The 233,505-nt window shown below is 41.8% G+C and overlaps 2 protein-coding genes and 1 pseudogene across 5 annotated transcripts; 2 read left to right on the plus strand and 1 right to left on the minus strand.

Moving 5' to 3' along the window:
- Window positions 1-2,074: 2,074 nt before the first annotated feature.
- Window positions 2,075-47,695, plus strand: RCL1 (RNA terminal phosphate cyclase like 1). The gene is made up of 9 exons (XM_084629297.1): window positions 2,075-2,308; window positions 8,454-8,525; window positions 9,349-9,524; window positions 17,440-17,514; window positions 18,629-18,753; window positions 22,057-22,182; window positions 28,387-28,543; window positions 39,226-39,329; window positions 46,334-47,695. Exons 1-9 carry the CDS (start codon window positions 2,173-2,175, stop codon window positions 46,482-46,484), a joined length of 1,122 nt encoding a protein of 373 aa, XP_084485423.1. The 5' UTR covers window positions 2,075-2,172; the 3' UTR covers window positions 46,485-47,695.
- A 31,210-nt stretch (window positions 47,696-78,905) lies between these two features.
- JAK2 (Janus kinase 2) lies at window positions 78,906-227,634 on the plus strand. 3 transcript variants are annotated; one of them, XM_084628541.1, is made up of 24 exons: window positions 78,906-78,921; window positions 137,059-137,304; window positions 156,525-156,648; window positions 158,181-158,298; window positions 158,837-158,982; window positions 163,942-164,254; window positions 166,837-166,956; window positions 177,104-177,261; window positions 180,193-180,304; window positions 181,878-182,064; window positions 182,785-182,912; window positions 184,496-184,630; window positions 185,624-185,711; window positions 193,531-193,658; window positions 197,083-197,221; window positions 198,933-199,084; window positions 199,833-199,983; window positions 200,767-200,903; window positions 201,928-202,117; window positions 205,260-205,384; window positions 210,420-210,592; window positions 211,976-212,093; window positions 213,704-213,817; window positions 223,836-227,634. In XM_084628541.1, exons 2-24 carry the CDS (start codon window positions 137,085-137,087, stop codon window positions 223,941-223,943), a joined length of 3,384 nt encoding a protein of 1,127 aa, XP_084484667.1. In that variant the 5' UTR covers window positions 78,906-78,921; window positions 137,059-137,084; the 3' UTR covers window positions 223,944-227,634. The 3 variants fall into 3 exon arrangements, with proteins under 3 accessions (XP_084484667.1, XP_084484666.1, XP_084484665.1); XM_084628540.1 differs by lacking the exon at window positions 78,906-78,921 and adding an exon at window positions 79,861-79,996; XM_084628539.1 differs by lacking the exon at window positions 78,906-78,921 and adding an exon at window positions 98,341-98,356.
- Window positions 179,492-179,958, minus strand: LOC311520775 (large ribosomal subunit protein uL14 pseudogene; annotated as a pseudogene). Its single transcript has one exon. The product of its transcript is annotated as a large ribosomal subunit protein uL14 pseudogene (transcript).
- Window positions 227,635-233,505: the final 5,871 nt, after the last annotated feature.

Genomic DNA, 233,505 nt, shown 5'->3' on the forward strand with positions numbered 1-233,505 from the left:
TTATAGACACCAATAAGTGTAATGTCTTTCACTTTTATAGCCTACCATTCAGTTACATCATTTAGACCTAATGATTAAACTGGAGTTGCTGGAATATGTTCCATGATGTAGGATGCCATCCTATGTTGCCTATGATGGAGAAAAGACACAACAGCAAACCAAGAATTGATAGTTGAATGTCAGTAGTAGAGTTTATTTCCTGAGGTAAGATGATGTGTGCTTCATGTTCTCTGACCAACTGGAGGAGGATATACCTCTTGGTCACTGAGATTCCCTCAATATTGAGGTGCAGCACCTTGAAAGCTGACCCAGTGCTAGGGTTTGTGATGTTGGCCCTGAAAATAATCCCCTTGGAGGACTCCTTCTGGTGTATTTGTCTTTCACTGTTTATGATGAGAACTTGAGATCCTGTTTGTTTTGTATTTTGTCTACTTTAGCTTAGCTTTTTGCTACTGATAGGGGGTTCCATGTGATGACAGTGTACTTGCTCCCCTATATTAGAAGACTCATGTCACTATTAAGGGGCTTGATACTGCAACTTTTACTCATGTGACCATACTTTCCTGGACACGTAGTTCCACTAAAGACCATCTTTGTCATGATTACTATTAAAGATACAGTCATGAGTGCAGTTCAAGCAAGCAACACTAGCCATTCCCTCCCAGTATCTCACCCTTAGTGCCTTACAAACTTAGTACCCAAGTTCAGATCTATGCAGCCATTAGATAATTTTTAATAGGGTTAGACTGTGCCACAAGGACAGCTGCAAATAAGGGGTGGTGAACGCTACACCACTCCCGGAACTGTAGTTCAGGAGCCACAGTCCCCTTTCTGCCCAGCCTCTTGTCCAAGGAGATAGTAGTTTGCTGCAATTTTATTAAAGTGAATGTTAAAATTATGTAAAACACAGGTTGAGAAGAGAGTGTCTGTACATCTGGGTATAGTACTTAGATTATCCACAAATACAAAGTTTGTTTTTAGAAGTCATATGATACATATACTACACCACAGTCCCACCCTGTTTTAGCTTTGTTGGCTGGCACACTAGGAGCAGAGCCAAGGCTCACCCTATCCCTGCCTGCCTGCCCACCTATGTTGGGAATAAAGGGGAGTAGTGAGCATACAGCGCCTCCCTCCCTGTGTATCTGGACCCAAGATTTGGGTAGCCATCACGGGAGTATAAAAGAAGATCTAACCCATAATGTGTAATAGCAATAATAATGTAGAATGTGGATAAATGACTCTTAATAATGTAGCATTGATTATTAGTTACATTAGTTTGTTACTGTGAAGATGTAACATAATGGTACATTCTGTTTTATTATTACCAATTCAGACAAAGGATTTAAATACATTAAAACAAAGTTTAAGCTTTTTCTCATATCCTGCCTTTGCAGTTGCGTCTGACTGATTTGATGGTTCACTATGGCTACAGATTGGTGCTTTTACTACTATTACTATTGTTATGCTGTTTTTGGTCTTGATTCAGGAAAACATCCCTATTTAGGAAGGGTGCTTAGGTATGCCCAAAGTTAAGCTGTAGCTCACGAAAGCTCATGCTCAAATAAATTGGTTAGTCTCTAAGGTGCCACAAGTCCTCCTGTTCTTTTTGCGAAAACCGCGGCTACTCTGAAACCTGTGCTTAAGAACTTTCCTGAATCAGGGCCTTTATTCCTAATACTGTGGCAATGATGCCTGTTTCTCTGTTATTACTAGTATTGATCCATTGCCGCTAATGATTATTGCTACTGCTGAAATTAACTGTTGGTATGGCTTCTGCGGCTGCATCCTGACTACTGCTGTTGCTATTTTTGCTCCGATTACTGCTTTTCCTGCTGCTGTTGCTTCTGGTATTATTACTGGTATGGGGCTGTTGCCAGTCTGGCTCTTGCTGTTCTGGCTACTAACACCCGTCCTGCTATCCCCGTCATTGCCACCGCACTGCTGCTGTTATCTTGCCCACTACCAGCGCTGAGCCTCATCCCCACCAGGGACTTTCCAACTCAGCCCCTCTGCCTCTGAGAGGGTGAGGCTCCGCCCCCTTCCCCTTTGACCCAGATGTCTCAGCGTTCCGTCTTCCTGTTCCAAACCACGTGGGCGCGCTGGGCACTGCCGCGGGGTATCAGCGGCGCCGCGATCGCAGCAGCGCCGAGGGGGTGGCCGGGCGGCAGCATGGCGAGCCAGCCGCACTCTCTCAGCTACGTGGGGTGCAACTTTTTGCGGCAGCGGCTGGTGCTGTCCACGCTGAGCGGGAGGCCGGTGAAAATCCGCAAGATCCGGGCGAAGGAGGAGAACCCCGGCCTCAGAGGTAGCGGGCGGCTTGCCTGGGCTAGGGAGGGCGTGCATGGGGGTGGCATGCAGAGGGGTTGGGCGGGAGAGGAGGGGTTTTTTCGGGAGTGGGGGGCTTGGGGCGGGGCAGTGATTTGGGGGAGGGTGGGACGGGTTTGTGTGATGGAAACAATCTGAATCTGGGGTCGGTGTTGGGGGAAGGAGCTGTTGTTTTTAAAGGAGGCACTAAATCCGAAGTGCGGTTTGTTTTCGTTCATAACTCGCTTGGGGTGGGGGGAGCAGATGTGGGTTCTTCCTCCAGGCAGGGAGCATGGGTCGCTGTCACCTCACCACTCTGTCAGAGATTTGCCTGGTGTCCTTGGAGCTGGAGCTGAATCCCATGTTGTTGGTTCCCCTAAAGGACTTGCCCCCAGTTACACTCTGAAGCCGTTTCCCACCGAGAGCATGCTTGATGTACGGTATCTACCTTTGACAGAGTCCTAAGAGTACGTAGAGAAAAAGAAAAGAAAACGCCTTGGCAGCAATTCCATTTCTTGCTGTGCCAGTGAAGTTCTTTGAATTGAACTGCTCTCCTAGTGCTGTACCTGTGAATAACAGGAGTATGTTCCCAGGGTTTATTGCAGATCCCAAAGTGAAAATTGTATTAAAGTTTGAAATAAGATTGTCAAGGAAACTACTAACAGCTTGATTGGAGCAAGGTTTGGCAAGCCAAGCAGGCCCATTTCTGAACTGGTGGGTCTGGATGGACCAGCTATATGTCCAGTCCCTTTATCGGTACGGTGTAACGGTGGGCATTGATGGATGTACTTTCTCTGGCCCCGTGCACTGCAGTTCGTCTCTTGTGAAATGTTTTAACGAATTAGTGAATTGAGATGCAGCTGCTCTGAAACACAGTGTAAGTCACAGGAAACAGATGCAGGCATCATGGCTACTTGTAAGGGACAAAGGCATTTTACTAATGATGTGAAATATTAAAGACTCTTAATCATGTGTTCAGTATTTTTGTTTATAAAGCTTATTCCCCGATATGATTCTATTTGGTACAAATATAAGGAATTTGACCCTTAAATCTTATGCATCTTCTCTTGGACTTCTCTCCAGGAATAGAGGGTGCACGCTTGTCGCTGGTCTTGTATTTTTGGCAGCAGCTTATCTTGCGGTGTTTCCTGATCTGTTAATCTGAAAGAGCTCAATGTAAATTATTTGGCTGGCAGTTCTCCTCATCAATCTAAACCTCTTGACTTCTGCCAATGTCATTTCTAGAGCTGAACTGCAGTTATTTGCACACCAAGGGAGAGTGCTTTGTTATGACCAGGGACCTGTTAGTGATGGTGCATTATACATTGCTGAGTTTTGAATTAACTCTTAACACAAGGGGTTAAGAGAGCTGGGTGTCACTGTGCACAGTTCAAGGAAAACAACTAGCAGTGCTCAAACACCCCGCTCTCCCCGCCCCCCACCAGCATTAAGTTGCATTTAAAATGAGGTAGGAAGTAATCCAGAAAATAGTATACTGCTATTGAATAAGGCTGGGATTTTTTGTAGGAGTCTAAAATACCAAGGTGTCCAACTTCAACTGAAATTCACTGCAATTAGAGCATCTAGGTCCCTTAGGTTTCTTTGAAAGTCCTGTCCTAAATCAGTGGATGGCTGCCACTTTGAATACTGCGTTCAGTTCTGGTCCCCTTAACTCAAAAAAGATACAGAAGAGATGAAAGGGACCAAAGTCAGGTTTGGTCTACACTACAGAGTTAGGTTGACTTAAGGTAGTTTACCTCATCTAACTATGTTAGATTAGATCCATCTAGATTGTCTAACTGTGGCTGTAGGTCCATCTAAATTAAGTCAGCTTAATTTTGTAGTGAAGCAAGCCCTAAGAGATGTTTTAGAGGTGCTGTGCATTGTGTGGTGACAAAGCAGGAGAAAATGGGGAGAGGGGAAGAATCAGAGGGCTTCCGTGGGATGCAGTGGACCCCCATTTCCTTGTCTCTCTTCTTATCATGAGAATTGTCATAGATGGCCTTGAAGTGGGGAATTCCGTGTGATTGTGCAATGAATTTAAAAGCCTTTACGTTCTTCAGTGGGGTAGAATTTGACCCTCATGATATATGGGCCCCCCTCTTCTAATGAATTAGTCCTTTTGGTCACTCAGACTTCATCAGATTGCCGTCAGAATCCTCTGTCATCTTCCCAGCATCTTCAGTCATAGACCAAACTGGAGCCAGGTTACCCCTCCCAGTGACCCTGTTCGCTCTATCTCACTGCCCTCTCCTCTGGGCCATTGGTTAGCTCTGCTCATCTAGGCAATGGAAGATCATTCTGTCTGTTCTGTGGCTTTTGCAGCTGCAGAGAGATCAATTGATACTGTAGAGGAAAGGAGAAGATGCCAAGAATGAAGTGGCATGGGTGATTCTAACCCCCTGATTAAACAGTACACAGACCTTGCTCGCTAGAATTGCCAGATCTGGGGATGGGTTGCCTCTAAGTAGGACTGAGCGCTCCAGGAACCATTCAGATTCTGGATCAAATGGTCCCACTCATTGACTGCTGGTGCCAGCACCTCGTCCTGCATGCCTATTGCTTGTTCAGGCTGTGTGTCTGCTTCCCATTCTCAACCATTTTAATTGGTCCTCTTTCACTGTTTGCTGTCATCTTCCCTCAGGCCAAATAGCTGCAGCTAGCTGTGAAGATAATGGAAATAAATCCATCTACTAAAGATTTCAAAGAGCTTCCCACAATGTGTATAGCTTTAAGAGCGAATCCTGAGCTGGTTAGGGCAGGAACCCCTCTCCATTTTTGTACAGCACTATGTACATCTATGGCACTGTAGAAATGAATTTTTAAAAAAAAAAAATCTAATTCCATTTGAGTGTCTTAGGATTTCTTTGCATGGGCAGTCCCTGAGAAATGAGTTTGTTGGAGAGTTTTTCAGTCTAGTTCTGGGTGTAAATTACAATAGACACCATCATAGTTGTTGTTATCATAGTTATCACCATCATAGTTGTTACAATAGACACCATCGTAGCTATTTAACACCCTTGTTCAATGAATGAATGAATGTTCATCAAGAGTAGGCTACCCCCTCTCCCACAAACTCAGTTTCTCGAGTGTCAGGGTTCAAGTACATGGCAGAGCTGTGTGGGGAGGCCTGCACAGCCACGGCTGTGCCTGACAGGTAGAAAACTTCAGTCTACAGGGTGGTTAAGTCTGTACCTGTCGTGACCAACAGGTCTTAAACCTGGGTCAATTCAGTTCCCAGTCAACTGTTGGCTCCCTACTTCCACTCAGCAGCTCACTACTGATTGGCTGCATGGAGAGATCATGAAACCTGAAGCTCCTCTGGGAGGCCTTTCCTGGGTCCTGAGTGGAGGAACTCCGGGACCTCTGATTGGTCAGGACTAATTATTTAAACCCAAAGAGAGGCCCAGGAAGTTGTTGGCACAACTGAGCTGTACCTGGTTGCTACATTGGTCTGGTCTGACTTCCTGCCTTGTTCCTGATCCTTGCCCCTTGTCACTGGCTCTGACCCTTGGCTTGATTCCTGCTCCAACCACTGTACGCAGCCACTTATGTCTTGGCTCCAACAGTATCTCTCAAAACCACCAAATTCTCAAAGATTATTACTCAGGTTGAATGCTGTGATACTATTTAACTATGTTATTGCCCCAGTCACATGGTTGGTAGGAGGTAGAGCAGGGGTTCTCAACCATTTTCGATGCTATAGAAACTCCCTGGCCCACTTGTACCACAGCTGTTTTTCTGCATATAAAAGCCAGGACCAGCATTAAGGGGTAGCAAGCAAGACAACTGCCCGGGGCCTCATGCCACAGAGGGCCCTATGAAGCTAAGTTGCTTAGAGAAAAGGAGGACTTGTGGCTCCTTAGAGACTAACAAATTTATTTGAGCATAAGCTTTCGTAAGCTACAGCTCACTTCATCGGATTCATGCAGTGGAAAATACAGTGGGGAGATTTTATATACACAGAGAACATGAAACAATGGGTGTTACCATACACACTGTAACGAGAGTGATCAGGTAAGGTGAGCTATTACCAGCAGGAGACAGAGTGTATGGTAACACCCATTATTTCATGTTCTCTGTGTATATAAAATCTCCCCACTGTATTTTCCACTGCATGCATCCGATGAAGTGAGCTGTAGCTTACGAAAGCTTATGCTCAAATAAATTTGTTAGTCTCTAAGGTGCTACAAGTACTCCTTTTCTTTTTGCAGATACAGGCTAACATGGCTGCTACTCTGAAACCTGTCATTAAGTTGCTTAGGCTTCAGCTTCAGTCCTTGGCCTCTGGGCCCCAGGCTTCAGCCCCATGAGGTGGGGCTTCGGCTTTCTGCCCTGGGCCTCAGCTAGTCTAATTCTAGCCCTGCTTGGCAGACACCCTGAAACCTGCTCATGGCCCCCCCAGGGGTCCCCGGACCTCTGATTGAGAACCACTGATGTAGAGGATGTAGCTTTTACCACTCCTTTTTAACAAGATACAGCATTTATTTATTTATTTTTGGCCAAGGTGGATTAATACTTGAATTGTGATTAATGCAAGAAAAGTTTTCAAATGAAAAACAATGAATTTGCATTGGTATTTGCAACCCCTTTTATTTGATTTTCATGACTGAATATTTGTGCAAGTGAAATCTTGTCTGCAAGGCTGTTCTCAGAAAAGATTGTAAATATTCCCGTAAGCACACATTCGCCCTGGAAATCACCACAGTGCCATCTTGAAAGCTTTGTGAGTGTAAGAGTCATCAAAGCTGAGAGTGGAACCAACACCATGTGATAGCAACCATCTACAGCATGTACATATTGATTAATGAATAGTGAATAATTGGAACAGTAGTTGTGGCAAATAGTTAATGGTTTATGCAACCACTTCGATCAGTAGATTAAGTAATTCAGTAAAAAGCAAAACATGGTCACAGTTTAAAAAGGAGCTATATTAATTTAATGACTTATTAGCTAGAGTTGCACAGCCTGCTCACAAGAGGATGGTTTTACTTTTTAAAACTGACTGGATTTTAAGTTTTCTACATAGTTTCAGGTTCTATACTTGCTCCTGAGTCTCCCTTCATATGGGGTGGATTGGCTATATTCACTTTAAAAACACTTCTTTCTTGTTGCTGTTTAAGAGAGTCCACAACTGGAAAATTGAGCAACTAAGTCTGTGCAAAGTGCTGTAATGCACAGAGTAAACAAATGGAAAGTAGGTGGGAAAAATAAATATTTTTCTCTAATCTTTATTATTGTCACTTCAGGTGTTGTTTGTAGAAACCGCAGATAAAAACTTTCCAGCCGGGATTTTTGACGGTGTCTATTTAACAGCTCTTTAGCAGCAGCACTTTGCATTTGGAAGTCGTCTTCTGTAACAAAAGGCTTAAAAATCCTTTAAAAAGAGAACTTATAATTACAGGAAAAAACTGTTGGTGGTTATTAACTTGTAACATGTACGTGTCCTGGTCAGGGCCCCATTGTGTTAGATGTTGCACCTGTACAAGTAATGCAGACATGGCCATTGTCCCAAATAGCTTGCAATCGAAGTATTGGGAGACAGCAAACTGGTGAAGAGTGGAGGAGGCCAAGGTAACAGTGAAATGATTACTGTAAAAAAGCAGCAAGCTCAGCTCAGCTCAGCTGCCTAGACTCCGCCTTTCCCACTCTCTCACGTGGACACGTGTACTCTTTTGTTTTGCTCTGCTCTAAGCATTTTCCAGTGTCTTCAGTCATGGTTTTTTCATGGAGTCTTCGTGAAAGAGGGTTCATTGGTGGTTTTGTGTAAATTCAGAATTATGCCATTTCTGGAGAACAACCCATTTGATAAACCTATTAGGAATATTTCTCTTACCAGTATCCATATGCAGAAAGAGAGAGGAGGTCCCTAACTCCAAGTAGCAATGAACTCTTGAGTTGTAGTCCCAACCCTGATGTTGACTTCCTCCATGTCCTTGGGCAAGTCGCTCAACCTTTCTGTGCCTCTATTTCCCCATATCTAAAATTGGGAGTAATAGTAGCCAGCCGTCTATCTTCATCCTCCCAGGGGTATTGAGAGGAGAGAGAGCTTTATTGACATGTGTCTCATGAATGCTGAATACTTTTCCAGGAATAACTTCCTAAAGAAAATAATTTAAAATCAACCCTTTTTCCACCCCCAACAGATTTTGAAGCAAGTTTTATACGACTGATTGACAAAGTGACCAATGGCTCTAGGATTGAGATAAACCAAACAGGTAACTATCTCTTCTTCTCTGTTCCTTTCTTCCATGGTATGTCACTTGGAGCTGGGAGAAGGGACCTCTTTGCTGGAGGTAGACAGGTTAGATGGTGGTCTGTTTCCAGAGGACCAAGTGTTAAATACACAAATGCTCTGAGATGAATCAGAACGAGCCAAAGCCAGGAAGTTCTAAAACAGTGATTCATATTCTATTAAGTTTGCTTTCTGCTATAATGCTGTGGCTCAGAGAAATATGAATCAGTCGTAACTTGGAATTTTCTGGGAGGAGAATTCTTGGTTTGTGTCACAACTTGAATTAGTAGCAGTGATTCACTAGGTGGTGGTGGCCCTTCTGATGGGTTGCCTGCATTAGGAATTGCTGCACTGGGTGCTATTTCCAGTTATTTTAGTTGAGATGAGATAGCTCTGTTGAACTCAAGACTGTAGCCTCCCGAGGTGAGCCCTCTATGGTGTAATATAACATCACTAAAATTAACTTTAAATAAAAATAAAGGCTCCAGTGCAGTTTCCTCTTGCTCCCCCAGTATAGAAAAACTGAGGTAAGTTGTACAGCGTAAGCCCCATTTAACATCAGTATAGGGCATCTGCACTGATGCATGTGCCCAGGTACAGAAATCTCTAATGGAGAGAAGCCCTGCAGAGTGAGTTGCTGAGGTAAGTGGGGTTGGGAGTAGTGCATTGGAAGTGCTGCCTGCCTCTGTTGTAAATTCCTCTCTGTCCAGGAATTGACCCACTGTGGACATCATTGTGTATCAGAGTGTTACACTTCCTTAGTTTCTAGTGTGGTAATGACAGTTGTTTTTCTTCACTCTCTAAAGGTACCACCCTATATTATCAGCCTGGTCTTCTGTCCGGGGGGGTGTTGGAACACGACTGCAGCCCCCACCGTAGTATTGGCTATTATTTGGAAAGTCTGCTCTGCTTGGCACCTTTCATGAAACATCCATTAAGAATCATCCTCAGGGGAGTAACAAACGATCAAGTAGACCCTTCAGTAAGTAACGAAACTTCATTAAGTGCCCTGACAACTCTTTTCTTCTTCCCTCCCCATCGACAAAAAACCCCACTGTATTTTTAAGTAAGATTCACCATGCTCTGTGCTACTTTATGTCTCGGGAGCCATCAGGTTAATCAGGAAGTAAACACCACATTTCAGTCAGTGTACTCTCCTTCAGCATTTAGACAAAATAAAATCGGGATCAGAGAAGCTAGACGCATAAGAGACTTTTTAGATCTGCACCAGGGTCTTACTGATCCAGCGTCACACCCTGCCACTGCCCTAGGTTTCCCTTATGGGGGCTTCTCAAAAACTACACCCAGCCAATTGCAAGTGAACTATCCCCAGTTTTTGGGGGTCTAGTGTATTTAAGAAACATCATAGTTCAGATATTAGCGTAAATCAAAATAAATCTTTCCCCCACTCCACAGTTCTTTCAGCCCCTTGCTGGGCTCAACAGCTCTTTCCAAGACCAAAAGAACACAATAGCTGCCATACTGGGTGAGACCATGGTCTTGGCCGGTATCTTGTTTCCCACAGTGGCCAGAATCAGAACTTCAGGGGGAGAGTACAGAACAGGGCAGCTGGAGTGATCCACCCTTGTTTTCACCTCCTGGTTTCTGGCAGTGAGACTTTTAGGCCTGCCCTGAATATGGGGTTGTGTGTGCCACCTGTGACAAGATCATAGGGCCAGATTTTAAATATGCAGATAGGTCCCAAGTGAGATTTTCATAAGTGCCTCAGTGCTTAACTTCTGTGGATTTAGAAAGAAATGCAAGGAGAAACCAAGAGGGAAAGAATAATGTCACAAAGGGAAGTAGAGCAGACACGAGCAGGGGAACATGACAAGATGAGGAAGAAGGGAGAATACAATGCTGAGAAATAAGGGTTGGTGGGTGATGAGATAACACTGCAGACAAGTGTAAAATGAAGGAAAAGCCCACTGAAAGACAGAGAGACCAAAATACAGCAAAAGGCAAAAAAAAAAAAAGTGAAAGATGGAAGAATCAAAGCAAGGTAGACAGGACAGCTGTTTATAGAACATCTGATGCCAAAATATCTATGAATGTTTCTGCCCGTATGGCTCCCTTCAGATTATTTCAGTTATGACACTTTCCATTTCAGCCCCTCTCTGCATCTCCCCCTACCCCTGCATCCTGGTCCCATTGCTAGCTTCTAACCCAGTTTCTGACTTCAGTTCTCTGCTGCTTCTCATCCTTTCCTGGGCAATCCTTCTAGGCTTCACATTGCACACATTTGTCCCTCACACCAAGTTTGCTTTTCCTAATCTTAAGGATGGGAGAGGTTGATTCTCCAGAGTACTATGAAAAGAGGAAGTTGTCTCTGAAGTTCTGAGGGGCTTTTTCTGTGAAGTAGGAATGCTTCTTATTGTTTCCATTGGGCATGATTATACTGATGCTAAAATAAAGCCCACAGTTCATTTGAAACAAAGATCATGCAACACTAATTCAGTTACAGTAGCAAAAGCGCTGTACATAATTTACTCAGCTGCTGTACAGTTACAAGCCAGCTTGCAGAAAGGAAGCAGCCTGATTGTTCAGAAAGAAGCTAATAAGAACACAAGTTCAAATGGCTCTTTGAACTTAGCCACAGTTGCCATGAATTGTGTTAGTGACAGTTCAGTGCTCAATCTAAAAACGGTAGTCTTATTACGGAAGGGGGTGAGGAAAACATATGGGTGAAAATGCTGAGGTAATGTCCATTTAAAAGCTATTGGCTGTTACAGAACTGGTGTTTTCTTTCAGATGTACGTTGGAGACTGCCATCCTTCCTGTGATTAGATTAAAGGGATGCTTTCAGATGGAAATCTAACCAGTTTAAAAATGCACTGTGTACAGTTGCAGCTATTAGACTGGCCCTTCAGTCCCTCAGCCAGTATTTGTGGTTTACAACTACATTTTCTTGTTGTTTTAAAAAAATGTTTTCTCTTCCGATTTCCTTTGTAAGCATCCACACAAATGGGAGGGGAAATGGAAACTGGGTATTAGAGTTGTGTGGAGAAAGGTAATTCCATTTCACGGAGGATTTAAAATTTTTTTTTTTTTTAAATCCCATTTGGAATGGGAAAAAAGAAATTGAACTTCTCTGTGAAGGAGAATGGAATACCTGGTCTGAGACAGTCCACTTGGCGTGCTGCCACAGACCCTGGCAGACCCAGTCTACCGAGGAGCTGTGGTCTTTGGGAGCCAGTTGTTCCCGGCTCCCTGTCAGGACACCAGATTTGCTGCTGAAGAGCCAAGAACATGGAAGGCTGCCAGGCGGGTGAGCTGCCAGGAAACCTGGAACATTGTAACTCTGGCAGAATCACACAGTCTCCACAAAACGTTTTAATTTTGACAATTTGGCATTCTTGGACGGAAAAAACGTTCTATCATAGAATTTCCAGAGAGCGTTACTAGTTATACACAAAGGGCTGTCAAATGGCATGGAATTAAATTGAAAAAAGAAATGTTTTTCTCTCATCATTCATTTACTGCTATTTTAGATATTCATTGAACCAATAATGTTTAAAAAAAAAAATCAAAGGCAATTTTATTTTAAATTGCCTCTCTTTAATGGTGATGGAGAAAATCTTCCCTGTAAAATTCAGTGGGCAAAAGCACCCCAACTTGAATGCTGTTTTCAAGTAAGCTTTGACATATATCTAAACATTTAGGCTTGATTCAGGAAAACACATCCTTGTTGAGACGGGACTTAGGCCTTGTCTGTATGTAGATGTTGCACCAGTTCAACTGAAGTTGGTCTAAAAATCCAAGTGCTAGTTAAACCCATGCAAACCCCCTGCATGGACACTCTTGCATTGGTCAACTTACTGGCATAAGCCAGGTTTAAAAGTGTCTATGCAAGGTTAGCTTAGATTCTGCAGATGAGGATGAGATTGGTTATACTCACTTGGGGAAGCTTCCCACTCAGCTCAGGCCAGCCAACCCTAGCATAAAGATGTTACATCACAAAAAACGATAACGTCCTATTGACGACTACAAAGGAAAAAGCTTCCTCAATACACAGAGGCTGCTCTCTTTCTTGTCCACATTAAACTGTGATGGAGAGATTCTCTTCTCATGCTAATTACAGTGGGGAAAAGCATTTTTTTTTTAAAGCCAATTTTAAACTATCCATAATATGTTAAAGTTAATTTGCTCTTTTTAATAAACTGCCTGGATCTTGGAGCCAGATATACAGATGGATAAACTAGAACACAATTTTTTGGACAAATTGCTGTAGCTTTTCCACGCACAGCTCCAGGGCACCATCTGCTTATAAAATAATCAAAAACCAAGTCCATTTAAGACTAAAACTATATTTACCCACAAGAACCTCTATTCAGGACAGCATTGAAGCACGTGTTTAAGTCCTAGTCTACACACACAATTGCATTGGTGTGATAAGAAGTGTATTTTTAAATCATTTTAGTTAAACAAGTGAAAAACCTTGCATAGACACTCTTAAACATGGCTTATGCCAGTAAGTTGACCAATGCAAGAGTGTCCATGCAGGGGGTTTGCATGGGTTTAACTAGCACTTGGATTTTTAGACCAACTTTAGTTGAACTGGTGTAACATCTACATACAGACAAGGCCTAAGTCCCCAACGTACATCTGAAAGAAAACAGCAGTTCTCTAACAGCCAGTAGCTTGTAAATGGACATTACCTCAGCATTTTCATCCATATTTTCACTCGTTTAACTAAAATGATTGCTTCAAAAAAAATGCTTTTCCCCACTGTAATTAGCATGAGAAGAGAATCTCTCCATCACAGTTTAATATGTGGACAAGAAAGAGAGCAGCCTCTGTGTGCTGAGGAAGCTTTTTCCTTTGTAGTCATCAATAGGACGTTATCGTTTTTTGTGATGTAACATCTTTATGCTAGGGTTGGCTGGCCTGAGCTGAGTGGGAAGCTTCCCCAAGTGAGTATAACCAATCTCATCCTCACCTGCAGAATCTAAGCTTTCGTTGTGAAAAGCAAACCCCCAAACTCCTTGATCCCAGCCTTTACAGCTGTGAAGAAAACCTTAAGACGTTAACCAAAGGTCACTGTTGTGGCAAGGACAGTTGCTGCTGTTACACTGTCGGGCCCACTCATTCTGCCTCAGGTGAGCTGCAGAGCAAGTGGGTCGGAGGAGTAGCTGCAACAGTCCCTGCTAATTCCTCCTGCTCTCTACACTGGGCTGGTGAACAAGGAGAATGAAGATTGTTTGCTCGTCTGGTTCACCTCTCCTGGGCCAGGCTTGTTCCCTCCCTGCCCCTTGCTATCTTCACATTGGTTGGCCCAGGAGCATTCCTGCTCTTGATACCTTTCAGTTGCCTTCCATGGCTGACTCCAGCTGCAGCCTCTTGCTGAGCTCTAGCTGTTTTTTCCCTTGGCCTAGAAACGGGAGCAGCAGATGCCTGACTTCTTATCCCCCTCCAAGGAAGCGCCAAAGAGCTCACCCTATCCAATAAGTTTCCCTAAGCAAGGGGAGAAGGGGTACAGTAGAAACCCCTCCTCCTGCCAGGGAAGGTGCTACCGGTGGAGCAGAGGGGAGGAGAGGTGAAACTTCCATAAGTGGAGGACTTGTGGAAAGACTCCCCTGGGCTGTGGGTCTGGCCCATAGTGCCTTGGATGCAAAAGCATCTTTCTGACTGTGCGTGCACACATACCCATTGGGGTGAAACAAACTGTTGTTTAGCAGCAGGCAGCAACACCGTGTAACCGTTGGCAGGAAGTGGAAGATACTGAAGCCAATTGAACTGCAGGGAAAATGTTCCAGACTGGATGGATGCTGAACCGAGATATTGACGCCCCCACTGTTGCAAGTGACATGACTTCAGTGACTGAGAGTTTTACTTCAGTTGCCAGAAAGACAGCATCCCTAGCTGCAGCATGCACCTAACACCATGCTGGAGTATTCACAGAGAAGAGACTAGGATGGCAGAATTTCCCTGCCCACCTCCTCTCCTGGGTCACCCAGGCCATGCTCTACAATACTCTAGATTTTTCATGATGGTCTGACCAGGCCTGCCCCTTATCTTGTGAGATTTACCAAACTCACATCCAGAGTTGGTGTAGCTACAGACCACTCAAAATACCCCTATGCCTATGGGCAACTTTTCTCTTTATGAAGTGGAGGGGATTTCATCTCACCAATATAACATGCAAACAAGGGGAAAACAGATTGGGATTATCATGACATACTGCAAATGTATCGTGGCTGCAGTAATCTGATTTTAAAATATATACCCGTAACAGTTCCTTAACCTCATCTTGGCTCTTGAGTGCTAACATGATAAGATTTGGGTTCCAGGACTTTATAATTGAAATGTTGTTCACACTGGCATGAAGTTGATTATACAGGGTTCTAGCTGGGGAGCAATTAAAAAGCAAACTCTCCAATAATCTGTTTAAATTCAACAGCTGTTTGTAATCCCGTCTTAAAAACATGAAAACAAAATTTTTCCCTGCTGACTTTTTGTCCTTTTCTGTTTTCTAAATCCTGTTTTCCTGTGTTTCTATTACTGCAGGAGCCAATCTGAGACTCTGCCAACATGCCAGCATTATCTGTGTTAACAGGGATAGGCGCTGTGTTGAGGAGAGTTTTAACTAATGGCTATCTAGGAGAAGGAGGATCACCTATTGTTAGGGTTCATTTTGGTTGTCATCTCATTAAAATGGTTTTTTAAATGTTTCTTGGCAAGTGAATAGCTTTTTTAAATGATTTTGTTTTCTTAATACAATAAAAAGAAAAACAAGGATACATTTGGTCACAAACGCTAACCTTTATAAGTGTAACCACTGGACAGAGAGATTAATTCTGGCAGCATTTTTGTAATGCAGTCCTGAGTTTTGTTATGGCTGCCAAACCTTGGTAGAGTTTGACAGTATATTGTGGTTTACAACTGAGGCTCTGGAGGAGGGATGGTTGTGTGATTAAGGCACTAGACAGGGATTTAGAAGATCTGAGTTCAACTCTCGGCTTTGCTCAGACTTGTGTGACCTTGGGCAAAACCCTTAATCTGTCTGTATCATGGGAATAATAGTCCTTCTTTGGACCCCATCACTTGTCTTTTCTATTTAGATTGTAAACGCTTTGGGAGAAGGACAGTCTATATTATATGTCTGTACCGTGCCCAGTACAATCCTGATCTTGTTTGGGAACTACAGTGTTACAATGTCTTGCAGTTGTTGAAGACAAACTTGGACTTTAAGCTGGTCTGGTCCCATGGTATGGTCATAACATGCTTTCCCCATAGATACCTCCTCCAGGAGTATTTTGAACCCAGTGGATTGCAAAAGGGGATTTCCTAACTTGCACAGTAGGACTGTTTTTTACCAGAACTAGAACACTTTCTTAAAAGAGAGAGAGAGAGAGAAGCATTGTGTAACTCTGATAACTTGTCAGGATTTCAAGAGGACTTTCAAAACTTTAGGCACCCGTGTGTGTATAAATAAACAAAATTATGCTAAAAGAATCATATTTGATTATCTGTATCATGATGTTCATGCACAAGGGGGCTGAATTAAGGGTGCACAGGCAACCTTAATTATGTAATTTCCTAACTTTAGTCCTCGACTCTGCAAGTCTAATATTCTTTTATTATAGTTTTTCATGTGTAACGTCCCAGGTTTTTAAAAAACAAAACTCAAAAACAAATTCCATCTTGTGGCATCATATCAACACCCACATTGCTCAGAAATAGGATTTGAACCTTTAGATCCACGTTGAAAATGTCTGCCATTTGAGCTAGCAGAATAACTGATAGCAAAAGTAGGTTGCAGTCATCTATGTGGACCAGCTACTAGCTGGAGATGGGGTGGGTGCTTTTTTGCTAGTGGATTTCACAGATATTTGCTCTCAGCCAAGGAATGGTAAGACTCTGGAATCTTGGGTTCCATTGCAGATTCTGGAGGGGAGTGGGTTCTAGTGGTCACAGACCACCTGGCCTATATCTAGTCTTGTCTCTTCCAATCCCAATGTCACTCTCTTTACCCAGACAGTCCCACTTTCCCTGTGGGGGCTTCCTGTCTGAATTCCAGTCTTCCCTCATCCATCTCTGGTCATTCTCTCTGCCGCTCTCCCAGGTTTGGCTCTTGTCCTCTCTCATTCCATTCAGGTAGCTTCCTCAGTGCTGCCTGGGCACCAGCAGGAGGAGCTTTGAGAGTGAAGAACAGATGGTCTCCCTGCTCTCAATTCTGGTGCCCAGCGCCACAGCTACCCATAGCAGCCAAGAGCAGCAGTTGCAGGGAAGGTCCTGCTCAGCCCTCGACTTGGAGCATGCCCAGTGCAGACGGACTGTTCAGAGGACTATCAGACTCTCAAGTCTCTACTGAACATATCCAAACTGAAACTATTCCCAGGCTCGCAACTTGGCCAAATTTGGGGGGTGTTTTCCCACAGAACCAGCAAAAGGAGCATCCCTGGCACCAGGGTGAGCTCCCTGTCATCCTCCCCCTGCCTTATTTCAAGTCCCTGCTCCAAAGTCTGGAGGTGCTAGGGTGTCTCAAAGAAATGGTTGTAAGAATTTAACGTGGACAAAACGTGTTTTTCTTTAACCTCATTCTGAAAAGCAGCTGCATTGTTTTTGCTGCAACTTTCAAACAATTGAAAGTGCACACATCCAGTGTGGGAAATTTCAGTCCAAACAGTTAAAGTTTGGGCAAAGTTATAAGCAACTGAAAACACGGTCTTATAATGAGAAGTTTCAGGCAACCTTAATAGTAGGTAGCACTATCAGCTGTGTCTATAATATGTATGTATTGTTTAGTCTGGAGGGCCCAGACTGAACCGTTAGACTGCTCATAATTGACTATCCTTTAAAACCCTTTACATGATTCTTTAACTTTCTTTGAACATAAATATTGCCTGTTTTATCTCATGGTAGTAAAGAGGCTGACTTTTTGTCCTTTACTGTAGGTGGATGTACTTAAGGCAACAGCTCTGCCCTTGCTGAAAAAATTTGGAATCGATGGTGAAGGTTTTGAACTAAAGGTAATAATTTTTAATTATTTCCATTTAGCGTTGTCTGAAATGACATTTTGCCCTGGTTCACACAGAGCTACGTGTTTCCTGCCCTCTTCTGTCTCTAGGAGATGTACTCTCATCACTAGGTTTTATTAAATGTGCTACTAAAAATTCTTTGCCCTTCTTGTTGGCCTTTTAGGGTAGGGGAGAAATGCCAAGATTATTGAGTGGGAGAGGTTGGAAGATGGCAAGAATAGTCATTCTCCTTCCTCCCCAGGTTCTCCTGCCTCTCCCAAAAAAGGTCGGCATCATTTCCTTCTCTTCAGTCCTTTCAGTTTCCATCTTCCTTTGCTTACACTTCCCACCCCTAGGTACTGTTAGTGGGATCGTCTCTCTCTTCCCCCATCCCTTACCACTGGTTCAGCCAGACAGCCACTGAATCTACAATCTTATGCAAATTCAGGGCTTCCTCCAATTTGGGGAGGCTTCTCTCCCACAATCCACTAATAATTGTGCCTTTGGCATATCCCAAAATGTGGGTCTGAGCTGGGTCAGGGGTTGGATGTGGAGAAGAAATTGTGGTCTCTCCAAACTTAACCTTATTTAAAAAAAAACAAAACAAAACCCTTCCTCAGTTTCCTACCAGACAGGAGTTCCTAACTGTTGCCTGCCTTTTTTTTTTTTTTTTAATACCTACTTAGTGTGCACACAGGTTAATTATTTAAAATATTTGCTGTTTCTGACAGGCTGAAAGATCTGTATCCTTGTTGCTTTCCTTTTGGTTTATGAGGATGAGTTGGAGATTTGATTTAGTCCTTTGCGTGCTAAGCATTTGAGAAACTTCATGAAATTCCTTCAGAAGCAAGTCATTTTTCCAGTTTTTATTATCCCTTTGACTTAATCTTCAATGGAGATTTTTCAGTGGTAGGCATTGCCCATCCTAGTTTAAATTAGATAGAGAATGATCTTTACCTCTTGGTGTAAATTAGCTCTAGCATTGCCTTTCCTGTATTCATGTGACACTGGCCTCTATTGTTACTGTTCTAGTATAAGTGGAATAAAAGTCATCCATTTGAATTTGTAGATGTAGTCTTTCATTTGTTTGCTAACCTGTTTTCTCCTTTTTTACTGTGGTGTCCAGATAACGAGAAGAGGAATGCCCCCCAAAGGAGGTGGGGAGGTGATATTTGCCTGTCCAGTTAGGAAAGTCTTGCGACCCATTCAGTTCACAGACCCTGGCAAAATCAAACGGATCAGAGGAACAGCGTATCTTTCCCCCCCCCCCCCCCATGTGTTTCTTTTCATTAACCGTCTGCGGATAGCAATTTATCATGTGGTTCAGTGTACACCAGAGTAATATAGATACGTATTGTGGTGCTTATCACACAGGTTATTGGATTGCAGCATAACAGTATGAAGTCCTTATCCAAAACACAACAGGAAACAAGTAAATAAAAAAAATGAAAAACAGATGAAGGGTTTTTGTTTTTTTTTTTTGCTTGTTTTGTTTTTTTACCAGAAATGCTTAAGTAGCAAGGAAAATAGAAATGCTTTCCTATCACTTACTCCTGCTTCAGTGTGGAGGCCTGGACTAGATGACTTCTCAAGGTCCCTTCCAGCTCTACATCTGTATGATTCTGTGTCATGTAGCAACACCAAAAAGAGAATCTCACTATTAGGTTGGTTTATTTTCTTTAAAACCTTGAGTTGATTTATTATAGGTTGACCTGTTAGGCTCCTTTCATTTAATAGTGATTATACTAAATGTATGTCCGGTGAGAGCCTAAATTTAAGCTCAGTTTGTACTGCACAGCCCACACATGCATTTATGCCTCTTCTGTGTTACTAGTATAATCTGTTAGCTCTTAGATCTCCAATAGTACAGTCAGGGACGGAAGTGGATGATGTGTAATGCAAGGAAAATGGAACACTATGGCAAAATACAAGCTCATACTGCACAAGCATATGGAACAGACCTTGATGTTTAGTGTGTTCTTTCCTCTTGTTTTTCACAGTGTATCTTCCTCAAACCTTCTGTTCCCATCGTATTAAGACAATAAGAAAGTTACTCAATCAGAAGTGCAGTTATTCTCTTCCCTGTGGGGGAAACAGTGTTGGAGTTCAGCACCCATGAGCTCCTGCTCCCATTGAGCATTGTAAAAAGAAAAGGAGTACTTGTGGCACCTTAGAGACTAACCAATTTATTTGAGCATAAGCTTTCGTGAGCTACAGCTCACTTCATCGGATGCATACTGTGGAAAGTGTAGAAGATCTTTTTATATACACACACAGCATGAAAAAATACCTCCTCCCACCCCACTCTCCTGCTGGTAATAGCTTATCTAAAGTGACCACTCTCCTTACAATGTGTATGATAATCAAGGTGGGCCATTTCCAGCACAAATCCAGGTTTTCTCACCCTCCCCCCCCACCCCACACACACACACACACAAACCCACTCTCCAGTTGGAGAACACTTCAATCTCTCTGGTCACGCGATTACAGACATGAACGTTGCTATATTACAAAAAAAAACCCTTCAAATCCAGACTCCAGCGAGAAACTGTTGAATTGGAATTCATTTGCAAATTGGATACAATTAACTTAGGCTTGAATAGAGACTGGGAGTGGCTAAGTCATTATGCAAGGTAACCTATTTCCCCTTGTTTTTTCCTACCCCACCCTCCCTCAGATGTTCTTGTTAAACTCTGGATTTGTGCTGGAAATGGCCCACCTTGATTATCATACACATTGTAAGGAGAGTGGTCACTTTAGATAAGCTATTACCAGCAGGAGAGTGGGTTTGTGTGTGGGTGGGGGGGGGGTGTGAGAAAACCTGGATTTGTGTTGGAAATGGCCCAACGTGATTATCATACACATTGTAAGGAGAGTGATCACTTTAGATAAGCTATTACCAGCAGGAGAGTGGGGTGGGAGGAGGTATTTTTTCATGCTTTGTGTGTATATAATAAGATCTTCTGAACTTTCCACAGTATGCATCCGATGAAGTGAGCTGTAGCTCACGAAAGCTTATGCTCAAATAAATTGGTTAGTCTCTAAGGTGCCACAAGTACTCCTTTTCTTTTTGCGAATACAGACTAACACGGCTGTTGCTCTGAAACCTGTCATTGAGCACTGTGTAACTTGTAGTTCAGTTTGTAACTATAAACTTAAAAAAAAAAAAAAAAAGTCCCAAGCAGTCCAGTTTCCATCAGCCTGAAGGGAAAGCTGGAGCAGAGCCTGGATTCTTGCCAGAGGCATTGACTTACAGTGCATTCACCTTTTACTTGTGGCACTTTCTCATTATCTCCCTTGTGATATGCATGAGAATGGATCACTCTGTCCAGAATCTCAGATTGTAGTGTTGGGATTAGTACATTGTCACCAGACTAAAAGAGTCTGTTGATTCAGTCATATACTGTAAGATCAACAAGGATGCAGCTAGGTGTTTGATTGCATTCCACTCTTTGTCACAGTCTTTCCAGAACTGTGACTTGAATGAAGAGAACAGCTTCTGCATGCCTCTCTCGCTTCCACCCTGTATATTTATATGTTGTTTTGTCAATTCACACACAGATACGTGGTCATAATCTTAACATCCCCTTTTCCTTTCTTGCCCATGTTTCAGTGCACCATCACAGGTCAACTATGCTGGAATTGGCCATCCCCTTTTTAAATATGGCCTTTCTTTTTTTGTTTCCCTGAGCTTGCTCACTCTTATCAGACTCAGTGGCATTGTGTTGCCTCTGGCAAGCCAGATGAAAAGCAATATCGTGTAGTGAGTAGCTGTTTCTCAGGCATTTTGCTTTCTATCCGTCAGGAAGAGCATGAATATTCTGGGCTTTTGAACATGGGTTTCTCCCCAACACACAGAGGGGCAATATTGCTGCCTTGAAACTATGGATAGAGCAACAATTGTTACTGCTTCTAATTGAAAAATCTGAAGTATTTTAAAAAGTGTGGAAGGAGGCCATTGGAGATAAACCCCACTTCCACAGCTAGGGATCATTTTGGAGAGAGGATGTCTTTGTTTAAAGATTTGGTACCCCGCTTCTTCTGCAAAGGTGAGAGAGATCTGAAACCCTCTCCTCTACAGGAGGTCCTCCAGCAAAGCTCAGGAAGACCAGAGTTCATATTGTTGATATTTCTAAGACACAGAAACAAGAAGAACCCCACTCGCTCCACCAGTCCTTTAAAAGGGTAGGACAAAACCACAACCATTCAGGCCTGCACACACACAAAAAGCAAAAGGTAATGCAGCCCTTTTAAAAAAATATTCTTTGAAGGTCATCTTTTAAGACAGGAGTTTGCTTAGTTATATAGTGTGGTCTTTTGTACAGGCTTCACTGTCCAAATCAGAATGATAAAAAGATGTGTAGAAAATAATAAGAATGCATGCAGCTATAGAAAAGTATAAATTCAGGTTGAAAGATGGGCTGGCATCCATGAATGGACAGATTGCAAAATGAAATATCCCAAAGAATGTATTGAAACCTCTTTGTGCACTACCCATCTTTCTGGTTTAAAGTACCTCCCTATCATAATAAATTCCTTGACTTCATAACATAGGTATTCTGTCAGAGTGTCACCACAGATAGCAAACAGAATCGTGGATTCAGCAAGAAGCATCCTAAATAAGTTTATACCAGATATTTATATCTACACAGATCACATGAAGGGGACCAGTTCTGGAAAGTAAGTATCAAGGATTCCAAGGAATCTAACATAAAATCATACTAATGGTTTTTTTTAAGTTTGATATTTTGGACTAAAGTATGCGATCAAGTTTGATAGTGCATTTAATCTTCAGGACCTGGTCATCTGTTCTGCTGTTTAATGAATGAGTCTTTACAAGAAAAATGAAATACTTGATTGTGCATGTCCTCAAAATATTGTGTCTAGATTTATGTAGTGTGCTTCTTAACTATGCAACTTAACATTACAGTACATCCGCTGAAGGTAACATTTCCTTGAGTGCTTTCTTCAGTGTTTAATTGTTTTAGTCTAGCACTGCGTATAAGGTGCGGCAAAAGTTCAGTGAGTGGAGTAGGTATGGTGTGAAGGCTCCGATTCGAACCTGATTATAGCCTTCTTATTGGAAATGGTGCTACCTGCAGGGTGAGACCAAACAATTTAAATATAGCAAAACTCATTACTGACCTATATGTGGTAACTTTTTTTCCCCCCACACACTTCAATCGTGAAGTCTGATGCCTAGGTCAGTGTTAGGCTTCCAACTGAATGAGTGAGAGCATTAGTAAAAGTCATTATACTAATACATGTTATTGATCTGGTTCATTAGCAAAATGTGAAAGTGAAGCAAGGTGGAGATATTGTAGTTCTGACATAGTATGATAAACTGAGGGACTGTTTTGTTAAGACCTACCAAATTCCAGTAACTTGTCATTTGTGGGTGAAGGTGAAGGAAACCTTGAATAACTGTCTTTAGCTTTTCCAGTTTCTAATATGCACAACACCCTGAACAAACACTGTTCCAGTCATTTTGTCTTTCACTTGCTTAAACAATGCACTCTTTTTTGTATGTTTGTTTGTTTTTTTGTTTTTTGTTGGTGGGGAAAGGGAAGTGCTGTAATTGGAAGACAAAGGAATAAAAGGGTATTGTGCATGGTTATGTGGTGGTATGAATGATCACCTGCAAAACTGTTTCTCCAAAAGATTCAAAAGGCCAATGTGTTGTAAATATTGTGAAGGACACTTGAAATTTTGTTTTAGTGCTGACGCCTATTGTACATCATGAAGACTGTGCCATGTTCTTGTATGCATGCCCAGGAGCCGTGCTGAAGTCTAAGGGAGCCCTGTGCATGTATCCAAGGGCACAACATGGCCCTCATACCTGTTCTTCAGTATGGATTTGTAGCTGGTAAAATAGCATCATCACAATAATATACTTAATACCGTAGTCAGTGTGCCCTGCATGCATCTCTTCCTTAACCACCAGGTCTGTCTTGTAGTGGCTCCCTTTGTCTCTTTTGCCTACTTTCTTGCCAGAGCTTGCATTCTTAGAACTGCTTCCCATTTAATGTTTGCTAAGTACCTTCCCACTCCACCTCAGAAAACTCTGTCCAGCTCCATGAGCCCACAATTTGCTCTCTTCTGTGATTTCTCTCTGAGTCTTCTATTGCAAGTGCTTTTGGGCCCAGAGTCTGACAAGTTGTGGGTAGGAAGGGTGGCTTAGTGGATGGGGCATTGGGTTGGGACTTAAGAGAAGTGGGCTCTGCTTCAGCTCAGCCACAAGACACCCTGTGTGATCTTGGGCAAGTCATTTAATCCATTCTGTGCCTCAGTTCCCCACCTGTAGAATGAGGGTAATACTTCCCTAGTTCATAAGTGTGTTGAGGATAAAATCCATAAATCGTTTTGAAGCACTTAGATATTGTGGTGATGAGGGCCATATAAGTGCCTAGCATTCTGGGTGCATTTTACCTTCCGTTTGACACCTTGTACTTGTAAACTACATGTAAATCAAATACTTTGTGTTGGATTTTCAGAAATGTTGAATATCCACAACTTCAGTCATAGCCGTTGGGAACTGCCAAGGGCTCAGCAGCTGAAAAGTGAAGTCCTTTGTACTTACGGTGCCTTTGAGTCAGAACAGCTCAAAGCGCTTTGTTAGATTATGGATAAAAATTCAGAAGCATCTAACAAGGTGCTTCTAATGAGTTAGGCTGCTAAGTCACCTCTGAAAATGGAATATAAGTGATTTGGAAAGTGTTACCCTGTAGCTGGTTATGTTTGCAAGTCTAAAAATCTGCACAGAATTGTTGTTGACTGTAAGCTACTTTATATGAAATGAGTGCTTGTTTCAGACTGTTTCTTAGAAACTATCTTCTTTTCTGTCATTTCACCACACTTCACCTAACACTCCTGGAGACTAAGTATTGTGGCTCAAGGTTATTAACAGTAAGCCAAGGTTATGAACCCTTTCACTTCTGGGGCATGATTTTACCTGACAGCCAAGTGGTAAAAAGAAGTGAACTGAGACAAACTCCTTTTAGACATGTCTGCATTGTAAAATACTATGGCATTTGGCACCTGGCTTGGCAGCCTTTGCAGAGATGGACTAAGGACTTAATGGACCTGGAGACTGAACTCCCCTCATTCTTACAATTGGTTCCTCGGTCTTGGTTGGCACAAATTAGCAAGGTAGCATGTGGAAGCCTGCCCTGTCATTTCCAGCATTGTCCTTGTCTTGTGGATAAATAGGATTAGCAATGACTAATCAAGCACATGTGCACCATCCTGGATTTTGACTTCCAAGTAAAAAAGGATTGCAGAGTCCCTTCCTCTATGCCAGCATCTTCAGGAAATCTATCATTTTAGCATCTTTCACAACCCCTAAAGCACCTCTGAAAAGGGGAGCGAGAAATTCTGAGTTGTATTTCTCTCTTTATATGTCTGGGGACTTGCACCAGAAAGTTCATCAGTGCAAATGGTAGCAGATGCCCTTTGCAACTGCAGGTGGAATTAGATCTTCATTTGTGTGAGCCAAATCCATTGTCACCATGTGTAGGTTTTGCTGATTTGTGAAAGCGAGAGAGCATGTTTACTAACAGAGCATTGTCGTGGTTGCTAGCCACCAAGAAATGACGTCCTTTGGCATTGTTCCCATCTTACTTTCCAGATGCTCTTTCTGTCTCTGTTCCAAGTAGGAGGGCAAGAAGAAAGGACATGTCTTAATATACTTCCCACATTGCTCTGCAAACACAGGCGGTTAGATATGGGTGGGATCCCTGCTGTTCCTTGTGCATTCCACACACTCTTGAAAACTCTGTTTTTGGGAGGATCTAGGTGAAGCTGTTCTGCAGCAAGTAAGCTGCCATAGAAAGAAATGGACCTTCTCCATTTGACTGGGTGGAGAGAATTAGGAGCAGAGTGTCATGCTGCATAAGCCCCCTAACTAGCAACAACCAGAGAATGTATTTGTGCAGCTTCAGTGTGTAGCACTTCCTTTGTAGTTGTAATGAGCTTTATTCAACTGGCCAAGAGGTGCATCGGTTTAACTCTACCTGGCCTGCTGCTGGGGCATGTGATGTGTGGGGTTGTGGGTGGGGAGAAAGCAATATAAGTGCTTTCTCCTGGGGTGAGAGGGGCTGGTGTGGAGAAGCTGCAGTAGTGGTTCAGCAGCAGTGCATGGTTGAATGGGGCTGACTTTACTGCTTTGCATGGGTCAGCATGAGCTGGCAGCACCTCATTGTGCTCTTTAGGGACCTGTCCTCTTGTGCTATGGCCGCCTGAATCCTCCACGAGTTCTTGAGGAAACCGCACCTTGTCCTTCTCAATTGAAGGGATTACTAGAGTGATGCAGGGTCTCTGACAGGACCCTTCATTTACTCCTTCCTGTCAAAGAACAGTCCCCTCACACCCAGCGGGGAAAAAGGGGAGTGAGTGAAGTGAAATGGGGGCAAAGGAGGTGTGTCAAAAATCCAGAGTGTAAAATGTAGAGGTCATGGGGAGCAAATGAGAGGTGGAAGCATGGATTACTTAACTGTAGGAGGAATTTGAGTTTCCTAATTGACTCCTGTAGTTGAAGGAAATTCGAACATAATCTCTCTCCCTTCCCTCACACCCCAGACAGACAATTAAAACTGAACTCCCATTCATACAGGAGAACCCTTTCCTCATTGACACTTTGCCAGCCAGTCTCCATAAGGGGGCCTTTCTTGAGCAGAGATTGCCACTGAGAAATCGTGCCAGGTTGTGGCATAATTGTCTGCAGCCATTAGGATTGAATGGCATGTAATTTACTCAAACTGAATTCAGAAAAGATTAAACTGTTAGTCATTTGATTTGTCTTGTTGTATCCCTCCTTTGAGCGATCATTTACCTTTTTCAGTACCTCCCACCCTCAAGATCTTCTTTTGAGATAACAGTTAAAGCAAATGGCATTCATGGCAAAAGAGGCAGGCTTTAATTTTTGTGTCTCATATGTGAGATGCTGTAGCACAAGGTCTTTTTTGTGTCTGTGTTCATGAGCTTTCTCTCAGTCTTGTGACTAGTGAATTAGCAACTGGAGACTTGTAGCTTGTGAGTTCATCTTGCTTGTCATATGTGAGCCATTAGAAACTGAGAACAAGGCAAAAGTTCTAGTTTTCAAACCCTTAAAGTGATACAGAAAACTCTCTCCAAACTCTGAGCAGAACAAAAGCTATGATGTGCTGGTCAGCGTCAGAGAATGCTGCTTCATTTGTCACTCTGTGAACGCATATACTTCGGGATTCTTAGGAAGTTGCTATTGGTGATGTCAGGTAGCTGTGCATTCATGTACATCAGCATTTCTCAGCCTTTTCAGATTGGTGATCCCTTATTCAAAGACAAACATTTTCACAACCCTCTTAGTTTATAGTAAATATATCAGTGACAGCAACGTATATAATTAGTTGTATGTGTGTTTCAAGTCATAGACAGAGAACACTTGACCTTCAAGGGGAAGGGTGTGCAAGGAGTGAGGGATCGAGATTGTCTTTGCTTGAGGTTGCAATACAAATTTCAATGCCTCCTGACCCCCCAGATAGCCCTTCATGACACCTCTCCACCCCTGAAGTTGCAACCCACCAGGTGAGAAACACTGTTCTAGACAATGCACTTTTGGGTGAGTTTGCTGCTAGAATTCTCCATCGTGATGTATGGGGCATTTGTTGTAGATCATGCATATTCTTCTGAAACAATAACTTCTTCATTCTGAGCCCTGGAAGTTCTGGGTGCAAAATCCTCCTTAGTGCCATTTTTGTGAATGAACTACATGTTTTGACTGTCCTACAGCAGTCAAGGGTGCTTTCTTATCCCAGCAGAACTAGATCTTGTAAGGCATTCAGGAGCCATAATAAACCTCAGGGGCATTAGAAGCATTGAGGAGGTGCACAAGGTATGGTTCGGCTGCATAGCTCTCATGCTCTGTGTTCGGTATGGAGGTGTCCCTTGCTGTTAGGTCAGTAATAAAGAATTTAGATTTAGACCATTCTGATGAAAAGGCCTGAGTAGGGGAGAGGGAGTCCAGTGGCACTTGCCCTAGTTCATGTGTTGTATGAAAACTTACACATTTGAGGAGAGTTAAGTTAACTTTAGTTTAATAGCCAATTGCCAGTTTTTTTCTGAAGCTTAAAATGAGACAACTGTATGAATAAAAGACAAAGGATATTGTCTGGACTTCTCAGTAAACTGCTCAGCTATCTCTGGATTTCTGAGACACAGTGGGTGGGGTAATATCTTTTATTGGACCAACTTCTGCTGGTGATGGGGACAGGCTTTTGAGCCACACAGAGCTCTTCTTCAGGCTTTCTGGTAAGACAAACCTCATCTTCACACCTGCAGTAAAATAAGGTAGCATTGTATATTGGCATTATTCTGGCCTTTGTGGTAAGGCGATTCTTCCACAGAATAGGTGTTACGGAATTCTTCTAGAGAAGTGACTCTTTGACCTGTTGGCTTAAAGTGGAAACAATCAAGGAGAGCTGGTGAATAATACAGGAGTAAAGCATTAATTACGTGCATCTGGTGCCACATTTGTATTCTGATCTTGCCAAATGTAGAAGTATCCTTCCAAAGAGAGTTTGGCTCCTTAGGGAATGTTTGTTTTGTTTTTTATTTTAAATGAGGTGGAAGCAACAGTAATCAGAGAGATGAAATGAACATATAAAGACTGTTCATGTTAGGCTTGGGAATGGCAGAAATATAACCCCCATAATAGCAGGCAGCGTTTGGCTTGGTTTAATCCTGAAATGCTGTTAGAGTAACCAATTATTCAGTGCAAGTCAAGTAGCCTCCTAGCAGAGAGCACTGTTGGAGACCTGTATGAGAAGGTTAGAATGAACTAGTTTCTTCCTTTTAGCTCTTCACATACTGTAATCAAGTACACCTTTCAGTTCTGTCATTGTCTTTCAGGTCTCCAGGTTTTGGCCTGTCCCTTGTCGCAGAAACCACAAATGGCACTTTTCTGAGTGCTGAACTGGCATCTAATCCCCAGGGCCAGGGAACTGCTGTACTCCCAGAAGAACTCGGCCTGAACTGTGCAAAGATGCTGCTTGAGGAGATTTACAGAGTAAGTATCCAAAGTATTCTCTCTTTCGCTGTCCTGTGGATGTAGCTGGAGGAAAGGTAGCGTGCAAGGAGAATTGCTTTCATTTGAAGCATGTTTCTGTCACGTCTAGCCTTTTGTTGGGCTTCAAGTACCAGTTTACTGCTCTTTTAAAACCCAATTGAGGGTTTTATTTTTCTAGAATAATAAGCTTAGTTAATATAGGAAGTATATTAAACTGCATTTAGACAGCCATTTTCTCCAAGATCCACAAGGTCCACCAGCAACGTTCTTCACACATTGATTAAGACAGTGACAATCACAGGTCACTTTGGCTGGATTCAAAGCAGGCAGCTCTATATCTGATTACCAACTACCTGAATCAGCCACTGTCCCATGTTTATGTACACCAACATATACAAAGATGGTGTACATAAACATGGGGCAGTGGCTGATTCAGGTAGTTGGTAATCAGATATAGAGCTGCCTGCTTTGAATCCAGCCAAAGAAGTGACCTGTGACTGTCTTAATCAATTGTGAAGAACGTTGTTGGTGGATCTTGTCCTCCTCATCCTGTGGTGGACACCATTAAAAGTAAATGACTTGCCACAATATTGACTATACTGTGAGATGTCCCATATTTAGAATGTGTACCACCCTGAGTCATTTGGAGGACACAACTTTCTGACTGCAGGGCCCCAAGTACTCTCCACCTCTGTCTATAAATAACTGGTCCATTTTCATTGGACTGGCTGTAAAAAGCTCTTTGTCTCTGTTATGTTGTCATGAGCAAATGTAATAATTCTTTTTATTAAGAGAATGAGATTGCTGCAGGGTCAATGCCCAGAAACAGAAAAGGAAAGTCTTTCAAGTGTGAAATGTTACCAGAGATACAAGAGAGTTGTAATGTGCATCCCAGCAGAACTACTACATGCTGTATTTGAAAATCCATCTGTATTTTGCTTTAAAAAAAATAAAATTGGTTGCTTAGCAGTTGTCGACTTGCCCAAAATAACCATAGTGATTAGGCCAAAGGATGACATCTGAGATGCTGCCTTACTGCACAAAATTGAAGTCATATCAGGCGCAGCAGAAAGCCTCCCTGGACTGCTTTGTGCGGGGATTCATGTTTTCCCTTCCTGTGCTCAGGGAACCTGTTTGAAAAAAGCCTAGGAAGCACTTCGTGTGATGCTTTTGAGACATAGCTATGCCAGACTGAAAGAGGACTTCAGGGCCATTGGGTTGGTGGCCTAGTGCATGTCTTCCAGCTGAGGGAGCAGCAGTGTCAGGGCTTCCTCTCTTCAGCTGGACTGGAGGCATTGGTTATCTAGCTCCCTCAGCCTCTTGGGCCCAAGATAATAGGAAGAAGATACAGCATGTATAATGTGTTTATAGTAGACTGTCTGAATGATGGGTCTGATTTGTGGTTAATATCAGCAAAATAAGTGAAGAGGAGGAGTGGAAGGGTGTACATGAAAGCCTCATTTGGAATATCTAGATCAGCAGTTCTCAACTGGGGGCCTATGGTTCTCAACTGGGGGGCCACAAGCCGCTTTCAGGGGGGCCACAAAGCAGGGCATTAGACTGACTGTGGCCCAGGGCAGAAAGCTTAGAGCCCCAGACCCCCTGCTCCTACCCCACGGCTGAAGCCCTGAGCACCCTCCAGCTGAAACCCTGAGGGCCCACCCCCTCTGCTGGGCCCTGGCATTTTTATAGCATGGGGAGCCTTCAGAAAGAAAAACGTTGAGAATCTCTGCTCTAGATTTCAGTTCTAGTCACTAGCTCAGTGAGGCTTCACCAGTGTAATAAATGGCACTGCACACCTGTCATCAGAATTGGCTTGTGCACTGTACGGCAGCATTTTAGTCATGCAGAGCATTATGTGTATGAATAGTTTTGAGTGTCTGGATCATAAGGGGCAGATACTGTATCTTGCTGTCTGTGACGTTCCCTTCTGGTGTTATCTGGACCGGTGATCTGCTAGGCCTCCCCGGTCCTTGACTCTCGGAGCCAGCCTTACCCTGCTGTGCTGTGAGAACCCCCACTCCTGGGCCGTTCACGCACAGCCTCAGGCGTGTAAGCTGCTCCCAGCTACTTGCAATCTAATGACACTCGCCAGTATCTCTGGTTCCAGACACAACCCTAGGAACCTCCATCTTGCAGTGTCCAGTTATGCCCACTGGATGCTGCAAGCATATATAAGTTCATCAATTTAACAAAGAAATTGATATGTACCAGGCTTGTTCTCCCAAAGGGAGTCTCTGACACACTGCAAACCAAACACACTGCTTCAGGTAGAATAAACAAACAGATTTATTAACTAGATTATAAGTCAAAGCATAATAAATCAGATTTGGTCAAATGAAATAAAAGTAAAATGCATTCTAAGCTGATCTTAACACTTTCAATGTCCTTACAAACTTAGATGCTTCTCACCACAGGCTGGCTAGTTGCTCTTCAGCCAGGCTCTCCCCTTTGACCAGTGGTTCAGTCGCTGGGTGGTGGTGTCTGTAGATGTAGGCGGAAGAGAGAGAGCATGGCAAAATGTCTCTGCTGTTTATTATGTGCTTTCTTTCCTCTTGGCTTTGGCCTCCCGCCCCCCCTCCGCCCCCTTTCAGAGTCCTGTGAGCATTACCTCATTGCAGTCCCAAACTGCCCAAAGGAAGGGGGTGACTTCCTCCAGGGTCTAACAGATTCTTTTGTTGCTGCCTAGGCCAGTGTCCATTGTTCCTGTGAGGCTGGGCTGGGTTTGTCACATCCATGCCCTGAATAGGTGTGAACTGCCTCCCTGTTCTTGGAGAGTTTTTGCCTGAGCTTGTTTTAAGCTAGGAGGGTACATTTTCAGCCCCATAACTATATACATGAAATTATAACCTACAACCTTACTATATCATTACTGTAACAATTACTATAACAACATTATAACAGCCATGCTCAGTGCATCATGAGCCTTCTGAAGATACCCAGCATGACACACTTTGCATTGGATACCACACAATCATTTTATAAAGATGAACATGGGGGTGTAGGGTGTCCCACTGAGGTGCAGAGCGTCACACTGTCTTGTCTCTCTCTGTTTGTTTGGGGTTTTTTGCATGGTACTAGGAAGGAAATCGCTGTTTTAGAGAGGATAGCCCTCTAAGTGTGCTCTTTATCTATTCGAGTTGAAAGGATCCTCTTTACAAAATACAGGAGGAACTTTGTTATATCTGCCTAAAGTAAGATAATATCTTATCACTATCTGCTTTAGTCAATATGGTTTTTGGGGGAGGAAATGAGTTTACAAAACCTCTCATTTGGTACGTGTACGGGATGGAATTATGTATTAGAAAGTAGCCAAGGCAGCATTTGAGTAAGTAAATTGCATGTATTTCAATCTACCACAAGCATACTTTTTGTATTCACTCTAGAAAAACCTTGTGTGTGTTAAACTGATTTTAAATGACTACTGTTCAACTGTGCTGAATTCTCACGTGGATAATAGGCTTTCAGTCTTACAAATGATTCAGCAATTGCCCTCTTATTTATAGTTTCTGATTAACAAAGAGTGCTTATCCATTTTAAGTACTTCAAATGCACTCTGAAATGAGAGAAGAAACTACTGGTGTTGACCAAAGGTAGCCAGCTCTTATGAGGCATGCATGTACAGAGTGTATTTAGTGCTGAAAATTTAATTTAATTGGAAATAGAGAAAACTAATGTCACTGTGAGAGCTGCCAGATTAGATTGAAGTATAGTTGCTGTGGTGATAACTCAGTAAACTGTTTCTTGAATATATTGCAACTCACCTTAGGCTATGCATTTCAATGTTTAACTTGCTTATAACTTTCTCAAGTATCTCCTTTTGGGCTGAAATCTTCCATACTTGGTCTCAGCTAAAAGGTTTTTTTGTTTTTTGGAGGGTTGTTTAAGTTTGTGAAGAATCTGTTAATCCATATGAGTTAGGCAAATGGGCAAAACTTATTTTCAGTTTTAACATAATACCTTAACTGTTCTCTTCATGTGACCGAACTGTAAAATGTGCAGCCTTAACCTCTGGCTAGTGCACAATGAGGAAATCACTCAGTATTGTATGCTGTTGATCGCACCACTGTTACCCTTATCACCTAGATCTGTATTCAGAAGGTCATCCGTGACTCCTCCCTTCAAATCCAGACAGCAATTTAATCCCATTGCTGCTTTTCCACAGTGTTTTAAAAAATCTGGTCCTTTGTGTCCATGCCTACGGTAAATCTCTCATCAGCACCCCTATCATATTTTGTCTTTTCTCCTACAGACTCTTCTGCTTCGGTCTTCTGATTCTTCACCTTATCCCCTTCCAGTGCATCAAAAATGATATTTCTTGTCCCTGTTTCTGTGAGGTACCTAGCACATACTTGAGAGCTCAAAATATTAACAGATAGCTGAGGAGGAAAGGACTAATTGGTTTTTCACATTTACCTAGCATGGGCAGTTACCAGTAACACTAAACACAGTGTTGGCTAGACGCTGGGAACCCATGCCAGAAATGCAGAAGATTGGACTTCACTTGTATGGGGGTGTGTCTGAGTCTGCTTGCCTGTCCACTCCACTGAATCAGGCTCAGAACTCTCGAGTAGTTTCTGTACTTTATTCCTAATGGCTTAGATGCAAGGGGCAGTATGCAGTCTCTATCTCCAGACAGTGATGGTCTTTTGAGGGATGTTATGAGCCAGGCAGTCATTGGGGTACCAGGCACTGTTACAGTATTGGCATGTTTCTACTGAGTGCGCAAACTGGGTGCTAGCCTACAACATACTGATCTGAGTGTACATATTTTTGAGAGTGCAGCTAAGGCCATTCATATTTGAAAGCTTGGGGCTTTGTAAGTGTGTTGCAGGGTGGGAGGGGGACACAGGGCATGTTGGGGACGGGGGGAGGCCAAAGCCTACAGCAACAGCATTACCTACAGCAACAGCTACTTCTAGTACTTTATTTACAAAAGCTGAATTGCAAATCTTATTCCTCTGTTTAAATTCTTAAAACCCCCACTTTGAGTCTGCTGCACCATGGAAACACCCTAGAACCCTTCAGATGATAGGAAGAATCAGAAATCCAATTTCCTATCAAACCCTTATTTCCACATGGCTTCCCAGCAGCAGTGGCTATTTTTTTTACTTAAAAAGCAAATAAAACCACCTAGCGCTTTGTAAATTAAAACTACATGTTATCCAGCCACTAGGGAGACTGCTCTGTTAATCATTATACCCCCCCCCCCTTTTTTTTTGTTAAGCACCCAATAATGTACCATGTTCCTTGCAAAATAAGTGGAGACGGGCTGGCCCGAAAATTGTATGTTCTAATAACTTAGCTGATTGCCAGCTATGCCTTAAGAAAGAGGCAATGCCATAAGGCAGAGCAGGAAGGTAGCAAGGCTCTCAGAGCAGAGCAGCAGATCAGATGTCTGTGTGTGGTGGCACTGGTCTGAGGTCCAAAGCAGTGTTTGAGAGAGGAATAGGGATTGTTGGTGGGTCAGGTGACCCCTTTGTCCTTTTACCCATTAAAGGGCTGATGTGAGCTGTGGGTGAAGTGGCTAATTCTGGCATGGTCTAAGCTATGGGGCTGTTAGCTAAAGCAGCTTTAAAATTCTGTTTTCTAACCTAGTTATGCCACCAGTGTGAATGGGGCACAGTTCTAGGGAATCTTTTAAGACCAGGTCCTGACCCAGGGCAAGACTCATCCCTGAGTTACTCTGGCCTGGGCCTTCGTAACCCAGGGATATGGCAGAAAGCCATAAGAGGGGCTCCAGTGGCACAGCCCTTCTCTGGGGGCCCTCGGCTCACTCAGTCCAAGGAGTGGTTGGTACCTGGTAGGCAGCACACTGAATGCATACCTTATCACCCACCTGGGGGTGGCAGGATTCTTATGCAGCCCCAGCTACACTCTAAAGCTGCCCACACTCAGGAAAGGCAGCAGTGCAAACACTCTGCCCTTTTCTGAGTGAGAAATTTTTTTCCTCTCTGCCCCCGATGCATGCATCCTGCTTGATTAGGGTTGAACCGAGCCTCTAGACTCGAGCAATTTTCAGAAGCTGTTTTAAAAACATAAAACCCTGTCTTCTGTGACTTTAGCACCATTGGACAGAGTACTTCATAGGAGTAATAATTGAAAAGTTTCATCAATAGATAGTACTCCTGACAGCTGCTTTTCCCCTGCTTGTTTGGGTTTCTTAAAGTGGTGGAAGTTTCATCAGTAGACAGGGCCCTGGACTGGGACTCTGGAGGAAGAAGTTCTAGGCCAGCTTTGCTGCTTTTGTGGTGCAGGCAGATCAGTTCACCTCCCTGTGCTTCTGTTTCCCCTTCCATCCTTTGTCCATCTTGTCTATATAGTTTGTAAGCTCTTCGGCACAGGAACACTCTCTCACTGTGTCTATCTGGCATGTAGTACAGCGGGCCCCTAATTTAAGTTGAGGCTTTAAATGGTACCATAATACAAATAATGAGCAACAGTGATCTTGGTGGCCTTTAGTAGGGATCTTATCACTTTCCCCATTATTTTTGGGAGAGTTTGGATTTAATCTGAAATTTTCAACAGAAAAGATCTCGAATGTAGATCCATATTCAAGTGGTTAAAGAGGGGAACTAGAGTAGTCATGGCCATTGAAGTGTAGGAACGTGGCATAAAATTTCATCAGCCAGTCAAAGTAGAAAAATCAATGATTGGAAGACATATTCCCATGTTGAGCATAGCTGTAGCAACAAGTATGTAGAGAGCAAACAGCATTCTCTATGGAGAGGAAGAGGAATGTGCTGAGGAAAGAGAGCCTTAAATATACACCCCCATGTGCCCTCCAAAATATACATCCCAACAATTATGTAAGGCTCATGCTGTATTGAAGCCCTCTTCTGCTGCACAGATTGTTTCTAAAGCAAATGTTAATGGGGAGATAATACGCCATCTTGTTCTGTCTGAGCAGCTCTTGTACACAGCTAAGAGTTGAACCAGTTGAGGGGGAAAGTCGTAGTTTTTTTCTGTGTGTGGAGATCAGGTATCTATTTAGTAAAGTTGGCTAACCCTGCTTGTACATTTAACAAGAGAAAAACTACATGACTTTTGGCTAATTGTTTTGCTAGCTATACCACTTACATCATTCAGATCAGTGACTAACAATCAAATTGTTGCTGAATAGACTAGTATTTTTTTAAAAAGCTTAAATAACGATAGTCAATCAAATATAGACGGAACATCTGGCAATTATTTGAAAATAAATGGTGTGAGACAAATGCCATGTACTCTTTACCCTTTTAGTCATCCAGCCTGCACTTCGTTATTTCTGTACCATTCTGTAACTGCAATAATTGAACTGCAGGCGCTTGGCCTTTTTGCTGTTTCATGTTACCTTTGTACTCTCCGGGCTGAATAAATCCACTTCAAAAAGTTACCAATAAACAAAACCGAGTGCATTGGTCAGCAGAGGTTGGACAGAAGTCAGTGAAGGTAAGGTCAGAAACGTTCACTGTTTTGAGAAATCATTCACAGGCAAAAGCTAATGTAGATAGAGGAGTTGGGCTGTAAACCCTGAAGTGAAAGGAGCATCATTTCATTGTTTCTCCATTTCACATTCAAATTAGTTGTAAACGCTGATGTAATCGCAAACTGCCAGGGTCAGTGCAGGGCAATTTCAGAGCTCCTTACAAAGCCATTTTGGAAGGGTCAGTGTGCAGCCTTCTTGACACACATGCTCAAGAGCCCAAAAGTCCAATGCCCAGCTAGCTGTGGGGGGTTCAGCACCCCAAGTGTAGGGCAGAGGAATAAGTAATGTCAGCAGAACTTGGGGGGAGGGGTTGGAAGGAGTGTTAATGGAAGGAGTCTAGTATACAAATGAAGTTACACCCTCAAAATCTCCAAATCAAACAGCTGTCCATGATCACGTTGTCCCAGTGTCCTGCTTTCTTTGCATTTCCTTTCAGTACAGAATCCAAATCTGTGCTGATGTTTGCAGCCCTCTATGGTACTGCATCTCGCCTCTTCCTCCACACCCACATCCTCCCTCTGTGGGGTAGAGATGGTACAGTGTTGTCGAACAATAAACTTTTAGTAACTGTTTTCCCAAAAGGTTTGTAAGGGTCCTTCCTTCCACCCTGTCATTTTGACGAAGCCAATTCAGCACTGAAGTCATCCCATTCGTTACTGTTTTCTACTTTGGGAATTTTTAATTGGATGGTGGTGGTAAAATACTCTCTTAGAAAAATAAAATAAAAGGAGCAGATGTTGCTTGCCATGTGGCTGAACGGTAATAGCTCTAGTATGTAATTGCATGTACAAAGTTTTTGAAATGGTTAATTTGGTTTCCTCAAAAAAACATTTTGGAGAGCCTATTAAGGATCTGATCCAAAACCCGCTGAAGTCAGTAGGAGTCCATCCACTGATGGATGTGAGTTTTCGATCAGACTATCTATGAGAGAGTCCAAATTTAATTTTATGCCAGATTTTTCTCTTGCATTTGTTTGACTAGCTGTATTTGGTAATAAAAAAGCTAGTCTCGTTTCCAACTAAGCGAGAAGATAAAATGTATCCCCTTGCTCAAATGCAGAACGCTGCAAGCAGTTGCAGGAATGGCTTGTTGCTATGTATTCATTATAGTTCAACCCTGTTTGTTAGAAACATTTCAGGGCCATCAAAAAGTAAGGGATGAACAGTCAGTTTGCAATTTCTGGATAAACTGCTCATGCTAGGAGGAAATGTGAGATTAGGATAAATGGGGTTTTACTGTGTAATCTGGTTTGGCGTGTATCCAGAACCATGCTCCCTGCTTCTAATTATCAAAAGAAAGAGTTTTTCCGAAGTAAAGTTTAAAGGCTGCAATTATTTCCAAGCCATCTAGACTCCCTTGATTAAAGGGATACTATTAACTAGTTTGGGAACAAAATTTAGGTTATTTAATTATTATTATTATTATTTATTATTTATTAATAATAAAGAAAACAGAATTTTGTAAACCCAAGTCTTTAAAGACTCTCCCAAAATGTCCAATCAATTTTTTGTTTGGATGTTAAAGGGGCAGTGTCAATGTCAAAATGACACTGCTGTCTGAAACATTTTTACTTTTTTTTTTATAGTAACTGAAAGATACGGGAGACAAATATAAAGTTAAATTATATTAATATAGCCTCTTAGCCTTAGAACATAGCACACAGTACAATACATCTAAGATAAATACGAGTTTTAAAATCAACACAACTCAATAAAATTAATACAAGTTCTTTAAAAATACAAAAACAAAAAACACAAGTTCAGCCTTGCCTCAGAATCAGTTACAACTTTAAAGTCACAGTCCCTGCAACATTATACAAAAATAAACTAACAAGGGTTAGAAATGCAGTATTTCATTTAGGTCATAAGGAGTCTCTCTTTCATATACTTGGTTGACTGCTAAAACAGGCAAATAGGGCAACCCGCTTATAATAGAAACATTGTCACAAGTATTCTTGCTTTTGAGCCAGTGCAGGCATCTGAGCCAGAAATGGGGCTAGACCTTTGTTTCTCAGGTAACTGAACAAGTTACCAGAAAGTAAGTAGTGTGGTAGATCTTCAACTTAGCTAGACCTGCATGGGCAAAACTCCTTTCTCCCAAACACGTTAGCTTCATAGTTTGAAAACAGTCTCATAAATGCCCTCCTTGACATACTTTTGTTCAAAATATCCAAATATTTCTCCAAACTATGTCTGCTCTTTGAATAAGAAAGCCAAGGGAGCAACTGCCATGCCCAGTTGTTTGCAGATATCTTCTGCTCTAAATTTAATGGAGATTCCACACTCTTGCCTACATCCCTAGCCAGGTCAAGTTGCAACAAGCCCAAGGAATGGCGAGAACAATGGACTTTCAAAAGCCAGAGGAACTCTAGGGGTTGTGTACTGCTCAGCTGTTCTCCCAGACATAACCTTGGATGATGCTGTAGATTCATATGCTGAATGCTCAGCCAATAATTCAATATAAAGGCATTATGCTTCACTCAAAACAGCGCACTCCCCTATTTCTGCCCTAAGTAAAGCTGCCAGGGTGTAATTTGAGAGGTTGAGCCTGGGAGCAAAATATTATTTTCCCACAGGGCTTTTGTTTTGCACATTTGATAGCGCTTTGTGTCATTCTACGTAGTCTGTGTTACTTGTAGTTGTGTGGATTTTTCACATAGCAACACCAGGAGGGAGAAATGTTCTTTGAAAACAGGAAAATGTGTCTGCACAACCACAATAATTGGCAGCCGGGGGTTGGGCAGATGTAATACCTGAAACTACTTTTAACTAACTTTTTTGAAGTTGAATAGCTTTCAAGGTTGTGTCCCATTTTAAACATTTACCTAAAGAGCTATAACCCAAGCATTTCAGTAATCTATTAGTGCACATGCACCTGACAGAGACTAGTCTATTTTCACTTGACCAAAATGAGTGAAATGCAAAACCAATATATTTTTCCTCTATTTACATTGTTTGTTAAATTTTAGAGATTCTTTGGGTTTTCATAATCAATAGTATTAGAAAAATAATTTCCTTACTATGCTTTTTAACTCAAGTCCCTTTCCAAATATGCCCTGTGAAGTTAGTTACTATTACAAAATCTGGATTTTATCTTTTGACCCTTGAAATGTGAGAGCTGTGATAGTTCTGTGTTTTAAGTAAACATTCCTCCATCTTTTTTCCTATTTTCTGGTTTGTATAAAGATTAATAATTAAAATGTTTGTGTTTACAGGGAGGCTGTGTGGATTCAACAAACCAGAGCCTAGTTCTGCTCCTCATGACCCTTGGACAGCCTGATGTTTCCAAAGTCCTACTAGGACCTCTGTCTCCGTACACGTAAGTTGTTCTCTTTAATTTAAATACCAAATCTTGTTTAATTTGCAATTAATAGAATAATAGGTATTTTTGTACAGAACACTTCATTTGTGGCTATGAACAGACATATGTGTGCTGATCATTTTATGATCAGCACATCATAAGTTACTTAATGTTTATTTTTACACACTGGAAGAAGACTTCCTTACTTTCCTATTTTCCCTCAGATTCCAAGAGAATTAAACTTTCAGAGACCAGTTTGTTGTTGGTTCTTGGTCTTGGATTGTATACACGTCAATTACATTTTTGTTACCTAGCATAAGCTGTCTTGTTTTGCCTAATGACCTGTGTTGTAGCTGTGCACATAATGGAATGTATTCTGAATGGCTGACTAACACCAAGATCGTATCCAGTTCATGGCATGAGTGTCAAAGAGAAACAGCTCAAGGATGTATCTCATTGAGACACTTGGGACCCTGGGATCTCAGAACTGTTATGGATTGCATTTTATTTTTGCTTTGGCCTTTTTTCTAACAGTTTTTCAAGGTCTGTGGCAGTTACCAGTCTGAAGAGAGAGAAGTGCTGTGTTTTCCCCCAATGTTGGTTGGGACACAGAAGGGCAAAAGGCATGCTGCTTTCCTATTACCATAGTTGGCTGATGAACAATTGACTAGACCAAAGCAGTTACCAGAGATTGAATTGATCAAACTGTGCCTCTTTAAGGGGAAGGGGAGAGATGTGTATGTGCGGGGATGATATCAAACAATTAGAACATGAACTGTCCTTTTTCGGTTATCATGGTACCGGTGCTGTATATGTGAAAGGTACAGTACTGTGATAACTGAAGAATGATGGTGCCATCACATGAGAACTACAAACTGCATAACTGCTAGCAAACCCTGATACCTCAGAAACCAACAGATCCACCAGAGTTGTGTGGAAGGGCGTTTGTATGGATTTTGAGGGGAGCAATGAAGGATTATCTTTATGGAAGGGGTGAAGTAGACCATCACAAGGTGAGTATCTACTTAGTGTTCCGTAATATCATCCAACATCGGTGATTAGAGTGTAATAATCTGATGTTTTACAGTTTTTTAAACCACAAAGTTTGTAAAGCAGTAATTTTTAAGTGGACTGATTTCAGCTACTTTAGCTCTTGTAACGGTAGTGCAGAGTTTTGGCAGCGGAGGAGGATTTCTATTGAGATCAGCACGTTTCATGTGAGATCATGTGAGGTTTCTTTTTTCTGTCTGCAACTTCTGTGCTGCTACCATCTAAGGGTTGAGAAATCAGTCTCCACAGCTACTGAGCATAGATGCATGAGACATTTTAAAAAATAACGCTGAGAAGCAAAACGCTATTGAGTTCCGCTCCATTTCCCCACCCCGCATGTCCCCCTCCAACTGATTGCTGCTATGTTAGTCGCGTCTTGAATTTAGCACCTTCACACTGAAAAATCCCAAGCTATGTATTTGATAAATGATATTTACAGTATAGTTCCCTTGTCTAGTGCAGTGCAGCTGGTGGATTATGGTGTTGGGAATGAGAACAATGCCTTGGAATAGGTCCCTTCCCCTGACCCCATATGAAGGAGGACTCTACCAGGTTAATTGGGGGGAGGGGTGCTCACATGCCAGGCATGCCACCTCTGGCTCAGTTACTGACATGGTTCTCCTAAGTAAAATGGGCTGAAGAAAAGATACATTGGCATAGAGCCATATAGATCCTTCCTCCACATTCATAGTCCAGATTCCACAGAGTCTAGGAGCCTTTCCCTTTGCCAAGACAACTTTAAAATCAGAAGTGGGGCACTGCTGCTGCCATACCACGGATTTAGGTGTGTGCAATAGTGGGATATTAGATGGGGTGGGATCTGAGTTACTACAGCAAATTCTTTCCTGGGTGTCTGGCTGGTGAGTCTTGCCCACATGCTCAGGGTTTAGCTGATCGCCATATTTGGGGTCGGGAAGGCATTTTCCTCCAGGGCACATTGGAAGAGGCCCTGGAGGTTTTTCGCCTTGCTCTGTAGCATGGGGCATGGGTCACTTGCTGGAGGATTCTCTGCTCCTTGAAGTCTTTAAACCACAATTTGAGGACTTCAATAGCTCAGACATAGGTGAGGGGTTTTTCACAGGAGTGGGTGGGTGAGATTCTGTGGCCTGCGTTGTGCAGGAGGTCGGACTAGGTGATCATAATGGTCACTTCTGACCTTAGTATCTATGAATCTGTGAATCCCAGATCATACAAGGTTAGGATGTTTTCACAATTTAGCATACGCTATTCAGCATACAGTTGTGTCATGGGGAGGAGGTGGCAACCACAGCACACAGTGAAACAGCTCAGGAGACCAAGAGGAGAGAGGGAAAGGGAAGTCTTACTCCTGCCGGAAATGGCCATTGGGAAAAGGAAAGGGGAATTTATCATTCACTCTGGGGAGGATTCATAGACTTTAAAACCAGAAGGGACCACCATGATCGTCTAGTCTGACCTCCTGTACATTGCAGGCCATAGGACCTCACCTACCCACTCTTGTGATAGACCCCTAAACTCTGGCTCAGTTATTTAAAAGTTGTCACCGATGGAAAATCCATCACAACCTTGCTTAATTGTTCCAGTGGTTAATTACACTCACTGTTAAAAATGTACGCCTTGTTTCCAGTCTTGAGTTTATCTAGGTTCAGCTTCCAGCCACTGGATTGTGTTATACTTTTTCTCTGTTACAACAAAAAGCCCATTATCAAATAGGTGTTCCCCATGTAGGTACCTATAGACTGTAATCAAGTCACCCCTTAACCTTCTCTTTGTTAAGCTAAATCAGGGGTTGGCAACCGGCGGCACGCATGCCAAAGGCAGCACGCAAGCTGATTTTACTGGCATGCTGCTGCCAGCTGGAGTCCTGGCCACTGCCCCTGCTCAGCCTGCTGCCGGCCTGCAGTTCTGTCCACTGGTGCAGTGTATTAAATTTCTCCTCGTAGGAATGTACTACTTGAGGAGCACCAGGACTGAGCCGTAAGTAGTACACTGTAAGTAGCACATTCCTGCGGGGAGCAATTTAATACACTACACCTGGCCCCGCTCAGCCCGCTGATGGTCTGGAGTTGTTAAAATAAGTTCTCTCACCCCTTATCAAAAATTACACTACAATTAGCTTAAAAACTTGAAAACGTGAAAACTTTGTATATTACAGTAATTGTTAAAAAATGTATAATGTTAAGAAATACATAGGGTTGATGAAACAAAGTAGTTGTACTTAGGTGCCTATGCTTAATTTGTGTTTTCGATGATTTACCTTCTAAAAAAATCTCGCATGTCTCGCACCCCCAGAAAGGGCATCTCGGACCCCAGGTTAAGAACCACTACACTAAACTGATAGATCTGCATTTTAATTTAATTTTAAATGAAGCTTCTTAAACATTTTTAAAACCTTGTTTACTTTATATACAACAATAGTTTAGTTACATAATATAGATTTATAGAGAAGGACCTTCTAAAAACGTTAAAATGTATTACTGGCATGCGAAACCTTAAATTAGAGGGGAAAAAATGAAGACTTGGCACACCACTTCTGAAAGGTTGCTGACCCCTCAGCTAAATAGATTGAGCTTCTTGAGTCTGTCACTGTAAAGCATGTTTTCTAATCCTGAACTCATTCTTGTGGATCTTCTTTGAACCCTCTCCAATTTATCAGCATTCTTCTTGAGTTGCGGGTACCAGGACTAGACACAGAATTAAATCGGCAGTCTCACCAGAGCTTGGTACAGAGGTAAAATAACCTCTCTACTCCTACTTGAGATTCCCCCATTTGTGCATCCCAGGATCTCATTAGCTCTTCTGGACACAGCATCGTACTGAAAGCTCACATTCAGCTATTATCCACCATGACCCCCAACCTTTGTCAGAGTCATTCTTCCCCAGGATAGAGTTCCTCATCCTGTAAATATGGCCTACATTCTTTGTTCCCAGATGTATACCTATACACATAGCCATATTAAAACGCATATTGTTTGCTTGTGCCCAGTTTACCAAGCAATCCAGATCGCTCTGAATCAGTAACCTGTCCTCTTCATTATTTACCACTCCCCCAATATTTATGTCCTCTTCAAACTTTTAGTGCTGATTTTGTTTTCATCGTGGTCATTGATAAAAACATTAAATAGCCTGGGTCCAAAACTGATCCCCACTGGAAACGGAGTCTCTCGAGGACAATTCCCTGTTTACAGTTACATTGTGAGACCTATCAGTTAGCCAGTTTTTGATCCATTTAATGCATGCCTTATTAATTTTATATTCTATTTTTAATCAAAATGTCAGCTGAAACAATGACAAAATCAACACAAATTCACAAAATGTTTCAGTCGACCCTAATCTGCATTTTTTGGTGGGGGGAAAACCACTTCCTGAGATCGTCTCATTGTTTGGGATTTGGCATCATGTTTTAACCAGAACAGCCTCAAAAAATAGGAGGGTGTGATTGTCTAATGGCTCCGTAATATGCACAAGGGAACATAAACTGTAATTGGCTGGCTGATGTCTGGGAAATGTGTATATATAGACATTTAAATGTTGAACAGACTCTTGTCCTCATAGTTGTGGTATTGGGGAGTAACTCAGCCTGGAGTGAAAAGATCTGACAGCAAGTTCTGTAATAGAGCTGCCTTCTTATGAAGGCAATGGTTGGATAGAAGCTGTGTTTGTGCAATATACCAACACTTCTAATGGGTTAGGCCCCTTTAGCTAGCCTTGGGACAGCGTGTCATTTGGCATCTAAGGGTATGTCTACACTACAGCTGCTACAGTGGATGGAAAGGGTTTTTCTGTCTATGTAGTTAATCCATCTCCCCAAGAAGTGGTAGCTAGGTTGACGTAAGAATTCTTCCATAGGTATAGCTGTCTACACCAAGGGTTAGGTCGACCTTGCTACGGTGCTCAGGGCATGGAATTTTCACAGCTTTGAGCCACATACAAGGTCGAGCTAACCTTTTAAGTGTAAAGTCGGCCTAACTTTTACACTTCAAGCAGAAATGACTGTCAGTGAAATGACTTCTGTGGCAGCGATAATTTAGTGAACTACAGAACAAGCTGCTTTGCCCATAAAACACTTTTAAGTGCATGTGCAATTGATGTATCTCACGTCATTTCACTTTGCAGCCTCCTGGAAAGACACTGCTTCTGTAAACACTTGTTGTTTCGTTCAAGGCAGTGGCTTTTGTTTGAAGTTTGGGGAGAAGTGGAATGCTGCACACCAGGCTGCACTCTGCTCCCCCTTGCAGACTGACGAGGCTGCGCCTGGAGGTGGCTTTCATGCCTGAGGAACTGCAAGTGCATGTGGACACTGGCAGCCTCTCCTCCTCCCTCTTTTCCCTAATTTCCACCCCTCGTACTTACATGACAAGACAGCAGAGGATTAGTAAACACTGTCCCAAAGGAAGACCACAGTTCTCTGCCGTTTCCTGCCAAATTCTGTTTGCTTTCACTGCTCTCGGAAGTTTCTTGTATTGAAGAATGGCCTACTCTGCTCTGTCTCCTCCATTCCCCCACAATGTGCTCCCAGTGCTGCCACCATTTCTGGACCATCTCGCTATTGGGGGAGTGCCTTGGGACTTTCTTAGGTCTTGTGGTGCTTCGGCAGTGATTGTGTCTCTCTTGCCTCGTGCTGCCTCTGTGTCAGGAACTATTTCTTAAAATAGCATCAGGGGACACAGAACTGAAAAGGAATTTGATCTCAAAAGTGTGATCAATATAGTATTAAAGCTCTTAGGACAATGGCATTTTCTAGGCTACCTGCCAAAAGAAGGCTCAGGAGTGGTGCAGGTCTCCTCTTTCCAAAGGCTAAGCTTATCTGAGAGGAGAATCTTGGGAACCTAGCAGTTGTCCTGTGGATTAAACCAGCGATTCATCCACTTTGGTATCCTGTCTCTCTCTAACAGTGGTTGGTACCAGCTTCAGAAAAGAGGGCAAGCATTGCATAGTGAGCAATTATCAATTTTCCATTTTGTTGCCCTTCAGTTTCATTGACTATCCCCAAGGCGCATCCCATTTACCTTCTTTGTACCATTCATTATTTTTTCTGTCATATCCACTCCAGTTTGTCTCCTCTTTAGAGCTGCTTTGTTTAATCTGTTTTGTGTCTCTTCCATAGAGAAGTCTCTTCAGACCTGTACACTTGAAAAAATAGATTTTCAGGTGTAAACACTTTTTTCCAAAAGAAGTCCAGAATCTGAATTCTTTTTTTCTTTTTTCTTTTTTTTAAGCGATACTGTTAGATTCTAAAGATGTGTGTATTTTAGCAGTGGGGAGCTTGTAAAACTGATCAGCTTTGTGCTTTTGAATCTGTTTGCTATATTTCCTCCCACAAAACATTTTGAATTTCCTTAGCTACCCTCAAAAGTATTTTTCAGAAATTCCGGTAAAGTTTAGCACTGATCATTTTTTGGGGGGCAGGATGGATGGGGAACTAGATTGGGAGACATGGGAACTGGATTCTGTTCTGATTATGCCACTGAGCTGCTGTGTGACCACGGTCAGGTTATGCCACCTCTGTGTCTCAGTTTCCTCTCCCACTCTTTGTGTGGTCTATTTAGATTATTAACCCTTCATGGCAAAGACTGTCTTTTCATCTTTTTTTGCAGCTCCAGGCTCAGTTGGAGCCTTTATCTCGGCATTGCTATAATACGAATACAATTTTTTTCGAACCCAAACACCCATTTTCCTACCACTGTACCAAGTAGCCAGAATGTGAGAGAAGCTTTCAAGCCACACAGACCTCAAAAGCTTGTCTCTCTGACCAACAGAAGTTGGTCCAATAATAGGTATTACCTCACCCACCTTGTCTCTCTAAAATCCTGGGACAGACACAGCTTCAACTACATTGCATATCTCATTGAATGTTAGTCTGTGCTCTACTTACAGGACAAGACCGCTGTGTTAACCAGATGAGTAACTGATTTGTTGAAGATCACTTCTTTTCTTTTAATAAAAAAAAAAACAAAGAGAGAAAAAACTCACTTGTCCCCTCTCCTTTTCAGAATTGAGTTTCTGCGACATTTGAGAAGCTTCTTCCAGATTATGTTCAAAATAGAAACCAAGCCATCTCACGAAGAGCTCCAGGGTGGAGAGAAAGTCTTAATGACATGCGTTGGCATTGGATTTTCCAACCTTAGCAAGACAATCAAATGATGAAACATCCGCAGCTTTTACGAAAATTTGACGTCAAAATGAGTACAGCAGAGATGTAGTTTAGCATCGTGCATAGAAGATGGTTGGACCTCTTCTCCTTCTTTCCCCCCAGACTAATGTGGTGGTTGCTGTATGCAACTGTCTTTAAAAGTATTGACAGTTTTACCTTTTTATGGAGGAGTTAAGGAAGGAGACCTTAACAAAGATGACCAAAAAGAGAATTGCAGAGCAAATAATTTGTCAGAATGTGTATGGGGCGGGGGGGATTACAGAGCCCCATCAAAGAAATACCAACATTGAAATAAACTGAACTCAAACTAGAACAATAGTTGTTTTTAAGTTGTACATATACAGAATTTGTCAAAGGCCTCAATACTGAAAACACTTACGTACGTAATGTTATGCATATGAGTAGTTGCATGGCCCTTCCTGAAACTGTTTGCATTTATGAGGTCAAGTGTGTACATAAGTGTTTGCAGGATCAAGGTCTGAATCTTGAGTGGGCATTAGATAAGGACCATAAGACAGTGGAAAATCTCTTACTGATGTTATGGACTTTGTTCAAGCTCAGTGAACTCCTGGCGTGGGGATATAGAAGAAATATTTGCCATTAAACTTTTTTAAAAATTGGAATATGTAAAAAGATGTTTGCCTATACTGATGTAGTTCAACTTTCTTGCTCCCGGAGGTGTGTGTGTGTGTGTGGGGGGGGGGGCGAGAGATCTTTTGACTAGGTGTCTGATTTGTAAATTGTTTTATTTCAGATCCTTTATTTTACTGTTAGAAAAATTGTGCGGGTTTGTTTGCTTATCCAGTATTCCAAACACTCCAAAACAGGACTGTTCTGATCATTTGGGAAAGGTGGCAACACAATTGCATAGCCACAGAGTTTTGGTGGACTAAATGTATCACATCTGGGTATTGTCGTGTGTGGCGGCAATCTTTGTGGGTGAGGAGTTTGGTTGGGGTTCCTTTTTTAATGTTTGTTGGGTATCTTTCAAATTTCCAAATGATGAAATATCCCATCAGGAAAGATTTTTTTCACACACCAGAGGTAAGTGGTAGATGCTAATGCACATATGTTAGTTTAGTATTGGACTGCTCTTATACAAGGAAAAAGTAGTAAGCACATGGCCACAAATTGAAGTAGTTTTCCTCAGAATGACAACCAATGAGGATGACTAATTTAAAATAAAACTATTTCAAAACAACCACTGGCTGTTACAATGGTCATAATCCTTTATAAACTATATTGATGCAATATGCTGTGATTGATATAGTATTACACCGTTAGAAGATCATGAGAATACATCCTTATCCATTACCATTGTAAGAAATGCATCTGTAACATGATAGGTTCATGTTGGACCCACATAGGAATTCAACGGAAGGCTAGGTATATGATTAATAGTGTGCTGTAAATTATTGGAGGCAACAATACTCATTATGTACTGCACTTGAAATTGTGTTTTTTGTAGCAATCTGCCTACACATTTATTTAGAAAAATAAAATTGTATTGATTTTTCTAAATGAGGCTTTTTTCCCCCTTTTAAATTTTGTTTTCCCCAGACTAGCACCCTGAATTTTCAAAAGATAAACCGCTCCTCTAAACTGATATGAATGCGATAATTATCACTTTGGAAAACTTCTGGGAAGAGCAAAATAGGGGTGACTTTTTCTTCTGTTTTTTTAATACAATGTGTAGAAATTACTGTGAAAAATGACAGGTTTCAGAGTAACAGCCGTGTTAGTCTGTATTCGCAAAAAGAAAAGGAGTACTTGTGGCACCTTAGAGACTAACCAATTTATTTGAGCATAAGCTTTCGTGAGCTACAGCTCACTTCATTGGATGCATAAAGCTGTAATATTTTGTACCCTGTCATGCACATCAGTGAAGGGAGCTGAGATGTAGTGTACGCCATGGCACAGCCTTGTTGATATTACTATATCTGAAAAGCATTTCATGCCTTCATTGATATTCAGGACATGTCACAAAATGCTGCAGCGTGTGTCACATGACGTAAATCATGTAACTCAACGTTTTATTGCTGGGCTGTGTAATTTATTATGTGGAATTGTGTCCTTACTCTTCAGAACCTTGATGGGGCACTAGAGTTCTATGTTGTGTGTTTTAAACTACTGCCAGGTAGTAACTTTTTGGTTAATTAAGAGATGGCAAGTCTAATTCAATGAACACTAGAATCTGGAACTCCAAAAGACTAGTCCCAGCTCTGCTACAGGCTTGCTGTGTAGTTTTGGGCAAAAACAGTCTCCATCTGTAAAACCTAAATATGCACCCATCTCATGGCTTTTGATTACTTGTGTAACATCTTGAACAGCTATATAATGGTTACATATTATCATTTTTGCCTCTGGGGAAGACACGAGATATTCTCATCTCAAGGTGCTGTGGGCTTGCCACTCCTCCCCCTAATGAAAATGGCATCCACAATGAGATATATGCCGCCCAGACTGTCACTTTTGAATATATTGAAAAACTTACTAGTAGAGAGTACAGCCCTGAAATTACTTGGAATTACTGGGTGGGGGGGGGACAGTCTAAGTAGAAGAGTACATTGCTCATTTTGCTTGATACAGGTAAGTAGTGGGAAGCTCTTGGTTTCATTGTGAATAAAAAATTGATTCTGAAAAACACATAGCAGGACTATAGTTATTCAGACATCATAAGTCTGGTAAATACTGTTTTTGTCAGCATGATTAATCCTTCCTACTTATGCAAACAGTTACAAGACTCCCTGTCTTCTTTCTTTAATGTTAGTGAGTTTGTTGGTTCTAACCTGATTTGCCTCCCTGAAAGTTTCAGAGAGCACGATCAGACATTATTTATATCTCTCTTTTGTAAGTATTGTGTGCCCAATGCTCTTGTGCCCCAGTTTATTTCAATTCATTGAATCAAAGCACTGAGACTGCACCATGAAGTATTTATCTGATTGTCTGCCTTGCATGGGTAGCCACGGATTATGGACTAAAGGTCTTGTCCTGCACCACTGAAATCAACGAAGCTTCCACATTGACTTCAGCAGAGACAGGATCAGACCCTAAACTCCCAAAATCCTGTCCCAGTATGCACTGAATTTGGTGTCAAGGCTGTGTGGCTTGTTTGGAACAGCTCTTACTTTATTCCAAAGTGCTGGCTGGGAATCAGGGCCAGGGAGGGAATATTCTCTGTACATTCCACTCCTTGCTGCTGTATGTATCCTCTGTGACAGGGTTAGCACCCAGTCAGCCGGGTATTGGTAAATTATACCCAGATTTTTTTTTAAATATATGCATCATCTTTATCTCTCCCAGTCTTCATTTGTTCACCTATGTCACATGGTGGGATGGCCCTATAAGGGAGTTGAGGGTAGCAAGTGAGTGCTGCAAGCCCCCTATATCTCTTTATCTCCATACCCAGCTACTATGAGATACACACCCAAATTATGTGTGGCATGTCTTTTTTTGGAAACTTGGGTTTTAATCTCTTCTAACCTGTAAGTACTAGACTGTAAATAAGGTGTACTGATTTACCAGTATGTTTGTTTTAATTTACCTTAGTAAAAGAACAACAATGTGCAGTTTATACAAAAAAATTTATAATACAAACCAATAACATGTCTGAAGTTTTGCGGGAAAGTAAATGTCCTCCTTTGAAGTGGATTCTTTGATAAGCTACCATCCATTTATACTGAAGGTACTGTATTTGGGATGACTGCTTAAACACAGGGGACCAATGATCTAGAAGTTTAAATGTACAAGATGTGATTAATAGGAGTAAAAGTACAGATCCAACCCTAGTTAAGTTACTAATTTGGAGTGATACTCAGGCTTCTGGAATCCACCTGAATAAAGATTTTGGATGGTTACAACAACGATTTTTAGAAGATGTTGAAAATTACTCTCCGCAAACATGGTGTGCCACAAGTTGACCAGGCAGCAGATTCCTAAGCAGTGAAGTAATTATGTCATAAAGTGTCCTGCGCTCAACCAAACCGTAGCATTAGAGTGTTAGCCCATAACTCCACCCAGACAAAACAACTGGTTTGTGCAGCTTGACAGTGGAATGTTTACAATGACTCTCATTTGCTCATTGCTTTAAAGGGAAATAAAATAGGGTAGAAAAAAGGCTAGGCAGTTTCACAGATCGGCCAATCTTTGAAGAAGAAGCACCAGTTCTCCAGGGCACTCTGGTAAGAACTTTATTAAAATTGATTTTAGCGCTTATGTGAATGGTGTTGATTTGGCAACTCTACAGATCAGATTCCTGTTTATACATAGACCAGGCGTAGCATGAGCTGTGGGAAGGCAATCTGCCTCACTTCTGATGGACCACTTCCATGGAGTAATGATAATTCAAGTTGTATGCTGTGACAAAGTTCCTCCTCTGTCCTGCGCTTCTTGACGGATTTGCTCGCCTCAGAGATTCATGGTGGCCCTCACTTTGGCCACTTTTGCTAGTGGCTCAAACCTGCCATTCACTCAGCTAACCTCATCACTGGCCAGCATGGGGAAAAGGAAGGAGAACAATCCCCACACTCTCTGCTGGTCCACGTAGTGGGTTGGGGGACAGGCCAGGGACCTTCCCCTCTGATGGGCTCCACAGTCCAGGTCAACACCTCCTGTATCCAATAGGGAGATGGGGGGAACCCAGGCCCGCCCTCTATTCCGGGTTCCAGCCCAGGGCCCTGTGGATCACAGCAGTCTACACTATTTCATGTAACACCTGTGTGACAGCTACAGTTTCCTGGGCTACTTCCCCATGGCCTCCTCCCAACACCTTTTGTATCCTTATCAAGGACCTTTCTCCTGATGCCAGATAGCATTTGTACTCCTCAGTCCTCCAGAAGCACGCCTTCTCACTCTCAGCTCCTTGCGCGCACCTCACTAACTGGAGTGACGTCCTTTTTAAATCAGGTGCCCTGATTAGCCTGCCTGTCTTAATTGATTCTAGGTGCTTCTTAATTGGCTCCAGGTGTCCTAATTAGCCTGTCTGCCTTAATTGGTTCCAGCAAGTGCCTGAAGCCTCAGTCCAGTAGGTGGTAACCGCTTCAAATCTCTAGTGTCCATGGTTGGTTTTCACCCACCAACCTATATATGAATTTTAAGTTGAATAAGAATTTTAATGGCCCAATTTGCCAAATAAAGAACATGAGCCTATACCTACCATATGCCAGTAAAATAGGTCTGTGTGTATAAATAACTTCCAGTTATCTGCTTGACTGGCTACGTGTGTCACAAATATCTGATTGGCACACATACATCTGGTATTTGTGCAGATACATTAGTCATGCATATAGATATTTGTGCATGCCTGTCTCTGAAGTGCTGGCCCTTGTTGCATTAAAGAAATTGGAAGATTGCCTATTGTACCAGCTTGTGGTTGCATATGACATGATGGAGAAGGTAAGTGTCACATACATTTTTGCATGAAAGAATGAATATTTTAAGAATTTTTTGTTGCAGTTTTCCAGCTCCATAACCTGCATCACTTGGCAGGGGCCTTAGAATGTTGGTGGCCGGGGGCGTTTAGAGGTGGTGTTGTTTATTTTGCAGGTTGGTTTTACCTTCATGCTTTGGAAAAATATGACAATGAAACTTCCAAAGACAACTCTTTGTCACTGAGTTAATTCCCTCTAGCAGACAAGGCTGCTGTGACTACTGCACATGGAGCTATATTGTGCCCTCCGATGGAAAAGCAGACTGCCCTCTTGGGTAGCTAGACGGGGCCAGAGGACCATGGAGGAGATAAAGGCCAAGCACTAGCATCCACATGAAATTGTGTCCTGGCTCCTGGGAACACAGAAGGTGCAGCTGCTTGGATCCAAGCCACTGTAGACTGTGAATGTATATAACTCAAACTAGTGACATAGAGGTCTCAAGAAACCTGTCAAAGACAAGACATTCAACCCTACCCCAATTGATGCTAGAGGCAAGTGAACTTAATTTCAAGGCACTGAGACATATTTCTGTGCTTACAAATGATGAGATCTGCAAGTTTGCATCAGCTTTCATGATGCATTGCTTTAAAGTTCTTGCACTCTGTCTGATTCTGTATGGCAATCCCTGTGAAGTAGTTTTGCAAATCTAAAGAGAATTTTTAGTATATTTAGGAAAAAACACACATGCGCATGACCTGCTTATGCTGCGCTTTGCTATGGCAATGCTCCATGTGTAATGAAGTGTAGAATTACTGTCACAAATTGTTTCCATGTGCCATATTATGCAAACTGTACTTCCAGCTAGAGTAATCCTCCTACTACAGGACAGGCCTAACAAAGAAAATAACAGAACACCACTAGCCGTCACCTTCAGCCCCCAACTAAAACCCCTCCAACGCATTATTAAGGATCTACAACCTATCCTAAAGGATGACCCAACACTCTCACAAATCTTGGGAGACAGGCCAGTCCTTGCCTACAGACAGCCACGCAACCTGAAGCAAATACTCACCAACAACCACATACCACACAACAGAACCACTAACTTATCCTTGCAACAAAGCCCGTTGCCAATTGTGCCCACATATCTATTCAGGGGACACCATCACAGGGCCTAATAACATCAGCCACACTATCAGAGGCTCGTTCACCTGCACATCCACCAATGTGATATATGCCATCATGTGCCAGCAATGCCCCTCTGCCATGTACATTGGTCAAACTGGACAGTCTCTACGTAAAAGAATAAATGGACACAAATCAGATGTCAAGAATTATAACATTCATAAACCAGTCGGAGAACACTTCAATCTCTCTGGTCACGCAATCACAGACATGAAGGTCGCTATCTTAAAACAAAAAAACTTCAAATCCAGACTCCAGCGAGAAACTGCTGAATTGGAATTCATTTGCAAATTGGATACTATTAATTTAGGCTTAAATAGAGACTGGGAGTGGCTAAGTCATTATGCAAGGTAGCCTATTTCCCCTTGTTTTTTCCTACCCCCCCCCCCCGCCCCAGATGTTCTGGTTTAACTTGGATTTAAACTTGGAGAGTGGTCAGTTTGGATGAGCTATTACCAGCAGGAGAGTGAGTTTGTGTGTGTATTGGGGTGGGGGGGGGGTGAGAAAACCTGGATTTGTGCTGGAAATGGCCCAACTTGATTATCATGCACATTGTAGGGAGAGTGGTCATTTTGGATGAGCTATTACCAGCAGGATAGTGAGTTTGTGTGTGTGGTTTTTGGGAGGGGGGTGAGAGAACCTGGATTTGTGCAGGAAATGGCCCAACTTGATTATCATGCACATTGTGTAAAGAGTTGTCACTTTGGATGGGCTATCACCAGCAGGAGAGTGAATTTGTGTGGGGGGGTGGAGGGTGAGAAAACCTGGATTTGTGCTGGAAATGGCCCAACCTGATGATCACTTTAGATAAGCTATTACCAGCAGGACAGTGTGGTGGGAGGAGGTATTGTTTCATATTCTCTGTGTGTATATAAAGTCTGCTGCAGTTTCCACGGTATGCATCCGATGAAGTGAGCTGTAGCTCACGAAAGCTCATGCTCAAATAAATTGGTTAGTCTCTCAGGTGCCACAAGTACTCCTTTTCTTTTTCCTCCAAGTATAGTGAAGGGGGGAAAGTGATTGTGCTATAAGAGAGGGCTCCACTCTAATTAAATTAGACATGATATAGGGGGTGCAAACTTTACTCTCTCTCCCAGGACTGAAATGCTTCTGAATACAGCAAAGTACTGCACAGATTTGCTTTCCCTGTGTATCACAGAGCATTGACGCTGGTGGGAGGTTGGGGGCAGCAGAGAAGTGTTTTTTGTGGTGGACAGCGGGTGATTTAAGACTGTGAACTGCAGTGGAGAGCCCAGTGGCTGTTGAGGCTATTGCAGCTTTGAGGCTGCAGTAGTAGTCTGTGGGGGAGGCTTCCATCTCTTATTCTCCCAGTGCAGAACCTTCTTATACTGGCTACGTGTTGGGTTCAGGACTTGGCCTTTACTAAGTCCCAGGAAGCAAGCTGGAGCGATTGTACCATTTGCCCTCCTGCTGCTTACACGCAAGATTGCTGACTCTCAGTCCAAGTCTTAAATTCTCTGCAAGCTTGTATCTTGTAACCAGAGTTTTAGTGGCACCATGACAGTACTGTTCATGCACCAAATGTGGAAGGCATGTACGCCAATGTGCGCTCACTGTTGCAGGCTGTAAATATAGGCCCCTCCGTCCTGTAGGATCAGGGCCTTAATTTTAATAACCTTCATGATATATATGCAACGTGTTCCATTTGACACAATAATGTGGGTGAGCTCAGTTGGTCACTTGTGTTTGCCAACTGTGCAGAAGGTAACAGTATTCTAGAAATGAAATCCATGGCAAATTTCCCATGACGGGAGGAGCAGGATAGCCCTTTAGATTTATTTTTTGTATTGCTTCACACTCTACCTCTACCCTGCAGTCACTCTGCACTTAAATGCTAATAAAGCTCCTTTGGCCTCCCTCTATAAGGGAAAATCCTTTTGTTTTAGCAAGCTAATGCATTCCATCAGGTCAGACTGCAGTTCTGAAGGGTCATTCGTTACCATGTTCAGGACAGAGGGTCTCCATTAGTCTGTAAATGCGATCTGGATTAGGTGTAAAATACTTCCCAGAATGCTGCAGGCAGAGACGTGTGCAATAGTTTGGATTGATTGGTTGATTTGATTTGATTTTTGCTTCACTTAAGTTTAAAAAAAGTACAGCCAACTTGTTTCTGTTTTAGACACTCTTGAAGGCATCTGAATTCAGTAGGTCCAAACAAAGCTTTGCTTGACTTAGGGCTGCAGGATTTGCTTATATGTAAGTGTGACTACACAGTCAGAATGTTTGTCAGGGGAAAAGTTTCTACTAACACTGAACACAGGATCTGAGCGACTCAGTTACAGTTCATGCCTGAGTGGGTATTAGAAATGAGCATTTTAGCACAGTTTTCACCTTTTGATTTTTCGCACAGAATGGATATGTCATATATTTTCAAAGTAAACGAGTCCTACAGAGGCTAAGGTTAGAATTTGTGCCACATCTGTCCCATTCAAAAACACATTCAAGGGATTGTCATTAAGTTAGCTAAAATATGTGCATCCTGATCTTCACAGATTATAAAACCCAAAAGGATCGTTGAGATCATCTAGTCTGACCTCTTGTACTACAGAGCCCATAGGACTTCTCATAATTAATTTCTATTTCAGCTAGAACATCTCTCTTAGAAAAACATCCAGTCCTGATTTAAAAATTATCAGATTATGGAGAATCCATCACAACCCTGGGTAAATTGTTCCAGTAGTTAAGAACCCTTACTGTTAAAAAATGTTCATCATATTTCTAGTTTGAATGTGTCTCGCTTTCAAAATCCAGCTATCAGATCTTGTTAGACTTTTGTCTGCTAGATTGAAGAGTCCATTATCAAAATGTTGTTCCCTGTATAGGGATTTATAAACCATGATCAAGTCACCCCTTTACTGTCTCTTGGTTAAAGCTAACAGATTGAGCTCCTCCATGCCATTATTTGCAGATGTGTTTTCCAATCTTTTAATCATTCTCATTACTTTTCTCTGAAGCTCTTCCAATTTATCAACATTCCTGTTGAATTGAACTGGACACAGTATTCTGTAGCAGTTGCACCATTGCCAAATACAGAGGTAATACAACCTCCCTTCTCCTACTGAAGATTCACCTCGTTGTTCTTCCGAGGATCACTTTAGCCTTTCTGGCCACAGTGTTGCACTGGGAGTTCATGTTTAACTGACTGTCCGTGATGACGCCCAAATCTTTTTTGGACTCATTGTTTCCCGGGACAGAGTTCCCTGTCCTGTAAATATGACATACCTATTATGTTCCTAGATGTATAATGTTCCATTTGGCCATATTAAAATGCATATTGTTTGCTGTGCCCAGCTTAGCAAGAAATCCAGATCGCTCTGTCCTCTTCATTATTTATCACTCCCTCAATTATTGTGTCATCTGTAAACTTTATCTGTGGTGATTTTGTGTTTTCTTCCAGGTCATTGATAAAAATGTTTACATAACAAAGGCCCAGAACTGATTCCTGTGGGACCCCACTAAAAACATACCCATTCAGTGATGATTCCCCATTTACTCTTCAAGACCCGTCAGTTAGCCAGTTTTTAATCCATTTAATATGTGTTATGTTAATTTTATATTATTCTAATTTCTTAATCTAAATGTTGGATAGTACCAAGTCGATGCCTTACAGAAGTCTAAATATATTATATCAATGACAATTATCTTTATCAACCAAACTTGTAGTCTCGTACAAAAATAAATAAAGCAAGTTAGACTGATAGGATCTATTTTCCTAAACCGTTGTTGATTGGCATTAATTATATTACTTTCCCATCCCACCATCAACCTAGCCTGGACCAGTCCACACAAGAGATCCACTTCCTGGACACTACAGTGCTAATAAGCGATGGTCACATAAACACCACCCTATACCGGAAACCTACTGACCGCTATACTTAGCTACATGTCTCCAGCTTTCATCCAGACCACACCACACGATCCATTGTCTACAGACAAGCTCTCCGATACAACCGCATTTGCTCCAACCCCTCAGACAGAGACAAACACCTACAAGATCTCTATTAAGAGTTCTTACAACTACAATACCCACCAGCTGAAGTGAAGAAACAGACTGACAGAGCCAGAAGAGTACCCAGAAGTTACCTACTCCAGGACAGGCCCAACAAAGAAAATAACAGAACGCCTCTAGCTGTCACCTTCATTTTATTATCTGATTACCTGATCAGCCATTCCATTATTTCTCCCAGGCTTGATGTTAGGCTGACAGGCCTAAAATTACCCACGTTGGCCCGTTCACCCATTTAAATATGGTCACATTAGCTTTCTTCCAGACTTCTGAAATTTGTCCACTGTTCCAAGAGTTATTGACCATTAATGTTAATGTTCCAGAGAGCTCCTCAGCTAGCTCTTTTAAAACACTTGGGTGCAAGTTATCCATACTAGCTAATTTAAAAATGTCTAAGTTTAGTAAGTTTTGCTTCCTTTATCAGTTTTCTACAATTCCCAATTTCTGATTTATATACATTTCCCTGTCAATGGTAAAATGCCCATTGAAGTTAATTGGAACAAGATCAATCCCTTACTGTGACCTTTTCCTAGCTTTCTGTAAGTAATATTCTATGAATTAAAAACAGAGATGGGCTGAGGAAGTCATGTTTGGGTTCTGCAAAACCAAACGCAGGTCCATTTGGATCCAAGTTCCATTTTATCCAAATCCCCAAAGTTCAGGTTTTGTTTTCCTTCCATTATGAATGTATAGGAAAAAGGCTGATATTTTAATGACTTTTAGATTCTAAATTAGGGACCAAGCCAGCAATTTGCTGTGCACCTTTGGGGAGGTGGAGGCGCTCAGCCACTCCCAGAAAGTGTGCAGCATCTTGCAAGATCATGCCCTTAAGGGATAAATAACAAAAGGCAAATGCAGCCCCTACTAACTTCTTATTCCATGTGTGGATGAAGTAGATATGATGGGCCAAAGCCACAAAGTTTGGGAATGTTCAGAGCAGGGGCTTGCTTTGGTCCCATGGCATGAAGAATAGAATGAAGAATAGCTGATGAAGTGGTTGTGGTTCTTTCTATCAGCTTCTGAGTTCAGATAAAGAGTAAACCTACATCTGTTTGGCTTGCTCACTTAAACATTATACATTGATTAATTTAAGGCCTGAAGATTAAGCCTAGCATCACACATAACAAGACATACAAAACTGACTATCTCTGGACCTAAGACTGTACAACATAGCCCCCAGATTTACATTGAAATGTGGTTGAGCAATTTGGTGAGTAAAATATGACTCACTGACTCTTTTGTTTGTTCAAAAATATTAAAGGGAAATACAGGCAGAGATCAAAATTCCTACTAACTTATGTTTTTTCACTTTTTTCACTGGGTAATTTTCCAGCTGCTGGAGAAAGGCCTAATGTGAAGTATTTGTACAAACACTCTCCTTTTAAAAGATATTAAAGCTTTAATAAAGTCCTTTACCAGATTTGTTCCCAAGGCAATAACAATATTAATCAATGAGCTGCTCATTGCATTTTTTCCAACTCTTAGATACAGCATATTATCCTAAAGAGGTTGTCGTAGCAGAGGTATGTCATATGCATACATGTAATAAAATACTTAGCTTGTATTTAGTGCATTTCATCCTTATATCTCAAAGCACGTTGCTTGGATGGGGCCGTTATCCCTGCTTTACAGTGGGGAAATGGAGGCACAAAATGGTGAAGTGACTTGCTCAAGGACACAGGAAGATAGTGGTTAGAATTGGGAATAGAACCCAGGTCTTCTGACTCTCAGTCCAGTGCCAAGACTTTCCTCACTATCCTTTCATGGGACAAGATAAAAAAGACTGGGACTGTTCAACTTGGAAAAGACATTTAAGGGAGGATATTACAGAGGTCTACAAAATCATAAATGGTATGGAGAAAGTGAATAAGGAAGAGTTATTAACTCCTTCACATAATACAAGAACCAGGGATCACCCAATGAAATTAATAGGCAGCAGGTTTAAAACAAACAAAAGGAAGTGCTTTTCACACAACTCACAGTCAACCTGTGGAACTCATTGCTAGGGGATGTTGTGAAAGCCAAAACTATAACTCGGTTCAAAAAAGAATTAGGTAAGTTCATGGAGGACAGGTCCGCCAATGGCTATTAGCCAAGATGCTCAGAGATACAGCCCCATGCTCTGGGTGTCCCTAGCCTTTGACTGCCAGAAGCTGGGAGTGGATGACCGGGAATGATGATTACCTGTTCTGTCATTATCTTTGAAGCACTTGGCCCTGGCCACGGTCAGAAGACAGGATATGGGGCTAGAGGAACCATTGGTCTGACTATACTAGCTGCTGTTATGTTCTTACTACCCATAATGAAATCTGAATTAATGCAATGTCCCTTTAAGGAAGAATTCCAGTGGCTTATTTCCATCTTCTGGTTTTCTTCGCCTCTCATTTGTTGTCAGCTTCCTTTGCTATATAATTCATGCAGCCTTACATAAACTTAAAGGACTAAATCCTGAAGTCTTTCCTTGGGCAAAACTCACACTGAGATGAAAGCCATGCCCAACCCATGGCCAGGATGGTGTGCAGCCCCTCAAGCCTGCAGCATATGGGCAACAATAGCAGCTTCCACCTCAGTCACATGGGGCACAGGGCAACTGGATCATGTAAAACAAATGTGCAGCCATTCCCCGGCCCACCCTGTCCTTTCCCTTACATGGACTTCTGCACTGGCCAATGTGCACAGCTTCCCCTGCATGGCCATTCAGGCAGCAGACGCCCTGTATAACCTTTAGGCAGATCTTAAGTGGTTCAGAGGACCTTCCCCTGATCTTCTCCATCCATGTGACTTTCATCCAATGTTTGTGTCATCAGACAGGAGGATCTCCTAACAAAATGTCACCTAGATATCTCTGTCTTCCTATTTTGGGATACATATCACCTTTTCCATCTCATGTTTCCCTACATTCATCAGTTTGAATTAATAGATTAATATATATTCATTAGATCCCCTAGTCTAACCTCCTGTATATCACAAACCATTGCATTTCACCCACTTACCTCTGTAGTGAGCCAAACAACTTTTGTTTGGCTAATACACATCTTTCAGAAAGGCACCCAGTCTTGATGGGAAGACATGGCAAATCCACCACTTCCTTTGGTAGTTTGTTCCAATGTTACAAATTTGTGCCTGCTTTCCAATTTGCATGTGTCTAGCTTCAGTTTCCAGCCATTGATTTTTTTTATGACTTTCTCCACTATGTTAGAGAGTCCCTTTTCTCCACTGGGAAAATAAGGGAGAAAGTGAAAGGGAGGGATCTGTGCTTCAGATAGATACACACTCATCTAACGCAGTGAAGAAAAGGGATTGTGTCACCAATTGATTCTTTGGGATTTCAAGAGGGTGCAAGAAAAACAAATTGCTTACTAATGGGCAAATCCAGAAGTCCTTATAATGGCCATTACAATGAGCAGTTCTGTTTAAAAATTGACGGTGTGTTATGGCCACCCATTTTGATGCAGGTCCCTAAACCCCACCAATGAAGTCAAAGGGTTTTTCCTGAGTAAAGATCTCAGAATATGGCTCTATATTTACAATGTAAAAAGCTGGCAAAGTTGAATTTGGAACCCAAGTAAGGTAGTTAAGTGAGCAGACCTAGCAGTACTGTATGGTTAGGAATGTTGTTCTGTTTCTTTATATCAATTATTTTTTAAGAAGGATGATCTTCTAAACCATGTGAGAGATGCATGGTGAAAGCCCAGCCCAGTTCTCCTTATTTGAGCATGACTGTTATCGCAGTCGATGGGCGTGTGTCCTGAATAAAGACCATATCAGCTCAGAAGTAAGACCTCAGAGTAGTGCCTGATGTTTTGAGCCATGACTTCCATTGGTTTTAATGTCATGTGACTCAAAAACCCCTATAACTAGCTGATAAAGACTTACCCCTTAGGTTCTGCTCCTGTTTTAACGTCCCTATTGACTCCTGAGAGCGCGGGATCTGGCCGCTAACATAATACTAGTGCTGCCTCCCAAAGTAACCGTTCTTATCTGTACTCACTTGAGTGAACAGTGCTTTGTACCCGCATCCTAAACAGTGGTACAAGTAGAAATAATTTCTTGTTGGTACTGCACTCATGGGAGGGACACAAGGGAGGGCACGTGACCCTCCATGTGACTCCTCCCCCAGTCCGGGGGCCCCACACTCTCCCTGTCTCCTCTGACACCCCCTTACCTGTCTAAAATTTTACAACTGCATCTGTTAAACAGATGCAGTTGTAAAATGATGCTTTGGGCCCCTGGTGCCACCTGTACTTTGAGGATCCAGCAGCACCCCAAATTGAAAGTGTCTTAAATGAAAGAAGGATAGGAAGGACAATCACCCCACTTTCCCTTAACACCCTATCAATGCCTCCCTTATGTCCAGACTAAGCTTCTGCCAGCTTGCCTTTATCTAAGTATTGCTCTCTGCCAGGCACTAGGACAGCAAAGATGCTGCGCCATCGGGGTTTGATGGAAAAGAGGCACAGAACGGTGTGTGCCATGTGCAGCATGATAGAACTACAGCCCAAATTGTTTTATTATTTTCCTCAGCATGACATACAGGAGGGGCAATCAAAATCGGCCTGGCAGAACGTGCATGAGAACTGTCTCTGGACAGATAAGCAATTGATCAAAATCACATGCTCTGATCTCTCGGGGCCAAATCCTGTTCCCATTGAAATCAAAAGGAGTTTTGCTATTGAGTTCAATGGGAACAGGCTTTGACATTTGGCGAGGAAAGAACAAAACTACTCAAGCAAGGGCTATGTTGCTTATACCACAGGTATCAAAGGCTGTTGACTCATGTGAGAAAGTCAGCAGCCATCTGATCTTTGTCCATTGCAAGGGAGAAATCAGCAATCAATGAGGCTAGAATATAGTCTCTGTACCATATCCAACTCATAAATCCATCTGAAAAGGATTAAGGAAATATGAAGGCTCCAGATTACCGTAAATTCCTCAGTCCCTTGGTTAGAATGCTCCCATCAATATATGTTCATAGTCCAGAGGCTGGAGCAGGAAAGAGGCAAAATGGACGTTTCCAGGCCAGGGCATTTTAGTTTCTGCCAAGTGCCAAGTAAAGGGAAATCTGTTCTTACTGTGAAAGATGGTGTTTGGAGTCACATGGGCAAGTTACATGTCCATCACCTCCACCCATATTCTAGTTAAACCATTCACAAAAAGTCCATGAAGTGTAGACAGGTGTTTCTGAGGGTCCATTGTGAGCTAAGTGTTCCGTAATGGGCCATTCAACTTGACTTATCCCTTCATGTGCTGGCTAAATACCTTGTGGGAGTTACCACAGCAGCAAGCATGTAGTAAACATAGCTAATATTCATAACTTCAGATACCAAGCTGAATATACAATCATAGAAATAGCATAATCATAATCATTTCACCTATATGACTATTCCCAAAAGAGATTCTGAAAAATCACACCACATTCCTGAGACCCTATGTGCCAGCACCATGCCCCACTGGAGTTTTATTATCTGTTATGTAACAACAGAGATGGAGCCAGTGGCATGACTCCATTTAGCTTAAAAGGGCATGGTTAATTTTCAGCTGTTCAGGTGTGACTGCCCCTTTAGTCAGTGAGGACATATTGGCTGGCACACATTCAGGTTAATGGCCTTCAGTGTTCCTTTGCAGTTACCACGTTTATGAACATTAAAAAGTTATGTGCTGAGGTGGTTTAAAGCATAACACAGGTTTTTAGGTTTGCAAACCTGTGAACCTCTCCCTCTTTGAGATTTTATTATTATTATTTTGCTCGTTATAATGTGGGAGGGGGTCTTCTCTCCACCCTCTGCTCATGAGTTATGTATGTGTCTTGTAGCACTCTTCTGAACACCAGTTGGAAGGAATTTTTTTTTCAGTAAGTGTGGACTGATTCTTTTCTCTTAGAAGGCATGTAATTTTTTCAGGTTCACACTAATTAACACAGAAAACAATTGGGGCTGTTAAACTGTCTTCAAATTCCATAGGAAATTAAGGTCAGCTATATTTTCCAGTACAATGATGAAATGGGTGTTTGTATATACAAATATTAACATGCTTAACTACTCACTTTCCCCCAAAATATGTAATATTTCAGTCTATATAGAATAAGGGAGTTGGGCGAGGAGCCATTTCCGAATATGTATAACTTACTAAAAGACAAATTTTAAGTAGAACCGTATCCTAAACTGCGTTATGGTACTGTACCCAAATACTGCATTTCAATGGGGAATTCAACTTCCTTTATAGGAACAGAACAGACTCCTGAAACTCTTACCACAAAAGTGGTCCATACATGCAAATAATCCCATTGTCTTCAGTGGGATTGATCAAATGATGAAGGGTTTACAGGATTAGGTTCCAAGTTTGTAAATTGTTCTAGATGAAACTGATAATGCCTGAGCTGTCAGATCAGAAGGAGCATCATTCGAATAAAGGTGGGCAGATGTGTGATAAGTCTTAGCTCCGTTGCTAAGATGAGGAACATATATTCAGCAAAGTTCTTGGCAGATTCCTGAGGCAGCTGGTTTAAAATCGTTAGTGTCCAGCATTATAATCTTCACTTATAGTTCTCTCACCTACAAAGCTGGAAAATGAGGCATTTGTTTTCTTTGTTTTGCTGCTCCAGTTCCAGTTAGCAAAATGCATGTTAGACTAGTTTGGCTGCAAAGAAGAATTCTAAGTACACTGGGGACAACACCTGATACCTGATACCCAGCAGAACTGGGCTGACATCAGAATCCAAACATCCTCTTGTCAGTGCAAGCAGAGGCATTCCTCTAATTATTTGGATTTGATGTGATGTAGTATGAATGTCATGGATAATTCAGACCAATGGGGAGAAACAGAACCAAAAACAGTGTTTAAACATCTTCTGTCCCGTCCTCCACCCCTTGAGGACTCCTGACCAATTTAACAGCAGAATACATATGGTAACAAACTTAAACAAAGCCTTTGTTTCAGTTTGTTAGCATATGCATTGTGCTGTTAAAGCCATATAAAGAATGAATGCCCTCCCTAGCCGTGTTCTGCACCGTGTTCTGCACCCAAGTCTTTCCAGTACCCCGTACCCCCTAAAAATTTCTTGCCGGTACTGCGTACTGGAGAGTACCATCCTACTTGCACTGCTGATCCTAATCTGGCCTGAGATAGGCTCAGATTATACAGCGGAACAACAGAATGTCAGAGGCTGCATGTAGATGGGGGGGGAGGAGCAGGGTTGGCCACAGGGTAATGGGGACTATACAGCCTCTTGGGACATGACCTTCCAAACCTTCTTCTCACAGATTGTCCCAAACTAGCATTAATTTTCGCAATACGCAAGTTCTGCAGGTTTGCCAGAGGATGATGCTACAGATGCCTGGTTGCACCAAACTCTTCCTCCCCCCCCCCCACATTCTTTCAGACTGTTGTCCCTGCCAGTGGAAGTGTGGAGACAGACAAGGCAGCATGTAAGCCCCATGGCATGGAGCCTTGGCTGAGCAAGGCTAGACATCATAGTACTTAGAACACCGGTGGCCACAGGCCTTTGCCTGTATTAGTTTTCCCACCGTTGTTACTGGCCTGTCTCCCAAGATCTGTGAGAGTGATGGGTCGTCCTTCAGGATAGGTTGTAGATCCTTGTGATGCATTGGAGAGGTTTTAGTTGGGGGCTGAAGGTGACAGCTAGAGGCGTTCTGTTATTTTCTTTGTTGGGCCTGTCCTGGAGTAGGTAACTTCTGGGTACTCTTCTGGCTCTGTCAGTCTGTTTCTTCACTTCAGCTGGTGGGTATTGTAGTTGTAAGAACTCTTGATAGAGATCTTGTAGGTGTTTGTCTCTGTCTGAGGGGTTGGAGCAAATGCGGTTGTATCGGAGAGCTTGTCTGTAGACAATGGATCGTGTGGTGTGGTCTGGATGAAAGCTGGAGACATGTAGCTAAGTATAGCGGTCAGTAGGTTTCCGGTATAGGGTGGTGTTTATGTGACCATCGCTTATTAGCACTGTAGTGTCCAGGAAGTGGATCTCTTGTGTGGACTGGTCCAAGCTGAGGTTGATGGTGGGATGGAAATTGTTGAAATCACGGTGGAATTCCTCAAGGGCTTCTTTTCCATGGGTCCTGAAAGACAACTCATCACTCTCACAGATCTTGGGAGACAGGCCAGTCCTTGCTTACAGACAGCCCCCCAACCTGAAGCAAATACTCACCAGCAACCACACACCACACAACAAAAACACTAACCCAGGAACCTATCCTTGCAACAAAGCCCGTTGCCAACTGTGTCCACATATCTATTCAGGGGACACCATCATAGGGCCTAATCACATCAGCCACGCTATCAGAGGCTTGTTCACCTGTACATCTACCAATGTGATATATGCCATCATGTGCCAGCAATGCCCCTCTGCCATATACAGTAGCCAAACCGGACAGTCTCTATGCAAAAGAATAAAAGGACACAAATCAGACGTCAAGAATTATAACATTCAAAAACCAGTCGGAGAACACTTCAATCTCTCTGGTCACTTGATTACAGACCTAAAAGTCGCAATATTACAACAAAAAAACTTCAAAAACTGACTCCAACGAGAGACGGCTGAATTGGAATTAATTTGTAAACTGGACACTATTAAATTAGGCTTCAATAAAGACTGGGAGTGGATGTGTCATTACACAAAGTAAAACTATTTCCCCACGTTTTTTTCCCCCTGTTCCTCACACGTTCTTGTCAACTGCTGGAAATGGCCCACCTTGATTATCACTACAAAAGGTTTTTGTTTTGTTTTTTTCTCTCCTGCTGGTAATAGCTCACCTCACCTGATCACTCTCGTTACAGTGTGTATGGTAACACCCATTGCTTCATGTTCTCTGTGTATATAAAATCCACCTACTGTATTTTCCACTGGATGCATCTGATGAAGTAAGCTGTAGCTCACGAAAGCTTATCCTCAAATAAATTTGTTAGTCTCTAAGGTGCCACGAGTATTCCTTTTCTTTTTGCAGATACAGACTGACACAGCTGCTACTCTGAAACCTGTCACAATACTTTGCTGCTATCGCTCCCACCTGGGCCCTCACAACAGCCTCTAACAGCAGGCAGGCCACAGCCGGAGTGTCTATATATAGCTACAGCCTGCCAGCCACCCATCAGCCACACCCTGGCATCCACCAGACTGGGTTACCACTTGCAGGGTGACCCCCAACACATGCCCAGTTCCAGATTTCTCCCCAAAATGTGTGTTCTGCATTGGCCAGCCCTCTCCTGGACTGTCCAGATATATTACAAGGAGATAGGTTTTAAGTGAGTACAAGTATAAAGCATTAAAGTCAGAAATGGTCACAAGAGAAATAAAGATAAAATGCTTCCTAGTACTAAAACTTAAACTAAATTTGATTCAAGGTGAAGTTCCTTGCCACAATGTCCCAGTAACATTGCTGACCAAATTCATAGGCCAAGGTCTGCTCCCAAAGTCTGTTTCTTTTGTTTCTGAGGTGAAAGAGAGAGAGAGAGGGATCAATAGGGAGAGACTCCTTGGGGTGTTCTTGCCCCTCACTTTATAGTCCAGTCCCCCTTTGAAATGCATTCTTCTGAGGGTTACCCCTAGATAAAGTTTGTTCCTGCTGTGAGGCTGGAGTCTTGTGGTGAAGAGATTTCATGCTGTTGTTTGCTAAGATGCTAATCTGTTTGTTCCTGCCTCCCCTCCCCGCTTCCCTGCCAAAGAATGGCTGCTTGATAAGTGATTGCCCATCAACTTTGATGACACTCTGTTAGAGGCATCAGCTTGTCCTTTGTCTTTGAGAAACTGGTTACTCCAGACTTGCAGGGGCGGCGAGTTATATGGCCTCATGGTGGCCGGGCTCCACCAATATTCAGGGCCCGGGGGTCCGGTTCCACCAATGTTTGGGGCCAGGTCTCTCTCCCGGCCCCACCTGCTGCACCCACATGCCTCCCCCAAGTGTCCCCAGGCCCCCACTTGCTGCCCCCGCTCACCGCCCCAGAGCCTGCAGCTCACACTAACTCTGCTCTGGCGGCTTCCGGCATCATACTCTTGCCGCAGGGTCCTAGTGCCAGGGTAGGCTGCCCTTCCACCCTACCCCTGACCTTCTCCAATGCCCCAAACCCCTCATCCCCAGCCCCAGACAAAGCCATCACCCCCCCACACACCTTAACCCTCTGCCCTAGATCTGAGCCCCTCCCACACCCCAATCCCCTCATCCCCAGCCCCAGACAAAGCCCTCATCCCCCTCACCCCACCCCTCTGCCCTTGCCCTGAGCCCCCTCTCACTCCCCAAACCCCTCATCCTCAGGCCCACAGCCCTCACCCCTGCACACCCTCCTATCCCCAAACTCCGTCCCAGAGCCTGCACCCCTCACCCCTACCCTTTGCCTCAGCTCAGAGCCTGCACCCAAACTCCATCCCAGAGCCTGCACCCCTCACCCCCTCCTGCACCCCCTGCCCCTGCCCTAGCCTGTAGCCTGTCCCCAAACTCCCTCCCAGAGCCTGTACCCCTCACCCATTCCTGCACCCCCACCCCTTGCCCCAGCCCGGAGCCTGCACTCAGCACCCAAACTCCATCCCAGAGCCTGCACCCCAGACCACCTCCCCCACCCAAACTCCCTCACAGAGCCTGCACCCTAATCCCCAGCCCCAGTCCAGGGCCTGCACCCCAGATCTCCTCCCCCCACCCAAACGCCCTCCCAGAGCCTTAGGCAGGTGGGGGGTGGAGTTTGTGCGGGAGCGGGTTCTGGGCACCACCAAAATTTCTACAAGCCTGCCACCCCTGCAGACTTGTATGGTAAACACATTTCAGACCTAATTTCAGCTTATGTTTATAACTTTACACATACGGTTGCTGCAGACATTTCATCATCATATTATTGACCAGTGAGTTATTAGTTGTCAAATGATAATTTACAAGGTATATTTTGTACAAAGATTATTACAGTAGTATGTGGGATGTGAATATAGGGGTTCATTTGGTCTCATTGGCTCACCTATTCAGATATCTCTTTGAAAGCATTATCCATTCCCTTTACTCTTGAGAATGACTTTCAAACTCCATTGCTTTTTATTAGAGTCAGATACGTCTTGCAAGAGCTGCTCATTTCAACTCTCTCGCGGGGGTGAAGAACTGTAGAAGGATATTTCTAGAGCCTAAAATGCTCTCCTTGAGGGTGTGATATTATTTGCATTGAACTACATTAAGTTAGGGTTTGGGTGGAGGTGGGAAATCAGTTTGAATGATGAACTGATGCTCCTTGAATTCAATGCCTGCTGCATGTCATTCCTCGGAAATGAAAAACTAGGAAATGAAACAAACTTGAATGTTGCTTTATTATTATAATTACAAGACAAATCTATCTATAGTCTGGGTGGCTTGTTTCAAAAAGGCTGGCCTAGATTCGGCTGTCAGTTACACCAGTGTAATTTGAGAGCAACACAGTTAAATGAATTAGCATCACTCCAGATTTACACCTGTGTAAAAGCAGAATCTGGCTCAGCTATTAAGACAATACATTCTGTACAATAATCATAGAGATTAAAGGCGCCATCTACTGGTTGTCAACAGCCTTTCCCAAACAATTAGGCTGTAAGAAGAGCCACCTTAAAGGGATATGATCAATTTGTTTTCAACCCAAAATATAGGTTATAACCACAATTTTCAAATGTGGGTTGTGTGAAGTTCTGCACCTAAATCAACGTTTAGGGTACCTAAAGAGGTGGCCTGATTTTCAGAGGTGCTGAGAGCTGAACAGCTCCCATTAATTTCAATTTGAACTGTGGGTGCTTAGAACCTGTGAAAGGCAAGGTCCTTTCTAGAATCCAAAATATGGATTTTGGTACCTAAATTAGGTGCCCAAATGTCACAATTTGGCCTTTGTTTATAAAAGGGGCTTGGAAAAATAACCAATACGAATATCAATATTTGTGTATTTGTTTATTTCAAATTAAAACTCGCTTCAGGTTTTAAAAATTTAAAGTTCAACATTCACAGGCAGCCCCATGAACCCAAACAGGACAGCTGTGTGCTCTTGCTGGAAAGTGAAACTGACTAGAAACAAAAGTGAAACTGGCCAGCTTTGTTGGACAGTCTCAGCTGCATGAAATGCATTAAGTAAGCCACATCACAAATGAATGAGATGTTTTACATTCTTTGATTATAAATCTAAAAAGTTTAAACCAAATAAGTATTTAAAAAAATATTATCTTGACAGTATCTCTTTAAAAAATTTAAAAGGGCTGAGTTTATAATAGACGGCCAGGAGTTGAATTTGTAACAGTATAGTCAGCTCAAGATTCTTGCTCCTATCTTTAGACTATTTGGTGCTTAATATAGGTGCCAAGTGCCATATCTTTACTTCCCCTTTGGCAGAGAATGGGGAATTGAACCTTGGTTTCTCACATCCCAGCAAGTGCTCTCACCACTGGGCTAAAAATTATAACGCAGATATTCCTATCTCCTCCACCTCTATTTTGAGACCTGATCCAGTAGGCACCCGCTGAAAACACCTTCTAGACCAGGCAGCACAGGTGACATAGGTTCTCCTCGACCTGTCTTCCCTTAGTAGATGGATCACACTGGGGCTTAGACAGGAAATAGATGGTCCAGAGCCTAGAGTGAGGCAGACAGGCACATATTCACAGATGCAACTCCTGACATCTGTAAGGCATTTGACTTGGTGCCACACAACATTTTGATTAAAAAAACTAGAACAATATAAAATTGACATGTCACACATTAACAGGAACAAAAACTGGCTGACTGATAGATCTCAGAGTGTAACTGTAAACAGGGAATCATCTTTGAGTGGGTCTGTTTCCATTGGGGTCCCACATGGATGGTTCTTGGCCCTTTACACTATTTAACATTTTTGTCAATGACCTGGAAGAAAGTACAAAATCTGCAAACGGTATCTCTGATTTCAGAGTAGCAACCGTGTTAGTCTGTATTTGCAAAAAGAAAAGGAGTACTTGTGGCACCTTAGAGACTAACAAATTTATTTGATCATAAGCTTTCATGAGCTGATGATGACACAAGGATTGGGGGAGTGGTAAATAATGAAGAGGACAAATGACTAATCACTTGGTAAACTAGGCACAAGCAAAGAACGTGTGTGTTAATACGGCTAATTGTAAATGTATACATCTGGGAACAAAGAACATATTTACAGGATGGGTGAGTCTATCCTGGGAAGCTGCGACTCTAAAAAAGATTTGAGAGTATGACAGATAATCAGCTGAACATGAGTTCCCAGTGTGATGCTGTGGCCAAAAGAGCTAATGCGGTCCTGGAATGCATAAACAGGGGAATCTTGAGTAGGAGTAGAGAGATTATTTTACATCTGTATTTGGCACAGGTGCGGCTGCTGCTGGAATACTGGGTCCAGTTCTGTGTCCAGAATCCAAGAAGGATGTTGATAAATTGAGGGAAGAGCCACAAGAATGATTAGAGGGTTACAAAAGAAGCCTTATAGTGACAGACCCAAGGAGCTCAATCTATTTAGCTTAACAAAGAGAAGGTTAAGGGTGACTTGATGACTCTCTAACTATCTAAAAGGGGAACAAATATTTAATAGTGGTCTCTTCAATCTACCAGAGAAAGGTATAACACAATCCCATGGCTGAAAGTTGAATCTAGACAAATAAGGTGACAGGTTTCAGAGTGGTAGCCATGTTAGTCTGCATCAGCAAAAACAACGAGGAGTCCTTATGGCACCTTAGAGACTAACAAGGTGTAAATTTTTAACATTGAGAGTAATTTCCCATTGGAACCAGGTCCTCATTATTAGCTGCTCTAACTTTCCAATGAAGAAAATGATCTTCCTGAAATTTTGTATGATGTATCTTGTGCTAGGGTAGAGTTCTTCTGGGGGAGTTTAGTAAATATTAGTCAAAGAATTTTAAAGTTACAATATGTGAAACTTGCACACACAGCATTTTGTTTACTATGGTGCCCACAGAATAAAAAGGTTGCATTGTTTCTTTGTTCTGGACCTAACATGCTGTAACTTCCCTCAAGAGTACAAATTACAAGGAAGACTGATAGTTAATGTCCTGGATACTTATGCCTACAGTCCATTGAATCTGATATATTGTATAAAAAGCAACATTTATAAATACATATGTTCATACTGTGAACATTTATAAGTATGGCCTAGCCTTCCTCAGACTCCAGCTGCTACTCTGAGTCACAGGTGAGGAATTCAGAGACCAGGGGGAAATGTGGTGCAGGTGGGTAGGGTCCTGGACATTGGCAGAATATGCAGGTGAGGCTAAAAGGGATACAAGAGTACCTAGGATCTTAGCAGAGAGTTGGCGCAGAGAGGGAATGGAATAGGGTCAGAGAAGAGAGGGTATAGAAAGTGAGCAAAAGGAACCGGGGCCAGGGCAGACAGAGCCCACCTTGGGAGACTTGAACCCCAATTCAGCAAAGTACTTAAACGTGTCTTTTGCTTTAGGGGGCTCTATGAGATTCATCAAAGCAGGGCTCCCCTTCTGCAGACCTTATTAATCCACCCAGTTTTGGCCTTTATTACAAACGTTCCTCCAGAAACTAACAAACCAACAAACAATTTAATTAAAACAGGGAAGAATGTGAAAGTGTACATTATTAATCTGTATCAAAGTAGCACCTAGAGACCTCCCTCAATCAGGGAGGCCTGTTACACATGTAACTCAAAGGTAGTCCTTATACCAAAGAGTTTATAATCTAAATAAAGAGTTTACAATCTACATTTCAATGGAGGACACCTAACACATCAAAAAATCTTCACTTTATTTACAAAAATTCTATGCCTTTCAAAAAAATCCAAGTTCAAATAAGTCTGCAAATGAACAGCTAAAAGATCCAACCAGTTCCCCACTATCATATGATCCTTACTATCACCCGGTCTGATTTACTCCCAAATTTAACATTGCCTCACAATGCAATTTTCAAAAATATATACATATGTAAAAAACCCCACAAATTACTACAAGATTATAGGTTTCAGAGTAGCAGCCGTGTTAGTCTGTATCAGCAAAAAGAACAGGAGTACTTGTGGCACCTTAGACACTAACAAATTTATTTGAGCATAAGCTTTCGTGGGCTACAGCCCACTTCATCTGATGCATCTGATGAATTTGTTAGTCTCTAAGGTGCCACAAGTACTCTTGTTCTTTTTACAAGATTATAAAACCTCATTGCTTATACATGGGATGCATTTCCAAAGATTCCTTAGTTATCTGTTATTTTCAACTCTGCATTTGTTTTTGCCAATTTCATTGGTGGCAATGTTAAGTTTGGGAAAAAATCAGGTGGGATGATAGCAAGTGAAGAGGGATTATATGGCAGTGCGGAGCTAGCTGCATCCCCTAATGTAACAGACTGGCAATTCTTTTGTGAACACCCCCATTAGCAAGTTCTGGTGATCACACTGGGAGGTGTTAAATAGGTCCTGCTGGCTTACTGGTTTCCGTATGTAAAGCTCGATGAGAACAGGTAAAGGTTGTTACCACTTCGCTCATGCTATATATTCCTTCTCCACTCAGAATCACTTCCTCCAGATTACACCTCTTCACCCAGCTTAATTGTGTGTAAAGTTAAGAACACATTACTGGTATTTTAATGGGATGGTCTCACAGTCAACAAGGTTAAACATATGAATCAGTGTGTGCAGGAGTGTGACCTTAGTTGGTAAACTTTATATGTAAATATTCTAATCAGCAAGCCCTGAGTACACTTATGTAAGCGCAAAACACGCTATATTCATTGAATTCCATACCCCAAAGATTTTCCTTTTTATTAATAAAAATATCTTATTATTCAATCAATATGTACAGCACTAACAGACAATTGATGGAGCGCTGAGATATGCTTAAACACCTGGGATCAAATTAGTTTTGAATCCCTAATTCTAGTTAAATAGCACATTACTACTTCTGTATATAGCCAACATATGTAATTTCCAAGGGGACATAGTGTAGGTTGGATGCTGAGGCATAAATGAAGAAGGCATCTATGCTATGTGAAGTAGCTGCTTTGCTCAGCTGGTTATTTCTAGACTTTTGAGGGGTTTTTGGTTTTTTTAGGTAGAAGAATTATTTTATGGAAATTATAATACATTTTATTGGTGTTAAGTAGACTCCACTGAGGCACACTTTCACTCTTAGCTGTTTCCTAATCTGGGTTTTTCTTTCCTAATTCACATCATTATTTCAAATTTATATTATAGTAGTGCCCAGATGCCCCATTAGGATCAGAGCATCATTGCATTAGGCACCGCTCAAACACCTAGGGATATCCTTCCACAAAGAGCTTGTGTTCTTGTAATATATTATATTAAAACTGCATAAAATGGTGGCTGGAAAAATGAATTGAAAAATAAGACTGGAGTAATTCAAACTAGAGCTGATCAGAGTGACCCAAAAGATCAGGGAGTGAAATCCTCCCATCTCCATTGAAGTCAAAGGGAGTTTTGCCTCGTATCCAATGGAGAGTCCTGTGTGGGGACGAGATACATTTCAACCTCTCTAACCCATGGGGAATCTTCAAAAAAATAAAGGCAGTTTGAGCTGGAGGAATATCTCAGTGTTTTCTTTTCCCACAGGACGCACTTCCATGTTGTATCCTATGAGAAGGAGAGACTGTCCTATGTTCCATCTTCAAAAACTTATTATTGCTGGTGATATACAATCCAGAATGAACCCAGCTTGACTTTCTGATCCCAAGCTGAAGTAAAAAACTTTTCTTTTTACTTGTAACTAAGCAAATAAGCTCTGGAAGTCACAGAGACACAGTAAATGTGCAGTACCCCGCAAAGCCATTTATAAAGAGTCACTTTCCAGCAATCAACTGTATTTGAAAATTTATTTCCAAAAGTACGGCAGTTAACACAATTACTGGTATTTGCCCACCTACATTCCCATCTGCATAACATTTTGGCTGCACAATAGCTTTCATTTTACTGTAGGAAAAAGATGTACATTCCATTAAAGGAAATCCCCATGCTGCTACTTAAGTGTGACTCAACTGACTCATTAGTAATCAAATCTATCTACATATCAGCACCACACCAACCATTCATGGTACCAGAATATCTGAAGAGCTTTGCAACCTCAGCTACCTTGGGAAGTTTGTGAAGTTTGTGGTGGTAATGTGGTTCACATAAGGCAGCAAAATACATTTGAGAAGAATGAGCAACAAACTGATTTCAGAGTCAATTCGTCTGTCTTTGCAGCAAACATAGCAGAGTCTGCTTCAAAGAAAACAAATTAGACCTGTTTTCAGTATACAAAAGAAAACAGGCAGAGGAAAACAAAAATCGTAAGTTACACCCTGTCAGAATAATGGAATTGTTTAAAAGGATAAACTTTTAGAGCTCCAAAAGGGGATAGTGGCCCACTTGGCTGCTCTAGTTCTTGTAAATTCTTTTGTCTTTGCTCTTGTTTTCCTTTTTCCCATTTGCCTTTATTTTGAACTCATTAGATACAGATACTCCAGTGACTGATGCTCTAGAAATACCTTTGGGGGTACAGGAAGGTATTCGGAATTATACCTGTTTGTTAATTGGGGCATGTTCTTTAAGATGTAAGATGGTCATTTTACCAACTCTTTAATGTGAAAATAATGACTTAGTTGTTAAAACTCTTTAAAAATTTAATTAGTCTTCCTCCTAGCATAACTTCCTCCTAGCATAATAATTAGTCTTACTCTATAGCATAACATTTGGAGATCTTGCATCAAGAAGATTGAAAATAATTTATGTTTCTATAACTTCAAAGGAGAATTAGCACAGAAGATTTTCTGTAATCACTAGAAATGAGCTGGATCTTCCCAATGACAAGATGAAGCCTTCTCTGGGACAACATATCAAACTTTTCAAATTCTCTCCTCTCTGATTCTTTGGACCCTAATACTTACATGCCAGGTCTCTTAGACATGTGACCTGTTACTCACAGTTTCACTGGCCCCACATCACACACACCAGGGACAGCAGAGCTAGAGTACCCTCCTGAGTCTTGTCTGTGATTCTTTTTGATTTGAACACCAGCAGGCTGTAGAGTGGATTTCTCACTGCCTTCCCTTCATACTATTTGGAAAGTTGCACTTTGGTTCCACCTTCCACAATCTTCTGAGGAGGGATTACAGGCACCTATGAATGAGGTGGCCTGGAAAGTGGCATAGAGTATGCAGAGGTAAGAAACCTGGTCATAGATGGAAAGGGATTTAGATGCTCCTCTTCTGTTCTATTCTGTATAGGCTCTTATACTGCCCTCATCACCATAATAACTGAGCACCTTCCAGTAGTACATTAAGCAATGTAACTGCATCTGTCACAGACGGTTCAGCCTGTCTCCAGAGGGAGGTTTGTGTGTGCAGAGTTTTGTTTTATTAGGATTCTTTTTTAAATCTAGACACTTCTAGGTGTTTGTGTTAGAGAAGCATATCGAAGAAGTGCACCTTGTACTTTGAATGGAAGGTGGTGAGGTCTGTGATGGTTCTTAGCTCCTGTGGGAGTTGATTTGCCTGCACACAAGGACTTTTGCTTATGGTAGAGAGCTCACTGTGGCTGAAGAGTGGAACTGCTGACTACAGACTTCATCCAAGAGGTGACACACATTTGTTATTTCACACTGAGCCCCCTCAAAACCAAGGGCTAGCTCTTTGCTTGGCATCATAGGTGCTGGAACTAGGGGTGCTAGGAGTGGCTGCCGTATCCCCTGGCTAGAGGTGGTTTCCATTATATATTGGGTTTACAGTTTGTTTCATGGCTCTCAGCACCCCCACTATAAAAATGGTTTCAGCACCCCTGCTTGGAGTGCCCTTTTTTTACAGTGGGATGCATTACAGTTGTGTCCTTTCAGGATTTCTATGATCATCAACCTCTTAATTGCATGTGTGTTTGTCTTCTCAACCTGCAGCAGAGGGGAACAATGAAGCTCTCTTCAGTAAACATCTGCTAAAGCTACAGTTTGTTTCAGAGAATAATTGTGAACACCGACAGCAAGATGTGTTCAAAAATCTTTGTGCTGTATATATTTGAGGAAAAGGAATGCTTCAGAGACATAATATAAATGCCTCTCTCTGAGGCTGCAATTATAGAAAGAGAATGAGGGAAAGTTTAGCATTCCCTTGTCAACTGACTTTGACAGTAATAACTTTACAACTTGAGAAATTCCCATAAGAGCAGGAGAACAATATGTACATTTCCACAATAATCCATAACAAACAGCCTGATCCTGGAGCATTTGTTTACATGAGCAGCCACGTCTCTGGTAGGAAAAGTTAGCAAATGGTTCCCATACTATGGTTCAGTTCCACCAGTGGTAGCAATATCGGGAGCCCTAAGTATTTGGGCTGCTGCCAGCTTTTTAACCACTGTGTCAGTTAGACTTACTCTTGTTTTTAGCTGCATTTTGGTGTTTCTGCAGTTTCAGCAGAAGTCCCTTATGACATTTACATATACTAGGGCAATTAAAAAAACATATGTACCTAATCCACTGATGCAAGATGTAGCTTTTTAGCTTGTATATATTGCTACAGTAACTCCGCACTTAAAGTTGTCCCCACACTGTTAAGTTGCTGATCAATTAGGGAACATGCTCATTTAAAGTTGCACAATGCTCCCTGATAACATTGTTTGGTAGCCGCCTACTTTGTCCACTGCTTGCAGAAAGAGCAGCCCTTTGCAACTAGCTGGTGGGGGGCTTGGAACCAGAGTGGACCGGCAGCCGCCCATCAGCTCCTCGCTCCCCTAAGTTCCCTGTGCAGCAGCAGCCCAGCAGGCTATCAATTGCCAGCAGTTCAGCTGTCCCTCCCCCCACTGCCATGTGCTGATGCTGCCCTCTGCCTTGGAGTTGCTCCCAGGAGGCTCTGGCTTGCTGGGAGTGGGGGGAGGGAGCGCTAATGTGCAGGCCTGCAAGCTTCCTCCTCCTAAGCCCTGTCGTGTCCCCCCTGCTCCTGCCACCCGCTTACCCTATCTCCATAGAGTAGGGGGAAGGTGGGGGGGGGGGGGCGACAGGACAGGGCTTAGGATGGAGGAAGCTTGCACGCAGAAGCTGCTGTCTCAATGTCCTGATCTACTTAAAAAGGCAGTGTACTTTGAGTGGGGTCAGCGTACTTAAAGGGGCAATGCGCATCTCTCTCACTCACACACACACAAGGGGTGTGTCTCTGTCTCTGCCATGCTGTCTCCCCTCCCTCCATGCGTGCTGCCTTGTAGAGTGTGAGGTTACATTAACAACAGTGTGTTAACCCTTGAGGGCTCAGCTGAATGCTAGTTCATCATTGAGCAGTAAGGCATTCCCTAGGAAATATCCCACCCCCTTCCACCCTCTGACTTCACCACCTCAACCAAGCTTCACAATCATCATTGCTGTGTACAGTATTAAATTGTTTGTTTAAAACTTACACTGTGTATACATATATATATAATCAATATATAAACATATATAATTTGTCTGGTGAAAAAAATTTCCCTGGAACCTAACCCCCCATTTACATTAATTCTTATGAGGAAATTGGATTCACTTAACATCGTTTCACTTAAAGTCGCATTTTTCAGGAACATAACTACAATGTTAACCGAGGAGTTACTGTACTTCATTACCTAAATAACTTCAAGAATTTTGTTAAACCAGATAAAAATCTGAAGAAAGTGCCCATAACGTCTATTTCAGGTAAAGCTGAGTTACAATTTCAGTTCTGAAGCACCTTTATCAGTTGCTTGTAACATCCTCAAACAAATTCTGGTCACACTTTATATTAACATTTATATTAGTTTATAAAGGGATAATAAATGATTAACATATAAGTATGTTGAAGACATGAATAGTATGTGCTTAGATGGTTGTAAGTACAGCAGTAGAGTGTTATAGATGATTACAAGCAACCTACTGCACTGTTCCTCTCATTAACAATCTATAATAATTGAGTAACTATTTATTTAAACACCTAGTAATCAGCAGGAGGCCGAGGCCCTAGAGCAGTGGTTCTCAACCAGGGGTATGCACAGGTCTTCCAGGAGGTACATCAACTCATCTAGATATTTGCCTAGTTTTACAAGTGGCTACATAAAAAGCACTAGTAAAGTCAGTACAAACTAAAATTTCATACAGACAGTGACTTTATACCACTTTATGTGCTATACACTGAAATATAACCACAATATTTATATTCCAATTGATTTATTTTATAATTATATGGTAAAAATGAGAAAGTAAGCAATTCTTCAGTAATAGTGTGCTGTGACACTTTTGTATTTTTTATGTCTGATTTTATATCCAAGTAGTTTTTAAGTGTGATGAAACTTGGGGGCATGCAAGACAAACTGGTTGCCTGGGAACAGAGGTGGTGCCAGCCCATTGAGGACCCCAAGCAGAAATATTTTTGGGGCCCTCCACAACACAATAAAAAGCAAAAGGGAACCTCCCTGCTTGAGCTGCTTTGGGCATAAGAAATTACTTAGTCTGTGCCCAGCTCGGGCTCTGCCTGGAGGCTCCATCACACCACTAACCGCAGATAGGTTTGATAGAAAAAGGACCTTGGTGGCTCCGGTCAGCACTGCTGACTGGGCCATTAAACGTCTGGTCAGTGACGCGGCGGGGCTAAGGCAGGCTCCCTGCCTCCCCGCAGCTCCCGGAAGTGCCTGGCGTGTCCCTGCGACCCCTAGGCGCAGGGGCCAGGGAGGCTCCGCAGGCTGCCCCTGCCTCGAGTGCCAGCTCCGCAGCTCTCATTGGCCAGGAACTGCAGCCAATAGGAGCTGCGGGGGCGGGGCCTGGAGGCACAGGCAGTATACACTGTGCAGAGCCGTGTGGGTGCACCTCAGCCCAGGGGCTGGACATGCTGGCCTCTTGTGGGAGTAGGGAGCCTGCCTTAGTCCCACTGTGCTGCCGACCAGGAGCTGCCTGAGGTAAGTGCTGTCTGGCTGGAGTCCATACCCTGAACCCCCTCCTGCATCCCAACCCCCTTCCAGACCGCCCACCTGCACCCCAAACCTCTGCCTCAGGTCGGAACCCCCTCCTGCATCCAAACTCCCTCCCAGAGCCTGCAGCCCCTGCCTCCCCTCCCACACCCAAACTTCCTCCTGGAGCCTGCACCCCCTCCTGCACCCTAATCCCCTGCCCCAGCCCTGAGCCCCCTCCCACACTCTGAAACCCTTGGCCCCAACCCAGTTCCCCCTCCTGCATCCCAAACCCCTCATCCCAGCCCTACCCCAGAGCTCACAGTCTGTACTTTTCCCCCCTCCCAGCCCTGAGCCCACTCCTGCACCCCAATTCCCTGCCCCAGGATGGAGCGCCTCCTGCACCCTGAACCCCTCATTTCTGGCCCCACCCTGGAGCCCTCACCCCCTCCCACACCCCAATCCAGGAAAAGTGAGGGTGGGGGGAGCAGGCCACGGAAGGAGGGGGGACTGGAGTGAGCAGGGGCGGGGCAGGGGGATGTGGGTTTTGTGCAATTAGGAAGTTGGCCGCCGCAGAGCCCCTGTCTGCGGGCCCTAAACCCTTCCCCGGCAGAGACACATCCCCGCCTCCCACAGCGCCTCCGGGCCCGCTCCCCTTTGCTCCAGGAGCGCCTCTCCCACCCAGGCTTCTTCCCTGGGGTCCCCATCGCCTCTCCTGGGCGGGGTGCGCCCCACAGAGCCCTCTGGCCTCGCTGCCGCGGGCTCCGCTCCCTGCTGGGAGCTGCGCGGCGAGATCCGCGGGGCCCGCCCGCCCGGCTGTGGGTGTGTGGCGGCGGCGGGCGGGGGGAGAGCCCGGTCCTTGGCTCCTCCCTCCGCCGGAGCCTGCTTCTTCCCCAGCCTCTACGTGATGACGCGCCGGTGACTCGCCGGGGCCCCTGGGCACAGGCCTGTCGAGCCCAGCGCCGCGAGCTGGCCCCCGAGCCCGCGCCAGGGTCCCGCAGCGCAGCGCAGCGTGGCCGGCCGGCCAGCCCCGGGGGCGCCGCTTCCCGCTGCGGCTCGCGCGGAGGGAGCCAGGCGCCGCGGGGTGAGTAGCCAGCGGCGCGGCGCGCCCAGGCACCCGGCTCTCGTCTCTGTCCCCCCGGCGCAGTGCAGCCCGTCCGACGGCCCGCGGGAAGGAGCTCGGGGAGCAGCGGGGGGAAGGAGAGGCGGCGGCGGCGGGGGCGTGGGCGCAGTTGTGCATCGAGAGAGCGAACTTCTTGCAGCGAGCTAGAAGCCCCGCTCCAAACAGGCTCGTGTGTGTTGAACATCCAAAGGAGTAGTAACGATGTAGCATACATAAAATCTGTAGAGGTGCCTGAGTGTGGTTTTTACATGTTTCCGGAAAGAGATCCTAAAAGGAAAAAAAAAAGGGGGGGGGGAATTTATCCCCCTTTGTAATTGCAATTGTTTGGTTTAGGCTTTAGCTGCAGAGTGAGGGAGAGAGATGAGGAATGTTTCTACTAAGCAGGAAAGGCCTTTCCTCCTCTTTTCGGATGGTGTGTATGTAGTTCGCTTGAATCTCTGTCCTGTGCATAAATAATACGCCCAACAACTACCTGATGTACCTTTGTGTGAGAGATTTATCAGTGCCTGACAAATGTAAGGATTTGTTTTCCTCTTTCTGCCTGTTGCGCCTCAGGGAGGATAATAAAATATAAATATTGGACTTTAAATGGAAATAATTTTGTTGCGGCTTCCTTGTGTGGAGGTATTTGAATCTTCATTTGGCTGATGTGATTTTTTTTTTTTTTTTTGGTAAATAGCTTAGTTTGGAACCATATAGTTTCCTCAGACATGGGTTTATGTGGCTTAATAATTCTTATTTTCAGGAGATAAGGGTTTTGGGGAGAGGAAGGTACCTTTTATGTGCAGTCCTGTATTACTGAGGTCTCTAATTGGCAAACCAAAATGATTAAGTAGTAATCTCTTCTTCTCTCTGTCTGTTGGTAAAGGGAAATGGATTGCCCTGTCCCTGATATTAGTAAACTATTAGCTGTAACAGTGGGCTTTTCTTTGTGGTCTGCTGAGCAGAGAGAGGACCGTTCAAGAATAACTGGAGTCTGAGAAAATTGTGTTGGCGACGCTGGTTTCATAATTGGTTTTGAACAGATTAGCTGTTGAGCCATCGGTAAGTTTTCTGACGTCTTGTGCCAAGCTTTCTCCCTTCCCACTCTCAGCCATCAGATTTAATGCATGTATGGCCTTCGTGTGTTATAAAATATATTTATACTTGTATGTTAGGAAAAGTAGGGAGAGAGAGGTAGCTCTATAGAGAGAGGAAGAGGACAGATTCTGACAGATGACATTGACTGGCTTCTTTTCCTGCCCCAAGCTGCCTGGTAATTACAATATGTGTGATGCTGCTGTGGTCTGACTTAGGTCTTTTCTTCCCTGCTTTGGATAAATGGGATGGTGGTGTGAGGGCCAGGTAGGATACAAGCATTGCCATCATGGATCAGAACAAATAGTGTATCCTGTTTGTGGTGATGACTGGTACCAGTTGATTCGGAGTAAGGTTCTAAAACCCCTGTAATGGACAATTACACAGTAAAGAGCCTCACTGGTAAGAGTAGGAAGGAATAATGATGCTAGTCAATAGCTTGTGGCTCTCCCCAGAGAAGGAGAGGGAAGGGATTTTATTGCTGAACTGTTTGCAGGGCTTTTTCATTTTTTTGTAAATGCCAATGACAATATAGGGAAGTTGTGTTTGGGAGGGGAAATTTTAATCAGCAGGAAGCTTACACAAAGTTGCAATAGATGAGTTAACATTCTTGAGAGATGCATTAGATTGTTGTGTAGGGCAGTAAAAGGGAAAATGAAAGGAGGCTAATGCTGTTGCTCTTGCTTCTCCTTCTCCTTACTTGCTGTCGTTAGGAGAGTGGTGGATAGAATAATGTAGGAGTTGAAATATGCTATGTGGAATAGCTGCTTTCAAACGAGGTGGAAAAAAACTCTTATGCACAACCACAGAGTATGACGTAAAGGAAGCTAGTTGTGGTAGCAGCTGTAATGTTTCTTTACTCATTTGTCAGTATCAGTGAGGACTGTTAATCTGAATCCAGTTCTGTTTCTCTATAAGTCTCTAAGCTTTATATCTTAGCCTGGGGGCATATGAGATTTTTACAATACACATTCATGTAACTAAAAAGAAAAATTCATGTTTTTATGGTTATATCTGCACTAATTTCAGTGGACTCTGTGGGTGCAGGGTTCCACCCCATGGTTCTCAGCACAGGATCAGGGCCAGTGAGGCTACTCATCTGAGTAAGACAAGCAGGATTTGGCTGAGTTTCAGTTCAGGATCATGTTTGTATTTTTCCCATTAGATTCATTGGTTCACACACAACTTCTCTAGTTCTTTCTATAATTTAATTTTTCTTGAATATTTGGGCATGGCATTTGCAGATTATTCCATAAAGTGTATTTGTATCTTCGGAAACTTTAAAAGCAAAACTAAAGCAAATAAAAATACTGAGACTTACAAAAAGACACTACTGTGCATTCAGTATTTTCATCTGAGGATTTTTAATATGTGTATTTTATTAGATATGTATAAAATAACAACATTTTGCTGGATGGTATAACAATCCACAGAGCATCTTGTGTCCTTCATCATTAAGGCAAATGGAAGTTACCATGCAGGACCAGACCATTGGTCCGTTCGTTAAGTCTGACAGCCTGTTGCTTGCAATGGTCAGTACCTGGCTGATGCTGAAAAGAGAGGTGATTTTTCCCAACCCTCCATATTGAACTTGTCTAGTTATGCAATGCTGAGCATGAGGGGAAATATTGTATAACAGATGAACAGACTAAAGACTAAAAAGAGAAAAGGAGGACTTGTGGCACCTTAGAGACTAACAAATTTATTTGAGCATGAGCTTTCGAGAGCTACAGCTATGGCCCGAATGCTGCCCCAGCAAGTGTGCCGCCCCAAGCACCTGCTTGCTTTGCTGATGCCTAGAGCTGGCCCTGCTTGGACGGTACGCTGTCACCACCAAGTGATTTAGACAAAGAATCAGGAAAAGGACCACTTGGAATTCCTATTTTCCCCAAAATATCCCCCCAAGTCCTACACCCCCTTCCTGGGGAGGCTTGAGAATAATATACCAACCAAATAGGGAAATCAGATTCCGAAAAAAACAGAACTTTATTATAAAGGAGAAAAAAAAGTAAAAGAAGCACCTCTGTAAAATCAGGATGGAAGATAACTTTACAGAGTAATCAGATGCAAAACACAGAGGATTCCCCTCTAGGCAAAACTTCAAAGTTACAAAAGACAGGGATAAACCTCCCTCTTAGCACAGGGAAAATTCACAACTTGAAAACAAAAGGTAATCTAACGCGCCCTTCCTTATTTACTTACTCTTTTTGCAACATTGAGACTCACTTTAGGATAGTTTATAGGAGAAGGAGTTTTCTGACCTGGTGCTTCTCTGCTTCCCAAGAGAACACACAAACAAAGAGCACAAACAAAGCCCCCCCCGCCCCAGATTTGAAAGTATCTTCTTTCCCCATTGGTCCTTTTGGTCAGGTGCCAACCAGGTTATTTGAGCTTCTTAACCCCTTTCAGGTAAGGAGGAATTCTAGGCTACCCTTAGCTGTATGGTTATGACAGTCTACCATTGTGGTGCTCATTTGCCTGGCTTTATTAAAGTTCCATGTTTTTTTCTAGTCTTTAACTTAAATGATTGTCATCGGCAATTTTTGCCAGTTCACTGTTCACCCTTTTTCCCAGACTGCTGAAAAGTGTCTTAAACAACACCAACCCAGTACAGGACATTGGACCACCCCACTGTTAATCTTTTGCTGTGCTGAAAACTGGTCATTTAGGTCCCAATCCCGAAAACATTTACACACATGCATAAAGTTTGCAGTTTCTAATCTGTGCCCGTACTTTGGTTCTCACTCCCATGACTACTCGGTTACCTTAAGAGTCTCTGTTGTGAGATTTTGTTAAGACTTTTTGAAAATCCAATTAAATTATTTCAACTAGTTCTCCTTTATCCACTATTTTGTTGAACTGTTCAAGAATTGTAGTAGATTTTAGAGGCAAGATGTCCTTTCACAGGTGATGTGCTGGTTTGTCCATATCATATTGTGTCCATCTGAATGTTTTATCATTCTATTTCTAATTATTGTTTCAGCCAGTTTTCCTTGTATTGAAATAATAATATAATCTAGCTCTTATATAGTGCCTTTCTTCAATAGATTTCAAAGTGCTTTACAAGTAGGTCAGTAGCATTATCCTTATTTTACAGATGAGGGAAACTGAGGCACAGAGTGGTGAAGTGCCTTGCCCAAGCTTATCCAGCAGACCAATGCAGAACCAGGAATAGAACCCAGGTCTCCTGGGTCCCAGTCCAGTGTTCTATCCACCGATCATTGGAACTGAGTTGTGCAAATATTTATACTTTTGAACTCAATGGGACATGAATAAAATTATTCATATGCATAAGTTTTTGAATGATCATATCCGTAGACTTTACTACCCTAAAAGTCAGCATAGCAGATTATGATTTCTTTAAAGGATAAATAAAGAACATTATTTTGGGTTAGAGAGCAGTCTGAGAGATGACTATTATGTAGTACAGTTATTGTTCAGAAACAGGCTGAACAAATCTGAGTTAGAAACATTTGTAGGTTTTTAATTTATTCACAGTCTCTATTTTAAAGGGGCACTGGCAAAATAAAAATAACTTAAAACCATTTTACTTGTTCTAAATTTGATACGCTAAATATTGAAACTAAGATAATCTTTAAAAATTCTGATTTAAATAGTGTGCAGTATGTTTTTAATTTTTGTTCTGCATTAATTTGGGTCAGTGAAATAGACTGGTCACTTTCAATTTGTTTACCATAAGTTTCACTTTGTATTTCTTATGCATTACTACCCTGCCACTCTTTTGGTTTCCAGCATTGCAGGGGAATGTTTAAAGATGAAAGGGAATTGTTTTAAATGTCTAATCAAGCTAGATGTTACAAAAACTAAATCTTGTACCTGTGTCACTCAGCTGACTCTCTGAGGCCTCAGTCCTGCAACTGCATCCAGGCAGGCAGTCCACTGAATTCTGTGGGACTCTATGAAGGCCATGGGGTTGCCTGCATGGATCCAACTGTACTATCAGGGCCTAAAGTGATATCTCAGTTTAACCAAAGTAGATAAGCCAGTCAGTCAAATTTTACTGGTAATGTAGGAGAACTCTAAAATGGATAGTTGGAAAACAGCTACTGGAGTGTTCAATGAGAAGAGTTCTATGGTGAATTAAATAGAGGTTGGGGCAGTGGTGAGCTGGAGCTGGTTCGCACCAGTTCGTGCGAACCGGTTGTTAAATTCTGTAGCCGGTTTAGAACCGGTTGTTAAAGGGGTTCGGCAGACTCCAACCCATGGGCCACATGCGGCTTGCAGGACCATCCTGTCCAGCCTGCCTGAGCTCTACTCACCCTGCGGTCCTTCGGCGGCACGTCCTTCAGTCGCTCTGGGTCTTCGGCGGCACGTCCTTCAGTGCCGCTGAAGACCTGGAGCGACTGAAGGACGTGCCACCGAAGGCCCGGAGCGACTGAAGGAACCGGTTCTTCAGCTTCCGGCAGCTCATCACTGGGTTGGGGAGAGACAGAGTGACAGAGTCAAATGAAACATAAAGATAAGTGTATATTTTCTAAAGGATTCTGTCCATCATATAAAGACCAAAGGCTCTTCAGGATCCAGCTTTTTGAGTAAGCTTCACTTTTAGGATGATCTCCAGGGAGGAAAATCTAGCAAAACGAGATTAAAGTGACATGTACTATTATATACGGTGTGGCTGGTGACCAAAGATTTTTAAAATAGATACTGTAAAATTACTTTGGTAGAAAAGAGCACCAGTAAAATTGTTTTTCTGCCAGCAATTTTCAGATCTAGAGAATTCTGAACATTTGCCAAAATTCACATGAATAATTAGTGATGCTCTTGAGTGTTTAGTGCTGTGCCTGTGAAATTTATTAGTACTGTACTATGGCTGTTTATTAGATAAAACATAAAATGGTTGCAAGGGACATTGGGCCCCCAGCTCCTTCCATTCTGCATCATGGAGCAGCGGGGCACAAGAAGGGTTATAAAACCCCAAAAGCTCATAAAGAGACATGGAACATGGCCTTTTGCATGCTTGCCCTTAACAGCACTGTGTCTCTGGGACATCATTAATCTGTGTGTGTGCATGAGGTGGGAATGGATGGATTAGAGACAGGGAGCAGCCACTCTATATGGTATGATCTCCTCTTTTACCATCAGATTTCCCCCAAATGCCTACTCCAGTTCTCTAGTCCACAGAGAAAAACAAGGAAGGCAAAACTTCATATTCCTTATAAATCTAAGTGGGGGGGGGAGAATGACAAACTGAACTAAAAATAAACCAAACATTTCTCAAATTGCCTTTTTATATCATAGAGAAGCAAAAAAGGGCATAAACCCAACTTGTATCCTCTTTTGCAGACTGCTGCGTGTTCTGTTTAGAAGTGTTTCTCACCATGCAAGTTTTCAAATGTATAAACTGTCAAGTCTTTTTCAAAATAGCTTTGAAAAACGGTCATTTTTAATCTTACACCAGGCCCTGGCACTTGTGAAGTCATTTTGTGGCACTGGCAATACAAACTAGTGTGTTTTTTCTTTTGCTCTTTGAGCAATCAATGACTTTAATATACTATGTAATATTTAAACCAAGTATTTAATGGAGATGTGGTCACGTTCCTTAGCTACAGGTATTAGATGCCTACTACTAGCAATGGTAATCAACGCTACTGAAAACTGTTACTTTAAAAGGCACATTTGTTTGTTCATACTGAAAGGTTCTGCTTCCCAGACAGATTTTCAGATCTCTGCATTGAATAAAATGTGACTTTTCTTTGTGTGTGATTGATTGATATGTATGCGTTAAATGTCTTAAATTGGATACAAGGAAATTTGCTTTTAAGGTAACCTTCACTTTGGCTTGTAAAATCAGTAAACTAAGGGCTGTCATGATTGACTCACTGTTTAGTGTATATTTTCCCTTTGAGGACGAGCATGCATAACTCCCATTAAAGCTAATGAGGGTATTATGCGTATGAAGGGGAGACTGAACTGTGGATTTGTTGAACATTTGTTTAAAAACAATGGGCCGTGTTTTCAACTGGTAGAGCAGTTGCAGTTACTGGCATAAACACAGTGCAAGGAAGTGAAAATCCAGCTTAAGTGATAAATCAGGAGTATTTCCATTGAAGTTAATGAGTTAAACTGGTGTAAGTGAGAGCAGAATCAGTCTAGGCTGGGCTTTTTTGGGGTTGGGGTAGGGTCAGGGGGATGCCTGTACGTCTCCAAATCAGCTTTCTAAATTACTGGCAGAGCTCTTGGTCTGTTAGCCAGTCTGTTTTTCTTGCTGTCTGTGGATTTATCAATTGAATCCAAAAACATTTACTTTTTTTTAAACATGAGACAATAATTTTGATTTTATTTGGGTTATTTTATAATAAAAATAAAGCAAGTATACAGAGATTCTATGAGCTTCAGTATAGAGAAAAGTAGATATTGGAATAACATAGAAAAGTGTTTGAATAGCTATAATATTTAGGGACTTAAGTCAATAATGTACTATTTACTTGTCTGCATAATGACATTCATCAGCATAAGATCAGCATCCAAATCCCATTCATGCTCCTTAATATAGGATAGTTCCAGCTGCCATTAGAAGGATGTTGCAATTGGTAAAGAAGCAATTCCTTACTCGGAGCCTTTACAATAAAATAATCTAGAGCTTTGCATTATTTGATAGCTCTGCTAAAGATTGCACACTATAGTTTATTAAAAATCAGTGTATGTCCAAAAGAATTTCAACAGATTGTCTTCATATGTTTGTTGTTGTTTTTTCTTTTGGAGGATACTCCTCAGAAGGTCATGTCTAAAGCTTGTTCAGTCAGAGATGCTGCAACATTGGTAGCTAACCTCAGGTTAGTGTCCCCTCTGCACTGACCGTGGTGCTCCAGGGGAAAAGGAGAAGCATGTTCCCTTGAGACAGGATGAATGAAAATGGATAATTAAATTTGATTTTTACATTTTAAATGTTTTTCTTTTTAAAAATAAAACTGTTCAAATACTATTTGAAATTATGACAACTTGTGTTAAGGTCTAAATTTACTACAATCTATTAAAAGTAAATTAAAAAATTCCAGCAATACATGTTTTGCTACCACAGTTTTAAAGAAAGTCAACCCAGTGAACTGGTGAAAGTCACTGGCTAAGCACCTGAAACCAGAGTTTGATAATGTGCTAAACCAGCTTTTAACAGCAGTAGCCTGAGAGAGAATATTTTCTTAATTTCATTTTATTCAGCTAGTCCATCCAGTTCAATGACTAGTTCATTCAAAGTTTAAAAACTGATTGATTGGAAGTTGAAAAAGCAGGCCAAGCTTATTTTTCTCTTCCTATCTATGAATAAAAATAGATAGATGAATAAAAAGAGATGTGAGAACATGAGAACTGCTAGTTCTAAAACCTGGAAGGTCACGGTGATCAGAAACAATCAGTTCAATTCACTAACTATAGACAATACTTCCTTTGTTTAATAAATCAGTTAGTTTTAAATGCAGAACATGTTTTGATAAATTTGTTTTTTCCTGTGTATGCAGCACATTTAAGGTTGTTTTTATTTAATTAATAAAAGCTAATTTTATAATGCTGGTTTTATCCGTTTTTAATTGAATTCCAGATTTTCTTCCAGATGTAGCTTGACTCAAATCGCAGTTAGAAAAATTAATTATCAAGTAAATAAATGCATCTTTCACTATTTGCGAACATAAAGACAAAATTTAGAATCTGAATAAATATTAAGTTTAAATAAATGTGTAGAGCTATAGTATATGCTCCTGAAGTACCCCAATTTGATATAAAGGCTATATTTAGGAAATCAACCATTTTTAATAGTTACCAGCCAATACGAATCAACTTTTATTTAGGGAAATAACAAGAGAGTACAAATGCAAACAATCTATGATTTAAATCAAGGTTTCCTGCTTGCTGTTTTAAATTTACAATTAACATTGGTGATTTAAATCACTTTAAAGATTTAAATCAATCAACCTTGCCCTGAGATCAGTTGAAGTTTTTTTTTGCCCTCCTGCACTTGTTAAACCAGGGTAGTGTCTGGCTCATATTATGTATTTTGGCAGGCTTGAGCCATATTATCCAAGTGTTTTTTAAAAGCAGTTTCCAAATTGTGGTCTGCAAACCCTTTCCAATGGTGCACAGCAAACTGGACCAGCCGTATTCTTTGTTAGCTCAAACCATGTGCAGGACACCTTAAGGCATTATGCTGGAGCTGGCACTATGGTCTGTTGCTCCGTAAAATAATTTGTCTCCCCCACCAGCTCCTTTCTGCCCGCACCTCGTGGATCACTGGAGCCAGGATGGGAAGCACCAGATGGAGGAGCAGCTCAGTGCAGCAGCAAGGAGCAGGGGCTCAGAAGGACTGTGGAAGAGAAGTGACTCAGGGGTGGGCTTATCGGGAGGCAGAGAATAGGAGTGGAGACAGTTTATTTGAAGGCCCACTTCTTGTTCCCATCCTCCCAGCAGCTGTCTCATTGGCTCCTGTATCCCCACCACTTCTCCAGTGGCTGATTACCTTTCCACAGTGCTGCTGAGCTCCTGTCATGCCCCAGTGGATTTACCAGAGCCTCCCCATCAATCCTTCCCATTAAATAGGGGGGCAACCAGCTGCAGCAGTAGTCCCCAACTCCTCCACCTCCCCTAGCCACTCCCAGACCCAAGCAGCTCCCAGGACTACCTTCCTCCCCTTACCAGGGGCTAGATCTACCCCTGAAAGAGAGGATGGTAGGCTCCAGATCAGCCTCTGAGGGTTGTCAGCTCAGCATCTATTTCTTGAGAGGCAGAAATCTGCAGCCAGGAAGTGAGGGCATTGAGGGGAAAATAGAGAGAAAAAGGTAACAACAGCAGAGTAAATAAAGCACTGCCCAGGAACTTCCTGAATTTGCCAAGTGGCATTATAATTAAAAGCTATGCTAACCACACTTTAAATATATGGATGAAGGAGAACTGATTTTCAGGATGGAGGGTGCGTAGTGGGGGGTATGGCTATTGGCCGTAGAGAGGAAACTTAGTTTGGATTTGTTTGTGGATTGTGAAATAACTGATTGTAATTGTGTGGGAGGTAAGCGGAATTGAATTTCAGTGGAGGAAAATGTCTGTTGTTATGGGGGATGTTGATTATGAGGGGAGGCTAGAATTCATTTTGAGGTTTGGGGGATAAGAAGAATTGATGTTGCCAAGAAGGGAACTTGATTGAGAGAGGTGGCTGCTAGTTGATCTAGGGGGAAAATGGATTTTTTGAGTTGAAGGAGGCAGCAGATAGGGTGTAAAATGTTTTGAGAATGGAGGAATAGAAGAGGTGTGCGGGGCAGGAGCCAGGAAATAGGAGGGGGAAGAGAAAAGCAAAACCAGTGACAGTCACTGCATTTATTAACATTAACTGTACATGTACACGTTTGAATGCAAGCAGTTACACTAGTTGCCAGAGGGGTAATGTGCAACTGCAAATCTGAGCAATCCTAAGAGGTTAGGGAAGGAGGTGGTCCATGCTGTGAAAACATGTGAGAACCCCTGTTTTGTCACATCAATACAGACAGTTGGTGATCAAGAAAATTATCCACACTTCTAGATCCATGAGGCATGGACTGAGTGTGTACAGTGCCTAGCACTGTGGGTCCCCAGCCTGGCTGATGACTCTAACCCTTACCATAGTACATGTGTTAAATAATTTGTATCCGACTAGGTCTTCTTTTTGAAGTAAATGTAAACAGATCAGACCTGCAGCTACGATGTTGTTCTTTTACATGCAGTTAAATGAAAAACAAGCAGGATTTTTTGTGATCTCTCCTTTCTTGTTTGTTTTTGTAATCCAGAAGTTCCTTCCTAGATTTTTTCCCCCTTTATTTATGTTTAGAACTTTGTAATGAGTGAGGAACCTTTCTGGATTATTCATTGTATCTCATTATTGGTGCTGTTGATTGAATTGGTTATTATACAGTACTGGAGTTTTTATTATATTATTAATATAAAATTATACTTGTAATAATGAGAGACATAATGTAGTTGCATAATCTGTAAATCAACTGGTGGCTATATAGTTTCATTGCTTTTATTTTAATGAGAGTGTAAATGTATATCTAGCTGAATAAAGTGTCTCTCTATGAGGAAGGACAAACCTGGACATAAGTGTATTATAAAATAGCAATACACAAGCATCTCTTGTGTGGCCTTTAATACATGTCTGAGTTAGTGAAATATGTAGTCTTTCAAAGACTGAACAGAGTATGAGCAAAATAAGCTAGAGGCTATTTTCAGTACTTCTAGTAGTTCTGAAAATCTGCAAAGTCTTCACAAAATCTAGCGAGCAGATCACCTAAATACTATCACTACACTAGTCCCCACAAAGTCTCATAATATGCTTACAGCCATATTTCAAGTGTTAAATGGTGTGTACAACAGCTGTGGATTATACAGACTTTAACTGTGTGATATCACCTCATTAGTTTCTCTTTTCGTCTCTTGCCCTTTCATTTTGAATGTCATGGCCAAGAAAAGCAAAATTTAGTTTGGAGGTAGTGGAGCAGCATTAGTTCTTCTACAAATACACAATATAATTACCATAGTAACCCTCAGAACAAATGTACAGTAGCAAACAAATTGCTTTTGAATGATAAGAATACAAAAGGTAAGAGATTTGTCTTCTAAAAAGTTTGTTCCATAGACTGCATCTTTTTACTTCAAATAGAAAAATCAGAACATTTGGAAAACCCTGACTTGAAGGGTGGTAGGAGAAAGAAGCAGAGAGAGGAATTTGGAAAGAGAAGGGCAGGGGAAAGAGGCATACGAAGTGGGAAAAGTTTGGGCAGTACAGTACGGAACAGAGTGGGGATGTAGACAGAAGAAGAAAATGGCAAGAAACAGAGGATGGAGGAGGAAGATAAAGCCAGCAGAAAAAAACTGGGTGGGGGCCAGTTGCTATGAGCAATCGTCTGGCATCCTGGAGAGTCAGGTGTTAGGCTGTCTGGAGTGACTCAGAACTGTGAGTGCCTGCCTCAGGGAAGACTGTCAGAAAACAGGGCAGACTCCGTAACCTGGTGTTGTATTCTATGATTAGAATTCACCAAGCCAGTAACAAATGTGAACTCCTGGATCACTATACCAGTTTTACCATGGAGTGACAGACAGTCCCCTTAGACTCTCCAGGCTATCTTGCCACCCAGACAAACTGGACTTAGTGATAAAATGTCACTTACGTAAAAAATCACACCATATTTAGGTTGCTTCCAGTCACTTTACCACAGATCAGTTGGTACCCTAGATCTTATAATGAAGACAATGTTGACAGCCAGTTCTATAGTAAACTAACTAAAGGTTTATTATGTAAGAAAAGGAAATAAGAGTTATTGAGAGGTTAAAGCAGGTAAAATATATGTACAGGTGAGTCACAATCTATAATTCCAAATGGTAGCAGAGATATAGTAACCTGCCAGTTTCCGATCAGTCTGTCAGGGCTACACAGAATAACTCTGGGGGTCTCTGTCTTCTCGTTCGTTTATTCCACCCTGTTAGAATCCAAACAGTCCAGAGATGAAGGATCTTTCCTTGAATCCATTCTTGTAGCTTCTTTTCACAGAAAACTGGATGACAGGGTCACTACCCATGTGGGCTCTTACTTTGATGATAGAGAGAGAGGAATGCATTTCTAGTCCTTGACCTCTGATCATCACACGCAATGACCACTTGCTTTGAAATTAGCACTTTTCTGTTGAAGTTCTTCATTTGCATACCACAAGGCTGCTTTCTTGTTTGATGGGTTATTTAGTTACAGGGGTATACACAATGTCAATGTTTTATGCAGACAGGAGCTTCTCCCGTCAGTGTAGGTACTCCACTTCCCCAAGAAGCAGTAGCTACGTTGACAGGAGAAGCCCTCCTGTCAACATGGTGCTGTCTACACCAGAAGTTAGATCGGTATAACTGCATTACTCAGGGGTGTGGATTTTCTACACTGAAGTTTGTAGTGTAGCCAAAGACTAAGGTCTACACTTACATTTTATGAAAAATCACCCCCGAGCTCAGCAAGTCAGAGTGCTTTAAAGTGCTAGTGTTGACAGGCTTCGAGCACTGGGAGCCGCACTCCCAGCGCTCGGCGCTAATCCCCTTGTGGAGGTGGATTACCAGAAGCGCTGGGAGACCTCTCTCCCAGCACTTGTGTGCAGCCGCACTCGCACTTCAAAGCGCTGCTGTGGGAGCGTTCCCGTGACAGCGCTTTGAAGTTTCCAGTGTAGCCATGCCCTCAGGCTCAACATATGTGACACCTGTGGAGTTTCAAGAGGGAGGGTTAAACAATGATTGGCCATCTGTCCAAACAAAGAAAGCTCATGAAGGGAACTACTGGCCATTATGGAAGCCCTTCACCATCAGTAACCTTCAGAGAAAAAGCGAAGGACTATTTTAAGGATAGTAATCAGTTTCTTTGAGTCACAAGTGTGACCTGCATAATTTATTGTAAAAATCACTCTAAAAGACACTACAGGAATGGCAGGCCATTTAATTAGAGAGAAACTGTGGCTTTAGGAGGAAACGATTGAATTTCAGATCATGGCTAGGCGTAGCCAGGGAAAATTCATGATGTAATGTGGTATAGTGTAAGCGACTTTGAGTCTGTTTGAAAAAAATTTGCTGAACGTCGTGCAGTTCCTTTGCTATGCTATTCATGCAAATACCCATAACATCAGAGCACCTGGATATGGGCAATGATGTATGAAGGCTTCCAGAAGTGATCCACCATCTCCCCAGCATCAACTTCACTGCCAGCTTGACAGGAGCCTGAGTGTCATGCCTAATTTGCATATTGTTTCACCTAAATTAAATTTATCATCCCCAGTGATTTTACAGTATACAGCTCACACCTATGACTAAATAAAACAGTTTACTGTCCCTAACATGATGTCTTGGTGCTTTCTCTCCTGTTTCCCTCTCCTTGTTTCTCTATCCTTCCATCTCCTGCTTTCATTCTGTTATCACCATAATACTTTGATGTTACCGTCCTCTCATTCTGTTGTGCTGTTCCCTCTTTATTAGGTTCTCCCCTGTTTCTTCCCTCTCATCTCTGTGCCTTTCCATCTTTTTCCCACTCTGGTCCCCTTCCCCATTTCCTCCATTTTTTCTCCTCTCTCATCTCTTTCTTTCTGATCCCTACTCTTCTTCCTTTTGCATTTGCATTGGTCTTCTGACTGTAATTTCTTCTGCTCCTGCTCCCAATCACTTTCCGTCTGGCAAACACATGCCCCCGTTGAGGACTGGTATTTTTTCTTAGATGCCCCAGCTGCTGCCCAAGTTTCAGTGTAGTCCCCTGAAGAACAGGGTTTTCAGATCTGCTGCTCTGACCTTTCACACTTTCTTTGGGGAAGAGGGGTATTAGCCAGATGTGGGAAGGAGCAACAGTCTTGGTTGTCTGTGGGTTGTGCATCAGAAAGCTTGCATTTTATGTTGCTGTTTCATAAGGTTGAGCCCCTTTTCTGGTAACAAATGTGCCGAAGAATCATGCCAACTAGAGCTTTTTATGATCTATAAAGACAAAGAGCAGACCGAGGCTGCAGAAATGGATACAGCATACAAGCAAACGCATGGGGGTAATGATGGCCATGTGTTGTGTTAGTTTTATTCATTCATGTACAGTATGTATTTATTTAAGGTCCATTTGTTTATGGGAGAGGACATTATTAGGCTGGGGTGGGGACAAGGAATGGTGGTAAGGGTGAGCTTGTGGACCCAAAGCGTAGGGAGAAGTTCAGTTGGAAAGGAGGAGGAAGGAAGGGGGAAATGGAAGAGTGGAATGACAAAGAAGGTGTGTGGGTGGGAGGTGGAGGGGATGCTCTGAAGGCTGGGGTTCAAAGGAGCGTGGTAGCTGAGGAGAGAGTGTGGGCCTGAAACAGAGGGAGTTGGGAAGAGGCAGGGACAATCAACAAAAGGAGAATGTGATAAGAGTTCAACTTTGATTCCAGTGAGTCTCAGGTGTCTGGCTGGGGTGTGAAGGCCAAACAGCTGCTTCTGTTTCTCCTTAGAGGAGCTCCAAGGGGTGGACAGGTCATCTCTGGAGATCCTCCCATTGTTGCTGGCAGAGCTGGTGCTAGGCATAAGCAGACTAAGGCCCCGAGCAGCTTGGGCCCTGAGCAGCTCATGGGCTCCCCCTCTTCGCCTTTTTAGTATGTCTTTGGGGATGGGGGTGGATATTCCTGTTTGGAAATGGGCCTCCACATGGGCTGGGCAACAGGTTGTTGGGCCTCCACATGGGCTGGGCAACAGGTGACCACTAGGACCTTAAATCGACTGGAAGTTGATCAGGAAAAAGGTTAATGAGGCCATATTAATACCCCTGTTCTATTAGTAGGGTTGCTGCTGTAGGAATAAGGGAGAGGATGCATAGAACCGAGAAATGGTACCTTTAGATGGGCTGCATGATTACAGTTTCTAAGGGACCAGTAGGAATTGCAGTAGTAGTATTTTGAGGCCCAGGTGGCTTGCTTCAAAGCATTGACTCTTATGTAATTACATATGATTATATTATATGTGCATCAAATGCAGCGACTGTTAATCTTTTTGAAGGGTAAAAGCAAGAAACTGAATGTGTTGAAATATAATTTCATTTTAGAATAAAGGTGATTCTTAGAACTGTGTGGCGCTATTTAAGTAAAATGCATTAAAGTAAATTTTAATAGGTCTGTTTCCCCTAGTGAATCAGAAGTATATGGTGGTTTAATTGCCATTAGATTTGAATCAAAGAAAGAATACACCACTAAATACATGTCTTCATTCCTTGCCCTCCCCTTAAAGCTCATCTTTATTATTCCTTTGTGATAATAACACACACGCAGAGCTAGTCCTCCAGTAAATCAATCCCTCCTACAAAAAGCCTCCCAAAAAGACACAACAGATGGAGCTGGATCAAAAGAAGCTAATATTTCTTAGGAGAAGATGTCTATTGAAGAATATGATAAATTGGAGAAATATACTAGGCTGTTTGTTTGGGTTTATGTTGTTTGTTTTACGAAGCCATTTTGCATGCTAGCCTTCCTCATTTAACTGATTCCAGTGCTTCAACTTATCTTGTTTAGTTCCTGTTAAGTTTTGTGTGTCCAGATTCAAATGTCAATTTTCCCTTTGGGTTTAAATATAGATAACAAAGGAGACCCACCCGTCCAGAAGCAATCACACCTTTGAGAAATGTTATTTTGAGCAAGTTGTTTGCCTAGCTGCTGTTTGGATTATTATTAAGGCTAGGATATTCTCATGGCTATTTTTAGTAAAAGTCAGGGACAGGTCATGGGCAATAAAGAAAAATTCACAGATGCCTTTGACCCATCCCTGACTTTTACTAAAAATATCCATGATAAAATGGGAAGGGTTGGGCAGCTGCAGGGTGGCTGAGAGCTCTGGGGCCCCCCACCATCCATTGGGGCTCAGAACTCCAGGGTCCCCCTGTTCTGCCATGGCAGCTGGAGAGCTGCGGGTCCCCCTGCTGCCCATGGCTGCTTGGGGGTCTGTTGCCTCCGGGACTGATGTCACGGAGGTCTTTGGAAGTCACAGATTCTGTGAGTTCCACGACATCTGTGACAAAATCCTTGTCTTAATTATTATTCTACTTGTAGAGCATGAGATGCTTAGTGGGTTCTTGCATTTCTTCCTCCCAGAACCCTCTTGAAGTCTGAGACGGGCACTTATGGGCAGTCCAGAGTTGGGGGAATTGAGAGTTTCATCTGACCTGAACCCTCTAAAGCAGAGGTGGGCAAACTTTTTGGCCTGAGGGCCACATCTGGGTATGGAAATTGTATGGCAGGCCAAGAATGCTCACGAAATTGGGGGTTGGGATGTGGGAGAGGGTGAGGGTGAGGGCTCCGGCTGGGCATGCGGGCTCTGGGATGGAGCTGGGGATGAGGGGTTGGGGGTGTAGGAGGGTGCCCTAGGCTGGGACCAAGGGGTTTGGAGGGCAGGAGGGGGATCAAGGCTGGGGCAGGGGGTTGAGCACAGGAGAGGGGCAGGGGTGCAGACTCTGGAACTGCTTGATGTAAATGCTGCCCTGGAAGCAGCGGCATGTCCCCCCTCCGGCTCCTATGTGGAGGTGCGGCCAGGCGGCACTGCACGCTTCCCCATCCGCAGGTGCTGCTCCTGCAGCTCCTATTGGCCGTGGTTCCCAGCCAATGGGAGCTGTGCTGGGGGGAGGGACAGTGTGCGGAGCCCCCTGGCTGCCCCTACGTGTAGGAGCCAGAGCGGGGACATGCTGCTGCTTCTGGGAGCTGTGCGGAGCCACTGCAAACGCAGAGCAGGGCAAACCCCCGACCCCGCTCCCCGGCTGGAGCGCCGGAGTGGGGAAGCCCTGGACCCCGCTCTCCAGCGGGAGCTCAGGGGCTGGATTAAAACATCTGAAGGGCTGGATGTGGCCCCCGGGCCGTAGTTTGCCCACCCGTGCTCTGAAGTCTGCAGAAAGCACAAGCTCAGCAGGCAGAGGGGGTGGGAACCAGGTAATAAGAGCCAGGTCACACTCCATTTTTATATTCATTTAAATAGTGTAAAACTTTATTGTTGTGGAGGCATGGCAATCCATTAGTTTCCAAGCACTTCACAACTGGGTGAGATCTTCCTCACTGGTAGGGTTCTTCTCTTTATAAACAGAACAAACAGGACATGAAAATTGTGCCTCTGCTAGCCTGTGCATTAATCCTTGCATTAATCCTTCTATGCCCTCTGTCTGTAGCTTTGATCCCTCTTTCTTTAAGCTTTTGTAACACCCAATCTTCAGATTTAGGAGTACTTTTCTTTCTTTTGTCTTGTTTCAGAGTTTTCTTTTGAATCTACTTCTCCCTTCTGTTGAACTCCAAACATGATCCGTCCAGGAAGCACTAGCCAAAGGTAGTTGCAAATACACCTCTACCCCGATATAACGCGACCCGATATAACATGAATTCAGATATAACACGGTAAAGCAGTGCTCCGGGGCGGCGGGGCTGCGCGCTCTGGTGGATCAAAGCAAGTTTGATATAACGCGGTTTCACCTATAACACGGTAGGATTTTTTGGCTCCCGAGGACAGCGTTCTATCGGGGTAGAGATGTAATTATCAGACCAGGGGAACCTTTTAGAGAGACAGAATCATAAGAGGTACTGTATATTTTCAAAAGCGGTCTCCAGTCTCAGTATCTCTTATTCTTTTCTTATTCTGTAATTTAATGTACTGTTCATTTTATTTTTTTCTGACCTCTGATGATTTCAAAACAGCTGAAACGGTTTGTGTTTAAAAAGTTTCCAAACTGTTTACTGGCAGCGAGATCAAGCATGGAAAATATCAGCCCAAGAGGTAAATATTTTGGAAAGTTATGAGCATCTGAAAGCTAGCTGTTAGAATGCAATTGTTTTTGCAGCTGGGACCACTGTAGTAGTTTAAAATTAAATTATTATATACAGTGTAGTCATAATGAGCTCTGTGTGGCTTGAAAGCTTGTCTCTCTCACCAATAGAAGTTGGTCCAAAAAAAGATAAAACTAAATTATGTCATGTAAATGACCACAGTACATTTTGTAATGTATTACCTTTGCTTTTTTTTTTTTGTTTTTGTTAATTTGCAAAATTAACTCATTAGCAGCCAGTCTCCGAATTGTCAGTTTGAGGTTCTTCGTTGTTTTGAATCTGGTCATAAAGGCTGGGATTTTCAAAGGAGCCCAGGAGAATTAGACAACCAAATCCCATTGAATTTCTGTGGCATTTGGACACTTAAATCCCTTAGAGTCCTTTGAAATTCCCAACCAAAAATATTGACTTTTTGATAATTCCATGGGTATTTCTCCTGTAGAATATCGGGGAAGTTTGTATACTGTCATGATTAATTTACCCAACTGTGGTAAATAGAAAAGAATAGCTATTTAGTGCAAAATTCTATCAGCAGATCCACACAAGCAGATTTTTAAAAAGTGATTAAGTGATGTCTGTCCTGTATAGAGAGATTTGTCTGCAGCGCTAGAAGATTATGCAATACCAGAAAATGTGTGCAATTCCATGTGTACTTGTCTCCCAGAGTTTCTAATGTTTGATTGGCCCGAAGGAGTCTTTGTTTATCACAACGTGCCATTTATTCCTCCTCTTCTGATTATTCAGACTTATTTGAAGAGCGTAAAGTATTCTTACTTAACTTGGAATTTCTCTGGAGGCTCCTTGGATAGGTAAATGCTAAAGGGAGAATATTTTTTTACACACTTGCATAGCACTGTAAAAGACTGTAGCACTGAAAAACATTATGGGGATTTGTAATTGTCCCTGGAGGATTTTGATGCTATAAACAAATTATATTGGCAGTTTGTGATAAGTATCCTTTTCTCATACTTTTTACATAACACCCATTTTCCTGAGGGCAGTACGCTGACTTTTTAACATCAGTAGATCTTCATCTTAATAAGAAGTCTGTGTGTATGTGTAATTATTTTAAATTGTGTATGTGTGTAAGGCATATGTTATCCCTTATAGCCTTGGTTGCCTAGCTCACCACTCCCTTTTCCAGTAGTTTATGACTTCCTTCAAACTTTTTGGGAGCAGGAGTAGAGGTAGATAGTTTACTGCCTGGAAGAGGCAAATTAGCTTACTGATTGCAATTGCCTTGGTATGCTACTGTTTCCTGATGCATCAGATCTTGGTTAATTTAAGAAAAATATTATATAAATGTTCTCTCTCATACACTGTGATACTCGTTACTACAAGATGCAACTCACATATCTCAGGTTGTGGAAAAATGGCATGATATTGTAACGTATTGTATTATTTGAGAAATAGTATCTGAGCAATAAAATGCAGTCTTAATGCTTGACCCACACTGCACAAGCGAACTGCATTTAAATCACATTAGCCAGAGCTAGTTTTAAAACTAAATCAGCAAACACACATTTCTCCTCGCTGTAGATGAAGTCGCTGTTTAAGGGCAGATATTGAGGCTCCTGTTTTCTCCCACTCACCCGCTCTCTCTCATATACCTGTATAACTCAGGTGGTAGTTCATCATTTCACAAACCCTAAACAAAACCGTTACAGCAGTCAGTTTTTTTGTAGCTACTTGCTGTTTGCCTGTTTTGTTTTTTTTAAACAAGTGATAGTGACTGAAAGCACTTTATCACAAGTGCTTTTTTATTTCAATACTGTATAGCTTTTGATTAAAAAATTTTGTTTTGTGCTTATTTTAAATTCTGATGTCTGTAATTTAAGCATCTAGATGCCACAGTGAAAGGCACAATACAAATTAATAAACCCTTTGTTTAGTTTACTGAAAGCAGATAGCTTTGTGATTCAGATGACTACTCATATATAGTGAAATCACGCACAACAGATGACAAGTTACCGTATTGTAGCGTAACAGGAGAGTCAACATGTCAGAAAATAGAAGCTTTGACTGAACTTTAGATAAGGCCTAAAGATGGCTGGATTTGTGTCAACAGCTCTCTGGCTGTGGATCAGATTGTAAAGTTTGTGCAATAATCAGTGTACGTACCTCTTAAAGAAAGCACCAGCTCCAAGCACTTTGTCACACTTCACTAATTTAAATAGGGATAAAGTGTTCTCCAGATTTCATAATATGAGAGGTTTAGTCTGGCAGACAACAGTTTGTTCTGTAAGGTTGTTGTAGAGGAGTTGTGGAAACAAGGTAGGAGGGCAGGGTCACTAATCACTAGACCTATTCCTGCTCAGATGCAGGAATACACTCCCAACAGTTATGACTCCAAATCTCCCCTGCTCTAATACCGTTAGGATTCAGCTGTGAAACCATAGAAAAAACAAACTGCCTTTTCCCATCCCTTCTAAAACACATCTGGGAATGAAGTTGGTATCTCCCAGAATGCACAGGGAAGACATCTCTCCTTTCATTTTGTTTGTACAAGCTTGTAAAGATATTTTTATGGAAGTTTAGATTTTCCTTTTGCACCCATGATCCAGTGATTTCAGAGATTGAAAAGTCTGCAACCGATTGTCAGTGCAGAAGAGTTCTGACTCCTATTTAATACATGGCCTGATGAAGATGTTGCTTTATTTCTAGTTTTTAATAAACTCTAGATTTGATTATCATCTTCTTTTTTTAAAAAAAAAAAGTGTAATAATCATCTGCTCTTTCCCAGTTTTTCCTTGTGGTAGTGAGACTACCTCTGGCCCTCCTTCAAAGAAACTGATCTGGCTGGATAGGCAGGATGCAGACCTTGGATATTTCATGGTTGACTACTACTACTCTTTCCATTTTGGTTTCTCCCAAGATTTGAGATCTAGGAAGAAGCCTGTTTCATCTCGTTTCTGAGTAAGAAGTGAAAGAAGTTTGCAAACTTTAAAATATATATAGCTGCAGTCTAGAAAAACTGCATGACATGAAATTTAGTGAAGTTCCCTGCACACAGACAACTCTTGCTTTACAAGGATTTACAGGTGCTGTAATATATATTTAATTGATTTTAGTGTGAGTACTTTTCAGGCTTGTGCACCCAGTTTTATTAGAGTGACATTTGTTAAATAAAACTGATGTGATAGTTATCTGACAGAAGTTAGAAGAAAATAAGTCCAAATTTAGCAAACCCTAATATTAATAACAATGTTTTCACAGTTAAAAGAAAAAAACATGTTGTGTTTGTTTCTCTTTAAACATTTTTGCTGCAGTACTTTAAACCCAAGATTGAAATTTTATTGATTTTTATATTTTAATTGTGAAAACCTTTCTATTAATGAGTTTTATTGAACTTTTTATTTTGCCAAACCTAAATTTTGGGCTGTAAGTTGCTAAATATTTATTTTAGATGTAAGCTAAAAAGATGTTGCAGGATTTCACTACAGGAATATATTGAGATAGAAAAACAGAATATCTGATCTTAGCTATTTCCTTTTGTTATCTATAGCCAGGACTGGATTTGGCAACAATGTACAAATGTGCTCAACTTTGCACACTTTATGCACTGTAAATGGAACAACTCCTAGTGCCTAAAGTTAAGGAAATGAAAGGTTTGGCCTAAATATATAAAGATGACACAGACATGGCAACAGTAACATTGTCTATTATAACAGCTAAATGAAATTTGTGGTGCAAATCTTAAATGGTCTTCTATCATTGTATTGCTATTTTTGCCTGGTTTAAGCATATAGAGGTTCCTAGGAGGCAATATAACTCATGCAATTGATTACAGCTCTGAGAAATTTACTATTTTAGTGATTCAGTGTATGTATGTGCCTTGATGGTAGCTATCAGTATAAATTTCTAAGATGAAATAACTTTACTATCTGTTTCTGCTATGAATACTTTTGCATTACATACCCATTCATAGTGGGTAATATATACTGGAATTATATTTTCTTTAAGTGCTATGTACTCCATGTTTTTACCGTCTCTAAAACTTTCATTTGCTGTTTCAGAACGTTTTCTTTCTGTTGCTTCATATTAGGGGACTTTAAACTGGACCTTCTCTCTCCCTTGTTTGTGAAACTTTATTTTTTATCCACAAATTAGTAGCTTTCCTGATTCCCTTGACCACTATAATTATAGTAGTATAATATAGTAAAATTATAGTAAAATGTAATTATATTATAATAGAGTAAAATTATAGTAAAATTTTCTCATCAAAAGGAGTTACCTGCATATTAAGACCCAGTTACTTAAACATGGTCTTAACTTTAATCACATGAGTAGTTCTGTTGTTTTCAATGGAACTACTTACGTGACTGAATGCTTTTCTGGATTGGCCAAAGTGCATAGCACTTTTGCAGGATCAAGCTCTAAGTGATTGTTATATCAAGGTAAAAGGCATCCAACTCATATCTGCTTTGCAGGATAGGTAGGAGAAATGTAATTGAGTTGAAAAGCATACATTTCTTGGCAATGAGAATGGAGAAAACACTTCTTACATTTTAAGGAAACTTTCAGTACGGGTGTTGTCTAACATGATAATGAGCATATTCATATTTTTATACCATTCATGCAATGTTCATTATTATTGTGCTGGTTTAATGGGTTGGGTATATAACCTGACTAAAACAGAAGCAGTAAAAGCCAAAACATGGGCCCATGTCTGGTCAAAACAAAGGCATGTCCAAGGCCACTCAGGAATCTGAATTATGTGGGCAGGGGCACAGCTGGTCATTGTCTGCATGAAGGTGTTTGTTTGTGCGAGAGACACAGAAGCAGACGGAAGGCCAAGTTGACAGTAACAGAAATGCTGGTAAAAAGGCCTTGAGAGAAATCTAAGAGAGCTTTTTAGCCACACAGTGCTGGCTGGAAAGGCAAGTTTGGAACAGTGAGCAAAGAAACTCTCTCCTGCTGTTTGATTCTTACTATGTTAAGGGAAACAAGACTTTATGTATAATCTTTGTAAATAAAGAAGATTACATCCAAGAAATAGCTGATTCCATCTAATGATTTCTCCTCCTAACTGGAACAACCTGAGACACTCTCTGAATTTGGCTAACCACTGGGTCAAAAGAGGTAATATTTAATACAGGAAACACTTCTTTGCTGTGGGCAAAAGGAAATCTGCTTCCTCACTACACAATTAATACATTCTGTTTAGAATGAAAGCTGACTTAGAAACTGAAAACAACTGAAATGTTCCAGAGAATAGACTCTTGGCTCTCTAATTTTAAATCAATTTCTAGAAATGGGGTGTACTGCTTGTAGATTTATTTGGTGGAACAATAAAGTAGGCAGAGGCTGTGACAGGTCAAGTAATCTCGAAATCAAGGATTAGAACAGGTAAAAAAATAACACTTTCTATTTTGTTGTGTTTTGGAGAGGGAGAATTGCATTATTGTGTTCGGACTCTAATTATCATGATGCAATTGTTTTTTGTATAAAAATACAGATGAATATATCTTACTTACAACAACCTGTTTTTGTTAAATATAGCCAGTGCATGAGTTGTTTTTATGGAGATTTCATCCTACTGAAAATTTGGAACATTTTTAACGTGCTGGTTTTGAGCTAATGAAAAAAGAGTCTCTCTTGCCTGTCCGCTCACCCAATCAGTTTAATGACTTTCATAACCTTGTTGTGAATGTTTGCATCCCGGAGGGGCATTCTCTGTGTGGGCAGTGTTTGCTACATGTTCTGAGCTTGTGGTAAACATCTGTACTCCCCAGGAGTGTGGACCTGCAGGGGCAGTACACTCAAATAACATTTACAGTGGTAAATGCCTTTCTCGTCTAGAAGTTTGCCACAAATCTTTGTCAGTTTTTTGTTTGTTTGTTGCTGCTCCAATAGTGAATGAATATATCTGTGCAATGAGCAGTTTAGGCTTTCTATCTTGTTACATCTGATGTGACCTATCAGAAACACAAACTGAAAGTATAGTAAATAGGGTAAATAACTACAATATCTTGTGGTGTTGTTCCTTCAAGCTTTTCAATCTATTCTAGAGCATAATAAGCCTGCATTGAGGTCAACTTTGATTTCATTAAAGAAATGTAGGGCAATTTGTGGGTGGTCACAATATTTGTTGGAATATTAGGCCCAAATTTGGAGATTGCTGTTGATCAAGGGCCAAAGGCAATTGTTTTGATTCAATAGCATATAACTGTCTAAATATAAACATTTTCCTGTCGTACCTGTCATTTGATGATGATGAAATTATAGTTTTATAACCTAGTTATAACTATAGTTTATAACATAACATAGTTTTATATTCTAACTTAGTGTTGATTGCCTTGTGCGAAATGCATTCCACTGCGTACAGTTTGCTGGCAGGATGGGATGGTGTAGCACAATTGGCCGAAATATAATGGACCCATTAATTATTAACAAATATTATCTGTGGTTTATGTAACTATTAGAGATTCCAGCTGTATCAAAGTAGGTCTGAAACTTTATTATTTGTGCCACATAGTTTTGTTGTCAAGGCAAAGATCAGTAGGCAAAAAGGCAATCTTGTCTTGTGCTTTTTTTATGCAGCTCAAGCAATTGAAGTTTTTCCAGGCTGCACTGACTTGGCTTTAAGTCTGTTGTAGATGGCATGTATTTGCGATATAAATATTTAGTCTGAAGCTGATGCCAGTATAGGGGCAAAATTTAAACTTGTATCCAAAAGCTCTTTTCCATAAACATATATTAACTAGCATTTAGTATATTCCTATCCTTTAATTCTTTCTTAATTGAATCCTGTATCAGCATTTCCATTTTCCCCTGGGATTTATGTCAGTCTAACTCCACTCCCAAGGGGTTCGTAACTCTGAAGTTCTACTTTAACTATCAACTTTTAATCCAGTGACCATAAAGCTGCTATATCTGTCCATAATGAGGTCCAAAATAGAGTTTCCTTGTGTTGGGTATAGTATTTTTTGTGTTAGAAAGTTATCTATAATTTTTAGAAACTCTAATGATATTTTACTACTGGTGGCATGAAACTTCCAGCATATGTGCCCCAGATTGAAGTCCCCACAACAACACAATTGCCACACATTTTAAGCAGGTGTCTAAGGAGTTCTCATCCTGTGCTCTGGTTTGATTCAGTGGTCCCTAACAGAACCCCCTCCTGGGCTTCGTTGGTTTGCACATTCATCCCTATGCTCCTCCGGAGGGCATTCTGTGCCAAAACATTAACAATTCTGCACACAGTATTTTAAAATTCTGCAAATTTTATTTGTCAAATAAATGTGGAGGCTCCAGCATGACATTAGGGAGCACAGGCCACTGGCTGCACAGAAGTGGGAGATCACCGTGCAGAGGGGCCCCCCCCCCAACTTCCCCCCGGGACACAGACTCAGCGGTGAGGCTGCACCCAACCCTGACACAGTGCAAGGACTGACCCTGACCCTCCATGCCAGATATGGGCAGGCAGATTCAGCAAGGCAGGATCCAAGTGTGGAGGGGCTCAATGGGGGGGGGGTGGGGATGATCCAGGTTTGAGCTGAGAGGGTTCTGTATGGGGTGATCTGGATGCACAGGGGCTTCTTGGTGGGGGTTCTGGGTGCAGTGGTATTGGGACTCTACAGGGGTCCAGGTGAAGGTGGTTAGAGTTCTGGGTGTGGGGAGCTCAGTGGGGAGGTCCATATGCTGGGCTCAGTGGGTTGGGAATCCAGGTGCAGCTGGTTGGGGCTTGGTAGGGTGGGGTCCGGGTGGCTCATTGGGATGGTGCAGGGGGACTGGGGCTTTTCATGGGGGGTTCTGGGTTTGTAGGGATGTGAGGCTCGGCAGGAGGGTCTGGGCATGAGGGGATCTGGATGCATGAGGGTTGGGTGGATGGAGGAGCAGCTCCCTGTATAATGATCCCTTCCCCTGCAGCTGAGGAGCGATGGGCGCAGGAAGTGCGGCAGGTGGGGGTGCAGTTTTCAGAGCTTTCTATAGCTGGGGGAGAAATCTGGGGGTGGGTCTGACCTGGCCCCGGATGCTGTGCAGGTGAAGAGGAAGTCCAGTCTTCCCCAACCCAGCTGGGACTAGCAGCTGAGCCTAGTGCAGGGTAGGAGCCACCAGTCAGGTCTTGCCCAGTCCCGTCCCCTGCCCAGTCCTGTCCCCTGCCCCACAGTGATTTACCTCTCTGCCAGCTGCCCTGGACACCCGAAACATACTTCGGGGGGGGGGGGGGATTGTATGACTGCTCTCATGGCTTCCCTTTGCTTCCCCATTAGAAAGTCATTTTTCTGCGGGGAAGCAAAGAAATCTGCATGGGACATAAACTGTGTGTATGCACAGTGGCGTAGAATTCCCCCAGGAAATATTCAAGATCCTGTGGTTCTGTTGTTGAAAGACAATCCATCTCAGATGGCAAAAATCAGTTCAGTGCCCTTTCATTTAAATCTGAGCAACATTAAGTTCAGTGGTGCACGGTGTCTGAAGTCTTGTTTACTCTTGTCTGAGTGATAAAAGGTTTAGAAAACCTGACCTATGAGGTTTCAGAGTGGTAGTAGCCGTGTTAGTCTGTATCAGCAAAAACAATGAGGAGTCCTTCTGGCACCTTAGAGACTAACAAATTTATTTGGGCATAAGCTTTTGTGGGCTAGAACCCACTTCATCGGATGCATGGAGCGGAAAAGACAGTAGCAGGTATAATTGAAAGGCTGGGAGTTGCCTTACCAAGTGGGAGGTCAGTCTAACAAGACAATTCAATTAACAGTCGGACACCAAGGGAGGGAAAAAAACCACTTTTGTAATGAGAGTGGCCCATTTTTTCCACTCCATGCGTCTGATGAAGAGGGTTCTAGCCCACGAAAACTTATGCCCAAATAAATTTGTTAGTCTCTAAGGTGCCACAAGGACTCCTCGTTGTTTTTGCTGACTTATGAGGAAAGGTTAAAAAAACTGGGCATGTTTTAGTCTTGAGAAAAGAAGACTGAGGGGGAACCTAATAACAGTCTTAAAATACGCTAAGGGGCTGTTATAAAGAGGATAGTGATCAATTGTTCTCTATGTCCACTGAAGTTATGACAAGGCGTAATGGGTTTAATCTGTGGTAAGGAAGATTTAGGTTAGATTTTAGGAAAAACTTCATAACTCTAAAAGTAGTTAAACTCTGGAATAGGCTTTCTAAGGAGGCTGTGGAATCCCCATCATTGGAGGTTTTTAAAAAGCAGCTTGAACAAACATCTGTCAGGGAAGGTCTAGGTTGACTTGGTTCTTGTCACAGAATAGGAAGCTGAACTCGATGACTTCTTCAAGTCCAACATTTCTATGTTTCTATAAGCCCAGTTTGCCTAATGCCTGGGGAGCTTTTTCTGCATTCTCCATGTGATAACATAGGGGAAACGCATGTGTTTACAAATACAGTGAAAATTAAAATCATATCAGTAGGTGTTTTGTACCTTTTCACTTGTACCATATTTGTTTCGTGGTTAGTTTTTTCACAGAAAAATACATACAGTAGAAACCTATAATTCACAAACCTAATAAATATCTCAAAAAGCTAAACAGGATTGCCAAATTTATCATAAAGATTGAAGAGCAGAATGCTGGAGGTAAATTATCATATTACTAAAATTTGGTTACTAAAAATCTGTGTGTTTTACTAGAAAATTTATGGTAATTAGATCATATTTCATAATGTAAGTGACTCTTGTGGACAGTGCCTAATATTCATGAATGTTTGAATATGAAATATTTTGCAAATGAATGTGTGCTCAGTGTTAATGGGCTTATATTGTGCCAAGGAAATAGCCATTTTTTTGTAAAGACAGACAACCTTTGTATTGAGGGATGGATTGTATAACTGATTTTAGGAGCCTATCCCAGGGTTTCCCAAACTGGGGGTCGTGACCTCTCAGGAGGTTATGAGATTATTATGTGGGGGTTGTGAGCTGTCAGCCTCCACCCCAAACCCCGCTTTTATTTAAAAAACAGAACAAGCTGCACCCTTATTTATCCCCTAACAAAACTGTTACAGCAGACCATGGTCAAAAGGCTCATCTACTGTAATTCCCTCTTAGCAGGGCTTTCCCTATAATTTCAGCTTTCTTTGAATGTAGGTTTTAGTAGAGGGCAATCATGCCTCACCAATATAAAAGAATTCTTTGAGGGGGTCACCAAGCATGTGGACCAAGGGGATCCAGTGGATATAGAGTACTTAGATTTTCAGAAAGCCTTGACAAGGTCTCTCACCAAAGGCTATTAAGCAAAGTTAGCTGCCATAGGATAAGAGGGAAGGTGCTCTCATGGATTGGTAACTGGTGAAAAGATAGGAAACAAAGGGTAGGTATAAATGGTCCGTTTTCAGAATGGAGAGAGGTAAATCGTGGTGTCCCCCAGAGGTCTGTTCTGGGCCCAGTCCTATTCAACATACTCACAAATGATCTGGAAAAAGGGGTAAACAGTGAGGTGGCAAAATTAGCAGATGATACAAAATTACTAGAAATAGTTAAGACCTAGGCGGACTGCGAAGAGCTACAAAAGGCTCTCTCAGAACTGGGTGACTGGGCAACAAAATGGCAGATGAAATTTAATGTTGATAAATGCAAAGTAATGCATGTTGGAAAGCATAATCCCAACTATACATGTACAATGATGAGGTCTAAATTAACTGTTACCACTCAAGAAGGAGATCTTGGAGTCATTGTGGATAGTTCTCTGAAAACATCCACTCAGTGTGCAGCGGCGGTCAGAAAAGCGAACAGAATGCTGGGAATAATTAAGAAAGGGATAGATAATAGGTCAGAAAATATCATGTTGCCTCTATATAAATCCATGGTACTCCCACTTCTTGAATACTGTGTGCAGATGTGATTGCCCCATCTCAAAAAAGATATATTGGAATTGGAAAAGGTTCAGAAAAGGGCAACAAAAATGATTAGGGATATGGAACGGCTTCCGTATGAGGAGAGATTAATAAAAAACTGGAACTTTTCAGCTTGGAAAAGAGATGGCTACGGGGAGATATGGTTGAGGTTAATCATGACTGGTGTAGAGAAAGTAGGTCAGGAAGTGTTGTTTACTACTTCTCATAACACAAGAACTAGAGGGTCACCAAATGAAATTAATAGGCATCAGGTTTAAAACAAATAAAAGGAAGTATTTCTTCAAACAACACATAGTCAACCTGTGGATCTCCTTGCAAGAGGATATTGTGAAGGCCAAGACCATAGCAGGGTTCAAAAAAGAATTAGATAAATTCATGGAGGATAGGTCCACCAATGGCTATTTGCCAGGATGGGCAGGAATGGTGTCCCTAGCCTCTGTTTGGCAGAAGCTGGGAATGAGCGACAGGGGATGGATCACTTGATGATTCCTTGTTCTGTTCATTCCCTCTGGGGCAGCTGGCACTGGCCACTGTCGGAAGACAAGATACTGGGCTGGATGGACCTTTGGTTTGACCCAGCAGGGCCATTCTTATGGTATTATGTTCTTCTCCAACATTTTTATAATAGTGTTAAATATAAAAAACTTTTTTATATTTTATGAGTTGGGTCGCACTCAGATGCTTGCTATGTGCAAGGGGTCACCGATACAAAAGTTTGAGAACCACTGGACTATCCCCATGATAGATCATACCCTCTGTTGTTCATGTGACCAGGACACATCGATTTTTATGAGAAAGTAAAAGTTTTGGGTTGTGTGAGAGAAGATATTTATTTCATACGAGTCTACCATGTAACGATATTTAGTGCTAGTCTAGTGATGTTTTCCATAGAATTAATCTAGTTGCATTTTTATTTCTCTTTCTTTCTTTGGTAGTTGCCAGTAGACGATTTTTTTCCATTTAAGACCTATGTTGTTGGGTTTAGAGACTCGTACTAGGAGCAGCTAATTAGAGAATTTCATGCACAGAATTTTTTCACATGGTAATGTTTTTGCTGGCCGGGCAGCACAGTGCCTTTCAGCATGCATATGCTTTAGTTGTGCTGTGATTGGCGTGTACTGGATTAAAATAGCATATACTTGCAATTAAAAAGTCCTGAATCTTTTAAATTAAAAATAAATGAGTTCTGGTTTTAAGAACATTTTAAAGAGAAATTCTTTACCAGATCTTGAACTCTGGTGTAGAGTTAACAACATCATAGTAATAGTGAAGATTTTGTAATCCTTAGCCACTCTTACTTCAGAACTGGTTTTAAAAAAGAAACTGTGATATGCACCAGGCAAAGACCCAAGGAGGAGAGCTTGAATCTATCATATTAGCTGGGAGTAATATTGTTGAGTGCTCTTTTTATATAAAACAACAACAAATATTCAATTTGGTGTCAATTTATGAGTGGACAATGTAGAGAACATGGGGTGAAAGTATGATCATGGTTGCTGAAGCCAGTGAACAAATATGCTGCTACATTCAAAGCAAGCTGAAAGTATAGGGAAAGCCCTGCTAAGAGGGAGTTACAATAGTTGAGCTTTTTGATCATGGTCTGCTGTAACAGTTTTGTTAGGGGATAAACAGTTTTGCTAGGGGATGAAGGGTGCAGCTTGTTCTGTTTTTTAAATAAAAACTTAAACCACTTTCAAATAATGTCCAATCCATGGAGCATTATCAAACCATGTCCTTTTCCAAGGAAAAGAATTGGCCAAGAGTTATGCAGTAATTCTCAAACTGTTTCTCTGCTTCTGAATGAGTGTTTGTCCATAAACTAGGACACTGAGAAAGAGAGCCTCTTCACAACAAAGGCTTTTACTTAGCAGAAAAACTCTGCTTTTACAGAGTGGAGTACAATGTGGCTCAGAAGCATCAAACTGGCAATATTATCCAGGTGTTCTTCTGGATAAGGGACTGAACTTTCCCGTGTCAAAATTGATGGCAAATGATTGCAATATCTGAGCCTATAAAGAAAGGAGAGGGGAGAATATCTCACACAGAGAGGAGTGCCATTTATAGAGCAGCATAGGAGGAACTATTATAGCTGCTAAATACAGTATCGGGAGAGATTCCTGGTTCTGAGGAGCTGTTGTATTAGCTGCTTACTACCGCATCTACTTGAGATTATGGTGATAGGCACTTCAGAAATATTTACTGATATATTAGCCACCATGTCCCAGACTCTGAAAAATCAGGAATCTGCACTTACAGGAGGTGTGTAAAAACACCACGTTGGGCTGTGGAGATCAAGGAGTAGTAAATAGATTTTATTTGCTCTACACAGCGTTTTTTGATTTTTTTTTTTTTTATTTGGGAGGGAGGGAGAAATTGTCAAGCGGTGTGACAGCTATGTTGTTGTCACTCAGACACCTGACCTGGATTCTGAGTTGACCAAGGATGAAGAAAGGATCATTAGATAGGGTTCACAGCAGAGGTGGGAAACTACGGCCCGTGGGCCACATCCTGACCGGCCTTTGAGCTCCTAACCTGGGAGGCTAGCCCCCTCCCCCTCCTGCTCCTCTGCAGCCTCAGCTCGCCATGCCACCAGCACTCTGGGCAGCGGGGTTGCAAACTCCTGCCAGGCAGCGCGGCTGCGAGAGCTGCGAGGTGTAGTGTATTAAATTGCTCCCCCTAGGAATGTGCTACTTATAGTGTACTACTTACGGCTGCCAGTCCTGGTGCTCTGAGTGGCATGGTATGGGGGCGGGGAGCGGGGGGGTTGGATAAGGGGCAGGAGGTCCTGGGGGGGGAGTCAGGGGGCAGGGGGCGGTTGGATAGGCGTGAAAGTCCCGGGTGCCTGCCAGGGGGCAGGGGTGTAGATAGGGGTTGGGGCAGTCAGGGGACAGGGAGCAGGGGGAGGGGTTGGATAAGGGGTGGGGGCCCAGGGGTGGTGGTTAGGGATGGGGGGTCCTGGGAGGGGGCAGTCAGGGGACTAGGAGCAGAGGGTTGGATGGGTCGGGGATTCTGAGGGGGGCAGTCAGGGGGCAGGAAGTGGGAGGGAGTGGATAGGGAGCAGGGACCAGGCTTTTTGGGGAGGCACAGCCTTCCCTACCTCCCCCGCCCCCTTACCACGCTGCTCAGGGCACCAGGACTGGCAGCTGTAAGTAGTACACCATAAGTAGCACATTCCTACGGGGAGCAATTTAATAACTCAACCAGCCCTTCATATAGTTTCAGAACCCCGATGTGGCTCTCAGGCCAAAAAGTTTGCCCACCCCTGGTTCACAGGGTAATATATTCACACCTGTGTACCATCATGTACTTTGCAGATCATACTCTTTAAAAATGATAGTGTAGCCGTCAACACCAATTGACTTAGGTCTTCTTCCTACACATTAATTAAACCAGTGGAGAGCAGTTAGGTTACACCAGGAAGATGTTTGTCACGAAAGCAACACATCATAGTCCGTTATATCAAAAGCTGCCATGCGGTTGAGCATGATCAGAATGTCCAGTTTAACTTCCAACAAACACTGCTAACATACTCGGACTTGGTCTCTCTCTCTCTCTCTTTTTTTAAATAAACTGTTTCTTTATTTAGGAAGTTTTAACAAGTTTACAAATCCTGGCCATGTAACTATTGGAGAGAATACAGCAATCATTACAATAGTGAGCTTTTGCTTAGAGAAACATTGTACAGTATTATAATAATAATCAGATCTCTTTTTAACAGGGCATTAGCATGTACAGAATAAACATCTTTATACTACTCATGACGTGTCTAGTGATCTTATTAAATTGAGAGAAATCTCTAACTACATATTTAGCAAACACGGCATGTCTATCAAATGTTAATATTCACAACATTGGACAGGTATTCTGATCCTTTTTTAGGTGAATGTACTTGGTCTGAGTACTGAATCAATGGTAATCAAATGTCTAAATACCTATTTGTCCTCTGTTTGTGTTAAGTGTGTAATTGGTGTGTAAATACTTCCATAACAATCAACTCCCTTTTTTTTAATCATTCCTTGATGGTTGGATCATTTTTCTTTTTCCCCTGAGAGGCTATCAGTAGCTAAGTAGCTCCTAGCAAATGAGAGATTAATTCGTCATTTCCTTTTGTGTGACCATTTCCACTAGGAAGCCCTAGGAAGATTACCCAAAGGATCACTTGGTAATAAATTATCCAATAATTTGTGATATTTGATTATGAATTGCATCCCAGTACTCTCTAATGACTGGGTATGTCCACCATATATACACAAAATCTCCTCTTTCACCACAATTTCTCCAACATTTATTCCCATTCAAGCTATGTATCTATTTTAACTTGACTAGTGTGAGGTACCATTGAAACAATATCTTGAAGAAATATTTTATTGAGCTGCAGGATGAAGTTGCTGGTTCTCTTTTCCAGAGTGAACCCACTCCTTTGGGGTAATCTGTTTATCCAGATCCTTTTCACAGCGTTTCATATATGGGCATTTTTTTGTTAGGAGGGTTGACTGCAAAGATTGATATAAATTAGTTACAATTCTGTTGTTTCCTAACTGATGGTCTACACTTGCTGGAATGTCACTGGATGTCCAAGTGCACCTGTAATTTAATAGTCACCTTTCCCAAACACAGGAGGATTGAGTCTGGGTAGTAATTAGCAAGAACTTCCCTTTGAGAGATGGCTAGTTGAGGGGAGATCTGGGAATTACGCTGTTTCTGGGAAGAGTGTGACAAACTCGTCACAGTGATGGGCTGGAGAAACCGCTCATGAGGCGAAACAGGAAGGATTATTTATTTAATTGTTTAATTTGCACAAAGCCAGGGAACCATACCCAACCCAAGGTCTAATGTAATTTCACCAAAAAAAAAAAAAAAAAAAAAAAAAAAGCAATAGACTGATCACTCTGGTGTCAAATACCTATCAGCTGATAAAATAACCTCCAAGAGTGAGCCCTTGGAGGGAAAAGAAACGATTGTCCATCGCTACCCTCTAGGTCCTTTTGGAAAGCTAGGAAGAGAACCACTTGAGAGAGACTCCATCCCTGCTACATGTCACAGAGGTCCCTCACAAAAACTCATGATCAGTGGTATCCAAGGAGCAGCTAGATGTAAAAGACTCAGCATAGATGCTTTGGATAGAAGTTTCAGATGTGCTCAGTGCTGGGTTAATATCGTTCCATTGAAATCTATTTACCATTCCTGTCAATGGGAACAGACACACAGGACAATGCTGAGGAGATTTGAAAATTTATCTTCATCCATGGAATCGAGGAGATCATAAATATATACCCAGTGCCGTCTCCATCCCATGTCTATAATTTCTGTAACTCAGTTGTATGGATTCAAGGAAATCTGTGTACTTGGACTGTCTAAGCTGCCCCACTGCAAAAGGGTGAGATGAGATACTGATCAAAATAAGCAAGATTCTCAAAAAAACAACTATTGACATTGATAATGGTCTTGCTGATTTTTCTTAAGAATAGCTGGCAACCTGCCTTCTCATCATGAAATGCTGATTACCTCCTCAAAAATTGGACCCAAGACTTTTCTTCACAAACCAGCAACAACATTGTATCCTGGAGTTGCCACAGCACCTCCAGAATCTCCGTGAGTAACACCAGCTGAGTAATCAACTTGCATGCTACCCAAGAAGTCTCGTTAACTGCTTTTCACAGTATCTATGGCTGAGGACAAGTGACACCTCTTGCCCTCAGTCATAACACTTTTGAACACTAACATAAAGTCTGTACATAAGAGGGTTCAAGCAGCTGCCTAGCCATATCCTGTCCAGTCTGTGCCAAGACTTCTTTAATCCAAATAGAACGCTGTAGCCTACAGGCTCGAATTAAAAACAGAACATGGCAAGAAACCAAAACGGCAAGAGCCCCTCTAACAACTGGTAATAGTTGTCTGTGAGCTGAAAGACAGCCTGGCTGGAATGGAGATGTGGGAGTACTTAGATTCAGTACCAGTAAACAGACCACAGAAATCCATAGTATGTATGTATCACCATACAGGGTCACATGAGTGCCTGGCACATTCATCCCACATATCCATAGTTGAAGTCAAGCTTCTGGCCACCCCTGACAGAGTTTTGGATAAAAACATAGGGCATTTGTCACTCCTAGGAAGATACATGAGAGAGTTCATCAGATCAGGTGTCTACATGCACAGACTCTCCAAGGACTCCCACAGAAGTGCTGGACCAGCTCACAATTCAGCTATGAAATTTTCCCATGTAACCTTGGTCCATACACTAATAGAGCTATCTGTTCTGTTCTGTGTGGACTCAGGAAATAGCCAGATGCTCACAATCGTTTCTAGGGCTGGGCACCTTGTGCATTCCAACTGGTATGAAATTAACTACTTTCCCCATTTCTTGGTTCTGTGTGAGGCTGGCAGATCATCAAATACCCAGCTAGAAGGACTGGGATTAGCACTACATATATTGCTAGAGGGGATCATCACCACAGACATTAATCCTTAAAGTTCTTTTCAGCACAACTTGTTGGCCTGTAATTCAGGTGACATTGTCAGTAACCAAAATCCAAAAGTTCTGTAGCACTAGGTACTTGCACAGTTGTTCTACAGTCTTCAGGGTTGTTGAGGAATACATAATTTAAATTTGGTGCAATATGCAAAAATATCAATTTTACAGTGAGAGACTAGACTTTATTTGGAGAAGACTTTATTTGGACATCAGTTGATTCAGCAGAGCATTTAAGCATGTGCTTAAATCTCACTGAAGTGAATGGGTTTTAAGCACCTGCTTAAAGTTAAGGAAGTGCTTAAGTACTTTACTGAATCAGGGCTGCAGGTTTCTTCAAATCTCCTCTTTTCTTTCCAACAGGGGGAGCCCCCTGAAGCTTCTATTGCTCTTCCCTTCTCTGTTTTCTTCCCATAAAAATATACTTCATTTTTGCTGCCTTCTGAGCCAGGACTGGGGGCCTCAGAGGCACCACGTGCCATTTCACTTTGGATGATGCCTAGGCTAACTGTTCCTGTGCACTGTTCTCTTTTTACCCCCTACTTGTTTCATTCCCCACTTTTGGGGCCCAATGTCAGGGTGACATAATGTATTATTACAGGTTTGCCTTTCCCCCATCAATTTGTTGCCAGGTGGGTGTGGTCTGAGAGGCTATGGGAATGAAAAGTGAAAATGTGTGTTTTCTTGTAGTGTGGGGCTGCCTATAGTCAAGTGCTAGAGGAGACTTTTATATTGAAGTCTCTGGGTGCATTAAAATACTTTGTTCAGATCTAGAGAATTTTCAGTCCCAACCCTGCAAATTCTACTGCTTGTGTAGAAAATACAGTAAAACCTGCCAAGAGCAGCCACTCATGGGAGTTAGCAAAAGTGGTTGTTTGTAAGAGGTGGTCTCTCTTCAAAGGCTTGCACACTAGAGAGCGGTGGTGTTCTGTAGCCTCTGCAAGTAGTTGCTTCCCAGGGCAATGGTACTACAAAATCCTGGATCCAACTGCAAAATGTTTCCTTTTAGAGTATCAACTGCTATTGGAGGAACAATGTAGGTTATACATTTTAAGATCACTACTGATGTCTTTCATCTCATCGTCTTTCTTCTGTCTGTCTCCCATTTTCCTTTGTCTTTGTCTCTCTGAAGGGAGTGTCTCTTGTTCTTTTGTCTGTTACTTACGCCTTTACGTTCTTTCTCGTGGGCATCACCAGCCTCCCCAGAGTAATGCCACACTTAACTATAGATACGCTGCACAACATAAAACAGGATAGATCTTCTGGTGTGGTGCAGTTCCTCTGTACCATACTGTTGAAAAACTCTGGTCTTAGAGCCTGCTTTTCTAGCCATAGAGGATCATTCCAGAGAAACAAGTATTCTCCAAGGATATAGAGCCAGAGGAGAGGCTCCTATGCCATGCTGCCTCCTGCCTATCAGCATGTAGGATGTGGCTGGTGAAAGTGGGTGTGGCTGGGCACATCCTTCCACTGTGGCAGTCCCCACCAACTGTTGTTTTGGCTTCTTGGGGGCAGTAGAAGCTGATGTAAAGTTGAGCGGCCCTCAGACTGTTCTAACTCAGCAAAAGTGGCTCCTCTGCACTCAGTAGGACCTCTATTAGAAGTATGCAGAAATGAGTTTTACACCACTGTTGTACCTTTTCCCCCATCCTGACCCATGTTGTGTGACGTTCCTAACAGTATCAGGCCCAAAGTGCATCTTGCTTAGTGCTAAGATTAGTGCAGCTTAGTCAACATCACAGGTGGCACATGACTGATGGTGTAGACAGAGCAACGAGTTCATTTGCGTGGCCAATTTACCACATGTAAACAATTTGAGGGAATGTACTTTTGCCTAAGGAAAACTAGACTGGATATCTTTTAAGGCCCGTCATCACTCTTGAACTGAATGGCAGGCTGATACTGAGCAATGCAAAGCACCCTCTGTGACCAGTGTTTCTACAGTACTCCAAGGGCCCTATGGCTCAGGGAGCGATCCAGAGACTGAAAACAAGGAATTAAGCCTTCCTGGTGCCATACACACTATTGCTGGCCTGGGCATGAGACCAGTCTTGATCACTTGTCAGAATCCTACAGATAACTCTGTAATCTGGCGTGGAATAATGATTTGGTTGAGATGATTTAACTTTACTTTGGAGAGCATTGTAATAACAAATTCTGACAAGAATGACAATGTAAACTGTTTTAAAACTAACTGGGTAAAGAACTCTGAGAATGAACTGGAACATCAAATTATGTGCATTTTGGGGTACATTATTTTATATGATACATATTACAGAAAATTCTTCCTTCTATGTCTTGTCTTCTACTCCTTTTCATGTTTTTATTTTCTCTCCAGTCTCTCTTTAGTACACACATTTCTCATGCTGCGCCTTATGTTTCTTCAATGTGTTTCTTCTTCTTTCCTCCTTCAGCATCTTCTGACATGAAAAGATTAAAGGTGAAAGTGTTCTGTGTGGGGAAACATCACAAGACTAGTTTAGGATTTCAACACCACTTCTCTTGTGCTTAAGCAGCCATGTCACTTATTTTTTTTTCACTTTTTACATTCTTCAAAGGACACAACATTTGTGTTTTTGTATATTGGCTCTCCTTGGGTTATGAAATTTTAAAAATTAATTTCTTGGTATTAAGTGTTGCTCAGTAGTAAATATAAAATATGGCTGTATTATGAGTGTGTAAAAGATATGTGGGGTTTCTCTCACTTACTTACTTACTTCTAAGCCAGGTTTGTACTACCAGTACAGAGGAAAGCAGTTTGGTCTAATGATTATAGAATAAGACAGGGAGTCAGGAGGTCTGCATTCAGTTTCCAAGTCTACCACTCACTCATGTTGTGAGTTTAAATAAGTGATTTAAGCTCCATGTGCCTTAGTTTCTCTGTGTGCACACTGAAGTGGTAATATCTCTGTAAATCACTGTAAGTCCTGGGAAATGAAGTGTAAAACAGTTTTAAAAAAAGATTTATTATGCATGTGCATGGATGCGTGAAAAATCCTGTAAGCCACCTAGAGAATAGTATCCTAGTCCTTTTGTCCCATATAACACGTTTTTCATTTGTTTACCTGGCTGTGGGAGGGAATGTAACTGAGCTCTGGCCTTGCATTTCTTTAACAAAATAAACACCAATAATGCAGTCATTAGCAGACAAAATATTGGGATGTTTGGTTTGGATCTGGAGGTGGATGGATGGCTCCTTGCTTGCAACAGCGGTCAAAGTCCTTGCTATGAGCCAATTTTAAAAAAATCCCATTAAAAGATCATATACCTGCAAGTGCAGCAGACACTGGGGGGAAAAAAAATTAAAAACAAAAAGGCCAGTCCAAAACAGTCCTACCACACAGTATCAGTACCTGTTCGGGATTTTAGTTCATTTCAGTCTACTGACTAGAACAGACAGTTAATACATCTAAGCACCTTTTATTTATCTGTGGTCTGTGATAGCCTGTAGTGTATACAGGGTTAGCTCTTCAAAAACAGGAGCCCAAAGTGAGCAGACAGAGGGTAAAATCCAGGCTGTATTATTCAGTGACAAAATTTCCATTGACTTAAGTGGGACCAAGATTTCACCTGAAATACGAAAATGCATGTGTAAACATACATAACTAGCTGTTTTGCAGGCAGTGAACAGTCTGAGGCCACCAGTAAATCCATATTTTTGTGTGCAACTTTTATATAAGTTTTTGCAAATTTGGCCCATAATGTAATTGCTTTTACTTTACTCTTTTACTTTAATAAGCGCTAATCCATTTTAAAGGAGAATTCTGTTCTATTTTATTGTAGATAATGTGTTAAATTGGGTCCCAAACATATATGTGTGTGTATATATATAATATCTTATATTTTAAGATTTTTTTGCATTTTGGATGGTTGGTTGTTACTGGCATCAGTTGGTTTTCTCCTTTTTTCTGTCAATTAGTCATGTAGCAGACAATCAGTGTAGCATTTTCATTCCATTTGACTCCTTTTCTTTGCTTAGGGTCTGATTCTTGAAGTCTGGAGATTGGGGTTGGTTCCCCCGCCCCCCCCCCCCCCGCCAGCTACTTCCGGCTTTTCTGAAGAACAGGTCAGAGACTTGAGCAGTATTGCGATTGTAACAGTGCTCTCCAATGCTATCATGGAATCTATGAGCCCCCCCTATAATATAATGAATTCAACAGGATCAGGAAAAGGCACCATGACTAGGAGCTAATTTTTGCTGGATGGGACTGGGGCTCTGGCTGAGTGTATAAGATTTATTGAAACTGAGGGAACTTCTGAAGAGTCTGTGGAGTTCCTGCCTCTCCCTCCCAAGGCCATATTGTAACTCTTTGGGTATATACACACACATGGTGCAACCGTCTCTGGTGTCTCTCAGGGAGAGTCCACCAGATGGTTTGCTGCAGCCTGGCACCTGAGAGAGCACCTGACTAGGGCAGGAGAAAAGCTCTTTCAGAACAGGAAAGAAGGGGGGTAGGGGGGAACCACCTGAAGAGGAAGCTACCTCTTCAGCACACTTCTCCTCATCTCTCCCAGATGAGACTGTGCTGGCCACCCCTCATCACTAGGTGAAGATTTAAGAACTTTCTGGATCTCACCAAGAGGGTGGCAGACAAGCTGCAGATACACATCACAAGTTGGTGGAAATTCTGCACACTACCTTCTCATCTAGAACTGTCCTCCCAAAGAATGAGCTGATTCTAGATCCTACCAAAATCATCTGGCAGAGCCAGCCTCCATCGCACCAACCGGCAACAGAGAGTAAACAAAAACAACCCTACATCTCTACCCAAAGAGGCAGACTTTGTTTTCAACATCTGCAGTCCAACCCATCATAGTGGATGAGGTTAAGGCATGAAGCAAGCAACATAATGCCAAGTCAACTCCATATGATCAGGCTTCGTAAGATGGCGTATTCATCGACAACATTACTGTTTAGAGTCATAAATTACCAAACTGTCATGGCCAAAACAATTTTGTTAATCTTGGGAAACCCAGGATGTTTTGAAACATTTACTGGAAACACAAAAAGAACAGATTCAGACCATTCTTAGAGAAGGTCAGTTAATAGCCAGATCGGTCCTAGAGACACCACTGGATGTAGCTGTTACAGCTGCCCGCCCAGTCTCCATGACAGTGGTACTGAGGTGGGTTGTGGGTTTTTTTGTTTGTTTGTTTTTTTGTGTGCTACACCTCTAGATTACCCAAAGAGCTACAGACTTCCAATTTGAAGGGCCAGACTCTTTGCGGAGAGGACAGATTTTTCTCTCCACATCCTGAAGGATTCTCGGACCACACTACGCTCCTTAGGAATCTACACTGTGGAACAGAAGAGAAGATCTACCTCTCAACCACACCACAGATCACAATCTTCTCAATACTCACCATCTCTGTGCTGTTATGAGCCATAGTGTAAGAGGCCCAGGGCTCAAAAGTGAGAACAGTCTGCACCCCAGTTCATGACCTCTCAGACTGCCTCTTACAAGCACTTTGATGAGCTGGTTGGGGGCCTGAACAATGATACCTTATAGCCTCAGCTGCCATCTATACACCTGTCACACCACTCAGAAGTCACCTTACCTCACTTCACAGCAGTTAGGACCAGCTCTAGAGCAAAGAGATTGATTTCTAGCCCTGAACCTACAGGGTGTCTACTTCCATATCTCAATACATCCATTGTACAGGAGATTTTCTACTGCTTACCTTTGGGGCAGGATCATTATAGGTACAGACTGCTCCACACAGGGTATTCTCCAAGGTTCACTTCATTGTAGTGGCATACTAATCCCGGTACAATGACTGGACTTTATCAGTACCAACCTGATGCAGTACAAGCGAGAGAATTCCTCTCGCTACCCACATTCACCACCCTTGGACACATCTCCCTAATACCCTGGGGAGCTCACCTACACAACTACAAGGTTCAAGACAAGTGGCCTTCCACATCACTCTTTTGGGGCTAAGGGCTGCCAGGAGTGCCTGTGCACAAACTCTGCCTTTCATCAAAAACAACCCACAACGGCTATGATGGTCTTAATGTGACCTGTATGTTTTGAATAAACTGCTAAGGAGCTGCCAGATCTCCCTCCCTCTGCAAGACAGCATTCAAACTTTGGAATTGATGCACCCATCACAATGTGCTCATCTCAGCTGTCTGTCTACAAAGGATACAGAATGGGACAACCAACAGTCTCAGCTGGAATTTTCTCACGACAATGAGTGTATACTGAATTCAGAGGTGCCTCAAGATATAGCCACCCTTTGGGGAAACCCGGCCTATGGATCTCTTCACTACTTATCGGAACAAGAAAGGTCCTGGTTACTGCTCCAGGGCTGGCTTGGGGAAACATTCACTGGCAGTTGCCCTCATCTTCCCAGTGGAAAGGGCCCAGTTGTATGTCTCTTCCCAGTTTCCTACCCTATCCAAGATTCTGTTGAAAATTCAACAAAATAAAGCGAGAGTTATTCTGATTGCCCCTTTTGACTATGACAAGTCTGGCTCCCTTACCTGACGCAGATGGCAGTATGCCCTCCTGTTCCTCTAATGTCAGCTCATTCTTCACCCGCTCTCTCAAAACAATGGACTGACCCTTCACCCCAACCAATGGGTCCTCCGCCTGCAGGCTTGGATCTTTCTTTGTTCCAAGGCTTAGAAGCAGAATGCTCTGACAAGCTGAAACACATGTTGCAACACAACCACAAGCTGACCACTCCACATACCTATCTACAAAATGGAAACGACTCCAAGTTTGTACCATTCCAAACGGACAGACCCAACCTCATCTTTCCTCCCTCTGATTTTGCGCTACATTTTAAACTCTCACTCAGCTCCCTTAAGGTACATCTCATGGTGAAAATGGCTTCCCACTTGGAGTTTGCTCAACCACTAATATGTAGGTTCTTTAAGGGCATTGGGACTCTCTTCCCCCATGTGACACCACCCGCTCCAGCTTGGGACTTTAATTTAGTTCTCAGGGCTTGGACTAGACCTCCCTCTGAGTCCAGGGCAACTTGTTCTCTCTTACACCTGTCCATGACGAGAGCATTTCTAATTGCCATCACCTCAGCTAGGCACATAGGAGAAATAGCGGCCCTGATGGCACACCCATCATTCACGGCCTTTGTCATTAAAAAAAATAACAACTCTAAGGTCATATCCCAAGTTTCTCCCTACTTTTTCTGCACTTTTTATATAAATCAGCAGATCCATCTCCCTGTTTTTTTTTCCCAAAACCACATTATGACAACTGGGAGACAATTGTGCGTATGCTAGATATTAGAAGGACATTAGCATTCTACTTGGACAGGACTAAGGACTTCAGGAAATCCCTTAAACTCTTCCTTTCATCCACAGAAAGATCCAAAAGCTCTGTGATATCTCCTCAAAGACTGTCCAAATGGGTCTCTAGTTGCATTAATCACTTAGCAAGGGCACAACTTGCTTCCGTCCATATGCACTCCATGAGATCAGTTCCTACCTCAATCACATTCCATAGGGCTACCCCTATCTCCCCAATCTATAGAGCAATGACTGGGGCCTCTGTCCATACTTTTGCAGAACATTATGCGACCACTGAAGATGTGGCCACTGACACCATCTTCAACTCCATAGTACTCCTGTAGTAAAAGTCTCTGCTCCGAAGTCCCAGCTTCCAGTAGTGGGTACTGCTCCGGAGCCACCTAAAGTGGAGCACCCATAGGGACACTACTCGAAGAAGAAGAGGAAGTTACTCACCTTGTGCAGTAACAATGGTTCTTCGAGATGTGTGTCCTTATGGGTGCTCCATAACCCGCCCTCCTCCCCTCTACTTTGGAGTTCTCTATAGGACTCTGTGGTAGAGAAGGAAGTGAGGGGGGTTTGCCCGTGTAGTGCTAAATAGCTTGAGGCAGACCATGAAGGAGGGAGAGCACATGTGTGGGCTCAACGGGACACTGCTGCCAAAAATCTCCGATTAGAGGTGCAGGGGCATACAGACACCTAAAGTGGAGCACCCATAGGGGGACACATCTCGAAGAACCATTGTTACTGCACAAGGTGAGTAACTTCCTCTTCTCTCTCAAAACAGAAGAAATTTTAAACCTGCAAATGTATTGGGTGAGCTTGTGACACACCTGAAACATAAACCAGTTTTGTATTAACAATTTTTTTTTGCATTTTGTACATTGACCATAAATAGTTGAATTTATTAAGGCAATGTTTCCATGAAAATGCTCTTTTTTAAAAAAATGTTTTTAACTGAAGGTAGTATTGATTTTTTTTTTTGGAGTTAATGAAACAGTCTCTCTAATTTTAGTTTATTATGAAAGACAAGTACCCCAGCAGCACACTTTTTACTACAACCCTTGGTTTGCTTTCAAAGCCTTGGCTTGTTTTTGTAGGCTTCCATTTTTCTGCTGAGGTCTGTTTATAGAGATAAAGTGATCTTGGCAGTGCATGTCTTGTTGTATCTTTAATGTAGCTGACTGGTATTTCAGATATGGAACCAGTGGAGAACTTGCAGGCCACGGATGGCAAAGGAAATGTGAAATAAACTATCAAGCAAATACATTCCTCTGAATTATATAGATAGACTGTCAAAACGGTTGTTTTGTATTATTCAATAATTTATGGCGTCAAAAATATGATTTTTGAAGTTCTCACTTCCTTTTTAACATTTGTTGACAGAAGAATTGAATTGTAGTAACAGAAACTGCAATATAATATACACTGTAATTGGCCCCTTATTTTAAATCTTTGTGGCAGATTTTCATTTTTCTGAACAATTTTCTTTGAGGGATATGTCAGTAAATCTTCATTTAAAACTTGTACGTACTTGTGGTATCCTCCCACTATGGCTTATTATATTAAACATGATAGTTTCATGGTTTCCCTGTCTTGCCTCTCTTGATCAGTTTGCTGTATCCACTTATTGTCAGTTATCATATATTTGGGCCCTGATCCTGCAAAGATTTACACACATAATTTACTTGGTGTGTTACGTGTAGCTCCTCTGAAGTCAATAGGACTACCCACTGTGTATAAACCTTTGCAGGATTGTGGCTGTGGATTATAAACCTTTAGAAGCAGGGACTGTCTTTTTGTTGGGTGTACAGTGCCTGGTACTGATGGGGGTCTATAGGTGCTACCACAATGCAAATAATAACATTGTACAAAATTTTATCCAGACAGCGTTCTATAGAATTAGATTCTCTAAAAACAGAAGATTTAAAGTTGTAATGAAAGGATTATTTTGAAAATTGTATTGTTTTGGATTATTGCAATTAGATAAATTATTTTAATCAACAAGTTGCTTTCCCACCATAAAACTAGAACCATTTATGTAAATTTCAAAAGTATTAAAAACCACTTTGAGGAGCAGAATCATAACTTGACTTTACATGATATTGATAGGTTGTTTCCAAGTTGAAGCAATTAACTGAATAGCGATGCTCAAAGTTGTAAATATGGTATAAGCCTCTTTAGATATGCCACAGCAGAGACCATCACTGTAATACAACTTCTGGTTGTAGTATGTAGATTGCTGATTCACTGTGACTTTAGGTTATCTTGTTTACTTTCTGACTGTAATTTCTGCATAGGGCTAATTTGGTGTAAGTGCATACTTCCAGATTCTCTTCTGACTATGAAACAACTCGTAAAGAAATGTGTGGATAGTCTTCTGGTTATACTATTGAAGTGTATTTCTCTTCTGTAGCTCTTGTGTGCAGCATTTGTCCAGAAGTTCTCCCATTTTTTATGGTTTGAGCCAGGAGAGTGCTTTCTTTGTCAGTTTTTTTTCCAAAAGACTTTTCACAAGTACGGTTAGCGAGTAGCAATAACAGGATGAGCATGTTTTATCTAAGTTACATAGCATATTCTGCAACACTCAGTTTGCCTTTCCCTTTTTTGCAGATTGGGGGAGATGATAAACTTTACAAACAAGGAAGCAAACAAAAACACTTCAAATAATCATAAAAAAAAAATTAAAAAAGGCTTACATGAAAAACACTTGTTCAGCACCTCCTCCTTCACATCTCTCTAGAAAAGGAGACCCCCTAGGATTGTGGTCTGGAAGATTTAGGATTTTCATTGAGATTGTGCGGTGTTTGTTCAGATTAAACCCAACATGGCAAAGTAACCGATTTGCCAAGTAACAATTGTAAAAGCTCCAAAGATAGAGGTGTAGTAGTTTGATAGGGAAGGGTAATCTCAGCCATCTTAGACTAGTTGTAGAAACTAAGGATATGTCCACACAGCATTTTGGAGCAAACCACCAAGTGTGGTTTGAGAGACTTGGGCTAAGTGCAGGGCTCATGCTAGTGCCCTAAAAATACCTGTGTAGATAGCACTTTGAAGTTGCAGCTTGGGCTCTGAACCCCACTGTGACGCTGCACTTCATATGCTTTATGAAATTATGCTTATGAATGTGAATATGATGTAACTGGAATATGCTTTATGCAAAAGGTCTCTTGTAAGGTATCATTACAAAGGTTATAACCTACTGAATGTATTCCTCTGATTTGTATGCATGTATCATTCTTGTATCTGAAGCTAGAAATATGAAGTATAACTCTGAGGTCCTATTGTAATTATGCAAAGTATAGGCCTTTAATAGTGGTTTAGAATCTTGATGGCTCCCATTGACTAGGACAATTGGTTGTAGATGGTTTATTTTCCTGCAAGTCTTCCTTTGTATGTGTGGGCCAGCCCGTGGGTAATGAGGTCTCACAGGACATGTGACCATGTCACAGGATACTAGAATCTATCTTAAATCTGGTACTTTTCCCATTTAGAAGGAGGGGTGAGGACCCAGAGAGATAAAAGATCCCCACCTTGTGCCAAAGCTATAAAAGTGGGTGGAACAGAACAAAGGAGGCCACCAGTCATGAGAGAGCCCCTGCTTTCCACCTAAGATGTCTGTTGAAACTAACAAGGACTGTACTGGGGAAAGGATTGGGCCCAGAGTAGGAAGGAATCTAGTCTGTGAAAGAAGCTTAGAGGTAATCTCAGCATGTCCCAAGGTGGTCTCTGTGACTGAACTCGTCATACCCACCCCCTCCTTGAGCCTCGGAGCCCAAGCTACAACTTCAGAAGGAGTCTGCCCAGCTGTTTTTGGACGAGTAATGTGAGCCCTACAAACCCAAGTCTGTTGGTCCAAAATATGGTTTAGACACACCCTAAGGGCCCCCAATGCTGTGAGAACAGGTCACAATCTGGACCTATATGATTGTCTTAATATCTGTACCATAACTATGAAAATCTCTCCACCTTGGCTACTGTAATCCTTGAGCTCTGATTGGCTTTTTTTTTTTTTTTTAAAGAATCTCCAGACAGTTTGCCAGCAGTAAGCTCCTCATACCTCCTCAGCTTCTCACTCACGCGCTTTTATTGGTTGAAAGTGGGAGGCTCAGCAGTGACATAAACGAGAAGGGAATAATACCAAAAAGCAAAGGAGATGGGAGTTTATAAGATATGGGGAAAATGTATTTTAAACACTGTTAAACCATTTTTGACTCATGTCTTTCCTTCCTTCCCACTCCTCCCCCCCAACCCCTCCTATCGCTGTGCAGGCCAGCAAATTCTTGTACACAGAATAACTCTTTACCCTCTGGGTTTACATAGGGAGAATCCTGGACCCATCCTCCAAATTAATTTTGAAACCCCATGTAAGCACAAATAGGACAGTTATTCTGGAGACAGTGGCTTTGCTGACCCATAAAGGAGGGATAATAGGGAAATCAGGGGAGGGAGAAATCAGGACAGAAAAAGAGAAAGAGAAGTGTGGGAGGGAGTTCAGGGTGCGGGCTCTGGGTGGCGCTGATGTCAGGCAGATCCCGGGAAGCAGCGACATGTCCCTCTGGCTCCTACATGGAGGGGCGGCCAGGTGGCTCTGTGCACTGTCCCTGCCCACAGGTGCTGTCCCCGCAGCTCCCATTGGCCATGGTTCCCAGCCAATGGGAGCTGTGGAGCTGACGCTTGGAGCAGCACCTGCGAGCGGGGGCAGCGTGCAGAGCCTCCCTTGCTGCCCCTTTGCCTAGGAACCGGACATGCCAGATGCTTCTTGGGAGCCCTGTGGAGCCAGGCATGGAGCCTGCCTGCCCTGCTGTGCCACCAACCAGACTTTTAACGGCCCAGTCAGCGATGCTGACCGGAGCCAACATGGTCCCTTTTTGACCTGGTGTCGAAAACCAGACACCTGGTAACCCTAGTACCTGAGGAGAACATTCTTCATGGTCCTTTCTTTCCTTCTTTTAATATCAATGTTTCTCTGGCTGAGCTAGAACATGTCTTTCCTAGAAACAAGGTTGGTTTGTGTGGTGGGATTTTTCCGAATCTATGTGTTGATAAATCCCATCTGATCAGTGTATAATATGTCAGAAAAGAAAGAATACAGAAAATATCATCAAGGGATGCTCTGTGTATGCTATTGATTGATCGACTGCATAAGTGCCTCAGAGCACCCGTCATGGACATGGACCTGTTGTGCCAGACACTGTACAAACCCAGAAGAAGAGACTGTATCTGCCCCAAAGAGCTTACATTTGTTTTCTGCCCGCTCACTCACCTGGCTCCTTAGCAGCCTGTCGGGCTTCTGCGCTCTGTTGCTCCATTTCCTTTCATGGAGCACTTGGAAATTTTTGGTTTCCTTTCCTAATTTCAAAATACTGAAATCCTGTGAAACCAAATTCATTACTCTTCTCTGCCCAGCTTTAGCCACCATATTTCACATAAACAGGGAGGGACAGAATCACAACTGTTTCCTTGAATATAGGTTTATGGTCTATTGCAAAATGCCCGTGTAGATCCTGTTGCATTCTCCACATGAAAACTGCACATGACTACCATATTCACTCATGTAGGTTAAAGAGTAGGGCTGTCGATTAGTCAGTTAACTCACATGATTTACTCAAAAAAAAATTAATCACGATTAATCGCAGTTTTAATCATACTGTTAAACAATAGAATACCAATTGAAATTTATTAAATATTTTGGTTGTTTTTCTACATTCATGTATACTATATTCTGTGTTGTAATTGAAATCAGTGTACATTATTTTTGATTATAAATATTTGTAAAAATGATAAAAGAAATAGTATTTTTCAGTTCACCTCATACAAGTACTGTAGTGCAATCTTGTTGTGAAAGTGCAACTTACAACTGTAGATTTTTTGTTACATAACTGCACTCAAAAACAAAACAATGTAAAACTTCAGAGCCTACAAGTCCACTCAGTCCTAATTCTTGTTCAGCCAATCGCTAAGACAAACAAGTTTGTTTACATTTACGGGAGATAATGCTGCCCTCTTCTTATTTACAATGTCACCAGAAAGTGAGAACAGGTTTTTCATGGCACTTTTGTAGCCAGCATTGAAAGGTATTTATGTGCCAGATATGCTAAACATTCATATGCCCCTTCATGCTTCGGCTGCCATTCCAGAGGACATGCTGCACTCCAGCCAGAGAGCAGGGTCGGAGGCCACTCTATGCGGCTCCTGGATGTAGCGGCATAGCCCCCGTCCGACTCCTAAGCACTCCAGTGTCCCCCTCCAGCACTCCAATGGGAGCTGCAGGGACAGTGCCTGAGGCTGGGGCAGCATACAGAGCTGCCTGGCCACGACTCTGCATAGGAGCTGGAAACGGGACATGCCTCTGCTTCCAGGAGCCGTTTGAGGTAAGCGCCGCCCAGAGCCTGCACCCCAGAGCCTCCCCCCATGCCCCAGCCCTTATCCTCGATCTCAGCCTGGAGCACCCTCCTGCACCCCAAACCCCTCATCCCCAGCCCTACCCCAGAGCCTGCACCCCCTAGGTGGAACCTGTACCCACCTCCACTTCCCCACCTCAGTCCGGAGCTCTCTCCCACAGCCTGAACTCCTCATTTCTGGCCCCACCCCGGGGCCCGCTTCCCCAGCCAGAGCACGCACCCCAACCCCAATTTTGTGAGCATTCATAGCCTGCCATACAATTTCTATTCCCAGATGTGGCCCTTGGGCCAAAAAGTTTGCCCACCCCTGTACTACAGGGCCTGATCCAACACTCATTTGAAGTTGATGGAAACTTCGACTCCCATTGACATCACTGGGCTTTGGGAGAGAACATAAATGATTTACTGGACAATGGTTACAGGGCAGTTCCCTAGGGATACTTTCAAAAGCAGTTGTTGTATAGGTAGAGGTTATGTGGAGGTTTCTGAAACAGACATTTGAGGCAGGAACGTTTAACGCTCACTAAGTAGCAAACTTCATCTGTGTGGACAGGAGTTAAAGCTTGTCTAAGCAACAAATTCCTTCCCCTCGGGAGTCCAGGCAAATCTTCTCTGGGCTGGAACAACGAAACAGATGGCACAAAGTACCTGCTGTGTCTATGGAACCCTTCCCAACCTTTACCTTTTCCCCCCTCCCCACTCCCCCCCTAGAGGAGAGAGATCTGGCTGGAGGGCCATCCAAAGCAAAAGGCTGCAGAAATTTCTCTCTTTCTGAGCTCTGCCTCTCTGTTCCCTCCAACTCCGACTTCCCTCTGTGTTCTCCCTTTTGTTTGTTCTGTCTTACTCATCCTGCCTGGAGGAAGGAGAGGAGCAATAGGTTGCAAGAGGAAATGTTTCACTTTTGATGAACGATTTGTATTGCTACACAAGACTTAAATGTTTAGTTATGCACTGGCTACACTCCGTGGCTCCCGCAGGAGTAAGACTATCCCAAAAGGGATGCTACAGAAGGCTGCAAAAATATTATGCAAAAAGGGCCAGTATAGACTTGATTGAAATGTCCTATTCTAATCTTATACACTACAAGGCCTGTGATGTTAACCTTCCGAATGTAGCAAAAGGAGGTTTTGGTGTGGAATGAATATTTTGGTTGTCGGAACATACTACATGTAAAGTGCATTGATAAGTTTGTTGTTTTAAAATGCTTTTTCTTCTGTTTTTCCTCCTTTCAGTAATTCTGTCCAACCATCTTTTTCTTTTTTTAAAAAAAAAATTAGAATAAGTATTTGTGATAATGTGGCAAACATTTAATGTAAAATACAGATCTTTATTTTCTGACAAATACAGAAAAACATGAGCAACACAATGAGTACATGATATACCAGCAGCAAGTGAGTGTCTTGTGATTAACTCAGTAAAAGGAATCCCTTGGTGTTCCTCATGTTTTGTATACAGCTTTTTCACATGCTAAAAGGTACTGTAAGTCCATGAAACTTTTGTAGTGAGAGAACGTTGGAATGTTGAGACACCAAAGTATGCATGTTCACCATTAGGTTGTCGAAGATATACCAAAGGCAAATGATCTAGAGGGTCAAATGCTTTTTCTGTATCAGTTAAAGATGACCTCCGAAGGGGAAAAAATGGGAGGTTTTTCTTTTTTTTCTTTAGTTTGTATTTTTATGAATTATAAAGCAGGTCTGAAAGATGTTTTTATTTTTGTTTTCCTGCTCGTATTTTACTTTATAGCTGTCAGGAATGTCAAACCTTGTAATCCTTGTTTTGCTTGAGGTCTCACTGGAGGGGCCTCAGTGATGTGGGTTGGTAGTGTTCTTCACCTTTAGTTGAAATAGTGTGATACTGAATCCTGAACCCTGATCTCTTCTTTTAGTTATTTGTTGGGCATTCAAGCTGAATAGATGTTGACAAAAACAAAATAAAAACATAGTTTTAAACATTTGACTAAAAATTTCTGCCCTCCTAAGTTAATCGGGTTTTACGTACATGGTTTATCTTGTGTTATAATCCTACTAAATCTCCTGTAGTCTATGGAGACTTTCCTATAAAGCAGGGAAGAAAAGACCTAAATTCCCACAGTTTGAGAAAGGCTTTATACTTATAATACATTGCAAAGAAGCAAGAAAAGACAGTTTTCCCTTGTCATGTCATTTCTAAAACAAATTTTTTAATCTCAAATCCCTGTGAAACATACAATATGTTTTGAAGAATGGGTAAGGATTGTTTATATTTGAATTACCAGACACAATTCTGATTTTAACCTTAAATCAGACTAGAAACTACTTGTGCTGTTCTGTAGGCACGAGGGCAGATCTTCATGTGCACCAGGGCAGAGCTCGGCATGCCTGGAATGGAGCGGGCAGAGACAGCTTTCTGTCTGTTCTATCCAGGGGGCATTATAGGGCAAGTTTAGCCCATGGCACAAGTTAGAGATGCCTGAGGACTGTTTAAGCTCCCTTTAAATCCTCTTTGTGCTGCCCTGGTGAAGTGCACTGAAGATTCAGCACAAGCGTTTTAGCAAGGATTTTTAGGTCTGAGTTCAGCAGAGCACCTTGGCTTGTAAAATGCACAGTTAGAGAAATCTCTGTTGTGATTACTCAGAATAGTAATAGCGGCTTCATTTGGAGGTTATTGTAATGGTAATGTTTTTTTTGTTGAAAAGTATGATTTAACGTGGCCAGTCAGGGAGTAGTAAGTTCATATGAGAATTGTTTGTATAACTGGAAGTTCATCAGAATCCAGGGTTTCCCCTGACTGTAAATTACTTTTCCTTTCTCACTCCTTTAAATATACAGGCATTAAGCCTACTATTGGCTTTGCTGAAAGTGAATAGAAATGACATTTGTCTTTTTAAATAACCAGTTTCTTCCTTGCATGAGTATGGACAAGCAGGTGAATCATTCCAATCTAACATCCATGTGGCAACTAAAATCAGCTCTGATGAAGGGTAGAAGAGGAATTGTGTGTGCGCGCTGATCATATGGTGGGTGCACATAGATAGTAATATTATTTGATCATCATGAAGAATGACAACTCTGATCCATCAAATGCTTGCAGTCAGATATCATTCTGGTTAGGATCATTGGTATTGCCATATTGGATCAGACCCAGAGTCCGTCTAGTCCAGTAACCTATCTCTGATAGTGGCCAGCACCAGATGCTTCTGAGGAAGTGTGAGAAACCTCCTGCTCCCAAGTAGTTAGAGATTGGTTAAAACCCAGATTTATGAGCTTAACTGTCTCTTCCAAAATTGGTTAGCCTCAATCATTGTAACTCTGGGTATTCTTGTTATCCCTACAAATGTCCGTTCTGTTTCTGAATTTTGCTAAGTTTTTTGGTTACATGGCAGATGTTACATTCAGCTGCACATATGCCTGATCAGCATGCTTCAGTTTGACAGCTGGCTATATGTAGAGCCCCGTGTGGATACAAAATTTATATCTGCAGATATAAAGCGGATATCCATGGAGCTACTGGGCAGGAGACGCACACTGCTGTGTGAAAGGGACCCCTGCCCGGGAGCATGCGAGCTGCTTGCACACATTAACGTGATGAGGGACAGCTGCCGATGAGCTGGGTGGCCACCCTAGTGGCAGGGATTGGGGGCAGGGCGCATAACAGTCACGCCAGAGGAGCTGCCTGGGCTGGGTGCTGGCTCCTGCAAGCAGCGGCCCCACATGCTGCTGCTGTCGCTTCTGCTTCCTGGTAGAGCTCTGCAGATATTCGCTTTATATCCACATCTGTGGATATACATTTTGTATCCATGCAGGGCTTTAAGTATTTGCACGATGGTGGAAGGTACCACAGTGGAAAAGTCAATTTTAGCTGTAATATGATAGCACCATATAATATAATTTACAAAAGATACACTAATTCCTACCATGTAATTTTTAAGAATTTCTGTATTGTGCACATATTTAAAGACTGTAGTAAAAGCAAATCTGTTTTACTAGAAGGGAAGCTAATGTCTCCCCTCCCTCCCAAATTGCTATTAATATTGGGATGCTTAAAATGTAACTTGGGCTTTTGGCCAAGTAAAAAATGGAGCAATGAAAATTTCTTGCCATGTCACATTTTTAATTTGGTGCTAGGCTAATAATCTCATTTGCTCGGGGTTATGCAGATGAACAGCTTTTAAAATAGAGCAAGGAATGAAGGTAACAGAGTTGGTGAATCAGTTGTAAAACGAGCAGACAGAATACAGATGAAAACAATTTAATTAATATGAATGGCACTTTCAGGCCCTGATCCTCCAAACACTTATGTGTGTGCTTTATGACTTCAGTAGGACTGCTGGTGTGTGCTTTCATGTTTTTGCAGGATTGGGGCCTGAACAGACTTTGGTGAATAAACTGATTCAGAGAGACTGTAGTATTTGCTTTCACCTGGTTGCTTCATAAGCATTTCAGGCAGGGGCGAAAGTAACTTTAGGGACTTATCGGTACGCAGGGCGGCGGGGGTCCTCAACCGGAAGGGGCAGGGCCTCAGGCAGAAGAGGCAGGGCTGGGGCCAGACTCCGCCTGCCGGCCAGCCCTTCAGTGCTCCCAGTCCATGCTGCCGGGCGCTCCGGCTGCGATTTAAAGGGCTCGGGGCTCCCGGCCACTGCCGCTACCCCAGGGCTTTGACAGCAATTTAAAGGGCCCAGTGCTCCCGGCTGCCACTACCACTACCCTGGGGCTCCTGGCCGCCCTACCGCGCCAGCAGCCGGAGCCCTGGGGTAGCGGTAGCAGCAGCTGGGAGCCCCGGGCCCTTTTAAATTGCCGCCGCCGCCGCTACCCCAGGACTCTGGCGATTTAAAGGGCCCGGGGCTCTGGCACTGCTGGAACGGGTCGCCTGTGTACCAACTCTTACCGGTACAACGGACCAGACCGGATCGGCTTACTTTCACCTCTGATCTCAGGTTAATAGAAGAGTTGAAACTAGAAAATAGCATAATTTAAGAGACACCCACAATGTAAAAATCGTACCTCTGGAATTGTTTTCACCTGCTTTTGTTACAACTGCCAAGTTTTCATTTTTTTTGCATAAGAGGAAGAGGAGGTTAAATGGAAACAATGCTATTTCTTGTAAAGTGATTAACATGGAAGGACCTGACAACTCAGAGAAGAGGAAGTCCGTGTTTATTTTGGGCAGAAGCCTGAGTTTCTCTACTAAAGTAATAACTATTTAGAGGAATTATTGTTGCAGTGAAGGGAGGGCTCCAGACTTCATCAGCAGATTAAAACTACTTGGGTAAAGTTTTGTAGGAGCAACTGGCTTGCCATAGAAAGCAATGACAGACCTATATGTTGTTAACAAAAACTGCAATCTTTATGCCATTGAAAGGCTTTTGGCATGGTGCTATAGGCGGATACACTTCAGGTAGTTTTTCTTTTAGGAAAAATGGCTTTCTTGTGTGCCTAAAATGAATATGGCTGTTTCTACTTGAACACTTCTATATTAGTGCCACTCCTTGTGTGACAGCCATTGCCTTGACTGACATACCAGGAACAGAACCAGGAAACTCCAGAGCTGAAAAAAGCACAAGCATCTACAGTTTGAGCTAAAGAGCCAGGCTCTGTAGGTCAGAGCTTTAACAGTCCGGTATGCTCTATTGATCAGACACAGAGGGAGGATGCATAACCCACAGTGGGTTACACTTGCACCTAGAGAAACAGCCTACAGTTGCTGTGAAACACTGATTCTGTGTACTAGTTTTATTTTAATATAATAAAAGCGATCTCTGATTTCTTAGTGTTGTAGATCTTATTTCAGAATTGTCATCAAAATGGTCTTTTGCCCATGTTAATTAACCTACTGCATTAAAAAAAATGCTTTGCAGTACTTTGGTAGGTATATTAAATTGGATCACATTGTAAATGGGTGGAAATCAACATTTTAAATAGCAATTTGATGTATATTGAAAAATCTCAAGCAATAGAGAGAAGGAATTTTGGTCTGACTACACAATCAAAGAGTAGCATTCCAGAAGATTCTTTTATGAAACAACAATATAGTTCATCAAGTCTAAGAAAATAAATAGATTGCTGTTTATGACAATCTAATGTATGTGTCCAGACTTGACTTCTAGTAAAACAATAGCTTCTTGTTAATTACACAACAAAATATTGTTAGAAATCTACTACTTGTACAGTACATTTTTATGATTCAACGTTTGGTTGTAAATATTCTTTATAACAAAAAGCAAGTGCTGAATGAGACCAAGTGGTTTTATATAAGCAAACTTTAGAGGGTTTTACCAGTATCTATCTATCTTATAAGTTTTGATTATACTGAAAAATTCATGATCGTTTCATATGAGAACAAAGACAGTCTTAGCCTAGTCAGTCATGTGCTCTGGGGTGCATTTTAAAAAGTCCATCACCAAATTGAGAGGTTCTGAGTGATTTCACTGCTTCTGATGGAGTTCACCCCCTCTGGGTCCAGCTAAGCCATTCCTGCCAGAGATGACTTAGTCCTGAGAATGATTAAAAAATACTACAGAAGAACAGACTTTTTTTTTTTTGAAGGGAGTAGATGTTTTCATTGCCTCCTCTATATCCCAGTATAGTGCTATACTGTCATTGTTCTCAGTTTATTTTTTCAGTTTCAGTTTTAGCATTAAAGTGCATATCATATAATCTGTTGGGTTGTGTCCCAAGTCATTTTCTCTCCTTCCTTAGTTATGGTTATGAGAGAGCATTTTTGTATAAATGGGAATACAATTTCTTCGTTGGTCTTCTCTGTGAGGACATGCACACTGGTACATGTGATTGATCTGGGAGCAGAATGTTTGACGGAGCCCCTTCTTAAAATATTGGCATAATATTTGAGTCTAGTTCGTACAGTGCTTCTAGACGTTGTTTTTACCTTTATTTCCTGTCAGAATAAATTGGCACTTCAGGAAATGCTAGGAGAATAGGCGCATTTGCTGAAAACTGAAGTCTTTCTACTTAAAATTGTATTCTAAGCTTTCTCTTACAGAAGAAATGTAACTGTTCTAGATTGGGCTAAAACACAACTGAACAGGGATTCATTTCTGAATTGGCCAGAATGTGACTCAGTTGATATTCCTCCTTACACATCATCAGCTCAACCTCTGACCTGTCACTGAGGGGATAACAGGGTTGCACAGGTGTAATAGAGGGACTAATTTGGCCTGTAGAAGCTCTGAGTTTGTAGGGCTGACAATTAAGAAGCCTGATTTTTCCTTTTAAAATGAACATATTTGTTTTAGAATTCATTGAGAGGCAATAATCATGGAACTTTACAAAGCCTTTTTGTTTTTCCCATGCAGAGTCACTTTTCACGAAAGCTTAGGCTCTAATAAATTTGTTAGTCTCTAAGGTGCCGCAAGTCCTCCTGTTCTTTTTGCAGATACAGACTAACACGGCTGCTGCTCTGAAACTTTTCAGAGTAGAACTGCATTGTAAATTGTAGAGGAACTCACGTTTTGCTAAACTGCCTGAGAAATTATGCAGTCCTAACTCAGTACTATAATTCAAGGCTTCTGTGCTTCAAAATGCTGATGTTACCAGTGAAAAGCATCCCAGTTTTGTTTTTTTTAAAATCTGTATATTTATGTAGGAAATTGTAACAAGTTTACGAATTATTGCCATGTAAATATGGGAGATACCAGATCTTGTGTAGCTCTTTCAGTTTTCCTGGCTTTTTAAAGCCAGCAAATAACCTTCTATTTTTTCTTTTTTAGACAAATGCTCTAAACACAATGAAAAGATGGCCTGCCTTACAATGACAGAGATGGAAGGAACAGCAACTTCTATTCTACACCAAAATGGTGACATCCATGGGAATGCAAATGCTCCCAAGCAGACAGAGCCAGTGCTTCAGGTTTACCTTTATCATTCCCCGGAGAAGACCGAAGGAGATTATCTTCAGTTTCCAGCTGGCGAATATATTGCAGAAGAGATTTGTGCTACTGCTTGTAAGGCTTGCGGTAAGAATATGTATGATGGTTTTCCTAGTAACGGAGTGATATTGTTTCAGCTTCATGCAACATTAGTTTTTAATATAGTGTGCACAGGCCCTGACTAAAATGTTTTATGCTATAACCTGTGCATGTATAGAACAATGTTTTTGTTTGTTTATTTCTGACCATTCTCTGCTCTGTGAGGTCATTATTTGCTGATTAATAGTAGTTACCTCCACATTAGCCATTCAAAACTTTAACTATTAAGGAAGGGTTTATCAACCGAACTGTTTATACCAGCCCTGCAAAGCACCCCGATGCACTTTGTGACCCAAGAGTTAGAAGCAGTGTTCCCTCTAATTTTTCCCACCTATGTGTGGAATTAATTTTGTTAGGTGCACCAATATGGAGGTGATGTGTGAGGGGGCTCAGGGCTGGGGCAGAGGGTTGGGGTGTAGGGGTGTGAGGGCTCTGGCTGGGGGTATGGGCTCTGGGGTGGGGCTGGGGATGAGAGGATCAGGGCTGGGGCAGAAGGTTGGGGTGCAGTGGTGTGAGGGCTCCAGCTGGGGGTGCGGGCTCTGGGGTAGGGCTGGGTATGAGGGGATCAGGGCTAGGGCAGAGGGTTGGGTGCAGGGGTGGGAGGGCTCTGGCTGGGGTGCAGGCTCTGGGGTGGGGCCGAGGATGAGGGGTTTGGGGTGCAGGAGGGTGCTCCGGGGCTACGGTGGGGAGAGAGGACCCCCCCCCCAGCTCTCTCTCCCTGCAGCAGCACCTGGACTCGGGGGAGAGGCACCTCTCTCCCTGCAGCAGCAGCAGCTCTGGGGCTTGGACTGGGGCTGCAGGATAGGTGCCCCTTGCCTCACCCCAGCAGGTCTGGGTTCATGCCGTGGGAGGAGCACTCCTGCCAGGCCTGGGGCCAGGCTGGGCCACAGCAGAGTCGAGGCCAGTGGAGGGGCACCCTGGACGAGGCAGGTTGGGGGCTGGGAGAGGGGCGCCCCTTTCCCCGGCCGGTCCACTGAGCACCTGCGCAGCGCTAAATAGGTTGCTGCACAGCCACACAGTTTACAGGAAACTTCGGTTAGAAGTGCAGCTGTCTGGAGGGCAATAATTCTCTTTTGCAGTAACGTTAATGTTTTGAAATGTATTTTTGTTCCACTGGGAATGAAAACCAAAACCTTTCAGATGTTTTTATGAAGTGGAATTATGTCGAAATGGTAGGTTTTGGATTGACAAACTGAGCTTTTCAATTTGTGTCTCACTGTATCACTGTTGCAAAAAAAGTGAACAACATTCTGGGGTGTATCAGCAGGAGTGTTGTAAGCAAGACACGAGAAGTAATTCTTCCGCTCTACCCCGCGCTGAGTAGGCCTCAACTGGAGTATTGTGTCCAGTTCTGGGCGCCACATTTCAGGAAAGATGTGGACAAATTGAAGAGCAAGAAAAATGATTAAAGGTCTTGAAAATATGACCTATGAGGGAAGATTGAAAAAACTGTGTGGAGGGTTAGTTTGGAGAAGAGAAGACTGAGAGGGGACACGATGACAGTTTTCAAGTCCATAAAAGGTTGTTACAAGGAGGAGGGAGAAAAATTGTTGTTCTTAACCTCTGAGGATAGGACAAGAAGCAATGGGCTTAAATTGCAGCAAGGGAGGTTTAGGTTGGACATTAGGAAAAAGTTCCTAACTATCAGAATGGTTAAACACTGGAATAAATTGCTTAGGGAGGTTGTGGAATCTCCACCTTTGGAGATTTTTAAGAGCAGGTTAGACAAACATCTGTCAGGGATGGTCTAGATAATACTTAGTCCTGACATGAGTGCAGGGGACTGGACTAGATGACCTCTCGAGGTCCCTTCCAGTTCTGTGATTCTATAATTACCTGTCTGTAATGTCAGAAGTGACCAGAGAATGCGGGATCAGAAAAAACCTTTCTTGACAAAAATGTCATCCAAACTAATATGTCTCTATGACAGTTTTCAGCTCTGACAAAATATGCATATTTCTATGAAATTTCACTTTCCTGAAAAAGTTCTGACCAGCTGTAGTTAGAAATAGCTGTTGTAAGGAGGCCCTATGGCCTTTAGCAAGTTCAGGATAAACTTACTTATATGTATGATAATTTTGCAAATGTGAATAGTCCCATTAAGTACAGTGGGACTATTTGTGTACGTGAAGTTACTTGCATGCATATATGTTTACAGGACCAAGGCCGTATTGGGTAAATATGGCAAGCAGTAAATAAAAAATAGTTCACTTTGGGCCATAGAGAAGTAAACCCCTTTTATTGGGAAGAGAATCATCAGCCAGGACAGTGGGTTGTTATGAAATCTTTTGAAAGAGAGTAGATATTACATATTTACACACAAGGAAAGGATTCCTTTAGAACTGTTTCACTTTTGGCCTTATTTTGAAATGAATGGAAGCTGAGAGTGAAAGTCAAATAATTGAAAAAGGTTTGCTCTTTGTGTACACACTTCAGCTAGTTTTTAAGTACTACTGTATAACAGTCAAAGAAACGGTATGGGGAGAGAGAAATTAAACAGCAAAAAACTTTGCTCTCGTAAGGTCTAATTTAAACTAAAAAAAGAAATGATAAATAGAGCTGAGGCTGGAACTGTGCCTTTAATTCATATCTACTGTAACTAGGTTTTATTAGGGGTTGTGGAACAAGGGGTTGATTTCACATGTTGTACTTTAGGTCCTACAGTCCTTGGACACTGTATGGTGATTTAACAATCCATCGTTCAGTGTCATCTCCTTCGGTTTAAACATATTTTCTGTTGCTTAGTCAATAAACAAAAAAACTAGATTGCCATTTTGCTTCTCTTTTTTCAGAGATGTGAAATACTGCATAGGTTTCCAATGTGGTGATTATTAATTTGTAATACAGTAGCATCTAGGAGCAGGATTCTGGACTTATGGTCTGATATGGCATGGCAAATCCTACATTCCTACAATGAATTTTTTGTGGGGAGGGTAGGTAATATAAGGCACATGAAAACACCGTCTACCAGTAGTTAGTGAGAGAGTGAAAATTAATGTGCATCTTTTTGAATTCCAGAATAACACTGCTAAAGTAGGTAGCCCTGAATATTGTAGTGGTACAAATTTTTTAAAATTTGGAGACATGAGAGTATTTGTCTGAAGTTTTTTGAAATCTACCTCTGTAGATTTCTCCTGCTGGGATTTGCACTATTCCATCAGTATTGCAAGACGGAAATCATGTTGAAAAACAGTTCCCTTTTAGAGAATATGAATGCCTCCTTGCAAATGTAAACACTCAATATGTGGTTATAAAAAGGGAGCATGATTCCATCCCTCTCAATTCCTTCTTTTCCAATCAGCCACAAGTATTTGAAGCCATTTACGTATGCCTGGAGTTTCCCTGCGTTGTCTCTTAAGAATTCTGTTTTCCTGCTTTTAAAATATTTCCTCCCCCCCATAGTAAATAGTTTGTAGTTAACTTAGAAAAGTTTTTAGTGTGCACTGTTCTCCTATTGGGATTGAGTTGTTGTAGGCATTTGAGAGAGACATCCTATGCTGACTCCAACTCTATGCTGTTTTGGGTCTGCAGGACTTTATCTGATTTTGGCCACTTGGGTTGGTTTCACATTGACTCTGCTAGTTAAGTCCCATTGTATTGTTCATTGTTCCCTTTGATATTTCAGGCATGTCTGAGACTGACAAATAGCCTGGTTTTAATTGTGTATCATGCAATACAAAAATGTCTGTAGCAAACTATCATCCTCTGTGTCTTTTGTGTCTTAGGCAGAGCATCATCTTGGACAGCATGTCTGTATGTGCAGGATACTGTTGTTGATGTGTAAAGAGACTGTTATTTAAAGTGGTTTCTTTGGCAAGGAATCATCAGATTTGGACAGTGTCAGGTTTAGCTTCCATTGGTACCAGTTTCTTCTGATCCTCAGGTTTGGCAATCTGACTCTTAAGTTTTTCTAGGATTCAGTGTCCGTTCCAATGCAGTCTTAAATCAAAATCTTCTAAGTATCCTTGGGATAAGCAATCAAAACCTTATGGCTGTAGCCCCTGTCCCAAAGGCCCTTTGGCATTGTCCGAGGAACAGACAAGCTATTGTCTTCTCATACACAGAAGGAAAAATTGGAAACATGCCTGGAGAATCCCCTTAGACCTGTGAGGAGGGATGGCACTCCAGAAGGTGTAAGAAACCCCATGATTCTAAGAATAGGTCAGAATAGGAAGCATTTGCAGATCAAGGGACTCTGCACTGTTACCATTAACATCTCTATAGGTCCTGCTGCCCAGTTATTGCTATTGGATCCAGCATCTGTAGACGCCTACACACTGGTGGTGGTTAGAGATGGTGGTAGAGCGTCTCCATAACTGAATGATTCCTGTGTTACCTACATTTGATTCCAGGACATATTGTTGGAGTCTCATAAGATCTTCATGAGGAAGTGTTGTTAGCTGAAATTTTTCCTGTGAGTCCTGTGTACCAAACTGCTCCTTTTGTTTACCAGTATTCCGAATATTTTGGTCTGTTTGCTTTAATCAAAGAAACCAGGTTTGTACCATCTGAGTTCAGACAGTAGAAACCAGAGTGATGGAAACTTTGAGGTAGTGCACTATTTATCACCTGTCTCTGAGGATTACTTCCTTGGTTGTTATGACATCAGCAAGAAGAGTAAGTAAATTTGAAGTTTTTGTGGATTGTAAGGCCAGAAGGGATGATTAGATCAACAAGTCAGACCTCCTGTATATCAAGACCATTAAATTTCATTGTTACCCCTGTGTTGAGCCCATTAACTTGTGTTTGACTAAAGCATACCTTCTAGTAAGGGATTCAGTCTTGATTTGAAGACATCAGGAGATGGAGATTCACCATATACCTTGGTAATTTGTTCCGGCGGTTAATCATCCTCACTTTCAAAAACATGTGCATTATTTTCAGTTTTAATTTGTCTTGACTTGTCTTCAGATTCCAGCCATTAGTTCTTGTTATCCCTTTCTCTCCTAGATTAGAGAGCCCTGTAGTACCCAGCACCTTTCCCTTGTGAAGGTACTTATACACTGTAATCAATTCACCTTTCAGTTTTCTTTTTGGTAAACTAGGTGAATTGATCTCTTTAGCTTAAGTCTCTCACTGTAAGGCATTTTCTCCAGCCCTTGAATAATTGTTGTGGCTGTTTTCTGCATGCTCTCAATTTTTTCAACATCCTTTTTCAAATGTGGATGTCAGAACTGTACTTGGTATTCTTGTGTTGGTCTTGCAAATGCTGTATATGCAAAGATAACATCACTTCTCAGTTTATACATCCAAGGATTGCATTAGTCCTTTTTGTCAAAATATCACACTGGGTGCTTGTGTTCAGTTGTATTCTTCAACTTCATTATTATGTGCTCAAAAAGTCCCGGCTAGGAAGAATTATATGGAAAGATATGTTTCAGACCTATATTCTGTCTTCTGCAAAGTCTTTCCGCAGCAGTCCTGACTGGCCCAGTTATTTGAGATTTTGTTTACATACTGTATACGAGATTTCATTTCTTAAGTGCAGTAATATTCTGGCACAGAACACATGGGCACTTCTTTAAAACCGAGAACAAAACATAAATCATTTTGGTGGGACTTACTGTGTTTACATCAATGACGTTTCCTTTGCGGGTGTTCGGTGCCCAACTGGAATTATGAAAGCTAAACTCTAAGATGTGAATTGACGTGCTGAGCCATATTTGTTTCCTTGTATTTTATGCCATCCTCTCTGTTTGCTTTTGAGTATTCCAATCTCTGCATTGTTCTTCACAGAGCAACAAACAGCAGATCTTGAGAGCAGCAGTTATGTGACCTTGATTGAGGTTTCTCACTTTTATCAATATGCTGCCCTTATCCGTAGCGAAACATACTGTACACCAGATTGACTTTGGAGTTTTAGCTGCTGTCATTACAACTCAGGGACCCTTGCTTCATTCTTAGTGAGGGATGAATGGTGCTCAGTGAATGAGGCAGGGAACCACATACTGAACAGTAAAGATAAAAATATATTACTGAACAGCCCCTTTATTCACTGTGCATCATCCAACTTGCATAGTGAATTAGGCAGAAGTCTTCTGGGTAAAATATATACTCCTAGGGGCATTTTGCACAAAAAAAAATTCTGTGCACAATATTTTAAAATTCTGCAATTTTTATTTGTCAAAATAACACTACATAATCATGCCAGTTTCAATTATTTTGGTAATTTGTTTCAAAATACCTGTCAGCAACTATGTCTGTAACAATACAGACACACACAATAATTCCCCCAGGGGAAGAGAGTTAAAGAAACTCCTATGACAACCCAGTTTCTGTTTCTCTGCCCCTTCCTCCCCCAGAGCCCAGTTGAGGGACCAGACACCCACAACCTCCAAGCCCACCTGCACTCCCCACCCTCCCCAACCAATACACCTAAACCTCTTGTCTCCAGAGCCAAACCGCGGGAGCCCCCCCAGACCAGATACTTGCACTCTCCCCCACAGAGCCCAGGGATCCAGAGGGAGAAAGAGCCTGATGCTTGGACCCAGGCTTACACAGAGTTTCCTACATTCCCTCAGGGCATGCTGGGAACTGCAGCTGCCAGGAACCCTCTAGCTCTCTCTCCCTCTCCCCAGCAATGTCTTTTATGTGCAAGCTGGGCTCTGCCAAGTCCAGTGGTAGCTGGCAGCACTACAGCCCATTTCTGTGGGGGAAAGGAAATTCTGCGTGCACAATGTTAATTTCTACAAAAAATCTGCATTGCGCAGTGGCGCAGAATTCCTCCAGGATTAAATATAGAGGTGTGTGTCTCGTAAAATCTATAAAGTACTTGAAGTAAAAGATATCCTACAAGTATTTTGTACATCAGTTCTGTCTCTTTCACCGATCTGTAGAATGGGTGGAGCCCACACTTCATATATCAGAGAGAAACTGAATTTGATTGGATAGGATAAATTAATGTTAAACTCTGTAAAAATGTTGTAACAGTTTGATTTATTTCTCAAATTCATACTTGGTCAAATATGCTTATTGAACCATGAAGCTTCTACTCAGTTCTTTACGTTTTATCCTGTGACATAATGCATTTATTACGAAATAGTGCTGGGTTATTCCTTGGGGTTTTTTAGTTTAGTTTTGGTTTTTCTTTACACAGTGTTTTCCATCTCTCTGTTTTCCTGTATGTCCATGACTTTTATTTCTTGAAAATCATCTGTAAGGGCTGGCAGCTCTTGCAGATTTTGCTGGCTCCAAACCAAGCAAGTGTCAGATGATTTTCCCATTAGATTCCTCTTGTGAGTTAGACAGCTTTACTGTACACTTTTTGTTGTAAGCCTTGTACCTATGTGTGTAGGGACAGATGCTGTTCTTCAACAGCTTCAAATCAATGAGGACTCAAGAGTGAATCACATTTGCTGAGCAAGTTATTGCTATTACATATAAAGAGTTGATTAAGCACATCGGAAATGTAAATGAATCTTTGTTATTTTTGTAGCACCATATGCTTTAGACATGATGTAAGGAGAGAGATCTCCTTCGCTGAAGAGTTGAATCTAACCAGACGTTGTACAGAGCAGGGAGCGTTGCCACATGCAATTTCCTCACCACATCTTAATTTCCCCTTTTGTGCATGCATCTTTGCTTAGTTTCCTTTTAACACTTGCCTGTTGTGTGTGTTGTGCTTGATAGCCCCTACCGAATGTTTCTTTTGTTTTTTAACCTGTGCCTAACTTATTTGCTTGTTTTTATTCCTCCTATTCTGTTTGTATACGATTTACCTACTACTCCCATTACCTTTCCTCCTCTTTTTGAACCATCCCTTTTCCTTTGTCATTATGACTCATGCCTATGATATTTTAGCTTTCATCGCAGCCCCTTTTCCCTTGACCTCCAGACAGGTATCTGACACCACAGCATGCATCCGATGAAGTGAGCTGTAGCTCACGAAAGCTTATGCTCAAATAAATTGGTTAGTCTCGAAGGTGCCACAAGTACTCCTTTTCTTTTTGCGAATACAGACTAACACGGCTGTTACTCTGAAACCTGTCAAGCTGCAGTGGCCACCCTACATGCCATCCCCATTGCTAGGTAGCAGCTCCATATTGGGAGCAAAGTTTAAGAAACCACTTTTAGAATAATCTGTTTCCTGTTTGTCAGGCCCAGTCATAAATCATGGTAATTGTAGCTCCTCAGTCTGAGAACCAGCTCATAGCTTTCCCAGGCATAAATTAAACATCAACAGGATGTGAACAGGAAATTTTCTCCTGTTCAGCAAATGAAGGTCCTTTTCCAGCTATTTCATTTAGAAAAGTCAAGATATTTCAAGTCTAAGTGGCTGAGAATCTTCCTCTTTGTGTTTATTTAATTTTAATTAATTTTAAAATAATAATCTTAATGATGAACATTTTGGGAAAGCAACATCTTTGTTAAAGATTCAGCACCACTGTCCATTCCACTTAGCTCTGAGAGTGTACAGTGATCAGGCTCTGAGATATCCAGGAAGTCCTCCAGCAAAATCAGGGAAGGCCAGAGTTGATATTGCTGATATTGCTAAAGTTTAAAAAACAAATGAAAAAACAAAAAACAAAAGCAGAAAATGTTTTTAAAAATCTTTCAGGTCTTTGTACATCATAAAGAAGCAAAAAAAGGGCACAGGATCAACTGATGGGGGGGGGGGGGAAACTTGGCAGGTCACATCCAAAGGTCATCATGGAATGCATCCGATGACATGAGCTGTAGTTCACGAAAGCTTATGCTCAAATAAATTTGTTAGTCTCTAAGGTGCCACAAGTACTCCTTTTCTTTTTGTGAATACAGACTAACACGGCTGCTACTCTGAAACATGGAAAGATGAGTACATCTTTGTTCCAGGAGGCTAGATTTTCAGAGGCGTACTTTTGTGCATGTGTGTATTGGGAGTAGGGTGTATGTGAAACTGTGCCTTTGAAAATCTGTTCTTAGGTTTGCACTTCACCCCCCCCCCCCCCATCCCACTCTCTTTATGGTCAGAGTCTTCCTTTCATAAGCTTTGATCTAACATTTAATCTCTTTTGTCACTGTTGGAAGACAGGATAATGGGCTAGACGGGCCATTGGTCTGACTCAGTATGGCCGTTCTTATGTTATGTTCTTATGCCAAAGGTATCAGAAGGCCCAATTTCTGGTGTCAGCCAAGTTTGTTAGAGATTTGCAGTACGCAGGAAACTGAGCACGATCGCTCACAAGAACATTCAGTTCTCAGTCTCCCAGCTTCTCTTCATCCTTGAATTCCATAGGCAATAGATTCCTGAGAAACTTTTTAACATTATTAGGCACAGCTGTATAGCCAGAGCTTTATAATTATATAAAGTGATCAATTTAGGTGTTCAGTAATTTTATTGACATACTGCAATATTGTAATCACTTGTGAGGTGTCTTTCTCTTTGATCTGATAGAAGATATTCTGTGAAAATTTTCTCCAATGGAAAATTGGGTTTCAACTAAACTAAAATGTTCACATCAAGCGTCTGCTTTCCATTGTTTCATTGGAAAACCAAAACCCCCAAAATGAAAACTTTAATCGGTAAACCATTTTCGAGCTAGCTCTAGTTCAGGGGCAGGCAAACGTTTTGGCCTGAGGGCCACATCGGGTTTCGAAAATTGTATGGAGGGCTGGTTAGGGGAGGCTTTGCCCCCGCCTCCTATCCGCACCCCCCCCCCCTTCTCCTCCCCTGACGCCCCCCACCTCCCGCCCGGGACTCTTGCCCCATCTACCACCCCCCGCTCCCTGTCCCCTGACTGCCCCCCACCTCCCCATCCAACCCCCCTCCTTCCTAACTACCCCCTCCCCCCCCGCGCCCGGGACCCCTGCCCCCATTCAACCCCTCCCCCCTGTTCCCCGCCCTCTGACTGCCCCGACCCCATCCACACCCCCACCCCCGACCACCACCCTGAACTCCCCTGCCCTCTATCTAACCCCCCCGCTCCCTGCCCCCTTACCACACAGCACATAGCACCAGTGGCTGGCAGCGCTACAGCTGCACCGCCCAGAGCGTTGCGCCGGTGTAGTGTAGTAAATGCTCTCCGTAACTGCTACCAGTAGCACATTCCTACGTGGAGCAGTTTAATACACTACACTGGCAGCATGGTGCGCTGTGGGGAAGGGGGAACAGCGGGGGAGGGGCCAGGGGCTGAGGGGCCGGGCAGGAGGGTCCTGTGGGCTGGATGTGGCCCGCAGGCCGTAGTTTGCCCACCTCTGCTCTACTCAGTATTGTAATGTATGTACCATGAGACACTAAAATAAATTACGTGTATGGATATACAGGGTTCCTTTCTAGAAAGCTCCTCAAAGTTATTTTCAGTAAAATATGTATTGTTGTTGTTCAGTCTCACTGATTGTGTGTATTATTTCAACAAATAAAAACGTTTTTATGTTTGTTAGAAAATGTTTTTAGGTGTTCAGACATGAAATTTCAGTCTTAGACGTGAGAGAAAAATCACTGAATATTATAGCATTTGTTTTTTACTCAGTTGTCTCTGATGATTACTAAATGTCCTGCTCCTCCTGATGTTTAGTGTTGTCGCTTAGGCAAGGTGGGAATCATGTACAAAGGGCTTTGGGTTCCTTTTTTTATGTCTAGACTGTGTACAATTGTCATTGACTTTGATGTCAGTGACTTCAATTCCAGTACACCTCATGGGTGTTTTATTTTTATACTTGCCCTTGCACATCTTGGCTTCCACTCTGTTTACTCTGACAAAACCTAGTGAAACATCTTGGGCCAGGTCCACTGGCATGTCGCGGCTGCTTTCCACCACACTAAGTTAATAATCTATCCCTAAATTCGGCCAGTCTGGCCCAGGGAGTATCCTCCTGGTACAAAAGTGATCCTCCAGTGGGGTAGAGACAACTTAAAGGTTCTTACACCACTGACCATCCTTGCTTCCAGTGAAACAGAAGTTGCTGGAGGAAAAGGGATGTGGACAGGACACACACAGTGCTGGCCATACTTACAGGTTGTGGGACACTCTCCTGGGAAGCAGCAACTTTGAAAAAGATTTGAGAGTCATGGTGAATAATCAGCAGAACAGGAGCTCCCAGTGTGACACTGGCCAAAAGAGATAATGATCCTGGGATGCAGGCACAACTGATACCTACTGATATGTGTGGCGGGGGGCACAATTTAAAGGTTCGCCTCCACCCCAACAACTTGAGTCATTACCATCCACCTCAGCATACTCCCTCTTCTTACATCAGTGGCCTCTCCCTACAGCTCCCAGTTGTTTGCTGCTGCCTCTCCCCGCAGCCAGCTCACCAGCTCCTGGAGCTGTTTGTTGCACAGGGAGGGAGCCCAGCCAGCAAACCCTGGCAGAAATCTGGGAGGATGGGCACAACTCCTCTGCTGGGGTGCATAAACAAGGGACTCTCAAGTAGGAGTAGAGAGGTTATTTTACCTGTGCATTTGGCACTGGTGTGACTGCAGCTGGAATTCTGTGTCCAGTTCTGGTGCACACAATTCAAGAAGGCTGTTGATAAATTGGAGAGGGCTCAGAGAAAAGCTACAAGTATGACTAAATCAGTGGTTCTCAAACTTTTGTAGTGGTGACCCCATTCACACAGCAGACCTATAAGTGTGACCCGCCACCCCCCCCCAATAAATTAAAAACACTTAAAAATATTTAACACTATTATAAATGCTGGAGGCAAAGTGGGGTTTGGGGGTGGAGGCTGACAGCTCATGACCCCCCATGTAATAACCTTGCAACCCCCTGAGGGGTCACAACCCCCAGTTTGAGAACCCCTGGATTAAAGGATTAGAAAACATGTCTTATAGTGACAGACTAAAGGAGCTCAATCCAGTTAGTTTAACAAAGAGAAGGTTAAGGAGTGACTGATGATAGTCTGTCCGTATCTGCAAGGGGAATAGATACTTAATAATGGATTCTGCCGTCTAGCAAAGAAAGGTATAACACAATCCGATGGATGGAAGTTGAAGCTAGACACATTCAGACTGGAAATAAGATGTACATTTTTAATAGTGTGAGTAATTAACCCTTGGAACAGCTTGTCAAGGGTTGTGTTGGATTCTCCATCACTGGCAATTTTAAAATTAAGATTGGATATTTTTCAAAAAGATCTGCTCCAGGAATTATTTTGGGGAAGTTCTATGGTTTGTGTTATACAGGAGGTCAGACTAGATGATCACTGTAGTTTCTTCTGGCTTTGGAATCTATGAATCTTTGCTGTATGCCAAGCCTCAGCTATGTTTTTGGCCCCTAACCACTGCAGCCATCCTGAAGTTCAACTGAGTTCTTCCCATGAAATAACAGGATGTAGCCCATCATATTGATCTCCAAAGTCATATTTTGAATTGCATGTATGTTCATCTAAACTGGGGGTGGGCAAACCTTTTGGCTCGAGGGCCACATCGGGGTGTGAAACTGTATGGAGGGCTGGGTAGGGAAGGCTGTGCCTCCCCAAACAGCCTGGCCTCCGCCCCCTCCCACTTTCCACCCCCTAATTGCCCCCCTCAGAACCTCCCAACCCATCCAACCCCCCCCGCTCCTTGTGCCCTAACCCCTCCAAACCCTCGTGCCCCCAACTGCCCCGACCTCTATCCACACCCACACCCCCACCCCCTGACAGGCACCCCGGGACTCCCACGCCTATCCAGTCCCCCCAGTTCCCCATCCCCTGACTGCCCCCCCAAACCTCTGCCCCATCCAACTGCTCCCTGTCCCCTGACTGCTCCCCCGGACCCCCTGCCCTGTATCCAACCCCCCCAGCTCCCTGCCCCCTTACCATGCCGCTCAGAGCGGCAGGAGCTCGCAGCTGTGCAGCCCGGCTGGAGCCAGCCACGCTGCCCAGAGCACTGGCGGAGAAACAAGCTGAGGCTGCAGGGAGTGGGGACAGCAGAGGAGGGGCTGGGGGAAGCCTCCCCAGCTGGGAGCTCAAGGGCCAGGCAGGACTGTCCTACAGACCGGATGTGGCCCGCGGGCCATAGTTTGCCCACCTCTGATCTAAACCTTTTTTTTTATTAATAAAATTCCACACAGATAAACCTGTTTTTTCTCTTTAAAGCAAAAGCAAAATATAATTGTAAACTCTCACTGTTAACAAATCAAGGTGAATTAATTAACTAATTAATTAATTTTAGGATTGGAGACTTCCTTATTTGGTTTCTTTCCACATGCAGAACAGTGAGGAATACAACATTGTGTAATATGATTGATGTAGAACGTTCTCAAAATAACCTTCAAAGGACAGGGACAAAAAACATTTTCACCAGTTGTTTGTGTCTTTCTTCATCCTAACAAGCTATTCTAGATTTAACACGTTTTGTTTTACCTTAGCAGAACACTCCCATGAGATCATATTTATTGACCTGTTATAATTTTAGATGACTCTGGTGGAGGAAGGCTAATTAGTACTCTGGATTGCTTTGAGAGAAAGCCGGTTTTCTCTTCTTCAGGGCATACTGATTTCTTAGCACTTCCATCTCCTGCATACTTTGGATCCAAACATAAGGCCTGCAGTTGTCTCCACACCATATATATGAATATTAGCCACTTATGTATTTACGTACTACTTCATTTATTCAATTTCACTGCTCTTGTAGCAAATACGTTTTAAAGCATAGTAAGTACAAATCTCTGTAAACCCTGCTTCCCCATTAATTAAATCTTCAGTTCTTGTGATTTCCAAGTTTTTTCATCATCCATGTACTGTAGTTCACTCTAATTATTTTCCCTTAATGGGAAACGTTAAACTTCATTACATATGATATATCAGTGTAAACCTTTTTCCTCCTCATCTAAGACTAGCAGCTTCAAATAGGCTCTTTCCTACTGTTCTACACTTTTTTTTTTTTTTTGGTCCTAAACATGACATTTTTGCACTAATAACTATTAATACTTGTATTTGTCATAGACTGGTGCATCATCTCCAGGGTGGATAAAAATCAATTATTTAAAAAAAAAATCGGATTTTTAAAATTTAAATTGGATTTTTTGGATAGGATTTTTTCCTCAAAAAGCATTTTATCTAAAGAGAGTTTTAATTAAGATACATCATAGCTCAAAGATATCTCATCATGGAATAGGGATTTTAAATTCTAATTCTATAGTGTGCGACAATAAATTCAAGTAATGTTTAAGAAAAGTTTTGTAAATGAGTTCCAATAGTTCATGGATTAGGGATCCAATCTTATGGGGTTCCAGGGGCTTCTGTATAGATTATTTAGGTTAATCTTTCTATCTACCCAATGGGACTCAGTGCTCAGTCTAGAAGATACCACCAGAGATGCTTAGTTTTGCAGTTCTCCAACTGTGGATTTGTGTCTCCAGAGATAACATGGTTGTTAACAGCAAAAATGTTTTTAAATAAATAATATATAGATGTGAGAAATAACAGAGAAATCCTATTGTCCCTCTGCAAACTTGTGTACACAGAGTCAATCCCTTACCTCTCTAAAAGTGCAAAGTTTCAAAAAGTTTAATGAATAGAAGATTGTTTGGGGGCAGAATAGATCCGGACAAGGAGAAGAAGTCTGGAAATAAATGTGAGAAGGGAGGGGGACAGGCAGTAGAAACAGAAGTGAAACTGTTTGAGCAGCATATTCCAGAAGTCTTGAGGTCTTTCTGAGTGTAGCCTTCATTGATTTGAGATCTACCATACCGTCTCTCACTAGAAGGGAAAACCTATAATGTCAGCTGGCCATAAAAGAGACCCAGTTTGGGAATGAGAACCATTCAAGAAATATATGTTTTCTGATGAGGTTTTAAAGAAAGTCACAGCAGTGAACTGGTGGAAGTCACTTAAGCACTTGGATTCAGAGACTGTTGAAGTGATGAGCTCACTTTTAACAGCAGTAGCTTCTTCTGCCGTTGTAGGAAGAATATTTTCTTCCTTTGGACTAATTCATTCCAAACTGAGAAATCGTTTGGGACCTGAAAAACCAGGAAAGCTTGTTTTTCTTTTCCAGATTATGAATAAACAGGAAAATGAAGGTGAAGACGACTGACTTAGCTGCAGAAGCCAATATTTTAAATTTCTCATGTTGACCTGGCTGACATAGTTGATTTAATATCTTTTTTTTAAAAAAAATATTTCATTTAACTATTTTAGTTAAAAACAATTTTAACAAAAACAAACCTGATTTTAAAAAATTTGAATGTTTAACTAAATTCAAAATTCGTATGCTTGATTCATTAAAATATTATATGTTTGCTGTTGAAGAAAAAAATCCAGAATACATAATGTTGTCGTTTTAGTTAAATAAAACAATTTAAATGTCTTTCTGGTGATGTTCTCCTAATACAGCATGGCAAGAAAATCCTCCAAATATTAATAATTAACCTGTTGATCTGGAGATAGTTCACCTCCCAGTGACTTCATAAATATCTGCTTCAATTACCTTTGGTAAATGAAATAACCAAATGATCATTCATTTTCTGATATAGCTGTAAAACTAATCTGAAAAGTTTTCAAAATAAATCACTTTAAAATGTATAGTGTGTACCTTCTAAAAATGAAACTTACATCTGTCTCTGAGTTGTGAAGAATATGTATGAAGGTTATAACAACCAACAAGAATGCACTTTTATGTAGAAATCCATGATTAAATTGATCTTCCTGAGTAGTGATTTAAATCATGATTTAAATCAATTTAATTCAAATCAAATCCACCCTGATCATCTCTATGTAATGCAGTTAATTTTATGTTATGTACGTGCACCACTTATTATATGTCATATCAAATGATCTGTGAACCTTACACTTTGTTAAACATAACAAATGATACAAGTGATCATCCTTATTCTCTCAGCTATTTCTTTGTTTCTGCAAGGTCTGCTTTTTTGTATTATCTTATTTCTCTGCCAGCCATTGAACATTTCTGTCCTAGTAGAATAGTTGCACCTTCCTTATTAGTTGGTGGTTGTCTCTATTTTGGCATGTTCATCAGATGATACTTTTGAGGAACAATTAAAAAAAAAAAAGCGTTTTTAGTCATTGTCACTAAGAATTTTCAAGCAGCAGATAAAAATTGTTTGAGGTTTTTTTTTTAATGTATTTTTTTGCAAATCATTTGACCTATTGCGTGTTGCAAGGCTACTAATAAACCTCAGGTATCGGAATACTTGTTTAAGTGTTTATCCTGAGTCAAGCTGACCCATTTAGCCTCCTGCTCACTAAATATATCCACCTGTGGCTGGGGGAATGGACTCAAGGCCAGTGCTGGTGCCATTTCCTTGAAGACCAGATGGGGCTCTGTAAAAGGGTGAACCCCTTACCTCTCTCCAGCACTCTCACAATCCTTGTCAATATAACTTGTTTGTATTTTCCTTGTATTATGCAAGCTAAAACACACAGGTTTTGGAATATGCCAGCTTTGCATAATATTACAGAATTGAATGTGATATACTTAGAATACTTGCATTCTAATCTTTGTTGTGGCAGCACATCAGAACCTAATAGTAAAAGACAGAGAACATTATCAAATTACTGTTTTAATTGCATGGCTGCACTACAAAGTGATTTGATAATCTACATTTATTCCTTTGGCTAGTGTATTGATAGTTTCTAGTGTTTCTTTGCGGTTTCCCATGCTCAGTTATAAGCCCTTATTGTGTGTCTTCCAGTCTGTTAATTTTTGTGTTCCCACTAAATGGCTCTGACAAATCCTGGCCTTTTTATACGTGATTATTTATTTGAATGAGAGGGCTCCAAAACAGGAAGCAGGGAAAAGAAAATGAGATGTAGATCCTGATCCTCTGTATTTACCCCTTTCTAACTGGAAGTTCTTTAAGTAGAGCAGGGCAGGAAGAGGCAATTCTGTTTCATGTTATTTTACAAATTGGTTTTGTTACGATTAGGAATGTAAGTCAAAACTTGAAAATCCTCCACCAGAGGGAATGGAGCCCTGGGTCTGTGATGGTCCTCCTGGTGTGCTGCTCCAGGGCTGCAGAACCTGGAAGCCAAGACTAGTCAGCAGCCTGCCAGATAGGCGAGCTTTGCTAGTGGAGCTTCGCCAAAATTTAACCTTCTTCAAAGAATTGTGATTTCACTACTTTGGCAAATTCCAACAAAACAATGTTTCGAGCAGTTCTGGTTTTAAATTGGGACTGTTGAGGATTTAAGAGCTAATGGCAGTAACTGGTTTGTTTTTTTAAAAAAAGTAAAATAAAAATACTAAACAAACCTAAGGTTTTGCTGGTGTGGATGCACTTACAGACTTGGGGACTATGGCCCCAAATAAATGGGGCTCTGCACAGGGATAGAGATCCTTGAGGAAGAGCAACTTGCAGGATTTGGGCCTTAGACATAGTAACTTTAAGTAATGGAGTAGTCCCACTGAAAATTACACAGTGGGACTAGTCACATGCTAATTTAGATGTGCTCAAGTATTTGGCTGAATCATTGTCTTGGTTAGTTTTTCCCTGTTTTATGGGAAAGAGGATTGGGGAGTTTATTTTTAAGCTTTTTTTTTTCAATTTTTATCAATTTACATTTTCACAGTTGTAGAAGATTATGAGGGGATCAAATAACTTTTAATGACAAATATTGAGATTCAAAATTTTTAAGCCTTATAAGCCATTAAAAATACAATTTTTCACATCATATGTTAAAATGTACAAAGTAAATATCCTGAAATCAACAAATCCTATATGTTTTTACCATTCATTCGATAGTTCATTTGTAACGAGCCTAATTCAAAGTTTAATCATTGTATTTTGACTATAGTCAGTTCTCAAGCAGCATCTTTCTTACACTGCCTATCTGTAATTTTTAGGGTGACAAGATGTCCAAATATTAGGGGCTTTGTCTTATATATGCTCCTGGAAAAAAAAGTGTCCCTCTTTTTCACTCTTGCTATCTGGTCACCCTGGTAAATTTCGATTATTATCAATAGAAATATTTTTTCATCAGTTTGTGTGTGTACTGTGAAATCAATGTTTACCGACACTTACCAATAAAAATCTCATATCAAGCATGTTTTTATGTTTGTTAGAAAATATTTTTAGTTATTCAAACAAGAAATCAGTCTTCTGGCTTCACTGCCGAATCGTGGAGCCTGTCTGTCTGTCTCTCTCTCTCTCTCTTCCTTCTCTCTCTCTCTCTCCCCGCCCCCCACCCCCCACAAGTCAGCTTTCTTTGAACGTGACTGGTCCTGTGTAATGAGAGACAGTCCCTATGTCACAGAAGCATTCCCTTTTTGTTCTGCTCTCTTGTCATAAGCTTCCTTCCTCTGTGTCCTCCTAAATTGATACGTCATAGTACAGTCGTATTAATACCTGGAATCCTGGAATGTGTAGGAAGGTGGACTTAATAGTCATGGTGATTCTCTTTGTTGTTCTGCTTTTAATTCTTTAAACCTAATGGTGTAAAACTAATACATTAGTCTGTTCAATTTTTGAAAAAACACAAGAAATAAATTAAAACAAAGTACTATTATTTATTATTCTGGTAGCACATACAGTGCACTCTGCTAGATACAGTACAGCCATATGGAGATGGTCTTTGCCCTGAAAACCTTATAATCTAAGGGTTTGTCGATCCAGGGTGTTATTCCAGAATGGCTCTTCCTGTTTAGCTCCATGGGATTAAGTTAATCGGAGTAAGGGTTAGTCTCCACTAGAAATGCTATATTGGTAGAGTTGCACCAACTCAACTGTGCTGCTGTAGCTCCTTTGGTGAAGACGCTCTGTGCAGTGGAAGAGAGCTCTCCTGTTGGCATAATAAATCCATCTCCCATGAGAGGCGGTAGCTATGTTGGCAGGAGAAGCTCTGCCGCAGACATAGCGCTGTCCACACCAGCGCTTAGTTCAGTGTAATGTACGTCACTCAGATGGTTGACTTATTCACACCCCCTGAGCGACGTAAGTTATACCAAAGTAAGTGGTAGTGTAGACCTGGCCTAAGGAATGCATGAAGTTAATCAGGAATAGTTAACCTGCTTTAAATTCACACCCTACCGTAGTCCAGATTAATTTTCATGTGTAGACAAGCCCTGGATATAAAGTGAGAGATAACAGCAGGTGGGTACAATGAGCAGACCGGGAGCATAAAGAAACACAGAGATGATACTGAGGCAGAAAATAAACTGCAGCATGCAGAAACTTGAAGTGAAACTATGACCTACCAGTGCTATGGACAATCAGTTAACAAGACTCTCAGATACTATCAGTCCACCACTTTTTACAAGGGTGTGTTTTCTTACTACTAAAAAAAAGTGATCTGCATAATAAGGAACTTCTCAGTAAGCATTTGTTTTTCTGTTGCTTTACTAGGTATCATGCCTGTGTACCATAACATGTTTGCACTAATGAATGAAACAGAGAGAATTTGGTATCCTCCAAATCACATCTTCCACGTAGAAGAATCAACCAGGCTCAACATACTCTACCGAATAAGGTAGCATGACAACTCAGATAACACCTAAAAAAGAATTGTGATTTATTTTTCATATTTAATGCAAAAAGCTAAATAACAAAGCAGTAGCAAACAATATAATGTAAAATGTAACTGAATTATAGTCTCCGTATGAACTATTAGGTCCTTGATAAGAAGCACACAAAATATGTTGGATTGAGTAAATTGAATAATCAATTGTATCATTTGTGCCTTTGTATTGGAGATAACTATACTTGCCTCTTCAGGTTAAAAAACAAAAAGGTACTGAAAGTACAGGAAGTTCCAATTATTATTATTTATTTGTTTTGTGATAAATGATCGACTAACAAGAGCCAAATTTCTTGTTCGTGGATTTGTGTTTTTGAGTCATGATGCTAATATAATTATTAGAAGTTCTGAAATGTAAAAAGTCTTTCATTGACTAAAATGCTGATTTATAGATATAATTAAGTTATCCCATCCAATCATCAGGACATCTACAGCAGAATTTGTATCTATCAAATGAACAAAATCTCTTTTGAAAGTGAACTTTTTGAGCTGTGCATCTACCATTTTTCCTGCTGAAAAGTCTTTTATTTCCTTGAAATGCATAAGTTAGCATGGGTGTCCCTTTGGTAAATTAAATTGCAAATTGAAATGCAAAATGTTCTCTTAATGGCTTACTTTGCCCTATGCTGGTAGACTGAAATTATTTTATTGAAATTTCTGCTGTGTGCATCTGTTAGTTTGTTCCCCATTCTATTATAAGAGTAAGATAAGAATGACTACCAATCTGCACACATGCACAGCAGAGTACTCAACCATATTGCTAATTCCAATTTAAAATGTGGTGGTCAGCAAAGCTACTCTGAAAATCTTACCTCTTTTTAGAGTGTTTTGTTCATTTTCCACTAATGTCATCCATACAAGAAAAAGTAAGATCGACCAGGTACAGTATCAAAAAAATAAAGCAATTTGTTTTGTTTTTTATGGTATATTATGAGCAAGAGAGATTCAGGAATCAGAATTTAAAACTGGCAGTTTTGTTAGTGATATATTAGTTGGATTAGAATACAGCTTTCTGTTCTGCAGTTACATTAATTTTATAGTGCTACTCCTAGTTCCAAACATTTCTTTTAGTGATCTAAGATATGATTTAGTCACACTGGGAGCAGATACAATGTTTGCAGCAACCAGGTGTCACTTCTGCAAGAACCACTTTACTAATCGCTACGCTGTTCCTCTTTGCAATAAACTGAATGGCGTGATAATGAGAGTGTTTTCTTTGGGATCACGTAATGGTTGTTCACTTAGGCATAGAATAATCTTGTCTTCCTTGGGCATTGTTATAATAACCCAAGTAGTTATATTTCATTGTATCTTCTCAAGAGGTTTGTAGAGGACCAAGGATCTTGCTACAGGGAGTTGTACATAAAAAGAAATCTTAACTTTACCAAGTGATAGTATTTAAGATGTGTGGTCTTTTTCAGTAGATATAGCCTTTAATTTTGTTGAAATTTGCTTAACTATACAGTGTGTATGTTCCTCAACAGGTTTTATTTTCCTCACTGGTATTGTAATGGCAGTAGCAGAGCATATCGTTATGGTGTTTCCCGAGGTGCAGAGAGCCCTGTTGTTGATGACCTTGTCATGTCTTATCTGTTTGCTCAGGTATGACTTGATTGTTTTTTTTTGTTTTTTTTTACCTCTTTGCCACTGCTTTTTGACACCATCATCCAAACATAGAATGTGTATGATATCCCACAGAAATAACGCACGAAGCTTGACTTAATTTCTCAGAGGCCAGTCTTAAATATGCAGATAAAACTCAGGGCCACATCGTGCCTCTGCAGTATGAGAGAATGAAAATCCAGTGTGAGGGAAGGGATGAAGGACTTGATGCCTCCACCGTGTTATTCCCCTCAGCAAGGATCAGGCTCCATTTTTTGAGAAGAGCAGGCTTGGAAATATAGGACCATGCCATTCATGAACAGACCTTGTGGGACTTCAGCAATAAGCTGATAACAAACCTTTTAAGAGCTGGGTTGCCACGGGGTGAAGAGTAGCTGGGAACCAGTGTACAGATTCACAGAGTTCTGGGTACAGAAGAATTGAGTCACAAAAATGTTCAGTAAAAAAAATGTTATAAAAGAGAGATCATGATGAGGTAAATTTTCAGTCTGATTGCTTGTGCTCTTTTCTCTCTCAGTGGCGAGATGATTTTGTGCATGGATGGGTAAAGGTGCCTGTTACTCATGAAACACAGGAAGAATGCCTTGGAATGGCTGTTCTTGATATGATGAGAGTGGCCAAAGAAAAGGACCAAACTCCCCTGGCTATCTACAATTCAGTCAGGTAATTCCTTACTTCAGAACAATGTTACTTTTACATATAGTAAAAGGATAACTCATTAGTTTACTGTTTTCTCACTCTACCTTTCTCTTTCATGTAACCCAAGCAATTAGCACCTTGACAGACACACAATTTTTGGCAACAGATTTGTTCCAGAGCAGAGATTCCCAAACATATTTATAGTGTTGACTTTAGCTTAGTAGAGAGATTATCTCATGACCACCTCCCCTTACCCTTGTGATCACATGGACTACTTCCCTTTCCGTTAGCATTTGAACGTCCTTGTTGCAACTTCAGCCATTGCTTATATAGAAAATAACATTAGGAAAGTAATTAATGTATTTTTAGCTGTCTTTTAATGAAATTTAGCAGGTGGAAACAAGGAGGAATCAACACTGTGACCAGTTCTCTGTGGACCTCTGGCAAGTGTTCTGTGGGCTGCTGGTGGTGCATGGACCATAATTTGGGAACCGCTGCTCTAGAACTTCCCATGTGTCTGCAGTTTTTTGGTTTCAAAAACTTTTTTCTTTTTATATCTGAAAAGTCCATGTAACTATTAACTTTATTTTACATGACATATATTTGTCTATGCTCTTTTAATCCAAAGAATCACTTCACCTATAAACAATCTTAAAATAATAACTAAAGTGCATGTGCAACTGAAGGCAAACATATGTGCAAACACATTGTAACTTTGAGCTTCCAGGGGGAAGTCAGGAAAAATAAGTAATTTTTTTTAATGTTCTTTGTTTTAACAGAGAACTTCTGAAGTACGAAAGACTTAAATTTCACACAACCTTGCAACATTATTGGATCCTAAAGAATGTGGTTGTCTCTCTTTTGTTATGCATGTATTTGTGTCACAAAGCCCTGGTAGCACTCCTACTGTCTGGATGGTCACCAAGCTACTGTGTTTGAGCCTCACACACTAGGCCTATGTGCTCTTAAGCTTCCTTTGGTCTGAGTAGGCTGCAGAACTGCCCCGACACACTTTCTGGGCACTGGCTGTCTGTCGGTTATCCCTTCACAGAAATGGAACCTTGCAGCCTAGCTGCCACAGGCTCCAAGACTCCCCAGTAGCTTAAGCACACCCTTCCTGCTTTGAGCAGGGGGTTGGACTAGATGACCACCCGAGGTCTCTTCCAACCCTAATCTTCTATGATTCCTCAGCGCTCTGACCTTGTGTGAGCTCTGGGTTTACAGTTACCTCTTCAGGTGTGTGTGATAATTGAACCAAACAGACACACAGGCTTTGCAAGGTTTTCAAATATGAATCACTCTTTACTTTTGCTAGCACAAGAAGCATACAGATCTAGACACAACAATAACCTGTGTATATGCACTTCCCTGCCTCATGTCCCTTACCACTCTTGAACATTCTTTGGGCTTATGTCAGAGTCCTCTAAAGAGTCTAGGCTTTTCCTCCAAATCCTGAAGTATCTCCCTGTAGTCCGTAGCTAGTCCGTAGCCAGTTTCCTTCTTCCTTGGCTGGTCCTGCAGCTAAGCAAGTCCCCTCTGCTACAACAGACAGCTGCAGCGGCACAGGAGCCAGTAAACAGAGCTGTAAACAGGGGAGTTTGAGTGGGAGTTTGAAAGGGGAGTTTGACTTGTGGTGCTTGTTTGGGGTTTGTTTTTGCTGTGGGTGGTGGTTTTGGTGTGGTTTGTGTTTCCCAGATTAACAGGATTTAGGTGGGAAGGCTATGACAGATACAGAGGCAGCAGTGGGCGTGACCCATGTAGTGGAAGACACAATGAGGATGACTGGATGTGGAAGCTGCGGTATGTACGTGATCCTGGAGGGGGTACCTGGAAAGAGTTTTTTCTGCATGAAGTGCCGTCTGATAGAGCTGATGGAGGAAAAGATCCGAGGGTTGGCGATGCAGGTGGAAAGTCTGGTTGAGTTTAGAAGGGAGTTTGAGCGGCTTATGGAGCAAAGACCTGAGGCAGCTGAAGGGAAAAGCTCAGACTTACAGATGGAAGCAGGACTGAAGAATTCTGATGGGAGACTGCTGGATGAAGAAAATGGACAGTGGAAGCATGTGACTAAGAGAATCAGGCAGAGGAAAAGATGGGCTAGTGAAGGAGACATAGAGCTCAAGAATAGGTTGGCGGTGTTGGAAAATGAAGAAGGGGCTCAGCAAGTAGTCACTGAAGGTGGAAGGGCAAGGAAGAAGAGAAGAGCGGCTAGTCCTATAGGAAAAGGGGAAGAGTCAATGGCGACTACACCAAATATGAACCCCAGGAGGATACAGGATGGGTTGAAGAGGATTACAAGGGAGATTAGGAATGGAAAGAACTTGCAGCCAGAGGGAACAGGGGATAGACCAGAGAATCGCACGGTCACCAGGAAAAGGCAGGTCTACGTGATTGGGGACTCCTTACTGAGAAGAATAGACAGGCCTGTAGAATAGAATAGAATATCAGGGTTGGAGGGGACCTCAGAAGGTCATCTAGTCCAACCCCCTGCTCAAAGCAGGACCAATCCCCAATTTTTGCCCCAAATGGCCCCCTCAAGTATTGAACTCACAATCCTGGGTTTAGCAGGCCAATGCTCAACCCACTGAGCTATCCCTTCCCTTTAACCAGAGCTGATCCAGAGAATAGAAGGGTGTGCTGTCTTCCAGGTGCTAAGATACGGGATGTGAACCTGAGGTTGAAAAGGATCCTAAAGGGAGGGGGAAAGAATCCACTGATTGTCCTTCATGTGGGAACAAACGATACCGGTAGATTCTCGCTGGAACGTATCAAGGGAGACTATGCCAGGCTGGGGAAGACGCTTAAGGAAATCGAGGCTCAGGTGATCTTTAGTGGGATTCTGCCTGTTCCTAGAGAAGGGCAACAAAGGTGTGACAAGATTATGACTGTCAACAGATAGCTCAGGCAGTGGTGCTATAAGGAGGGCTTTGGGATGTATGGCCACAGGGAGGCATTCATGGACAGAGGACAGTTCTCTCGGGATGGACTTCATCTGAATAGGGAAGGAAGTAGACTTCTAGGATGGAGGCTGGCACAACTGATTAAGAGAGCTTTAAACTAGGAATTTGGGGGAGATGGTTGGGAGATGTCCAGGTAATCTCCACGCTGGATTTTAGCATTGTGAGGGAAGAAAACGAAGTAAGAAAGGATACAGCCATGGGTAGGAGAATGTATATAAGGAGGAAGGGCAGTGTGGATACCAGTCTAATAGGTCATACTGGCTGTAGAATGTCCGTGCCTAATCGGCTACAGAATGTGAGTGAGGCCAAACAGCAAAAATTAAGATGTTTGTACACCAATGCGAGGAGCCTAGGTAACAAAATGGAGGAACTAGAGCTACTGGTGCAGGAAGTGAAACCAGATATTACAGGGATAACAGAAACATGATAGAATAGTAGTCATGGTACTATATAGTAGACTGGACTACAGCTATTGAAGGGTATGTGCTGTTTAGGGAAGACCGAAATAAAGGTAAAAGTGGGGGAGTAGCCTAGTATATCAATGATGAGGTAGAATGTAAAGAAATAAGAAGCGATGGAATGGATAAGACAGAGCCCATCTGGGCAAAAATCACATTGGGGAAGAAAACTACTAGAGCTTCCCCTGTGATAGTGCTTGGGGTGTGCTATAGACCGCCGGGATCTAATTTGGATATGGATAGAGCCCTCTTTAATGTTTTTAATGAAGTAAATACTAATGGAAACTGCGTGATCATGGCAGACTTTAACTTCCCAGAGAGAGACTGGAGGACGAGTGCTAGTAATAACAATAGGGCTCAGATTTTCCTAGATGCGATAGCTGATGGATTCCTTCATCAAGTAGTTGCTGAAGCGACTAGAGGGGATGCCATTTTAGATTTGTTTTTGGTGAGTAGTGAGGACCTCATAGAAGAAATGGTTGTAGGGGACAATCTTGGTTCAAGTGATCATGAGCTAATTCAGCTCAAACTAAATGGAAGGAACTAAATAAACAAAAATAAATCTGCGACTAGGGTTTTTGATTTCAAAAGGGCTGACTTTCAAAAATGAAGGAAATTAGTTAGGGAAGTGGATTGGACTGAAGAACTTATGGAGGCCTGGAATTACTTCAAGTCAAAGCTGCAGAAGCTATCTGAAGCCTGCATCCCAAGAAATGGGAAAAAATTCAAAGGCAGGAGTTGTAGACCAAGCTGGTCACCTCTTGTCTAGACAACATGTTCTCTTGCTCTCACCTTTTTTTCCATTCTTGTGAGTCTGGTTTTGAAAATTTCATTTTTTTTGTGTCCATTCTTTTGTTAAACTTCTTCATGTCATAACTTTTAAAACATAGTTTCATTTTTAATCACCTAGTTAACAAGATACTGCTAGAGCCAGTGACACAAGTGGTAACTGATTAAATAAAACTTGTTTTGATATTGTTTTTAGATTTTGGCATCTTTCTTTTAAGTTACACAGAGAAAATGTTAACAGAGCATTAAGCTATAAGAACATCCAGTACTCAAAAGTTAAGAAATCCAACCTCCCAGTACAAGGCTTAGTTCATGATACAGTGTAGTTTTGCATTGTTTGTTATCTTCTTTTCAAACTTGACGTATGTGGTTCTGTGTCTGTATTTACAAATCTGAATGATCTAGAAAGATCAGGATTTTGCTACATTGGCATAGCTATGGGAATTTATCAATGTATCCTTGCTGACTGGACTTCTTCCCAACCCCGCATAATAATGACTAAATCAGAAATGTCCAGGTTTTTGGAAACAACAATGTACTATACTTTGGAACTAGTAAATGAAAAATAGAAAACGGCACAATAAGTGTGGTTTCATTTTCAACAACTTTTACTGAAGACTGAAATAAAAACCACAATAAATTTTAAAATCACAGTAAGTAGTTCATTTGATAAAGTATTTTTATGTTGGCTTTGTATTTATTTAGCATACAGAAATAATTTCCTTTTCTAGGCTTTATAGATAAACCTTGGAATTTATGTGCTAATCTTGTGTTCACAGTTACAAGATGTTTTTGCCTAAATGTGTTCGGGCAAAAATCCAAGACTACCATATTTTGACACGAAAGAGAATAAGGTACAGATTCCGCAAATTTATCCAGCAGTTTGGCCAATGCAAAGCTACTGCCAGAAACTTGAAACTTAAATATCTTATAAATCTGGAATCCCTTCAGCCTGCCTTCTATTCAGAGATTTTTGAAGTAAAAGAGCCTTGCAGAGGTGAAGAGAGTTTTGCAACCATTATAATAACTGGAAACGGTGGAATTCAGTGCTCAAGAGGGAAACATAAAGACAGTGAGACACTGACAGAACAGGTAATCCTTATGAATATGGCTTCACTTTTATTATTTTAAGGATTTTGCAAATGGACATGGTAACAGAGTAATTTGGTCATATGTTACATGTACTGATTCATTCTCATGTAGTACTATAGAATGAATTATGACTTTGACTTAATAGTTCTACTGTGATTTCTGTTTGAATGGGGTTTGACTTGAACCAAACAGCACAAGACTTTTTAAATTAGGTGGATTTTTTAATATAGATTATAAGAGAAATAATTTTTGACTAAGCAATTAAAGTACTTAGATGACAAATGAAGAGTGAAGTTCTCTGTCATTCATGCTACTGAAACAGGATTATTATAAAAGTTGACATGAGAAAGTAACAGCTCCGCCTAATTTAAGAGTTAAGCTAAATTATTCAATCATTTGTTATAATCATGTAGTTACATTTTATTCTTGATGTTATCTGGGTGCTTTTGTGTTTGTTTTTTACATTGTTTCCCATCTGAATATTCAACAGTTGAACTTAACGTTATCTGATGCTAGTTGCTAGCAGGATATGAATTACTGGTTGTCAGGAATTACTAAGTCTAGCTTTGATAAGCCCCACCTGTTCCATTGCTAATGTGCAATGTACCCAGATCAGATCAGGAACACTGTTATCCCAAAGACAATGTATCATTTCAGGAGTATATCTTATTTATTGTACATGGCTTTTAAATAACAGAATATTATTGTGAAACATTTCTATAGCATTAAAAACCTACACATCACTTTACAGACTATAGATGAAACAACCCTTCTAGTATAACCCTTCTTTATAATCTAAATAGAACTGGTTTTTTTTCAAAGGGAAATTTGAAGGAGGAGTATTGGAGGTGATCTCCTTTTTTAAAATGAATAAATAAATGACCGTACATTTTAAAATACATATACATTTCATGATAGATAACAGACTAGATCAAAACAGTAATGTGAAAAATACCTTGTAGAACAAATTGAGGTTAACAGATAGATTACAAGTGATCACAGCCCATTATGTAAAATGGCACTTTTATGATATGGTATTTAATCATCAGGCATATTAAAATATATAACTACATATATGCAAATATCTTGATATTTCTTCCTTTGTGCTTATTAGAAACAGTGCAGACTGAGCTAAAGTTTGGATAATTGGGCCAATAGTTATCATCTGTATAACTTTGATGATTGTTAAATGTTCCTACTAGACACCCTTTATATGCGAAAAGCAGCCTTCAAGAGATGGTTCTAATGATGATGTTTGGAGTTATTTTATAGAAAACTAGGCCTTTTAAAATCACTTTTTGTACATTAATTCATATATAAAATTTATCCTCTTTGAGCCACGTTTTTGTGAAGCAACCTCTAACTTTGCACATGCTGAAATTTGTGTATGAAACTGTACCATTTGTGCATGCCAATCAAGCCTTTAATAGCAAGAGTAATAGGATTTGTATTGTTTTTCATCTGAGATTCTCAGTTTTTTTCCAAGATGAATAAGCATTATTATCCCCAGTTTACAGATGAGGAAACAAATGCATAAAGAGTTTAAGTATCTTGTTTGAGGCTATAGAGGAAGGCAGGGGCAGATGGGAATAGAAATCATGTCACCAGACTCCCTGTCCTCTGCTCTGACCATTAGGCAACTGTGCCTAATGTAAGGTAATTAACTACATTTACCTGTGGACAGTTTCTGCATTTGTCTTCAAATTTAATAGTGAGGTAAGGCAAGCTATATCTTTGACTATTGCAGCAAATCAGTGTCACAAAACTTTACTCAACCACTTGCTTGGAGCAAGATTTTTTATTATTTATTTATTTATTTGTTTATTTATTTTTATTTTGGTGAAGTGTTGGTAATGCAGTGGCTGTGATAGGTGGTCTTGCCAGCCCAGATTCTTCTCTGGTAACTGGGCATAACTCCATTGACTTTAATGTAACAAGATGATTTACACCAGCTGCGAATCTGGCCCAGCATCTTTATGGAGAGCATCGGTGAATACATGTTGTGTCAGTGTAACCATGGATACACCTGCAAAAAGGCTGCAGTAAATAACAGAAACTAGAAATTCTTACTCAGATTATTATCCGACTGTTATTTCCCTTGAATTACAGAAATAACAAATAATAATGAGGTATATTATCTAAAATGCTACAGGCAACCAACAAAAAAAGCCATTACCTGTATAACATTTTGACTGATCTATCCTTATCCATCTGGTGGAAGAACAGAAAAAGTGAGACAGTCAGATATTTTAAGAATTCAGTTTGAGCACAGAATTTAAAGAACCAAATTTTCAAAAATTCCCTGAATTGCACTCCAGTCAAAATTCACCCATGCTTCTAGCTCCCATTATGATTTGTGCCTTCGGTTACCATAGTCATGGATGCACGTGTGTGTGTGTGTTTTTCATTGTGAAAATCAGCATCCACTTCGTGATTATTTGATCTTCAGTGTTTTGCATTTGTCATCATTCCTAAGGTGGTGAAAATATTTATCTATGGTTATAGGAATTCTAGAATTTTGAATTATACTTTGAAAAACCATTTACTATGTTAGTATTAATCATAACCAACATTTATTACAGGAATTACAGACATACTGTGATTTTCCTGATATAATCGATGTCAGCATTAAGCAAGCAAACCAAGAAGGCTCCAGTGAGAGTAGAATTGTCACCATTCATAAGCAGGACAGTAAGAATCTGGTATGTTTATTTTTCTTATTGTTCGATTTATATTGATATTGGTTTGATCATGTGATGGGAAGACAGCAGTATTCACAATACTCTACTAAACCTATGTTGCAGTAAACATTACTCAGATGTTAATTAGGCAAAAGGTAAAAACTGAAGATTTTAACAGTGATCAATATATCAGTACATAGAGATGCTAATGTATTTGAAGCACCACAGCATAGACTGAAATTGAAACCAGGATATTTAAAACTAAGTGACGTCAACTTTGTCTGCAGTTCATTCTCCAACTTCGTTGTGCCTAGCTAAATAATTATTAAACTTGTGTAATTTTAGTTAACCTAGACCCTAATCCTGCAATTCATTGTGCATGGGCACAGCAGTCTGTCCGCGCCCGTGTGCACACACAACTGCAGGACTGGGATTTGAGATTAGCCTGAAGGGAAAAAGATATACAGAACTATATATATCCATCCTGACAAAGGGTACAAAGCTAATAGTATAGCTGTTATTATTTAAAGTATTGTGTGAGGCATAGGTTTGAAAAGTGTTAGCCTGACAATGTAAACAAGTCACTTACAACATATTGTAAAGCGAATTTGTGTGTGAACTAAAAAGCCACAATTGTTTGTCTTTTTAATCCTAGCATTGTATTAGCAACACCGTTTCCTGTATGAGATAACCTTTTGGTGTAGTGGTTTCTTTCTTGATCCCCATTACTGATCTGTGTAGCATCAGATTTCCTGTTTCAGGCATTTTCCTGTGTGATCAAAGATCTACAACTTGTTGGCACATAAGACAGATGTACTGCTAAAATGGTTCTTCCTTCCTGGGGAAAGTAAATCCAAAACCTGCAAAAGCATTTGAATGAGAATGAATTCATTTTCTGTTTTTAATGCTGCCTTTAAAATGATACTGTTTTTCAGAATTATATTAGATTTTGATATAATTTACTCTTCAGTAGTCACATAGAATCTACACTTGTAGATAATTAAGCTGTGTTTTTAGTAGCTAGCCAATGGAAACAAATGGTTTTTAACGTAGTCTTTTCCTGTAATGTGCATGCGTGAGAAATATTTGTTCTTTAATACAGCACTTTCAGTTTTCGATTATTAAAGAACATTATTTTCATTACGTCTTTCATTGCTGTTTTTCAGCTTCAGTAATGAACATGTTCAACTTTTCTTTTAAGGTAGTACAATCCCTTTTTCTTATAAAATGTGGTTGGTCTAGGACAGCCCTATAATGTAGTTACGATTCATCTGAAATGGGAGGAAAATGAAGGAATAGGCTATAGGTCGGAGCACATTGACACAAAATAAGGAAAGAAGTATTTTCAATATGAGATGCCCAAATTTCCTCCTGCTGTCTTTCTAAGATCTACCAGGAAGAACTGTTAATTTTCACATCTTCGGTTTCTCCTTGTTGAGAGAACTCCTCTCCCAAAATGGTCCTATCTTTACGGGATTTATTTACCAGAAATTGTCCTAACAAACCTGTGAAGCTCTCTCAAAAAAGAGGAATCTTGGGAAAGGCAGAGCATAGAGGGTGCATGAAAGATATGGGAATTAAAAACTTGTTGTAGTTTGAAGTTATTTATATTGATTTGAATTAAACAAAACATATGTGGTGGTTGGTTTTTCCCTCCCTTCCCACCTCCCTCCCCCATCATGACCTTTAAAAAAATTACAGAGGTTGCTCATATGTACATACTAAGCGGTTTGTCCTTTTGTCTTTCTATCAGGGATGTTCTGTAATAAATGTTGTTATTCCCTTTTTATACTGATAATTTTATTTAGCAACAAAAGGCTTTAAGTCCACATTGCATTCTGTTTCACCCACTCATTGTGCAGCATCTATAGCCCTCATTTTCATAAATACAGCAGTTGCATCATATTAGTGCAGCCTAGAAGTATGTGTGAGTTTCTGTTCAGCACAAATGCTTTATTAAAGGGCATCTCTTAAGAAAAGGTGAAAAACCCAGAATTTGTCAAGTTTTAGGCATTTAATATTAGAGCTGGTGTAATCCGATCCCAAGCAAGTAAGTCTGTAGACAATCTTCTTGACATAGATTAAGGCCTTGTCTACACTATGGGGGGAGATTGATTTAAGTTATGTAACTTCAGCTATGTGAATAATATAGCTGAAGTTGACGTACTTAGATCTAATTACCGCGGGGTCCACACTATGCTGGAGATGTTCTCCCGTCGACTCCCCTTGCACTTCTTGTTCAGGTAGAGTACAGGAGTCGACAGGAAAGTGATTGGTGGTTGGTTTAGTGGGTCAGAGAACTGCTAAATCGACGGCTGATGCATTGATCGCTGTGCGTCAAACCCCCAGTCGGTGTAGACAAGCCCTAAGTACAAGCTTTTCTTGTGTTAAATAAAGTTTAAGAAATCACGACCAGAGTATTTTAAAATATTTATTGTACAGCAGTTTTACTGAGAATGATGTTATGTAAAGTTACACAGTGTAGTGTATTAAACAACCTTTCTTACAGCTGCATTATGTTTCACTATATGACTCCTCAAAAAACCCTTGAGATCTCAACTACTGGCGTATAGCTCAGGTTATTCAAATAAACTACTTGAGAAAATAACAGAAAATACACTCGCTGGTCATATAGCCAATGGAGAGTCTGTTTTCTCTGAGTTGAACTGAGTTGCTGGTATTGGAAACCAGACTGGGGAGGAACATACCTTGAGGTTTGAATCACCACTGCGCTATTCCAGTTTTATACCAATGCAACTCCATTGAAACCAATGGAGTTATTCTGGCATAAAATTGGACTGTGACAAACTCAGACCTGACAGCTATGGGAGGGTGGTTGAAGGCAGGTATATCAGCCCGTTAAAGCCCTCTTTCCTGTGAGCTGAAAAGAGGTTACGTCAGGTTAATTAGGGACACCTGAGCCCAGTTAAGGGCTGCTGTGACCTTTAGAACCTCTTCTGGTGAGAGAGCTGGGAGTAGGGACAAGATACAAGCTGCAGAAGGGTTGGAGGATAGGTTTCTTCTAGGAGGAGAGCTGTTCTCCTTCTCACTGGGGAAATACCGAGTTTACTACTACTGCTTGGGGAAGGGCTGACAGTCAGGAGCCAGTATAATAAGTGTCAGTGCTCTGGTGGGAGCAAGGAAATGTTTTTTTGTGTGTGTTTTGGGGGGGGTTGTTAAGAAAACCACTTGAGACAACCCTGAGGCCTACCTTGTGAAAACTGTGAATAAACCATTGTTAAGAATTATAAACTGTGGAGAAGGACTGATTTACTCTAGGCCTCTGCTCCCCACCAGAGGGATAGAATCATAGAGTATCAGGGTTGGAAGGGACCTCATGAGATCATCTAGTCCAACCCCCTGCTCAAAGCAGGACCAATCCCCAACTAAATCATCCCAGCCAGGGCTTTATCAAGCCTGACCTTAAAAACCTCAAAGGAAGGAGATTCCACCACCTCCCTGGGTAACCCATTCCAGTGCTTCACCACCCTCCTAGTGAAAAAGTTTTCCCTAATATCCAACCAAAACCTCCCCCACTGCAACTTAAGACCCTTACTCCTTGTTCTGTCATCTGCTACCACTGAGAACAGTCTAGACCCATCCTCTTTGGAACCCCCTTTCAGGTAGTTGAAAACAGCTATCAAATCCCCCCTCATTCTTCTCTTCTGCAGACTAAACAATCCCAGTTCCCTCAGCCTCTCCTCATAAGTCATGTGTTCCAGTCCCCTAATCATTTTTGTTGCCCTCCGCTGGACGCTTTCCAATTTTTCCACATCCTTCTTGTAGTGTGGGGCCCAAAACTGGACACAGTACTCCAGATGAGGTCTCACCAATGTCGAATAGATGGGAACGATCACGTCCCTTGATCTGCTGGCAATGCCCCTACTTATACAGCCCAAAATGCCATTAGCTTTCTTGGCAAGAAGGACACCCTGTTGACTCATATCCAGCTTCTCATCCACTGTAACCTCCAGGTCCTTTTCGGCAGAACTGCTGCCTAGCCATTCGGTCCTTAGTCCGTAGCAGTGCATGGGATTCTTCTGTCCTAAGTGCAGGACTCTGCACTTGTCCTTGTTGAACCTCATCAGATTTCTTTTGGCACAATCCTTTAATTTGTCTAGGTCCCTCTGTATCCTATCCCTACCCTCCAGTGTATCTACTGCTCCCCCCAGTTTAGTGTCATCTGCAAACTTGCTGAGGGAGCAGTCCACGCCATAACCGCTGAGGCTGATGTGACGATAAAGGTGTGTTGCCACATATGGTTTTAGGGGTGGGATCACATACAGCGGACTCTCCTGGAGGCAAGATGAATCATTCCTGAGATTGGATGACGTGGTAAGGATGCTGGTGCAGGCCACTGCACCACAACAGGAGGCTACCAGAGTACAGATGGCTGCTCAGCAGGAATCGATACAAATAGAACAAGAGACTAACCAACTGCTGATGAATCAGGTGATACAAGACCAAGGCACCCTACGGGAAGCAGACAGACAACTGAAGGCCCTGACTACTCTAGGAGGTGGCCAGGATGGAGCTCTATCTTAAAGGCTAGTGGTTACCTACAAAAGATGATGACAAAGAGAGACGTTGAGGTTTATCTTCTCACGTTTGAAAGAACAGACCTATGTGAGGCCTTGCCCCAAGACCAGTGGGACGGTATCCTTGCTCCCTTCCTGAGTGGAAAGGCTCAGAAGGCCTGCCATGATATGGCAACGGAAACTGTCAAAGACTGTGCCCCATTGAAAACTGAGATTCTGGCAGGATCCAGAGTGACTACAGCTATAAAGCCCCAAGGATTCCACAAGTGGAGGTTCCAGGATAACAAAGCGCCAAGATCACAACTGTTCAGCTTGATCCATCTGACACAGAAGTGGCTGCATCCTGAGATCAACAGTATGGAAAAGATCATAGAACTCCTGGTTTTGGACAGATTCCTGAAAGGATTACTGCCTGTGAAGGTGGGTTGACCAAAATGACCCTTCCGACAACAACGATTTGGTTGCCTTCATAGAGAGACACTTAATGGCCAGAGAGCTTTCTAGGACTGCCAGAGAAGAGATGTACCAGACCCAAAGGCCAGCCCCAGTCCCAAAGGCCTGTACCTCTGCTAGTTTGGGGTATGACTACATGGGGAAGGAGGGACGCTGAAGTGCGGCCTGAGACTGGGAAGGGTCTTGGGGAACTGGGGAGAGAAGGCCATGGGGTAAGGCCTAATATCCCATAGAATAGGGAGATATCAAGGGCTGTGTATAAATGTTATGCCTGTGGGGGAGCTAGAACATAGAGCAGCTCAATGTCCTAACAGTGAGGAGCCCATGCAGTGCCACTTGGGGGAACAGCGAGAGACTGTGCTTAATCAATCCTACAGGAATGGCTTTAACTCCACATAGGTATGTGGCCGTTCAGGTTGAATGGTGCAGAGACCATTGCTTTAATAGACTCCGGAAGTGAAGTCACACGGGTCTCTGGGAAACTGGTGGGGTAAAACGAACTGTCTGAAATGCAGGGGAATAACCTGCATGCATGGGAAAGTTAATTATGAAATGGCCATTCCTGTACAAATAGAGGTTCGGGGAAGCACAACGAGGCTGGTGGCAGCTGTAATCTCTAAACTTCCATACCCTGTGCTCATAAGACAAGATTTCCCAGGGTTCGGAAATCTACTCCCAGTGAAAGGATTGGGGGAAAGTAATAACTCCATGTCTGATATCATGACTCCAGTAAAAAGCCCACCTCCCATCTTCTGTGAATTAGCCCCGGACTTGTTTTCAAAGTCCCAGAAGACTACGCGAGAAAGATGGGCAGACTGAAGACTGGGGACCAAGATGTTGGCCCAGAATCAGAAGGTGGTGCTTCTGGTAAACAGTCTCATCCAACAGGCAGGGAGACAACTCAGTTACTGAACCTGAGGTTGAGGCCGGTTCCACAGAGACCAGCCCTCAGGGTAAAACTGAATTTGGACATTTCAGATGCTTGATCTCCTATATCAGAATAATAGAAAAGTAGTAGTCTAGGTCAATGGGGTATGAGCAGAGGGGAAAACCAAAGGTCCAGGGCCTTACTTTGTGATTAAAAAAAGGACCTATTGTACAGAATACTATAACTATAGGAGCAAGAACTGAAACAGTTCCTAGTACTCCAAGGACACAGAAAGGCATTATTCGACATAGCCCATTGTCATTTGTTCGGGGAACATTTGGCAATGAATGAAACACTAGATAGAATCCTTTGAAGGTTCTTTTGGCCAAGAATCTATATGGAGGTTTGACGCTATTATGCTTCCTGCCCTGAATGCCAATTGCACAGCCCCAAACCTCAATTAAAGGCCCCTTCAGTGCCCCTACCAGTTATCTAAGTCCCGTTTAAAAGTACAGTGATGGCCCTGATAGACCTGCTGGAGAAATCAGCCCAAGGTCATCATTGTGCTGGACTTTGCTGCCTGGTATCCAGAAGCCATACCCCTGGGAAGCACAGTGTCCAAGATGATAGCTAATCCAAATATCCTCTCAGATAGGAGTACTCAAGGAGATTCTGACAGATAAAGGGACTCCTTTCATGGCAGAGTTGATGAAGGACTTGTGTGCGCTGCTTTACATGCTTCAGGTACTGCTTCCTACAAACCTTAGTCGACTACCACAAACGAATGGCCTGGTCAAATGCTTCAACAGAACACTGAAGAGCATGATACGGAAAATAGTGAGTTGAGATTGGAAAAATTGGGATACCTTGCTACCCTACTGGAAACTTGTTATAATGGAGGTTCCTCAACCTTCCATAGGGATTTCCCCCCTTCAAGTTGCCAAGTCGTTGCCACCCACGGCATATTGGATATTGCCAAGGAGCACTGGGAGGAACAGCCTCACTAAGAAACGAGCATCATTGAACATGTGACGCACATGTGGGACAGAATAACCCAACTCACCCCAGTAGTGTGAGAACATATAGAAAAAGCACAAGCGGCCCAGCAAGCCTGTTATAATCGACAAGCAAACATTCTGAAATTCCAGGCTTGGGATTGGGTAGCGGTGATGGGACCTCAGCAGAAAACAAGCCCTTGGTCAGATGGCAGAGGCCATATGCACGGGTTGATTGCAGAGGTTAATTATAAGATTTGACAACCCAATCTCTGAAAGTAGGAACAGATCTACCACATTAACCTGTTAGAGCCCTAGCAAGACAGAGGCCATTAATGTGATGGAGTGAAACCATAATGTATTCCCAGAGAAGCCAGGCAAAACCATGGAAGCTCATCGTCCTAGATGCAGAAATAAATGATAAAGTTAAACCATACCGGATCCTTGAGGCTAAAAGGAAAGAGATCAATACAGAAATGAAGGGGATGCTGGAGTTGGGAATCACTGAGCGTCCCATAGTCAATGGTCTAGCCTAACTGTTCCGGTTCCTAAACCAGATGGTACCAGTGGTTCTTCAGTGACTTTTGAAAATTAAATGACATGTCCCAGTTCAATGCCTACCCCATACCTCAGATAGATCAGCTAATTGACCAGGTGGGAAAAGCAAGATTCTTGTCTACCCTTGACCTGACCAAAAGGTATGGGCAAATCCCTCTGGCAGAGGTGGCCAAGGAGAAGAGGCCACCTTTTCTATGCCACAGGGCTTATAGCAGTACATTGTCCTCCATTTTGGATTACAAGGGGCTCCAGTAACCTTCCAGTGACTTACTGATAGCTATTATGACCACGTGCCAGGTATGCAGCTACTTACTTGGATGATGTGATCATACACAGCCAAGACTGGGGGATGCACTTAGAAAAAGTAGACACAGTACTGGATACTCTGAGGAAAGTGGGTCTCACTGCTAACCCCTCCAAATGTGCAATAGGGCTAATGGAAGCCAAATATCTCTGGTACATCATGAGGAGAGGTGTAGTGAAACCCCAGTTGAACAAGTTAGAGGCAATACAAAGTGGGCTTTGGGTGATCAAGAAGAAACAGGGCAGAGCATTTCTGGGGATAGTTGGGCATTACAGACAATTCATTCCCCACTTCACCAGCGGGGCATACTCTTTAACAGATTTCATAAAGGCCAGCAGTCCAGAGGTGGTAAAATGGACCAGTGCAGCCAAAGAAGCTTCTGTGGATCTGAGAACAGCCCTCTGCAGCAGTCCAGTGCTAGTAGCCCCAGACTTCCAGAAGGAGTTTGTACTACAAACAGATGCCTCCAAAGTAGGGTTAGGAGCCATAGTTTCTCTCATGGTTGCAGAGGAAGACCACCCAGTTCTGTCTCAATAGAAGACTTCTCCCTAGAGAACAGAAGTATACCCTAGTGGAGAAGGAATGCCTCATGGTAAAATGGGCCGTGGAAACCCTCCCGTATTATCTGCTTGGATGGAGGTTTTACGCATGTTACAGGCCATGCTCCCCTGAAATGAATGCACCAGAACAAAGAAAAATTGCAAGACTAACAAGATAGTTTCTGTCACTACAACCCTTCTGCTTCAAAGTGCAGCATAGGGCAGGAATCAGGCATGCAGCCCAACCCCATAGTGTTGAGCTGGGGGGCATATGTGACAAAGTCAGACCTGACCACTCTCAGAGGGTGGTCCTTTTCCATAAAAAAGCATCATCAAAAAGAACCTGCGCCAGTTTTGTATTAAAAGGCCTATAGAAGTCTCTTAGAATCGCCTTTGTCGTTGGTAACATGGGTCCCAGATTTTGGTCTTTAGGATGTCTAGTGTTTGATGCAGGACTTTTTGTAAGTAGAGCTTCTTGTTTCTCACTTATAGGCCCTAAATCCAGAAACTGGAACACAATATGCACGGTGTATTTAACATTGTATGTATGATCCTCTAAGCGGAGAACTAGTATCTGACCCTTGTTGAAAACGGTCAGCCAGTCCAGGAGATACACAACATAAACGCCAACCTGTAGCCTCACAGGCATGGCAGGTTGAAGGCAGGTATATCAGCCTTAGAATAGTTAAAGTCCTCTTTCCTAGGAGCTGAAAAGGGGTTACTTTAGGTTAAGGGCTGTCAATGACCTTTAAAAACCTCTTCTGGGGAGTGAGAGGGGAGGGAGGATCAAGGAACAATACACAAACTGCAGAAGGGTTGGAGGCAGCAGAGAGAAAAAGTTTCTCCAAGGGGGAGAGCTGTTTTCTTCTCTATAGGGGAAATATTGAGTTTACTATTTTTGGAGATGTGCAGGTGACCAGGAGCTAGCACAATAAGCATCACTGCTCCGGTGGAAGCAAGGAAGAGCGAGAGTGAGTTTGTGGTGGTTTTGCTTAAGAGAACCACTGAGGCATATACCTTGTGAGAATTGTAAATAAACTACTGTTAAGAATTATCAACATCTGAGAGAAGGACTGATTTACTCCTGCCTTCGCCCCTCACCCACATGCCACAGGGAGAACCACTGAGGCTGATGTGGCAGTAGATATGCATTGGCACATAATGTGGTGAATCAGGCCCATGGCATCCAGCTCACACATACAAATTGTTTTAAAAACAGATACATCCAAATGTAGGACTTACTGCAGGAATGTTGTCCTTTCAGTTGATGTATGCGTTGCTAGTGATGAGAACACTGTTAAGAATAATACATGCCTCAGACAGTTGGTATTAAAAAGTAATACTATAAATCATAAGTAACTAGTATTGTGGTAGACAAACAAGCAGAAAGTTATAGTAGTAGGCCTTTCAAGATCAGGGGGCCTGCAAATTATGGAAAGAAAAGATTGGAATAAACCTTTTGTTCATCTCATTTTCCTCTTACTAAAAAACAAAAACAAAACCCCAACACAATCTGGTGGCTCAAAATGCAGAAATAAAGAATGCAGCTGAATACATAATGGTGCCCTGGTACTCTTTAGTAGATGGTGATTTTTTTTTATCCTTTTTGCTAGATTAGTTATGCCCTGGTTTGGGGAATGCACCCCATCTCCATAGAGCCCAAATACTCAGAATGAATTTCACCCATTTTTGAGCACATACCCAGTTATTCTGATGGAAGTCAATTACTCATGTAAGTGCTTATCAATATGAATAAGGGTTCCACTATCAGGGCCTGTCTATACTGTGTGTGTGTGTGTGAGTGAGAGATGTATTTTTTTATATATACTGTTACCATACCTATCTGAGGATTGTGGTGTTTATTATAAATTAACCTCATTCTCTCGCTCTTTTTTTCTTTCCAACTTTTACAGGAGGCTGAATTTCATTCATTAAGAGAAGCTCTCTCTTTTGTGTCATTAATTGATGGATATTATAGATTAACTGCAGACGCTCACCATTACCTCTGTAAAGAAGTAGCACCACCAACAGTGCTTGAAAATATCCAGAGCAACTGCCATGGACCAATTTCGTAAGTAGTGCTCTTATATTATGACAAGGCACTTTTATCGAGTCTTGAAAGATGAGCTTCAACGAGGGTGAAACATAAGCATACTTACTGGAATGTATATTTATAGAAAAAATAGGTTTTTGGTGGGTGGTTTTTTTCAAATTTTCCTTTGGCAAAACATGTGGGGGGGGTGGTTTCCCTTTGACTCTTGCTGCTGGGGGAATTCTGCGCCACTGTGCAATGCAGATTTTTGCAGAAATTAATGTTTTTTGTGCAAAATTCCCCTTCCCCTGGCCCCCCCCCCCACCCCAAAAATGGCTGCAGTGTTGCTGGCCGCTACTTGGGGCAGCTGGATCCAGCAGTGCCAAGCTCACACATAGAAGACACTGTGGGAGGGAGGGGAGAGGGTGTATTGGCTGCAGGGGGCCCCGTGGCTGGACTTGGGGGGAGAGGTTGTGGGTGGCTGGTCCCCTGGCTGGGCTCTGGGGAGGGGATGCAGCAAAACAGGAACTCGGTTGTCATAGGGATTTCTTTTAACCCTCTAGTCCTGGGGGAATTTTTGGGTGTGTCTCTATTGTTATAGACATACTTGCTGACAGGTATTTTGAAATAAATTACCAAAATAAATGAAACAGGCATGTTTATGTAGTGTTATTTTGACAAATAAAATTTTCCGAATTTTGCAGATATTTAAAATACTGCGTGTAGAATTTTTAATTTTTTGACACAGAATTCCCCCAGGAGTAGACTTTGTAAGGGAAGGTGCACTCCTTTTCTAATGAGGGGCGTCAAGTTTTGTAACACTGTTTCACTATATACTACCCCTCTATCTGCATATGAAACTCCTGTTGAGATTATTGGGAAACCTGCAGAGTGAGAGTAGAATGATACCTTTTGTGATATGTTTCATGTTTGAAATTTTCTTTGTAAATTATAAGAATGAATACAGATGAACTTAAAGTATATTTCTTCCACTCAGAGTTCATTTTTTCCTCCAACCCAGTCATGCAACAGACATAATGCTGAATTTAGGACCTTGTAGTCATTACCATGGCAACAGTGTATGATGTCATAAACGGAGGCTCTCATAATGTTTTTACTAAAAGATCTAGCAGAACTAGAATCTAACTTGCAAGGGGAAAAAGGCAAATTCAGATACCCGTGTCTTCAATCATTGTGAGGGGAACACAGAAAATTGCTAGCTAATAAATTTAACAAATTGCTTTTTGTACAGCTGTCGTCTCTTAGTTCAGTTTCTCCAGTTCTTTAGAGAAACAGTTTGGTACCTTTATTGATTGTAACATTTCATACAGTACTGTTATTGTTTGAGCTCAGGATATGGGCAACCAGAATGTAAGTAAGCAGAATGTACTGCATTTAATTTTTTTCCCCATAGTTTAAACAAGAGAACCAATGTACTTGGTATACATATTTAAATCATAAAAAATTAGTCTGCCACCTAGTAAATCAGGCATATTTCTGTAAATTTGTCATTAACATGAGGGGAAGAGAGGGAGTGATCTACATCTTCCAAAAGACATGAGTGAAACCTGTCCTAATAAATTAAGCTCCTTCTGTTTACTTTTTGGGCATGGGGAGGGAAACTTGCAAATTTAAACAATAGAATCAGACGTTAAAGTTAGCTTTAGGACTGCATTGAATTATGTGCTAGGCTTAGACCTTCTCAAGCAATGCCATTCATAACTAAGGCTAATATTTTGTAACTGACAGGTCACGGAATAAAGAAAAATTCACAGAAGCCCGTGACCTATCCATGATGGCTACTAAAAATATGCGTGACAAAATGGGGAGCTGGAAGGCCCCCTCTTGGAGCTGTGGAGTCGCCCCACGTGGCTCCGAGCTCCAGAGCACCCCCCTGGCCCGCAGCAGCTGGGAGCTCCCAGGGGCCTTGCTGCCCACAGCGGCCGGGAGCTGTGGGGCACCCCTGCCACCTGCTGTGGCTGGGAGCTCGGGGCCCCCACGGTTCTCAGCCGCCACAGGCACAAGTCACGGAGGTCTCTGGAAGTCATGGAATCTGTGACCTCTATGACAAAATCTTAGCCTTAGTCATCATCTCTCGAACAAGACATGGACAGTTAGATAATCCATAGCAAAGATGCTATATGGTTACTTTATTTCCTAGGAAAAATCAGTTTCCAGTGGTGGATGATTCAGTACTTTTTTTTTTTAACCAGTTTTTCTTTCTCCTATGAGCAGCTTGCCCTTTTTTTTTTTTTTGTTTTTTGTGCAACCACTTTTATGTTATGTTTACAACGAGGATGGTGCAGGTTTATGCGATGCTGCCAGCATTGGAGGCTATCCTGGGCCACAGATCTGCGCATTCCTTAGCCACGGGGCCTGTGATTGCTGAGCCTTTCATTTCCCCTTTGTTATTTACTATCACTCCCGCGTTGTCCTCAAAATAGAGGAACACCCCATCTTTTCTCCGGTATGATTTCCACTGCCGAATTACCACTGCTGGGTGCACCTTCTTCCTGAGCTCAGGCTTGCCCTTCTTGACAGAAGCCATGACCATGTCGCCTACACCAGCAGCTGGCAGCCTGTTCAGGCGCCCCTTAATCCCCTTCACAGAGATAATGCACAGGTTCTTGGCACCTGTGTTGTCTGCACAGTTAATCACAGCTCCCACGGGAAGACCGAGGAAAATACGGAATTTCGCACCAGACGAACCACCACGTCCTCGCTTGGACATCTTGTGGTTGATAGGCATGTGTCCTTACCTGCATATAATGCTGTTGCTAACAGAACAAAACCCTGGTGTTTTAAAAAGCAAGTGCCATAGCACATAGATAGATACAGTCCTTCTATTAGGTACCCAACACACTGTGGACATAATTAATGCTTTCTAATAATGGTGTCATTGCTCAAAATCTCTGCTGTTTTCACTTTCCGAAATTGTACAGCCGTTAACATTTTTTCTTTTTATTATAGCATGGACTTTGCTACCAATAAGCTGAGGAAAGCAGGCAATCAGACTGGCTACTATGTTCTTCGTTGCAGTCCAAAAGATTTTAAGAAATACTTCCTCACCTTTGCCATAGAGGTCAGTGTACTGCACTGAGCAGTAACGGTAGCCTGTATTGCACTGAAGCAGAGAGCACTGCTTCTTTTTCTTTTTCTTTTTTTTCATTTACATACAGTGAATCGTTGAGTTCGTATCTTCTGTTACGTGAGCTATGTATTCTTCCATTCATTAATGTCATTGCTGTTCACAATGCTTTTTTATTTACATGCTATTTATTACTGTATAATTATCTGGTTTGTTTTGGTTTATATGAAAATATCTTTTTAAATCACAAAATTATCAGTACATTGGCCTCTTCTACCAAAATTTCAAAAATATAAAAAAAACAGTAGCTTCTCCTTTGGTGAGGTATACCAAAAAATAGTGTGTGAGCTTTCATACTGGCTTGCAGCAGTTAGTTAGCTACTGTAACACATATCTTCAAAACTGTGCCTGTTTCAACAGATGACACCACAACAGTGCTAGTGCGTAGATGGAAAAGTATCAACTACTGTGTTAGAAACATAGGAATCTTTGCCAAATCAGAGCAATATAATCAGTGGAGAAAAAAATGTTTTGTAGAATTGTACTGCTCATTCACTCTGCATATTTAGACTTCGCTTTCAGAAAGGAAATCTGCATGTGAAAGAGAGTTTCTTTTAGCTGATCTAGTAAGATCGTCCACCATTCAGAGCAAGTTTGTATCATTTCTTGCTTTGGTTTTTCTAAGCAAACAATTAGAGAGCTGCTGAGATTTGGTGGTCATTGGTATGTTTTCCACAGGGTTGTAAAGAAAGGGCAAGTGACAGCAGTATAGGAGTTTCTATAAATTAGAAATGGACAACTGGACCTTTTGAAAGTTTGTCTGAAAGAAACTTGTGTTGAGATTGACAGGTTTCAGAGTAACAGCCGTGTTAGTCTGTATTCGCAAAAAGAAAAGGAGTACTTGTGGCACCTTAGAGACTAACCAATTTATTTGAGCATGAGCTTTCGTGAGCTATCGAAAGCTCATGCTCAAATAAATTGGTTAGTCTCTAAGGTGCCACAAGTACTCCTTTTCTTTTTGTGTTGAGATTGTGTGCCAAGTTTCAGCTTGGAGTTTGAACTATGCTGTAGACAACAAAAATAGGAATCTAGCCTAGGTTTTTGTAAGGTGCCTGTCATAAGAACCATACCTGCATCAGTGCACAGCACTACAAAATACATTTCACCATTGCTAATAAGTTTTTCTGTTTGAGCACTCAAGATGTGAGACTTCTTGCAACATTACATTTCCACCTCATCTCTTTTGTTGCATGAGGTAGCTTATGTTAGTAGCAATGAAGGACTCACTTATAACTGGGTCGATTCATTCTGTTTGTTTTTAAATCTCTTGGTTGCAGTCCCGATAGCTAATGTCAAAATACTAATCAACACTTCCAGTGATAGAAATAGTCCCTTACTAGCGTTATCAGTGTCTTCTCATTTTACTAGATACTGGGATTAAAATATGAAATGACAGTAACATGTTGTTTGAGAATTTTTCTCTTTAATAAATTGAGTGTACATAAATTGTTTACATTTTTAAATTATATGTGTGAGTCTTTCCTTTTCTAATTAAAAATCTCTACAGCGGGATGGTGTCGCTGAGTATAAGCACTGCTTAATAACAAAAAATGAGACTGGAGAGTATAATCTTAGTGGAACGAAGAGAAGTTTTGGTAACCTTAAGGATCTGTTGAATTGCTATCAGACAGAAACAGTCCGTTCAGACAACATCATTTTCCAGTTTACCAAATGCTGCCCTCCAAAACCAAAAGGTAAAAAACTTTTAAACACAAACATGTATAATTATTTTCGGGTTAATTGATATTTTTGAAAGAGAAATTAGCAGATCAATATATTTGCCTGACAGACATTTTCATCTCCTTAGTCATTGAGATTTCAGTGTTAATGTCAGCTTGGGTTTGCCTTGGTTTGTAAGAAGTTACTCACAGTGCTGTGATCCCCTTCCACAAAGCATGACCATCCCAGCTTGCAGCTGTCCTGACTGAAAGTGAAACTGGCCTCTTAATGATTGAAAGGTCACATTTAACAGCATTTCTCATCTGATCAAGTGTTTAGCTACAGGTTTGTATCACGAAAGAGATGCTAAATTTGCCGTTTCTTATTCTAAAATGCACATGATGTACCATGAAAAGTGGAATGTTTTCAGCAATGTAATGCTGTACTTGTCAAAAATAAGAGTGCTTCAGAAACTTTAATAATCAGGAGAGAAAGAAGAGAGAACCAGAATGTTATCTCTAGTCAGAAAGGTCCAGGTTTGACATTTGTTTGATTAAGTCCTGTAATACGGTGTTATTTATTAAACAGATTGTTCTCTCCCTGCTATGGTATCCAGATTATCACAGGAGATTTACATCTTAAATTAATAATTCTGTTGAAACAACATAGTGATAAAAGTCTTTAACAGAGATGTTTTCTGGTTTTTGTTTGTTTTTTTTTCCTTCCATTCCCATCTTCTTCCCCTCCCCACCCAGATAAGTCAAATCTTCTAGTCTTCAGGAGCAATGGTATTTCTGATGTACCTACATCGCCCGCATTGCAGAGACACAATAATGTCAACCAAATGGTCTTTCACAAAATCCGGAATGAGGACTTGATATTTGTAAGTTCACTAGATGCATCTCTCTGGCCATTTTCATGAACAGTTGCACACAGAGTTCTGAAAATCTAGTTCCTGTTTGTATGCCATTTAAAATAGCCTTAATTGCAGCAAGACATTTTGCTACAGTAGTTCTTTAGTTACAGTTTAAAAAAAAAGTCTTAAATTTGTGTGTCCCTTTAGTACAGGGGCGGGCAAACTTTTTGGCCTGAGGGCCGCATCTGGTTTCTGAAATTGTATGGAGGGCCGGTTAGGGGAGGCTGTGCCTCCTGAAACAGCCAGGCATGGCCCGGCCCAGCCCCCACCCCCTATCCAACCCACCCTGCTTCTTGCCCCTTGATGTCCCCCCGGCTACCCCTGCCACATCCACACTCTACCCCCCACCGTCCCCGGACCCCCTGCCTCTTGAAACCTCCCTTCTCCTTCCTGACTGCCCCCGGACACCCTGCCCCCTGCTGCCCCATCCAACCGCCCCTCTCCTTCCTGACTGCCCCCCTGGGACCTCTGCTCCCATTCAACCCCCCGTTCCCTGCCCTCTGACAGCCCCAACCCCTATCTGACCCACCCGGCTTCTTGCCCCTTGATGGCCCCCTGGCAACCCCTGCCCCATCCATTTGCCCCCCCACACACACTCTCTCTCCCCTGACTGCCCCCGGGCACCCTGCCCCTAACTGCCACCCCATCCACCCCTCCCTCTCCTTCCTGACTGCCCCCCCCCCCGGACTCCTGCCTCATCCACTGTTCCCTGCTCCCTGACTGCCCCCTGCCGCCCCATCCAACCCCTCCTCTCCTTCATGACTGCCCGCCCCAGGACCCCTGCTCCCATTCAACCCCCCATTCCCTGCCCTCTGACAGCCCCAACCCCTATCCACACCCCCGGCCCCTGACCACTCCCTGAACTCCCCTGCCCTCTATTCAACCCCCCCTGCCCCCTTACCGCACTGCCTGGAGCACCGGTGGCTGGCGACGCAGCTGCACCAGGACAGGGAGCCGCGCCTGGTGCAGCACAGAGCACTGGGTCAGGCCGGGCTTTGCAGCCCCGCTGCCCCAGGAGCTTGCAGAGCATTGAGCCAGCAGCGCAGTGAGCTCAGACTGCGGGGGAGGGGGAACAGCAGGGGAGGGGCCAGGGGCTAGCCTCCTGGGCCAGGAGCTCAGGGGCTGGGCAGGACGGTCCCGCGGGCCGTAGTTTGCCCACCTCTGCTTTAGTAATAAACAAAGTTTTTGTTTTTATAAATATGTCTTTCCTTTTTATTGCATCACCCACTGTTTTCTCCACCCGCAGAGGCCCAAATTCTTTATACTCCCAGCATCCAGTTTCCTTCCCTATGGGTTCTTGCAACCACCTGTCCACAGAGATCCCCAAAGAGTCAAAGGGGGTGGGGGGAGAGACCTTCATCTAATCAAATACTTAGGTTAAACTCTTTCCAGTATTCCTTACTCCTGGTCATCGGACTCTTGAACTGATTGTAGTAGCTTTAAAGATTTTCTACGTACATTATTTGTGGAGGACTTTAAGTGATCAGAATTGGCAGAGAAAGTTGTCTGACTGCTCCTTCCCTGTTACCCCTATCTTTTTTATTTTTTAGAATGAGAGCCTTGGGCAGGGCACCTTTACTAAAATTTTCAAAGGTGTAAGGAAAGAAGTGGGAGACTATGGCGAGCTCCATCAAACTGAAGTCCTCTTAAAAGTGCTGGATAAAGTGCACAGAAATTACTCTGAGGTTTGTCTGGTTCTTGGGTAATATGTTTATTGATTGTTGTCTGTAAACAGTTACTGTTCTTTGTTACCATGAGCAACTTAAGATGGTGTTATATGGTAGACGATTACAGTTCAGTTTTAATCCAGAGCCAGATTCTTTCCTGCACCAAGCATAATTTTGTGTAGGAGAAGCAAGTAGGCTGTTAAGAAGCCAGTTGAAGGCTCTCTTATTCTCTGCCTTGCATGGCTGCACCTCAGGCTGTGGCTTAGGAACTGCTGTAACTAACCTACACCATCTGACAGTGGTCCCCAAGGGACCACATCCGCATGTTGAGAAATCCCAGAATACAGCAGTGTTCCAGCTATGCCCACTTCTGCCCCTGGTACTCTACACTTTGGACCAGGGAAACTGGTGCAAGGGCCAGCTGTTATGGCTTCACACCTTCTGAGAGCTTAACTCCCTATGTCCCCCACTGGGAGAATTCTCAGCTGACCAAATATGGCCAGTGTTAAGGTCCTTTGCACCTCCTGGGCAGCAGAAAGGGACCAGATCCAGGGAGAGAATTTGGCTCCAGATTTCATTTTTGATCCAATACACTACATGCAAATGCAATGAAATACTGTAGTTCAAAATTTTTGAGCAGTTCACCACCACCTATTTGTTGTTTTTGGCCATCTTTTTGTGGAGTTCAGATATCTGCCATAGGTTAAAAGAGATTCCCTATGAGCGCTGCTTGCTTTCTGTATGTATAAAGCATTCTTGTCCACCGATATTTTTCCTATCACCAAGAAATTAGATTGCTGACTATACCATGTGTGCACTGTGGATAAAACAGTTACTAAAAAAAGTCACTGCACAAGCCAATAAGATGGAATCAGTTATGCAATATCCTTGCAGTAAGTTAGGAATTAAAGCAATGTGAAAATGTGGGTGGTTTTAATATGTTTAATTCCAAATAATTTAACAGTTGATTTTTCTCCACTGATTATAATTCTCTCTGCCTTGCACTTGTAGTCTTTCTTTGAGGCAGCAAGCATGATGAGCCAGCTTTCTTACAAGCACTTGGTATTAAATTATGGAGTTTGTGTCTGTGGAGAGGAGAGTAAGTAAAATCAAATATATTTATATAATTTCAAGCAGTTCTCATTACAGTTTCTGTTCCTGATATTGTGTAAAAATCTGCTGCGAAATTTATTTACATCCTAGTCGTACAGGGGTGGCTCAGCAGGCATTCATGGGAAAGAGTGACAGTTACTCCTGGGGGAATTCTGTGCCACTGTGCATGCACAGAATTTATGCCCCTCCTTTCCCCCCCTCCCCCGGCAGAGTTCTTTGCTTCCCTGCAGAAAAATGACTTTCCGACAGGGAAGCCACAAGAGCGGTCATGTGACCCTCCCAAGCAGTATGTTTTGGGTGCTCAGGGCAGCCAGCAAAGAGGTAAATCACTGTGGGGCAGGAGGTGGGACTGGGGAAGACTTGGCTGGTGGCTTCTACCCTGCGCTGTGCTCAGTTGCTAGTCCCAGCTGCGCTGGGGCTGGGAAGGATGGGGCTTCCTCTTCCCCTGCGTGGCATCTGGGGTGGGGTCAGACCCATGGCCAGATTTTTCCCCTGGCTGCAAGAAGTTCTGCAAACTCCCCCTGCTTCCTGCACCCATCACTCCTCAGCTCCAGGGGGAAGGATCCCTGTAGAGGGAGCTGCTGCCCCATCCGCCTAACCCCTGTGCATCCAGACCTCCTCATACCCAGACCCTCCTGCCGAGCCTCACCCCCCATGCACTCAGGACCCCCCGCCCCCAAATGAGCCCAACTCCCCCAGCATCTGAACCCCCCACCCAGACCCCCCTGCTGAGCTCTATACCCCCCACACTCAGACCCCCCATGCTGAGACCCAACCAGCTTCATCTGTACCCCCTGCAGAGTCCCATTACTGTTGCATCCAGAACCCCCCAACAAGCCCCTGTGCATCCAGATCCACCCTGCACGTGGATCCCCCCACTGATCCGCCCGTACCCAGATTGCCCCTCATAGAACCCTCTCAACCCATATCTGGATCCCCCCATTAAGCCCCTTCACACTTGGATCCTGCCTTGCTGAGCCTGCCTGCCCACATAGAGGGTCAGGGCCCTGGGTGTTTTTGGGGCAGGCCCAGTCCTTGCTGTGTCAGGGTTGGGTCAGCCTCACCGCTGGGTCCATGTCCTGGTGGGGAGCTGCACAGTGATCTCCCACCTCTGTGCAGCCAGTGGCCTGCGCTCCCTAATGCCATGCTGGAGTCTCCACATTTATTTGACAAATAAAATTTGCAGAATTTTAAAATATTGTGTACAGAATTTTTATTTTTTGGTGCAGAATTTTTAATTTTTTGTCACTCAGGAGTGACATCAGCAAGCATCATCGGAAATTTGCAAGGGTTGTGGGAATATGCAGTGTAACCTTTGTGAAGGATTTGCTAATACATCTGTAGAGACTGGCAAAGGCTTTTGAGAGCCAGCTTTTCAAAATCAGCTGACAAAATGGTTTCCACAATTTGTCCACCTGCATTTGCATGTCCATAGTGATCAGTGGTGAGCATAGGTGCCTTATTGTTCAAGCAAATTACCATTTGCCCTGCAAAAAGTCTTGACTGTTACCCTTTGCACATGACCAAATGCTGGTTTTGTGGGGACAAAAACAATTTTGGAAGGAGTAGTTTAGGCTACCAGTTCTGAAAATGTGGCCCATTATTTCAGAAACTCTGCCCCTCTACTTCCTTCCCTCCAGTAAAAAATCATCCTCGGAACTGTATATGGGTATGTAGCATGTCCTTAGTAACTTTTTTAAAGCAACTTCAGATTGTTGTTCTAGATTTTATTTATGTATTCCCCTCATATGCCAGGCTTTTATATCAGCTAATTCTCCTGTTTTTGTATGCGTATATTGTCTTAAGGTAGATTAGTGTTAGTAGATCCCTTATCTTGGGATCATTTTTTACCTTCCACTCCTTTTACTCAGACCATAGGCATAGAGGACAGGTTTTGCTCAATAAACTTTGGGTTTTTGTTTGTTTTTTTCATGTGGCTTTTCTAAGTTATTTTAGCTTCATGTTGTTTTCTTTCTATGATTCCAATTTTTTAACAAAATAAAACATTTTATAATAACAGTAAGTGTCGGAATCCTTTTTTTTTTTGATCATGGGAGTAATGAAGAGCTCAACATTCTGCAAGATGTCTCCTGAATTCAGTTAAAGGGGATCTGCAATGATTTTGTAAGCAAAGTTGTTTAAGATCCTAAATCCTACTTATCTGCATCATAAAATGTAAATGCCCATATATTTTCCTTGACTGCTCAAAAAAGCCTTATCCTTGTTTTGCAGCTTGGCTAGAGCTTTCATGATGAGAGAAACAACATGAAATAAATAGTATAAATCAATGGTTCTCAACTTTTCCCATACTGGGACCCACTATCCCATTTAGCAATGTAGGAGGGCAGGATTCCGCAGGTTGAGAACAATAGCCCTTCTGTTTGTGTTTGATTCTCAAAGTTATTTTAACATCATTTTGTGGGGTGGAAAGGGATCGTTTTAAATTGCTGGATGTCAAGTAATTTTATTTTAATAATTACTAAAAATATTTAGTCCAGAGAAACAAGAAATGGTAGGCCAGCTCTTACTAATTGTTTCTCTTATTGCCAACTAAGGGATGTGACTCCTGCTTCTTAGTCGCATGGGGGGAGGAAGGAGGGGAAAATGTACCTTACTGACTACGATGATCAAGACCAAGAAAAATAATCACAATCACTTACTATGTTTGTTTTATTATTATAGAAAGGAAAACAAACATTAAACAAAACAATACAAATGACAGAATACAAGTGATAGACTAGTGGCTTCTCTTACAAACTCTTCTCCACAGATAGTCATACAGAGCTTTTAACAGAGATTAAATTCTTTAGAGTCAATCACCTTTGGGGGTGCTTTTCTCTTGATAAGTTAAGACCAAAGTATATTGTTTCCCCAAATTAGCCTCTTGTACAGGAATACATGGTCTAACCATCTGGTGATTAACAGGAGAAACAGTTAGACAGGGTAGGTGAGGTAATATCTTGTATTGGATCAATAATAAAAGATATCAATCACCCACTTTGTGTTTCTAATATCCTGGGACCGACATGGCTACAACTACACTGCATAGGAGAAACAGTAATATAAGTTACACCAGCATTTTCATATCCCAATAAAATTATTACAAGAGTTTAAAGTTAATCCCTTAGTCTTAGTTAACTTTCTCTCACCAAAAAGAAAAGGAGTACTTGTGGCACCTTAGAGACTAACAAATTTATCTGAACATAAGCTTTCGTGAGCTGAAGCAAGCTGTAGCTCACGAAAGCTTATGCTCAGATAAATTTGTTAGTCTCTAAGGTGCCACAAGTACTCCTTTTCTTTTTGCGAATACAGACTAACACGGCTGCTACTCTGAAACCTTTCTCTCGCCAGTCGATGTTGAAGGCTCGGGGAGGTATCCTTGGGTTGGTTTATTCTTGAGTCTTCTCTGTCTATGGCAGCTTGCTTGTGGAGTGCTATTTTGAGCAGGATAGCTGAGGGTATGTGTGAGAGAAAGGGTGCTCACTTCAGAGTTTTTATACCCTTCTCCTTCCAATTTTCATGACATTATAGTAAAACACTCCTCTTTCAGGCTTGTTTAGATTCAAAGTTGATTGCTGTTGCTCTTTGGTTGGCTTCATACCTTGGGGGTCGGCTTAGGTGACACCTTCAGCTTCTGAAGTGCAGCATTTCTTTCTGCCTTTGTGCTTTTTGGGACAGGAAAGATCTATTCCAGATAACTTTTAAAATTAGGTTTAACTCTTTTTATTCAGTCCATTTTCTGAGATTCTTTCAGTTTTGTTAGCATTTGACAGGAAATTAAATTCTGTTCTTCAAATAGTCCATATACTCTTTTTTTAATAGAAAAGTTTTTAGTTGTCAGAACAGTCTTCTTAAATTTAAATAACTCTTACAAAGTCTTGAACTTATATAATTAAAAATTGTTGACTTTGGAAAGATTATTCTGGTCTTCTGCAGTTGGTTTCAGGGTTTGCCACTGCCAGTAATTAATTCCTCAATAATATAAATATTCTGTACTTAAATGGCTTTTTACACTACTTTAGCAAGGTTATTAGATTCCATGTTAGTACATAAAGCTTTTTACCATTTACATAGCAATAACATTAGATGCTGTAGTTAGAGCTTTGCATTTATCTAACATATCTGTAAGAATACATTTCACAAAGATGTTTTGTTTATTTCTTAAATGTTGAAATGACAAAGTTTAAAACTTCTCCATATACACATGGTTTATCTCTAAAGTTCTTAAGAACAGAAGCAGGTTTTCTTGCAAGAGAGGGTAAGGATTGGTAGAGCCGACTTTACCTATTTGTATTGCTCTGATAACACACCCTACATCCCTTTTTACTATTATGCCTCTACTTAAAACATAAATGTTTTATATGATCTGTTTTCTTTAAGTGTGCTTGTCCTTGGAAAATAGAAGTAGAAACCTTCTGGGATTTCTGTGATTAGCTTTCATATTTTGTAACATAATTTTACATATGTATTGTTATACTTCCAAGCACCCTGGCTATAGCATTCTTGTAGCTGTATCTTAATATTCAGTAAATATTCTCCTTGATTTCCCAGTTCACTTGTGGTGGTGTTAGCATACACACTTTCAATGGTTGTATAATGTACTGTATCAGTAGGGAATTTTATCTTCAGATAACTTGTTTATAAGTATAGTAATTCATCTTTAAACTCATAATTAGACTCTGTAGTCTATTTACCTCTAAAGACCTGGGAGATTTACTTATGTAACTTCCTTAGTCTACTGAGAGGAGGCCAGTCCCCTATGTTAGCAACAACTACATTTAGTTCAGATAAGTCTGCTACAGATCTGAGTAAAATTTATTTTGTATAGTTCTGAAAACACTGCATGTTCTTTAAAAGACTAAGTTGCAAGCCAGTTTTTGCGTTATAAAGCAGGAAGCACACTGTGATTACAATAGTTTTCATTGTGTTTGGAGTCCAAATGAGGAACATGAATACAATTGAAAGCAGAAGCTCAGGGTTATTTCACTTCACTTAAAATTATTTGTTTCTAAAAAAAATAAACCACTGAAACAGTGGCAACCATGCAGCTGGCTTCCTGGGTCCTTGACTAGAAGACTATTTAGGCAAGTGTTGCCAGATTAATACAGGCAGGCTGTGGGGAAAGGGCCTCTTCTTATGGCTGTGCTACACAAGATAAGCTATTAGCACAGTTTGTTTTCAGAGGGGAACTTCTGTTGTTCCAACAAAGAATGTGTTTCAGTAGCAGAACCAACAACACTTCAATTCAGCAGGATGAAACTTTAGATTTTAAAAAAGAAGAAAGTTTGTAAACAACTGCAAAGTGACTGAGTTGAAATGATTGTTTTATTAATGCAATAGGACATTGATACACTTATACATTATGATGCTAACTTGAAACCACATTACTTTTATTGTCACAAGGCGGTGGGGGTGTGTGTTAAAATTGGATCTGTTTCTTAGTACAGTGGAGTAGCATCTTATGTGGGGGTTAGGTTCTAAAGTCCGCGCATAAGGCGAAAATCGCATATAGTCAAAATTACCCTTGAAAATCCCTTAAATTGCCCATAAAGTACAGTATACTGTACATGGTTTTGTGTATACAACCCTGTACAGTAATATGCATAATGTATACAGTATTGTACAGTATATAATAGAGTACATATGCAAAATATAATTTTATAGTGCTATATTTTTAATTACAGGGGGGAAATTACAGGGGGTCGTCAGGGCTTGATGTTGATCCAGGTGACGGAGAGCGAGTCGTAGACGAAGTGGTTGGCTCTGGTTCAGCTCGAGAAGTTGATTGCATAGGCTCATCTGCTGCTGGTTGTTTTTCCTTGAAAAACATGGTGATCAGCAACTGTCGCTGTTGTCTCTTGAGCTGCTCAAACATTTCTTGATACGGTCTCAAATAGTCCGTAATACTACATGTGATTTTGAGGCTTCGTTCCATAGAGGGATCGTATTCAGGTGTTTCGCTGCTTGGAACACTTCAGCAAATTTATGAAGATTCCATCTTGCTGGCTCTTCCTGTTCTTCGTCATCATCTTCGTCTCCTGTAGGCGATTTTATCAGTTCCTCTCACTCTTTGTTAGTCAATGTTTCTCTATGGTTCTCAATTAATTCTTCAGTTTCTTCCTCAAGAATGTCGACGAAGCCATCACCACCTGCTTGCCTGGCCACCTGAACAATGCGTTTCACTTCTTTGTCAATGGTCGGGAAACCCTTAAAATCATTTACACATTCTTTCCATAGGTTTTGCCAACATGCATTGACTGTTTCAGGCTTGATTGCATCCATTGCCTGTTTAATACAAGTGATGCAATCGGCAATGTTGAAGGACTTCCAACAGTCCATCACATTAAGATTGGGATCAGCTTCCATAACGTTACATCTCTGTGAGAACGTAAGCCTCGTGTACGTGGCCTTGAAACAGTGAATCACACCTTGGTCGAGAGGTTGGAGGATGGAGGAGTATTGGGGGGGGAGAAAGATGACTTCAACGTCGTTATGCGCAAACTGGAGTGCCGCAGGGTGGCCAGGAGCATTGTCTACAATCAGCAACACTTTAAAGTCAAGTCCTTTCTCTTCAAGGTACCGCTTGACCTCCGGAATGAAACACTTGTGGAACCAATCCAGAAATAATGCTGCTGTCACCCAAGCCTTTTTATTTGATTGCCAGAACACAGGCAGGAGATTTTTGTTCTTGCCTTTTAGGCCACGGGGATTTGCAGTTCCGTGAGCAAGCCCAGCTTTATTAAATGCCCAGCTGCATTGCCACAAAACATCACAGTCACATGGTCTTCAGCTGCTTTGAAGCCAGGGGCTTGTCCTTCTGATTTTGAAATGTAAGTGCAGTTGGGCATTTTTTTCCAGGAGAGCCCAGTCTCGTCAGCATTAAAAACTTGTTCTGGAAGATAGCCCTTTTCTTCTATGATTTTCTTTAATTGTTTGGGGTAGGTTTTTGCTGCCTCTTCATTGGCAGATGCAGCTTCACCAGTAGTCTGCAAGTTTTTGAAGTTGAAGCGGTTCCTAAAACTGTTAAGCCAACCTTGGCTGGCTCTGAATTCCTTCTCATCAGAAGGCTGTCTCTCTTTGGCGGGAGGTTTGAACAGTGCGTAGAGGCTAAGAGCCTTTTCTCGCAATATGTTGCCATTGATAGGCACACGTTTACGGTTCATGTCTTCCAGCCATAAATTTAATGCCTTTTCAGTCTTCACTGAAGTCTTATCACGCACCTGGCTCATCACCTTAGCAGTTATTGGAGCGTTTGATGCAACAGCTTGACGAATTTCTCTCTCTCAAATCTTGATGGCACGGATGCTAGATTAGTTGCGGCCATATTTACGCGCCACGTTGGAGACCGACATACCATCTCCCAATAAGTCCAACACAGCCAGTTTTTCCTCCAGCGTTGGAACAGATCGCTGTTTCTTTGGCTGAGCAGCAGATGAAGTAGTTGGTTTGCGTTTAGGGGCCATGTAAGAAAAATACGTATCTTTGAACACTAGAATCGCACTCAGTGCAGCGAGATGCTCACACTATGAGAGGCACGCAGGAACTGAAACCAACTGAGGGAACAGCAGATTCACGTCTCCCATCTCACGCTCACTCCGGGGCATACGCTCATTGAGTGGAATGGTGGGCGAAATTGCCTGCACTATTTACAGGTTTCTTGTTGTTTTTCTTTTGCCAAGCGCGTATAGTTGAATTTGCAGAAGTTAAATGCGCGTATGATGCAATTCACTTGTAGTAGCAGTACGTTTATAAAACAAGAATGAAAAATTAAACAGTCTGTTTATCTTTTAAACACTTTAAATCAGATATCCTGGTGCAGGAGTATGTCAGATTTGGATCCTTGGACACATATTTGAAAAAGAACAAAAATTCTATCAATATCTTGTGGAAATTGGAAGTTGCCAAACAGTTGGCATTGGCCATGCATTTTCTGGTAAGTCAATTTTTTTCTTTTTTTAGTTTGATAGTCAAATTCATATGCTTATGGTTTATTATCTATACATATTACACACACACACACACACACACACACACACCCCACTATACATTAAAATAACATTATTATGCAGTCAAGCACTCAAAGGTTACGAAATGCCAGAATGAAGGCTGCCTGTTCAACCTAGTTCAGCCCCTTTGTGAGTATGCCTGAAGATAGTCTTTAATTACATGATCACATACTGTTTTTTCCACAGGATCCATGCCTCATTCAGTTCACACAATGGACAATGTTCAGTTAATGAGAAGCTAATTCAATATTTTGTTTTCTCCTTATTGTTCAATGTATGGACTTAGGCCTAATTTACTGCACACTATTCATATACAACTCTGAAGATAGCATTATTAATTTTGTCATGGGCTTTTCTGTAGCACTTATTGCAGAGGTAAGCAACCTGAGGCCCACGGGCTGTATGCGGCCCGTCAGGGTAATCCGCTGGGAGGCTGTGAGACAGTATTTACATTGACCATCCACAGGCACAGCTGCCCGCAGCTCCCAGTGGCCACAGTTCGCTGTTTCCGGCCAATGGGAGCTGCGGGAAGCAGCAGCCAGCCCGCGCAGCTTCCCATAGCTCCCATTGGAAAGGCGAACCGCGGCCACTGGGAGCTGCAGGCAGCCATGCCTGTGGACAGTCAATGTAAACACTGTCTCATTGCTCGCAAGCGGATTACCCTGACAGGCCGTGTGCGCACTGCAGGTTGCCCGCTACTGGCTTATTCGTATAGTATCTAAGTGCGTCACAAACGTTAATTAATTTATCCTCACAACATCCTTATCCCCATTTTATGGATGGGAAGCTGAGGCACAGAGAGATAAAGGTCAAAAGTGTCCACTAGGGCAGCATTCAACTGTCTTAACCACGAGACCCTCCCTTTATTTTCTGCAATCCCCTACCTCCTTCACTACACACCTTCCAACTTCTGCAACAAATGGGGCAGAGGTCCTACGAAAAGCAGCCTCCTTTACTGTGAAGTCCTGATTCATGCCCAGAGCAGATGCATCCTATTCACTAAATGAAGCAGCGGTCCTGTGGGGGAAAAAAGTATGTGATCATGTAATTAAAGACTATATCATAATGCATACAAATAAGGGAGCTGAATTAAGGTTGCACAGGCAGCCTTAATTCTGGTATTTCCTAACTTCTGAGTGTTTGACTTTGCAACCTTAATAATCTTCTTCTAGTATAACCTTTTGTGTATGATTTCCTAGGTTTTTTTAAAAAAAGCAAACTGAAAAAACAGAAATTCCATCATATGGTTCATCAGTAGGACTGGAATCTTTAGATCCACCTGACAGACATCTGACACTAGAGTTAATGGCATAACTGATCACACAGAGGATCACAACCTACTAGTGGTAACCAGCACTAAAGGGAGATGAGACACTCACCTTGATAGTGGGTTTCACAGATATTTGCCAGCACCAGAAAACTGGTGAGACTCAGCTGTCTTGGGTTCCATTCCAGGCTCTGGAGGAGAGTCTGTTCTAGTGGGCACAGATTTTTGCACATTCCACCAAGCTGATTTCTTCTGCCCCATCCCCATTAACCTGTCCCTGTCCCTTCTATTTTTCACCCCTGGCTATTTGTGACAGTCCCAATCTCCTTGCCTTCCCAATCCATGGCCCTGCTCCTCAGGCTTCTCATCCCAGTCCCTGTCTTCTTTTCCCCAGCCATCTCCTGCTCTAAGTTTTCTTTCAGAGTCAGAATCTCTCCTCCTCTCCACATGCAGTCCCAGGCTTCTTGCCCAACTAATCCAAGTTTCCCCCTCCAACTCCCAGTCCCGGTTTTTCTCCTCCAGTCCCAGTCTCACTAGACTCCTTGTCCCAATCTACTCCTTTCTCTCTTGCAATCCGGATGACTTCCCCCTCTGTGCTGCCTGGGTGCCATAGGAGGCATAGGAGAGGCATATTGAGGCATAGGAGAGACAGGCCCTGCTTTCAGTTCTAGCTCCCAGCCCCATCCTAGCCCCTTCACGGTTCAGAGTAGCAGTTACAGGGAAAGCTCTTCTGAGCCTTCATAGCCCTGAGCCGGAGCATGCTCAGCTAATCTGTGGGGATGATGCATGCACAGTTTAGTTAGCACTAGGAGCAGTGAGAGGCTCCAGCACGCTCGGTGAGGATGCAGTCGGTGGAGATTTTAGCTGTTAATGTTGAAGAAGTCTTTACTGCATGTGCAAACAGCGATTTTTTTCAAAGGCTTATAACTTGGGAAAATTTGGGTGGATTTTCATGAGGATGGCAAAAGTTACATCTCTGACACACATGCCACCCTGCCAAATTTCAAGTCCCAGCTCCAAAGCGCAGAGGCAGTATAGCATTTCAGGTGAAATGTCTTAATTTTTTTAACATGGGCAAAGTAATGTATATTTTCTTATCCTTCTCAAAAACAACTGAACCATTTTGGCTGAAATTTTCCAAAAAAAATTGAGCCTGAGACACACATCGGGCATGAAAAATTTCATCCCTGACAGTTAAAGTTTCATAAAGTTATAAGCAACTGAGCATAGGACCTTATAATAGGAAGTATTGGGCAACCTTAATAATGGACGGTGCTACCAGCCCTGCCTATAATTAAGGGCTGATCTGTGAGCAGCATTCCTACTGAAGTTAAAAGGGACTTGAAAGCAGAAGAGGGGACAGAATTAGTCCCATCTGAGGGTTAGCCACTTACAAGATTCTCGGCCAAATTCTGCTCTCAGACACACGCAGGTTGCTCCCATTTCAGTCAAGGATGTTAGTGTCAATGGTCTACGTTATTTTTCTCCTTCTTAATCTCTCCTCTTGTGTCCTACTATTCTTCTACTTTCTCCCTCCCTTCCTCTAAATCTTCTATCCGGACTATGTTCTTCACTTCTCTGTTACTCTGTTGGTGTCATTCCTTCTCTCATGCTGCTCCATAAGCAGCTCTTATTTTGTCCTGTTTTGTTTGCCAAGTGGTCCGTTCTCTCCTCTTTTTGAAATCCCAACTTAAAAATAACTTCTTCCAGGAATCATGCCTACCATTCCCCCCCCCCCCCCATCTCCCTATGCTCAATATAAATGACCTTCTAATAATGTTGATAGCTAACCACCAGTGAAAGCTACTGCCTTTTTTGAATTACTAATATACTTCAGGCCTTATTTGATATCTGCCTAGCTGTAGAACATATATTAAAGCTATCTGAATTAGAAATCTAGATAGATAATGGACATAATTTAACCATTAGTTAAATTTTCTAACCAGTTGGAGAGGAATTAATGGTGTCATTTTATTTGTGCCTGCCATATGCAATCTGTTTAATTTCCTAGACTAACACTTTCTTTTAAATGCCTTCTGGTTTTTACCTGTTTATTTACATAAAAATGTATTTGTCTTTATCAGGAAGATAAAAGCCTGGTTCATGGGAATGTATGTGCAAAAAATATCTTGCTTATCAGAGAAGAAGATAGGAAGTCTGGAAACCTTCCATTTATCAAGCTTAGTGATCCTGGCATCAGCATGACGGTTTTGCCAAAAGACAGTAAGTCTTGGAGTCAACTGTCTGGGCTATTGTTTGTAACATTGAAAATATTTGTATTTTTATTCCTCCAACCTCTCATTGTACTGACTGTTTATTGTGATATAAGCTCCTCCAGCCTTTCTCCAGTCCCTAAAACACCATCCCAGACAGCAGTTAAAACTGCATCTTATCAACAAATGGCTATAGGAAACAGTCAAAATTTTCTGCTGGGTGGTTTTGTTTGGTTTTAAATAAGTCTGTACAAGAATACGAACCGGTTAAAATGGTACATTAGGAAGACTGGCATTTCAACACAGATTACTGTATGTTCTAAACAAAACATCTTTTCCAAAGGGATGTTTGACCATGCTGTAATGTGGCATGACTCAGTCTACTGTACTTGTGGCATACTGCTGGATTAGTAGTCACTGCAGGTCAGGATTCAAGTGCTTTATTATAGTAATGTGGAGAAGTTTAGAGAACATATGGAAAGCCCAGCATTTTCAAAAGTAACCAGGGATTTTCAGGTGCCCAATTTGAAACTGCAGAAACCTGATTTTCAAAACCATCCCCAACGCATCTCAGGCTGGGCACCTGGAATCACTGCACTCTTGAAAATGATGACCTATATATCTATAATATGCTGCTGTTCTGTCACTTTTACAAGCTGTGAAATGCTTTCAAATGGAGTAAAAATATTAGTAATAGGACAACATGCGCAAGTGGATGCATCTGATTATTGACTATTAGATGGATAGATTTCTCCCCTTTTTTGTCTTTTTAAAGTGACACTGTCAGGTGACAATTCATATATTCTTAAACAGGTTTCCTTAGCCGTGTTACAAATAACACCTTAGATTATTCAAATTGGAAGTATTTTTAAAATTTAAGGTACCAGTCTTCATTGATACTGTTTACTTTTGGGGGGGGGGTCTGGGGGGGCTATATTCAGCTTGGAAGATGAAAACAGACTAATTCATTTTGGCTTTAATCATATATTAATCATATATTTGGCTTTATAGTTTATATATGGTGGCAGGATGCTGCAACCTTCGGAATGCAAGCAGTGTAGTGTGATGATGATGTTATCCAATAAACTTTCCACTGAATTTTTTAAAAGTTGCAACATTTCTTTTGATGGCAGTCTTTTGTGAACTTAATTTCAAAAATCCTAAATCTTGGGTCTAAACTGATCTGACAGTATCCTTTTAGCTTGTTCCCCAATCAGTTTTAGTTTTGATCAAATAATGAAGATTCAAACAGATGAATTCCTGTGTGTGCACACTGCTGCTTGTTGCAGAGTCAGCATGTTGCGCCTCATCTGAAAACTGCTAAGCGTATGCCTCTGATTTTTCACCCTCTCAATCTTGTGTGGGAACTACTGTTCCTTGATAGTGGGAAAGGGCATTCATGTCAGAGCAGCAACACGATGTAGAAATTCCTTAGATCTGGCTTCATGGGGCTATAAAGAGAAGACAGTCAATGAACTTTTAAAATTAGAAGCAATGATACTTCATCCTAGTTACAAGTTCATCATTTGTGCGTGTGTCATTTAGCATTTACTATTGAAGAACAGGAACTTGAGAAGAGTTGAAGTATTTCATTCTAAAAAAATAAGGGAATTGTAGAAATTCAAACTTTTACTAATTCTAATGTGTTTAAGTAGAATTTGGAGATAAAAGTAGACACTTCAGTATTATTTGTGACCTGTTGTGTTTTCATGATTACATAGTTCTTCTTGAAAGGATACCCTGGGTCCCACCTGAATGCATTGAAAATCCCAAACAGCTAAGCTTAGCAACAGACAAGTGGAGTTTTGGTACCACTTTATGGGAAATCTGCAGTGGGGGAGACAAGCCCCTTGGTGCACTAGATTCTCCCAGAGTAAGTATTGGCAAGTAGCGTTGTTTGTTACTGTACCTGTGAATACCATGTTTCTTTGTTGACTATACTTTCTAGTCACCCTTAAAATGCTTTTTAGTGCAGTATCACATTGGGTCTTGCAGAGAGTCCCAACCCCAAATTATCCAATGCAGAAGCGTTTACAGATATAAAAATGTCTCCAAAAATAGAATACAACTTTAAAAATTTCCAGAATTATTGCTCCGTAATATTGCAGGTCTTTTCTGCAGGCATATTTAGTCTATCTCTCTTGAAAATCATCAGGAGAGTCCCCTAAACACAAAACCCAACCCTTTTTGGAGCTTTATACAAACTCACTTGTACCCATCACAGAAGCCTAATCTTGCCTGTGGCGGCTGCTGCTATAATTTCCCAATAGTTCCCTCAATGAGCTCATTTAATAACACATTCCTAGCAGAGCCACTGGATAGACACTTACCTGGAAGGAGAAACGTCTGAGATACTAGCCCCCTCTGACTCATCCACACTCTCTCATAATCAGAATGAGGCTCTTACAGCTAGAGACAGAACTCAGCCAGCCCACAGGTGGGCAAAACTTTCTTACTGTTCCATCCTAGTTAGGCTGCACAGAATCACGTGCGCAAAGAAAATAAATTGGTCTTTCTCGTTTAAACCAGAAATGGCTGTTCTGCCACAGATACCATGTTTGTCACAAAGCTGCTGAGAATGCTATTATATGCTAAAGCATCTTGTATATCTTTAATCCTAGAAGTTACAGTTTTATGAAGATAGGCACCAGCTTCCTGCTCCAAACTGGACAGAACTAGCAAATCTTATAAACAACTGTATGGATTATGAGCCAGATTTCAGACTTTCTTTCAGAGCCATTATACGTGATCTTAACAGCTTGTTCACGCCAGGTAAGCTCATGAAGAAAAGGGAATGGATTTTTGGTAGAAGATTGTGAACTCTTTGGGGCAGGAGCTGTTGTTTTTTTTCTGTGTCCACAGAATGCCTAGAATAATGGGATCCTGGTCCAAGGCACTACCAGAATATAAACAACAGAAATTATAATGAATATATTTTATTGTTTTCCAGTTTGCTATTAAAAGTGAATTTTACTGGGGGATCACCCAAAACATTTTCATTGTATTATAAATATTTATTTCAAATATATTGGCAAGATTGCACGCCTAGCTTCTTAGTGAAGCACATTATATCAATGATCCTTGTACTTTCTCCCAGGTGCTGGGATAAATACTGCTAAACTTGCTACTGTTCCTGCAGACTTACTCTCTGGTTACCAAATGCCCTTCTGATTTTTGAATGTTGTCCCCCCCTAGAAAAGGGGCCATTGCACAGTAGGTGTTATAGTTAAACCAGCAAGGATTGGTTTGCAAAAATGCATGTTTGAAAATTCTTAAGAGAAGGGTCACTATTAGTCAGCTGTCAAGACCAGTCTCTCTTTTTTTTTTTTTTTTTGGCCCAGCAGCATCCAGAGTGTCACTCCAATTTGCTGGTTTGTCATTCTTTATGGCAGCAACATAGTATCTAATATTTATTTAGGAAACTGAGTTCAATACACTGTTTATGTCTATCCAGAGCATAATAGAATATTGAGAGGAGAGGGGAGCATGTCAGCAAAATGACAACATTTGCCCTTTCATCATTTTTTTGTTTTTTGTTTGTTTGTTTTTGCCCAGATTATGAGCTATTGACAGAAAATGACATGTTGCCAAACATGAGGATTGGTGCTCTTGGGTTTTCTGGGGCATTTGAAGACAGGGACCCAACGCAATTTGAAGAGAGACACCTTAAGTTCTTACAGCAACTTGGCAAGGTAGGAAGCTTTGAACTCTAATTGGCTGAAAGAAATAAGGTTACTTAGGTGTAACTGAGGTTCTTCGAGATGACTCTGTATGTTCTCATTAATGGGTGATTAGCCACTTGGAAGGAAGTTTTGAAATCTAAGGCCTGGTCTGCACTAAAAAATTAGGTCGGTTTAACTACGTCTGTCAGGCATGTGAAAAATCCACACCCTGAGCGGTGTTGTTAAGCTGACCTAAGTCCCCCTGTCAACAGCACTAGGTTGACAGAAGCGTTCTTCCATCAACCTAGCTACTGCCTCTTGGGAAGATGAATTACCGATGCTGCTGGGAAAACCCCTCCGGTTGGTGTAGATAGCATCTTCAAGGAAGCACTACAGCAGCGCAGCTGTGCTGCTGTAGCGTTTCAAGTGTAGACAAGCCCTAAGTGGCTGGAAGAACCCCACCTTTCAATTGCCTCCCGGTGATTTCTTATACATTATTTTCACTGCACCCTTGTGTTACTGGAATAGATTGTGTAAACACGGTTTCAGACAGATATAAGCACAATGCACATTCTGTCCTGATTTTGCCTGTCAGTCACTGTGTAGGATATCACTAAACAGGAGAGAACTCTGGGATGGAATCTCTGCACTGAATCTAGTGGCACTGAGCGGTTAAATGTTTCAGGAGTGTGTTACTAACACCAAGAGAGACCTATCTTTTTCCATTTTTATTTTCTGCTCTTAGATTCATTTAAAATTGCTCCTAAGCTCTTCGGCATGGTAACTGATTATTTTTTTTGTATCTGAACTATCCTGAATATCCTCTTTCCCCTTCTTCCCACCTCCTCAACCTGCTTCCCAAACACATCTCCCCCTAATCCCACCTAAACTGTCCCCTGCGATACTTCCCCCCACCCCCACCCCCCGGCAGCCCGGTGTCCTGGTTTTTCACTTTGAAAATCTGGTCACTTTAATCCTGGTGCAGTCCTACACAGGTGATTAGGAAACGACTGTGACATGGGCTTTTTTAGTTTGCGTTTCTGTTTTGGTCTAGGGTAACTTTGGCAGTGTCGAGATGTGCCGGTATGACCCACTACAAGACAATACTGGAGAGGTAGTGGCTGTGAAAAAGCTACAGCACAGCACAGAAGAGCACCTACGAGATTTTGAAAGGGAAATTGAAATCCTTAAATCCCTGCAGCACGATAACATTGTTAAGTACAAGGGAGTGTGCTACAGTGCCGGTATGTAAAGCATTTAACATAAAATCATAGAACTGGAAGGGACATCAAGGGGTCATCTAGTCCAGGCCCCTGCACTCAAGGCAGGACTAAGTATTATCTAGACCATGCCTAACAGGTGTTTGTCCGTCCTTGCTCACACTGCTTATTAATCAATACAAAGCCAGAACTCCATTAAATGTTTTCATGTTGTTGGGATACATTTCCTGACTTTATCAGAGCTTTTATAGATGGCATAGCAAAAGAATCAGTGTCCATCATATAGTGCTTCATTATGCCAAATGGACACAATTTCATCTAGTTAATCTGTTGCAGTTATAGATGACTATTCTCTGATAACTTCTTTAAAAGTAAAAATTGTAACTATTTGCAACTAATCACACTGTAAAGTACAGACAAAAATCTGTGTAGAAAGTCATCAATAGTTCCATAAAAATGTTGGGGAACCTAAATATTTCTTCAACTTTTTGTTTTTGACTCACTGCCGTGTCTCAGCAGAGTGAAACTCACCACTTCATGGACTTCCTTTATGAGAGGAGAATAGCCAGGGAGTGTGTTAGAAGCTTTAAAGTCATGGAGTGAAATCTTGGCTCTGTTGAAATCAGTGGGAGTTTTGCCATTCTCATCGGTAGCGTCAGGATTTCACCCATGGTCTTTGCTTTAAAAAACCTTGTTTTCAAACCAAAATGAAGCTTTTCAAGCTGTTAACATTGCTGACCAACTTGACGGCAGCTACCATCTTCACCTGTGTAACGAGATGGAACTTTAAAAGACTAATTTCTGTTTTGTGTTGGGGGTGCTAGTTAAAGCATGAATCAGATATAACTTTGGACATACTAATAGTCTCTTGCTTCAGAAATAAGCATTTCCACTTCACCTTCACATGTATTTTAAGTAAATATTGTGGCTGGGACTCAGCGCTTAACTTGCAGCAGTAGCTGAGTGTAAATACACAAATTTGCATTTATGTTAATGTGGGTTTAAGTAGATAAATGCACATTGCTGGGCAGGCTAAAGGACAATTACTAAGCATTCACTGACACGGTATTTAATTAAAAATATGTTCAGTGATTAAAGAAAAGTTTAAATGCACTTCTGTGATTATGTCCTATTACAGTGCGATAACAATTTGATTTATTTTAGGTAAATGAAAATGTGGGAGAAGATTGCCTTTATAAATTCTGATTTCAGAGACAGCAGGACTAAATTGCTGCATAACTTCTCTCACTCCTTTCTCTAATCAAAACCAGGATTAGGTGGATTTTAGTAGATTTGCTCTCACTTGCTGCCTCATTGGAGTAATTTTTTTCCCCAGGGCCTACAGACTTTGAACATTTTTGTTGAGCTTGTCTGTGGCCTCTCATTCTACCCTGCAAAGGAGGTCTTTGTTCTCTTGAGAGAAACCGATTAGTAAACTTTTCCTAAAAGATGATGATAATATAATGATAGCCTGCTGTGCTCAGGAAGGAATCCCCTGCCCCCCCACCCCCACCCCACCACCACCACCACCACACAGCGCTGCATACTAGTGGGTAGGTGTATCATTAGTGTTGAGATTTGTTTATCTTCTTGTGAAGCAACAGATATTGCCTGATGCTGGAGCAAGGTAGTATACTTCATGAACAAATGAACTGAGCCAGTATGGCACTCTCAGTTTGTGAACCACAGAGGGCATTAATATTCATTCAGTGATCCAGGTACAATATTTAACTCAGTGTCCACCTGTGACAGTGAATTCAATGGGCTGAATCTATGCTATATGAAGTAGTGTTTCATTTTAGTCTATGTGTTCTTGCCATTTATTTCACAACTGATATGTTATGGGACATAGTAAAACTGAGAGACTGATCAACCCTCATTATGCTTCTTCATTAGAAAATAGTTGGAGAAAAATTGTCTGCTGTGAAGCCTCTTTAAAAAGGCCTAAATCTGTTGCATTGTCAGTGTTTTGGGCTTAGCAGAATTTATTGTAGAATCTTGTGCTATTTAAGATGTACTCTAGATAAGGCACTTGAGTATTTCTGGTTAAAAATTGCTGGTAAACTAACAGAGAATTCTCCATCGGTCCTGTAACTGTTTCTTCAATTATGGAGTCATTAGTTTGCTCTAGGTTGGATGCATCTGTTTGTATATTTATTTACTTTACTAGAAAAGTATCCAGCTGTGAAAGTTTGAGGTTTGAGTGAGAGAGGATGTCTAGGTATTCATAGAAGACAATGTGTACAAACACACCACACACAATCCATGTGTTTTGCTCAGTTCGTTGTGCATTCTTGTCACTTTGGCACTGCAAAATAAAACATTGATCACATTTTAGAAGTCCTTTCTCTACGACCTTCTCTACACTGGAAAAATACATGGTGTTTACTAATATGATTTTAAACATGTAGACAGGGACAAGTATGTGTTTAATATTGTGTTCATTAACATGATACTCTTTCCTATTGACTTCACCTCAGTTCTGCATGGATACAGTGGTATGCTCGTGCATTGTCCATTGCAAAATTGAAGCTTTATTTGCTGTGTGGCTGAGATCCCTGCGCATACCCATGTAACTGGATTGTTACTCCTACTTCTTTCTAGCTCTATGGGGTGTCTTGCCCCATGTGCTGTTGGTGGCACTCTGTGTATGACCTCCTGACTTTGTATTCCCTGCTGAGATGTGCCATAACTCCAGATTTCTTAGGATGCACTGATACAAACATGGCTGGGCATTGTGATAGTATGAACGTGCAAAGATGTCTGACACAAAACTGTGTTATGTTCTGCTCTGTGGACATAGTTCAACTTTGTGTTTATTGTAACTAGGTCAGAGGAGGAGGGTGTCATGACCTCGTTACAAAACCATGGTGGTACATGTAGTGCAGATGCGGCCAAGGTTAAAACTGCAAATCTATCCATCTTACTTCCATACAGAGTAAGAATGTGGTGTGACACAGGCTATGTAAGACTGTTCTAGTCACTCACTTACGTAAGGAAAGGAACTACACGTGTTCTGATGGAGCAAGAATAGAAGAGCCTCCAGGGTGAAATATTTAAATATTTTCAGCACTGTTTGCTAGTAAATTTATTTGCAGACGTATATAATTATTTGTATTAAGAAATGACAAAAATAGAACCTTACATTTTGTATGTATTTAAAAAGGTCGTAGAAATCTGAGATTAATAATGGAATATTTACCGTATGGAAGTTTGCGAGACTATATCCAGAAACACAAGGAGAGGCTGGATCACAAGAAACTTCTGCAGTATACGTCTCAGATATGCAAGGTAAGGAAACCTTTTGATGCTGTTTACAATGTACATACCTGCCGTCTGTTAGCAATGCTTACCCCTAAAGAATGTTTATTGATTAGAAATGCCTGATTCAGCAAATGAATGTTTGTTTTCATTGTCAACACTGGTTTGTGAGTAGGGAGTAACTAGATGTCCTACTTCTCAAAGGGTGACCACCACATCTCTGAAAACTAATCACCTTTTTGCTTATTCTAAGCAAGTTGGTCAAATGTCCTCTTAGATATTGGTGTTATGTGCTTCTTACTGTGTGAAAGTAAAGCATTCTGTAGTACATGCCAGTATACTCTTTAGTTGATAAAGATGTGAGCAGCAACAGAGGCACTGAAGCTTGTCTGTTTCCTAACTCAGACAGACAGCATGCCATCACTTCCACTTAATTTGTGTTTGAAGCCATAAGGATATCTTTGCAGCCATAAGGGCTAGAATTTTTTTTTAAAATAAAAGCTTAGATTAGATTTTCCAGAAGCTGATGACACCTAGGTATGGTTTCTATTCATCGTGGGCTAGCAGATTTTTCAAGATCTGGTTGTTCAACTATAATAGTACCATTACCACAACCGATAATAAAACAATCAAAGATTTTATATTTACACAGTGTTAGCCTTCTACTGGATGCTTTTTCACTAAAAGCAAAGAAGCATGTGCTGTGTTTTCCTGAGACCCAGGCACAGAAGCCAGAATCCTGCTAGAAATACCCAAAATTGCAATATTTGTGTTGCTTGCCTTGTTGCTTGGTATTGATGTAATATGAGTTTTGAAATCCTGAGAACCAAATAGGCATCCAACATTTTGGATGTCCTCATCTGGTCTCCTTCATGAGGCGGGTTATACATAATATAGCTTCCCTACCTATTGTGTTCAGCACAGGAGAAACTGTAGACATTTCAAATTTCACCAAATATCCAGGATTTTTGTAAAATTCTGACCTTTTCATTAAACATTTTAGAATTCCTTCTTAAAAAAATAAAAAACCCCAAAACCTTTTATTTTATTTTATTTTATTTTTGGCCAAAGGCTAAAACAAGTTAATCTTTTCAACATCTAAATGGAACAAAACCGTAAACTTGTATAAGAATTGTAGTGTATGTGAATGTTCCTATATATGCATCCAGATTCTTCTGTGACTAGTTTTTAGCTGTGAGTACTATGCCACCAGTTGTACTCCTGCAGATTTAGCTATGGTTAAATGTCAGTTTCACTCTTTTATTCTTACCTGCAGGATTTTGTTGTTGCTCTGAACTTTTCTGTTCAGTAACAGGAAGAGGCCTTAAGGTTGTTCAAAAGACTCTTTGAAGTCACTCCTTTTGAGAGGATTTTTTTGTAGTTGTTACTTTGTTTGGTAAATATATTCAGCTTTGAACTACTGAGACACTAAGTAGTTACTGTCTGAAATACTGTACCATGCTATGGCCATGAAATATGGGATGGGAGAAATCCTCATATCTTCCTCTTCATGAGCCCTCTTTCCCCCCTCTCTTCTTCTGCCTCTTTCTGTCTTTGAGTTTTTTGACATTTTAAAATCTCCCCTTATTTTTTTGCTCCACATTTCTTCCTATTGATTTTTTTAAAGAAGACTTTTTAAAAGTCTTTCTTCCCCACATCAGTGATTTAAATGTAAATTCCTCCCCCTTTTCTGATCTTTTCTCACATCAATATTTTAAGCCATGTTTCTTTGCTCCCCTGCCATCTCTTCTGTCACTCCCTTTTCTCCATCCCGTTATTTCCTAAGCCCCATGGCTTGTAGTTGACACTTTACAAGTCCTCTGCTATGAAAATCAGCACTCCCAGAGGCAGCTCTTCTTGTAACTAATGAGGATGCTTCTATAGGTGCCAGTTAGTGCATCAGGAGCTAGTTGTGTGGTGGCAAAGTGTAGGAATCTGTGTGCAGTTCTGCAAAGTGCTGCGAGGTACCGGAACAGGGAGGGGACTGACCCTGGGTGAGTTTCCCGCCTCTGGATCCTGCTTTGGGAAGTTCTTGATACACTTTTGCTGTCTCCTGAACTAGCTTTGGAGCCATTTGTCGTTTTTTGAAGTCTGAATATTTTTCCTTTATACTTAAATTTAATTTAAACTCTTCAAGAGTCCAGATTGAGCAAGCAACAAATGATGTACACAGTAGCATTGCAGTCAGAACTGGCCTGTCAGGCCCTACAAAGGCCAGCTATGAGCCCCCTGGATTTGGGGGCAACTAGAAATGTAAAGGAGAATCTTTGCTTTTTCTTTTTTTTTTTTTTTTTTATTAAATTAAACTTCTAGCCAGTTCTCTTGCAGAGAGAACTTTGCAAATATAGCTGATATAAGACAATTATTAGGTTGAAAAGAACAAGCACTTGGGGTCAAGGCTCCACTTCTGCAGCAGGAAGCTGGTGGGACCTATAGATTCACCCACACGCATGCTTTTTACGTAAAATGAGTTAAACTTTGGAATGTATCTGAGAATTCTCTCTAACCCTTCCTCAGCTCTTAAAGGCAGCCCTTTGGCTCATGGGTATTATGGTCGTGGATGTTTCAGGGGTGGAGAGTGGTGGCACAAATTATTTTGAAGCCCTGGCCAGAATACAGAAGCTGGCTCTGACTAAAACATGTTGTTGAGATAGATGCCACAGAAATCTTACTTTACTGACTCTGTCTTCTAATTAGGAAAAAGATTGGAGCTAATCACTGTAGGCAAAGTTACTGTTCTGGGGTGAGATTTTGTACCTGCTGTTTTCATTTATGCATCTGTTCTTTTGGTCTAAAAGTGTATTCCATTAAGAGATCCAAGGAGTTATTTCATTTTTTGTAAACGTTGGTCTTGAGTTTTCAAAACTGCATCTCCTTGTCCTTTTCTGTTTATTTCCTGCTGAAATTTCAATGGATTTATATAATGCTGGATCTTGTCACCAATGACATATTTTTTTTTCTAGATGCTTTCTGTCTTGAGGGAAGCTAAAAAATAGTGGAGACATTGGATTCAGGTTCCCTTTGGCAGAGTAATATACTGCCGCCCATGCTTTCCTCTCAATATGTGCATGACTCCCATTAAAATTAATGGAAATAAAAGGGACATACGGTTGGACAAATATATACCATGTGGTGTTACATGGCAAATAAATAATAGGCCCTTATGACAGCTCTGATTCAAATAAATCAATCTCTTGTGCATTTTATAAATTATAAACCATGGGGTTGTTTACAGCTGAAAGCTTAGAGGTAGAGGAGGATAGCATTTCCATTTACAGTGTCTGAAACATAGGGAAATAGCGCCAAAGGTGGTATTCTGAAACCATACCAGTTTCCCAGTCCAGTGGCCCAACTAAGGAATCAGGACAGCCATGGAAGAAGCCTGGATTTGAGAGCGATGTCAGGTCTTGTGATGGAAACTAGGCATGTCATGGAAGGGGCATATATGGATTTTTAGGGCAAAAGTGCTGCTCTAACATTGTTAATGTGCCATCCACAGAGAGGCATTAAGAGCTTGCATCTGAGGGCATCACAGCAAAGTATTGACACACAATGGTGCCATCTAGTGGTATAAAGAAAATGAGGAAAAATCTGTTCAAAAAGATTGACAGAAGTCTGGGGCGCATAAGGTGTAAATCTGGCCCTGGACCTGCTACCTCTGAGGTGCTCATCCTCAAAACATTATTCCTCTTGCACCATAGGTTTAGTTTTTTAGAGTCCTACCGTTAAGGCCAGAAGGGACCACCAGATCATCTAGTCTGACTTCCTGCATATCACACACCTCCAGCACTGCTCAGCACCCACATATTACACCCAACAACCAAGATTAGACAAAAGTATTACAGCCCACAGGAGTATTATGTGCCACAGGCAGAGAGGCCCCTGCAATGGCAAGGAAAAATTTTATGCCAAAAAGTTTGGTCAGCAGCCAGAATTTCGATGAACAACACTTGCTGGTTTTTAGATGCATTGAAGGAAAGGAAAGGATTCATGTGGAGTCATTGAACAGCTGGCTTGCTTAATGTTTCCAAACTGTTATACATTGGAATTGGTCAGCTTCTAAACCACACTGTGCTGTGTCGACTCCTTCCCACCAGGTACAGCTGCCCAAACAGGATTTTCTCTTTAGTTACCATAAAAGACTATAGCTGGTTCCCATCCCATAGGCATAGTTTGACTTCTGTATTTTTTGGGGGGGCATTTTTAGTCAGGCCAATGGGGCTATGAGTGGAGGGGCAAATTATGCGTGTGTCTGAGGCTTGCAGTTGGGGTGGAGGGGCAATGCTCACCCATCCTCCCTCCGAACTATGCCCATGTTCCCCCCTCTCCTATTTCAGCTGTGACAAAAGGAATAGTCACCATAGCCAAACTGCTTGCTCCTGTAGGATGTTTGACATCTGGGGAGCAGAAACAGCAGAAAGGAGGTCGTCTTCAATGCAGTGCTGGTCATAAGTTGTCCCTACTCAGAGTATGAGAGTGAATGTTTGTGAGGGTGAGTGCTGGTGGGGGCGCGAGGAAGATCACACAGGTTGTAGGGATCAAAAAGGATGATGAAATAGAGCTGGGTAGAGCAAGCAAAGGAGAGAAGGGGAAGCAGAGCCAAGATTGGCAGTCAAACAGGGCTGGCTTGGTTGGCACTTCGTGTTACGGTGCAAGAAACGTAACCTGGCTTTCATTCTCCCTGGGCTAATGGCTGCAGGTCTGCCAGCACAGCATGTTTGGCCTGGAGAGGGAGATACAGGAGTTGCCCTTCTCAGTAAGCTAGGAGTAATGTTGATGGGCTCAGAGGAGGGTCCAATCCAGCTCCCCTCGGCTAAGGAAGTTTACTGCACCTTGAAGCATTAAGAAGCTCTCTCCAAAAAAGATAGGCATTCAGACAAAAAAGGTTGCTGCTATTCCTGTATTTGGTTTAAACTCTGAACCAAATTCACCACTGCCATAGACAAATAAGATTGCATTTAAGTTGATGAAATTACAGCCACTTATGCCAGTGCTAAATTTGGCCCTTTATCTCTATTGAATTTTAATAACAATTATTTAATTTGTGTATTATCTTTACACTTAGGGCATGGAGTATCTGGGCACAAAAAGATACATTCACCGGGATCTAGCAACGAGAAACATCTTAGTGGAGAATGAGAACAGAGTTAAAATTGGGGACTTTGGACTGACAAAAGTCCTGCCACAAGACAAAGAATACTACAAAGTAAAAGAGCCTGGAGAAAGCCCTATATTTTGGTGAGTTTCCATTTGCTTCATGAAACAAGACCGGGTGTTTGTAGTGCAGAGAGCTGGATTTTATTGCACTGAAATATGCTAATATTTTTGCTTATTGTGGAGTCTAAAAGCCAAAGTCCGTAGCTGTGGCTCCGCATAAAAAGTCACGTACAGGATTTTAGATACTGTATAGAAATCTGTAAATGTGGATGTTTTCAAGCTGCTCTCATGAAATTAATAATTATCTGTGTATTCCAGCTGTTTTTTTTAAAAATTCTCTAATATTATCAGCAAAGGTGCTGAAAGGTTGAGAAGTTTTAAAGAAATGTGAAGAGTATTCTCCAAAGTAACCTGTCTCAGTGGACTCTCCCTCCTGGATTTGCACTTCTTGTATATAACCAGATAGAAGTTCTCGCATGGCTTTAAAGTTTTCAGCCTTTGAGGTACCTGTAGGTTGATCATTCACATCTGCCTGCCTGATATCTTAGACAGCCTCTTGCATACCAAGGTCCATGTCTTCTGACCACATTCAGCAGAGTTTCTCCCTGGATGGTGAGAGTAGAAGGTAAAGTTCAGGTGAGGGATGAGTTTCCAGAGTAGGTCCAAATCATCCAGAGTCTTCAGGACACGCCGCAAAATCCTCCTCTTTGATAACACTTTTCTGTAATAAGCAGATGCTTAAAAAAAAAATCTAGAAGCAGTCTCTCCTTTTAACTAGGGAAGGGAAAAGAGAAGACTCTGTGTAGACATTACAATACTATGGAGCTGAGGACCATAGGAAATCCTAAAATAGATGCATGTTTATGTGAAAGAGCTTAATTTACTTGTATTCGGGAGCAGAGTGCATGCTATTTACATGAGCAGTACTTGTCCGCTTTAAGCACTCTAGAAATGTTATACTCTAAAGAAGAGAGTTGAGAATATAGTGTTCAACATACATAGATATTAGATTCTTGAGTACTGGGACAGGAGGGCTTATACGAGAACACAGTCAGTTGGCATGAGCCAAAGCACAATGTTGTTGATGGAAAGACACTCATTGACTTGAATGGGCTTTGGGTCAGGTTCTTCACACGAGAGGGTTTTTTGTATTGTTCATCATATTGTATAAGTAAGGCAGTTATGATAAACTGTTCTGAGTACACCGCTGTAGAAACAGAAATCAGGAAGATTTAAATATTTTTTTAAAAAGTAAAATAAAGTATAGATTCAAGTGATGGTAATGTAATAAAATGCAGAGGTATTCATGTCTGTAAACATGTAATAAGTAGATTTTCTTATGACATGTTTTAGGTTTATCAAATTAAGATGCCTTAATCCTAAAAATAAGAAAGGTGCAGAATAACGTCCCTTTTTCCCTTCCATATTAACTTTGCTGCTGATTCCCATGACTTTTTGATACAGGTATGCTCCAGAATCGCTGACCGAGAGCAAGTTTTCTGTGGCCTCTGACGTGTGGAGCTTTGGAGTGGTCCTGTATGAACTCTTCACATATATTGAAAAGAGCAAAAGCCCTCCAGCGGTCAGTGCATAGTTACAGGTTTCTGGAGTGCCTTCTCTCTTGATCTTAACTAAAGATTTAGACCGTACATAGATCTAAATCTATAGTTATTTACTGTTCCTTTTATGCTGAGAATTGGATTTTCGTAGCACAGCATACAGTTATAGGATGAAAGATACGGAAAACCACTAGTACCAAGGCATAAAATGTTAATTAGGGGTAAAAAATTATCTGACATCTGTAAAAGCTGTAGCAATACTAGGGTTCATAACTGTATGAAACAGTTTTAAAATACTCAGATGTCAGACTTTCCCATACTAAAGCCTCAAGTATGACTGACACATCTTAATGCTGTTTGCAACTATTTCTAAGACCCTTCTTAGCTACAGCATTACACTGGGAGCTCATGTTCCATTGGTTGCCTACCATGACCCCTTAAATCCTTTTTCAGAGTCACTGCTTTCCATGATACAGTACCTCATCTTATAAATATGACCTGTATTCTTTGTTTCTAGATGGTATGACCTTATGTTTGGTTGTGTTTAAAATATATGGTGTTCACATGAGTCCACCTTACCAAGCAATCCAGGTTGGATGTATAACTGTCCCCATCATTATTTACCCATTCCCCAACTTTTGTGTCATCTACAAATTTTACCAGCAATAATTTTATATTTTCTTTCAATCATCAATAAAGAGATTAAATAGCAGTGGGCTGCGCACAGATCCCTATAGGAGCCCACCAAAAACTCCTCTCTTGGATTAGTTCCCCATTTACAATTAATTTTTGCAGTCTATCAGTTAACCAGCTTTTAATCCATTTATTTAGGCTACGTTGATTTTGTGTAGTACTAATTTTTTGTCAGAACATCATGCGCAACTAAACCAGATGCCTTACAGAAGTTTGTCTGTTATGTCAACACATTTACCTTTAACAACCACGTGATTTAGTCAAAAAACTGTTAGATGTGTTTGACGAGACCTATTTTCTGCAAAACCATGTTGACTGTCATTAATTATGCTACTATCCTTTAAATTCTTTACTGATTATGTCCCATATGAGCCTTTCCATGATTTTGCTTGGGGTTGATGTCAAGCTAACTAGCCTATAATGACCTTAGTCATCCTGTTTTACCTTATTTAAATATCAGCATGACATTAACCATCTTCCAGTCCTCTGGAACTTCTCCGGTGTTCCAATATTTGTTAAAATATAACATTAATCCTTCAGAGAGATCCTCAGCCAAAACTCTTGGCTGCACACTGTCTTTAAATTTAAAAATGTTTAACTTTAAATAGTTGCTGTTTAATATCATCCCTAGTTACTGATGGAATAAAAAGTATTTCATTGTCACTCTAAGATATGAAAACATCATCCTGGTTCTTTCTGAATACAGAACAGAAATATTTATTGAATATTTCTGCCTTATCTGCATCATAATTACTACCCCTGTCTAGTTTCAGACTTAGTCCATTGCAATGACTTTACTTGTTCCTGATATATTTAAAGATTTCCTTCTTAGAATCCTTAACTCTATTGGTCATAGATTTTTTTTAAAAAAAAAATCATTTCAAAGTGGTACAAAGTATAATTTGTTTTTACATGACTAAAAGTTGGCTTTGTGTTTCAGGAATTCATGCGCATGATTGGTAATGATAAACAAGGGCAGATGATTGTATTCCATTTGATAGAGCTTTTAAAGAACAATGGACGGCTGCCAAGACCAGATGGATGTCCTGATGAGGTATTACAGTTAATTTTTTTTGTCTTAATGTTGGATCAGCCAGCGTGAATATATAGTAACTATAAGCTCTGTGTTCTGTTATGCATGGGTTATTGAAGCTACATCAGTTACTCAGAATGCATAGTCAAACACAGTAGAACATTGTGCCAGTATTTTATGGTAGTTATAAGACCAAGGAATTATCAAACATTCTGTCCTGCTTCTTAGTATGGCAATCCATCAATAACCTAGATGTAAAAATGTTGCTGAATATCTCTGGATCACCTGTGATCTATCACAATAGGTGCACCAGCAGACTTGAGTTCAGAACTGCAAATTTAATAAGGCGCTTGGGAGACTAACAGTTCAGTCTATTAATGCATCTGGCTGGCATCTTGTAATAATAAAGGGAAAAACTATTAATGCAACCGTCAAACTGAAAAATTTAAATCTCAAAGTCAAGAAATGCAGAAGTTCTAGTGGTCATAAATGGTAACACATTAAGCTACCTATTGTAACCTGAAAAATAGGACTAGATAATACTACATATTATTAGCATCCTAGTTAAGATTTAAACAGTATCATTAAACTTTGCATTTCGTGACTCTTGTGACTTTAACTATACAACCTTATTATTAAAGTTATTTTGCATTTAATTTCCAGATTAAAAAAAAAAAAAAGCTTGTGTTTTGCCTGATCATTTCTCTTCCCACAGCAAACTTAGGAATGCACATGCTCGTTAGGGAGGAGTCTGGCCTAATTCTGCAAATATTTACGTACCTTCTTAACTCTAAATACATGAGTAGTCCCATGGGGGAGTAGTCAGTGGAACTCTGTTCATGTACGTAAAGTTAAGAATGTGCATAATTCTTAGTAGGATTGAGCCTTGTATTGTAATTGTGTTGGATTTATACACACATTAAAAATAAATGTTCAGAAGTGGCTTCTGAATTTGTGCTTGTATTTTTGTGTGTATAACTAGTTGTTTTTGCATGTAAACCCCTTATTGAGCACACAAACTCATCATGTATTTTGCCAGATGTCTTAGAAATATTCTAGTTATTTTAACTGCTTCTATTTTTGTAACCTTCAACTTCTTAAGCCAGGCTATCACAACTCAAACTGTTCAGGCCTCAAGGAAAGAAGAAGAAAAAAACTCATTACATTTTTAAAATTTTCTCCAACTTCTCAAAAATAATGTCAGCATTTCAATGTCAGGTATCATATAACCTACCAAAGCTAGATGCAAGTGCTTTTTCACAGTAAGAAACTGTGAATCTCTCCCATTTAGGCCCCTAATGGATCACAGGCTATTAGGCCATAAACCTTTCCCTGGCCCAGAGCTTATTTTGTGGGCCTCAGACCAGTGTAATTTTGGAGTTAATTTCTCATTTTGTGTCTCTCATTTTGAAGAGAGTAAGAAACACTTTTCTGGCAGGTAGTGTTTGGGTTGGATGGTTTGTTTGTTTTTAAAGTTGGCATATGAAAGTTGGTAAGAGGCTTGGATACTAGGAATAGTCCTGGTGAAACTGGATTCATGGGCAAAGTACAGGTGAGAAAGTCAAAGATGCTCTGCAAGTTATCCTGTGGATGTCAAACCAAATATGTGGAGGTGGTCGTACATGTGCAATGGAAACTTCTTAGATCAAATTCATTTTTTTCCATAGAACAAATTCATTCTGTGTAGTGGTTCACTAGAACTAGAGTAGCAGTTTGCATATTGAGATGCACTGAGACATTTCAGACTCATTAAATTAACTATAAGTGAGTTCCAGTGTGTCTTTATGAACTGAACAGAATGTTTAAAGTTTTATAGTGCTGAGACAGGGCATAATCCAGAAATACTATATTTGTAAGACTGGTTTTTGGTCAGTCTTGTAAAGTAAACTTGGCACCTTTTTTAAAAAAAGAAAAAAAGGAATGTTTCTAAAAATATTAAACTCTCTTTTTAGAAATGGGTACAGGGTCTTCACTGCTTCAAGGATATACCCCACAAACTCAGATCCCTGCTATTATAACCACCCCTCTGGTAGAGCAAAGCTAGATGCCATCACTCACTGCTTCACCTTATGTGAATCAGCGAAAGTGATGAGTGAAACATGAGCTGAGCGTTCAGTCTCTGCAGCACTGTGACCCCCTATTGCTCAGAAGCAAAAGACTAACTCAGATCCCCTTCCAGCAGCTACTACACTGACAGACCAGCTCAAAGTATTTAAAACTAGTTTCAGAGTAGCAGCCGTATTAGTCTGTATCCGCAAAAAGAAAAGGAGTACTTGTGGCACCTTAGAGACTAATAAATTTATTTGAGCATTAGCTTTCAACTAGTTGAAGTTTCTATGTATGTAATACTAATTCTTCGAGTAGTATCCCTTTGGGTGCTCCAGTTCAGGTGCACATGTATCCCATGTACCTTTGATCGGAGATTGTCATTAGCAGTGTCCGTTTGGCTCACACATGCGCTGCTGGTATCCTTATGCCCCACACCGAAGCTCTATCGGGCTGCATAGGCGAACCATCCTTCTCAAACGCCTCTGTCTGAGATGGAGCTTAAGTATTGCGAGTGTCTCAGCTGGTTGCTGAGTTCATTCTCCTTAGTTTAGTTCAGTTAGGGTTTTTTTTTTTAAGTAGTAGTAGTTAATTACTAGTTATTGAAATATTGTTTTATTTCCTCTGGAGAAATCCTCCCTGTGAGGGGGGTGTCCAGCTCACTGAGGTTTAAATGTTGCCTCACATGTAGAGAGGCTATCCCTGTCAGCAGTGGACCCGCTAAGTACGTTTGCTGTCTGGGAGAGTCACACGTCCAACAGAAGTGTCACTGCTATTTAGCCCTCAAGTCCGAGACACAGAAGAACAGGGAAATCAAGCTCCATCTTAATGATGGAGTGCTCCTTTCACCCTGTTTGGAGCCAGGTCAGAGAACTCCCCTGTACATCACTCCCCAGGGGTCTCTAGTGCCCCTGTGACCTTGACGTAACACTATCCTAGAAAGGGGAAAGCCTCAGAGACCTCCTCTAAAGGTCCTAAGAAGAGGAGTTCTAAATCCCTTCTTAAGGTACCACCTCAAAAAGGCCTCGCTTTCCGACCAGGTCATCAGCCTCAAAGAGTTCGTCCTCAAGGCTCGGTACCATAGAGGCTCCAGCACCAGCAAGGCGGGAAAATCTTACAGTTCTAAGAGTACACATGGCTCCAAGAAGGCTCCAGAACATCTAGTGGAGATGGTCAGAGCAAACACAGAAGCTCAGTACCATTGGACTTAACCTCCTTCACTATTCTTATTGAGCTCTTTGGTACCGTATAAGACTAAGCCTCCATCTACATGAGCACCGCCTGTGAAGTGCTCAGAACCAGCAGTACAGTCCTGCAGAGACAAGCTTACCGATACATCGGCGCTGCAGCTCCACTCAGCGCTGCAGCTCCACTCAGTGCCGCAAGATTTTAAGTGTCTGAAGGATTTATTGGTGACTGCTGAACCAGTGACTCCATTGCTAGCAGGTACTACCGAGTATCTCCCAGTTCTGAGAACCTCTCGGTCTCCAGCCCTTGTATGTCCCTGGAACTGTCACCTCCCTTTTCTGTCAGAGCTCCCTCTTTAGAAGAAGAGGACGATGATGGAGACCTCCCTTCAGTGTCATCGACCTCTGTTCAGGTTCTCCCATGTACCCATATACAAACCCCCTTTCTCAAAGAGAAGGGGGAACTCATAACTCCTGGTGGGAGCAGCCCTGGATTTCACCCCCTCCTGCACATGGTCCTCAATGGTCATATTGGGATCCCTGGACAGCTTATTGTCTGCAGTTCTCCAGGGCCCCAACTCTCTTGCATCAACTTTCTCCTCCTCAGCAAAAGGAATAAGATGTTCACGGATCAAGAGACTAGGGTGGATAAAGAAGCAGCCCCTCAGAGTACCACTTCATCATCTTCACCAGGTGAGGCAGTAATGCTTCCTCCTCCATCTCTGGCTGATGATTTTTGGCAGTTTCAGGTCCTCATTAAATGGGTGACAGACTGCCTACAAATACCTCTTGAGGAGGTCAGAGAATCCCAACACAAGTGGTTGGATATTCTTCATTCTGCAATGCCATCCAGAGTTGCCCTTCCTATCAACAAGGCACTGATGGAACCTCTGAAAACTATTTGGCAGACCCCCGCTACAGTAAAACCCATGCATAAGAGAGCCAGTAAAAAGTATTATGTTCCCACCAAGGATTCTTGAGTTCCTATTTTTTCACTCTCTAGAGGTTGACGGGGTAAACAAAAGGGAAAAACAACATCATTATAATCTACCCTATATGACAGAGACCAGAAGCTTCTGGACCTTCTGGGGAGAAAATTTTATTCATCAGCAACTCTACAATTCCACATTGCAAATTACCAGTCACTGATGGCCAAATACAACTTTACAAATTATGCAAAATTTTGCTCCTTTATTCAGTACCTTCCTGCAGACCAAAGGGAACAATTTCAGGCTACCACTGCTGACACAGTTAGTGACCAGGATATCTCTTCAGGCAGCTCTTGATGGTGCAGTTACTGAGGCCAATTCCATCTCTACAGAGTGGTGATGCACAGGGCATCCTGGCTAAAGTAGTTTCCCCTGGTTTCCCCAGAGAAGTCCAGAATGTGGTAAAGGATCTCTCATTTGATGGTCTGAAGTTGTTTGCAGAGAATACCAATGAGTCATTGAATACTCTTAAAGACTCCAGGGATGAATTACATTTCTTAGGCTCCTGCAAACAAAAGACAATTAAGTAGCTCTCACACAGCCAAAATCCTGCCCATTGCAATTCTCTGGTTTTCAGAGACTGATGGAGTCTCCTAAAAAGAGACATAGGATCAAGAGAAAAAGATCCTTTAACCTACCTGAGCAGGCTTCATCTCTGAAGTGTCAGTTTTAACCAGGTGATCCTGGATTTGGACTCTCTCCTCTCTTTCTGTCAGCTGTAACAATTAGCCCACCTCCCTCCATTTGGGAAACGACTTTCCCATTTCTGACAAGCATGGGAGCACATCACCTCGGACAAATGGTTGCTGGAAATAATATCATTGGGCTACACCATCCATTTTACCTCCCTCCCTCCGCCTTGTTCTCCTTCCCTGTCCATCTTCAAGGGCCCTTCTCACAAGTTCTTGCTAAGATAGGAAATAAACTCCCTTCTTCATTTAGGAGTGACAGAGTCGGTCCCTGCTCAGCACAGGAGATGGGGCTTCAACTTGAGGTTCTTCTGCATGCCAAAGAAAAATGGAGGGTGGAGATCAATCTTAGATCTAGGACTTCTAAACAAATTTGTGAGGTCTCAGAAGTTCCAGAAGGTGACTCTCTGGCATCTATCATTCCTTTGCTAGATTCAGGGGATTGTATTTTGGCTCTCAGCCTTCAAGACGCAAACGTCCATACAGCAATAAACCTGTCCCACAGAAGGTTCCTGTATTGCGTCATAGGCCAAAATCAATTTCAGTACCAGGTACTCCCATTTGGTCCCTCCTGGACTCCGAGAGTGTTTTCAAAGGTTCTGTTGGTGGTGGCTGCCTATCTGCGTTGTCAGGCAATCCTGCTATTCCTGTACCCCTACGATGGGTTGCTCAAGGGTCAGCCACACCACAAAGTGTTGTCTGCCACACGGAAAGCACTTTCTCTGTTCTTGAACTTGAGTCTTTAATTGAATATGGGAAAATCCACACTGACTCCCATTCAGAACATACAATTTATAGAAGCATTCCTGAATTACTTGGCATTCAGGGCCTTCCTTCCCGTGGACAGATTCATAACACTATCAAACTATGTCAGAATTATTCAAGGGAGCCTCCACATTTAGTCAGAAACTGTCTTCCCACTTCTAGGTCGCATGGCAGCTTGCACTTTTGTGACAGAAGATAGGAGATTATGCCTTTGCTGTTCCCAGGGGCAGCTCAGTTCAGATTAGTCATCAAACAGACACAGCCTAGACAAAAAGGTGTCAGCTCCTCAGCAGGCCAAATGCTCCCTGTACTGGTGGGAAAAGGTTCATCACAATGTAGGGGCAGGAGTCCCCTTTCTCCAACTGATACCAACGGTAACTGTAACCACAGATGCATCTCTTTTAGGAGGGGGTGGGAGGGATGGCTAACTAACAGTACTGGGCAGCTGGTCATCCCAAGAATCCACCCTCCGTATCAACCTGTTGGAGCTCAGAGTGGTCAGAAATGCTTGCCTTAGTTTTCTGCCTCTCATCAGACACAGGTCTATAGAGTCATAACCGACAACGTGGCCTTCGTGTTCTGTATCAGTCAGCAGGGAGGAGAGAGATCCCACTCCCTCTGTGCTGAAGCAATAAGGTTATGGAACTGGTGCATAAACCATTGCGTAAGAACTTCAGCAATATATCTCCCGGGTAGACAAAATGTTACAGCCAATGCTCTTGGCAGATTTCTTCCCAAGACTACGAATGGGAGGCTGATTCCCAGGTTCTGGTCAGCATTTTGCAGTTTGGGGGATTTCCAGAAGTGGACCTCTTCCCCACAACTGTGAACAAAAAAATGCCATCTGTTCTGTACAAGGAGGGGTTTAGGTCTCAATTTCTTGGGTGATGCCTTCCTCCTCACTTGGACGAAAAAGCTCGTTTATGTGTTTCCCCTGACATCTCTGGCTGTCAAAGTGGTGAACAAAATCAGATAGGACAAGACCAGAGTTATCGTAATAGCCCTGATATGGTTGAGGCAGGGATGGTTTCCTTACCTCTTTTCGCCTTGCTCTTTGCTCAGTGATAAATCTTCCAGTCACTCCTCAGCTCCTCTCCCAGGACACTGGTCGACTGTATTCTTCTTCGAGTGCTTATTCACGTCCATTCCACATTAAGTGCGCGCGTGCTGCGTGCACAAGCATCGGAAACTTTTTCCCTAGAGACTCCCGGTGGGGACCCCTGAGTGACGCCACTGCGCTGTGCATATATACCCCCACCGGCCCAACCCCCTCCAGTTCCTTCTTACTGTCCGAGGCTTCCCCCCACTCCCTTGGTGCACAAGGTTCTACTCAAGGTGTGCAGGGACAGGGCAACGGTGATCCTTATGGCCCCAGCCTGGGCCTGCCAGCACTGGTACACATCGCTCCTAGAGCTGTCAGTGGAGGCCCCAGTAATCCTGCCCCTACACCGGGACCTCATTACACAGGACGGCGGGCGGCTTCTCCACCCCGACCTATAGTCACTGCACCTGACGGCGTGGAGGCTCTGTGGCTAAACGCCCTGGAGAGCCAGTGCTCCCTTCCAGTGCGACAGATTCTGCTTGGCAGTAGAAAGCCCTCTACCGGGTGGCCTATATGGCCAAGTGGAAAAGGTTCTTGTGTTGGTGTGAACGCCGACAGATGCAGCCGTGCCAGGCCCCAGTGCAGACCATCCTGGAGTACCTCCTGCACCTCAAGCAGCAAGGGCTAGCCCCGTCCTCACTCAGAGTGCACCTGGTGGCCATCTCCGCCTTCCATCCAGGGTTCTCGGGGGGCTCGGTGTTTTCCCACCCAATGGTGGGACGGTTCCTTAAAGGGTTGGAGAGGGTGTTCCCGTACTCCCGCCCACCAGTCCCTCCATGGAACCTGGTCCTCTCTAAACATATGGGACCCCCTTTTGAGCCCCTCGCTTCCTGTTCCCTCCTGCATCTTTCCTGGAAGGTGGCATTTCTGGTTGCCATTACCTCGGCCAGAAGGGTGTCCGAACTGAGGGCCCTCACCTCTGAGCCTCCGTAGACAGTATTTCACAAGGAGAAGGTGCAGCTCTGGCCGCACCCCAAGTTCCTCCCTAAGGTGGTCTCCCAATTCCATTTGGGCAAGGACATTTGTCTGCCAGTGTTCTTTCTGAAACCCCATACGGACCTGAGTCACCGCAGCTTGCACACCCTGGATGTGCGTCGAGCGCTGGCGTTCTATTTGGAGCGCACCAAGCCCTTTCGCAAATCCACGCAGGTGTTTGTGCCTGTAGCCGAGAGGATGAAAGGCCTCCCAGTGTCGGCGCAGCGGATTTCGTCTCGGATGACAAGCTGCATCCGGGCATGCTATGAGCTCGCAGGTGTTCCGGCCTTGGCGGTCACGGCCCACTCGACCAGGGCGCAAGCGACGTCCACGGCATTCCTGGCACAGGTCCCGATCCAGGAGATCTGCAGAGGAGCCACCTGGTCCTCAGTGCACACCTTCACATCCGACTACACGGTCAACCAGCAGGCCAGAGAGGACGCTGCAGTTGGCAGAGCGGTCCTCCGAGCAGTTGTTCCGTGACTCCTACCCTCCTCCAGAGGTAAGCTTGTGATTCACCTAATGTGGAATGGATGTGAACAAGCACTTGAAGAGGAAAAAATGGTTACTTACTTTCCCATAACTGTTGTTCTTCGAGATGTGTTGTTCACGTCCATTCCACCACCCACCCTCCTACCCCGCTGTCGGAGTCGCCGGCAAGAAGGACCTGGAGGGGGTTGGGCCAGCAGTGGCACCTCTCAGGGTGCCACGCCGGGACCACTAAGGGGAAAAGTTTCCGACGCTCGTGCACGTGGTGCGCGCACACCTAATGTGGAATGGACGTGAACAACACATCTCGAAGAACAACAATTACGAGAAAGTAACCGTTTTTTCTCTACCTCTAGACATGGTTCCATGATGGTTTGTGGGGTTAGAGTCAATCTGTTCTGCAGAGGGTACAACAGATATTACCAAAAAGTAGGAAAGATTTTACCAAAAATGGTTACCTTCCGAAGTGGAGGAGATTTAATCACTTGTGTGAATTCCAGAATGCTGTCCCCGAATCTGCCTTGCTTCCACTTGTTCTGGAGTACCTGCTGCACCTAAAGAAAACAGAACTATCACTTAGTTCTCTCAAGGAGCCTTAAGAGCTTTTCATACCACTATTGAAGGGTTCTCACTGGTTGCTCATCCTACAACCGGAAGGGTCATGGGAAGAGATTACTCAGACCTCTCACTGGAGAAAGCCCCCACCCCAGTTTGGGACCTTAAGTTGGTTCTTAAAAGTCTCATGAAATCTCCTTTTGAACCAATGGTGACCTGCTTCTTACTGAATTTGTCCATGAAAGTAGACATCTTAGTAACTATTACGTTTGCCAGCAAAGTCAGAGTGATTGGGGCCTTAATGGCAGACCTTCCTTTCACAGTATTCTACAAGGACAAAGGTTCCTTTTGACCACACCCCATGTTTCTTCCTCAAGTGTCTTCTGAGTTTCATTTGAATCAGATCATTCACCTACCACTTTTCTTTCCAATACCACACAATGCCAACCTGGAGACCGCTTTCCATACTTCGGGTGGGTGTTAGCTTTCTGTCTAGATAGGACTAAATCATTTCTTAAATCTCCTGGACTGTTTATTTCCTTTGCAGATAGTTCTAAAGGCTCTGCTATTTCTACCCAAAGACAAATGCAATGGATTTCTGGGTGTATTATAGCTTGTTACGGGGCTGCCAGCATTCCACCCCCTGCTGGCATGTCAGCTCACTTGACAAAGTCATAGTCTTCATCTATGGCTCTACTTTAAAATGTCCCAGTATCTGAGGTCTGCAGAGTTGCTACATGGTTTTTGGTACATACCTTCTCCAGGCACTGCACCTTAGTGCCTTTAGAGCTGATGTGGCAGTTGGCAATGCAGTTCTTTCCTCTGTGCTGGTCTCTGTTCTGAAACTCGCTCCTGCTTCTGGGGATACTGCTCAGGAGCCACCTGAAGAGGCACACCCACAGGGACACTACTCGAAGAAGACAGAGGGGTTACTCACGCTGTGCAGTAACTACAGTTCTTCGAGATTGTGGCCCTATGGGTGCGCCTTTACCCACCCTCTGTCCCCTCTGCTTCGAAGTTTCCTTCTGAGACTTGGTGGGGGAGAGAGAACTGCGGGTGGTTTGCCTGCACAGCCTCATTTCAGGGTACAAGGATGCATGTGTGGGCTACATGGACACTGCTAATGAAAACTTCTGATCAAAGGCCATGGGGTGCATGCGCACCTGAAGTGGAGCACCCATCTTGAAGAACTATAGTTACTGCACAGGGTGAGTAACCTCTCTTTTCTGATGTCTTCCCCAGATTTATGCCATCATGACAGAATGCTGGAACAATAACGTAAGCCAGCGTCCCTCCTTTAGGGAGCTTGCGGTGCGAGTGGATCGTATAAGGGACAACGTGGGTGGATAAGAGAACTGAAGTTCGTTCAGAGGACATATTGGGACAGAACAAAGTCTGCCCTTTGGGTTGCTGTGGATTATACACATACATCCGTCTATCTTTGTTGTGGGCAAAACGTGTGTGCAAATATCCTATCAGAACCTGCAAACTGTGAGGAATTCTGTTTTTCTTCTTCATCAGGATACATTTGCTACTACAAGGACATGACAATGAAATACTCTAATAGAAAGTGGATTATTTTTCTAAACAGTGTCCTAATATGTGATCAGTTAGCATCACCAGTATTTGCCTTACTTGGCAATGCAAAAAAAGAGTGACTTGCCACTTTGGTGAGGTTTTTAGGGAGATGAAAAGACTGAATGCATTTCCTTGCCAAGATGGAGATGCACAGAATATATTTTTAGTGTTTTCACACTGAATGTATAGCAACTTGGCGTCCTGTGTAGTGTGTTGCACAAGGGCTTGTGCTTTATTAATAGAGTTTTATAATTTCATTGTCAATGAAGAATTGGCTTCTCTGTAGAACAAATTGAAGGAGGTTAGATAATTTACTAAGCAACTTTCAATGTGCCTGTTTGAGTCCATTATTAGCCAGCAATACATGCAGAGGTATATGTTAGGCTGTTGTGTGATGTACTGTAAATATTTTTAGGGAAAGGGAACAAATATTTAGTTCTATTTGTACAGCAACCCCTCTCCCCCCAAAAAAGTTAAATTTTGAAATGGACAAGCGTAAAAACAGCACAGTCTATTTTCCTACTTTCCCCCCACGTAACCGTTGCGGAAATGTTGGGTTCTCCCCACATTTTATGAAAATACAGGCAGCAAGTGGAATTGAAGCTGCTTCAGACAAAGCAATGACTTCAGTGGGCCACTTCGGAGAATGAGAATGCTAAACACATTATTAACCTTATTACATGCTGCTCTTTTGTCTTTCTGACTTTATCTTTGTAATGATGAATTTATCTATAAATAAGGATTCTGCTTTGGGGGTTGAACTAAAAATAGAAAACACCTCCAAATCCACAATTAAGTATTAGGATTAACTGTGCCCCTCTGCCTCCACTCCCAAAAGGAGTTTACAGCAAAACTATCAGCCATCTTACCAGGACTGTTTGCTGATGGAGTTGTACCATCCCATTTCCTATTTCCTTCCTTTGATCAAACCCCAAGATTTGGGAGAAGGAAATATCAGTGAGATTTCCCAGGCAGAAATTCCTTCACATCGGTCTGAGGTTTAGGAACCAGGATTTGCCACCCTGCAAACAGGCCCAGGCCCCACCCTCAGAATTCTGTGGGATCTGCGTGAGGCCAAAGCTACCTCCACAGAGTCCCTGTACCTTGGCTTGGTGCTTCCATTAGTTCTGGCCTCAGTCCCTTTAACATATGTCAAGGAGCTGCAGAGAAAAGATAACTACAGCTCCAGGCTCAAATACCCTTTCTGGGGAACCCATGCGCTCCTTCTCCCTGGTCCATTACAGACCCACATAGAAGGGGTATACAATCTGTTGAGGTTAACTGAGGCCCCCTATCCTGTGAGGGAAGGAAGACCTGTGTATGGAGTGTCCCCTACATGCATATTTCTTGGGGGCACGATCCCCATTATCTCTAGCTGTAAGTCAATGAATGTGGTGTTTTCTAATTCAAGCCATATGATCCTACTTGTTCTCTTAAAATACAGTAGATTGTAAACTAAATTTAACTCTAACTTGCCTTGTTAGAGTGGTTGTTCAACTTTGTTTTTGTTCAGCAAATCTCATTTTAGGGGCACCACAACTCAACCTTTGTTCTTAGATCAGATTTCTAGTCAAGTGGAATGTTCATTTTTAAGTAAATTGACAGCAAATCAGAGAAACAGGAAAACTATTCGCAAACATTAAGGGGCACAATAGTGCTGTCATAATGTAAATCTTATAGGAAGATTGTTTTTAAAAAGTACCTCAATTCTAACTATGTTTACCCAGTGTTCAGCCCAGTGCCAGTATGAGAATGTTTTGTGCCACTACGGGACACTCCTGCAGGTCTTACCCAGGCAAGTCTTATGTTGACCAAAAACAGGGAGATTTTGCCAAGGGTAAGAAGTGCAGGATCAGGCCTTCTATTCTGGAAATTATTTTACCAATAATTTATGCTTCTTTTGTCACGATGTTTGAAACACTTAATGCATTTTTTAAAAAGTAACTTCACCATATATTTTTCAAGTGCTTTTTTTTCAAATCAGTACCTGTTGTTGCATTTCTGTACATTGTTTTGGACTTGATTTTAAAATAAGTTGTGCAAAAGATGTATTTGCATTTGTATTTGTAGAGTCTTAACTTTGTACAGTGAGTTTTGTAGGGGTTTTGTTTCATTTGTTGTTTGTTTGGGGTTTTTTGGTAACCAAACAAAATATTCTAGTTTTACAAGCATTAAACAGCATTATTGCTGGGATGATGAATGCAGAAATCTGAAATTGCAGTGTATGACACTCAGTAACCCATAGAGGTGGGATCCATGAAAGTACATAAGCACCTAAACCCCAGACTTAGGTGCCTACATCCCTGTTTTAGGCACTTAAGTCCCAGTTTTGGCTCCACTGCGATTCAAAAAGCTCTTGCCAAACCCTGTAAGCACCTGAACTCAACACTGAAGTTTTTTAGAGTAAAAGTTCCCTAGGCACCTATGTTTCTTCCTTTGGCCATGTGCTGCCTCGTTCTAGCCGACCAGATGCCTAACTCCTATCTGAGCCCCAGAGTGATTCACTAACCAGGGAAAGACAGGCATTCAGACACCCAAGTTATGTGCAGGGCCCGATCCAGTAGACAGGCTCAGAGCTCACTTACCAGAACAAGTCCCATTGGAAATCTTAAGTACTGGACCTAGGGTCACCCACCTAGGAAGTCCTGAGTCTAGTCCCCCAGTTCCAAACACTGTTTCATTATTTATAAATAGTGCAACAGGAAAGAGTAAGGGACCCTTAACTTAGACTGTCCCATAGCCCCGTGGTTAAAGGCATTCTAACCACGGGGCTATGGGAGACCGCTGTTCAAATTCTTTCTCCCCTTCTGGCAGAGGGGGGAATTAAACCTGGGTCTCCCACACCCTAGGTGAGTGCTCTAACCACTGGCTGAGAAGTTATATGGTGGGTGCCACCCTGCCAGCACCACCATTGTCTGTGGAGCGAGACAGGTGCCTAACTGACTCCCTCAAGAAACATCATAGGTGCCTAAGCCGTCTAAATCCAGGCAGCAGGTTCCTGTTAATGGATTTACATAGACATAGGTGCCTCCCTGCAACCTGGATTTAGGTGCCTATCTCCAAAAGAGGGTGGGGCAGGGCTTAGCACAGACATCTCTAGTTGGTATCTCCCACTGGCTAGCTTAGGTGGCTCTCTGCCAAGCATTCTGGCTTTTGTGTCTTGCTCTCTGAGGCATCTGTCTCTCCCAAGTTGATTGTATAGGTGCCTAACTCACCTAACTGCTTGGTGGATCGCAGTGGTGGTTCTGTAATTTTCTAGGCGCTTAAAAGTAAGGATTGTGACGCTCAACGTTGCAATACATAAGTCCCTTCATTGATCCCACCGTAGGTTTCCAATATTTAATAGACACAGAATATAGCTTTTTTATGTAAAAATCTCAGGGACGTTTGTGTAATGCAATGAAGAGATCTTCCATACTGCTATTGTTTTCAAGTGAATAAAAGCCCTTTGCTTGTTCTAGTACAGTATGTCTGATTTCATACTCTATTTGATTTCATAAGTGTAGTGTTAGAACTTACAAGTTTTGAAGTTCTGTATTTTATTAAAAACATTTTAAAAAGCATCTGTTTTTTTACTTTTTTATATTCTATTTTAGTTTTTAGAGAAAAGATACAAATTCACATCAAATTTTGTTTGTTCAGTTGGACAGGGTAAATTAATCCATTGTAACAACTGTCTATATTTAAAGGCTTGATCCTGCAAGTTGCTTAGCATCCCCAAAGCCCAGTGAAATCATGAGGAGCTAACAGTGATTAGTACCTTCAGGAGTTATGCAACACCTTGCAAGATTGAGAACTCACAGACAAAAAAATTGATTCAGACAAAAAAAACCACCTTTCACAAATATAACTGTTCTGTTGGTTTTAAAGAGGATACAAATGCAGTAACTTTGCTGGACTTGTTAATGCCAAATGTAGTAACCTTTAAAATCAATGCACTTCGGAAGTTAGTTCCTATTAGTTACAGTAGCTCTGTATATACGCTGATATTTTCTTTTACATTATACAGTCTTTGCATTAACAGATAAGCCATAATTATTTTACTTTCTTCAGTTGGCATTCAGTTTGTCACATTTTCTTGTTATTTATAATGCTGTGATTTGTTGTGAAAAAGTGCTCTGTCCTACCTGTACATGACTGCTGCTACGGAGTAAAGTGAAAATTTTATTACAGCTACTGCTTTTCAGATTTTTATATTTAAAGAAAAATCATTTTAATATAAATGAAGTATATATTGTAAAAAGTCTTTACAAACACAAACGTGTTTTTATTTCCAAATAGAATACTGGTCTGTGGTCCACTAATTGTGAATATATTTAGCTTCAAAATTCATTCTTAAACATATTCCAAAAAGTTGCAAAAGTCCATGTAATAAGCAACAGGAATGAATTTCCATAAAGCTATGACCTAATCAGAAAAGAGAGAAATTAGCAGCTAATGAGAGTTTGGACAAATCACAGTATCTAAGAAACGCTTCCATAGTTCTCAGACACCAGTTACTGTATATCCCTATGAATATAACTGTACCACATATTTCAAAAAGTATTAAAATGATTTTAAAAAAAATCAGTTTCTTCTAATTTTTGCATATAGTTTTATAACAATCTTCTCCCGCCAACTACCCTTGATAACATTAGGGGAAGATAGGAAGTACTCCTAAGGATTTATTTGAGCCAGTATGACTAGTGCATAAAGAAGTCAGGCGGTGATGGAATGTGTAAAGGAGAAAAAATATATAAAGTGTACCTGAGAGCAGGATCAGAGACATGCAATCGTGTTTGACAATCAAAATTAGATATTAAAGTATTGAGAAGGAGTGTGTGTGCATGCAGAGGACAAAAAGAGATTGGAGACTCCTATCTCAGACAGCTGAGGAGGGTATTACACATTTCATGGAAAGACAAAACAAATGTGGGAGTAAGGGAGCTGACAGAGCAGGACAGCCAAGAAAATATCTTCAAAGAAAGAAGGCTCAGGTAGTTGGGACATGTACACAGTCTGGAAGATGGGAGACATGCTGAGCAAGCACTGAATTGGGTACCTGAGGGAGGAAAGAGAAAGCATGGATGGCCAAGGAAGAACTGGTAGAAGACCGTGACGGAGGATACTGAATGTGCGAGCATCACCTGGGATGAAGTACCACAACTAGCAGGTGCCTATAATCAGTGGAGGAGCTGGACCGCCATTTGTGTCAGCAGCACAGGAGGAACGAAGGTAGGAAAGGAAGGAGTGAACTACCACTGTAGGGGTCAGCCCAGGAGCTCACAAACAGAACAGCCTGAGTATAATCAAGGAAGCTCCTTCCTCTGCCCTAGGATTGATCTATTTAAACAAAAACGGGAAGCTGAGCAAAAGGGGGAATTAGAAGCCATCTAGCTTGTAAATGGGTGGTGATCTCTGTCCCAGGTTCCAGAAGACTATCCTGAGCAGGCTTGGCTCAGAGACTTTGCTTGAGGACTTTGAGTTGCGGAGCTTGTAAATCAGGGGTCCTAAGGTAAGGGCTTCTGGAACTGTTTGTTAAAAATTTTCCTTCCATGAGATACTTATTTTTAATTTGTTTGTTTCTTTTGGTCCCCCTGGCCCAGATCCCTTTTTAGAGAACATATGATGCCCCAGTTAGGGGGAAGTAAGGTGGGGGTCACCCACAGTGCCTACCCCAGCCTCAGGGAGGCATACTGGGACAAATACTAATTGAAAAAGTTACTTGAAATTGTATAGTGATTTAAGGTAATGTAGCATATGCAAACTAATTATGTGCACTGAACATGCCATATCATTTGAAATATTTTTTCTTTGCTAATGTAATTACCTCAACTTTTATATTCCCTACCTTAAATATAAATTCTCCCTTCTTGCATATATGGCCTGACAAGACTGAAGATGCATGAATTCTCAAAATAGATTGCATAAGGTGAAATTCAGTTCTGTGCAGAGGATAATATGAGGCCGAAGTGAACTAGCTGCCAAGACAAAGTGATATTAAAAGAATATTCAGATATTAGACCAAAACTTAGCTTTTGTAACCCAAGCTTTAGAAATGTTTCCATTAAAGTGCTTGTTTTAAATAAGCATTTTCTTGCAGTGTTTGGATTGCAAGTACATGAGAACCTGAATGTTAAATGCACTAAAAAACGGAATACAGACATGAAATTTGAGTATTTTCATTATCCAAGATCAAAGAAATGTATAAAGTAACTAAATGCTATAATAAAGTAGTACATTGCTGCCAAGATTTTCAATTCAAGAAAGCGTCTCTATTCAGGAAAGGTGTTTAAGTGTGTGCTTAAAGTTAACTAAGGACAGCACATAAGCACATAATCAAGGCTTTATTTGGTCCCCTTTCAAATGCGTTTAACACCCAACCTCTCAGACTACCTAAAATTAGGCTCCTAACCCCTTATTAGGCACTTATTTTTTTAAATCTTGACCTTAATTTTAAAAATTTAGTTTTAATCATCTAATGTGGTAATAGCATAAAGAAATTCTCTTTAGTTGTTTAGTACACATTGATACGTGTGATGTTAGGAGGTGACAAACCCCAACAATAAGAATGGGTGTGCTGGCGTACCAGAATGTTAGTTCTAAAATTTTAAAGGGACATGGTCAGGCTGTTAAAATATCTGAGAATGGACTCTAATCTGCAAAATTTTGATTTGATTACTTTAATTTTTTTATTGTAAGATTTCCTGTAATTCTGAATTGGTGTATATGAAAATGAAGTTAGTACTGCTCTACTGTCCAGTGACAAAGAGTTAGTGATTAGGTTATTCCAAACTCTGCATTTCCACACTTTTCAATATCTGACTTGTGGCGTTTTTGTGTAGAGTTACCTTTGAGTTCCTGGCTTTCAGACATATGTTTTTTTAAACATTCAATATGTATTTACAATTTTAAGTTAAGGTGTTTTCCTTTCGAACATTTAACACTTCAGCTTAATGACTTGTCTGTGTGTAACCCATTCCCAATCACTTGTAAATACATATGTGTAGTGAAACATGTCTAAACATTCAACTAACCAACAAAAATCCATTGCTTAATGGATTTTTTTAAATAGAGGTGAAATAGAACTATGCTCAGTATCTTAGTCACCCTTGATCCTGAGAGAACCCTGGTAAGAATACCTCACACTCTTGTAACAAATGTGTATGTGCATAGAGAGGATAAATTAAATAATGTATAGTATTCATTCATTTGTGAGTGAATTTTATCAATCCAGTACTTACATTACAGTTGGTTTACTTTCACCCTTCAAAGACTATTCACAAAGTGCCAGGATAATAGTGAAAGACAAACTTCAGCACCTTCTGCAAGTCACACCTCCTGCCTCGGTTAAGCCATAAATATTCCTTGCTTGAGTTGGGAATTATATTTCCACTTACTGCTTGTGGTAAATTTCATGGAGAGACAGATTTCCTTTTATTTTTTCGTATCTTCACTCGTTATAATGTTAATGTATAACGGCTATGTCTTCAACATTGAACGTTAAGAAAGTGCCAAAGAAAATTCCAGTGGTTTGGTCCAAGAGTTAGCTTAGCCCACCTGAATTACACCTTTAGACCATGAGATGCAGGAGGAGGAAAGGTAGCTCACCTGGATCACCTCTGGGCTGTGTGCCTAGGTGGATGTGCCACCAACAAACCTGAAAGGCAGTCCTGGAATAAGGAACAGGTATGTCACTTCCTCTGCTTGTTTGTAAATATATACAGTGCAGCTTTTTCTCAGTTTTTCACTGTACAAGTTTAGCAGAGAAAATGTTCTGTCAAGATGGACTGTACATACAGAGCAATTTTCAAATGATCATAATTTAATCAAACTACAGTAATTTTTCTCAAAGCGCTTAAGAAATTTGGTACAGGCTATTTTCTGTGTCAAATTTCAGCTCTCTGCTATAGCTGTTTCTGCAGTAGAATTACTAAGCATGAAATTGAGAGAGAATTTTCTCCCTCCTTCCACCCCATCAAATTAGGGGAGGCGTTTCTCCTCAAACTCTACCCCTTCTCCTTTATAAGATGCTATGTCTAGAAAAACTCATCCCAAAACTTGAAAAATTCATTAAGATGAGTGACTGGAAGCAGGGTTTAGAATGGAAAAAAATATGCACCCTTAACTAGCACTGGGAGCTACAGTGAACACACAACACTGTCACTCAGTTACTCTTCCCAGAGCATCTCTCATTCACTGCAGCTATGTATAGTAGAAGAAAACTGTATTTAACAGTTAGTGCTATAAATTGCCATCCCATTGAAATGTAAATGTTATGAAAGCTAAAGGTTGATGATATCCACATTTAACAGCTGTTTTTCCCATCCTCTTTTAAAATACCCTGAAGTTTTCACTCTACCAGTAAAATCTAATTGATGGAAATAATTACAAAGTCAGAGGATGAAAGGAACGTAGGAGATGCACTATTGATTTAGTGAAGTGTTCGTTTAAATGATCAAATATAATGGTTAAAAATGTACATGGATTGAAAACTAGCTGCAAGTCAAACAGTCATCATAAATAGTCTTCAGTAAGTATAGTGCTACAGCAGTTGGTGTTAGGTCTGGTACTTAGAGTGGCAACTACTCATTGTCATTTTCACTAGTCTCAAAGAACACTATTTCAAAGTTACAATAGGATGCATTGTAAATACCAGAATTCAGAGGGACCTCAAGTGGTTACAAATATTAGCAGAAAATAAGTTTAGTATATCTGAAGAGGATAAAGAGAAAAATCTGGACACCACACCGTTAAGAGACAAGTAACAGTGGAAGACAAATGAAACAGAAGTTAGAAATTCAACAATACATCTGGAATATTGCACACAATTGAATACTGCAGTATTCTAGAATTGTAGATAAATTGGAAGGTGTTCATAAAACAAGTATGAATAGGAGCAAAGATTAAGGGTGCTAAATATCTAACAGCTCATCTAAATAACAAGTGAGGAACAGACGACAGAAGATAAACCTAGATTCCTTGACATGTTAATTCTTCAACCAGAGATTCAGGGCAGTACAGAGATATACAAGTAAGAAAGAAGTCAACGGAAAGTTTAACCTGTATGAGAAAATTTTGTTTTAAAATGTGGTATTTAAGAAATAATTCTGCAATTGGATGGAGATGGTCTAAATATTGTACTAGATCCTCTTACTAACTTCTATTGTGGTATAGAAGCCAGTTATACTCTACAGTCTTCCATTAACTGGTGCAACAGCAAGCTTGGTGGTATTTGAGTTTCAAGTTACAGAACACCCTTTCAGCTAGAATTGGTCAAAGTCTCAGCTCTTTAAAGGATTCCCTAGGTATTGTTTCCAATGGAAGGGGAAAAACAATTCTATAGCATTTATAT

The sequence above is a fragment of the Lepidochelys olivacea genome (genome assembly GCF_965140295.1).
Source record: "Lepidochelys olivacea isolate rLepOli2 genome assembly, chromosome: 5".
NCBI classification, from domain to species: domain Eukaryota; kingdom Metazoa; phylum Chordata; order Testudines; family Cheloniidae; genus Lepidochelys; species Lepidochelys olivacea.

What these genes read in the sequence shown, in the direction of transcription:
- RCL1 (XM_084629297.1), top strand. Translation starts at nt 2,173, where the DNA reads ATGGCGAGCCAGCCGCACTCTCTCAGCTACGTGGGGTGCAACTTTTTG. An exon ending in GATTGAGATAAACCAAACAG is followed by an intron (nt 8,526 to 9,348) that starts GTAACTATCTCT and finishes CACTCTCTAAAG; the next exon opens with GTACCACCCTATATTATCAG. An exon ending in TGCTTGAGGAGATTTACAGA is followed by an intron (nt 28,544 to 39,225) that starts GTAAGTATCCAA and finishes TTGTGTTTACAG; the next exon opens with GGAGGCTGTGTGGATTCAAC.
- JAK2 (XM_084628541.1), top strand. Translation starts at nt 137,085, where the DNA reads ATGGCCTGCCTTACAATGACAGAGATGGAAGGAACAGCAACTTCTATT. An exon ending in TACTGCTTGTAAGGCTTGCG is followed by an intron (nt 137,305 to 156,524) that starts GTAAGAATATGT and finishes TTGCTTTACTAG; the next exon opens with GTATCATGCCTGTGTACCAT. An exon ending in AACTGCCATGGACCAATTTC is followed by an intron (nt 177,262 to 180,192) that starts GTAAGTAGTGCT and finishes TTTTTATTATAG; the next exon opens with CATGGACTTTGCTACCAATA.